The sequence below is a fragment of the Peromyscus eremicus genome, chromosome 3 (assembly GCF_949786415.1).
Source record: "Peromyscus eremicus chromosome 3, PerEre_H2_v1, whole genome shotgun sequence".
Lineage (NCBI taxonomy): Eukaryota > Metazoa > Chordata > Mammalia > Rodentia > Cricetidae > Peromyscus > Peromyscus eremicus.
In genome coordinates this window covers 60,687,458-60,975,815 of record NC_081418.1, presented here as the reverse complement: position 1 = coordinate 60,975,815, position 288,358 = coordinate 60,687,458, and the positions used below count along the sequence as shown (strand labels likewise).

Sequence of the window (288,358 nt, the reverse complement as noted above, 5' to 3'; positions counted from 1 at the left end):
TTTCATTTCTTAAGTCCCAAAATTCAAATGATAAATTCTGGTACGAGCCTTCCAAATATGAAGAAATCCATAACCAAAATCTTTGTAGTTTTATCTCATTTTAAGTTCAAAAAGTTCAAACAAGAAATAAATTCTAGTATCAGGCTTTCACTTCCAAATATGAAGAGATGGTTTTTAACCAAAACTTTTTGCCGTTAACAATTTTACTTCAAACAAGCGTCTCTGCAACTTTTGTTCTCACAGACAGACCTTTTTAGGGACAGTAGTATTCTAAACCGCACCGTTTTTGATGTTAGCTCAGGTTTTTCTGTGTTGCGTTGATTTTCCATGAATCTCAGCTGCGGATGCCTTGTGCTAGTTCTGGCGTCCGCCATTCTTAGCTTCTTAGCGGCTTCTGGAGCTTTTGAAAAACCGCTCAGACTGCCTGCTTTGCAGTCTGCTAGGACACTAACTTCTGTATGTCTCAGGTTCTTTCACCATATACATTAAGAATAGACTCACACTTAACATTTACACTTTACAAACTCACATATAACCTTTTGCCTTGCAAAGCATTTAGACTCACATTCAACATCTACATTTTACAAACTCACATATAACGTATTAACATCTACTTATTTATACTCCTTAAGGAAACTATAGAACTACTTTAGCAAATATATTTCTTATTACTTATATATTTCTTATATTCATTCCATCTTATTCTTATTTAAACTTACATTTACAGCTAACATCTTTTCTTACAAGCTTATCACTACATGTCTTAAGACTACCTTAGATACTTCTTGCAAGCTTATATTCTTAAAGGATCTATAGATCTATTTTACAAACTTATATAGGGCTACCATTAGCATATATTTAACTTAGCAAACACCTAAAGATTTTTTAACACAGATCTAACAAGAGAATTTTTATAAACTTACATATCTTATTTTCATCTTTTTCTATTTCTTACTCTTATTATCACTATCTCTATTAGAAAGATTCTTAACTAGACAGGAAGTACATACATCATTGCTAATGTTTAGAGTTTATAGTCAGCTTTGTTATAAAACACTGGGATTTAGTGAGTGTTGTTATAGAATTGTGATAGTTGTTGCTAGGGGACTGTAACCTTCCCAGGATGATGCCACACTCCAAAGTTGCCAGTTCTCTCAGCCGTTCCGGACCCAGCAGAGATGCACTGTCAGTGGTAGACGGTGTTTAACTAGAGGCTGTCCCTTCACCCAAATTCATAATAGTTCCCCTAAGTGCTTCAATTCAGACAAATGTTTCTATTACAGCAGTACTCTTGGTTTGTTCTACCGAAAAACTTCCCTTCATGCTGACGGTGAAATTACCGTATTTAGCTGCTGTAAGCTCTTTGCCAAATATCGCACAGTTATTAGGTGATATAAAGTATTTTTCCAAAGGAGCTAGTAAAGCCAAAAGCGGCACAGCTCCGAACTCTATTTCCTCACTGTTTGCATTAACCAGTGACAAAACCTCAGAAACACTAATTGAGCCACTTTCATTCTGGTTCCATTGTAGGAACATCATTGGAGCTGACCTTTCTTAGTTCCAAGCTCCTTACGAAACGCTCCGGTAATCACCGAGCTTCATTCTCCTCTTGTGAAAAAACACAAACATGTCCTCGACCCCATATTAACACAGGATCGGGACCCTTCCACAATCCCGAGCAGGGATCTTTCCATTTCGCATTACCCTCAGCTAAAGGACCAGGAAGATTGGAGTGAACTCTAATATGGCCCACAAAGCATGGCAGCTTTCTTTTGTAGATAGCATAAGTTTCCTTCATATCTAAGACAACGTTCAGTGTATAAACTGCTCTCTCTTGCTTTAAGGATTTTAAAGTGGCTTGTTTGATCTTATAGGTAGCTTTCTGTCATCCAACTACCGTTAAAACTTTGCACAGCTATTAGGGTAAATAAGTCATTTTACCAACCCCCAAACCGCGAAGTGCCTAGTTCCATATCCTTTCAATGTTTCATTGGAACTGACACTTAAAACTTAGATGATTTTCCTCCTTATTCTTTTAAAAGCTGTATTTTAAAGTTTACCATGAACGTATTTTCGAGCTGACAAAAGTGTTTCAGGGCAATGTCGCCATCTTTAGCAGAAAAACTACCTTTCCCAGAATGCATTTCCCTTATATCAGTCCATAATAGTATCAGTCCCTTAAATCAGTCCTTTATATCATTTCCCTTATATCAGTCATTTCCCATAGTTCTTTTTGGGTCTGAGTCAACTTTTAAGTTCTTTTTTACCAGACTTGCTTACAAATTCTTGCCTGGGAGGTTTGAACAAAGTTTTTTGCTTTTGCAACAGGAGATTTGAACAAGCATTTTACATTTTCAATTATGGGACATTGGGAGGTTTCTGGTCTCTCCTCAGCTGGCTTTAACAGGTGTCTCTCCTTTAATTGACACTGGCCCCCAAATCAGAACTGCACCTGCCTCGTTAGCCGGCATTGAGGCTGGCGTTTCTGATAGCAACTTTCCTAGGGGCTTGTGTTTTAGCCAGCCAGTGAAAAACAAGATCACGTACAACAGCTTTTCCATAGCTCCTTCAGAGAGATTTTCTCCCACTGATCTATCTCATTTTGCTTGTTCCTTTCCCCCCAGATGCAGAGTTTCAGGTATCTATCTGCAGCTCTGTACCTCTGCTAGCTGCCCTTGGAAGTAGGGGCTTTTTTTCTCCCCCCCGAATCTGCCTCAAATTCTAGCAGCTTTTTCAGGTCACATTTTCTGGGGAGGATTATGTCCCTTCTGTTTCTTCAGAGTCTTTCTCCCAGACAGTTCCCAGTTTGGTCTCAGTTTATCCCCTCTACCCCAGAAACAGTTTCCGACACTACAGTGGCGGCTTTCCCTGCTACTGAAGGTAGGAGTTTTTTGTCTGTTTCTGTTTTAAGGGTTTGTGTGGTTTGCGTACAGACTGAAAGTCTAACAAGGGAGGTTTTTGCCATTTCTAAACTCCCATTAGGACAGGTGTTTTGCCTTATCAGACCTTCACCTGGCCCAGTCCCCCAGTGGGTTGCATTTGCTTGTCTGGGTGCTCAAGGACAGAGCTTATTCCAGAGGCAATCACCCCTCAGGGCTACACTCCCTCATCTCAGGGGAGTCAGTTGAAACAAAGCTTTTCTCAAAGAGGTGTTTTCTCTGACAGAAAAGAAAGCTGTACTCCTGGATAATTCTGTTCTGCCCTGGCTGGGCTCTTTCCCCAGACAGCGTTCTGACTCAGCAGCACAACTGCTTCAGACACAGTTCAGCTTTACTGTTTTCCCAGAAAGGTCCTTATTCTGATAGGAAAGCTTTTTCTCAGATTTCTTTTTTTCAGCTGTGGACCTATCTACCCGGGACTTGTAGGAAAGCAGACAACTGTGCCGTTTCCACTGGCTTTAGCTTTGTTTGTTCATTAGCAGTCTTCCCCTGGGTCGTGCACCTTCCTGCCTCAGCTCTGTGCTCCAGGAAGTTTACCACTGCAGGAACCCTAGTATCCCCGAAATGCACCCCAACTCAGAGACGCTGGCCAGTCACCTCTGGGTTTTTGGTCAGAATCGAGGATACAATGCTTCAGGGGATCTTTGCGTTAGGACGATTAGGAGCACCTTTTCATTCTGAAACGCTCACTCAGAAACAAAACCCTTGATGCCTCAGCTCGGTTGTAACTGAAAAGCTTGACTTTTTTGCTTTTCTCAGGTAAAGTTTCCCGCCCTTTTGGGCTCTCTGTAGCTTTTTACCCACACTCTCCCAAGTGTTTCCCTCAGGGTACTCTGACCCACTGTCTTTTACTAGCTTGAAGAGGCAGAGCTTAGAAGAGGTGTTTAGGAACTTGCCCCTGCCTCCTGCATTGCAGGGAGGATTTTTAAAGCTTGAAAGAGAACTTAGGTTTTGCTGTCTTCAGAGGTTTGTTGTTTTCCCTTAGAGCTAATCACAGGTGGTCCCCATACTAATATCTTCAGGTGATTCTAATTTTTGCCCTTTTGAGAGAAAGTTAAAGGCTTTAGTTTTCAAGTTTGAGAGCTTTTGAGAAAGATGAAGGCTTTTTAGGTTTTTTTTTCCCAAATTTTTCAAGAAAAGCTTTAAGAGAAAGGTTTTTCCCCCCAAGAGAAAGAGCAACTTTTCCCAAAACTTCCCAACTTTAAACTTTTTGGCTTTTTACATCCCCATTTTTGCCTCAGGGAGAAATCACTTTCTCCTGCCGCTTGGACTTAGCATTTCAGCTGTCCCCAGGTCAAAAGCTTCCATAGAAAACTTTTTCTTCCCCAAAAGCTCAGAGAAGAGCTTTTTTACCACCCAAAAAGCCCAAAGATTTTTTTCCCAGTTTGCGTTTATATCCCCCAAAGTTAGAAAATTGTAGAGTTTTTCTGTCTAGTTGCCTATTTTTTTCTACACAATCTTACACTTCTAAGTTTTTCCTAAACTATATTACTACCCTATGCCTTATACTTATTTTTCACAGATAGAAATTGAGAAAGGGATAGAAGATAGAAAATTTTGACAGAAGAGAATTTCGCTGCAGCATCGGACATCCTTCCAGTCCGCTTTCCTTTTCTCTCGAGGATAAAACCCCTGCCTCTCAATATATATAAAAAATATATATTTTCCATAACACCGGCATGCCTCATCCACTGGCAGGGCTGAACTCAGCACTTTCGCCAAAAACTCTGTAATAAAACTATTATTTTCCTTATTCAATAGTCCCTATTACTTTGTCTTTAGTCCCTGTTCATTTGTCTTTAGTCCCCCCTTCTTTTTTAGTCCCCCCTTTTTTTCTTTAGTCCCTTTTTTCTTTTTTCTTTAGTCCCTGTTCATGGCGCCATTCTGTGGGGCGTTTACCCAACCACCCCCACAGTTCCCCAGAGTTTTCTTGAGTGCGAGCAGCAGGAAATATTAGATAGAAGGATTTATTGCGGAGAATATCGCGGAGATAAACAGATAGAAAATAAAGGATAGCCTCGAGAGGGCCTGGAACCTATTCCAACGGGCCCCGACTGCCTCTGCCCCAGGGTTTTTATAGAGACGCCAAGGGGTGGAGCAAAAGACCTCCTCCCCCAGCACAGCCAAGTGCAGACCATCTCAGACACCTGCACTCAAGCCCGTGGTCTAATCATCCTCTATGAGGACCTGCTGGGTAAAGCCATGAGGAACCCGAGAACGGGCTCCCACACAGGTGGATGGCAAAGACATTAAATGGAGTGAGTACAACCGGGAACACAGCTCACTGGAGGGTGCTGTAATCAGACAGGGTTCAGTGGAAGAGGCAAAATTCATATCAGACCTGGAAATATGAGTAGCAAAGGTTTGGAATAAGAAGAAAGAAGCAGGAATCTTCCAGATTCACAGTACAGCATAGGCAAGGGCTCAGCAGTTGGAACTGGGCCCAGTGGGTATCCTGTGTACCCTACGTATTTAACACCTAGGATGGGATGGGGTAGGTCTGGGTATGTGTTTGGTACCCCACACATTTACTACCTAGTGTGGGATGGGACGGTTCTGAGTACATGTTTGCAAATGTGTTTACCTGACGATCATGGCTAGTGTTGGCTGTCAGCCTCATTGGACTGAGGCAATGAGCAATGTATGACCCTGGTGGGTGACATTAACCAAGGGAGAAAAGACCTGCTCGGAATTCCAGCAGTGCCAGCCACAGTCTAGAGGCCCAAATGGATTATGGGAGTGGGGAATGAAAAAGCCTGAGAGCACAGTCACTCTGTCTTTGCTTCCTGTCCACCTTGGGATGGGCTGGTTTGCTCCACCACATGTTGTCTGACACGATGCTCACCCTCAGGCCACAGCGGTGGAGCCGGCCCTGGACCAACGCTGCTGAGACCGTGAACCAAAGTCCTCTTTTCTCTATGATGTTTATGTCAGGAACTTTATCAAGGTGATGGAAAACTAAAGCTAACACGCTGGGTTAGCTACCTGGTACTCTGGGGGACACCTCAGCAAGGCACCCAGTGTACGACTGACAACAATAATGAGATTTTTTTCCATAGATTTCTCTACGAAGTGCTCAGTTTTCAGGGGTCATGGCCAGGGTGCTGGCCTCTAGCAGTAATGCATATATTAACCGTCTGTGAGTTTCTTCTCAGAGTAGGTCTGTCCAGGGGGGGCGGCAGTGACAAGTGACCAGATGGGCAGACACTGTGACAGTATGAGCGTAGAAAGTTCTTCACGAGCCTCACAAGATAAATTGCATAGAATTACTGAGTTACTATGACCTTGAGGACAGAAGGGCAAAGTTTGAAGATATTAAGCACTGTTTCAACGGTTGGTTTAAATGAAAGCGAAATGATTTAAGGCCTCATTATTTGGAAAGTCTTCATATTACAAAGGGTCTTGAGTTGATGTCACTAGGGATTTCTAGATTTTTTGGACCATGACAATTTGAGAGAGATATAAGACAAAGACTTCAGGACAGAGGGACTCACAGATGAATCACAAAATGGTAGGCATCTAGAGGTTCAGAGGCCAGGAGTCAACAGCTTTTCTGAATGAAGGGATAAAGCCGGTACATAGGCAGACAATCCTCTGTCCTGAGGCAGATTCAATGGTCAGGAACAAATGGAAACTAAAGTAGGAATATGAAGGAGGAAAACATATCCACTCAGGCCCAGTAAAGCCGCTAACCTGTGATCTTGGAAAAAACCATCAGCAAAAGAAATCCTAAGCCTGTGTAGCTTCTCAAAGTTGGCATGAAGGAGTAGGCAGAAGATGATGCCAGCCTCCAGGGGAAACCAGACAGTCTTATTGTGTGGGACAGAATACCACATATTGCAGACAATGGCCGTTTTAACTCAGTTCAGTCAAGTGAGTGTGTGACTCTCGTCCTGCCTGCCTGGACCTCAGTGGTCATTAAAACTTTGTCTGACGAAGAAGATAGGTGAGAAGCTACTTAGCATGGCTGCTGGGATGCTCTGTGCCCCAGTTAGTTTACATTTCTCTTAGTTGACATTCCAAGACACAGACACGATCATTAGAAACTTACACAGATCTGCTGACCCAAGTCCAGTCATCCAGCTGAATTCAGATCAGAGCTGGACCAAACCAGTTCTCCTCAAACTTGATAAAGATCCAGGGACATGGCAGCTATTGTACTCAAGTAGGTATGTCCCACTTTTTAACGTTGTGACATGCTGCTGTCATCTACAGAGTTCATATTCAAGAGTCATCTAATTGAGTTGTCAAAAAGTTGCAAAAAAAATAATTTCATAGTGTCTAGGTAAGTTACGATTTTGAAGGTTGGGCTGCATTCATAGCTGTCATATGCAGCCCTGGGCAGCAGGTTAGACACGCCTGGATATGGCTTCTTTTTGTTTGATGAAAATATTCTAAAATTGACTGTGTTTGTGATCACACACATTCGTGGATAGTCTAAAAACCACTGGACTGTGTACCTTGAATGAGTGAACTGTATGATGTGAAAATTATGACAGTGAAGCTATTTTAAAATAGAGGAGAAATTAAGATTTGCCAGAAAAACAGAAACTAAAAGAGTTTGCTCTTGTCAGATGGGCACTACAAGTCTCTCATAGAAACTCTCCACAGGCACCGCCTGGAACGTGACCCCACAGGAAGAAAGAATGCCAGGAAAGGGTAAGTGTGGGTAAATGTGAAATGCAGAACACATGGACTTGGGAATTCACAATTCCTTTTGTCCTGTCTGGTTTAATAGGCAGCTTCATACATGCAAAAATAATAAAATTAAAGTTGATAAACACACAAGATGCAACTTGAACAAATAGGAGGATGCGGTTGCATAGAAACGAAGTTGGCAAGAGCTACCCAGCACAGACATTGTCTCCAGATACAGAGGAACTAGAGGGCTGAGATGGAGCTCAGCTGGAGGAAGCCCTGTGTTCAGTTCCCAGAGCTGCAATAAATCAGTACATACTACAATACTTTGACTTCCAGGATGCAGGATATTCCTACAGTGAGAATCTACAAGTATAGCTTACCTTTTTAAAAGTTATGAATAAGCACGTTATTAAAATATTTAATAGGTAGTGAAAAGGTCAAATGCAAAACCCCAAACCAGCATCCACCCTTGATAATTCATTTCAGAGGACAAGAATCAATGAACACTTCCTTCACATAGTGACACACAGACACCTCAGTCCAAAAGTCAGTGTCTGATGTAATGCAGAAACAGTGGCCCTGGCCCTTCACAGCATTTGTTCTGGTTCTCTAAGCAACAGAAAAGCAACTACCAGGAAAGTTATTATTTGGGGAAACAGATACTTCCTAACATGAGTACCAAAATATAACCTTTATAAACCTGTTGACTAGACTGAGCAACACACATGTGACTGTACGACCAAAAATCCTTTGGTCGCTGTCACGGTCTCACCAGCCATATGCTGTGGGGCTTCTTAATGTCTTTGCAGGGGCCAGAATCCCAGGAACACTGTGATGCCTAGCCTTGTTCTCTACATGAAGCCTTGGCACCTACACCAGCACGTGCTCATCCGTGTCCACACAGTGCTCACAGAAGCAGCTGCAGATGTCTGGAAGCCAAGAACAGCTGTAGAATGTATAATCCAAGCTTGCTGGAGTGTAGTTCCTGACAATATTGGGAAATAATCTCCTGCCTGTGGTCCTGAATGCTAAGCTATAAAAACAGTGATGGCTGGTGCTGTAAAGCCCAGCTGCATCTAAAAACTTGGACAAACCCATGACAGGGCAGGTGAGCCTGCATGAGCCAATGGTCTATGATCCAAGGCCCCAATGACAGAAGAGGAAGAGGAGAGAGGAAGAAAGAGAAGAAGACCCTGCCCTGCCTTCCAACAACCAGCACCAGTACCTGTTGTGCCCTGGACAGGGTCCTTATCATCTTTCTCTTGACTTCCTTTGACTTGCTGCAAGTCCAAAGGTTGCCACTGAGAGAAGAAAGAAATGTCCCCATAAAGTCCCAAATAGAAAAGCTATCAGCTTAAGTCCATGATAGGGTTATAACAGAAGTCCTGTCCGCCTGGGTTCTCTCAAGCCCTGGAGGATAGAGTATGAACCTCAGCAAAGTCTCCAGGTACCAGGCAGGAAGTCACCAAGAGCATCAGGGAGATCCAAGCCTCCTCCGAGGTCCGGCTCAGCCATTTTCTTTATTGCTTACAAATGTTGTACACGGGAGGGACACAATGTCCATGCTTGCTTTCCTTCCCCGGGACCTGAGTGCTTGGATCCCAGGCTTAGCAACAGCCTTCAGTGGGCAAGCACTGCCCAGAACCCAAGGAGAGAGGTTCAAAGGGCAGACTTCCTGAGGTCTCTGGAGATTCCACTTTCTAGGAAAAGGCTAAGGCATAACAGAACCAGGGCTATTGCTGTAGTGTGACAGATGCCATCAGAAGAAAGTCAGTTGTTGTGCTTTGAATGTGGAAGGTCCCCATGGGCTCATGTGTCTGAATGCTTGCTCCCTGCTGATGGCACTGTTTGGGAAGGTTTAGAGCCTTTTAGGAAGTAGAGCCTTGCTGGGAGAAGAGGGACATGAGGGTCGGGCCGGAGCCCCGCTTTCTGTTCATTCCCAGCTTCCTTACTGTGGGTGCAATGGGACCAGCTGCCTCTGGCTCCCCGCCTTCCCTGACACGAAGGACTGTATCCTGCAAACTGTGAGCCTAAGTTTCTTCTTGTCAGATATTCAGTCACAGCACCAAGGAAAGTGACTCCTGCTCCAAGGGATAGGCCTATACAACAGGAAGCAGTGCTCAAGGCCCCTCTGAGATGGCCATTCGTGGCTAGCTTCATTCTGTCAAATGAAGAGGGGCTAGACACAGGAGACAGGGAAGAACAGGTATTCTGTGGGGAAAAGAAACTGGTTACCCAGCTGGCAATGGATATATATGTCCTACTTCATGAGTGAGGTTAAGGCTGTGTACCTTGGCAGATTCAAAACAGAACATAGGATAGTCAGGTGCAGTCTGGAGCTAAGCAGGTCAGTAGGAGGTATTGTGGGAGCGAGCACAACTGCCAGACACTGCAAATCTTCAGGAGTACCACAGGACTTTACCGCAGGAGGGAGCCATGGAAGGCTAAGTGAGACATGTCACACCCGAGGTGAACATGGAAGGAAAGACACTATTCAACTTTCAATTTTACATCTATTATCCACCAGCACATCATCCTTCTGCCCCACAGTGAATTCACTATTTGTCTAAAGCAGCTAATTCAGGACTCTAGAAGATCTAAAGAGCACAGAAGTTTAACACAAAGAGGTACATGGGTACATCAGGATGCTGTCACTGAATTCAACAGTTCGCCTATGGAAATAATAGTGCAGGTGACCCAGGAGCTGAGACTCATCACTCCACACAGAGTCAGCTCTGTTCTAAGCATGCAACCAATTCAGAAGGACAGTAGATTTCCAAGGAGTCAGAGTAAAGGATGCCTGAACTTTAGAAAAGCTGGAGTTTCCCGCCCAGCATAGGATACGGTTTTCAAAGCCGCCTGCCCAGGCAGAGATAAGCAAACCCAGTGGAGCAGAATCCTGGGGTTTGTTCTTTTATTCCCAAACCTCCTCGTCCATCCCTATCCTACCTACTTGCAGGTTATGGTAGAAAATCATATTATGGAGGCTTCATTAAGTGTCTTGAATCCTGAGAAGGTTTGTTAAAATGCTTAGCTGACAACACACCCTTTGTGGAACGCTCACATTCGGGAGGTGCACAGAAGCCAAAGCTCTACAAGAAGACGCACAATGTCTCAAGGAAATGTAAATTGAAAGCACACTGTGATATCCCTTTATATTCACTGGGGGGCCCATCTTGTTCATTGGAAACCAGAGCTGGGGACACAAGTGCCGGCCTTACAAACATGAGGACCCAAGGTTGGATCCTCAGCACCAACGTAAAAGGCCAGTGAGACCATGAGGGTTAACCCAGTGCCGAGGGCAGAGACAGATGGCCCAGAGCTCACAGCCAACCAGCCTAGCTGAGCTGGTGAGCTCAGGTTTAGTGAAGGGATGCTGTCTCAGAAAATAAGGTGACTGGGGCTGGAGAGTTAAGGACTCTTGCAGAAAACCTGAGTTTGTTTCCCAGAATCCACATGACAGCAACACTGTCCTTAAGTCCAGTTCCAGGGGATCCTGTGCCCTCTCGGGCCTCTGTCAGCACCAAAACATGAGTTTTCAGAAGAAATTATTTGGGAACTTCTCAAAAAGCTAAGTATATCGTTATAATGTGAGCATGCAATTCCCATCTCAATATAGATTCTATGAAGAACTGGAAACAAATGAATGTGTGTGAGTGTGTGTGTGTGTGTGTGTATGTGTGTGTGTGTGCACATGCGCATGTGTGCATGTGTCCATGGTGTGTACCATTATCCATGAAAGCCAAAAGATGGAGGTAACATTCATGTCCAACAACACACACATGAATAATCACCTGTGGTTTCTCCATGTGGTAGAGTATTATTTAGTCATTAAAAGGAAATTCTGATACAAACTATGGCAAAAGACCATGCATTAGGTTCCAGGAAAGGCGCAAAGCTACACAGAGAAACCCTGTCTCAAAAAAACCGGAAAAAAAAAAAAAAGGATTCCATGTTTATGAAATGTCTAGATTAGGTAAATCATAGAGATGAAAAGTAGGTCTGTGTTTGCCAGTGGCTGGCAGAATGGAGGAAGAAGGGGCAGCTACCCACTGGGCACTTGGCTATCTTTGAGGATGACACAAAGATACTATGCTGAGGTCTGTCCTGGATTCTTTTCCCATTGCTGTGAAAGAAGTCCTATGACAAACACAACTTAAGAGGCAAAGGGCACTGGGCAGTGGTGGCGCACCTTTAATCCCAGCACTCGGGAGGCAGAGGCAGGTGGATCTCTGTGAGTTCGAGGCCAGCCTGGACTACCAAGTGAGTTCCAGGAAAGGCGCAAAGCTACATAGAGAAACCCTGTCTTGAAAAACCAAAAAAAAAAAAAAAAAAAAAAAAAAAGGCAAAGAATTTCTTCTGGCTCATGGTTCAAGGTACAATCATCATGGCACAGAGGATAACTTGTGGGAGTCAGTTCCCTCCTTCCACTATGTAGGTCCCAGGGATCAAACTTGGGTCTTCAGGTTTGGCAACAGGTGCCTTTACCCACTGAGCCATCTCACTGGTCCCACTTCTGAGTCTAAAGACCACCATCAGCCATTCTCAGATGACTTAAGGGCCTTTGTGAAGACCAAATGTGTTTTCACAACTGAAGACGCTCTGAACAGAGTCATATTTTAACAAGATTCTGAAGTTATACTGATTCTATGCACAGTATATTCCTTGTTGCCCACCTGCACTTAGAATGTTCAATTAGCAAAACATTGTTAGAAATCAAATATTCTGATCTATGAAAAAAGTCGCTTTCCACAAACATATCAGGAAAATACAGTCAGGATCTCCTTTCTTCGTTCATACCCTTGAAGACTGAAGAGTGATGAGACACATCCCTGGAGACGGAGAAAGCATCTGGGTCAGTGTGTCTGTCATCAGCCATCAAGAGCAGGTGGGAGGAAGTCAATGAGGATGAGAATTGACAGTGGGCCTGATATCAAGGTCCTGGGGACACAGGTTTAGGTGAAAGGACAAAGATAAAACGGAGTAATGAGCCATAGTGAACACAAACTAGCTCCTGGCATTGGGCCCATGCATCTGGAACTTGAGGAAAGTCTATAGCCACTTCCTGGTCCATCCCCAACTATGAATTCCATTGCTCCTTGCCTTGTGGTCTTGTTATCAAGAAAAGATAAGGAAGCCTGCCTGAGACCATCCTTGAGAGATTTCCTCAAGAAGATGAAGGGATTCACACAAGATACCTAGATTGGGGGTTAAGTTAATGACAAGCTGCCAGAACATCAAGAGAAAGAATATGGAGGATGGGGGGAGGCAAGTGGGAGGGAGAAAGTACAGGAAAAAGAACAGACGAAAGGAGGGGGATATAGAGGGAGAGAGGGATACTCTATCAGGAGGAAAAGAACACAGCAGTGTGTCACACAGCCCCATTCTAGTGAGGTTGACAGTCAGAGTCATGGAAATAACCAAATATGGTAGCTGGCAAGATGGTTCTGTTGGTTAAATGCTTTCCAGACAACCATGGTGTGGTGGTTTGAAAGAAAAATGGCCACCAAAGGGAGTGGCACTGTTAGGAGGTGTGGCCTTGTTGGAGTAGGTGTGGTCTTGTTGGAGGAAGTGTGTCACTGTGGAGGTGGGCTTTGAGGTCTTTTGCTTAAGTTTTGCTCAGTGTCACAGTCTCCTTCCTGTTACCTGCAAGATGTAGAACTCTCAGCTACTACTCCAGCACCACATCTGCTTGCATGCTGCCATGTTCCCTGTCATGATGATAATGGACTGAACCTCTGAACTGTAAGTGAGCCACTCCAGTTAAATGTTTTCCTTTATAAGAGTTACCATGGTCATGGTGTCTCTTCACAGTAATAGGAACCCTAAGGCACATGGGGATCTGAGTTCAATCCCCACCACCCATGTGCAATCTGGGTATAGCAGCACACAGCTGCAACCTCAAAGCAGGGAGCAGGAACAGGAGAATGTCCAAAGTTCCTGTCTGAAACAATAAGGAAGAGCATGACAAAGGAAGATGCCTGGTGTCAACATCTGACCTTTATATGTGCACACGCACACACACATAGAGACAGACAAGCACACACAGAGACAAAAATCCCAACATGTGATTGATGTAAACTTATGCTCACATGATCTATGTAAACATGCTAATAGGATACCAGGAAAATAGGAAAACAGCAACGTGTGAGGTGCAGCAAGTGAAAGAAATCACTAAGCCTTCAGCTTTCTTCACAGGAAGACAAGAGAAAACGCCTAATAGACATTCAGGAAGGAGAAATATAAGCAACTGTAGATGCAAATGCTCATAAAATAAGCTAGAATAGTTTAAAATGATAGCTCTGGGGAATGTGTGGTTGAAGCTGAGATAGTGAAACACTCTGTCTCCTAATGTTTCTTGCAAAATAATTTGGCTCTTTAAAACATATGCATGCATGTTTTTGTTAAAAAACAAAAGCTATTTTGCCTGCAAGATGTCTCAGCAGGTAAGAGCATTTACCACCAAACCTGATGACCTAAGTTTGACCCCCAAGATCCACATGATGGAAGAACAGACTCAAGTTGTCCCCTGACCTTTACATATATACCATGTTCTCACCTACATAGACAATAGTAAAGTTTTTTAAAGAGCCACATTGGACAGATCTTTATATCCCAGAAGGAGAGAGAGAGTCCTGCCTCTCCCTGGTTCCCCCATGTTTATGCTCAGGCCAGTTCTGCTGAAGTGGTTATACTGTACTTGACCAGGGCAGATGGTTTCCATACTTCAGGCAGATACATCTCACCTTACCCATAAGAAAACAAACCGAGAGATGGTAATTCACTAAGAGAGCGGTTTTCAAGGCACTCTGGGATTCAAACCCAGGGCAGCATCTCCAAGGCATCCACTAAGCAGCCTTGTGTTCGAGGAACAAAAGAATAACCAGGAATGAAGAACGGGAAAGCTCAGCCAAGGAGGAACCCATCTTATTGCTGCCAATTATGGAACAAATGCTAAGCAAGAAACAACTTGAAAATCTGCCATCCACACATAATAACTTGAACCATGAACACTGTACACTCATGAAAACAGCTGTAATTAGTGAAACAACTGGAGTCAATGCTTCCACTGAAGGCAGCTTCTCTGTGTATGTGTGCATGCATGTGGTGTGTGTGTGTGTGTGTGTGTGTGTGTGTGTGTGTGCATGCACATGATTGTATATGCATATATGTGTGTATGTGTGTGTGTGTGATGAATGTATATGTATGTGTGCATATGATTGTGTGTGCATACATGTGATGTGTGTGTGTTTGTGAGGGAAACACTTGTGTATGCATGCACATGGAGGCCAGAGGTCAATACTGAGTATCTTTTCATCAGTCTCTATCCAGCCTGTTTTTTGAGAGTCTTTCATTGGCCTACATACTGCCAAATAAGCTAGAGTCATTGGCTAGAAAGCCCCAACCACCCAGCTGTCCCTACCTCCATGGCTCTGGATCACAATCACAAACCACCATATCCCAAGCAGCTTTTCTTCAGTAAGATGGACAATTCACCAGATACTTGATTCCTTTTAAATTTGCCTTCACAACACCAAGACCAGTGGCTGGCTGCCTGTCCTCTTCTTGGTGAAGAGTTTAGCAACAGGCTGGGACATACACTTGCCTGGTTCTCTGTTCCCTGACTCTGCCTATCTTCTGCCCCAGGGGTGAACATGTGACCTCAGGTCAGACCAAACCAGACACTCAGCTGCCCAGGCAAGGATGGTACCAAGCCTATGCCAGTCCTAATTTTTGGATATAATGTGAAAATTTCCAGAGACAAGGTCTTTTTTTTTTTAATTTCCAGAATAGTTAACCATGAGAAATAGTGATGAGATGAGACCTGCCACATTTTACAAAACAGAACAGGAAAACAGGCAGCTTTTATAAAACAAAGTCTGTAAAAGGACTGTAAAGTCTCCCTTAATTGAGTTAGTATTTGAGTTCTGGATCCAGCCACCCCTGACTCTTTCTCTGGAAGGCTCAGTTATGTCATCTAATAAATTACATTTTAATCAATGCAATTAAGATCAAACTCACGTGTGAACAAAAGAGCCCCAATGTTACTTCTCCACTTTCTATGAAATTCACCCTAGCATACAGGTATGGATCCCTCCAAAATTCAGGGGCAGCAACCTAATGGCCAGAGAAGCAGGTTGAAGAGGTGGGGCCTTTGAGAGATAGTAAGACCATGAGGGCCCCTCCCTCAGGAACAGTGCTAGGCAGCCTTATGAAAGGACTTCATGGAGGAAATTTGCCCCTCTTTGCTCTCCCATCTCCCACCACAGAAGACAGAGCATTCTTCTCCTCTGAGCAGCAAGAAGGAAGGCATCATCTTGGAAGCAGAGACCAGACTCTCAATGAACCACAAGCTCACCAGCACCTTCACTTTTGGGAATCTCACTGGACCGGGTTCCCATAGTTATTCTTAGAGCATTGAACCTCAGTGTCCCAATTGCGTATCTCTGTGTACATATATGTGTGTTATGAAGATATGTGTGGGGATGCACATGCCTGTGCATGCACCTGTGGATGTAGACGTCAATGTTGAGTTCTTCATCTTTGATTTCCACTTTTCTTTTCTTTTTTCTTTCTTTTTTTTTTTTGCAGACAAGGTCACTCAGTGAGCCTGGAGAGTATTGGTTGGTTAGAGTGACTGACTAGCACGCCCCTGGAGTCCTCCTTTTCCACTTGTTAAGTGCTGGAGTTACAGCAAATCCAGCCACACCCAGCTTTTCACATGTGTGCTGGAGATCCCAACTCAGCAAGGACACCTGAAGTCCCAGAGTCTGGGTACTATGACCTGAAAGGTGGCCAATTCACTGCTGTTAAAGTTAGTGGAGGGCTGCATTGCAGGTGGTGTACCCCATCTCTAAGTTCCAGGCTGCATGTGGCCAGGTGATAAACTGTATGCATGGCACCCGATTTCAATTTATTTCAGTAGCCACTGAGGATGGCTAATCAAGTTCAATGCTGCTCAAAGTCTGGCCCATGGATGACCTATGTCAGAATCACTTGAATTGCTTGTTAAAAAGCAGATTTCCTGGTTCTTACTCCAAACATACAGAATCAGAATCACTGAGGGAGACCTGTGGATAAGCATTTTAAGCAGGTTCCCTATGTGAGTCCTAAGCATGGTAATTGGAGAGCTAGGACCCTGTGGCAAGGCTACTCCCCTTGGTGCCTTGTCCTAGCCTGGGGCCTGCAAGCAGCCCCAGGGGAAAGATTAAATGGGTACTGATTTGGCCCAAGAGAAAGTTCTAGCTTTGACTGGAATGTATCATTCAATACCTCCTCCATAGGCTCTTTTATCTGATGTCTGAAAAAATAGTCATAGCTTTTCTTCACAAAAGAGTTATTGCAAAAATTCAAAAGCATAATAGATGTGAAATATTCTTACATACTTTTCTGGTTCTGGTTTCTTACTTGAGCGGTGTTGTTTGTTTGTTTGTTTGTTTGTTTGTTTGTTTTAAAAACAAAGCTGAACTTAGGGGAAATTCACAGTATGGCGCAAAGAACATCTTCTAAACCATTTGGGGGCAATGTGCCATCCAGATGGCATGAGTGAGTATTTTCCACAAACAAGGATGGTCTGACATAACCCTCAAAATCAGTGAACTGATATTACTACGTCCCCAGCCAGCTCATTGGCTTCAGTCAAGGTTTGCAGTAACTTTGATAACGCTTTAGAGGACTCTGCATAGAAACCAAAGGCTGGATTCAGGTGTAGCCATTCTTTACAAATCCACGATGGAGATGGTTCTCTGGGATTGGCTTGACCTTCACCCAAATGTCCTTCAGTTTAGACTTGTCTGTAGTTATATAACTCCACACCTGTGGAAGCAATATTACACCAGGAAGCCTGCATCTTTCCAGCTGTATTACAAGATCCCACGGGGTTTTGATCTCTTCTATGGCTAGAGATATTCATTTCGAGCAGATGGTGAGGATGATGTCTTCCAGGCTGCTCCATGTGGAGCTATTCTTTCCTTCTTTAATGAGTATTATGTAGAGATATCTTCACACTGTGTAAATATCTCTTCTCATCCAACTTTCCAACTTGGCTTCTATACCGGTATAGAGTGGTGACTCTGTTTTCCTCATTAGTTTATCATCTGTTATTGTCATGACTTATTTTGATCCTCACAAGGACATCTCCATGACGTTGGAACCCTGTTACCTGTAGCTGGGTTGCTATAGTCACTGTCCCCTGCCAGCATGAACGGTCCATTGCTCTCACTCACCAATGGCATTAAGAGAAATTGTTCAGAAAGAGGAGCTTCTCAGGCTGTTTTTGTTCCCTCTGGTCAGGCAGTAGGAAGTCCTTTAAGCTGCTGCGCTCTGTAAACATCCCATTTCCACCCTTCCTGAGTGCGTGCCTGCTGCCTGCCATCAAAAGTCCCTACGCTCAACTTTACTTTTCTCCTCTCCATTTCTGAGTCAGCCCTAGAGATTCAGAAGAAGTGTCACTGTCTCAGGGTACTCTCAGGGACAGAGCTATGAAATGTCTCCATTATATGTCCATAGTATACATATTTATATCTAAGTTCATTACTTCAACTACATAGATGCCCACATATATTACATATATGTATACATTACTACAAATTTTAACACAAAATTATTCAACATATCAAAATTCATTTTTATAATTAACCTCAATTTCAATCCAGCATCATAAGAGTTGCTCATTTTTTTTTCCTCCCTGTATCTATAACTCCACGTTAGAGATGACACACAGAGAAGAGCAGTAGAGAACATTCCTCCTACAAAGGAAGCTTCTGGAGGGACCACAGGGGACCCGAGGAAGAAGCCTGTTTCTCTACCGGGACATGGAAGGGGTTTGCTGGAGGAACAATGCTTGCAACACGTCTTAGGTTGGGAAAAGGAGTGTTGTGTGAAGCCATGTGCACTGAGAGCTGCTAACATGGTGTTTTAGAGCTCTGAAGAAGGCCTGTGTCTGCCATGCATTACATGGGAAACCCTTGGTGGCCCTTCTAAGGGATCACGTGTTTACAATGGTGATGGCATATTTATTCTGCATCTATGCTAGGTTGGAAGGGTTCAAGGGGAAGGAGACTAAGGAAGGTTCTTTATCTAGTCTCAAGTTTGCAAGTGGCTCTCTGATCTCGAGGGTACCATGAGGGATGTGGGGTTTAAGATAGAACAAATCAGGCATTGGCAGATGGGGGGAAAAAGACATCAGACAGATTGGGGGATGATAGAAAGCTCTTCCTTCCTGTTGACTTTCCAGCAGCTGGGAGGCTCCCGAGGCCACAGTATTCAGGCTGCCTGGGTCCTGGGGTGATGGACAGATGAGCCATTCATTTCCTGGTTTCTTACCTGGGTCCAGTCTCAAACTTGCCTCTACTTCTCATGTCTGCTCACCCTGCTCAGATCTTAGCCCTGGCTGCTTCCTCTGCTCTTATATATCTTGTGTGAGTCTCGTGTGTTCTAGAGCCCAGTCACACGTATTTATAATTAAGAGCTAAAGACAGGTCTCCATCTTGCACATAAGCATACAGAAGGCAGAACAGGAAGAACAGCTCCCAGCTGCAGTCGGCACATGCTGGGCCTTGGCCAGCACCTGCAGCCTCTTTGCTTTCATGGCCAACTCCTTTCCCATACCTGAACAGGAAATGGCAGGAGCCCCCCAGCACCCCGCCTCACCCACACCCTCAGCGCAGTATGCAATCTATCTCTTCTTCTCATTTCATTTAGTGAGTGATGTCTACGGAAGACTGGATTGACAGAAAAGGCCACGCGCACAGGGGGTTTCCTCATTTTGATTGGATTTTGGATTAAAGCATACTTCGGGGATTTGCGATTAAGCAGTCATTCTGAATTTCCAGGCTTCCTGGGGTGGAACTGCAAATACACTCTATCAGAATTGAATACAGCTGCACTTGGCATTGTATATAATAAGAGATAAGACAAAGGAGGCTAAGTGTGAAGCGTCTTTGAAATATGCTTTTGGCAAAGGTCAGCATGCAAGAAAAAATCTCCAGTTGAGGATTTGCTCTAAACCTGGAGGAAATGAGTGAGGAGAGAGCTCAGTGGGCATGGGCAGTAGCCACAGGGCTGTGGCTTTCCTGCTCAGCCCCCCCCCCTTTCTCTGGACACAAGCACTCCACATTTAGCCTACAGGGTGGCGCTGTTGATTTGAGCTATTGCCCGCCCCGCCCCTCTATCTGAAGTCCCGCCAGCCATGTTAGCCTCCAGGTCCTTGTCCTTCAGGAGGTAAGACAGCCTCTCCCTGCTTCTCTTTTGGGCCTGTGCACCCGAGCCATTCTGTCACTTGCACATCCAGCTCTCTGGCTGAAATTACCACCAAGATCAATTCATCTCACGCCTCTGCCTGGGTTAGCGGGGAGGCAGAGCCTGCAAGGGCAACAAATTGCAGGAAGAATTACAATGCCGACTCTCCGCTTCCCCCTTGCTCAGCACCTGCTCCCTAACAGCTTCACCTGCGGGTTCAGAACGTTCAGAATGAGAAACAAGAATTCCACTCGCTGGCATTTTTCAGGATCACAAAGCGCAGCCATCTACTACCGGTCTCTGTGATGGGAAAAATGAAATATAATATGATCGCTACGTTTTTAGGAGCAATGACAGGAAAATCTAATTTTATCTCTACAATGGCATGTGCCGACTGCCACCTTGACCTGCCTTTCTCCTAGAGAAATAGTCTTTGCACAGGAGATAATGGCTCTGTGTAGCACTAATAGCTTCCAGATCTGCTCTTTATTGTCCAAGCTGCTACATTCCATTGAGAAGGCTACAAAGCATTTGCTTTGCAAAGGGAATAGCCAGGCCATTGCCTGGTTTGCTGGCAATTTCCAACCTTTAAGGTTTTTCAGATACCCCAATTTTAGATGCATTCATTCTCAGGAGATGGTGCCCACATCGATCTCTGTCTTTACCCTTTCCTCTCCTCTATTTAAAAAGAAAAAAAAAAAAAAGCATATGCACTCGTGGTGCAAATAATTTGCAAAGTTAAATGTAGCTTTATGTAGCTTTTATTCAACATTGTTTCAGAAATTACTTATGGAAACGTAGAAGTAAGAGCCATGAGCATTTTAACTAATGAGATTTGTGGTGTAATACTCAATCATCCTGGAGTGTGTGTTGAAAAAAATTGTTTTCTACTGCCGTCAGGTGAAATGTTTTACAGATGTCTTTCAGGTCTAGGGTACTGCTCGAGTCCACTGTCGGCGCAAAAGAAGATATCAATGATCCTGACAATGAAGGGGGTGGAGGGAGCTTTGGAAGTGAAGGGCAATGTCTATGGCCTCAGTGATTCTGACAATGAATGGGGTGGGGTGGGTTAAATGAGAATGATCCCCATAGGTTCGTGTTTAAATACTTGGTCCCTGGTTGGTGGAACTGTTTTGGGAAGGATTAGGAGGTGTGGCCTTGTTAGAGGAAGTGTTGTCACTGGGGTTGGCTTTGAGGTTTCAAAAGCCTATGACAGGCCCAGTCTCTCTCTGCCTCCAATTTGCAGATAAGATGTAAGCTCTCAGCTACTGCTCTAGCACCATGACTGACTGCCTGTTGCCATGCTCCCAACCATGATGTGCTAGCCCTCTGAGCCTCCAATGATTTCTTTTTTTTTTAAGATTTATTTATTTATTATGTATACAGCATGTATGACTGCAAGCCAGAAGAGGGCATCAGATCTCGTTACAGATGGTTGTGAGCCACCATGTGGTTGCTGGGAATTGAACTCAGGACCTCCGGAAGAGCAGTCAGTGCTCTTAACCTCTGAGCCATCTCTCCAGCCCCCCAATGATTTCTTTTATAAGTTGCCTTGGTCATAGTGTTTTGTCATGGCAACAAAAAGTAACTAAGACATAGAGGGAGCTTTGGAAGTAAAGACCACATCTGTGGCCTTGGTAGTAGTGCTGTTTGCACAACTATGTATATCCTAAGGGTCCCATAAGGAATAAAAAAAAAAAAAGGTACATAAATAAAATGTTAGCTTCATTTGTATGGTGTGTTCTGCTAAGTGTGAAAAGTGTGTCAGATGTGTAAGTGGGAGGGCTTTAAGATTACAGAGAGATATAGGGTAACAAGAGGAATGTCATCCCTCCCTTAGTGCCATCAGACCCCAGTAGGTACACTGTGAATTCTATTTGAACCCAGCAGTAGGACAGAGTTGCAGGAGGGCCCCCAAGGCTGTGGACCAGATGGATGGACTACCTGCTGTTCTCAGTGGATGGTGTATGTATAGATTAGGTTCACCTCTCTTCCTGGCAGGGCCTGGAGTGGACTTTTCAGGGAGCACTGTTTCGACTCCCATGAGCATCAGCACCAGTGCCTGAGGGGTGTCACAATTCACTGTTGAATAGTGAACAACTGTTGACTAGCCAACAGGTCCAATGCCTCAGTTCCACAGCACAGCAGGAGATGACAGCAGCCATCGTGTTCTAAATCTCAAAATAGCAAGAACTGAGGATTGGAATGTTCAATTCACAAATAAATGATCAATGCTGAAAGTGATGAATATGCTAATTACCCCAGCTTGATCGTTACACAAAGTATACATGCATCCAAATAGCTCATTGTGCTCCATTAATATGTATAATTATTATATGTCAATCAAAATATAAATCAAACAAGAAGTTAAAATGCCAGTCGGGCAGCTCCTCTGCACTGGTCCCTACCCTGCTGGTTGCTGTTGTGCTTATGAGCCTGGCATTCAGAAAGGAACCTGAAGACTGGACCCTTGTATGTTTAACCATAGACAATAGCTCAGCAGGGCAGCAAAGAGGCTGTGGGAGAGTTAGGGCCTCTGCTTGTCCCTGCCTGGCTCCTGAAGGGTGAGAATTGGACAGCTAGAGCTCCATTTCTCTGCCATGCTTGGTCAGCCCTTGCATGCCTATCTGCATGCACCAGGGCAGAGACAAGTACCCCTCTGGCTGCCAAGCAGCCTCCTCTGATGTCTTTGGGGAAGGGTCTAACCAAGGGCTCCAAGGCAGTTCCATGAGCCACTGGGCCATGCACATGCTAAGCATACACAAGAGCATGGTGACAGTAGCACACTGCAACGTCAGGGTGGCTGCCATGAGCCTGCCTTGACTCCAGTCACCTTTCTTCAGCAAGGTGGGCTGAGTCCACACCTCCCTACGGACACGTGGTTCCCTGCCTGGCATGGCAACGGGGGAGCTGGGTGGAGTGGACAGTGGACTGAGCCCTCACCTCCCTACGGACACATGGTTTCCTGACTGCCATGGGGATGAGGAAGTGGGGTAGAGTGGACAGTGGGCTGAGCCCACACCTCCCTACGGACACGTGGTTCCCTGCCTGGCATGGCACTGGGGGAGCTGGGTGGAGTGGACAGTGGACCGAGCCCTCACCTCCTTACGGACACGTGGCTTCCTGACTGCCATGGGGAAGGGGAGTAAGGTGGGATGGACATCTGCTTCTCTCCAATTCCCCTATAAACATCTGTCATTTGGTCTTCCTCTTCTGCCCTGTTTGAGGGATTGGATGACAGAGACACAAAGGCAGAGACATTTCTGGAATACAGGTCCAGAGCACCCCAACCTCACAAGACCTCAGCACAGGGGTGAGAGTCAAGCAGTCCTCTCCCTGGCTCATTTTTGTTTAACAGATCCCAGGTAAACCCTACCCTTCAAGCTACCCATGAGCCCAGGATTCGCCAAGCCCTTTGTGATTCCTCTTCCAACTCTACTTGAAATATCTTTACAAGAAGAAATAATTCTACGATGCAGTAATTAACACTTGATGTAGCTGAGAAGAAATCTAAAGTATGCGACTTATAGCCTTTCCCAAATTCTCACATGAATAAAATTGAACTGTCTCAGGTACCACTGAGGACAATGAGACAAGTTCCTATACAGATAGATGATGTTCTCATCTTCCTCCACTCAATCTTTCCACTCTAGTGAGACAACTATCTGGTGGTTGTCTATCAGTGTTAGACATGATGCACTTGTCTCAAAAACAATAGAATTCACTTCAAGGAGAGTGAATTAGCTGCTTGAGTCTGTAGGTAGTGACTGGTCAGCTGGAGACTCAATTCCAAACCTTGTATCTATGGACTCAAGTCTTTCCCTTCACATTCTGCTTTCCTCCCTCGTCTGAGAATCCATGCACCATAACTCACTGCTACTTTCCTTAACATCCATTTATAAAACAAGAGTAAAGGCTCTTCTAGAACCTCTGAGCCACGTCTACTTCAGCCGGAATGAAACCCTCCAGCTCAGTGGGGCCCATCCCCTTAGTGGATGTGTCCTTTATATGCAACTAGCCAACCATATAATTGGTTGGGGCTATCACCACCCAGAGGAGGGGTGCCACATTTGCAAAGCAGAGGACTAATCATTTAAACTGTTTAAATAAGGAACTAGTGGTGATAGACACAAAAGGCATCTTCTAGATTAAATCTGAAATTGTATTTGGTGCTAACATTTCACATCCTCTTTCCTACCCACAGTTACTGTAGAAAAATTTTAGTTAGGTGTTAAGCAAAAGAAAATGTTAAAGTATTAAGTTTCCACAACCTCGGGGCTCTGCACTGTCAGGCTCCACCTTGCTTCTCTTGGCAGATCGGCAGGACACAGTGCATCACAGATGAGAATAAACTCAGATATGCCTGCTTCATCTCATACCCCAGGAGGCTCGAAGAATTAATGTATAATTACAGAGCAAAATGACAACTTCAGACTTGAATGATTCCGTGCAGGTATGGAAAGAAAACAAGTTACCCGTGTACAAACTTCCCACTCCCTGCCTGTGAGGTGCTTCCTGGCTGGGCACATGGGCCTGTCCCTGTCATTTCCATGGCATTCTGAGCATGCTGCAGCTGTGGTTCACAGTCCAAAATCCAAACTTAATACCATGTGCCCAGTTGGTCACATGGGAAGGCCTCAATGGACCCAGCTTTGCATTCCCTTTCCATCTTGTTCACAAGGGTAAGACCCCATGGCCCACAGCCTTCCTGATCACAATGCCTGGTGCAGTTCAGCAAACCCATAAGCAACAAGTCTCAGTCCCCACCAGCTGTAAGATTATGCAGCCAGAGGCACCGTCGTGTGGGGACCAGGAACACCTCACTTTCTTGTTACTACAAAGCCTGTCCCCCACAACAGCTCTCCTATCCAATTTATTCTTAGCACAACTGAAGGTAGCCCTGTAGGACATGGCTGTGGCACCTCCCTCCTGGGCTGCAGATTTTGTCTGCCAATGTTGGCTACCATGTTTTGCCTTCCCAGGACCCCTAACCCTGGAATCTTTGTCATCCCAACAATGTGCCAAGGAGGTAATCAAGACAACAGTGTCCATCAGGCCATGGCAAAAATCAGCCTAGGACATACAGTTATGGGTTAGTTACTAGTTACTTTAAAGAAGTAACTTAATGGGGAGGCTTTGTTTTAGCTCGCAGAGACAATACAGTCCTTCACGGTGGAGGAGGCTTGCTGACGGCAACAAATGCTTGTTACATGGCACCAACCAAAAAGCAGGGAGACTGACATGGAAAGGATGGGCTGTACTACAATCCTCACATCCTACACCCAGAGTCCCACTTCCTCCAGGTAGGACCCTCCTCCTAAAGGTTCCACAAGCCCTCACGACAGCACGCACAGCTGGAGACCAAATGGTCAAGCTCATGAGCTTGTGGGAGAGATTTCACATGCAAATTCTCAACAGTTACTAAATAATGGAACATCTTGGAGTCTCATGCTTTGATCCCAAAGCTCTCTTCTAGAAGGCTAGAGAATGGCTCAGTGGTTAGAGCACTGGCTGCTCTTACAGAGGACCTAGGTTCGGTTCCTAACACCCATCTGAAGGCTCATAACCTTCTGTAACTCCAGTGCCAGGGGATCTGATATCTTCTTCTAAGGCCGGGGCATCAGGCACGTACTTGGTACATGTACATGTATAGGTATAGGCAAAAACGTCTATGTATAAAGTAAAGTAAATAAATGAAAAGCTAAACTGAAATAAAAGGCTCTTTTCTGTAGTCCAGGTTCTCCCAAAAGCCCACCTGGGCTGAGGGCACGGGCACAGGGGATTCATTAAGGAAGGGCTCCTGGGAGAGTCCATCAAGGAAAGGAAGCAGAAAGGGTTCAGAACAGAAGTAGGCAGAGCCAGGCAGAATCCAGGGTAGAGTCCTAGCAATAACCTGGCCCCTGGGAAGCCTTGTAAGACAGGCGCATCTCTGCCGGGCGATGGTAGTACACGCCTTTAATCCCAGCACTTGGGAGGCAGGGGTAGGTGGATCTTAGTGAGTTCAAGGCCAGCCTGGTCTACAAATTGAGTTCCAGGACAGCCAGGACTGTTACATAGAGAAACTCTGTCTTGAAAAAAAAATTTAAGAAAAAAAGAAAAGAAAGAAAAAGACACATCTCATAGTCTGCACTATCTTGAAGCAGGGGTGCTGGGCTCCCACGCTTGCATTACCTGTGAATCAGGGATGAGGTGTGAACCCTCAGACACCTCCAGCTCTCTCTGAGGCCAGGCAGCCCCAGTCTAACAGCTGTCTCTGAAAGTGGTCCCAGTTAGCAGTACTAGGTAACAGGATTCCCAGGTTTGCTCACTGTGCATCTTGGAGGCTGCTCGGGCTGACAACACCCACTTCCTCCACTTCCCACTGGCGTTAGCATCTTCCTTATTCCCTCCTTCATCTCCTGTAATCTCACCTACTGGAAAAATACCAGCTTCCTTCCACGAGGTATCCATAAGAAATTGCTCTTGGGTTTGAGGCAGAACGATATTTGATTTGCCACTAATACTTATCCCAGCTGGGCCGACAGCAGGCGGATGTCCGTGCAGTGCAACCGTTTGTCCCAGAGCTCCAAATGATGGTGTAAACACATCAGGGACCAGCGATCCAGCAACCAGACCCAGTCTCGCCTGCACCCCTACATTCTCTTTCTAATATCCATCACTCCAAGCACCTTACAGTCATTTATCTTTATGTTGTCCTTACCTAGACTAGAAAAAGGGAAAGCTATTTGAGTGGGAAACTCCTTCCCACTGTACGTGAAGATGCACCTGACCCTTAGTGGCTTTGAGTAAGTTTGTTCAGAGTAGAAAAAGAATTAAGGATTGAGAAAAAGGCACCCCAGAGTCTTCTCTTAAGGAGTTATAATCTAGCAGGGAAGTTTAATATGTTACCAAGCAATTATTTGTGTAGTTGTAAGTGGAATAATTGCCTTGATCCCTCCATTGGAAACAATGTGTTCAAGTGAAAAAAAGAACTATTTGAATCTTCCATCCTAGCTTCTACTTATTAAAGATGCAATGGTGTGGGTTCTTTATCTTTTCCTGGTCGTATTTCATCTTTGAGTATTCTCTTCTTCCATTGTTAACCATCCATCACTTCCTCCCACTTCTCTTTCCTTAACTCTTCTCCCCCACCCTTTCTCATTTTATTACCTAGTGCTTCCTTTCTTTGCACAATAAGAATTAGATTCAATTTGCAAACCCAGCATGCTTAGACATTCATGGATGCTCGCAGGCATGCATTATATCACATGACTTCCAAGGGAAATTACAGTTAAGCCTTGCAGGTCTCCTGGTTAGTCTTTCTCTAACAAAGATCTGAGAGAAGAGGTCCTCACCCAAATGCCTGGGTCACCCATTACTCTGGCTTGCACTTGATATGATCTTGCTCAACCATCAATCCTCTCAGAGTCTTCGTTTGTTGACTCTGGAACAGGGATGACAATAGATGCTGTAGAAATGCAGTGCATGTGTTCGACTGTGGAGCAGTCAGAGTTTAGCCTGGGACTTGACACTGTTTCTATCCCGGTGTTTACTGCTAGGGATTGGTCCAAGGTGAGCATTCTGAGCTTTGAAAACACACAGACACTGAAACATTACCCCAGATGGGCAGGATCACCATCCATGAGAATGAAGACAGGCAACCAGAAAAAGGAAACACCAGGCTAGTCGGAGTTCATTTTCTCTCCCATCTCTCTTCATCTGTGGCCAGAGTTCACTCCATTTCCTTCTGGTCATCTGACATCCCATCATTTCATACTCAATGATGTGAAATCCAAAGGCCATGGACATTAAAATGATTAAATTCTGCCTGGTGAACTTCTATGTAATTCTCAAGAACATTTCCTGTATAGGAAATGAAACACTTTGAATGAAGAACAACTTTTTTTTTTAAAGTCATCTAAAGAGGGAGCTCTGGATAAAAACTGCATAGATAACATCAGATTCCTAAACTCTCCTCTCAGGACCCCAGGGAGAAAGCCTAAAGGCACAAATGCATATTTATTAAAAAGCTTTCTTTATTAATTGTGTAGCATCTGTTCCACACAAAAAGACACTCCAAAGACAGCAAAGTTGTTCGTGGTCTCTTCTGTGTAGGATGAATATAGATACCTATAAATCTTCTAGACATGACCAGACAGCATCAATAAACGTGAATGATGGCCCAGCACTAACATAATTAAGAGGAATTAATCCTACAGACTCTGCAATGATAGGTGACTCGTCCATAAGAGCCTTGTCAGCACTTCAAATATTTCCCAACTGACAAAGATTGGACATTTGGGAAGAAAGAATATATGTCATCGGACGCAGTCTGACAGGATCCACCAAGATAAATCAACTCCCTCCCCACCAACCGGGTGAAAGAAAAAGAAATGATCTGCTATCAAGTGGAGTGTAAGCAAAGCTTTATCTCCCAGGCTCCAGGAGTCCAAGCAAGGCCAGATCGAAACAGCAGACCATGAACAGGGTGGTTTTCCTGCGTGATGGGGCAGGCTGTTTCACATCACTGCTCCACAACAGTGGTTTGCTGCTGGTAGATGGAGTGTGTACCAAGACACAAGTCAACATGACCTCTAGACACACAATTGGCTCAGTCCCTTCTTGTTCTTTCTAGCAAGACTCTTTCCATGAAGGAAGCACTGCACTGGGAATTCTTGATCTAAAGGCTGCTGACATTTGGCAGGTACTTGGAGTAGCATTATGGTGACAACTGACAGGTACTTGGAGTAGCATTAGCTGGACACCTCTAGGCTCTGGTACTCTCCTCTGTAAAATGGGTGTGTGGTCCTGGTCCCCTTTGGAAATAAGAAACTCATTCTTCCGGCAAAATGAATAACAGCCTAATCTGTCTTCAGGAATTATGCTGGACCTGAGTGAGCCAAATCACCTGGCCACACATGTCCCTGAGGACAGCTTGCATCTACTACATCCAGTGACAGCTTGAGACAGGTTCACACCTCCATTTGGACAATAAAGTATCAGCTGAAGCCTTAGTTGAATTTTTTTCTTTATTAATTTTTATTGTGTGTTTGTGTATGGGGTACACACCAGTGTACATGTAGAGGTCAGAGGTCAGTTCTGTGTCTATAAGAAATGGTCCTCTCCTTACACAATATCAATTCTGGAGATCAAACTCAGGTGGTCAGGCTGGTGTGTCAGCACCTGAGCCACTGAGCCAGCTCTTGGCCCTGCAATTTCTTCTGTCAAATTCAAATTCCTTCACAACTCTCTGGTATTGTTCCCTGGGGGCAACTGCTCCCTCTCCATTACCTCCGTCAGTGCAAACTTCAGCATCTGTGTTCCAAGGAACCCAGTCTCTGGCATTTACTGACTCCCAAAATAGATGAATAACAAGAACAATGATGATGGTGGTGGTGGGGATGATGATGATGAATTTCCCATGACCTTGAAGATAAAGTAACTACAACATGAGAAGCTCTTCAAGGTCCTCCAGGATGTGGAAGAACCATCCATCTGCACTATCTCCCAGCATGAAGCCAGCACCTTTCTGCCCTTCCCTGCTCATAGTCCTTAACTTTATCTTTCTCTCATAGATACTTTTCTCCACCGTGTACCTGTGGGCACATGTCAGAATGCCATGCATGTTGAAGATCTCCCTCCATGACATCTGCCAGACAGAAAGAATTCTCTCTCTCTCTCTCTCTCTCTCTCTCTCTCTCTCTCTCTCTCTCTCTCTCTCTCTGTATCTCTCTCTGTATCTCTCTCTCTGTATCTCTCTCTCTCTCTCAATATTGGAGATTGAGCCTAGGGTCTTGGTATATTCTAGGCAAGTGCCCCACTATTCAGTGATATCCCCAGCCTTCTTTTTACAATTTTTTTGAAAGATCTCTCTAAGTCTCCCAGAATGATCCCAAACTCACTCTATAGCTCAGACAATCCTTGAGTTTTGACCCTCTTGCCCCGGCCTCCAGGGTAGCTAAGAGGACAGCCATGGCTCCCAGGCCTGGCTCCCGAACTCACTCTTCTTGATGATTTTTTCAAGATTTATTTTATTTTCAATTATGTGTATATGTGTGTGCATGGGTGTGTGTATACGTGTGAGTGCAGTGCCTGCAGAGCCAGAAGAGTGTGTCAGAGACTGCAACTAGAGTTGCAGGCAGTTGGGAGCCACCTGCCATAGGTGCTAGGAACAGAGCTTCAGTCCTCTGCAAGAGCAGCAAGCAATTCTGCTCTGTATCATTCCAGCCCCTTCTTGACTCTTTTAGTTTTGCAGGGACACTGGGAAGATGGTCCCCCATGTTAAACACCCAGGGACTCGGGTTAAAGTTCCCAACCTGTTTTCTCCCCAGAGTTCACCACTACTGTCAGTCCGTCACACATTCATTCTTTCAGAAGTTGTATTTCTCTTAACTCTGGCACCGGGTATGGACCAAGATAGAAGACTTGGGCTCATAGTGAAGTTCTTCAAGATGTCACACATTCTATAGTCTATAATTAGAACTTTCATCTCTTTCTTCTGCAAGATGTTTCCATTTCTGCATTTCCATACGGGAATCTAAAGTTTGTCAACTGTCAACTACAGAATGTCTATGGAGAAGCATCCTTTAGTTTAGGTATCTCATCCATAGTTTCACAAACTCCCATGTCGCTTCTTGCTTTTCATGCATGCATGCTACATCAAACACCCATACACTCCCTGAGCTTACATTCTTCTGGATGCAAGGAATTGGAACTTCTCTGTTTCCCCCCACACCCCACATCCCTGGTTAACTGGTGCTGCACAACTGTTCTAAAGTAGCTGTAGGTACCACCACACTACACTCCTGAAGCACTGTGCAGGAGCCCCACCACCCCCAGGGTCTGGTTAAGAGCTCTTGCTACTCTTCCAAAGAACCTGAGTTCAGTTCCTATAACTCATATGGGGTTGGAGGGGGGTACAACAACCTGTAACTCTAGCTCTGGGGACTCTGAGGACCTCTTCTGGCTTCTGAGGGTATCTACACACACACATACAGAGAGAGAGAGAGAGAGAGAGAGAGAGAGAGAGAGAGAGAGAGAGAGAGAGAAAGAAAGAAAGAAAGAAAGAAAGAAAGAAAGAAAGAAAGAAAGAAAGAAAGAAAGAAAGAAAGAAAGAAAGAAATAAATAGGGGGCACAGATACATACACACAAATAAAATAAATCATTTTTAAAATGCAAATCTGCCTGTTCCGTTTGTACTTTCATCCTTATCTCTGCCTCACATCTTGGATTCCCAATCTTGAGTCCCTTCCCCTGCTCTGTCCAGCTCTCTCCCTTGCTGAAACCCTTCTTGCCCAAACTCTCTCCACTTTCACAGCCTGGCCCTTAATTCTACCCTCTGTGTCTCAAGATAAGAGAGAAAATTCACATGATAATCATGACTCAAGCCACAACAACTCCATATTGAGTGATTGTTCATTACAGCCTAATTGGACACTCATCTGGTCCTCTCTCAGGTTAGAGATGGGAAAAAATCATTGTCCTTGCACTGTTGGGTAAGCTAGAGCAGAGAGACAAGACTGTAGCAAGAGTCGCTAGTGTTCAGAAAATCCAAACAACACAGTATGGCCAAGAGTTATGTGCAATGCATGTTTCAGGACTTTAGAAGTAGGAAGAGACAATCAAAGCAGGTGGGATGGGGCTCAGCTCAGAGCACGTGTTCCATGGGCTTCACTGCCAGCTCAGTTCCCTCTGCAGCTCTGTGCACAGCAGCCGAGGGTCTCTGTGGGTCATTCTTCCTGCACCACAGTACACTCTGCAAGAGCAAAGACATAGCCTTGCCCATCTTTGTACTCCACAACTGCTAACACAAAGATATCAGCCACAGCCGGGCGGTGGTGGCTCACGCCTTTAATCCCAGTACTCGGGAGGCAGAGGCAGGCGGATCTCTGTGAGTTCGAGGCCAGCCTGGTGTCCAAAGTGACTTCCAGGAAAGGCACAAAGCTACACAGAGAAATCCTGTCTCGGAAAAAAAAAATGAGAACGACATCAGCCACTGCTAAAATGAACTGGACGAGTTCATCAAACACTGGAACTGTACAACCATTTCCCAGGCCCCGGAACATGCAAATGGTAGAGACTAATTGTGCTTCCATTATCAAAGCATCTCAGCTTCCTTTCAGGATCTTACAGTGCCTCTTCTTCTAATCATCACATTTTTACATTTTATGTAAAGAGGCAAATAAAGATGAAAAATATCTGTTTTTAAAAGCATCAAATGAGGGCTAAAGAGATGTCTCAGTAGTTGAAAGCATAAAATACTCTTGCAGAGGATGCAGGGGAAGCTTACACCCTCCTGTCACCCCAGCTCCAGGACATCCAACTCCCTCTTCTGGCCTCTAAGGGTACCAATACACATGTGCACACATAATCACACAGATACACAACTGTAAAAAATAATACTAAATGAATGGATTTTTAAAAACCAGGCATATTTGGTTTTGGTCTCAACAGCACAGTAGGGTAACTAACAGTAACAACAATTTATTGTGTGTTTTAAAATAGCCAGAAGAGAGGATTTTGAATATTCTCAACAGTATGAAATGATAATCATTCAAGGTGAGCTACATACTAATTAGTCTGATTTGATCTTTGCACAATGTTTATACACATTAAAACATCCTATTTACCCCATAAAGATCTATAATTATCCTATGTCCACTAATAGTTTTAAAACTACTGAAAAATAAACAGAAGTAAATATTTTTTTAAATGACAGTAGAGTCTGCTAGTAACATAGAAAGCTCAAAGATAACCAGCTGAAAATCTACTCACCAACTCTTGATGTAAGGGGTGAGGTGTCTCAGTGTGCATCAGAGAACATGGAGCTTTAAGAAAGTTCCCAAGGGACTGCACTACACTTCCAGGGGTGAGCTACCCTCTGGGACAGCACCCACTGCCTCTTTTCCCCAGGTCATGCCATCTTAGCATTGCCTTTCCTGATCACTCCACCTAGAAAAGGAGCAGTCCCCATGCCAGCCTGGGCTCTCCCCCTTCTCCTTCATCCTCCTCCTTTCTTCTCTGTCTCTCCTCTCATTGAACACGAGTAACATGAGAACAAAGACTGCTTTTGTTCATCCCTAGGTTCACAGCATGTGAGTATGTACCTGTTGCATGGTAGACAGTAACTAGAAACTGTAGGAAAATAAAAGTTGTGTAAATATGCAAAAAAAAAAAACCTATGAGTTAAGCCAAAACTCTGAGTCAACAACATTTTGGCTCATCAAGATATTAAATTAAATTAACTGTATTGCTGAAATAAGTGCTCTTTTACATTGAAGTATTACACAAAACAACTGGAGAATATAAGTCATTTATTTTCAGAGAAGATAAGATAATATTGTGTATCAGAAGCAAACCTTGTATTTCTCCTTCTTTCCTGCTTTCAGAAAGATAAGAGAGAGAGAGAGAGAGAGAGAGAGAGAGAGAGAGAGAGAGAGAGAGAGAGAGAGAGAGAGAGGAGAGAGAGAATGGCTGGCCAATGAGCCAGAAATCAAGACACAGACTGTAATCAGCACAGTGCCCTTCATTGTATCAGTATCAGAGAACAGAAATGTCTAGTAGGGGATCCCCAATGCCCTGGCCAAGCTTCCAGAGGTCATTGCTCCCTGTCCCAGTTGGACCAAAGCAAACTGGGGTTGGTGAGCAGTCATCAGGAGACATGATCACTAACTAACTTCTGCAACTTCAACCTACTGGGTTCAAGCAAGGGGACAGACTCAGATGTCACCACCAACTCATTGTCTGGTAACCAAAGGCTATACGCAAGGTGAAGAATCTTAGCATTGTGATCCATCCTGCACCATAGAGATTGTACTTCCTCTGACCTGAGAAAAAAACTTCCCCACGATTCAGGCCAACCTGAGCTAGAGATTCCTAGGAACTCACAGTGACAGATGGCCAAACTGATAAGCGTTTTCTCTGCAGGACATTCTGGATCTTGAGAGACCCTTCCTTCTCTTCTGAGTCGAAAAAAAAAACATAGCCAACAACAAATGCCAGCCTTTCTCAGACATGTTTGTTGAAGGACCACCACTGAGGAAAGTGGCTTAAAATGATGCTTCTCTGGACAGAAGCAGCTTACCACAATCACATGGAAGTCTCATATTTTAGTGTGAAAATTAACAATTTATATTCTGTAGTAATTAATATTAAAGACTGGATTTTATTAGACCTTGAAGAAAATTTGATCCTCCAATAATGAGTGACTCTGAGAACCACCTCACCCCCAGCCTGCTATCATGTAGCATCCAGAGAGCAAGCGCCTCAGATGGGGAAATACAAGGTCAAGAGTAGAATGTAGCTGCCCTTAGCACACTGAGCCAAGCTCTTGGACATCAGCCGGGAAAGGAAGGCAGCCCAACCGTGTATCCTAAGATTAGAACTCTGACACTATGTTTTCAAATACGTTACTTTACTTTTTTTTTTATAAGAACTATGAGATACATACTCACTGTCCCTCATTTTATAGGAACAACCCAAAGACCTATACAAGTGTCTTGATTAGGATGGTGGAGCTAGAGTCAAGATGTGAACCTATGTCTGTCTTCTTACTTCAGAATTCATGCCCTTTACTCTAGATCACACTGCCTGTCAACATTTGAGGGCAGGGCATAGACATCATTGATAACTGATGAAATGGAAGCCCAGCAAAATGGAAGTAGAATAATTTGCTCAAGAGCTTAAGGCTGAGGATTAGGGGTAGATATGAACAAGATGTACTGTATGAAATCCTCAAAGAATTAATAAAATATTATATTTTTAAAGAGCTCAAGACTGGTAAACAGGGAAAGCAGAATTCAAAATCATATCTATCTCATTCAGAATCTTAGCTCGGATCTGCTGTCCTTACAGACCCAAGGTCTCCTCACAGTGTGGCAAGCATGTGCTGCTGACCAGGCACCATCTTAACAATTTTTACATCAGTAATTCTGTGAATTATTGACATCATCATCCCTACTTTATAGAAGTGGAAGACAAAAAGTAACAAAAATGTTCGACAGGTAACAAGACCGGTAAGTGGAAATGCTGAGGTCTAGATCCAGTGATTCTTCTCCGAAGTCAGAGTTCTTGGCTACTGCATGGCCTGCCTCTGTGCAAGACAGGCAGAGCATGTGTGTGCTAACTGATAACTCAAGACAGGCATTTTGTCTCAGCACTCTAACCTTTCCTATACTTAAGCAAGGCAGATGAATAAATAGATGGTAGGTAGATTGTGGATGGGTGATGAGTGGGTGGGTAGGTGGGTGGGGATATGGGTGGGTAAGTGGATAGATGGTGGATAGATGGATGGGTGGATGGATGAGTAGATGGATGGGTGGATTATGGATAGATGGATGGTAGATAGATGGATGGGTAGGTGGTGGGTAGATGGATAGGTAGATGGATGGTAGATAGGTGGATAAATGGAGTGTAGGTTGATGGATAGATGGATGGTGAATGGATGAATAGTTGAGTAATGGATGGATAATAGCTGGGTAAACAATGTATGAGTGGTTTGTTAAATGAAAAGATAGAAAGTTTAAAAAGATAGGACAAGTGGGCAGAGAGAGTGAGCAAGTAAGAGAGCAAGAATGAGAGAGAGAATAAGTTTGTAGGAACATAAGTTTTGTTCTACTGCTGGTTTGGTTTTTTTATATTTTAGTTTATTATTATTTGGTGGAAGAGTTGTAAACACAGCCACAAGCAGGTGGAAGTGAGAGGACAACTTTATTGAGGATGTGTCTTATTTTTCAATTGCTGTGACAAAACACTGTGACCAAGGCAACTTACATAAGAAAGCACTTAATAAGCCTTACACTTTTAGAGGGTGAGACTATGACTCATGGGCTAATATGGCAGGAAGCATAGCACCAGGTGGGCAAGCATGGTACTGGATCAGTAGCTGAGAGTTTACACTCTTATCCAAAAATAGGAAGCAAAGAGAGCTAACTGGTATGATTTTTTAAAGTCTCAAAGTCCACTCCTTGTGACACACCTCCTCCAACAAGGTGTCCCAAAACAGTTCCACCAACTGGGGACCAAGATTCAAATACATGAGCCTCTGGGAGCCATCTCATTCCAATTTCCATGGGCAGGGTCTCTCTCACTGTTTCTGCCAAGTTGTATACTCTAGGCTAGCTGGCCCATGAGCTTCTGGGTATTTCTTCTCCTGTCTCTACCTCCTTTCTAACCATAGGAGTGCTGATGTTGAGGATGTGGGCCACCACATCCAGCTTTATTCTATGTGGTCCTGAGAACTGAACTCAGGTCATCCAGCAAGCATTTTTACCTGCTGAGCCATCCCATCCTCCCCAAAGGACCTTAGACTTCTTTTAAGGAATTGTATATGTAGAAGTATAGAAGGGACTAGCACTCACGTCTAGAACACAATACATGTGGAGTCCTTAATAGTAGCTAAGTATTTTGAACCCACGCAACTATCTTGCTGTGAAAAGACCATTATCATTCCCATTTTCTAGACAAAGAAACCCTCATGGTGATAAGCCTGTCCAGAATCACAGCTAATCAGTATGGGAGCCTGGATTCTCCTCTGAATCTGTCAGGCAGCAAAGCACCATGCTGTGCCCTCATCCTCTGCTGTCAGACAATGGCAGATGGTGATGCTGTGGCTGCTTCTATTCCCTGACTGGTCTCACTGGAAAATGTATTCCCATGGAGTGTCCAGTCCCTGTTGGTACATCCTCAACACAACTCCTATACCTAAGATTCAGGGAGCATCTCAGAAAAGGGATCAGAATGATTGTACAAGCCAGAGGATTAGGAGGTCTACTGTAAGACAGCATCTTTGACATATGACAGGAAGGATGCACACAGGAATTCTCAATGATATGGCTGCCTTAAAAAAATACTTGAACAACACAAGTTGACATGTCAATGTGCGTAGGGGAATTCTCATAAGGCCCCACCCTTAGATGAAGAACTACAGGTAATCAATGGCTGCTAAGAGACTAAGAATCAATTTGCTCCATGAATGAGTGTCCTGATAGGTTATCCAATTCCAAGTGGTCAGTCCCAAACACATATAGGCAGTATTAAATGGATCCAGAAGGTGGTACTCTGTATCTACATCATCTATACCTGTATATAATTAAAGAATAAGAGACCATGAATATCAGAAGGAGTTGAGGGAACATAGGAAAAGTTTGAGGGAGGAGAGAAGGCAGAGAATGATGTAATTACAGTACTCACATATGAAATTATTTTTTTAAAAAATTAAGTGAACCTCCACGTATGTGGGCATGGCATGAGGGTGGTAGATGTGGTGTGCTGAAGAGACTTCATCATTCACTGACAGCTCACTTCCCTTCTGGGATAATAATCATCTACTTTAAAGATTCTATCCCTCTTGTCCCACTAAATTATGGCCAAAAAAAACTTTTTCGTGCCTTTTTAAACGTCCATTCTTGGAGGTCTTGAGTTAATAAGAAGACAACAATTATCTGACTTGGCCATCTGCAGCTGCATCTCCAGTCACAGCACTGGTCACTGGGAGAACCACTGACTCCCACTTGTCCCTCTCCCACAACATGGGCAGCTCTAACAGATTTCAAGTTATCCCAATGGGGGCTACCTGCTTCCTTCAGAGTGTTCTAAGCATTATCCTTCCCTGTGTTTCTTACTAAGGCATCCTCTTCCATCAGGAAGGGGGTCTCATACCCCGGGGGCTTCAGTATGTGCCCTCAGAGGAGTCAGAATTATAAACGATGAGAAATAAGTCTCTATATTATTGTTTTAAGATGAGGTCTCCCACTGAACCAGAAGTCCTTCGTCTAGAATAGTCTGGCTGGCCAGTGAGCTCTCAGAATCCACCTGTTTCCATTTCTTAATGCTGGGGTTTCAGATGCACTCAACCAAGCTAAGCTTTCTATGTGGGCACTGGGGATTTGAACTCAGGTCTTCATTCTTGCACAGCAAATATTCTTACCCACAGATCAATCTCCTCAGGCTCCCTTTTACTTTTGATGTTTGACCTCATATCTTTCAAATCTTTAAAAAAAAAAATTTCATTCATGTGGCTTCTCAAGTGAACCAAGAATATGAGGAATTGGTCACTGCTGCCCTAAGTATTCTGAGTGGTTTTTCTATATAGATGCAATCCATCACAAGCCCTGGAAAGTGGCCCATGTATATTAGTACCACAGTCATCCTCAATGCAGCTTCACAAAGCCACCTCAGTGGCCACAAGGAGGAAATGTGGAAACGTGTGATAATTCTCTACTTGTCACAGCTCATGGGTGGATAGTTGCTGTTGGTTGTTTTGCTCCTTTGGGGGGCCCACCACCCAGCTCCCAAATAAATCACACACAGAGGCTTATTCTTACCTATAAATGTCAAGCCTTAGGTTGGCCTGTTTCTAGCCAGCTTTCCTTAACTTTAAGTTTGCCTATCTACCTTTTGCCTGTGGGCTTTTCCCATTCTCTTACTTCTCTAAATCTTACTCTTACTCCATGGCTGGCTTTCGCCGGGTGGCTAGTCCCTGGAGTCCTCCTCCTTCTCTGGCTTCTCTCTCTCCCAAATTTCTCCCTCTATATATTCTCTCTGCCTGCCAGCCCTGCCTATCTTTTCTCCTGCCTTGCCATTGGCTGTTCAGCTCTTTTTTTTTTTTTTTTTTTTTTTTTTTTTTTGGTTTTTTGAGACAGGGTTTCTCTGTGTAGCTTTGCGCCTTTTCCTGGAACCCACTTGGTAGCCCAGGCTGGCCTTGAACTCACAGAGATCCGCCTGGCTCTGCCTCCTGAGTGCTGGGATTAAAGGCATGCACCACCACTGCCCAGCTGTTTAGCTTTTTATTAAGCCATCAGGTGTTTTAGACAGGCAAAGCCACATAGCTTCACAGAGTTGAAGGCAATATAAACAAAAGTAGCACATCTTAAAATAATATTCCTCAATAGATAGTAGTTAGAAAAAAAAAAACAGGTGTGTGAAATGTACCAACAGGACAGGAAAACTGACATTGAGGATATGAGGTAGTGTCAGGAGGGGCTCAGAGTCTTGATAGACAGTCCTCTGTTAAAAGGCCTACTTAACCTCCCATCAGCCCCATTATCTTTTAAGCAGTTTCAATCTGCCTTCAACACTATGGTTAAAACTGTTGGCAACAAGGGAAAGCATTACTTCACATGACAACTCATGGCCAGCATTGGGCATGCCCACGGTTGATTGAAGGGTGCAGACATGGTTCTCTCTGCCATGACATTCTGCCCAAGTGCACAGAGCCAAGCAACCATGGACTGATTCCTCTGGAACCATGAGACATTTACAAATTCCTGCAGTGGTCCACTCTCCCTCAAGCTGTTTTCCTTATCTCATTCACTCATTGTGTCTTTTGGCCAGAGGAATTCTGCCTAGGTCTTAGAAGTGCCCACATTTCTTCTTCAAGAACTGGAGTCCAACAAGCCAGTGGGTATATCACCCTCCAAGAGGATTCCACTTGCAGGCCTTCAGGGCAGTGATGTTGAGGACTGCTCCTTCCAGTTTCTGATACATTGATGAAGACACCACTGATGCCTGGGCTTCAGATTTCCCAGCCTAAAGTTAGAACCATGCTCAGACTATGAAATAATCCAACACTGCCAACAACTGAGGCAGCCCCTTGTCCTCCCTTCATCGGGAAAAGGTAAGTTTCATGCCTGAAGTTCCCAATGCCTAGAGAGGCTTGCTAAGTTTCAAAGTCACCTGTAGAAGTAACCAACCATCTTATTAAATAAGAAACACAGAGCCAATACAGAGATAAAAGCCAAGAGGTCAGAGCAATAGCTAAGAGCTAAAAACCTTACCCTTCACTATCGCAGTGGTCCTACCTCTCCAAAAGAGACCTACTTCCTGTGTGTCTATCTTTATAAAGACTTTCTGTTCTGCCTTCTCATTGGTTGTAAACCCAACCACATGACCGCCTTGTCACTGCCTGTATGTACAGACCTCCAGGTCTTCTATGGTTGGTATTGAGATTAAAGGCGTGTGTCTCCATGCTGGCTGTATCCTTGAACACACAGAGATCCGCCTAGCTCTGCTTCCCAAGAGCTGGGATTAAAGGCGTGCACCACCACTGCCCGCTTCTGCAATGGCTTGCTATTAGCTCTGACCCCAGGCAACTTTATTTATTAACATACAAATAAAATCACATTTCAGTAGAAATAAAATATCACCATAGTCACCCTGGGAAAAGAATCCAGGCCATGACTTGGGACAATGCAGTGAGTGACTGGCAGTGGGACTTCTCTGCCTCCAAGCCTTGGCTCTCCTGTTCCAAGACTTCTCAGCCCCACTGCAAAGATGCAAGGGGCCTATGCTATAGGACCTCCTAGTATGAATTTTTTTGGATAGCTAAGAGACATCTCCATTAAGGTTTCACAGAAAGCCCTAAGGAATGGTGGAATAAATCTAAACAACAACAACAAAAACAGTCATTACCTGACCCTATTCTGGAAAATCTATGAAACATCATAAAGAACACAGAAGCAGACAGAGCACATAGGAAAAGGGGTGTGTTCCTTGTTACCATCCCAGTTGCAAGTACACTGCATTGATAAAGCTGGTAACTGCTGTTTTATTTGTTCAGTTGTCCATGCCCCCAGTGGTCATTAACTCCACCAGCCCTGCTCCTGGCCCCAACTTTAGTACTGGGGCAAAGCCAGACACTCCTCCCCCAGCACCAGCCACTCCCCAGTCTCCTGCACTCTCTTTCATGGCTGCTTCACCAGGAGACAATGCCTTGAATCTTTCCAAATGCCGATCATGGCTGGGAGATGATGGCAATACACATTTATGGGATGCCTTTTATGAGATTACCCCATAGGGCTCTGCTAATGGCTGTAAAATTGCGAAGCAGGCTATGGAGCAGATTTAACTTTTAAAGCAGCTGAAAATATCTATTAATGATTGACCATCGTTATTCTTCATCAGAGGTCTCTGGGAATGCCAATAAAGCCACTCTACCCATGCCCATTTCCACCCAAGTGTTTCCTCGTGGAATTCAATCTGATCTTAGAGCATGTAATTGGGCAATCAAAATAAAGTTCTGGGGGAAACAGGAACCTGTGGAATTATTTCAGGAGAAGTCAGCCAACTCTGCCACTTGTCTCCCCGCCAGCCCTCCTCTGCCTGCCCCACTCACCTTTGACCTGGAGCAGTCATATTCTGCCCACACCACCACAGGGTGACACAAAGCTGGTGAGGACAGGGCTGTGGGCTCTTGATAGACAAGGCAGTCAGACATAGGGCCTCTGTGTAACTAGCATATCCACACCGTCTGTTCATTAAGGTCGATCTGATTCAAGTCTCCATTCCTGTCTGGTTGAAGTCATGGCTATCTATCAGCACGCACTGCCACTGTCCCCACCATTTCACTGTCACTCAATTTGGGACTTTGTGCTCAGCATGGGAGGCACCTTGAATAGCATCCAATCAAGTATCTCTCTTAACAGAGAACTGGAGAGCCTATACTACATGCCTGGTCTCTCCCTGCCACCTTCACGGGTTCCGTGGTGAGCCAGAAACATGGCAACTTATGCAGCTACATTCTCTCCTTCTAAATATGCACCAGAAAGCAGCTACCCAATTGCCACCAGGGGTCATTAGTAGCCGCGAAGCAGACAGATTGAAACATGGAATAGAACTTAGGGCAAAGCTAAGACAGACCCAGAGAAAGAGATACAAAACCCTCATTAAACCATGCCGAGGTCCCAGCCTCCTTCTATAGCTTTTCCCCAGTTACATGGCTCAATAAATCAATTAAATTATTTAAATGAACTTGAGTTGGATGTTCTATTATTTATAACTAAAGATTTATTTGCAGCTTCGGCCCCCATGCACATTGTAACTACAAGCCTATGGAAGAACATAAGGGGTGAGTCATGGAAGGGTGGAGGTGGCCATATTGCTGTAGAGAAGATTCTCTCCCCAGAAGCCACTCAGAGTGGTACTGAAGGACACCAGATAATTCAAGCCCAGCATCGTACCCAACGGTTCAAGCTCAAACACAAGAACAGACTTAGGCTGGTTTAACTGCAGAAACATTTTGAGACTTCACAGATGAACTGTCAGATTGTCTGCACGGAGTGCAGGTAGCAAAGTCCTCACACCTTGAAGGCCGAGGGTAAGAAAGGTGCTAGTACCTATGCCCTGGGGAGGACACACTCCTATCCAAAGCTGTCGCCTACCTTGGTCAGCATTTGCTCAGAATAAAGGAGGCATTGCACCCCCTGCTGGCCAGTGCTAGAGATGGCAAGAAGCATAATTGCAAAGAGTTCCATGTAGTGGGCGCTCAAAGTGCCCTACAATGGGTGAAGACACAAAAAGCAGCTGTGAGAGCTGTCTTTGAGAAACTTACCAGTTGTATTTTAGGCAAGAGGAAAATAAAGGGATCTGGACTACATAATCCCCTTCCTCTAGTACATAACAAAATTAATAAGAAAAAAATCATAGATGTGTAATAGAAATCAATTGGGGTGGGGTGGGGTCATATTAGTGTATATAAACTCTGTCTGATGAAAGGCAAGAATGCATAGTTAACGAATGGGTACCTTCACTCACATATGCTCATTTTCACCTGCACACACATACACAGGGTTTGCATATGCCAGTTACATCTAGCAGACCAATAGATTGGGAGAGGGGCCATGCTTCATGCCACATGCTTTGAGAAATAAAATCTTACACAGAGAAAAAAGATAGTCTCCTAAGAAACAAAATAAAACGATCATGCCCAGCTCCAGTAGTCAAAGGACTTCATAGTAATACTAGGTGAACATTTATCAGGAGCAAGGGCTGAAAAACACAGGAGTCAGCTCACTTGCAATTTTGGGGACCCACCGGGTAGTCCAAGAAGCCATCACTTCCACAGTTGCTGCTGGGCTTCAAGTCAACCCACCAGACTAAAGGAGGCCAGAGCAGCCTGGGCCAGCCTCTGCCCATGGCTCCTCTCCCCATGGCATCCCTTCAGGCTGCTGGACAATGTGAGTCCCAGCAACACCTACCCTGGGTGACCATGCCTGCACCTCCAACTCTTCAAACCCAGAGTTCCCTTCCAGTCAGTCCTAACAAAAAGGAAGGAAGTCCCAGAAGTGAGGCTTCCCAATAGTTAAGTCAACGTTCTCTGAAAGGCAAGAATCAAAGTACAAAGTAGCAACCCACCCGACTAGAACAGCAGACAGAGTACAACAGACTTTGAGCCATATTGCAGACATGGGCAGGAAGTGCCTCTGAGACAGAAAGGATGGCACACCAAGCCCTGGGGTGCTGGGCGGACGTTAAGCTTTATTAAAGTGCCGTGAGCATCACTATTGGTGTTCATGATGAGCTCTTTCCAACGCTTCTGAGGCAGGCTGGGGAGATGGCTCGGTGGCTCAGAACACAGACTGCTCTTGCAGACCAGAGTTTCCAGCACCGGGCTGTGAAGGTTACAATGAATTGCCTGTAAATCCAGCTCCAAGGGATCCGATGCCCTCTTCTGACCTCCAAAGGCACCTCATTCATATGTGCTCATTCACACACACACACACACACACACACACACACACACACACACATACACACACACCTTAAAAAATAAAATGTTTTTGTTTTTTTAAACAAGGAAAGATGCTGGGGGGAGAGCAATTTGGCTCCCTAGTTGGCAACTGTTAGACTCTCCCTTGCCATCCTGGCTGTCTTAAGTAAGCAAAAGCCCCATCAGTCAAGCAGCCAGCTGAGACTGTTCTTACGCAGGCACCGGCCATTTTTAACACCGCACACACACACTGGGGAAACTGCACTGTGACACAGCTGTTCGCTCTGGCTTCTGACGGCGAAGCCTTATCAGGGCTATTCCGAATGGTTCGTACTGGACTTCTTGCTATCACAAACCATGGTGAACTCTGGACAACCCTGCAAGCACTTCCACTGGGCCAGAGTGGGGGCCCTGGTGGGCTAGCAGAGGAACCCCTGTGACAGGTGCCAAAGAGACAGTGCTGTAATTGGTGCAAACTCCAAGCTTCGTTTGCACGGGAGGTCCGCTGTGCTTGCTGCAAACAACCTCCTCTGAGTGTGCAACCGGGCTGTTCCACTCGGTGACTGGGCTGCAAGAACCCCTCTGATGCTCCCTCCCCGGTGCTGCAGCCAGCATTAGACCCAATAAAGGGTTTCTCTGAGTAGTTTTTCTCGCCCCTGTTAGTAGTGTGGGCTGGGCCGGTGACACAGAAGAGGCACCGGGCAATAAAGCAGCGGTTATGGCAAAGGTAACGTGGCAACACCAGAGGATGAGCAATCACAGCTCCAACTGCAGCAGAGGCAAGGCAGCCAGCGGCTTGACCACTGAGGAAGACGCCGGGCCGAGCAGTCTGAGGGCGGAGATGCAGATGTGACAGGGCGGCCACTGCTTGATAGCTGGGGAGGAAGCCACTGGACAGCCTGAGGGAGTGACCAGAGTAGGAGCAAGAAGGAATCAGAAGTAGAGAGAAGATGGAGAGCCGAGGCCGAAAGAGGAGAGGGGGCCATGAAGAGCCAGGGAAGAGAAGCTGCAGGCCCTGGCTCCTGGAAGAGCCTTCAGGGCTGCGGGGCTGAGATACCCGGAAGTTGTAGCACTGATTGCTGCAATACCCAGGGCTGCCCACAAGCTGCTGTGCCAGCTCCTGCAAAAGCTAAAGAACTCTGATTTCCCAAACCTACATCAGAGCTGTAACACATGCTGCTGCAGGGCTAAGGGGCCTGGAACTCCTTGCCTGCAGGAGAGCTGTAACACATGCTGCTGCAGGACTAAGGGGCCTGGAACTCCTTGCTTACAGGAGAGCTGTAACACATGCTGCTGCAGGGCTAAGGGGCCTGGAACTCCTTGCCTACAGGAGAGCTGTAGCACATGCTGCTGCAGGACTAAGGGGCCTGGAACTCCTTGCCTGCAGGAGAGCTGTAACACATGCTGCTGCAGGGCTAAGGGGCCTGGAACTCCTGGCCTACAGGAGAGCTGTAACATTAAGGGTGCCACCTGCTGCTGCTCTTGCCCATCTGCCACCATTGCTCACTGCCATCGAACAGTGAGGGACACACAAAAGCTGTCAGAAAGCAGCCCTTGAAGAGCTCCTTGTCCACCCTTCACTTCCACCCAGGTAGAGCAAAGGGAACCCAGCCAGCTTCATGATAACCCCTCTAGACAAGGAGGGCTCTCTGCTAACAGCCTTGTCTGCACCGCCAAATGCCATTTGGGGGACAACTTCTATTCCAGTGATCAATACATCCTGGTCTGCTGGATGGCTTCATCTGATGTGAGCATCAGTCAGAATATGCACACTCTCTTCCTGTCACCTCTGCATGCATGTGTCCTGACCTCTCTAAAAGGTTGTTCTCCCAGTCATGTTTACATTACCTCACCCCTATACCTACCAGTCCATTGTCCTAGACCTACTTGTCTTTATGGGCGAGTGCTTTTGGGGTCACTGACTAGAGGCAACAAGCCACCGGAGATAATCTCTACCCTAGCATGTGATGTGGTCAGTGGAAGAATTATTAGGAAAACAGTATGGGTGTCAGTCAGCAAGAGGAGAGCAGGCAGAGATGGAGCTTATGGATTTCAGGGTAGGGACACCACGCCTATTGCTCTCTGTCACAGCACACTGCCTCGTTGGAGCCCAGCCCACAGTGAGAACCAGGGATGTAACCAGGGGTCTCCTGTCTCCTGGTGAAGCACAGGTTGACCTCCATCTTTTTGGAAAAGGTCTGGATCCTCATTCCTTGCACTCATGCCCTCCATCCCTTCTGAACCCCCTGCTGTGCCCGATACCCTCCTGCCTACTCACAGAATTCTGCAGACCTACTAGATATATGTCTATGCCTCCTGACAACTCACAGTCCTACTGAGGATGGGGCACCCATTCCTCTGGGTGGGTCCCACTCATGCAATAGGGGACCCCTTTCTCTGCACATTGCACCTTGCCTGCCCATTGAAACATCTCTTGCCTATACAGGTGGACCAAGCTGCCGACAGTTGTGCCCAGACAAGAACCAGCTGCTTCCCAGTAAGCTACTGATGTCTGCCAACAGTCTTCTCCAAGCTTCAAAATCAGAAGACCAGCAACTTCAAGGAATTGAGCCCAAGACATGATCTCATCTCTCCAGCAATAGCCTGGGCTACCCAAGGGTAGATATGGAGGAGGCAGGACCCAGCATGGGCCCTAGCTTTACCCCTGACCTGCCATGACCTTTAGCAAAAGGGTTTTCTGTGCCTGCAGAAAACTGATTAAGCAAAACTGATTCTCTGATCTTAGGGGAAGGACTTTGCAGCCCCCCACAGCTGCCCCCTCAGCCAGGGTCTCACCGGCCTAGCTCTAAGTTTTATGGTGGTCATAAATACAAAAAGAAGAGATTAACACAGGTTGGAGTATTGATCACCAAGGAGCCTTTCTCTGTCACATTTCCATATTGCCCTTTCGCTTCCTTGCCATTCCATAATCCTATAACTCTCTCTAGCACAGATCCCTTGGTGTTCTCTGGTAAATGTCAGAGCTATGCTGCTCAAAGGCAGTTCATGTACTCTGACAGTCAGAGCAGAGAGCACAGCATTAGGATGTGCACGGCTCCTGGCTACACCTTCCCCTCACCACGGTGTCAGGGTAGCTCAGCCTGATCTCCACAGGGAGCAGGGAGAGCGTGCTGCTTCAGGTAACAAGGGAACTGGAGTACACTGTGTTACCTCCAGCAGGTCAGCTAGCCTCTCTCTGATTCTCAAGTCTGGAAAACAAGATTTTGAAGTCGGATTCCATCTAAACTCCCTCCCATCTTTTATATTCGATAAATTATGTTTGCAAAGCCACTGGAGACATGATCACTTTTGACTGATCTTCTTAATAAAAATGAAGGACGAGAAAGAAGGCGGCGGCTTTAAGGGAGGCAGCCAAGGAGCTGCAGCACCCATCTCCTCAGGTGATGAGTTAGCTCTTAGGTGGGGAAGCTCCTTACAGCTTAATCCCACTCATGCCAGCAAGCTAAGCGGAAAGCCCTCTCACCGGATGTAATGAACTCAGTGAGTTTTGGAGGAGGATGGGGAAATCGCTCAAGTGTTTCCTGCCTCCTGTGGACACGTGTTCCCACTGCTTGGGATCACAAGCACACAGCACCACGCCTGTATTTTCTATCTGGGTTCTGGGGATCAGACGCGGTCCTCATGCTTGCAGCACGCACTGCCAGCGAAGCACCGCCCAGCTCTCCGTGACCCTTTAGCTAGGCTCTTTCCGTGTCTCCTCTCCATTCCTTCCAGCAAACCCACCTTCTCAAGCACACCTGCAGTGCAGCACAAGATGTGCTGTGGAGACAACTCCCAGCTGGAAGAAAGCAGAACGTTCTAACACCCCACACACACACACACACACACTGCTGCTTTTAGTGACAGGAGCAACTCCAAAGAATTTCTGGGAGACCAAGAGTGCCTGAGCTTATGGGAAGGGACTAGGAGAGAGGAGGAGCAATCCTCTTCCCTCCACAGGAGTGTGACCAAACTCTCACCCCACCCCACCCATGTACCTGGTGGGAGTTGCTGGGCCTGATCCACCCTTTTGCAAGTCAGGAATGTGCACCAATCACATATCTGATAAGCAATGACCTGAAATGTATGCTTCCCCAAACAATAAAGAAGTGAACAAAGCCAGAAAACACCGACTTCTGTTATCCCGACATCGGGATTTTCCTGGGATTGCGGGCATTCACAGGGCTTCCCTCTACCAGGAAGATGGCTCCTGTGCTCTAAGGTCTGGGTTAGTAACTGCAGGACAGTCTGTCCCCACTGCTGCATGGAAGTTGGAACTGAACAGGCCACAGCCAGACCTTAAGTCAAATGAAGATGTGTTCACAGGCACGCACAATCCCAGTCTAGAGTCCAGTCTCCCTCCCTCCGCAGAACCTGTGGTCAGGATGCCCTACTGCCAGGCAGGCCACGGGGAGGACAGGTGAAAAGCCACTCCTACTCCAACCACTTGGATTCTGGACCCACGCTATTCTGCCAGTGGTTAGGGAGCAATCCAACACATGATGGTCACACAATGGCCATTCTAATGAGTTGGTATAAACTGTGTTCTGGAAACTGGTGTCCAGTTTCACAATCTATACAAGCAAACATTTCAGTATTCCATAGACAGGCAGCTTTCAGGTGACATACACAGTAGGCTCATTGGTTCCTGTAGCCATAAATGTACACTGTGTCTCCTCTCCTAGTAGGTGAGATCTCCAGTCTGAAGCAATGTTATGTATTGTTTGTTGCTGTGGGATGTTCTTCTGTATGCTGTGAATATGTGTTGCTCCCATTGCTTAATAAATAAAGCCGCATTGGCCTATGGCAGGACAGAATGGAGCCAGGCAGGAAATACAAGAGAGACAGAGAGAGAAGAAGGGTGGAGTCAAGAGAGACGCTGCGAGCCGCCGCCAGGAGAAGCAAAATGTAAGAGAACAGGTAACGACACGAGGCCATGTGGCAAAACATAGATTAATAGGAATGGGTTGAGTTAAGTTATAAGAGCTAGCTAACAATGAGCCTAAGCCATAGGCCATACAGTTTGTAATTAATATTAAGCCTCTGAGTGATTATTTTATAAGCAGCTGTGGGAACAGGTAGGAGAGAGTCGTCCAGAGAAACTTCCAGCTACAGTTTGCTGCTGTGAGGAAATATCTAAGGAAAGCAACTTAAGGACCGAAGAGTTTGAGGTCAAGTCCACTACAGCAAGAAGGTGTGGAGGCAGGAGTGGCTGTAGCTGTGAGCAAGAACACAAGGCAGCTGGGCACCCTGTGTTTGCAGTCATGTCACAGAGAGAAATGAATGCTGGTTTAGACTCCTTCCAAATTAATGTGACTTTTTATAAGATAGAGCTTTTGATAGGAGGAAATTCAATCCTAGGGAACCTCTCCAACCGTCAGCACAGTGCAAAAGGCTTCTCTTTACCAATACTAAGCTTTTTAACAATTACCCCTGCTTTTTCTGCCACCATCTTGTTCCTATCTGAAATGTCATGGGTTAGGCCCCATTATCCACATTTCTGTTGGCCTTCTAGCCTGGGATGGACCATTAATCTCTGCTTATGGAACTCTGGTGTTTCTCTAGCTCTGAAGTCTTCCATATCCCTCAAGCAAACCAGCTCCAAAAGTATAGAAACCACACAGTAAAGTGCATCAAAACCACTTCTGGTACCAATTTTCTGAATTAATTAATTTTTCTATTATTTTAATAAAATATCCAACAAAAGCAACTTGAGGAAGAAAAGGTTGGGGCTCACAGTTTGAGGGTACAGCCTCCCCTGGGGGGGAAGTCATGGCAGCAGACGTGTGAGATAGCTTGTCACTTTGTTTCTGTAGGCAGGAACAACAGAAAGATATATACTGTCCTCACCTCATTTTCTCCTCTTTATTCAATGTGGAACCCAAGCCTGAAAAATGTTGTCACTGATATTTAGGGTGAGTCTTCCAACCTCAATTATCCCAATCTAGAAACTCCCTCAACAACATGCCTAGGAGGATGTTTTTCTCCAACATATTTCTCAATCCTATCAAGTTGACAATCAATATTAACCATCACAATGAGTAAAATAACCTTGTGAACTATAAAACTCAGTAAATCTACTACCAGCCAATCTGAATGAGATCTCATGTATCAACAGTTACCCATGTCCCCTTATTCTAAAAGAAGCTGGGCTGGGGTAATACATAATGCTATGATAATAATTTGGCCCCACTGGCATTGATATCCACCCCATGAATGCCCAAGCATCCTTAGAACACTCAAGTCTTTCTATTCCCAAAGGTATGTTATAAATGCCACCAACTCTCCCCTTCAAAAACAGGGAACAATCATTATGTCAAAATGCTGAATTACAGGAGCCTTCTAACTGCTCCAACCTGTCCTTCAGACAGTGGTTCTAAGTCCCAAGCTGATCCATCTTCCAAATATCCCTCCAGAGTTTGTTTTGGTTGTAAGTATACAGGATAACTCCAATAGCTGCCCTTAACCCTAGTGGTCCTATACTTTGGCTGATCATCTCTGTAGCTCTTCGTGAGTCATCCCAGGCTGTCTCTCTAATTCTGCTGCTGGCTATAATCGTTGTTCTCACATTCCTCCTGCTTAGCATTGCTACCTGCTCTCAGATCCCATCATACCATGGCTATTAAAAAACTCTTCTGTCATGAGCTCTGGCCTTCAAAGAGCAGCCACCAATGAGGAAAGACAAGCAAGCACCCCCACGCTGAAATACACACATGTATATTTATAGATGCTCAGGAAGGAGCTGTACATGGGAGAGTTTGGATGTGCGTGTTGGTGGTAGAACAGAAATGTGGCTGATGATGAAGAGAGTAAGTGTTCAGGGTTCCAAAGTGCTCAACTGAGATTTTCCTGGAACCTGAAAAGAAATCAGTGTGATAAGACTGGAGTGGTGGTACCTAGCCTCTCACAACCACACTCATTATCAGTTTGGCAATGGAGAATGAAACCTTGTCATCATCTCTGAAACTTCACTTAGCTGTCACTTTTTCTGGAAAAACCATTCCCGACTCACTACACTGGGTTAGAAGCCTCTCTTTAAGACACCATGATTTTGTGACACTTGTCACACTGTGCTGTGATGGCTTGTGCTCTTGGTCTGACTTAAGGATCAGAACTATACCATGTGGTAATTACGTCTCCAGAGTCTAAGCCTGTTGGTCTGAGCAACACTGAGGCCATGGCCCCTTTTTGGTGCTCTGAAGGTACACCACCCTCCCTTCCTATACTGATTCTCTCTTCATTGGATTCCATTCTCTTCTCCAGCTATTAACTTGCTGACCTAGTAAATGCTTTTTGAACTGTAGAAGTGTTATCAAACAATGTATTTGCCACTTAGGATTCATTAAGACAGAGTTAAGGAACACTCCTCTCTAATGCTGTATTTCTGTAAAGAATGAACAAACAGCCAGGCGGTGGTGGCGCACGCCTTTAATCCCAGCACTCGGGAGGCAGAGCCAGGCGGATCTCTGTGAGTTCGAGGCCAGCCTGGGCCACCAAGTGAGTTCCAGGAAAGGCACAAAGCTACACAGAGAAAACCTGTCTCGAAAAACCAAAAAAAAAAAAAAAAAAAAAAAAAAAAAAAAAAAAAAAAAAAAAAAAATGAACAAACAGTACAAACTTTTATGCCACCAGCCCTGGCTCACACCCCCCACTATCATACTACTTAACATGAGAGATTACTCATCAGGAAAAAGAAATCAGACACATGATGCTGTGCACTTTAAGAGTGCAGGAATTATTTACTTCTTAGATTTGTATTTGTCACTGTGAAATGGACATGACAATAGTATCTACTGCATCAGCATATTAGAAGAATTAAATTAAGTCATGCATTCAATAAAGCTTAACACAGTGCACAGAAGTGCTCAAACTGTCCCCTGTGTTTTACCACAAGATTCAGCATAGTCAAGCAGTGCAACAGGGAGCCTCGATTCTGAGCAACCCCAGCCAGAACCCAGGACAGGTTCCCCAGAGGGCAGAGAAGAGGGAGTCTCCATCTTGCATACATAAGTGTGCATATACATATGCATATGCTCATACACATACATATATACACATATGTATATGTAGAGTACACACGCATCCCACCAGATCTGTTTGTGAGGAAAAGCTTGACAAACACAAACCCCTGTCTTTTGTTGCTGGGGTTCCCTCTACGAGGGTCAGATGTTTTCCACTTCCAGATTCTGTTCTGTGGTGACACGTCCTGACTGAGGTAGCAGTTCCTCTGAGGTTCCTCCAGGGTTGATGCAAATATAGAATCCTGTTGCTACTTGCATATCAAATACATAAAAATGAAGGCTTACAAACTGTTAGGAAACCTGATGCCCTCAGCCATCCCCTAGAGAGCACATGATTGATGTGCTAGGTAGGTGATCCCTTCCCTGTCAATCAGCCCCTCGCCCCAGGGCCCACATCCAGGCAGTATCAAGTGTAAACATTGCAATCCTGGTTTCTTGGTGGGTTCAAGTCTTCAGATTTCAATCCATTCAAAGTCACTAGGGCACCAAGGCCATGAGAGCAGCAGCATTAAATGCATGGTCAGCTTCTTGTCCCCCTGCGACTTTGCAGAGAGCAGAGAGGTTAAGCATTCTGCATGTGCTTCTCCCCAGCGGCCTCAGTCAGCAATGAGATTCATGGCAGCCATTTTGGGCTCTTGTTGCGTCGTTTGTCATGAAAATGAGGTATTAGAATTTCAGGGCCTAATATGCCGAGTGAGTTAGTGTGAGTTATAGTGGAGAGTCGAGCTGCTCCTTTGGTATTTCCGATAATATGTAGCTTTGTCAAAGGCGGATGGCAAACGATCAGTCCAAAGTGCCTTGGAAAAGCACACTCTTCATGTCAAAATGGCTTACATTGTGGAAAAAATTACTATCAGTCAAAATGGCACAATGGGAGAGCACGCAAGCCGGAGGGAAGTGGTGTGAACCCTTAAGAAGCACTTGTAAGTTAGCCTGTATGGAGAGTGGATGGAGAGTCTCCATGGCCATTGATGGGACAAAAGCTTTTCTATGGCTCCCGCTGGCAAATTCCCTCAGCCTCCCGAGAGGGGAAATCCACTGTCTGACAAGCCATGGGAACGTTTCCCACCCCTAGCACTGTGCAGAATGGATGGCACTCTTTAAGGGTCATCTGAAGAGAGATGCATTTAAGAAAAATGAATTTCCGTTCTCCCAGGAAGAAGTAATACACTTACAAGTGTGTAGGGCTCATGTAGAGGGAAAACTAAATCCAACTGCTAAGAGCTCAAGGTGGGAAGATTTTAATCCAACCCAAGAACCCCAAATGGACTAAGTTCTTGGCAAAGATCTCCTTGACCCTGGAGATATTCCAACAATGGCCAAGTGAAAGGACAGTTGGATCAAGTGGACATTAGGGTTCCCTCTAATTTAGAAGTTCTGAAATTTTACCACTAAGATAAGGAAAAGCAAGATAATTCTCTATCCCTTGATCAGAAACATATTAATAATGGTAATGGGAAGGGAAACCTGAGCTTTTGAGCAATCAATCCCCCATTCCCTTCTATAATCCATGTCATCTTCTAGAAGGAATGCTCTCAATCTCTAAGGAATCTTACCTAGCTGATGCACAATGATTTCTGAGCCTGGATAAGAAATGCAAAAATGTTCCAGTCACCTCAGAGTGCAGACATGATGGTGTACAGCACCGTGATAAGAAAGAGGACCAAGTCTGCTACCAACTCTGGTCATTTAGCAAGTGGGTTAGAACACCGGACCAGAAGGGATCTCAAAGCCAGGTTCAAAGACAACTGGAAGGTATTTCTATAATTGGGGGTACCAGGCAAAGGGGGAGAAATGTTGAGAGCAGCCGTGATGATTTACCATCCCCATGTAGATGGCTGAAAAACCAGATTGCCAGCTGTCAATGGTCTCCAAGGCATGGCCAGAAAGAGACATCAGCCACAAGGATGGTGTGTGATATTTTGATCATAGGGTCCAGAGCTCCAAGGCCACAGGAGAATTGACTTCTCCCACCAACTGAAAAGCTGAGAAGATGGGAGGTGGCATCACAGGAAGGACTCAGGGAAGAAAGGTAGAAAGAAAGAGTGCAAGGAAAAAGTGAAAAAGGAAATGCGTGACCCGTGGCAACACCAGGCCTTTGGATGCATTCTCATCCCAGTCTCTGCACCATCTGCAAGGTACAGTCTTCCCTCCCTTGCAGGAAAAGATGATCCATCTCAAGATCAAGGTCAAAGAGGCAGAGCCAGGACTCTACGTGGGATGCTGGCTCCATCCCACAGGGACTGCTGCTCTCCCCAGCCTCTCCTCTCCATTATGACTTCTCACTCAAGGACACAGTTTAATGCATGCCATTGGCACACATCCTTCCAAGCACTTTGATCAAAAGAAAAGCTTTCTCTCAAGAGGAGATGCATCAACAGAGGCAGACCAGGGCTTGGGTCCCTTTGGAGGTCCATCATGTACTTATTGACAGAAACATCGGTCATCATCACAACCAAGCCAAATGCACATTACTCAAGGCCAATTAGTTCCCACTAAGTTCAAAAGGGACCCATCCACTTCCTTACTCTAGCAATTTTTAAGCACCCCCTTCACTCCCTTCCTCTTCTACCAGACACGCATTGTTCCTATGATCACAGAGCAGGACACAAAGAGACATGTCTTTCTTTTCCGGGGGATGTGCTAGAGGTAAAGCAATGTCTGTGTCCTAGCAGCCCCACAACAACAACAATTCCACGTGGACAATAATAATATCACTAAGCTGACAAACAACATCTATAGATCAGCTTTGGACTACAAACTGCTCAGAGCAATTTTGAGAGGGCTAGCTGAGATGATCCAGTTTCAAAGACTACTTGAATAAGGACTTGAGATAAACTCTGAACTTCGGCATTATACTCAAACTGGACAACGAAGGATATGGTTACCTTTCCTAGAATTTGACAATTAACCTAAAATCTTTCTTTTCAGAATAAAGATACCTTTGTCCATACCCAGCATGAAGTAATTTTAAGATTACAACACCCACATTCCCAAAGAGGTAGTGTGGGGCAGGTGATTTTTTTTTTTTGGTCTTTTAATGGTTTTTGGGTCTGGGATAATTTTCATTGCTTAGGAGGGTTGGTTAAAAGTTGTTGTTAAGGGTTAGGAAAAGGGCTAAGCAAAGGAGATTAGATTTAAGGTTCTTGTTTTAAAAAAAAGAAAGAAAAGAAAAGAAAAAGAAAAAGACAATTACTAGTTTTAAATACTTTACATTGGATTGGATTTTTTATTGTATACAAATTATATACATATTGAAATTGATATTGTTAGAAACTGCTATATGTATATTTCTAATTTTGTTCAAGATATTGTACTTATATCATTCATTTAACAATGTAATACAATTTGCTGATCCTTGAATGTTATTATTACCAATTATTAGGATATAAAAAAATGAAAGTTAGTAGTTAGACATTAAAGTAGAACTTGCAGTCGTATTAGGTATGTTTTCAAGATTGAACAGATATATTTTAGATATACAGATCATCTTCAAACCTTTCAGAGATCTACAGAATATGGCATTTAAAATGTTTTAATAACTTAGAAAATTTTTCTTTTTTTTATGACTATGAGACATGTCGGCTCCTTGCAGTACCAATCTACTTCAGAGAAAATATGGGCATTGAAGAAACTGCATATGAGTTAACTTTCATTGTGGCAAAAGTTAGCCACTGGACAACAAAGTGTCCTCAAATCGACTGCTGACAAACAGGACAAAATGGACAGACAGGACACGAAACAAAGGACTACCGAATCTTGCCAAGACAAATGTGGTTATGGCTTTATCAAAAGGTATCTTCTGAGGCCAGGACAATATGGCACCATCCCTGAAGTGGCCTTTGCAAGCTGGAAAAGGTACCGTGCCCTTTTCTTCGAAGGCAGCTGAACAGGCAGTGGGCTGATGGCTTCTGATGTACAGTGGAACGGCAGCTGAAACAGTTATTCTTGAAGAGTAACTAAGCTCACACCTCTCAATAGTAGACTGGCATTTGATAGAGGGATGTGAAGAAGAATGGGATGCCAAGATGAAGCCACACATACATACACCCAAGAAGAATGGACAGCTGAATTCAAAAAACATTAATTTCCAGAATTCAAAATCCTGAATCATGACATGACACTAGTGGAATTCAGGTGTTTCTGGTACATGGACTGCTCTCACCAAATGTGAGGTCGAACTGTTCTCACCAAATGCGAAGTCGAACTGTTGACCTTGTGTACATCCTAGTTCACAAATGAGTCTGTCAGATATGCTAAGCCTATAGGCTGAAGATGATGCCCCAACACTGTGGAGAAACCTCAGGTGATTGTCCAGGCAGCTGGCTGTTTCTGTCAACTCACATTTTTTTTTGGAAGCTGCTTGTGTGCACTTCCTGGTTTATTTTTGTTAGGTAATATTATTTCCTTCTTGGGTCTCTGAGGGAATTGAAGATTAGTTAGTTATAGTTGAAGATTAGTTAGGATAGAAAGTGAATCAGGTACATTTTGGACTTACCAAAATAGGATACTCTGAATTTGTCAAATACAAATGGACTAGACATTGTTTAGGTATTTATTGATTGTATATATGGTATATAGTTATTGTACTTTTGTATATAGTTTTTCTTATATTAGTTATAACTTTTTCCTTTTTTCTTTTTATTAAAATAGAAAAGGGGAAATATGGTGATATTTTATTTGTACTGAAATGTGATTTTATTTGTATGTTAATAAATAAAATTGCTTGGGGGTCAGAGCTAATGGCAAGCCATAACAGAAGTCTGACAGTGGTAGCACACACCCTTAATCTCGATCACATGACAAGCAGATCTCTGTGTGTTCAAGGTTACCACCAGCATGGAGACACACGCCTTTAATCTCAACACCAACCATGGAAGATCTGGAGGTCTGTATAAATGGGCAGTGATGAGGAGGTCATGTGGTTGGGTTTGCAACCAATGAGAAGACAGAACAGAAAGTCTATAAGAAGACAGAGACACAGGAAGGAAGTCTCTTGCGGAGGGGAGGACAGGAGCAGCAGTGAAGGGTAAGGTTTTTAGGGCTTAGCTATTACTCTGACCTCTTGGGCTTTCATCTCTGCATTGGCTCTGTGTCTCTTATTTAACAAGACAGTTACATCTACACCATCAACTCACAGCTTTATCCCTAGAAACAGCCTTCATGCACAAGCATCTAACCTGTCCATTAATAATAGCTTTCATGCTCTAGAAAGCTTTCTTTGTTGTTTATCACTTTGTTACTCTACACTAGCATGATTTTGGCAAGAAAGATTCAGTCCAGGGCATTTCTTAAGGATTGATGGCGGCCTGGCAAGGACAGGGAGCTCAACATGAAACTGAAAGCAGCTATCCACCTACTGGCTATGTTCTTTTTCCTCATTTCTTCTTTTCTTCTCCTTCAGTTTTATTAAGGTATAGTTGAAAATTAAAATTGTACACATTTACAGTGCTCCCATGATATATTTATTTATTCAAATATATGCATAAATTCAAGTGATTAAATCAAGCTAATGAACATGTTCCCCATCTCATCATACTTATTATGTATAAAAGAGGTGAGACTGTTTAAGATCTACCCTCTAGAATTTTTTTAATTTTTGTTTACTCTTTGAAAATTTCATACATGTTTTCAATGTATCTTGATCATATCAGCCCTCACCCACCTCCTCTGTATCATTTCTCCCTCATGACTTCATTTCTCCTTTACAGTTATTTATTTATCATTTTTAAGCCATGAATCCAATTAGTGTTACTCATATGCATATGAGCACATCGTCATCCACTGAGGCATGAGGAACATAACCAGCGGCTACACTCCTAAAGAAAAGCAACTCTTACTCCACCAGCAACCATCCAACTACCAAGAGCACCTCAGCTAGGGATGGATAGGCCCTTCCCAATTTGTGCTAGAATTTTGTCCTGGTTTGACATTGTGCAGGTCTTCTGTAGGTAGCCACAGGCACTGTGAGTTCATGTGAGCAACAGCCAGAGGCCAGCACTTCACAGCAGTCTTCCACATCTTCCAGCTCTTACATCCTTTCCTCTCCTCTTTCATGATGGTCTCTGAGCCTTGCTGGTATGGTGAGGGTGTATATAGATATCCCATTCCTGGAAGAGCACATAGTCTCTTCTTCTCATCACCTTGAACAGTACTAAAGTCTGAGTACAGTGATATTAGCTATGGCCACTGTGATCCACATTATATCCTTAGGACTCACTCCTCACTGCCTGGGATGTTCGGCCTTTAGCCAACATCTTTCCATCTACATTCCATGGGATGCATTTTAATTCCTAGTTCTTTGGTCCTCATCCCTGTTCTGCTACTTGTCATATGTGCACAGAGACCTTACATTTAGTGTTTTGATGTGTGCAATAGAGATAAGAACAGTTCCCACTTCACAGGTTTTCTCAATGAGCTAGTGGGGGCCCTGGAGTGCACAGACACAGTGAGTGTGTGATACACTCCCATTCATGAGCAAGAGCACAGGTAGAGAGATTCAGAGGATACCTTCTTGATACAACCTCCTTGTCACGGTCCTCTCCTTATGTCCACCTACTCTCTAATGAGGCTGGATAGAAACATCCAAGAGTCACAGCAAAGTGTAGGTCCAAGGCCTGTGGGCTTCCATCCAGTTTCAGATCACTTTACAGACGGAGAGTAAGACACAGCAAGGTGGGATGACTGGTCCAAGCTTACCCAGCTGTTGGAGCAGGGAAGACACTGGACTGGAATCCACAGATGATGAGTACTGGTTTCTCCTCGGTGCCTCCAGGGTGGTACTGAGCCATAAGCTTTATGCAGCCATGAAGAAAAATGCAGCACTGTGGTGAGTTCAAATCCTGAAGACCAATGTGGAGAGCTGGCCGTTTCCTACAACCTCCAAAGTCTAGCTGTGGCATCGAGAGGACTCCTGTGAAACCCGAACAGAAGAGACTGATTTCTGCTGGGCAACTGTCAGTGCCAAGCGCCCACCTTATTCCCATGACTCCAACTTAGTGTCACCAGTGACATGCTAGAACTTGTTCTGAGCAGTAACAGAATCAGAGGCATTTATCTGGGGTGCTCCAGGAGAGTGAGTTCCTCTCACCTCATCTTTCTCTGTTTATCAAGGCTTTCCCCCAGAGTGGGGACTCCCTAGAAGCCAAGTAGTAATAGAGAGATGGCCAGAGGCAATGACCCCACATTGTCCACCCCACATGACCCCTTAGTCATGCAATGGAAATGCTCTCCCTCAGCATGACCCACTCACTTCCTCACTCTGCCACTGAGAGGACACCTGTCCCCAAAGACCTTTGCGTTGTGCTGACATGAAGCCTGAGTTCTCTGAAGTTACTATACCTCCACAGTTAGCTGGCCTGTGGAGATACATAATTTAGCTGAATGAAAACTTACTATACCCTAGGAGGAGGAGCACACAGACAAGTAGCAGGAACTAATTAAGCTAATTAACTTCTTCATTGTTTGCTTCAAAATATTTTGCATAAAGAAGAACTCCGTGTACACAGTTAAAATTATGTTCCCCTCTTTTACATCTCATTATTCTTCCTCCCTCCCAGACCTAATTACCATGATGAATTTGCATGCATCTTTCGGTCCATTTTTCATATTTTCACATAAATTTTGTGTGATTTTTTTTTAAAGATATAAAATGTTTTAGCAACTATGAAGATTGAGACAGCCCATTCTTAATCCAGGTTCTTGTTCTCCCATCCCTCCAAGAATAAAGTGAGCAGACAGAAAAGGGGAAACAAACAGGAGAAGCTTCTATTTGCAATGTAAGAGTAATGATCCAAACGAGCAAAAAGAAATTGGAATGGGAAGTAGAAACTCTGAGAGCCTGTGTGGCACTGGGATGCCACACAAGAGGTGCAAGTGTTCTAGGTCCACTCTCGGCAGGCTTCAGGGTGCAGCCAAGAGATTGTCAGCAATACTATAGCTGTAAGCTCTCTGAGACTCTCAGGAGACCAACCCAAAGCGGTCCCTGGCAGAGCAAGTCTGTAGCAACAGGTCTCTCACATCCGACAGCTCTAGAAGGCTGAAGAAGCGTCCCGCTTGCAGCTGAGGCAGTGGGTCTCAAAGGCTGAGACAGGAACGCTGGATCTCAAAACAAACAGAAGATTATGGCTACGTTCTGAGACACTTGTATTTTGGGGGAAGCTAGATACACAATTTGACCAAAGATTGTGTCAGATGTGTAAAAAACATGTGATGGAATCACTTGCAAAGTTATAACAGAATGTATTCTTTCTAAACTCAGTATTTTAAGATTTTTCCTTTTTTATTCTTATTCCTTCTACAAAACAAAGAATGGCATTTTTCTATGTGTAGTCTTTATTCCACAGATTGTTTCGATGTGCCCCCACTCCTTCCTTCATGACATGTTGTTGATACATTTCCTCTAGTCATTTTTAAACAGTGTTTAAAAGCCAAACTGTTATTTATGTACCTAAAATGTCTGCATTTTCTCCACTCTCAAATGATAGTTTAGCTGAGTATAAAATCTAACTGAAAGATGCCATTTGACTGCATTATTGCATCTCTCATTGATGATAGGGCTTCTGCCTATAGTCTAATTATTCCTCCTTCATATGAAGCTCTTCAGTGTTTCCCCTTTTCTTGACGAACTGTGGTTTCATCATGGTGTGCACAGTTGTGAATCATCCTTTGGGCTCTACGTGCTTCATCCATCCGTAGATCAGATATTCCTTCTAGGATAAAAACTGCTCAGAATTTTTCATTAATCGGTATAAAGCTTATTGTTAAATAATTCTCCTCTCCTATTCTTCCCATTTTGCCTTGTAAATGCTGTTATACATACATTGCATTTTCCACTCTGTAGATGTAACCAACCGTCTTTTTAAATAAGAAACACAGAACCAATGCAAAGAAGAAAGCCAAGAGGTCAGAGCTAAAAGCTAAAACCTTACCCTTCTTCCTGCGGTGGTCCTACCTCTCTGAACCAGAGCTACTTTCTGTGTTAAAGTCTTTCATTGGTTGTAAACCCAACCACATGACCGCCTCGTCACGGCCTGTCTGTATAGACCTCCAGGTTTTCCATGATTGGTATTGAGATTAAAGGCATGTGTATCCAATACTGGCTGTATCCCTGAACACATAGAGACTTACCTAGCTCTGCCTACCAAGTGCTGGGATTACAAGCGTACGCCACCACTGCCCTGCTTTCCTATGGCTTGCTAATAGCTCTGACCCCCGGGCAACTTTATTAACATACAAATAACATTTTAATACAAATAAAATATCACCATACCACTCTACTCTCAGCTATTCAAGTGTGCAACATTTTTTAAACCATCCTTCAGTTTATGTATAGCAACACAACTTACTTGTTAAATAACAGTACCATAGTGGGAGGGAAAAAGACTTGAGTCTGTTGGGAAGTAACCACAGTGCCTTGTCTTAAATTGCAGTTGCCTGTGAAAGCCCTGCATGGCCTGACCTGCTTTCCACTCCTGTAAATGTGCTTGCGCTGGCATTTCCTGTTCCTGGTCCTTAGTCACACAGGCTCAGTTCCCACTCATGGTCCTCAATCACATAGGCTATGATTTGAACCCACTGATGACAGAGAGGTCAAATATGACCTTGAATGGCCTATAATTATGCAAGAAACTGGGAGCCACAGGCAGAGATTTCTAGCAGTTACCCCCTGAGTCCACCAGTGTGAATAAATACTTTCCATTGCCTATCCTTAGTGCGTGTCTCTGTCCCATTTTCTGGTAACAATAGAATGATTTTATACAGTTTTAAACAGAAGAAAAAAGAGGAAAACTTCAGGTTACAAAATCCCTCCCCAAAAAACAATTTTGCTGAGTGAGTCAATGTGACAGATGTGTTCAGTGTCTAATTTCTAGTGTGCTTGTGGTCAACGGAATTAAAAAGAAAGCTGAGTTTCATGATCATTGCCCCAAAGGAATAACACGCAGTAGATTCCTTCAGAACCCAAAGACTGGCTCTTGATACTTCAACCTATCTACCAAGAACAGAAAGAAAACTACAGTAGGGCTGAAACCAGAAAAAAAGCATTCTCTTTCTGTCCTTTTTCCAGTGTGCAACGTTTTTAAATTTGTTCTACACTGAGACCAATTTCCCTGGACTTATCTTCTAACCACAGAGCTCCTCTTGCTATCCTCCTCTTCACTCTCTCGTTCTGCTAAACATCTGTAACATAATGATTCATTTCTAAAACTACTTCTTGATTGTTTTTAAGACATTCCTGTTATGGTTTATGGCCTTATGTAACTTTATGATTTGTATCACTTCTCCTAACATTTTAAGTCTGTTTATAAAAATTCTGCTCCCTCCAGTCCCTGGGAGACAAAGCCACCATTTGTCCCCACTATTCTTCTGTTCTTTCTGCAAAATTGTCTTCTCTCTCTTCCTCTTCCTCTCTCTCTCTCTCTCTCTCTCTCTCTCTCTCTCTCTCTCTCTCTCTCTCTCTCACACACACACACACACACACACACACACGTTTTGTTTTGTTGGCTCTTCGTATAAGCTCATGTTCAAGGCTGACTTCCCTATAGATACAGTGAGTGTCCTGGTATGGAGGACCCCATACATGGGAGCATGGGTTTGCTCCTGCGAAAGATGTGTGGATTCTGCCTAGGACAGTTTTCCATGTGTGAGTGTTCATTAGGATCCCCATGTCTATTAAGTACTGTGACATACAGTTTGCTTTCTACTATTAATCTCACAATACCAGGCTTCACCGCATTTTTCCCAAGTGAGTTCACAAAGGCTTTTAGGGTTTCTCAGGCATCAGGGACGTTTTTGGTAGACACTGGTTTATTCAGCTGGCTGTCTTTCCATCTCCCCCCACCTATCTGCAGAAGTGAAGCCCATCCCCTCATAGGAATGTCTAATATTGTGTTTCCTCTTATTATCTAGAACCAGAGGCTGTCTCTTTAGGGATGCCAACGTGGCCCTCTGTATAAGTTGGCTGTTATTTGTTCCTGTGACTTGCCAGGGAGACAGGAACAAACGCCCCTTCACTCCAGGTAGCACACCAACAGACAAACAATTCCACCAAAGTCTAGATTAGTTCATCTGGGTCACTCAGGAGCGTGAGTGACTCAAAGGTAGCTGCATCACCAAAAAGCCCACCCCAGCACAGGTGACAAATCACCCATCCTGCATCCCAGGGGCTCTTTGCATAACTGAAAGGCAGCTTCGCCTGAGTTCCCTCTCCCCAGCATTTGTTACTGTTTTTATAGACTGGAGCAGGGGAGGGGGGGCGGCTTATGGATCCTGTAACTTTCTAAGCTCCTTGAGCCTTGTCGATTTTATTACCCTCTTCGTCTCCTAAGTGCTCATCCTCTTCTCCCCAAGCAGGAAAATGTTTCCATTCAAAACAAACAAACAAACAAATAAACAAACATACATACATACATACATACATAAATAAATAAATAGACGCACTGCCCGCTGTTAAGTCCCTGCTGATGCTGATGCTGATGCTGATGCTGATGCTGATGCTGCTGATGCTGCCGCTGCTGTCTGATTTGTTTCCGAGTGCTGGGGAGCAGAGAGGCATTCCCTGAAGCCACCTGCTCTTCCTGGTGACCCACCACCACTCCAACAAACTCTCACCACCCACTCATCACCAAATCTGAACTCACCAGGTAGTTAGTCCTTTATTAGATAAGGGTAGTAGGAGGGAACAGACACAAATATGTTAGACAAAGATGAGACCCCGAGCAACACCTCCTCAGCCCAGAGGCTGGACACACTGTCTCGGGACCTTCCCGATCCACCCAAGGTTCCCCTAGCCCTGCCTGCCCGGCAGAGGAGCTGTGGGTACAGAAGCAGGGTAAGCTTGAAGCAGCGGCTTTCTTTCCCATAGCAGCAGCTGGCCCACGTGTGACTCCCGTCCCTCTCTCCAACCAGGCCAGGGATACAGAGTTTTAAAAGAGAGACCAGGAAAGTCTTTAGGGATGCACAGTGCAGGGGAGCAGTGGCTGGGTAAGGTGTGCACGCATAACCAAGTGTCACTGAAGATGTCATTTCCCCCGCGCACTGTGAGATGTCAAGGCTCTTCACTCCAGCCCTTTCTCCTCCCACCCAGCATGACCCCTCCCACCCCGGCCACCCATGCATATACACACACACACACACACACACACACACACACACACACACACACTCACACTCAGAGCACAGTCACTGACTCCAAATAGGCAGAAGCTGGTTAGGCTGCAACAAGAAAGCCTAATTACAGCCACTCAAAAGCTGCTAATCACTCATGCCTCATTACCAAGAAGCATAATGACCATGGTGCATGTAATTAGTTACATGTTTGATTAGGCTGACTTTAAGTTTCATTCTGGGTCAATACTGAACTGTCCTGTGAGCTCATGGTGACTATCTGCAGGGCTGGGGTTATGGGGAAGAGGAAGGCCTGCTCAGCAGCCACCCTTCGCCCTTCAGGGAACTGCCTCAGAGCAGGGGGCCACACTGAATGGGACAGAGCTACCCAGGGGGCCATGTGAGCTTCTGAACATGCACAAAGCCAGGAAGACAGTGACTTAGCAGAGTATGGAGCAGGGGTGCAAGGTGGGCATGAGGCTGAATACAGCCGGGCACCTGGAGATCGCTGTGTGTTTAAGGAGCTGGAAGTGACACTGGACTCACAGGTTAAACATCTCATTTGAAAAGGTTTGGGTACAGTAGTTGTGCCCCTGGGTGATCAAAGTTGGAGGAAACTCCCTAATTGCCAGAGTCAGAAAGCAGAAGCCACCAGCTTGCATCGGTGCCTTGTGATCTAGTCAAACAACAAAATACAACTCATACGAGTTTTGACAGATGCTACCACACAGATGGACCCTGAGGACATCATGCCGTGGGAAACAAGTCAGACACAGGACAGACACACATTTCATTGTCTTCACTCCTAGACAACGGCACGATGGTCCCGGCCCAGCACTGGAAGCAGCAGGCACCACAAGTCTGCCCGCTGCCCCACTCTCTCTGCAGCTGAACGAGATCTCTGGGGAAGAAGCTGGGTGGGAAGACACAGAGGAGGCTGGGTGGGGATGAGGCAGGTCTCATCCTCCCGCTGGTGGGATTGGCAAGACTCTCCTGGATCTAGTCTGCCTAGATGCCTCTGAACTCACTCTACATTTCGGCCTCAGGTTTGACTCAAAAACTGCAGACTCTGCTCTGGGCATGAACAGTTGCAACCACACCCCATTCTACATTACAGACCACAACAAACACTGACATACTTTCTAAGGACTGAAGGCCATGGACCACCACCACTACCACCCCAACACCATCTCAACATCAACATCATAAAGCTTCCAGAACTGCTTTGATCCCAGCTGACACTGGTCACAGGCAGAGGCCACATGCTATCCTTCCCCAAGAGCAGCTACTACAGGAAGCTCTCAGTTGCAAATCCCATCTCCCTTTGGAGTATTTCTCTCACCACCTGGAATGACCTCTCCTGTCTGGAAAGCCGTCTCTTGACACTGTGGGCATACAGGAGCACGTTCAGCTTCCCCTCTCAACCCGGTGGCCCCCTCACCTACACAACAGGCTCTACACAAACACAGCAGAAGCTTTCATCTGCTCAGATAAAGCCCCAGACAACAGCCCGCTCACCCCACCTCACGTTAGCATACCACTTCTCTCTGCTCAGCCCACATGAACGGGCTTCCTCCTAAGCTATCCTGACACACAGAACCAGGGTCTATCTTCATCACACAGAGATTTCCCAGGACCCATAATCCTTAAGATTCTGGATCTGGCTGGGCGGTGGTGGTGCACGCCTTTAATCCCAGCACTCGGGAGGCAGAGGCAGGCGGATCTCTGTGAGTTCGAGGCCAGCCTGGGCTACAGAGAGAGATCCAGGACAGGCATCAGAGAAACCCTGTCTTGAAAAACAAACAAACAAACAAAAAAATTGCGGATCTGGGTTTACTTTGTTTCTTTTACCATTGCTCTTAAATTTGACTGGCACACAGCAGGCTTTTGAAGTTCTCCCGATGACCAAACGCCCTCGGCATTTATTTTACACCCACAGATGAGCAAAGGAAGAGGTAGACAGAAGTGACATGATCTCCAATCACCTCTACAGTGTCCCTCCACCCCTGGCCCAGACAGACCAAGCAGCGCCCCAGCAGCGGGAAGCTGACTCTGCAGGCCACAGGACTCCGAGTGGCCCACACAGGATCCAACTCCACAATGAAGCTCCCTCCACGTTTACATTCATCACTGCCTTGGAGTGGGGCTGCACTTTTACCACTGGGAGGATATTAAGTTAACAGAACACATTAAGTGCTGGTGTAAATTAAAAGCCAAATCATTCTATAATCAAATAGTCATTATTCCAAAAGGAATTGCTCACTGGGAACACTTTCATCGGTATTTATTGCCCTATTATATTAGAGTGGGCTATCAAATAATAAAAAAATACATTATATTGATTAGAACCTAGCGCTGGATTCAGACAAAACTGCAGAGGTCCTGTGTACATTTTCACTCATCCTGTAATTTATTCCTCTCCCCTCTACTTTGGCTTTGCCCTGATCTGCAGGAACAGTTAAGGACACATAGATATATTGCCTTCTGCAGAGAGTAACACACAGAGGTGCAATGAGCCAAATTTGCAATGGACATTCTTCTTTGCTATACACATAGAAATGAACTATTGCTGTTTAAGAAGGACCCCTGTTCTGGAGTCGGGAACATGCAGCCTCCAGCCACAGCCCAACAGGGAAGAAAGCATGAGCAGGCCACTGGGACTGTCACTGTGAGAGAGTGGACCATGAGAAGTGAGGGTAGGAAAGGAACCACGGAAGGAGACAAAGGAAGAAAACAGAAAATGTGGAAGAAGAGAAGAGAAGACAGAGAATGGAACAGGAAATAAGATTCCCAAGTCTGTCTAAAAAGAGAAAGTCCTGGTGTCTAGAGAGACGGCTCAAGCAGGAAAGTGTTGGCCATGTGGGCCTGATTTTGATCTCCAACACCCACGTCAAAGCCGGGCATGGTGGCAAGCCCATGTAATGCCAGCAGTGGGGATGCCGAGACAGGGGGGTCTTTGGGGCTTGCTAGCCAACCATCCTAACCTACTTGGCAACCCCCAGGTCCCAGTGAGAGACCCTGTTTCAAAATAAAAATGTGGATGGCTCCTGAGGAACAACACCTTAGGCTGACCTCTGGCCTCCATGTTCATCAGCACACATGCATACGCACATGCTCCTATGCACACATGCACATCTGCATGCACACACACACACACAAAAAAAAACAGACATATAAAATAATTGTTTTTAATCTCCTTCATTGCTATTGGTCAACAGAACCTCAGCTTTACCTTGGCTGCTGCAAGTCAGAGAGAAACCAGAGCATTTTATCATTTTTTTTCACTGTAACTAAAGTCCTAAACCAGAGGACTGACTCCAGGCTTTCAACATGCCCCGTCCAACTACCCACCCCCAAGTGAGGAAGCAAAAATCAGTGATGAAAGCCGGGAGAGGCTTTGACTCAGTACAACTACAAGAGAAAGACAACAGTTAAGAGTCACCCCATGTTTGAGTTGATGAGATGAGCTTCACCCTGAAACGTAGAAGAGGAGTTGGGGGTTAGAGGCATGCATGACCAAGCAGTCCCAGCCACAGTGTGGTCTGCCCGTCATTTGTTCTGTATTGGTCCTTGTTGAGTGAGGGGACCAGCTGGTTCCCATGGGAGCATTACTCTTGCTTGGGGGGTGATCACATGACAGAATGATGTTTGGAAAGCTGCTGTTCCTAAAATCCAGGTGACTGTTGGTTTAAGGTGATGGTTATAGACTCTCTGCTCCCTTAGGGAAGGCTAGAACAGCCGTGAAAGCTGGCGTCAGATGTCTTATCTTGGTACCTTTAACCTTGAAGGGAAATGAGATGAGTTAGGTGCTGCCTTTCTTTATAAAAAACACTCCTTAGGAGCGGGTAGAAAGATGGCTCGTCAGTTAGGGGCACTTGGTGTTCTTGAATAGGACCTGTGTTCAGTTTCCAGCATCCACACAGTGACTTACAACCATCTTTACATCCTCTTCTGGCCTCTGAAGGTACCAGGCATGCAAGCCATGAACATACACACATTCAGGTATATGCAGGCAAAATACTCATGCACATAAAACAAAAATAAGGGAATCTTAAAAAAAAAAAAAAAAAAAAAACCACCCCTTGGATGATTCGCATACCCACAAGCAGAGTTAAGAGGGGTCTCATCCAAAGTTTCAAGACAATGGAGACATGCAAAAGCAAGGCTGTGGCGCCAGGCTTGTATCCTGATCTTCTGTCCTGAGGGCCCATGTTAGAAGCTGCTTTCAGCCAAGGCGGCTTCAAAGGGACGCTGACAGTATGGGCCGACCTTTAACTTCACAGGGTTGTAAACATCTGAATCTTAATCCGTCATCGCTAAACGTGATTACTTCTCCTAAGGGAGTCCGATGACCCCCAGGTTTTAAACTATCCTTTCTAAAACCTATTCCTACTTGAAAATTAGTGTTCTGCCAGGTCTCCAAACCCAGTCCTCAGAGCAGAATCCTACCACACACTTCCCAAAAGAATCCACATCCAACCTCACATAATGCTTCCCATAGACTTCACTTTACCCAAAGAGAGATCAGGCCTTCATCTCCACTTCCGCAAGGAGCCGCCAAGGCCATAGAACGTCCTAGCAACACAAGTGTTAGTCATAGTGAACTCCTGGGACCACAAGGGGGGGTTCAGGCTGGGCCGGCCGCATCATTGGTCTTAGACAGGGAATGACCATCTGCAGCACTGATTCACTTACCTCTTGACTCAGGGACCACAGAACCATGAAAATGGCCCGCCTAGATGTAACTGTCCTGGCAGGACTGAAGATATTCAAGAGAGAACTTGTACACTCCATGTGACTATTGAAAAATGGGCCCAAGAAATTGAAATTTCCCTAGAAGCCTTCATGGGAGAAGGAAAAGCCTGGTGCCAGCCAGAGGGGGAGCTTGTGCCCTGGAAAGAGATTCCACACAGTTCTGGGCAATTTGTCAGGACAGACAAAGCCAAGACTGTGATGATGGGTGGGAACGCATCACAACCAGGAACTGCCTAGTTCTGCATACCTCTTGCCCTGTATTTGTTTTTTGTTTTTTTTGTTGTTGTTGTTTTTTGGTTTTTTTTTTCGAGACAGGGTTTCTCTGTATAGCTTTGCGCCTTTCCTGGAACTTGCTTTGGAGACCAGGCTGGCCTCGAACTCACAGAGATCCACCTGCCTCTGCCTCCCGAGTGCTGGGATTAAAGGCGTGCGCCACCACTGCCCGGCCGCCCTGTATTTGAACTTAAACCTCAGGTCAGCATCTGGAAGACAGATCTGGAGAATCACTGGGCCTCTTTATTTCTCTTCCTAAGGTGGCCACATTGAATAAATACCTCTCTCACCCCCTCCCCTTCACCCTCTTCTCTCTTTCTCTCACTCTCTCTGGCTCACTTGCTCTCACTCTCTTGTTTTCACTATTTTGGTTGTCTAATTGCCCTACTGAAGATAGGTAGCCAGACCTAACTTCTTAGGGCTGTCAGGTCCCAGACTCTGAGCAACCCCAGTAACATGAACTGGCCTTCAGCATCAGGCCCCTGTTCTTATATATACATGGTATAAGTCCTGAGAACACAAAGATTAACTGTGCACAGCTCCCCTTAAAGATCTCAGAATACAGACTCCATGCCCAGAGACAACCTGCAGACAGTCGGGGGTAAGTAGCAAGCCTGGCGTTAGGAAGAGAATGTCCAGGGCAGTGTGCAAGACAGTGACGGCAACTTCACCTTTTTGAAATTGCTAGGACTTGGGTTCCTGTAGTCAAGTCAAATCCTTGAAGTTCCAGAAGCCGGAGGTCTGCCCTAGGAAGCTAGCTGGTGGCCAGAGCCAGCGTCCCTGCTTCACGTTCCCCTGGGTCCAGGAATTGCTGAAGAAGCCTGAGGAGCAGAGAATTTCCTCTTCCCGTCACCATCCACGGCATCACTGCCCCTCCCACATGGTGTTTAGGCAAAGCAGACGTCTCATAGAACAGGCATTCTGAGAGAACAGCTGTAGCTCAGGATCAGACTGCCCACCAGGAAACAGGCAGTCTACCTCTTTCTCCAAGGCTGACTCTGATAATGAAATTGTTGGAAAGGTCACAGAGGCCCCACCCCTTGTCATACAGATGAAGGAGTGGCTTAGACAGGAATCATTTGCCCGAGGGTCACAGGATCTAACACAGAATCCATTCCACTCTCCAGGCTCCGAGTCAGGTCATACGCCCTGTGGCCATGACACTCATCTTCACCTTGACCCCAGCTTCTCTGCCATCTACATTCACCTCACATGTTCTGGATGCCTCGGATGCACCCATCCACCACTCCTAAGGATAAACCATCACAGCTGTTCCACAGAAAACCACCTTGTAGACCACGCCCATCACTGTGCAGTGCCCTCCATCCCCCTCAGACCATGAACAGTCAAGGTCACCTCTGGCCTCCCCATCTCTGAGGCCAGCCAAGCCCCACCCATGCCTGCTTGTCTGAGGGGGAGGAGAGGTGTTTTCTTCTTTGTAGTGCCACCACTTCCATCATCACTATCAGGGGTGGGACCTGGGAGAACGGAGCCGTTAGAAGAGGCAGTCTAAAGTCTCCTGCAGTAACCAACTTTGTTCAGAGCCTCAGACAATTTATACTCGGAGGGTTAAGAAAGGGCACACGAGTAAAGTCCTCATGAGTTCAAGTGGTATACAATCACAAGGATAAGCCACATTTGGGGGAAAAAAATCCATAGAAACATCGAAAGGACAGTTTAAACATTTAATTGAGTAACAACAGTAGGCAACAGTAAGTCATATGAAGTAAACTCACTCCTTTCAGCTGCACCTGGGAAGATCATGGAAACACATTCCAAGAACAATTCCATGTTTTAAAGAAACTGAGGTCACAAGGCTCTTGCCTTATTTTCTTGGAATGTCCTCGCAAGCACTCAGGATTCTCCTCACGTGACTCCATTCCTGAACCAAGTTCCAACATGCTTCTGTTTTCCATCCCGTCTTTCCTCCATTCTGCTTCTGTACCCTAACTAGTCACATCACATATGATGAAGCTAAGTTTAACAAGTTTATATATTTAATCTTTAATGTTTAAAGTGAAATAAAAATATTTGAGAGTCACATCCTACTAAAACACAGTTCTTTTTGTACGTAAAATGGATACCACAAATAGTTTCCTTAATATTCTTCTTGTGGGGGTGTATACGTGAATGTGTGTTTTTTTTGGGGTTTTTTTTTTTGTTTTTTGTTTTTTTTTTGGTTTTTCGAGACAGGGTTTCTCTGTGTAGTTTTGCGCCTTTCCTGGGACTCACTTGGAAGCCCAGGCTGGCCTCGAACTCACAGAGATCCGCCTGGCTCTGCCTCCCGAGTGCTGGGATTAAAGGCGTGCGCCACTACCGCCCGGCGAATGTGTGTTTTGTGTGCCTGCACATGTCTGTGCTTACATATGGAGGCCAGGTATTGTGCCTCAGGTGCCTTATATCTTGTTTATTTTTTTAAAGATATGTTTTATTTATATTTAAGCACAAGGGTTTTTGTGCGTCCGTGTGAGTATGCCAGCTATGTGTGGGCTTGCCAACAGAGGCCAGAAGAAGATGCTAACTCCCCTGGAGCTGGGGCTGAAGACAATTGTAAGCCCCGCCCCCAGTGTGGGTGCTGAGAACCAAACTCTGGTCCTCTGTAAGAGAAGTAAGTGCTCTTAACCTTTGAATCATCTCTTTAACCCTTACCTTGGTTTTTTGTTTATTTTAAAGGCTTTTATTTTTAATGTGTGTAAGTGTTTTATCTACATATACATCTGAGCATCAGATGTGCACAATGTCCACAGAGGCCAGAAGAAGGTATCAGATTCCCTAGAATTGAAGAAGTTACAGATTGTTGTGAGCCATCGTGTGGGTGCTGGGAATTGAACCCAGGTCCTCTGGAAGAGAAGCCAGTGCTTTGCTTTCCTGGCCATCTCACTGACCCACTCTACTTTTTTCTTAACCCATTTTTCTCAATGGCCCAGGACTCACCAATTAAGATAGGCTGGATGTGGGTTTTTATGTGGGTTCTGGGGACCCAGTTCCTTATGCTTGCAGGGCAAGTACTTTACTGACTAAGCCATGTCTCAGCCCTGTTCTTGACATTCTCAATCAATCACCCTCAGCCAAAGAGGAGGCTCCAAACAACCACCGAATATCAGCCCTTAGTAGCATATGGTGGAGTGTGGCTATGTGCAGTATACATCTTGCCAGAACTGTTCCAGACACAGGTCTATGTCCATCCTGCTGTTCAGATCAAAACTTATCAGGAAAGCTTTGCTTCTGTGTCAACAGAAAAGAATGTAGAAAATTCAAATAACCAAAAAAGTCTAATTCACTTAATAACAATTATTGCAAGATAATTGTCCTAGTTAGAGTAAACAGTCAAGTTAACAGAGCCTAGAGTCTTGTGAGAAGAGAGTCTCAATTGAAGGATTTCCCAGAACAAATTCCCTGGTGGACATACTTGTGAAGGATTCTCTTGGTGGTGTAGAAAGGCCCAGTCCACTGTGGGTTGCACCACTCCTAGACAGATGGTCTAAGCAGTATAAGAAAACTGGCTAAGCATAAAGCCGTGAGCGAGCCAGCAAGCAGCCTTCCTCCATGGTTTCTGCTTCGAGTTCATGCTTGATTTTCCTCCCTGACTTCCTTCAGTGATGGACTGTGGCCTGGAGCCTGCAGGAAACCCTTTCCTCCCATAAGTTGCTTTTGGTCATGGCGTTTGTCACAGCAGAAAGGAAACTCCACTGGAAGAGAGAAGCTTCACAGAAAAGTAACCTCACCCAGAAGCACACTGCCACGCAGCACTTGGAGGCAGACCAGCACCTCACATGCACTGTGTTGTTGTTGTTGTTGTTGTTGTTGTTGTTGTTGTTGTTGTTTTTAACTCTGATGAAACACCTCTAGGAAGGAAAGCCACCAAGCAGAGATGCAGTGACTCAGGAGAGAGGAAAGTGACAAGGTCAAGGTGAAGCATCAGTGACAGAAGTGAGAAGACATTAAAGGAAGAAGTCCAGCCACCACCCAGATGGAGGACAACCTGAAACGAGAACAGGGCCATGAACCAGCCTGCCATGTTCCCCGAAGGATAGAAGTTATATAAGTAGGGCCAGGGCAGATGACTCGGGGACCAAGCACACACTGCTCCCGCAGAGGACCCAAGTTGGGTTCCCAGCACCCACATCAGGCAGCTCACAGCTACCTGTAACTCCAGCTCCAGCAGATCTGACACCCTCTTCTGCCCTCCTCAGGCCCCTGCACTCATGTGCACAAACCCACACACAGACACACACAGACACACATATACATAATTTAAAAATAAATAAAAATAAAGCTTTTTTAAAATTACACAAGTAAATATAATGAAAACAGACTGAAGAAACTTAAGACAGACCTAGAAAGAGGGAAAGCAAGCTCATGAATACATTATTGGATATTTTAAAGAAAAGAGAAATGATGGAACAAATTTAATTTATAATTTAAGAACCCTTTCTTTGAAATGAGAGTTTCTATAATACACACTTATAAGAAATCCAATGTACCAGAAAAAAATTAGCCTGGAATTATTGACCCTATAACGTAGGCTATTAAAGTTATTGAACCCAAATATACAAAAAAGGATCCTTGAAGCCAGACAAAAGGATAAAGCTACTCTGACAGGAAGAAGTCAGGCTTGCCTCATCAGAGCCCAAAGCCAGAAGACGACACCATGATGCCCTCAAAGTCCTTGAGTAACGAGAAAGTCAGGGTTTTCATATCTGGCCAAATGGTGCATTATCCACACAGAATACAACAGATGCTTTCACAGAAAATCTAAATAACACTACTCCTGAGGGCCTTCCTTGGAGAAACTTCTAGAGTTTGAATTTCAGCTCATCTTAGGACTGAGTAGGAAAACTAAACCAAGACAATGAAGGTGGAGTTTTGTCTGTATTTTGCAGTAGAATAAAGTCTAAATCAGATAAAAGGAACAGTGACCTTGTGAAATATAAATGCTATGTGTCTGACTCTGTAGAGATGGACAGCAAATACGAAAAATGGAAGAGAAGAGATGGAAGGCAGAATCGTATGCTTGCTGCTTACTGCTGCTGCTGCTTCATTTATAGCACCCATGGTGCCCCACCAGGCATGGTGGCTCTACAATCCCAGCACTCAGAAAGCTGAGACAGGAGGATTGCCCTGAGTTCAAGGGCAACCTGGACTATATAGTGAATTCTAGGACAGCCTGGGCTACAGACCTGGATACTGCCTATAAATAAGTAAATAAATGTTACTTAAAAATAAAAATAACTGTGATATAAAAAATATCATTTGAAATGAATATAACAGGTCCTAAAAGAAACGGAATACTAAGAATATAATTGCAACAGTCTGAATGAAAATGGTCCCCATAGATTCACAAGTAGTGGAATTATTGGAGGTGTGACCTTGTTGGAGGAAGTATGTCACTGGGGAGTAGGCTTTGAGGTTTCACAAGCTCAAGCCAGGCCTGGTAGCTCACGGTTTCTTCCTGCTGCCTGTGGATCCAGATGTAGAATTCTCAGCTCCTTCTCCAGCACCATGTCTGCCTGCATGCTACCATGCTTCCCACCATGATGATAATGGACTAAATCTCTGAAATGTAAGCAAGCCCCAGTGAAATATTTCCTTTATAAGAGTTGCTGTGGTCATGGTGTCTCTTCACAGCAACAAAACTCTAACTAAGACAATAATGATATTACTTGAAATCTTGTAGAAAAGGCGTAGAGATGGAATATGAAATAAATAAGAAACAAGGAAATAAATGACGAGAGATTGGGGCTAGAGAGATGGCTCAAGGGGTAAAACACGGCCATATAAGCACAAGATCCCCAGGACCCACACAAAGCCACACAGGGTAGCAGACATGTGGAATCCAGAGTTCCTACAGCGAGAGGGAAGATGCTTTGGAAGCTCGCTGGCCATCTCACCTAGTGTACATGGCAGAAAACAGGAAGAGACCCTGCCTCAGACAGAGTAGAAGTTAAGGATGACAACTGAGGATGTCCTCTGATCTCCACATGCGTGCTATGGCACATGCATCCATAATCACACACATGAGCATACATATGCACACATACCAAAATAATTATTTTAAAACAGGGGTATTTATGAACTCATTATAAACATAGCTATGTAAACAAAAACATTATCTGAAGAACATTACAAAACAGAAATCTAGGGCCTAGAGAGAAGTCTCCAGGGTTAAGAATGGGTAATGCTGTTGTAGAGGACCTGAGTTTGATTCCTAGCACCCACACTGGACAATTCACAAAAACGTATAACTCTAGTTGAAGGGACATGATGCCCTCTTCTGGCAACCACAGGCATCTGTATTCACTTGCACATACCCACACAGAGACACTTATGTACACATAATTACAAATAAAATTAATCTTTTTAAAAAAAAACTATAGATACAACATAGACAAAAGACATGAAATTAAATCACAGAAATGGACAGACAAACAGACAAACTGCAGCAAATCCTCACAGTGGAGCAGACCCTCACAGCACAGCAGACCCTCACAGCACAGCAGACCCTCACAGGAGCAGACCCTCACAGTGGAGCAGACCCTCACAGTGGAGCAGACCCTCACAGCACAGCAGACCCTCACAGTGGAGCAGACCCTCACAGCACAGCAGACCCTCACAGTGGAGCAGACCCTCACAGCGGAGCAGACCCTCACAGTGGAGCAGACCCTCACAGCGGAGCAGACCCTCACAGCGGAGCAGATCCTCACAGTGGAGCAGACCCTCACAGTGGAGCAGACCCTCACAGCACAGCAGACCCTCACAGTGGAGCAGACCCTCACAGTGGAGCAGACCCTCACAGTGGAGCAGACCCTCACAGCACAGCAGATCCTCACAGTGGAGCAGACCCTCACAGCGGAGCAGACCCTCACAGCGGAGCAGACCCTCACAGCGGAGCAGATCCTCACAGTGGAGCAGACCCTCACAGCACAGCAGACCCTCACAGTGCAGCAGACCCTCACAGTGGAGCAGACCCTCACAGCACAGCAGACCCTCACAGTGGAGCAGACCCTCACAGCACAGCAGACCCTCACAGCACAGCAGACCCTCACAGTGGAGCAGACCCTCACAGCACAGCAGACCCTCACAGTGGAGCACACCCTCACAGTGGAGCAGACCCTCACAGCACAGCAGACCCTCACAGCACAGCAGACCCTCACAGTGGAGCAGACCCTCACAGTGCAGCAGACCCTCACAGTGCAGCAGACCCTCACAGCACAGCAGACCCTCACAGCACAGCAGACTCTCACAGTGGAACAGACCCTCACAGCACAGCAAATCCTCACAGTGGAGCAGAGCATACTGTAAGGGGTGAAACAGTAAGCAGCAAATGGCCAACCCCAGGTCATACGCAGCAAAGAAGTTACACCCAGAGGAGGATGTTCTGTAGGATCCCAGTGCATGCCCTGCTACTTCAGGTGCCAGCTAACGTGTAGAAGACACAGACAACAGTTCTCTTGTGGGGGAAGTGGGGCTGCTTTACCAAAGGCCACAGGGGAGGGAAATCAAATGTGGCTGACGGATGTGCATACCCAGGAAACTTGCAGACCCACTTTTCAGTGCCCCTTGCAATACACAGGGGTGCTTCCCAAGCTGGTCACCCTGTAGAACTGTCACCCACAAATACTTGGTTTCTAGAAAAGAACTGTGTTCAGCTCAGTGCACCATGCAAGGAGACACAGTGCCTACCTGCAGGTCTCACTCTGGATCTCAGACAGGCTTGAATTCATGATGTAGCACAGGCTTCCTCAAACTCACATTAATCCTCTTGCCTCAGCCTTCCAAGTGCTCAGATAACAGCTGTGAGCCACCATGCATCCCAGAGTCCTGAACTATTGCTATGGTTTGAATCTGAAAGGTTCCCCCACAGTCTCTTGTTTTGAATGCTGGTTCCCTAGTTGGGAGAGCTATTCTGGAAGATTGTGGAATCTTTAGGAGATGGGATGTAACTGATGGAAGTGAGTCAGTAAGAGCAGGATTTTGAAAGTCATACTCAGGCCCAAGACCTGGTCCCTCACTAGCTCTGCCTCCTGATCCACTGTGATGTGAACAGTCTCTGGCATCCATTCCCACTGCCATGAACTCAGCTGCTCTGTAGCTTTCCTGACATGGTGGACTAAAACACTCTTCCTTTACTTAGTTGCATCAGTCAGGCATTTTGTTACAGCAGCATGAACATAACTAACCCAGAAAAATCGGTGCCACAAAAGTGGGGTCATTGCCATGACTAAACCTGATTTTGTAGTCTCTAGATTTCAGGAACTGATTTGATGGAGGAATGTGGAAGAATTTAGGGATGTTGGCTAGAGAACCCTTAGAGTGCTACAAACAGAGACTAACAGGTGGTTCTGGTGGACATTAAGATGATCAAAATACCAATAGAAGCATGGGCAATAAAGATGGGCACGGGATTCTATTGCAAACAGGACTAGAGGCTATTCTCATTGTGTTCTAGCTAAGAATATGCCCATTTTGTCTATGTCCTGAAAATCTGAATGGGGTTGAACTCACTAATTAATTTTGCCAAGGAAATTTGGAGACGCTACACCATTAAGGATGCAGCGTGGCTATTGCTGGATGCCTTTAGCCAGGTTTATAGTGAGAGTCAGGAACGAACAGCAGAGTAGACAGATTTGAAGAGCACAGTTTGGTCAGAAAACAAGTGTGTGCAAAGCTGCAGGTGAAGGGACCGTTGCTAAAGAAGTCAGTGCCATTAAAGAGGAGCCAAGAGTGAACCCTGAGCTACAGTAACAACCAGCCTGACAACACGGGTCCACTGGTGCAGTAGTGGTATAAACGCTATGGGGTAGCCAACTAATTTCTGCTTGGATTTAAGGCCCGCTGCACCAGGGAAAACTCATGCAATATACTGTAAACATGGCCAAGAAGCCATAGCTGGGAAGGTCACAGGCCCTAGGAGAGGACATATTACTAAATGAATATAATATAAAATTGCCTTCTAAATAGTTATCATTTTTCAGATTTATTTTTATTGAATGCGTATGAATGTTTTACCTGCATATATGTATGCATATGTGTGTGTATTTGCATTGCATTCAGAAGAGAGTATCAGATCCCCTGGAACTGGAGTTACAGGTGTCTATGAGCCACCATGAAGATACTAGAAACCAAACTCAGGTCCTCCACAAGAACAGCAAGTGTTATTAACTGCTGAGCCATCTCTCCTGCCCCCTAAATATTTTTTTACCCACAGGTCAGTGCAGCTCAGCCTCATCAAAGAAGCAGTGGACAGCAGTTAAGACAGAGACTCACAACTGGTCAAAGTACATAGAATAAGAGACCATGGAGTTCTCAGGTCTAGAAGACCTGTATCACGCTCCTCCTCTCCTAAGGGTCAGGAAACATCATGGAAGAGAGGACAGACAATGGAGCTTGAGTACCCGGAAAGGACTGATGCAAGACAGCGTCTTCCAGACACGGCCGATGCACTCGTGAACTAACTCAGCTGTGGCTGCCTGCATGAGGTTGAGAACATTTCTTTATGAGAGTGGGGGGAGCCGGGCGGTGGTGGCACACACCTTTAGTCCCAGCACTCAGGAGGCAGAGGCAGGCGGATCTCTGTGAGTTTGAGGCCAGCCTGGGCTACCAAGTGAGTTCCAGGAAAGGCGCAAAGCTACACAGAGAAACCCTGTCTCGAAAAACCAAAAAAAAAAAAAAAAGAGAGAGTGGGGGGAGTGTTCATGAGGTCCCACCCCTCCCTAAGGGACTATTGACAGTTAACAGTGGCTGGGGGAAGGAAGGGGTGAAGCCACCTCCCACCCATGCTCATGCAAGCAGCCCTAACTAAACTCGGCGGGACACCCACAAAGATAAGAAGGTAAGAAGGGACCTGGTAGGGAGAAGATGGGTTTCAGTGGGAGAAGGAAAGAGGGTGGCAATAAGAAGGACTAAAATTCATCATATACGTGTGTGATACTGTCAACTGATAATAAATAAATAAATAAATAAATAAATAAATAAATAAATAAATGCCAAGCTTTTTGTACTGGAACAATAGGAAGAATGTCTTGAGGGTATTTCAGGAACTGGGGAGACCCCACCCACTGCAGACCCAACAGCAAACCCTTTTAAAGGACTTTTGAGAAGAGATGTGTGCAGCACATGCTCACAGGGGCCACCCAGGGAAGTGGGTGGTGCAGACACAATCCAAGAGGAGGCCAGAGCTTCTATTCAATCTCATATCTGCATGTGGCATTAGGTTTGCTGGCATGCAGTATGCAAGAGTCATAGGGTCATGGAGGCTTCCACAGACTCTTGAAGGAAAGTCTGGAAGGCCCAGCAGTGTGGAGCAGGGTTAGAGTCCTCATAGGGGACCTCAAACATGGAGGCTCAAAAAAAAAATGCATGAAGCTGTAAAGGCGAAATGAAACTGAAATGGAGACACACACACACACACACACACACACACACACACACACACACCCAGGAGATTGCAAATACTAGCAAAAGGGATCTCTGCTGAGGAAAGCTGCTTCTGCCCCAAAAGAGAGGTCATGTGTGCCGTGAGTGGCAGAGCCAGAGGAGTGAGGCTTCCCAAGCCTGTTGGACTGAGATGATGCCACCACTTGCTCTGGATGCTGAACATGTGCTACAACCTGTTTGGTTTGGGTCTTTCTCTGGTCTAGACTTTCCTTTCAATCCTCCTGTTACTGTCTTTGGGGATGGAAATGTTCACCATGATCCCTTGTAGAGTACAAATACACAATTCTTCTTGTTTTACAGGCCTCACCATTAAAGAGTTTATCTTGAACCTCAGAAGAGTCCTTGAATCTGGATAGCATTGGAATGGTTAAGACTATGGGGACTCTGAAGTTGGGCTGAGGATATTTTTCATTATAAGATAGTCATGAGGCTTTGGGGCCAGGAGAGGAATGCTATGGCTTGAATTGGAAATGTCTCTCCTAGGATCTTGGTTGGTTGCTTCCTTTGTCTGTCTGTCTGTTTTGAGACAAATTCGCTAAGTAGCCCTGGCTGACCTAGAGCTTATTGTGTAAAAGAGGTTGGCTTTGAACTCACACAGAGTCCATCCACCTCTGCCTCACCCATGTTGGGATGAAAGGTGTGAGACTCAACACCTGGGTAGGATCTTGGTTTTATACCTACTCCCAGATAGTGTCATGATCGGGGAGACCATGGAATCCATGGAGTACAGCCAGTGGCTAGGGGAAAGCCTTGGAAGCTTATAGAAGCCTGAGGCTCCTGCTTTATTCTTTGTCTTCTGATCCCTAACAGTGTGAACAACTTCCAGCACATGCTCCCACTGCCACGAATTGAGCTGTTCTGCTATGTAATCCCTGACACAGTGGACCAGAACCATGACCCCAAGTAAATGTTTCCTCCACAAAGTTGTTATTTAGTCACAAAAATGTGAACATAATGAGTGCATCTGTCATCTGGACACCTCATCTCTAGCAAACTCATCTCTGTGGCTCCTAGCCAAGATTGAAATTCTCGGGAGTATGAATGCGATTGTCCTGATATGGAAACGGTGCTGTCCCCCAAATCAGAGACAATGAGTAAGTGTACAGACAGAAGAATGCTCAGAAACCACGAGTCTCTCTAATGGATTGGGCTGAATTCCAAAGAGTAAGTCCTTGCTGGGAGCTGGGGTGGGCACAGCCTGTGCGAGGGCTCAGCTGAAGTCTTCCCTTCTGCACGGGACCATTTATCAGTTACATTTTCTGCAGAGGATCACTATAGAGGGAAACACACGGCCATGGCGATGGTTCTGAGGGGATGACCTACACACACAGGGTACATCTGGGATCAGCACTAAATCCATTTTCCTGTAGGATCTCCAGTGGAATTCTGGGAACAGCTCAATACCCATGAACCCAGAAAGTCCTATGACTTACTATAGCCACCCAGGGCACAATCTCATCCATGGACCCTTTATTCAAGCTGGTGAAGGCTGTCTCAGCTCCAGTGAATCAATTGGCCAGTTATGGACCTAATTAGATTTGTTCAGAGCTCAGAGACGTGCTGGCTTCCAAGGCCCAGGGCCATCACCATCCAGTCCACCATCTCCAGCCAAAGAGACCATAGCATTTCCAGTACTTTTTCATTCTGTACTTGAATCATTTCCAATAACTCATATAAAAAAACAACTTTGTAAAATGCCTAAGGAAATACTAAGAAATAGCTATTTTCTGAGTAAGACAGCAGGCAGGGGAGGGGGCAACAGAGAGAGAAAGAGAAATATAAAGTTCAAGAGCTTGTTTCACAGAGAATTATGTATCATCCCATGCTATGGCAGATTAAATGCCCCAAGATCACAGAGTAAGACAGAAGCAAGAGAACTGTCCTCTCTTGCCTCGTCTATAGTCCTTCCTCTAGGCCAGCTGCCCCTAAAGATTCAAGATCTCCTACAACAGTTCCCCCAACTATGTCCTGTTTCCCTCTCCCTCTGACTGCATCCTGTTCCCTGCATTCCTTACTGAAGATGCTAGGAAGTCCTGGGGCATGATGCTCCAGCAGGGTCTGGTACCCACTTTTTACAGGTTCAACTGGGGCCTTACCTTTCCCTTCCCAACCATCTGTGAGAGAGCTAGGCTTCCTGTCCTCTGATTCCTTGAACATTATCCACAAGGACCTCAACACCATCCTCCTGAGCTCTGTGTGGCAGACCAACTTAATGATGGATTTCCTCTTCTCTTAAAGCCAGAGACCCAATAAGGAAAGCAGCAATCACCTGGACTACTCATGTTGACAGAAAAATGGACCCACATGTAATTTCCAAGAGCTTTGCCCTTTGAAAGCAAATAGCCTATAAAAGCAGATTTATCTTGCCTACCACAATAATAGATATTGGACATCAGCAGTTCGTCAGAGTGATGTTATTTTCTTATGACATGGTTCAAGACTCTGTTAGATTGGTGGCGTGTCCACAGATCTTAAAGTGCAAAGCTTTACCACTGCCCTGGCTGCTCCTGTCAGCATGGTAATTACTTTGTTTAAGTTGCCTCCCCCCCCCAGCCACTGTGATGGAAGGACAACAGGAGTCTGGCACCCAAAGCAGAGAAGGTGAGCTGAGTTGAGGAGCCTCACCTGCCTTTGATATTACTTCATTCACGTTGTCCCCCTCACAGCAACTGTGATGGGGACAGTATGAATCCAGCATTGGACTCCAGCAGATGGGATAAGAAGAGGGGGACCATCTGTCTTTGTCCATCCCCCTGGGTCTTTCTGGTCCGTTGACCATTCATCTTCACAACAGAATTGTCTAAGGATGTCTGTGAATCATGCAATATCAACACCAGATCCTAGCTGGGGCCATAAAAAGCCCCTACAATCTGGTCACCATCAAGATGTTCTGCCCTTCGTCATGACAAGGAACATGTTTTCTATCACACCATCTCCAAGTGCTGTATTTTACATCACATTAAAAATTTGTTATGATTTGGGGAAAATTCTAAAATTAAGAGATTGATTTGAACAAAACCACTATCCCATCTTTGGCCTTGTCCCTTAACTTCAGTGGATTGAAACATGAACAGGAAATTTAAAAAAGAAGAAGAAGAAGAAGAAGAAGAAGAAGAAGAAGAAGAAGAAGAAGAAGAAGAAGAAGAAATATTACTGTATTGCTATAATAAAACACTGTGACAAATGCAACTTAAAAAAAGTGTTTACCTTAGGGCTTACAATTTCAGAGGGTTAGAGTCCATTACCGTCATGGATCATGGCAGCAGCCAGGCATAGCGCTGGAGCAATAGCTGAGAGCTTACATTTTGAGACACAATCACAAGGCAGAGAGAAAGATATGAGGAACGGTGCTGGTCTTTTGAAACCACAAAGTCCCCTCCCAGTGACACACTTCCTCCAACAAGGCCACACCTCCTAATCCTTCCCAAACAGTTCCACCAACTGGGAAGTATTAATACCAAGGATTAGGTAAATAAGCCTACAGGGGCCATTCTCATTCAAACCACCACAGCCTCTTTGCCCTTATGTGGTTACACGAGTGTGTGGTAAGAAGAATGGAGAGCTGCCCTGAGCAGACTTCTGCCATCACCACTGTGAGCTATGTCTCAGCTCTTGTGAATAATCTACAGTGAATGGGCGATGCAGATGTCTCCACAAGAGGCCGCTTTCCTTTCATCATAGTCTTCATCATAAGGGTGGAAGCCTCTACTTCCATAATGAAAGGTGCGCTTTTGAGCATGATAGAAGCATGATAGAAGGCTGGGGGGATGGTCCAGTCAGTGAAGCCCTCCCTGCCTAAGCATGAGGAACTAAGTTCTATACCCAGAACCCACATCAACAAGCCAGGTGTGGAAACACACACTTACAATCCCAGCTCTGGAGAGACAGAGACAAGAGGATTCTCGGGGCTTGCTAGTCAGCCAACCTGGCCTAGCGGATGAGCTCTGGGCCGGTGAGAGACCCTGTCTCAAAAAACAAGGTGTTCCTAAGAACACCACTCTAGATTGACCTCTGACCTCCATGCACATGCACCTGTACACACATGTATATTCATACACACACACATATACACAAAAAAATTAAATTTAAAAAGGAGAATCATACTCAAGTCCTTTAGGGGACACTGACACTGGTTGTCTTTGGGGGGGAAGGAAGTTTATTCAAAGATTTATTAATGCCAAAAACAGACAGACAGCAGCTGACATGGACAGGGGCTCTGAGGAGATGAAGCTCACATGGAGAGTGAGGATCCCTGCTTACAGAGGAAGGGGAAGAAAGATGGAAAATTTCCAGGTTTAGCCTGCAATTAGCTGTCACTAGGGGTAGCCAGCAAGTAGCAGCTGAAGAATGTTGGGTGATCAAAAATAGGGGAGCTTTTCAAAATGGCATAGCCTTGGCTAGCAGATCCTTTGGTAATGAAGACAACCCCCCCCCCAAGTTTGGGGAAAACTGCTTTTGCTACTCAGGATCACAAGTGAGCGCACCAAAGACTCTGATCTATGGGAGCAGACCAGCGAGGACCTCAAGCCTGGCCACCAGATCCTTGGCCTCCAAGAAGCATGAGGATCACCAGGACCCACTATGAGACAAGGCAGGTCAGAGAGTTTCCTTATGGCCGGCTCTCACACAGAAAGACGGGTGTAGTGAGAGTCACTTTCTGATTTCTGAGATCTGCCATGGGGGGAGGGAAATTCTGGATTCTTTGACTCACATCAAGAGAGAAGAAAAGCAAAACTGGGAGCATAGCAAAGAGTCAGGAGGACGCTGCTGACAAGGTGCCACTGTTCTTCAGTTCACAGGACTCGGCCTGACAAAAGACTCCAACACTGTCCCCAAGTGGGACCGCTGGATTAGGTGCTAGCTCTATTTTTAATTTTCTGAAACACCTCTAGACTGTCTTCCATCATGGCTGCCTCAAGGTCCATTCCCACAGAGTGTGCTGGGATTCCTTTTTCGCCACTTCTAGGCCACATTTGTTAGGTTTTATCTGTAATGACAGCCATTCTAATAGGTGTGAGGCGACAGCTCTTTGCAGCCGTGACTTGCATTCTCCTAACCAATTGTAATACCAAGAATCTTTTCAGACATCTCCTGGGTACTTTGTCTTCTTTGAGGGAAAATGTCGATTCAGGTCATCTGCCCATTTCTCCTTTGGGTTATGTTGGGGAGGGTGCATGGGTGGGCGTGTGTGTGTGTGTGTGTGTGTGTGTGTGTGTGTGTGTGTGTGTCCTTGTCTATGTGGATGCATTGTATATACATGTGGGCACATCCTTGTGGAAATCAGAAAATGACCCCTGGTATTATTCCTCCATGGGTGTTCTCTGTTTTGTTTTTGAGCAGGGTTTCTCTTGGGCCTGGGGCTCACTGATCCAGCTAGCCTGGCTTGCCAGTGATCCCTAGGGATCTGCCTATTCCTATCCCCCCAGCATCAAGAGTACAAGTGCATGCCCTCACGTCCAGTTCCTTACATGGGTTCTGGGGGATCATACCCCAGGTCCTTACATAGGAAGCACTTTACTGACTGAGCTACCTCCACTCCCCTTGTGTAGACACAAAAAACACAGACAAGAAAGAAAAAACTCACAAATAGAATAGCAAAAAAAACAAACAGGTAACCTAGAGAATGGGAAAACATTTGTCAACCTGAGAAGGCGTTCGTAGGCAAGAAATACAAGAAATTCACACACGAGGCCGATGTCATTCTGATGAACTAGCTGTCCCAGAAAATAGAACAGACCAATGGGAAAGGACTAACTGATACCTTCTCATGAAGGAGACAAAGCTTAGTGTGGGATTTAGAGGAACCCTGGATTTTGTGTTTCATTTTGTTTCAGTGAGAACCTACCCAAGAAAACCATCATTCAAACAGGACTTTTCCCAGCACCCCTGGATACCCACACCTTAGTACAGCCGATTCTTTTTCTTTAATGTTCTATATTGCTTTTAGTACATTAAGGGTATTACTTTCCAAGTGCTACAGGGAGATGCTCTTTATAGACCCCGTAAATCACAGGATAAGAACTAATTGAAACTTGCTGGCTGTACCTTTGTGGGCTGAATCTGGCAACAGGAAAGCAATCAGCCAGCAATTAAAATGCTAATACAGGGCTCACCCCAGTTGGGTGCTCTTGCCAAAATGCAATAGGCGCTCCGGCAGAATTCATAACAGCCGGCCTGGACAGCACTTCATTTGGAAGCCATCGATTTATCAGAACTGCAAACACCATCTTAGGAGACGTTTTCCCAGCAGAAAATAACATCAGCTGCAGCAATGGTAATGAAAGACTGTTGTGATAAGAACCAGATTATTTGCAGTGATCCCAGGGTCAGATCCTCTCTTTAGGATTTAGTGTAAACCAGCAGCTTGCCTTCAGTCTTTGAGGCTTACTTTCCCAGGGCCTCTTCCCAGAGGCAAAGCTGCAGGTGCCACAGATAGAGGACAGGAGCTCAGGAAGGCGGCTGTGGTGGTTTGAATCTGAGGTGTCACCCACAGGCTCATGTGTTTGAACACTTGGTCACAGCAGGCCCTGTTGTTTGGGATGGTTGTGGAACCTTTAAGAGGTGGAGCCTCCCTGGAGGAAGTGGGTCATTGGAGGGGAGGCAGGAATCAGGGTTTGATAGCCCCACCCCCTGTTCCCTCCCTGCTTGCTGACTGCAGCTATAACTAACTAGCTGCTTCATTCACATTCCTGCTGCTGTCCTTAACACTGTGACGGACTGTGTCTCCTCAAACCATGAGCCAAAACAAAATACAATCACACACCCTTCCTCCTTGTGTTTGCTACTTTTCTGATTACTGAGACAAAACACCTGACAAGAGCAACTTGAAGAAATGTATTCTTTGGTTCAAAGTTCAAGAAGATATAGTCTACCATGGGGGAAGTCACGGGAGCATGGTGTTGAAGCAGTTGGTCACAGTGCATCCACAGTCAGAAGAGAGATGAATGCTGGGGCCCAGCCAGCTGTCTCCTTTTTATTCAGTCCAGGACCCCAGCCCATGGGATGATGCTGCACTCATTTAGGGCAGTCCTTGGCAACTTCCAGGAACTAGAAGAATCAGGAATCTCCCTTGCCCCTTCTGAGAGAGCCAACCTCATTTATACCTGCATATTGGATTCTTGGTGCTTAGAGTTAAAGGTTCATGCCCATCACCATTAGGAACTATAACCACATTTTTGTTACCTTTTTTCTGAGCCTATCTTCTATGAAGTAGATCTGTAATTATGGCCAATTTATGTTTGAGCTTCTACAAGAGCCAAGAGGTGAGACAGTTTTCACACTACCACTTATCGGCTTTTTCCCTTTGGCTCTGAGAGAATGGTTCTGACTCTGGGGATTCTGAGAGATGGAACTGAAGTCCAACCAGAGATGAGTAAGTCAGGGCTTGCCCCCTAAGGAAGTTCTATATTACTTCCCACACACACTATGATTGACTCCACCAAGAGTTTCTTTCATTTCTCTGCCTACGTCACCAGCTTAGAGCTTTCTCCCTTTCGAGACCAAAAGGGCCGTTTACATTTCAGACAGGGTGATGGTAGGAAAGGGGGCTGGAGTTGGTAGGAGCCAATAAAAAAGGCCTCTGCAAAGCAGTGAGGGGGGCTCAGAACCAACCCCCTCATTTTTCCTGCTTCCTGCTCCCCATGTTTCCCTATTCCCAGGCACACACCCTAACGTTCTAAATAAAGTACCACATAAGCTGTTACTCCTGGCTGATCCACCCGCAGTAGGGACATCTGGCTCATACTACACTCTCAACTTCCGAAAGGCTAAATGCTCTGTTCTATTTTCACCTGGCTTTTGTTGGAGATGATGTCAATTCTCCTCTTCCTGATCATAATGCGTATGTCAGTTCTCTTGCACAGAGATAGATGGGAGGTGACTTCAGAATGCACAAACTCTAGAGGCAGATGTCACACTACACAGCCCTCACACCTGATGTTGATTCAGTCAGAGCCCTCCTAATGATCATTTATAAAGCTGGATTTGAGAGACACAGACACAGAACTTCATACTGGTTCTCAGGAAACTGTAAATCACCCCAAATATTTCATCAGCAATATTTCATCAATGTCCGTGCCCAAGTTACCAATGAGACAAGAAAAAGAAAGAGCCCTTCTGAATGGCTATAGGAAAATCAAGCAATGTTGGTACAACACCATTAAACAGTACTTAGTATTTGGGGCTGGAAACATTTCTCAGTGGTTAAAAGCATTGGCTGCACTTCTCAAGGACCCAGGTTCGATTCCCAGCACGCACATGGTTGCCCACAACTGTCTGTAACTCTGGTCCCAGGGAATCTGATGCCCTCTTCTGGCCCATTTGGGTAAGAGGAGCAGAAGTGACAGAAAGACATATATGCAGACGAAACACCCACACATAAAATAAAATAATAATTAAATAGCACTTAGTACGTTCATAACATCATGCATAACCAAATTCTACTGTGATCCAGCATATATGGAATGCTTGGTCCTGGACATAAATGAGTTTCTACAAACATTCAGGAGAGGTTAGGGAAGTTGTAGATATAGATTTGGAAAATGAAAATGGATGGAAACAGGGATTCTCTCTATCTCTATCTCTCTCCCCCTCTCTCTCTCTCTCTCTCTCTCTCTCTCTCTCTCTCTCTCTCTCTCTCTCTCTCTCTCTGTGTGTGTGTGTGTGTGTTCAACATAAAAATATTAGTATTGAGTGAAGTCATGAGAAAGAAGACAGCCACACAGAGAAAGATGAACAGGAAAACGATGGTGGAATCTGCATTGAGAGACAGACAGGGAGAAGATGCCCGCCAGAGAGAGCAGGCAGAGAGGTTAGAGAGGGACCCAGTCAGAAATGGTAACTCAGAAGCCTGACATCAGTGTTTGAACCTGACCAAGCTTGTGTGATCTGTGACTCAGAGAACTAAGTAAGGGAAAGACTTGAAGGAATGCTTCGTAGATTCCTGGATAAACAAACAATCACAAGTTACCCATGACCACAGAGAACCTCACCAACATGCAAGGCTTCCTGCCACGTTGCTGAGGCTGAACTTCCTAGACTGCTATGTCATTAGAGAGCTAGGAATTATTTTCCTATCCATCAATCAAAAGAAAAAAGTGTAGTAAGAAAGGCACTGGGATGAGAGAGTTAAACGTGTCTTGAGTTTTGAGGGGGCAAGCTTTTCTTGCATAATTGCAGGATCACCTGTGTCCCCAGGAAGCACAGCTCCCCTTCCCTGCCCTCACAGCAGCTGACAGACAGAAAGCTCTCCCCACCAGCACCTTCAGCAGGTTGAAGTAGAAACTACACAGTTGAAGGGAGAGGACCTCTGGCAACAAAGGGAAACGTGGGATCTGGGTCTTAGGATTAATGATCATGGGGGTAACTAGACCTCAGCATCTCAAGGAAGGCTTCACAATGGAAGGGATACTGCTTGGGTCCAGAAAAGAACTGTGCAAATCTCCACAAGTCTTGCTCTGAGAAACCAACCTGTTACCAGACCAGGAGAATTCTTTAGTTCTGATGCTTAGAGTTATCCCCCAGGACCGGGCTAAGAACCCTGTGGGTACCTCCTCCAACTTCTGTTCCCCACCACACCGCCTCTGCCACTAAAAGTTAAACACACTGGAAATCGCAACTTGGTATTTCTCCTCTGTCTCATCAGACCCCACCAGAAGACACACTTCATAAACGCATGAGCAGAAATGAGAAAACAAATACCAGAAAGTCCTCTACCCACTTCCTATGAAAAGTCTACCTTGTGTTAACTGAAGTTCCCTTAAAGGAGCCACATCTACATTGGATGTTCTACAAGGCTGATGGATGAGTTAGAACCTCAGGGACCATGGGGTGTTGCACACCAGGTTTTCTCAGCCCCCCTTCATAACTATTCACTTGCCACGTTTGTGTGACCTAACATCCTTGTGTTAAGTAAGTCCTTCTGGAACATACAAATGGGCCCCTAGATCCTACCAATTAAAAGCCAAGAGTGTCATCAGGTAACATCTAAGTCCTGCTGAAAAGATGTCCCTGCTTTGCTATAATCCACCTCCCTGATGTTGCCACTGGTGTATTTTAAAAGCATCTTGATTTATGACTTTGTTCTTTTCCTATAAAAACTTCATAAAACAGAAATAAAAATAAAAAAAATCTTCATAAAACTGTCACCGTATTGGAACATGGAATTTGGGGTCACCTGGACGTGTGTTCCCAAGCCACAGTCAATCGTACTTGGCTCTAAAATCAAACCTCTCTCATCCCCTTGAGGTGAGAGCTGTGTTTTTCCATCATCACCAGAGATTTTCCATCTTAGTTGTGGACAACACGGTGATCAACCTCACTGGGAAATGTCGCCTGAGATGCCACCCCATTGAAACACTATTTATCTCTGTGCTTTCTAACGATTTGTGTGGCTTCTGCAGGAGCCAGACAACGTGAAGGATGGAGGAGGTAAGCGCAGACAGGGAGGTGAGCAAGACATCACCAGGAGACCTTAGCTGAACTGTTCTTGGAGCTAAGCTAATAAACTCTCCTTCCAACACAATTCCCCCTTCCCCACTTTCAGAAAAGAACATGGAGACATTAGTAATCCAACAAATGACCCCGGGCTAATTAAATCAATAGTCCCTGCAAATTAGGTTTTTAAATGAACATGTTTTAAAGACCTTTAAAAAAAACTAGGATTCATTCCCATGGGGGATAACATTTGAGATAAATTAGCAAGAAGGAGAAAGAGAAGGAAAGAAACAAAACCATCTCCAATTGTCTAAGAAGTCGGTTACCATGTGGAAATGCTAACTGAGGGTGTAGAGCCTTGCTTCTGTCCCACTTAACACTCAGAAACCCTTTCTTGGTGGCAGCTTCAACTGCGTAGGAATCAATGTGGAAAGCAGGAAGAGAATTTGGTTTTGGTACTGAATATGCATTCTCAGAAATTGTTACAAAGAGCAAGCTCAGGAGCATCCTTTGTCACAAAAGGGAAGAAAACCCAATGACTCTTCTGTTGGCCCTGGGCCGAGGGTCAATGGCCTTGAGTGTGTTGACCCTGAGCAAGACCCTTGCCCTTTCTGAGCTGTAATTTGTTTGTGTGTGAGTGCATGAATGTGTCTGTGAGTGTGTGTGTGTGTGTGTGTGTGTGTGTGTGTGTGTATGTCTACTAGTGTGTATGTGAGTATGTGTATGAATGTGTGAATGTGTGTGAGTATGTGTCTATGAGAGTGTGTGAGTGTGTGTGTGCAGTAGCAATAGCAATAATTGGTACCCACTGTGGTGGTTAGTTTTTGTCAATGTGACCAACTGGAGTCACTTGGGAAAAGGGAAACTCAAAGAAGAAATTGCCTCCATCCGATCAGCCTACAGGCATGTCTGCGGGGCAATTTCCTCATTAATGGCTGACATGAGAGGACTCAGCACTTTCACCAGACCCAGCTGGTGCCTCAATCTGGGACCTCTCCACTAGCAGACTTGTGAGAAATAAACTCGTATTAGCCATGAATTACCCTGTCTTAGCTATAATAACAACCCCAGCGGACTGAGATAGAGGGTCACAGCCCAGTTGCCATTGGGGTTTGTGTCTGTATGACCTCCATGTTAACTATGCCCCTTGCTTTTAGCTCCTGCTAAATCCTGTATAAGATCCTATTTCCCATGTTGCTTTTTAATTGTTATTTAAGATATCTTCAAAGAGTCAAGATAGCAGAGGAAGAAAGATAATTCAAAATGCTTTATGCTTTCTTCTCACTCAATCAGCCTGAAATTCACAATACTCACGGGTCAGGAGAGAAGAGCTTGTGTATTTTTTAGGGCCATCATTCAATCAGCCACCAGCTTCATTGTATTTGCAGGAAACTGGTACAGTTCCTGGTTTAAAAAAAAAAAAAAAAAAAAAAAAAAAAAAAAAAAGCAAACAAGGCAGGGGCAGTCTGAAATGCTCGAACTGACCTACCCACACTGCTCAAGACACTTCTGAGTCTCCACAGCCAGTGTGTCTCCATCTCTCCCGCAGATACAGGGCTTGCTATATACAGTGCACTGCACTTTAAAAGCTGTTACTGGGGCATTGACTCTTCTCTACGAGTCTCCTTCAGACTCTGGCGTCCAGTGGTTTAAGAATGGCGGTTTATTTTTTTCATTTCTATCCATCTTCTTGGTTTTTCTTCTCATTCAACCTATAAATTTCCTTGAAACACGTGGCCCAGGGTCACTAAGCCCTGCTGGAGAGTTTCTGTCCCAGCATGTGGCTTCACCAATCACTGCTACCCTGTATCATATTTCAGTTGCTAGCCATTTAATCATCCCTCCTGTCGGGAAAGTTTGGCTCATGGATAAATCAAAGCGGCTTCACAGGAAAAGTCAGGGACAGACTCGCTTCCTGGGAGAACTTCGCTTTGCAGATACATCGCTGCCTCAGTCATAAACAAGGTCACTAGCAGTGCCTTTCACCTTGATGAGAAATTCAAAATTTCTCAGGAAAAGTGGCCCTGCAGGCAGAGAAATCTTAGCTCTTCTCACAGGATCTTTTGAAAAAAAAAAAAAAAAAAACCTTCCCCATCATAAATTTATCCTGGTTAACCCAAGGAGCCTGTGGTTTTTGATTTGTGTGACCAAACATCTTAAATCTCACCGCTAACTACAGGTCCCTAAATCTAACCGTTTTTGCTGACAAGAGCCAAAATTCTGGAAGGCCCAGACTGTGAAGCATGTTTTTCCTTAGCTTTGCTGTTTCCCACCAGGGCTACAGTACGGCTGTTTCACCTCTGACTGCTCTGTCTGTTTGGACACAAGGATGTGAAAACGCACAGCTTGTACCCCAATTACCCCGAACATCTGAACAGGTCAGCACTGAGTGGGGCGAGGGCAGCAATAACCGCGCACGAGAAGCAAGGCAAAGGGCCAGAGGGGTGGGCTTGGGGCCTTCTGGAGACCGCAGATACATGGAGCCAAACGTGTTCTCCAGAAACACTCGCAGCATATTCCCAATGCTCTTTACTCCTCACATCAAGAAGACCTGTCGATTTGCCTTGCACCTGGGAGGAGCTAGTGATTGCCTCCAGGAATGGACTCTGGAAATGTTGCTAAGTGACTTCCTGGGCTACATTATTCTGTCGTTACTTTAACAATGTACCCAGGGTGTGCTACTTTAAAGACAAGGAGCTTATTCAACTCCAGGATCTGAAGATACCAACATCAGCTCTGTCTGCTGGGGAGTCATGGCAGGAGCGCATGCCGGAAGGGGCAAGAGGGAGATGTGGGGCTTCTATAGCAACCCTGGAATGTGGGGGTCCCATGAGGGTCCCTTACCCATCTCCACCTTCCATACTAGGGGTGAAGCAGACAACACACACCTCAAGAACGCTCAAGGCATATCCAAATCACAGCAAGGGCTGTTTTCTCTTTCTCAAACACAAGTCATGGAGGGTTCTGCAAAGCCAACTGCCATACTGCCTTAAAGTGCAGACCCAGAAAGTGAGTTCCAGTCAAGAGTCCCAGACGAGGTTTCACAAACATCCAGCATCAACCACTAGAGCAAGCGAGCGAGCAGATGAGAGAAGGAGCAAGGGAGTGAGTGACCTGCCTCCAGAGGTTCCAGACCCGGCCTCCCAGCTTCCCCAGAAGATGCTGACTCATGAGGTTCACATGGCAACCCACACCAACTCCTGTGCAACCTGCAGACTCGTGAGCAGTATAAGCAGTGGGGTTTCACCAACTAAATTGGAGTGATTTGTTGGCACAGATGAAGCAAACGGAACAATATGGAGTCTGGAGAGCAAGACAGCTCAAAGCAGGGCGGCCAGGCAGAATACGTAGGAGTGTGCAGCTATACCATCTAACTGTTCTAGGGACCACCGCATACTATAAAGAGGAGGCTGGGAAGAGGCTGACACGCTGAGGCTGCAGCCAGTGTCAACAACGCTTCAAGAACTTGAGAGACAATTGTAACAGGAGTCAGAGGAACACCAAAGTATTTCAGAAACATCTCCATCCTGGGCCCCTTTCAGTGACAAATACCACTTCTGATTTCCCAAGTGTCTCCAGGGGCCAAGAGCTCACTTGTCTTCCATCTGTCCAAACGTTCAGAGGTTGCTAAATCTATAGACGTTCAGAGTGTTCCCCACATTGATTTAGTCTCCACATTTGTACTTCTGGGCTGGCTCTTGCACGCCGATCAGGGACATCCCTGGACTTGACAGAGCAGCATGTCTTGATACGCACACAGAGGAGTGGAGCGAAGAAAGAGAAGCAGGGAAGGATCTAGAAGAGAGGAGTGGGAAGGGGCAGGAAAGGGGCAGAGGAGGAGGGAGGTGGAGTAGGAAGCAGAGGAGGAAGCAGTGGACCGGAAGGGAGGAGGACACAAGGAGGAGCACTACACACAGAGGCTGGTGCCACGTGGCTTGTAAGTACTGCCTGGCTAGTCACAGGGAACTTCCTAAGCACCCGAGGGGGCTGGGGGAGATGCTTGCCTCATTAGCCAAAGTTTCCACATGATTGGAGAGGTAGCTGCAGACTCAGTGAGCTCTTGCCTGCCTTGTTGGCTGACCCTTGCCTGACTGGCTGGTGTCTAGGCTCCTCCCTTGTTCCTGCTCCTCCAGACTAGGCTTTTCCTCATTGACCTAGATGGGACGACAGCACTAGACCTGAGGACTCGACTCTGGGCACTGTGGGCAAGGGAAATGAGATGGTGGGCAGAGTCTATTCAACAGGACAGTAACGTCCACACAGTATTATCACCACAGGCTAGAGCTCATGGGATTGATGGACACAGACTGAGAGTCAACAAGACCTTGAGAAGCTAGGTTTGAACACTGTAAAGAATCTGCCCGAAAGAATGCAGATTTTACTAAAAGACAACATTTTAGATGTAAAAGATATCTTTCTAATCCCTGTGTGGTGGCACATTCCTTTAATCCCAGCACTTGGGAGGCAGAGGCAGGTAGATCTCTGTGAGTTTGAGGACACTCTGATCTATAGAGCGAGTTTCAGGACTGCCAGAGTTACATAGTGAGACCCTGTCTCAAAAATAAAATTAATTTTTAAAAAATACCTTTTTAATACTGATGTTCCTATATTAGATGACCCAACTTTTCCCTATCTTTACCCTACTCTTTCCACTAAATGAGTTTGCTGATGGGACACAGACACAGAGAGCTCATGCCGGATAAGGGGACTGCCTCCTCATACTCAGTCCAGTTCGTTTCAAGAAACTCTCAATTGATTATCTCAAAACAAGTGTCTTAGGGACTTTCATTCCTTTCAGTGTTTCATGAGAAACAAAAGGATCCAGACAACAAGGATCATTTCCACAGACCCAAAGCCAAATGTGGAACGCAACCCACCCACTGCCCTAGCAGTCATCATGAATCGGCTCGTGCTCCCTTGGTTCTGAAGTCTTAGCAACACTCTTTAGTTGTACATGTGATTATGGTTGGTACATGTTGTTTCACCTCTGTTGCTGTGATTAAAAACACCCTGACAAAGCTACTTAGGAGAAAAGGGGTTTGTTTCAAGGCACAATTCCAGGCTCCAGTCCATCATAACAGGGAGTTCACAGCAGCATGTCCTTGAAGCGGCTAGTTATGAGACATCGCAGTCAGGAACAGTAAGAATTTAACACGAACATGCTTGCACTCCCTGTTACTTTCTCCACTCCTACACAGCTCAGGGAATGGTGCCACCCACAGGGGCTCTTCCCACCCCAATTAAAATAATCAAGACAATGCCCTACAGACATGCCCACAGGCCAGCCTCCCATTAAGACTCTTTCCAGATGATTCTAGATTGTGTCAAACTGACAGTTAAAACTAACCCTCACAGTGAATCTTTGTATTTAAAGTGAATTTCTCAAAGACAGCACATAGGTGGATCTTGTCTGATTACCCAATCTGACCTTCTGTCAGTGTGCTTAAACTGTTTATATTTCACATAAATTGATGTGGTTGCATTTATATCTAGCATGTTAACAGCTGGGGGTGGTTTATATCTTTTCTTGTTTTGGTTTATCCCATTTTCTGCCTTCTTTGGGATTAATTGAATGTTTTTACTGATTACATTTCACCCTCCCTATAGGCTTCTTTATACATTTTTATTCTGGATGGTTACCCTAATACTTACAACATCTCTTTAACACATTAGAGTCTATCTTGAAGTAGTATCACATCATATTATGTCTAGCATGAGGGTCTTCTCACAGTTCACCCCTGACACTCCCTCCATCCCTAACACCACTGACACACTTGGTACGCATGTGGGATACACAGCATAGGCATGACTTTAGACAATCACTTATCTTTTAAGGCAGATGAGAATAAGGAAAATGAATTGCATATGTGTGTTCATTTATGTCATTTCTAACAATCTTCATTTCTTATCATACATTACAATTTTGGCTAACAATCATCATTTCTTTTGCCTAAACAATTTCATTTAACATTTCATGAAGTACAAGTGTGCTGGTAATAAATTCTCTCTCAGTTTTTGCCTATTTCCCCTTCCATTTTAAAAGACAGTTTTGCAGGGTATAGAATTCTGAGTTGACCAACTACTTTTCTCAGTCAGCATTTCAAATATGCTTCTCTGCAGCCTTCTGGCTCACAAAGTGCATTAAACAGCTCTGTAAAGCAAAAGAACAGACATTTGCTTTCTCTAAGATGTGTAGGCTAAAAGTTCCAGACTCCAAGTGAGGGCACTCTTCTTGCCTTTGGAAACCATCTTGTTGATACTCTCACACAGCCTTCCCATGTATACTCAGGGCAAACCTCTGTTCCCTCTTCTTATATGGACAACCAGTTTTGCTGGATCCAGTTCCTTCCCATTTCATTTCACTTAGTCTTTATTACCTGCAAATTGGCCCAATCTGTAAATGTTGCCACACTAAGGGTTAGGGGTACCACATATGAATGTGGGGGAAACATGGTTCAGTCCAGAGCACATAGTTTCTGGTGACATATCAGCCATTGTGTTCATGGTTTCTGTGCATGGAACATGTTTATTTCTCTGTCTTCAAGATCTTCCTTTGTGGTTGGTCCTCAACAATTTGAAAATACATTTTAGGTTTCAGTAGTAAGTAATTTTTTTGTTGATTTTTTCAGAGATGTTAGATTGGTGATTTAGGTTCTCTGTTGATTTTAGAAATCTCAGCCATTAACTCTTCAAGGTTTCTTCTGCCCTACTCTCTCTCTTCTCATCTTGAAATTCTACTTGCATGTATATCATGTCGCTTTCTGTTGTCCCACATCTTTAGAATGTTCTGCTCTATTTTCTCTCTGTGCTTCTGTCTGGGTTATTTCTGTTGAGCTGTATCTAGCTTCATCTCTTCCCTCTCTTGCATCGCACCTGCTGACAGTCCCCTTGAGCATCTTCATCCTATTTTCCTGCATCCCATTTCTCTGCTGAAATCACTCATCTTCCTGTAGGAAAGACCATGTCCTCTGTTACAACCCTTGAGCTCCTTACAGTGGGTACCATGCACACTGTACGTGATGGACCCAACATGTGTCACACCTGAATTGGGCTCTGTCCATCACATCACTTCTTAACAGTGTGCTATTTTATTTTTGTGTGTGTGTGCCTTGTAATTTTTGTTGAAATATAAACATCTTACAGAGCTAGAGGAGAATGAGGCAAAGAATGTTTGTGCCTTGTCTCTTTCTTGGCTTTTGGTCAGGGAGTTCTGTTGCACCAGTCAGAAGTTAGTTGGTTTGGGTGTGTTATTACTATGGTTACTCCAAGAATATGGCAGACTTCAAATCCTTTAGTAACTCCTTATGATTAGGCATGGGGATAGGTGACCAGATGTCTAATCCACCCAACCTTCCATCTTCTTTTTCCCACGGCCACCTCACAGAGTTCTCTCCATATCCTCCCCTGGTCCAGACTTGCTTGTTGCCTAACAACAATTAGGCTGGGGTGGAGAGTTCTCTGCTGCTCTGACTCAACTAGAATCCTGGATGTGAGTCTGGCACTAGGTCTTGGGAGGGGTCTTCTCAGAAACCCTGCCCTACTCCCAGTGGCAGAAGACCTTTAATGGTCTGACCTCCTCTATATGAAAGAGGCCTTTTTCCTCTTCCCTTCTTCCAGACCCAGGGTATCTCACTGGTGTCACAAGGGTGACAAGGTTTGCTGTTTTCTCCTTTGAGGCCTACAGCTTCTGATTTGTGTGGAATGTGGGCAATGAGAACCCAGGGGCTCCATGTCTTTGCTGCAGTTCCTACCCTTCCTAGCTCTGCACAGTGAGGAAGGCTTTCCCAGGACTTTCCTGTCCCCTGCCTTTCTTAAGAGTGCCCTTCCAAGGTCTATAGAGTTCAAGGATGAGTCTTTGTTACTCTGGGGAATGTTAAGATCTCATCACAGTCCACACTGGGCTTGAATACTTTACTAGGAATGTTAGTGTCTCCTGTATGGTATCTTCTGCCCGATGGAGACAAGAGCACTTCTCTTAGCACTCCTTCCAGAGGTTCTCAACCTGTGGGTAGCAACTCCTTTAGGAGGTCACATAGCAAATATCCTGCATATCAGATATTTACATTACAATGCATAATAGTAGCAAAATTACAGTTATGAAATAGCAAAAAAAAATTTGATGGTTGGGGGTCACCATAAGATAAGGAACAATATTAAAGGGTCACAGCATTAGGAAGGTTGAGAACCGCTGGCTTAGACAGTCCTAGCTTTCTCTGGGTGTCCAGTGAGTTACATGACTTTAGCTTTCTACAGAATTAAAGAAACACAGATCGTCAGCCATCAGTGGACTTTTTGTTGTTATAAGGTGGCTTTGTACATCCTCTGGAAAGCTGGGACACTTTTTCAAAGACCACGATTGCAAGAACAATCTTTAGTGCAGCTCACTGTAGAAAATACAATGGACACTTGGGTGAGTGGTAAAGTGAAGCTAACTGGGTTATGATATACCTACGTGCTGGACAACTGAACCCCAGAAAAGATTAAGACACTGCTGCCTGTAGTGGGGGAGAAAGAAGCTGTTCTGTACAATAAAGTAAAATGAAACAGAATAGAACTGTGTAATTGTATTCAAGGAACAGCAGAGTGCTGTGGGAGGTGTCGATTGTTGTACACATAGAGTAGAAGCTGTTAAGAAACATTTTCAAACACCCACACTCCAGTCAGCTCTGCTACACAATGCTCATCTTGAAACAGAGTGGCTCCAACACGTGTAATATATTGGGGAACATTTTGAGTACAATAAGAACCTTTCATTTGCTCATGTTGAGTTGTTTTTTTTTTCTCCACAAGAAACATTAAGTGAATGCAGAAATCAGTTTCCAGCTTAGCTGAGCACCATAGGAACACATAACACACATATACAAACATACATGACACATTTCTTGCCTCCTCGAGGATTCCCTGCTACCCTACTTTGCCTCCTAAGTGCTACACATCCACACCTGCTGTGAGGACCTTCAGCCTCAAGTAGCCTTAATCCTTCCTCACCACATTCCCATAATTCACAGCTAAGGTCTTTTCAGCACTTGTGTCTACAGGCAATCTTCAGAACTTCTTAAGGTCAAATGACACTCTGTTGACAGTTGCTCCTTGGGCCCCTGCTCCTTAGCTGATGCTCTGTGGTCCTGTGAGCCAACAGCAGGCTGTGGAAGGGAAACAGGAGAGATCCCTGTAGTGTCCATGCTCTACCTAACCACTTACATTGTGGAATGAGCTGCTATTTTTATCATATGCCAATTTTTTAATTACGTCACTAATGTTTCAGAGTATTATTCCTATAATCCATTTTTCACAGAAGCCCTGGTGATGCTTAGGAAAGTTCATGCTGCATTAGAGCAGAATTGACTGTGTAGATTCTGGTAGTGATTTGGGAGAGTAAGATTCTCACCTTTTTATTATCCACACCTGTGCTCTATAGTAAGATTTAAAACAAGCCCCCAAAAGGGTGGGAACCCAGAGGCACAGAAGCAGGCCTTGGAGTGTCCTCATAGGCTGCTCACAGAATAACTACAACTGTGTACTGTGCCTGGCACCCCACAGGACTGTATCCAATACCCTGTGAGTTTGGAAAACCCCTAAGTGTGAATAATTGTGGGTAACACCCTCCTCTTAGAAACTGGTGGTGTCCATAAACTTGGTAAAGGCTCTGTGGAAAGAAGCTGTGTTACTGAGTTAACCTGAGTTTCTAGAGCATGGAGCCATGGGACATTACTGGTAGTATCTATGGATATCCAGGAGAAGGAACCCATACTCAGGCAAAGTCCTCCTAGCCTCTTCTCATGCTACAGATGGATGGATGGATGGATGGATGGATGGATGGATGGATGGATGGATGGATGGATGGGTGAATGGATGGGTGGGTGGGTTGGTGGGTGGATGAGTGAGTAGGTAGGTGGGTGAATTGATGGATGAGTGGGTGGAAGGGTGGGTGGGTGGATGGATGGAAGTCTGGAATACAATCATAATGCACTTGTTGGTGCTGGGAGGAAAGTAAGCCAGGGAGAGAGGACAAGGAACTGCTGGGATGGCTCCCATGGAAGATCTGGAATCTTTCCTGTTTCATTTCCAGAACATGCTGTTGGCTCACTGGACCACAGAGCATCAGCTAACGGAGTAGCTGACAAGAGCAACTGTCAGCAGAGCTTTGGGTCAGGTCATCTCTGTGCTTGATGTCAGATCCCCTAGGTCATCTCCCATGTCTGTGAATCTTCAGAAATTGTATTTTTTCTAGCTTTTATTGGGGTGTTATTGGCAAATAAAAATTACATATGTTTGGCTGGGTGGTGGTGGCACACGCCTTTAATCCCAGCACTCGGGAGGCAGAGCCAGGTGGATCTCTGTGAGTTTGAGGCCAGCCTGGGCTACCAAGTGAGTTCCAGGAGAGGCACAAGGCTACACAGAGAAACCCTGTCTCGAAAAACCAAAAAAAAAAAAAAATTACATATGTTTACCATGTACAAAGTGATGTCCTTTTTTCTTTTTAATTTGGTGGTACTGAGGATCAAGCTCAGTACCTTGTATAGGTCAAGCAAGCACTCTATCACTGAGCCACACTCCCAAAGGGATTTCCTGGTAGACATATATACTGTGAAGTGATTATCACAACCCAGCTAACTGGTGTGTCCACCACCTCAATGACCATGTGTGCATGTGTAGAACATTTAAGATCTATCATCTCAGCCAATTTCAGGGGCACAGTGCCATTAACGACAGTCTCCCTGGTAGTCATTACATTCCTCAAACTCATCACTATAATTGAACGTTGATGTACTGCAGCCAATATCACCCTATTTCTTGCATGGTGGTAGATAGAAAACTGAGCAGAAAAGTAACAAAACAGTCAAGGAGCAAGGTGGGAAGCCACCACTGGGTCTTAAAGTCAGGGTAGAGCTAGCAGTGCTGTTGACTTGGTGCTGAGTCAACAGAATCCTTACCTTGAGCATGGAGATAACACATTACCACAGGTTGGCAAGCAAGGAGGGATGTGACCATCTACCTCTGTGTTTAGCAGAGTGCCTGACCCATAGCTAAAGCTCACGGAGGTTATGGTAACACCAGAAATAGCAAGGGAGGGCCTGGGGATAATGATAGCGGTGCTGTAACAAAATTAACAATGGTGGTATTAGTAGTGGCTATGGTATTACTGACAGAGGATAGTGCTGCTGGTGGTACCAATACAGTGTAGTGGAAAAGATGGAGGCCGCAGTGATGGTAACCATGGTAACAAATTGTGTTGCAGTAGTAGAGCATGAATCCATGGATTATTTTTCCCACTGCTTCCATCCCAATCCAAGCCATCACCACCTCTTGCTGCTAGCCTTTCAAGTGTCCACTTTGACCTGGTCCTCCCCAACACCATTTCATCCTTCATACAAGTGACTTGTCATAATGCAGATCTGAACACATCACCCTTCCAACTCAAGTATTTTATCCACTTCTCATTGGTCCCAGGATCAAGCTCCTAGCCCAAAAGAGGGAGGACTCCATCCTCACCACAGCCTAGGCTAGTAACAACACAAGAGCATGAGAAGTGAGCTAAATACATGTACAGATGTATACACAAAGGGAACACACACATGTAGACATACATATATACACATTTTTTTAAATGTTTACAAATGGAAGTCAAGAATACATTGAAGAGATAGGAGGTGATTCATCCAGGACACACACCCCACTGCAGTTTCTTCTGAGATCTTTTATTCTGCTTAAGTACCTGCATCATTAATCACTTTTCCATGAATGCTTGTCTGCAGATTGGCTTAGCATGTGCTCCTTGGAGTTTTCTAAAATACTCTATCCTCTTAGCTTTCACTGATCCTCAAGACTCACCCCAAGCTCTGCCATACTCCAGGAGCTTCCTGTGACCTTCACCATTGAGAGGAAGTACCTGATGAGGTCAGTGCTAGGGATCTGGTCAGTGGAAGTGTGTGGTCTGCAGGTAGAAGGCAGATTAGGGAAAGAGAAATTAATTTTCCTAAAAACTACATAGTGTAGGAATTGGAGAGATAGCTCAATGGGTAGGAATGCTTGCCTCTCAGGCAATGAGGATCTCAATTCAGATAACCAGCACCACGACAAAAAGTCATGCTCCTATGTGCTCCCACAACCCCAGTGCTGGGGCTGGAGGAAGTGGAGAGGGAATCAGGAAACTCTTGTGGTCCTGGCAAACCAGAGTAGCTGGAAAAAAACATGGCTCAGTGAGAGACCCTGTCTCCAGGGAATAAAATGGAGAATGATAGAGGAAGGCACCCATCAGTCTTCTTCAGCCTCCACACGTATACATGTGGGCATGTACACAGTACACACACACACACACACATACACACACACACACACACACACACACACACACACACACACACACACTTTGCCCAAGAAACTGCCTTAGAAATGGGAACACTTCTGACCCCACCCACGTGGAAGAGGACAATCTGCCTGTCCAGCTAAGAACACCCTCTTCATATGTGGCTGGAGAAGAGGAAATGGGTGCGACAAGCCATTCTTCCCACTAATTCTCCTACATGAAATAATTGATACCACACCAAGCTTTTCCCTGAATGCATTCATTTTAGCCCGGTGCTTACTAGTCAGATATTCTCAGCCTGCTCAACAGCAGCCTGCAGCAAAGCAATTATTAATATTATTAACATTTGCATTGAAATCAAATATTAAAATTCATCAGGCCATATCATTAATCTCACGGGTGCGAGTCATCTCTAGCTCCACCCAGCTCTTCCAAGCAATCTGTCCTCCAAGTAACGAGATGTCTATGGTCAACACAAATCAGAGTTGACTGTATTGTATTTCCCATTTACATGTGACTGTAGCACCATTAGGGGGGAAATAGCCACAGTCAGCTTTCTGTCACCAATGAAGTCAACCCCAAGCAATAACAACAGCCAAGAAAATTACCACCGGGCACGGTATACAGTGTTTGGAGACTCTTGGCAGCAGCAACAGCAGTAACAGTGCGGCTAAACTCTGTGCCATGTGCAATGCCACCGGGCTTCCCTTGTAAGATGTCTGTGCTCCCCTCAGCAAACAAGGCCTCTGGAATCCGCCAGAGTCCTGGAGTTCTTTATATTCCAAGGAACACTCCCTGGGTGAACTTTAATTAGTGGTGAAATATAAGCCCAGATAAGTCAAAGAGGATGACAATTTATTCTTGTGGGCCTTTAATCAATACTCCAGGAGCCCCTGAAGAGCCAGTAACTCGTTATTTATTGTTTAATTGCTCCTGTTTTATTTTAGCCACAAAGAACCTTTGGGAGGTGGGGGAGGCAGCCGCAGCCCCTGCTGTCCAGGAGGTACTTGGGAAATCATCAGGTGGGGGGGTCACCTTTTGTCCTCCCAAATCCTCGCTTCTGCACATGTCAACTAGTTCTGCTGCTTGGGTTTCTCCCCCGGTGCCCTGCCCTGGACAGGAAAGGCAGAAAAGGATAAATATAGTTCACTAAGGGTGAACATCATCCTGTTGAGCTACACTTCCTCAGGAGAGGTGGTAGTCTCTTAGACATGAGGAACCTTAACACCAGGCTGCTATGGTCCAACTACCCAGATCTCTGAGCTCTTGCCTCCTAAAATGTCCCTTTTGACCCATTCTTGTGTCAACTCGTGGACCTGCAGGAAAGCATGGCACTCATCAGATCCACTCAGTACAGAAGTGAGGAACCTCCCTCCAGCCCCCGGGCAGCAGGGCACATGACAAGCCAAATGCTCCCACTTTTCTCATCTTGACTCAGGTTCCCTCGGCCTGGCTTGGGACCAGACTCAGCTCATTCCGAATGGTATCTACTCAAGGAGTGTCCTGGCTAATCAAATTCCTAAAATTTATAAATACAAAAGTTCCTCTGGATTTTCCAAAGGTAATGTTATAAACACAAAGGAAGCAGTTTGCTAAGAATCTATGTGGACAAGATTCCAGGAGAAATGTTTTGTCATCTAGGACAAACTTCGTGGCTGCTTCAGGGACCTGCTAACAGGGATAAACTAAGATGAAATGCAGATCACCATCAAGGGTCCATGCATGCAAGGAGACCCTTGGCAGCTGACCACTGAGCAAGTACTATTGGTTTACCTCACTCAGGTTGTTTTGTACCAACTTGAGGTGATCAGTTTAAATAAATGCCATCCTGCCATCACAGGAAGAGGCCGAGAATCCTCCCTGTGGACCCTCCGTCAGCACTGCCTGGATGACCACCCTCCTTAATAGAAGATGGTGTGTTCTTTCTGCAGCACATAGCTTGGACACACACAGGTGCACACACAGGAAAAGAACATTACCCTAATGTAACATGGCAGTGACAGTGAACACAGAAGGCAGACGAGGAATAAATTTCTCTGGCTTGCCGCTGCCTGATTTCTCCCTGATCCCAGGGGGACATCCTCAGGAGCGATGTCTACAGACTGTCCTCTGCTTGGTCAACACCCACTTCTCATCGTCTCTCCCACACCAGAGTGGCCCTGGACAAGTCCACAGCTCTTCCTCAGTTCCCCCAGAAGGGCAAGTGGGTTACTCTGTCCCCAGAGGAACAGGAAGCTGAAGAGCCCCCAGTCCACGATGCTGCCCAATTCACAGATTAGTGATGGCTACGGGAAAGTTCCCAGTTAGGAAGGCTACTGGGGAGAGGGGTGTTGGGGCAAAAGGAATTGCTTTAAGAATCTGCAGCCCTCAACCACTGCTCAGCAGGCAAGGGCTACCACCCCTCTACAGGAGACCCTGCTCTCCAACACAGCTGCTATTACAGCTAATTCCCACTTGAAGGCTGGCTGAGAGCATTCTCCCTGCAGGCCTCTGCAGGCCTCCCACTGAAACTGCATCCCTTCCCATATTTGATTTCTGTTGCTCATCTGTCAGAACGCTCTTCTCTCCTTGAGTTTTGCATCTCTAGCAGCAGCCACTCCAAAGAGTTCTGCTCTCTATGTCTGACTATGAGAGGCTCAACCCACCCCCTGAAACACACACACACACACACACACACACACACACACATACACACACACACACACACACACCACTTTAACTGTTGAAGAATAATCTTTTTGTACACTGTGAAAATTTGTCACTCAGATTGGTGTAATAAAAAGCTGAACAGTCAATAGCTAGGCAGGATTTAGGGGGCAGAAAGGATACTGGGAAGAAGGGCAGAGACGCAGGGAGTCACAAGCCAGACAGAGAGGCAGCGGCACGGGAGTACAGAGTAAAAGTAACTGAGCCACGTAAAAGAACATAGATTAAAAGATATGGTTAACTTAAGTTTTAAGAACTAGTTAGAAACAAGCCTAAGCTATCAGCCAAGCTTTCTTAATTAATAAGAAGTCTCCATGTGGTTATTTGGGAGCTGGCAGGCAGGGCAGAAAAATCTGCCTACACTTAACAGGACTGCTTTTGAGGAGTCCAAAAATGAATGACATTATTCAGACAGAACACAGTATTTATGACACTTGTCTGGGCAGCCAGAGCTGACCTAGGTGGCTTTATTCCAGAGACCCCTTCTCTCTCTTCCTGTGCCCTGCCCATTCTGAGCCAACCCTGCCTCTCAGCTCTCATGATCTCCCCCTGCCTGCCTTCCCCATGAAGAACCTGTTCTCAGGATACTACTCCTCCCCAATTCCTCTTTCCAAAGTAGCAGTGCCTGTCCCCTCTCAATGGGTGCCTGGAGTGCCATCTTTCCCTGTAGGAAAAGGAGCCAGTGTCCAGGTATGTTGAAACAGAGGGCCAGGCTCCCCAAAGCTCCTAACTAGGCCCTGCTCTGCCCCCTCTCTACCATCTTCTTCAAGGATGCTTGATGCTATAGGGCTGAACCACACCCAGAATAGCCACAGTGACTATTGTAGTTGGCTAGAGCCAAGAAGGCAGTAGGAAAATTGGGACTTGAATAAAAGAAGAGATGCCAGCACATTCTAGGAAAATCACTAGGTGCCAAGTGACCCCAAAACGCCTTTCAACAGACCTGTGCTGGCATCAGCATATAATCTCCATGAAACTCAACTCAGCATGTACCACTGTGGGGCACACCATGAGTTCCTGGAGAGAGAAAGGGGCTTTGTATTGCTGTGATGGAACCCCTTTCCCATTGCTCATCTAAAGACAATTGGACAGCAAAGTCTTCTGGGCCCTGCAGATGACTGGACATTCCATGCCCCTCAGGGACCATAGTGTGTTGAACAGACTTTGCCCCCACAAGTTACACAGCCAGATCCTGGAAGTCTTGCCAGCTCGCACAGCATTGAGTGAGGTGTAGCTGTTCTGTTTCACTCATGCCCTGAGAAGCTCCCGAGAGTAAGGAACCCGGCACTCCAGGGAAGACGATCCCTGGGAATTTTCCACGTTCCTGACCATTTGAAGAATTAGTCTTTGAATGTATGCACATATCTATAATCTGAAATAAATATCCTTAGTCTTAAAGACCCACTGAGTGAAATAATGAGCTCCCTCTGTCTGCAGCAGCCAACCTTCCTGTGTGTTGAACTAGGGCAGTCTGGTTGCCATCACTTACACCCAGATGTGGACTACCAACTTTCCCGGTTTCTATTCCCCCGCACACTGAGGTTATATGTAAGAGCCATGGAGAAGAGGCCAGGAGCTTTCCGTGGGAAGACACAGACACACTGCTCCTGGAGAGGCTCCATTCCGCAGGAAGCAGCCGCTACCTACTGGGCAGGACTAACATCACAGCGCAGAGTCTGGAGTTGGAGACCGCAGAATTACCACTCGGTTGATGCTGCAAAGGAGACCTATTTATTACAGGCCTTTGCTGGGGAAATGTTGCAATATATATTTTGCTGCTGTTAGTCTTCAAAACTCACAGGTCATTTATCAATTAAAATAATTTGTCCAGCGAATTGGTCACATTTGTCACAGTGCCAGGCGGGTGCTTTGGGGAAGCTGACATTTCTTCCACTTGTGTGCATTTATGACCCTGTTGTTCTGGCCCTGGGGTGTGAGTGTTTTTCTGGTGACTGCCTTGGAATTGTTAGTTACGCCTCAGGCAAAGGGGAAATGAAAAATACATTAAAAGGCATACACTCAGGCTCAATCAGACACCAGCCCTGTGTGGCACTCGGTGGCAGGCAGTGCCCAGCACTTCTAAGGAATGGCTCCTAATCCTCCACTGGACAGGGTACTCACTGATCTGTTGAGTCACCGTGATTGATTGCAAGCTCGGATCTCTCCCATTAACAGCTTCCAGTCATTGGTCAAAATCGGAATGGCCAGATGACAAAGGCTATGATTCATAGTCCCCAGCAAGCCTGCTCCTGGGAATGGGTGGACACTGGATGTGTGAGATCATGACAAGCAGTACAACATACAGAGCCCTGAGCACAACTGCTGCCCACAGTCCAGTCTGGAGATGAGAGAGCCAAGGCCCAGAAGGGGGAACTCCTGGTTGGAGAAGGAGTGCCTCTTCCTAGGACCCTTCAACGGACTCTGGTTATCAACAGCTGGGGACATGCAGGTCTGGTCCAGGCCTCTTACTAAATACAAGTGCCACACAGGTGACAGGTGGCAGAGAGGCAGAAAAGACTGTGTCACTTCCCTCTAGAGTGCTGAAGCACAAAGAACACTTAAGGTTTTAACAGACCACCATCTCAGCCTGTGTGAAGAGAGTCACCTTCCCATATCCCATAGTGCTAGCTGATGGCTGTTCTGCTCTGCCTTTGTTGACTCCAAGATCCTAAAGCCAGGATAAGAGCACCCTCCAAAGCCCTGGTAACCCTGGAAACCTGTATTTCTTCAAATCTTCTTTAAAGAAATCTGGATTCCGAGATCTGGACGAGCTAGGACAGACCATCTGGAAGCAGCCTGCTCCCATGGGAATGTTTGTCTACAAACAGATCACAAGGCCAGCTCCAGAAACAGGGGCTTCCTGAAGGCAATGGTGTCAGAAACACCCTTATAAAGAAGTGGGGATGGAAACTCAGCCAAAGGACTCAAAGACCTTCAGCCTGGCGCTCTGCACCAGGAGCAGTAGCGTGGGCTCTTCTCTGTTCATCCCTGTCCTTCTGTCTCAGCCTTGACCCAACTCTAAAGTTTGAAAGGAGGACTTGTTGGGTCCATCTCAGATTCAAAGCCCACTTTGGCCAAACAGAGGACCGAGTGCTAGGATGGAGGGATGAGCTGAGCTTCCCAGTACAAGATGAAAATGGAAAGCATTGCTTTCCCTGCCACTCCAGGGTGGTTGGGTTGTACTATGTGCCTAGTTGTCCCATCGAGGCTGAGGCTGCTGCCTCATGCTCCTGTCTGCTCAGGGATCAAGTTGGCCCTGAGGCACTTCTGGCTGAAAACTCCTGCAGCACACCAGGGTGCATGCCCTGGGTCCTTCCTCACATCTGCTGATGGGACAGAACTTAGCAAGGCAACACAGGGTCCCACGTCTTCCTGAGAGCAGGAGGGGAGAGACGCAGAGCCACTCACAGGGTCCCACGTCCTCCTGAGAGCAGGAGGGGAGAGACGCAGAGCCACTCACAGGGTCCCACGTCCTCCTGAGAGCAGGAGGGGAGGCACACACAGCCACTCACAGGGTCCCATGTCCTCCTGAGGGCAGGAGGGGAGAGACACACAGCCACTCTTCCTTTGTCATTCATCCTCAGCACAGACGAGATGTCATGGAACTTTATGGGTACTAAATCAGTTTTATTGGCCATATGATTTGATTGATCTTGTTAGACCTGACAAGAAATCAATTGGAAAAAATATATGTAGCTTCCCGGAATGTGCTCTCTACCTTAAGGTAGAAGAACCTGACAAGAACAGAGGAAGACCCACAGAGAGTCCTTGTAAATTATCACCAAGCCCACAGCCCTAGGAAAAGGTGAGTTTCTGACCTTCAGAAACCAGGAAGAAATGAGGAAGTCGGAGAAGAGGGGTCCCATAAATCCAGGATGCCACCTGTAGAGGCCCTCTGAGCTCCAGCAAAGATGGACTGCAGAGGTCTCTACTCCAGGCCCGGAAGCCAAAAGACAGACAGGAGAGACAGCGCCAGTGGAGGCTGGAGGGTTCCCGAGGAGAAAGCAATGTCAGAGCCCAACAGAAGAGAACAGGTTCCCTCTGGACAGCATCATCCAGACCCAGCCATCCTGTCTGCGTAACCTTGAACCTGTTAACTCCCTCTTGGACTCTCGGGTGCTCATCTGTGACCTAGAAGCCCTATCTCCCGTGTATTCTGCCTCCTGCTTCAGACAAGCTTGAATAATGGTGACAGGCTGTCTCCATAGGCGTGTGCTAAGTACCCTCAGGACCAAGGCACTTACAGGCTGCGTGTGCTCTGTACTCCCACCACTAGTCATAAAGCAAAGCAGCATGGGTGCAAGAGAGGGGCCTCGTGATTGGTCAGGTCACCGAGGTTTAAGCACCGAGTCTTCAGCCCAGCCAGCTGTGACAGGGCACGCCATGAACCCTTCACACCCTTGGGTATAAGATGACCTTGCATCAGAATTGAACTGCTGCTAAAGGTTTAGGTTTCTGGGATCCTTCCCAGACCCACTAAACAAAGGCCCTGTGACTGGGCTTCTGCCCAGCCTCATCCTTTCTCCCCACCCCGGGTGCTGCCCTGCACATGGGCCTGCTCCCGGAAGAACAGCATGGCTGCCTCGCCTCTCTTCAGCGCAGCTCTTCACAGGCCGAGCTACAAGGGTGCCTGTGCTTGTTACTTTTCTCACTGTTGTGACCAAATACCTGACCGGAAGCAACCTAAGGAAAGAGGGTTCTAGTCTCGATTGTATCTCAAGGGGATCATTCCACCCTGGGGGGGGGGGGGCAGACATGGTGGCAGGAACAGCAGGCTGGCTGGCCCACACTACATACATTATATACACATACAGGAAACATAGTGTGACCAGGAAGTGTGTGTGTGTGTATGTGTGTGTGTGTGTGTGTGTGTGTGTGTGTGTGTGTGTGTGTGAGAGAGAGAGAGAGAGAGAGAGAGAGAGAGAGAGAGAGAGAGAGAACTCTCTGTCATTACTAGAGAGTGTAAAATGGCGTAGCTGCTATGGAAGACGACATTCTACAAAACCAAACACACTCTTTCCACATGACCCAGCAAGCACACCACTCGGTATTTATCCAAAAGGGGTGAAAATTTAATTTAACACAAAAATCTGCCAAGAGATATTTAGAACTACTTCATGCACGACTTCCAGCAGTGGATGAACAGACAATTAACTGTGGGATGTTCACACTGGACATTTACGCTGTGCTGGAAGAGAAGTGAACTGTCAAGCCACAAAAAGACATGGAGGAGGCTTGGGCTGGTTGGAAAGAAAAGGACCCCCAAAGGGAGTGGCACTATTAGAAGGTGTCCTAGTTAGAGTTTCTATTGCTGTGAAGAGACACCATGACCACAGCAACTATATTTAAAAAAAAAAAAAAACATTTAATTGGGGTAGCTTACTTATAGTTCAGAAGTTCAGTCCGTTATCATCATGGTGGGACATGGCCGTGTGCAAGCAGACATGGTACTGGAGAAGTAGCTAAGAATCCTACATCTTGCAGGCAACAGGACATGGTCTGGGACACTGGGCATGGCTTGAGCATATAAGAGACCTCAAAGCCTGCCTCCACGGTGACACACTACCTCCAACAAAATCACACCTACTCCAACAAGGCCACGCCTACTCCAAATAGTGCCACTCCCTTTGGAGGCCATTTTCTTTCAAACTACCACATTCCACTCCTTTGCCCCCAAAGGCTTGTAGCCGTATCATAATACAAAAATGCATTCAGCCCAACTTCAAAAATCCCCATAGTCTGTAACAGTCTCAAATTTATGTGAAAGTCTAAAGTTCAAAGTCTCTTCTGAGATTCATGTGATCTCTTAATTGTAATCCCCTGTAAAATCAAAATAAAAAGTAGATCACATCCTTCCAACATATAATGTCACAAGATATACATTACCACTCCAAAACATAAGGAAGGGAGCATAGTGAAGAAATACTGGGCCAGAGCAAGACTGAAAACCAGCTGGGTAAACTCCAAACTCTGCATCTCCATGTCTGATGTCAAACACTCTTCAGATCTCCAATTCCTTTCAGCTCTGTTGACTCCAACACACCTCTTTCTCTTGGGCTGGTTCTACTCCCTGCTAGCAGCTCTCCTTGGCAGGTACCCCATGGCTCTGGCATCTCCAACATCTTGCTTGTGATCTCCAAGGCAATCCTGGCTTTAACATCACAGCTTCACACAGCTCTCTAGACCTCCATTCAGGGACACCCCTGACACATGCCTGGCCTCAGAGGCTTTCTTTAGTCATGGAGGCAAATTCCATAGCCCCTTTCTTCTGTCCTTAACTCCAGAAGCCTGAGGTTGAAGCTGCCAAGTACTGCTGCTTGCTGGGGCTGGCACAAGGTCCCCTCGTTCCGTTACATCTTCACCAACTTTCTGTTTTTGATGATTCCCTTCACTGCCTAAACTTGGCTGTTCTGGAACTTGCTCTGTGGACCAGGCTGAACTCAAACTCAGAGATCCTCCAGCCTCTGCCTCCTGAGTGCTGGAATTAACGATGTGCACCACAACACCTGGCTCTAAGCTTTTCTTTAATTCCTTTTCACAAATTGGAAACTTAGCTGGGTTGGATCTTGCCCTGAGGTCATCACTCCCTTTATTCCATTTCTTAATCCATTCATCTTATTGAACACAGGATTTAGCTCCATTCTACTTCCTGGTGCCCCTTTTCTCCTCAAATTTTAAATTAATTTCTGAAAACTTACAACGGAAGCCTAAAAATGGAATTGGGCTGCGAGCAAGTAACCATGACCATCCTTTGGAAAAGCAGTATCGTCAGATGCAGAGCCATGGTGGAAACCATGCAAGTTGGTGTGACAGTGTAGTTTCCTATGAACAAGACACAGGATGATGCCACCACTTCCCACTTTTGAAGTTCATCCAGGAGAGGGGTGTGGGGGAGAACTTACCAAGTCCTGAATACTCAGTCATTTTTCAGTTACTACCTAGGGAGGAAGAGGGTGAAGGGGCCCTCTCTTGTCTTTCCAATCAGCAGGCACAGAAGAGTGGCATGCTGCCCCGAGCAAGCATGAGAGGATGCTGTGTCTTTGGTCACTTGTAGAAGGCTGAGCTGGCCCCCATGGACTACATCCCAAGGACTGACTGCCCAGCCACCAACAGTAGTGATCATTCCCGCTCTGCCCCCAGGCAGGAATAAAGGTAACAAGTGAGGAGGGACTTGGAAGGAGGGCCAGAGGAAGAAGAGCAGAACCAGAGAGGGGGAGAGTGCAAGAGGGGGATGGGAAATGAGAGGACGGGGAAGAAGAGAAAGGAGGAAGCAAAATGTAAGGACAAGAGAGAAGAGCACCATGGCAGTCAGCCCTCTCTGTGTTCTTACCATGAGCTCCTGGCAGTTTTTAAGTGTATTGTGTACATTATTTCATCTTTTCAATAATCTTAGAAACAGGTGCCACTAGCATATCTGTCTGGAAGGTAAATTGGTGGAAACGATAAGAGCGGTCTGAGAGAAAGGAAATCCCTCAGAAGAGCTTCCTAAGGGGGCAGGTGGAAAAGCACCTTCTGCCCCTCCAGTGTCTGGAGAATGAAGGAGACACCGTAGGCTGAGTACCCATTACAGCACACACATTCCCTCCATAGCGCCTCCTTCCCTAAGTCTCTGAGGCTGAGTTCTCCACCCTCCCAGGACATCCATCTGCAGGGACCTGTGCTGGCTTCTACAGCCACCTCTGCTAACCGACTTACACACTGGGGGCCCCCCTGCTCCATCCCATGTCTCCTCCTCTTGGGGGTCCTATCTCCCTATGCAGTGAGCCAGAAATAGGGGACACCATGGGTACAGTGCATCTTCAGCTGGCATGCTCTGTCTTAATGATGTTGTTCCCTGAGTGACAATATACTCCTGTTGAGGGGTGGTTACCAATTTAGTACATCAGCACTGTGGGTCTAAATCAAGTGTCAGATGAGGTCATGATATGTCAGCCTCGGTGGGGGCCATACCTGGTTCAGCAGGTGATGTATTGGAGTAGGGCTGTGAGTCCGGGTTAGTGGGTAATCCATTTCCACTGACAGCAGTAACTATGCTTTAATGTGTGCAAGACCCTCTTCTGGATGAGGCATGTTAAATCTCCAAAAGCTGTGTATTTACTTCCCTAGATTATGTATGCACACAGCCATTCACACTCACTTCGATGGTTAATAATCCAGTTCAACATGCCATCCTTCCCTGACTCCCTCTCAAGTTTAAGGCTGAAGGGCCCCTCATAAATGCCACTTCATTAGGAATCAACGGGAATAACCCAACCAGAAACATTTTTTATTGATGAAGCCTGAACAGAGAAGTATCAAGTTCACTTATCATTCCTCACAGGGGAACGAGACAATGAAATCTTTATTGGAAAATTCCGTGTGTCAGAAACGCACTTCATCTTGTCAGAAGAAGCACAGCCATGAAAATATACAGCCTGCTATGAATAATGGCCACGGGAGGAAGGCCCAGCCTGACGCACCGGCTCAGCACTTCCCAGTGGCTCTGTGTCAAGTACCTCTGGTGTTCTCATCCCTTAGTGTCCTCTAGTCATCAGTCACTCTGAGATTCCACCCTTCCAGAAGCCCTGGGACACTCCAGGGTCCTCCTAAAGCTGCCATCAGTGAGCCAGGGAGGTGTAACTGAGGTGAGTCTGTGACTGGACATACCCTGACACCCTGCTTCCCCAACCTCATGGCCCACAGGGTTTTTTTTAGAGGGGGCCTGGATAGCACACCTCCATACCCTCTATGAGATATACAAACTATAGGTTGCTCCCACAACTCTAAAGAAGCCCTTGTGAGGGTTTCACCAACAAGCCCCTCTTCGTTTGGTAGACATGGTTTGCAAAGGGACAACATGACAGTTCACCTGACGGAAAAGATCTGGATCAAGACCAAAAGGATCAATGAAGTCCATGCAACACTTTATCATCCGTTTTTGCTTTCACAAGCTCTTCTCTCCGCTCCCCAAAGCTTGCCATTCCCATGCTACCCTGGTCCTGCCTGTGAACCCGAACCCCCAAAGAGGGGTAAACCCAGCCCTTCCAGCAGCAGGATGACACCTAGTTTTCAGTTTGACTTCCCAGGTCATTGGCTACTCAGGTAGAAACACCCCCAATCCTCTAAGGAAGCTGGGAATCAGGAAGAAAGAAAACTCACCTCTTTTTCCCTTGAGCAGGAATACCAGGCCACAGCACTGCGGGCATGGAAGCTGGGTGCTATGGGTTGAAGGGCATCCTGGGCATTATAGGATGTTTGGCAGCACGCCAAGCCTTCACCACCGAATGCCAGCAGCACAACCAAAAATGTCTCCAGAATAGGGCTATAGCCCTGGGAGTCAAACTGTCCCTGACTAAGAACCATACCAGAGGCTGGTTCCGTTCTAATGGAACAGCACCAAAACCTGGTGGGAAGAAAAAAAATTAGGAAATGTAAACAACATAAAACTAAGTCTAGGTTTGCTCACTATGAATTCTCAAAGAACTCCATGATATCCAAGTGCCCTATGTCCAAAGACAACTTGTGGTAGCACATTCTGAAATCCCAGAACTTAGGACACAGAGACAGGAAGATCAAGAGTTCAAGGCTATCCTCAGTTACCTATCGTGTTCAAGGTCAGAGTGTTCAAGGTCAGAGTGGACTACAGGAGACCCTGAGTGAAAAAAAAAAACAAAACCAAAAACACCCCACCATGCTTCAGCACCCTCACTGCAGACTGACAGGCCTCCTCCGATACTCCGTTTCTTCAGACGGGAGCAGCCTTTCATACACAAACTGTTCTTGTTTTTAATAACTCAGGATTCCCATCATAGTATAATATATGCATGTCTATACATGTTCCTATTCAGACTGGGCCTGAATACACACATATATGTACATATATGTATATATAAATTTAAATCAACTTTATAGTCTGTTGATTTATTCTTTTTCACTCTGTCTTGTATAAATAAGCATTTTTCCCATGGTATCTATAATTTTTTTAATTATAATTTCTGACAGTTGAGCAATACTCCAGCAAAGGCAAATCAATTAAATTAGTCTGGGTTTTGCTGTGATAACACCTAATTTTTTTTAAAAGTTTTTCAAGACAGGGTTTTTCTCTGTAGTCTTGGCTGTCCTGGAACTAGCTCTGTAGATCAAGCTGGCTTTGAACTCATAGAGATCCACCTGCCTCTGCCTCCCAAGTGCTGGGATTAAAGGAGTGCACCACCACCACCCTGCTGATAATGCCCAAAATTTTTATTTTAATGTATTTTTATTAATTCTTTGAAAATTTCATATATAAATACAATATATTTTGATCATACTCATCTCCCACTTCTCCTCCAGCTCCTCCTAGGTCAGCCCCCCACCTCGTGCTACTTCATTCCAACCTTGTTTCTCTTTTGTAAAATAACCCATCCAGCCCAATTTGTGCTGCCCATGTACTCATGGCTATCGAGCCATCCAATGGATTGTGGTCAACCTATCAGGGGCCACACCCTTAAAGAAAACTGACTCTTGCCCCAGAAGCCATCCACAGTCAATAGCACCTCAGCTAGGGGTGGGAACTTGTAAGGCCCTCCCCACTCCATTCTGAAGTGTTGATTTGTTAGAAACATAGTCCAAGAATGGAGTCACTGTGAGAATTCTGAGTGATTGTGAGAAAACTCCAAGAAAACAAGACAAGAGTCTTGTGATCTCAATTTCTTTAAAACACAGAATTGTTCTTAGAATGTGTTTTTGTGCTCCTCTCAGGGGTAGAGGATTCAATCAAATGTTTATGTGCACTTGTCCTTGTGGTTGATTGGACACTTACTCGGTGACTCTTCTTAACCCTCAGAGTAAAACTGTCTGATGCTCTGAATAAAGTTGGCTATTGCCTGAGACTTCAGTCTGCCCAATTTATCAGCTCCGTCCTCCCAGGTCCCACTGCCTTTAGCATGGTAAACACTGACTGGCTTGATCTTCTGTAGGTCTTGTGCAGGCCACCACAGCTCCTGCTGGGTTCAGGAGTGCAGTGGTCCTGTCTTGTCTAGAAGACACTGTTTCACTCAGATCCTTCCTGACCCTTGGCTTTTACAATCTTTCTGTCCCTTTCCTCCAAATGGTCCCTGAGCCTTCAGGGAAGAGTGTGTGGTATAGATGTCCCAACTGGGGCTGAGCAACTCACTTATTCTTTTCACTTGTCAGGTTATACATTGAGCATTGTCCATCACACACACACACACACACACACACACACACACACACACACACACTTCTCTAATATACAGGTATAGAGATAGGAATTTAGAGGGCAGTTTGATACAATGTCCATTTAACAAAATAATTATAGTAGGTTCACCTCTAGGACCTATGTACTCCCCAAATATGGGTTCTTGGCGCGATTTGTAGTATGAAGCATTCTAACAGAATCTAACTCTACAGTGTTAGATTATTTAAAAAGACAGCTGTGGAGAGATGGCCAAAAGAAAGAGAGTCTTAGTCTGACCTTAGGTGCGGCCGTGTTCATTCATGGTGAAAGAGCATCTTTTTGTCACCCACATGTACAAACAGCCAAAATATCTACAGAAGAAAATGGGATGTGGCCCCTGATAGGGATGGAAATGACTTCCATAGTCCTCAAGGGAAGCTGGGAAGTGTAGTCTTTCAGCAGGAAACTACCCTGGCTTCAAATCCAATCAGAAAGTAGTCGGTTTCCCCAATAATAACCATGCCACTATTATAACCATAGGCTTATCTTGCCACACTGGTAATTACTAAACCTCTCAGGGTTCACATGTAGGTAAGACTGTTTATGATGTTTTCCCTCAACAGTGTGGGTAGTGTCTTCTATGAAAGCTAGCCAGCAGCAAAGAAGCTTTTTGGTCAGTACCAACACTTTGTCCTACGGCCAAAGTGTTAACACCCAATTTTTGGTGGTCATGACAAGGTTCATTTAGTTCTCACTTGAAATCCACTGTAGCCAGGGGCCAAGCAGACAGGTATTTCCTTGTATGGTGGCTCTCAGACATAAATGACTGGGTCTTGAGGTCCCTCCTAATAATCTGAGGATATTTGCAGTCAGGGAGGGATAGTTAGTGTGGTTGATATATTGTATACCTCAATAAACTTATCTGGAGGTCAGAGAACAGAACGGCAACTATATTAAACATAGAGGTCAGGCAGTGGTAGCACACGCCTTTAATCCTAGTATTCCAGAGGCAGAGATCCATCCGGATCTCTGTGAGTTCAAGGCCATACTAGAAACAAAGCCAGGCATGGTGGCATACAGCTTTAATTCCAGCATTTGAGATCCCATGTCTTGCTTGGGAAAGACATACACCTTTAATCCCAGCACTTGAGATCTCATGTCTTACTTGGGAAAGACACATGCCTTTAATCCCAGAAAGTGATGGCAGGAAGCAAAAAGGTATATAAGGCGTGAGGACCAGGAACTAGAGGCTTTTAAACTTTTAGACTTTTAGCAGCAGTTCAGCTAAGATCCATTCAGATGAGAACTCAGAGGCTTTCAGTCTGATGAAACAGGATCAGCTCAAGAATTGGTGAGGTGAGGTTGGATGTGGCTTGTTCTGCTTCTCTTATCTTCTAGCGTTTGCCCCAATACTTGACTCCAGGTTTGTTTTCATTTAATAAGACCATTTAGAAATTCGTCTACAAGTTGGTAGTTGGAGAATGACTGGACACTTTACCTGACTCCTTCTATATAACGTCACTTCTGCTCCCAGGCCATTGCCCAGAATTCATCACTTCTCTGGGGCTGGGAAAGTCTTCCCTGTATCCAAGTTGGAGAAGAACTGGAAATCCTAAGCCATGCTGGTACCTGACATTCACTAGTTTCACCCAAAATAAATTGCTTTGTTTCCACTGCTGAACTTTATTTTAAGAACCTAATTTCTATGCCTCAAACCTCTGCTCTGAAGGGTGATAGTCACCAGAGGTTCCTCAGAGGACCTCCAAACACATGGGGTGAGCCGATCAATCAGCATTTCAAAGGGTGCCCAGATACTATTGACCAGCCATGCTGGAGACCACAAGTTACAAGTAATTGCAAGGACAATTGATGTCCCCTGTCTGCAACAATCTTGATCACAATGTCTAATGGTGAGAGCTTTGGATCCCTGCTGGGATCCTGAGAAATAGTTGCAAGAGGTCTACAAACCTGTACTTAACCCAGGCATTGGTTGAATAGCAAAGAGCTAGTATTGATGGTACATACCGTTCGGAAATGTGTGTGATGCTATTGTTATTTATAAACTATAGATTCACTAGATGCACTCCTAAAGATACAGTACAGATCTGATTTTATTAATTGTCTCATGATTCATTGCAACATTCAGGGGTCCAGAAAGAGCAGGCAACCGGCTCAGGAGCGAGCAGGTTAGGGACAACTGCAGGGGGTGAGGAGGAAAAATTCCACAGAAGCCTAACCTGACTCCTTTGGGAAGTGCATTGTATATCTGCCCCACACGGGGGCTGCCCATTCAGGAGCCACAGCAGCCCAAGCACCAAAGGTCCTTTGGCCCTTACCTAAGGCCATGACTTCTGTACAAGATGATGGTGCTAACTGCAAGAGGACTCCACATTCCCACAAACTGACCACTTTGGCCTCTCAACTACCCATGACTTGTATTTTGATAAGAAAGCGTACATCTCTACTCTTGAGTTATATTCCAACTCTACGGGAAGAGGTTAGTTGTTGTTGTTGTTGTTGTTGTTGTTGTTGTTGTTGTTTTCATTATGACATATTCAGCATTTGTAAGAGCTAGAGGGATTCTCGGAATGTTTATTCGTTGTGGAGTGTGTGTCCCTGTGGGGATCTAGCTATGGCATCTGGGTGCATGTTGTTCATATTCTCAGTCACTCTGTCTGTGGAAGCCCAGGACAGTCTCCTCTGGTTCCTGCTGTTGTTAGTCTAGGTTGTGCCCTGTCGTTCCCTGGTCTGTCCTGTGGAGATATCCAACCTTTCGTCCTCAGGAACCGGCGTTGATTGCACTGATCTTCTCTGTCGTCCGCTTGTCTGTGTGGCTGTTCTTGTCTTCAGCACCCTCTTCCCCACATTTACCTGGAATTTTATTTGTGTGTCTTTGACCTGTGGCTTGTGCACTAGGAAAAATCGCTGTGGAAGCGCCATCTGTTCGTGGTGATGAGAACTTGTCCCTGTGTGCCCCTTGCACAAGGTCTCTTTATGCTAGAGGAACATGCTCTTCAGCAAAACAGAACACACTGTCTGCCATGGAAGATGAACTTTGCCTTGAGATTAAGTCCGGCAGGCTGTGTCGGTTAAACATGGTTGTAAACTCCATGGCATACAGCCTACATCCTCAAAGCATGTCTCCCCATTGCTGATCTATAACCTTAACTCTGCATTAACTGGGGAGTCCCTTGATGTTTGCTATGGGAACAGCATGTGGCAGAGTATTTGTTACACCAAGTCATCCTGCTTTCTATGACTTGTGAACAATTTTTGCCCTAGAAAATTGAATTTACTGCCCAGCCTTGTCATAATTAACTCAGTAACTTTGCCATAAAAAATCTTGTGAATATCGTTACCCTTATAAAAACTGAATAGATTCTAGTTTATAAGACATCTTTGAATCTAGATCTTGCTGCCAACATAACAAGTGAGGTTTGGGTGTTTTATTTTGGAAAGCCATGTGAACCCCCACCCCTGGTAGCCTGTGCCCCCCACATAGACCAGCAACCACATCGTGACCTGAAGGCTTAGCACCACCTTTTAGCATGCAGTCTTCATTCAAGCCTCAGAACACTCTGAAACCTGCCCACATGCCTGACCACAGCACTGTACAACAGTCTAGGCCAGTGGGTCTCAATCTTCCTCATGTTCTGACCCTTTAATACAGTTCCTTACGTTGTGGTGAACCCCAACCATGATATTCTTTTCCTTGCTACTTCATAACTATGATTTTGCTACCGTTAGGAACTGTAATATAAATATCTGTGGTTTCCAATGGTCTTGGGGCATTGAGACCCAAAGGTTGAGAACCCTGCCAACTCGGCAGCAGAAACTCTTCTGCTGGCCCCTGCATGGTGCCATATAAGGCTGGGTCTTTCCCAGTTTGATGACACAGAGATGAGAGCAAGGAGGGGAAGGGTGAGGGAGCAGGAAAGCACGGCTCACCTCAGAGGGCACAAGAGTGTCTTGAAGAGAAGCCTTGCCCACCTTTGTTCTGGGAATATCAACTTGCAATTTGAAGAATGGTATGTCCTCCTGCAACCCTCTAAGTGATGTCCTCATGATGTCCTGATAGTATCATCTTGGACCCATTATGGTGCCAGATGATATCATTACAGTGACATCATGATGTCCTGATCGTGTCATCATATTCTGATGATGTCACCGCGATGTCCTGATGGTATCATATAGTGCCATCATGGCACTTGATGATGTCATCACTACACTTTGATGATGTCATCACCCTCCTCTGCTCCTAATCCTCCTTTTTCTCTCTGCCTTTTTTCCTTTTATCACCATGAATCGCCACCCATCTTCAGCACAGTCTCTATAGACCTATCCTCCTGCAGGAGGCTACTGTCTTGTCAGAGTTCCCATCGCTGCCATGAAACTGTGCCCCAAAAGCAAGCTGGGGAGAAAAGGAGTTCTTTGGCTTATTGAACTTCCATATTGCTGTTCCTTATTGAAGGAAGTCAGGACAGGATCATGAAGGCAGGAGCTGATGCAGAAGCCATGGAAGGGTGCTGCTTCCTTCCCTTGGCTTCCTCAGCCTGCTCTTGTAGAACCCAGAACCACCAGCCCAGGAATGGCACCATCTGCCGTGGGCTGGGCCCCCCTGCATCCACACACACATACACACACCCTGTTGTTCACTAGTTAAGAGTGGATCTCTTACTGCTGGATCTCACAAAGGCATTTCCTCAACTGAGGCTTCTTCCTCTCCGATGACTCCAGCTGTGTCAAGATGACACACAGAACCAGCCAGCACAACTGCACATGTATTTCCTCACCTCTTCTTAAAGGAAATGGTGTAAGTTGTCACGAAACATTTGCAATGAGCTAGGTCCTATTAACATTATCATTTCCCTCCACAGCCTGTCACGTCCAGGGTACCCTGACTGTCTCTACCCAGGGAAAGAGAGTAATGGACGAAGGAGGTGATGTTGGAACTTGCTCTCAGGCTCCCTCCAGAACACCCTCTCAGCCCTCACATAGTGGGTTATACATTTTCATTATTGTTCTAATGTACATGATGGCTGCATCGGATGACTGAACTACTGTTTGTAGATGGTGTCTAACCAGGTCTTGTCTGCATTACTTTTCAGGGGAAGGCCAGACACACGACTGTCCAAGAACCATCTGTCACGTGAAAGCAGCACTGCCTACATGGCCAGCCAGTCCTGCCGCCAGCCCGCAGGGGAGACCTGTCGCGTGGTCTCAGCGCTGGGCTGCCATTCTACGGGTGTGGGCAATACAGCTATCAAAAGACCATTTAGTCCTTGACGCGGCACAGGATGTGAAGAAGAACCAAAGCTCCAAGGCAAGACTGACCTACAAAGGTCACCTGTCCTGTCACTTCCAACAATAGCCTCAGGAGGTCAGGACTGTCCGTCATCTGTCTGGTTGGCTAACTACCCTCTAATGAGAGATGGACAGGTGGTGAGCAGGTGTGAGGAGGGGCAGTGAGGAGGCCGAGCAGGGAACAAGCCAAGCTCAGAGGCACGACCAGCACACGTCTGATGTGGCGGGCCTGGTGACCAGCTCAGCCTGGAGCCTCGACACTTGTCATGTCATCCTGTGGGAACAGAGACTCTCATTCTTCCATGACAACCCAAATTGGCCTTATCTGCGGACTTTGTTTTTGGAGCAGTGGTGTACCCCTCTAAATGGGATGCCATCTCCTGAGATACACCAGCACCTAAACTGTTTCCCAACGCTGTATGTAAGACACACTGACTGCTCCTACACCAACTCCATTCTGAGGAGGCAGCAAGCCACACAGCAAGCTGAACCCCCAGATTCCACAAGGACCAACTTGGGGACCACTCCTTTCCACCAACACACCCACCATGAGCCCACCACACCCTTGCAGTACATCCTCCCAAGCCCCTCACCATACCCACGCATTCCATCTCACTCCCCGAAAGCTGGGCATGTGGCTCTCCAGCCTCCTGTCATCAAGAAAGGGCAGACACACACACACACACACACACACACACACACACACACACACACACACCCTTCACGGCACAACCCACTTGCTCACCAGACTTTCCCCCCCCCCTTCTACTCCCCCACTGTCCCTTAAACTGCCCCCATGTCCTACAGCTAACCAGGACCTTCACACTCTGGGAGTCCAGACCCATGGCCACAATGAGACCCGACATTACTTGCATACCTGTCACCCCACTTTCACGTCCACAGAACACCCCTTCCTCGTCCCCACATCTTTCTATCCCTCCTAACAGCAGAAGTGAACAGAGTGGCCAAGGCCCAGGGAACTTTGTGGCCATCTTTAGGAACACCAATGGGGTAGGCAACTGAGGCTGGTGGTACAGTCCTGTCAGGCCAGCTACTCAGAAAGCTGAAGCAGGAATCTTGCAAGTTCCAGGCCTGCCTGCGCTACAGAGCAAGTTCAAAGCCAGCTTGGACAACTTAATGATACCTTATCAGAAAGGACTGGGGCTACAGCTCAGCGGCAGAGCAGCCCTGGGTTTGATCCTAGCACAAACAAACAAGTATCAAACATGGAGAGAAGCCTGGAGAAGACACTGTGAAAGGTAGATTTGACGAGTCTCCGACTGTACCTTCCGAGCAGGCTCAGGGAGAGGATGCCCAGGGGAACTGTGCTTTTAACCCAGTGAACACAGCAGACACACTCCCACACTTCACAGCAAGGCCCCTTGGGCTGAGAGACTGTTTGTTCTTGGAACCTCTCCAGAGCTTTCTGACAACAAAAACCTCTAGAAGCATGTAACTCTTCAAGGGAGCTGTGGTGCTCTCTAGTTTGGGAACCAAGATCTGGGTGGCAAAACTCAGGTCCTGTGAGCATTTCTGATGATGAATGGGGAACTGAAGCCTGGGGCACTGGACTGTGAGACACGTGAGCCTGGGGAACCATAGTCCTGGACACCAAAAAATAAGACACTGGAGATAAAGGCCCCAGAACATGGGGCACTAAAGACTGGGGGAGCAGAGCCCAGGGCAGCAGAACATGGGGCAGTGATGTGAGGCATACAAAGGAGCTGGGAAACAGCTGTTTTTGTTCGCGTGTGGATCAGGCCTGCTCCAGGTGGACACAGCTACTTCCTATGAACTCAGTTCTAAATAAATCATTGAGAAAGCAACTTGAAGCCCAAGTATTGTCTGTAGCTCTAAACTAGAATGTCTGGACAGGTGATTCAATTCCAAACAAAACTGCCAGATGTGCCTGGGCTACACAGAGGAATTCTGTCTCAAAAAACAAAAACAAAACAAAACATCAAAAAACCTACCAGATGATTTCCAAACTGCAAATTCATTCCTAAAGCCACACAATCTCTGAGGAGACCACCCAGGTTGAGGTAGCCCAGGGAACTGAATACTAAGAAGATCTAGCAGGATGGAACATTTTCATCCCCGAGGAAACTGCTACACAACAGCACAGTCCTCTGATTGGTGGCTGCTGAGCACTTGTGTGCTGGGGGCAAGGGGGACAGGAGGGGGAGCTGGAAAGCGGTAGAACTTTGCCTTGAAGCAGGGCGGGGATACAGCAGTGGCTCTGGACATGTGGCAGTTTGGGTTTTCCCAAATGCTGACCACACTGAGGGTCCACGGTGGGCAGAGCCACGGTGTCAGAAAGACAAGGTCAAGAGTGGTCCGTACACTTGCCAGCGCACTGGGAAGCACTGTCCATGGGCTGGATGCTTCATGGACGATGCTGGTGTATTGGGCCACTGATCCCCACAGCAGAAGCAAGAGGCTGAAGGGGTGATTTACTGTTGAAAAGGCAGCCCTGGAGACTCCCCTCAGCTATCAAGGGTCACCCTCAGACAAGTATGCTGCCCTCAGCCCTAAGTCCTGGATGCTAAAGAACTAAGGGATTCCATGAGTACAATCACCCTGACACTGATGAACACAGACCTCACCTGGGAGGCAACGAAGAGATGCTTTATTCTGAGCCAAATATGAGTGACATAGATTCAGGTCACATGGAACCATGTTCCAACGTGGAAGCAGATTCATGGTTCTTGATAGGTACAGCACAAAAGAAAGTCCTAAATCAAGGCACTTGCCACATGTATTTGGTAGAGACATAGGTGGCCAGTTACACCAAAGAGGGGACATTCTGCTGTGGGTTTCTGACATCAGATGGTATCTTCGCTTTTCGGTGGAAGCTAGTGGTCTGCGAAGACTACATCCCCCAAAATGCATCTGATATTTAAAGGGACATAAGTCAGACAGAGAGATGGGCAGTCACTGCTATTGAAGAAACTGAAGAAAGCTCAAGATAACCTAGCTCTGGACGTGCAAATCCCAACTCTCTACAGTCAAGCAGAGTCTTCTGCCAGGAGTAGGGGTAGGGTGTGAGGGAGGCCTTTTTTCTGGGAATGCTAGTTTACAAAGGTAGTCACAGAATAATTCCTGTCGCCCAAGTTCCATTCATCAGTCACTGTTCCATACATGAGATTCTAAATAACCTTAAGAGTCTCTGTAGGTCTCTCCCTCCTCCCCTCCCCCCTCCCTCCCTCCCTCCCTTCTTCTTCTTCTCCTCCTCCTCCTCCTTCTCCTCCTCCTCCTCCTTCTTCTTCTTCTCTCTCTCTCTCTCTCTCTCTCTCTCTCTCTCTCTCTCTCTCTCTCTCTCTCTCTCTCTCTCTCTCTCTCTCTCTCTCTCTCTCTCTCCCCCTTCCTTTATTTCAGCTCAAAATTGACGTCTGGGGGCTGGACTCAGCCCTTTCAAATCACAAAACATTCTGCCCACGGAAAAACCGTGCCAGCCTGGGCAGGCCGTGGTGCCAGGCGCCCTCTGGTGTCCACATCTGGGATAGTCAGTCTGGGAACTTTCATCCGAGGTCAGAAAGGGCCTGAGGGAGACACATGGGCCCCTGTGACTTTCCTACCCTGCAAAGCTGGGAAGTCAGACAGCCTAGGGAGCGGGCACAGCTGGGCACCTTCACTCCTGCCTACCCTTCCCACCCACCAGTCCTCATAGCTCAATTCACAGAATCCTTTTGGCTTCCCTGTTAAACCATAAACACAGATTACCATTCCTGATCAGTAGTAGTTCACTTGGTAAACACACACAAACACACACACACACACACACACACACACACACACACACACACACTTCTAAGAATTCCCTCTGAACTACTAATGGGGTCCATCTTTTCAAATACAGTTATATATAAATTGTTGGGAATTTAGCAAGAGAAATATGAGACAGCCAGGTAAATTTGAATTTCAGATAAATCCTGAACACTTTTTTACCATCAGCATGTCCTGTGAAAACTTAGACTATGCCATAAATATCATGTGGGACACAATTATACTAAAACACAGGTTGTTGTCTACTTGTTGAACTGGGTGTCCTTATTTGATCTGACAAACAAATTTACGAGCTATCTAAGGCAATCTTCTAGTACTTGAGGTTCTGGACACATGAAGGACAGAGATGATGTGGGTTCTAGAAGGTGGAAGGTACCCAGAGAGACATGAAGGCATGTCCACCAAGGAGGTAGCAACAGGTGCCCTAGAGCGGGTCCTTGGAGTGCATTTAACAGGTGAGGAAGAAATGACTTTACTATTCATGGGCAGCTGTGGTTTCTTTATAGTCAAAGAATACGCTCATTAAGTGCCCTGAGCCCTGTTTGGAACTGTGGGTGACTAATTTCCACAGGAATCTAGCTGGCATGAATGATTTCCTTGTGAGTGAGCATGAGGAAAAGACAGCAATGGCTGTGTCTCCGGGTTACCCACGAACTATCCAAACACTGTGGGGAGAGTCGCTGGGCCTTCTGGAGGACAAGATGAAGAACATGAACAAAGCAGATCCTTGAGTGGGCTCAACCAGACTCTCACCTGATGGTCCCCATCTACCTCCCTTCTGCCTTGCTTGCTCCTCTAGAAATAAGTGAAACCAAGTATGCTGGGGTATGCCTGAGGCAGAGGGATTGTGAGTTCTAGACCAGCCTGAGCTATATAGCAAAACTCTATCCCAAAACAACATCTCTCTCTTCTATTTCCCTCTCTCTCTCTCCTTCACTCCCTCCCTCTCCCTCCCCTTTGGTTTTTCCATTTGCAGGCACAGAAGATTGATTAATTTTGTGTGTGTCTGCATGTATATTTGTACACCATGTGTGTGCTGGCGCCATCAGGAGCCAGAAGAGAGTATCAGATCTCTGGGACTAAAGTACAGACCGTTGTGAGCTGCCATGTGGGTGCTGAGAATCAAATCCAGGTCCTCTGGAAAAGTAGCCAGTGTTCTTAACCACTGAGCCATCTCTCCAACCCACAAAACCATAAAATATTAGTGATCTGCCTGCCCTCACACAACAGAGCCAGAAGCTACAATTATTTTGTTATGATAATGAAAAAAATCAAAACACTAAGCCTTAGGGCTTTCAGGCATAAATACGTCAACACTTTATTAAGCACACAGAACAAACACCTCCCCAAGCCTTAGTTTCCCTATGAGTAAGAAGCAATGAGGACCCTGGCTGACAGTTTTGTGAGATGTGGCAGCTGGTACACAGGAAGCATGTTGGGGCCATTTTTCAAGACCAGTGGCCCAAAAACAGATGCCTAGACCAGTGGACAGAACAGAGCCCAGTGAGAATTGCTTTCCTCCCACCGCACAGTTCCAAAGGGCTACACACCCCACGGTCAGGCTGGTCAGTAGCAACGGCCTCACTCTTATACTGGTTTTCAGTTACTTACTTTTCTCATTGCTGTGACCAAAATGTCTGTCAAAATCAACTTAAGGGAGAAAGGGCTTGTTGGGGCCCCCAGTTTGAGGTTACAGAGCAACAAAACAGGGAAGGCGTGGCATTGGGGAAGGCGTGGCAGCAGGAGCAAGGAGGCTGGTTACATTGCATCTGCAATCAGGAAGCCAGAGAGAGAGAAGAGAGGGATGATAATGTTCACTTCCTTCTACTTTTTATTTAGCCCAGGACCCGATCCCATGGTGGAGCCCCCCACAGTTCTTCCCTACCTCGGTTAATCCAATCTAGAAACACCTCCACGTACCTGCCTGGAGGTTTATCTCCTAGGTGACTCTAGGACATGACGGTGGCTGTAAGCAGTAAGTAATGTGCATTTGAAAATTACTGAGAGTAGATCTCAGAGTTTCTCACCAGAAAATTATAACCATGTAGCTGAGTGCAGTGGTGCCCACCTGCCATCCCAGCAGGTGGGAGGTGCAGACAAGACTACCAAGAGTTCAAGTCCATCCTTGGCTGCCTCATGAGTTCTAGACCAGCCTGAGTTATATGAGAGCATGTCCCATAAATAAATAATAATAATAAATGTAAATGGATTTTTCTTTAGGTTGCCAGCTCACAAAAAATGACACGGAGACTTACTATTAATTATGAAAGCTTGGCTTACAGCTTAGGCTTGTCCCGTAACACAAATCTTAGATGGTCTTTAGTAAAAAACCCAGTACCAGATATTGGGGTAAAAGCTGAAAGATCAGAGAAGCAGAGCAAGCCACAGCCACCACCTATTACCTCACAAATCCTCTGACTGAAAAGCTCTGAGTCCTCACCCAAATGGGTCTCAGCTGAACTGCTTTAGTTCCTGTTTCCTCATGCCTTATATACCTTTCTCTGCCCTGTCGTCACTTCCTGGGATTAAAGGTGAAAGAGAAAAATCAGTAGCCATCTTGAGAGACGCTTCCCCCTCCCCTCCTCCAAAGGTATTTGCTGACCAGCAGTTTTAGAAGTGACCAGAAGTTGAACTTATAAGGCTGGGACAATAAATCTATGTATCCTGGACTTGGTAAAACAAGATACGGGGAGTAATGGACTTAACTGACCAGAAGTTGACCTCAGAGTAGAGTAGGACTGGAATAGATCTGAATGTATATATCTTGGGTTCAACAAAAGCAGGACATAGGGAGTAAAAAATTTATGTCTCTGTAGATACCCTGAATCCTGTTAGCCATCAGTAACCTCATGCTTATAGTTCAGCCAGTAACTTCAAAGAACTACCTCACCCCTAGCCCCCTCGTCCAATCCCAAGCTGCATGTAAACCTTTCCTATATAAACCCCTTCAAGTGAGTGCTCGGGGAGTCCTCCTCCACCTGCTGTGTTAGATGTTGGACCAAGTCCCGGGCTTGCTTGTTTTGTTATTAAAAAAACCTCTGTGTGCTTGCATTGGATAATGGCTCTGTGGTAGTCTTGCTTGGGGGTCTTGTGACCTGGGCACAACAAAGGCATATGTGCTTCCCAGTACTGGGATTAAAGGTGTCACCACTGCCTGACTTTGTTTCCAGTGTGGCCTTGAACTCACAGAGATCCAGACAATCTCTGCCTCCAAGTGATAGTATTTAGGGTGTGCGCCACCACGGCCTGACTTCTATGTCTAATCTAGTGGCTGGCTCTGTCCTCTGATCCTCTAGCAAGCTTTATTGGGGTACACAATATACCACCACATGTCCCACTAGCTCTTATAACTTAAATTAACTCATTTATATTAATCTACGTTTTGCCTCGTGGTTTTTTACCTCTATTTCATCTTATACCTCCTGTTTCTTCTCTGTGTCCTCTCCCGAGCCTAGCTTAATCTCCTCATCTCTCTCTACCCGGAAGTCCCACCTAACCTCTTCCTGCCTAGCTATTAACTATTCAGCTCTTTATTAAACCAATCAGAAGGCGCCTTGGCAAAGACACATCTTCACAAAGTACAAAAAGATTATTCCACAACTAATTAAGTAGTCATTTTTAGTCTGGTGCACAGGTCTTATCCTTACCGCTCTACTCTCTCCACACCCTAGACATTCCTGTTGAATTGCCTGAAGGTTGGGACCCCACTTCCTGATAGCTCAAGTCCCCAGAGTCCCCTGCACAACAGGCCTGGGAACCACCTGGAGGAAAAATGTAAGTTCTGTTACCCTATCCACAGAGTACCTCAGACAGGCCACGTGACTTTAATTTTAATATAAATACATGTCCAGGGCAACCAGAAGTTCAAACCTGAGCAGCAACCACAGCAGTGGTTACTGAGTCCTGGTTAGTCTCCACCAGCGGAACACACATTAAACAGGCATGGAGGAGCAGGCGCAAAGGAGCATGTGCCGGCCTCCAGCTGGGATGTAATTAACACGACAGGCACACTGGACACTCAGCCTGGAGCACCTCGCTCTTACCGACTCAAAGTCTGTGTGAGGAATCAGGTCACGCAATGAAATTTGTTTTTCTGACCTGTCAAATCTCTGTATTCTGTATGCATTCATTGAGCCCTTGGACATGTGACTCCTCACCCCATGCTTCAGCACGCCGAGCACGCAGTGTGGCCTTGCCCTCAGAGCCAGCCTTTGTCCCTACAAACTGCACGGTTCCCCCGTCGACGTCGCTGAATGTTCTGTTTCAATTTCCTCGTCTGTGAAGTGAGTATTGAAAGGTTCCCCATTGCACCTGGCTTCTTGTACGTACTGTAAATGTGTTACCGGGGATGACTACGAATGTCATTAGCTTTTCCAAACTAAAACACAAGACAAAAGCAACCATCAGATATTTACTGTATCCGGAGAGACAGGCAATAAAAGGTGAGGTGAGGAAGCCAGGACTGAAAGCAGATGGGCAAAGGCACTGGAGGCTGAATGGCTGCGTCAGCATCCAGGGCCTGATCCTGAACAAGAACCTGAGCTTGCTCCTACAGGAGCCGGACACTTGGGAAACTGGAGACCATGTGCAAGTGGTTTGCTGGAACGAACTGTGAGAAGGGGAGCATGCCCGTGGGCCTTTGCCTCAGATGCAAACACTCACTGAGCCAGCAGCACAGTCCCAGGAGTCCTGGTGTGCGGAGTTCAACTCACCTCAGACCACTCTTTCCAACTACAGGTGAATACCTCCATTTTCCAGGCCCCTGCGTCCTTCCCTCCTTTCCACATTACCGGCAGTCCACTCAAACCCCCCAGTGGTGACCAGTACTATCCACAGGTCGGTGTGTCCCAGGGGCACCAGGTAGACACAGACCTTGACACCCACTGGGGCAGGTGATGAGGCCGGACTTGGATGGGGTGCAAGGTCTGGGTGGGAACCCGGCACGATAATGGCCTCAGCTCCATTGCCTTCCCTGGCACGTCCTTGAAGACATTTCAGAGATGACTACTTGGGTTCAAAAAGAGAGCACGCCAATTCCCTTAATGCTTGAAGATGCATGTTTCCCAGCCCACTGATTTACATTTGTGCAGAGCTGTTGAGAATTCCCTTATCTGCCTCTGGCAAGGCGCCATCCCGGCAAGGTCTTCATTACTTCCCAATTGTCACAATTTATTCGCTTCATTTTTCTTGTTAGGAAACATTTAAAAAATTAATCTCCAATCTTGGGCTTCTGCTAATTTAAAAGTCCCTCCTCATTGATTAATGGCATTTTTATTTCAGTGATACTCCACCACCACCTAGAGACACACATACACCCTGCCACACATGCATGTGCAGGTGCTGACATGCATACACTGTCATACAAACATGCCCATGCTGTCCTGCATGCACTGCCGCACACACATTCGCATGTGCTGTCACGCACACACATAAACACCCTGCCTGCTGTACACACATGTGCACACCCATCAGGTAAGCATTTCCTTTCAAAGTAGAGAGTCAAGTGTGTTCAAGTGACGTGTCATGCATACACTGACATGAACACACATGTACACATGTTGTCAGGAACATGCAGTATCATGAGCACACATATCCACAGGCTGTCATGCATATAGCATGTGCACAGACACTCACATGCTGTTATGCACACACATGCACACACGGCATATGCAACTGATTAAAGGACCACCGAGTCCTTTCTTTTCTCCCTCTTCCTGGTTAAAACTTGATTCTTTCATTTATTCCGGTGCCACTGTCACTATAGCATGAACTAGACTCTCACAAAGGGAGGTGAATTTCCAGGAAAGACTGCAAATGAAAAGGTACCGCCTATGAGTCAGGAGGCTCAGCACTGGGCTGGAGGGATGGCTAAGAGCACTCACTGCTCTTGCAGAGGACCCAGGTTTGATTCCCAGCACTCATATGATCTTTCACAACTTGTAACCAGGAGATCCGGTGCCCTCTTCTGGTCTCCATGGGTACTGCATGCATGTGGTGCACATATATACAGGCAGGCAAAACGACCATACACAGAAAATAAAAATAAATCTTAAAAAAAAAGAATGTAATAAAAGACAGACTCTATTCCAAAGAAAGCTTCAGGAATTCACAAAGGTGGTGACAGGACAGCTGGGAAATGCAGAGAAAAAGACAGACAAGCCCAGCTCTAGTCACGTGATTCCAGCATGTGGAAGGAGCCGGTGGACACTCATCAAAAAGGAAGCCGTGTGGCCCTGGTGAAGTGAGACTGGCAGTCCCTCCCTCAGGACAAACCCACAGCGTTCACAAACCTCAAGTCTAGCTGCAGGTTCCTTTGGTGAGTGGGTCAGCAGTGGAGAGGAGTTCCATTCCGTCACCCCCTACGACTCAGGGGGCCGTGGTCAGGCGCTATCCTCAGGAGGAATCTATCGTTCAATGCAGAGCTATGCTGAGGATCTGAGAATAGGAAGTGACCGACCCCAAGGCAGGGAGTGTGAATGTAACGTGCCTGCTCCAGTGAGAGAGACTGTTATGAAGAATGGAAGGTCTGGGTGCCGAGGAGCCAAAGAAGGCAGGTAGCAAGGGCCTCAGCTCAGCGGGTGAAATGCACAGGAAAGGGAGCTCTGACCTCGGTGGCTCAGCACAGACCTTTCCCTACCTTGTGTCCAACTCTCATTAGCTCCTAAGCTCTCCACACAGCTCTACGGCATCGGGAGGCCGCAAGTGTTCATTGCGAAATTAATTAGAGGATACTTAAGAGGCAAAAAACAATCTGCTTCATTAACCAGCATCCACAAAGAGCCTCCCCGGAAGCCGCAGAGCAAACAGGTTTCCTCTCAAGAGCCCACTCTCAACAATCACAGCCACGGCCTCTTCCAGGTCATTCTGCAGCGGAGTCTGTTCTCCGAAGGAAATGGAGTGATGGCGGCACCCCAGAATCAGCCTGGCCTTGGGGGGGTGTGGTGTGGATAGGTTCAGGTTCCGCCAGTCAGAGTCCTCCACAGGACCGAGCCAAAGGGTCTGCCTGTGGAGAAACAAAGTCAGGGGACTTTTAAGGAACTGATTCACGAGGTGGAGGAAAGGCTGGTGCTTGCAGGCAGAGTCACAGGCTGGGAACCCACAGGTTAGGCAGAAGACCTCCCTCCCTCCTAGGTAGCATGCCTTACTGCTGACTAGACAAGGCCCACCCATGCAGTGGAGGATGGTCTACTGTGCCGAAGGCCTCCCGATCACATCCACAAACCACCTTCCCAGCAACAATGTGCAGAACACCTGGATTAGTCTTCTGCTGCTGTGATGAAACACCTTGACCAAGGCAACTTAAGGAAGAGAAGGTTGATTTGGGCCAATGGTTCCAGCAGGACAAGAGCTCATGATGGAGCAGCAGAGCTGTGACAAGTGGCTGACATGGCGGCAGGAACGGAAGCCTGAGAGCTCACATCTCGAACCGCAAACAGGAAGGGGAAAGAGGAAACTGGAAACATACTTTCCCCATCAAGGCCACACTTCTAAAATCTCCACAAACTGTTTCGTCAACAGGAAACCAAATACATGAGGCTCTGGGGGACATTTTCATCAAACTACCATAATGTCTGACCAAGAAATCTTGCCCTGCAGTTCAGCCCAGGTGGCGCATGAACCAGCCACCACAGGCACCGTGAAAGCCTTCTGTTTGGAAGTATCACCTCATCTCCAGAGCCATGCTCTGGGTCAACACCCGCCCCACAAAGCCAGCCAGCCAGCCCCTCAGCAGACAGGGGCTCCATGGGACTCTGAGAGTCTCAACGGAATATGACATGCACAAAGCTGTGCTCGATCACAGAATGCAGAGGGCGTGTGTGCTCCATGACTGAGAACTGAAGAAACATCCATTGAGCATCAGGTTATTGCCACTCTCTGGGAGGCCTCTAATTTCCTGAGTCAGGAGTCTCCTCCCCAAGCTGAGGTGGGAGAGGATTGAAAGAAAAAGAAAAACAAACAAATAAAGTTAATACCCAATGGGCACTAAAATAAGTGGATTGTCCACTAAAAAGCAAGAGGCAACTGCTACAGTAAATCAGCTTCCTCTTGCTCGTGGTCTCTGTCCATGGTGATGCAGAGTTAGTTGGTTCCGTTATAAGTGCACCACTAATTAGAGTTTCTGAAAGTTCCGTGTCAAACACCAATGGCCCTCTTCCGCCGTCCTTTTCTATCCTCCTTGCCCCAGTGCTTGTCTCAACCCTCTGTCAGTCCCGACGCATGCACCAATCCCGTCTCAGCCCTCTGTCAGTCCTGACGCATGCACCAATGCCGTCTCAGCCCTCTGTCAGTCCTGACGCATGCACCAATCCCGTCTCAGCCCTCTGTCAGTCCCCACGCATGCACCAATCCCGTCTCAGCCCTCTGTCAGTCCTGACGCATGCACCAATCCCGTCTCAGCCCTCTGTCAGTCCCCACGCATGCACCAATCTCGTCTCAGCCCTCTGTCAGTCCTGACGCATGCACCAATCCCATCTCAGCCCTCCGTCAGTCCCGACGCATGCACCAATCCCATCTCAGCCCTCCGTCAGTCCCGACGCATGCACCAATCCCGTCTCAACCCTCTGTCAGTCCCGGCGCATGCACCAATCCCCCTGAAGACAGCCGCAAGTGGTCACCTGTTGCTGGGAGCCTGTTAGTGACCAAGCATGTCCATTTCCTTAACTTTTACAAAAGTTGTCTTCCAACCCTTCTCCTCCACAAACTCTTGCCAGCCAATAGAGGTCACATGGCCTCACCTGGCTCTTGCCTAAGAGTCCCCATCCACAGCACCATGTGACATCTGTAAATTATCTACCCCCTGTAACTCCAGCTCCAGGGGATCTGGCACCCTCTTTTAGCCCTCTTCCATGGGCACACATGCATATACATGGCATACACAGACATTCACAAATAAAAATAAAATATGAAACCTTTCTATAACTTGCCAGGGAGGTGTGGAAAATTTCCATTAATAAAAATAAAAAGAAGGGCTAGAGAGATGGCCCTTGACTGGATGTCCCACCACCTCCTCTGCCCTGGAGTGCTGACCATGACTAGACCTTGAAATGGGAGGGGGCGCTTTACTCACCAGCTGGACAGAAGTCAGCGCTCACCAGAAAGAGGTGCCAAGGAGCGGCTGTGGCAGGAAGGGCCTGCTGTCGCCCTAGGTGTACAGCTCTGATCGTTGAAACATTTTCTGCTGCTTTCACAACAGAAATCTTGAGCCCATGTCTGGCAGGCCTGTGCTCGGCTCCTGGGGCTCAGTCACTGGGTGGCACTTTGACTTACAAAAGGACTGAGTTTGACCACATACAAGTACAGCTTAAGGACATTTGAAAGAAGAATTTGTGTCTTCAAGTATCTCCCAACAAGGAGGGTGGGCAGCTGCTGCCCACCACAGGCCATTTTCCTTTGTCTCTCTTCAGTTCTTTTCCCCCACCCCCGTGTGTGTGTGTGTGTGTGTGTGTGTGTGTGTGTGTGTGTGTGTGTGTGTGTATTCTCACACACATGTGCATTTGTAGGTTTTGTGAGACAGGGTCTCATGTAACCCAGGCTAGCCTAACATTATGAAGCCCAGGATAACCTTGAACTCCTGATCTTCCTGCCCAGGTTTCCCTAGTGCTGGGATTGCAGGCATGCACCACAGCAACAGCTCTGCTCTCTCTCTCTCTCTCTCTCTCTCTCTCTCTCTCTCTCTCTCTCTCTCTCTCTCTCTCTCTGGATGCATTATCTGACAGTCCCAGAGTGCTTTCTTTGCTCTGCTTCCTGGGAGCGACTCATTTGGCACCTAACCTCTTTAAACACTGTCCAGGTGTATGGACACAGATGAGGTGGCATAGCTAGCTAGGGTCAGTGGTGACAGGAAGGTAGGAAAGGAGAGCTAAGGCAGCTAACAGGAACTAAGTATTTAGTTGCTCCCTCCAAGGGCACTAGCTTAGGCAACAAACCTAGAAGAGAGCCTTACCCAGCAGGACTGCCCCTCACCGTTCCACCCGGGACAGCCACTGCACAGGAAGCCACCATCTTCCAGGAGGGTGAGTGTCTCCCTAAGACCTTCCTGAGCTCAGGCTGAAGCAATGGCTCCGGGTCACAATCAAATGCTTGTTTGTTTGTTTATTTGGGGGCAGGGTCTATCTCTATAGGCCAGGCAGGCCTTCTCCTGCCTCATCTTCCCAAGCACAGGAATTACAGGCGTGGGCCACCACGTCCAGCCGTAATCAAATGCTTTACGCTGACAGACAAGATGTGAACTGCATTCTGGTGAGCTTCTCCCAACAAGAGCAAAACCATGTGGGCATGAGGCTGTACTGCCCAGGACTGTGGGAGGTCATGGATGGGGAGCTTCCTGTCTGAAGAGGGAGGGAATGGGCGCAGGATAAGCCTGATGTGGGAAGGGGCAGGTTAAGGCAGCAGATGAGAGTAAGGTAACAAGAGACTGCAGCTCTGTACATGGAACCTTCCTCTGTGGAACCTTCTATTCCAGGCCCCGAAAGGTCAGCAGAAGCTTGAGACCCACCTCCCAGGTGACCAGGGTGTGCCAAAGCAGGAAGCAGCAGCCACACAGTCAGCTGTCCAGAGCCAGTGGCTGAGGAAGGCGCTGGGACAGCCCACAGGCCCTGGGACAGAACGTGCTCCCCGACTCCACCCCAGGCTGCCATGTTCCTGTCTGAGTGGCACTGCCCATGCTCCTCCTGGTAGTGTGAAGCTGGCTCACACTCTTGGGTTCATCGTGGAATCTGAGACAAACCTTATCTCACAGCAAGGCACAACATTTACCGTGCTGTAGCTAAACACAAACACACACCATTTCTCAGGAATTCTACACTAGACCTCTACAGTCATGCTGTCAGGAGTTAGACTCAAAAGATGACAAATACAAGCTAGTTCCGTGCCAGAGTTTGTTAAAATCCAGAGTAACCACTGGATTAACCAATGTTAATCCAAGTGTGTTCTCAAAGTGCATCTACCGCCAAGCTTTGCAAACTGGCGATGAAGGGCCATCTTGGGCCCTGCTGAAGCGGCATGAGAAAACCATGCCTTGTCATCGGTAAGCTCGGGAGGGAAAATGAACACAAGACCTGACCAAGGGGGAATAAACGCTGCCCGATTTCTCAACAGTTCTTCTTTTTTAATTCTAGCCTAAAATCTGTGGGCACAGGCTTGCCAAGCTTGTTCTGTCGGTTGAGACAAAGCCCGCCCCCATGTAGTCCAGACTAACTTTGAACTCTGATCTTCCTTCCTCAGCCTCCCACGAGCTCCTACGGGAAACCCAGGACGGCCCCAGGTGTGGAGGCAGATGGCTCCTTGAATGAAAGACACCCACCCTGGACAGCCATCAGTGCATCACCCCCAAACCCCACGCCTGCACTTCACAGATTTAGAAAATTTTCACTTCCTTACTTCTCTGCCCCAACTGCAGACTTAAGCTGGGCCGCTGATTTGTACTAGACCAGAAGGAAAAGGAGGCTCCATGAGCTGCTTTGGGCCTGCGGTGGGCAACTGAGGCCTTCCTTCGCAGACAGACGTCCCAAGGAGTCTGGGGGCTGAGGGCTGATTAGGAGGCCACAGGGCGTCACTCACTCCCTTCTCCATCCTGGGTCAGAAGGACCATTCTAGAGTACAGGGTCCGTATATTACACACCTCTCTATAGTTCACAGGATGTGCACATCACGAGAAAATGCTAATGATTTCTAATCAATGAAGAAGGGAAAAGGAACCCCGCAGGGTGCTGTGACACACAACCGCCCAAAAAAAGGAGCAAAAAAACAAGCCAGGATCCTGACACAGCTCATGGCTGGTTCCTCCCTTGGCCAGTGACAATAGCAAGTCAGAGTAAGTCAGCTCATCACTAAGGAATGTGTGTGCATTTGTGGGTGTGGGCGTGTGTGTGTGTGTGTGTAGAATGAATCTTAAAAGGTCTTATTAATAAAAACAAACCCAGAGCCAGATATTGGGGTGAACACTGGAAGATCAGAGAAACAGAACAAGCTACAACCAACCTCACCTCGCCAACTCCTCAGCTGATCTTGTTTCCTCAGACTGAAAAGCCTCTGTGTCCTCATCCAAATGGATCTCAGCTGAACTGCTGCTAAAAGCTAAAAGCTTAAAAAGCCTCTAGTCCCTGGTCCTCACACCTTATATACCTTTCTGCTTCCTGCCACCACTTCCTGGGATTAAAGGTGTGTGTCTCCATGCCTGGCTGTTTCCAGTATGGCTTTGAACTCACAGAGATCCGGATGGAACTCTGCCTCCAGAAGGCTAGGATTAAAGGTGTGTGTGCCACCATTTTCTGGCCTCTATGTCTGTCTAGTGGCTGTTCTGTCCTCTGACCCCAGATAAGTTTATTGGAGTGCACAATATATTTATTAGGGGGACACAATATCACCACGTGTGTGTGTGTGTGTGTGTATGTGTGTGTGTATGTGTGTGTGTGTGTGTGTGTGTGTGTGTGGTATTTATTGAAGTGGCTGTGGTCCAGCTAGTCAACAATGGCTGTCTCCTGATGGAAAGGCCAAGAATCTGGTAGTTGTTCCGTCCATGAGGCTGGATGTCTCAGCTGGTCTTACGTCTCTGTTGGAACTGCAGAGAAATAAGCAGGTTCTAGTACTAGGAAAGGAACGTCTTAGCAGCAGAATATGTAAACTTGCCAGAGAGTAAGGGCAAAAAGCAAAAGCTTCCTTCTTCCATGTCCTTTTATGCAAGCTGCCACTAAAAGGTGTGGCCCAGATTTAGGGTGGGTCTGCCCACCTCAAATAATCCAATCAAGAAAACCCCTCACAGGTGGGCCACGCTTGGGTTTTACCTGATTCCAATGCAGTCAGTTTGACAACCAAGATTATAGGCATCACACCACGGTTAAGAGGGTCATTCTGCTCTGAGTTATGATCCATTATGACAAGGGACAGGGTGAATCCAGGGGGAGAATCCAGAGGCAGCACCCAGGCCTCTAGGAGTGTAGCCTCCAACTGTCCCTCACAGTGGAGGAATTACAGTCCTGTGGTGTGCTAAGTGATAATCTCAGTAGCGGCAACTGAGGATGCCACACAGGCTGTGTCCAGTGTCCACTGGGCTCAGGCACAAGGGAAGGAGTCAGGTTCCACATGGCAGACCGTCTACCTCCAGACCCAGAGGCCCCGGGTCCCAGGCCCTATGGTAAGTCCCACCTCAGCCTGCACTATGGGGAGCAAGTCCAGCAAGATCGTTCAGCTCAGGGAGGACACCCTAGGATACCAGAACATAGGCCAGAGACTTCACGGTAAAGAAAGCTTTGGATTGCACAGTGAAAAACAATAACTGGGGTACAGGGTACCAAATGTTTATCAGGAGAGCAGAACAAACCCTTCCTGAACTTGAGGTCACTGGAGCAGTGCAGGCAGGAAGCCGAAACCTTCTAGGTGCCTTGTCCCATCACCCTGATTCATTATCCAAGTGTAAACGTTTAACAAGATCCACTTAAAATTAAAATGTAGTTTCGGCCCATAACTGCTTCTTCTCTTCCCCGATTTACAAGAAGACTCGTGAGTCAATAAATATGATGGCCAGATGCCCCATGGCTTATTTATTATAGCCTAATCCACCAAAGAAACACAGCATTGTTAAGAATAGGTGTGATTAGGGCTGAAAGGGAACTGGGAACTTCACAGTCAAATCTTCTCCCTGCGTGACTGGAGGGCAGCTGTGGGTGAGGTCTATGCAGCTCAGCCCACAGCATCTCCCTTCCTCCATTCCCACTCACCTGCATCCAAGGACACCAAGGATCTTTGGGACAGTGTGTTTCTGGGAGACCCTGACTTTGGCGATATCAGCCGAGTCCAGCTTCATGGGCATCTGACACAAGATTCTGCCCCAGGTGAAGCTACCTGCTCTCTGCATCCTGAACCTCTGCTGTTTGTGCTAACAAGGGCTTTGTTTCATTTCTCACAGGATCTGCAAAGGAAGTACCTGTCAGTCACCAGTCAACACAGTGGCTTCAAGGTCCTGCCCCAGAGGAACTGGAAACTCGGAGAAGAGGAGATAGATGGAGACATGCAGAGTTATCCCATGATGAGTCTGCATGCCAAAAGGCTCAGAGGCTGGAAAGACCTGGGAGAAACATGACACCTGCATTGTGCCACTCACAATCTGCTTCGGAGAGGCTACAGTGGGCTGGGCCTCCCTAGAGACTCTTAGGAAAGGATATCCTCCCATGAGCCTCAACACCCAGCCCCTGCTTGTGCTGGTTTCCACCATGGGCTCAGAGCTTGCTTCCTAGTAGGCAGAGGCAGAGGCAAAGACAGAGACAGAGGCAGGTGGATCTCCGTGAGTTTGTGGCCAGCCTGGCCTACAGAGCGAGTTCCAGGACAGCCAGGGCTGTGACACAGAGAAATCCTGTCTCGAAAACAAACAAACAAACAAAAAAAAAACACAGATGACTCACATGACTCCACAGCATGGATTCAGGAGGGGAACAACCAACTTTCACATTTTGAAAGCTGAGTAATGAGAAAACAAAGACAGACACAAACAACCTGCCACCAACTGTGTGGCAGTGGCTTTAGCATGTGAATGGCAGACCTGAGACTAAGCCATGTATGAACAAAACAGGACTTTCTTATGAGGACATTAGCCCAGTGAGCTTTAGGCTGGCAGCCAGCAAGTTCCAGCAGTCCTCCTGTCTCTGTCCTGCTACTGCTGGTGTTACAGACACATGCAGCCACACCTGGTTTGATATGTGGGTGCTAGGATCCAAACTCAGGTCTTCGTGTGCGAGCAGCACACTTTTTTGCCCACTGAGCCATGTGCTCAGCCCAGAAAACAGCTTTAATATATCCTCTTCTTCACATTCTCCAGAGAGGAGGCATGGGGCCACCCTGAAGTCCCACAGCCAAGGGCAGCATGAAAGGTAGAAATGGCAGGGCCTAGCCGGGCGGTGGTGGCGCATGTCTTTAATCCCAGCACTCGGGAGGCAGAGCCAGGCAGATCTCTGTGAGTTCGAGGCCAGCCTGGTCTCCAAAGCGAGTTCCAGGAAAGGCGCAAAACTACACAGAGAAACCCTGTCTCGAAAAACAAAAAAAAACAAACAAACAAAAAAAAAAAATGGCAGGGCCTACACAGCTGGGAACAAAGCATCATCCAGTTTATAAGTGACACTGGAAACTTTATCTGAACCCCCAATACAATGCCACTAAACTTTCCCAAATGAACAGAAATTATTTTCCTCTTTCGAAATCCTCCCTCAAGCACACACCCTTTAAACACACAGCATGAAAATGGAGCACAGAGCTCCCTAGTCCCTCCTGGAGCAAGCTCCATGGAACACCACATCCTTGTCACTCCCTCTCACTCATGACCAGAGGCTAAGAGACAGAAATCTGATGTCACTGTGACCCCATGGCCACACTCTGCAATCTCCACCTGTCCGGCACTGCTGAGATCCCCAAGTGTCTGGTTCCGTCCCCTTGGGCTATTGTGTTCACATAACAATCGCAGTTAAAGAACTCTGCTTCTTTTTCAAAGGCTGCTTAAATGCAGCCTGAGCAGAGCTCAGCCCAGATGAGGATGAGCACAAGAACGAGATGAAAGATACAGCAAGAGCCAAGAGCCCCATTTTGCTACTTACAATCTTTCTGCAAAGTGCCCAGTAACTGGAATTCCCCTTAATTATTTATTACCAATGGCCATCAAAAGCGCATTATCTTTTCTCATTGGCTCACAATAAAAGTAATATCCTGAAGTTTAAATCTTTTCCTTTCTAGAACCCTTGGGTTCTCTTCCATATTCAATGCAGTCCTCCAGGAACAGTGATGAAAGCATCTTCCATTAGCCAACCCATCTGAGGACAGACACACAGACCCATCTGAGGGTGGCTGTTCCAGGGTGTCTGGCCAAGACTGACTCCCATACCCTGTTCCCACTGGTTTGCAGCTGGATGTGAGATGATGGCACAGGATCAGAAGTAAATCTCAAACGCTGCTTACAGCACCCTAAAACCTCTCACAAGCCCCCAGCTAGCATTCACGTTCCACTGTAAAACCAAAGTTCCCTAAACCTTAGAACTTGCCCAAATTCCACTCTCCTACACATGCTCAGGCACAACTGCTGAGAATGAAGCCAGTTCACTTGGGAGCTGTCTTAGGGTTTCTACTGCTGTGAAGCCCAGTTCACTTGGGAGATGTCTTAGTTAGGGTTTCTATTGCTGTAAAGAGACACCATGACCACAGCAACTCTTATAAAGGAAAAACATTTAATTGGGGTGCCTTACATTTTCAGAGGTTTAGTCCATTACCATCATGGTGGGAGATGGCAGCATGCAGGCAGACGTGGGGCTGGAGAAAAAGCTGAGATTCTTATATCTTGACCTACAAACAACAGGAAGTAGTCTGAGACACTGGGCGTGGCTTGAGCATATGAGACCTCAAAGCCCACCTCCACAGTGACACAATTCCTCTAACAAGACCACACCTACTCCAACAAGGCCACACCTCCTAATAGTGCCACTCCCTTTGGGGGCTATTTTCTTTCAAACCACCACAGAAGTCAACTGAGTCGCCTTTATTGGATCCTTATGCAAGGCTCACTAGTGACTCCTGTGTGGTCCTGGGAAGCGACACTGGCCCGTGGGACACAGCAGAGGATGGTAAGCTCCTCACATCACCCATTGCCTCCTTGGTATATAGGGAGGGTGGAAGAGGTGAGCTGCCCATCTCCAACAGTGGGGAGGAGACATCACATCTACTCCCTGATCATCTAGAGGTGGGGACTTGGAGGGAGTAATCGCAGTGTTCGTAGCTGACAGCACTCTGACAATCCACTGAAATGATAGTGCTTGGGGAGGAGGAGAATGACTGTAAGGGCACATGAGCACTCCAAAACGCTGCTTCAGCGGGTTTTCTTTGTTCAAAAAGAGGAGGAGGAGGAGGAGGAGGGGGAGGAAGAAAGGCCCAGTGAGATGGCTCAGTGTTTGCTGCAAAGCCTGATGACCTGAGTTCTATCCCTGGGTCCCACATACTGAAAGGATAGAACCAACTCCCACAAGCTGTCCTCTGACCCTCTCATGTGTGTTGTGGTATGTGTGCATGCCTTTATACAAACACAAAAATTAATAAGTAAGCGTAAATTACCCAGCAGGTAGGTAATAATAAATGAATCCCTGCAAAGCTGTCCTGGGGTATGGCTACTGTACCCTATGATTATGTATGCCACCCCACTTCCGTGTGAAATCAAGTACCACTTCACTATATCACGAACAGAACCACTTCCCAGGGTACCAGCATAGGAAATGAGGCACCCTGTTCTTAGTGACTAGCTCTAAATCAGAGGACACTCCCTGCTGGGGTTGCTACTGCTGGGCCTAAAGTCTCTGTTCAGAGCTACCAGCTCTGTAGAAGTCACCCATCCGTAAATCAACCTAGACCTAAAGTGCACATTACTAGAAATTTTATAATGCTATTAATACTTGCTGTTAGGGGACACTGAGGTCACATAGAGTACGGCAGTAACTTCCTTAAACTCTAATTCAGAGAGCTGTAATTACATCATGCAACCATGTTTTGATTACCTATAAAGTTTAATTTATTGTGGGCATAAGACCTAATGAATAAATATGTTAAAACATGCTAATTCAGCTCAAGGAAACGACTGCATAATCAGAATGGCAGGTTGAGTCTACTACCCTAATTAAGATAAAAGATGTCATAGGAAGGCTTCAGCTTGGCATAAAGGCCTTCACATCGCACAGTTACTCTGCTAGCTAGTTTATTTCTAATTATCATTTGCGTCAGACTCCTGTAGGATGATGTACCTTAAGTTCTTCTTCGGTAGCTCTCCAGTACCACTACAGGGACAGATCACACTGGGGTTTTTCTTTTTCTCTACAAAATAAACAAGTACAGTGGAAAGAGAGAGAGAGAGAGAGAGAGAGAGAGAGAGAGAGAGAGAGAGAGGGAGGGAGGGAGGGAGGGAGGGAGGGAGGGAGGGAGGGAGGGAGGGAGGGAGGGAGGGAGAGACAGAAAGAGACAGAGAAAGAGAGAGACAGAGAGAGAGTAAGAGAGAGAGAGTGAGGGGGGGAGAATAAGCAAATACTTCTAAATTTGGCCATTAAATGCTCTTATTGGTAGCTCCAGTTTTAAAACTAAAAACTAGGAACTAGAGTGATGGCCCAGTGGCTAAGAGCACTGGCTGCTCTTCCAGAACCAGAAGACTGTGGTTCAACTCCCAACACCCACACGGCAGCGCACGCTATCTGTAATTCCATTTCCAAGGGATCTGATGCTCTCTTCTTGCCTTCATGGGCACCAGGCATGCAGATGGCTCACAGACATGCAGGCAGGCAGAACACCCATACACACACACAAAAAAAAAAAAAAATCAAAATCAAAACTACCTTTTCCCACTAGCCGTGCGTTTTATGGTAATAAACTGTGGTTGTGTCACACATCTGAAGGTGACAGTGTCCAGCCATTTTGACTTCTCCTTTACTTGTCACAGCCCTTGTTAACTTCCCCCACAGCTTGATAGCGGGCACGAATATGTCACCACCCCTCCCCCACTGTCACTCCACCTAGTCCGGCTGCATTCACAGTGTTTCTTCACCTAGCACTGGCCAGCAGAGGTCGTCTGTCATGTACAGCCAGGGTCTCCTCTCTTCCCCAGGTCTGCTCAGCGAGAAAAGCCCTTGGTTCAAACTTGGGGTGTCTGCTCTGCCACTCCCAAGTATTTACCGCACCGGTGCTGGGAAGCCTTCAGACTCACTCAGTAGGTGCTAATGTAGCCAAGAGCGCGCTTAGTGGAGTTCATTGGCTTCATCGATCTGACCCCCAAATATTGGAATTGCAGAGAAAGCCAGGTCATTAAATTTTTATTTGACACCATAAACCCCTAGGTTTACAATTATTCACTTTTAATAATTTAAAACTATATTTCATCAATTAAATTTTTGTAATTCCTAGTGGTCATATATTAACTGAGGAATATATATGTGACTATGAAGAAATGCACACACATACCCAGCAAGAGCAATGCATAGCATCCCAAACTAAAAAAAAGAAAGTAGAGGATAAATAGCTGCTTCCTTAACTGAGAACAATACAAAAGGGTTTGTAAAAAGCTTGTATTTTTTAAAAACTTAACCTTATATAATGCTGAGATGAAGCTGCAGCTTCTTCTTTAATATTTACTTTCTATTTTTATTTATATGTACACGTCCACGTACAAGCATCCAGTGTGCATGCCGTGCCTGTGGAGGCCAGAAGAGGGCATCAGATCCCCTGGAGCTGGAGTTAGAGGCAGTTGTGAGCCACCCTGCATGGGTATTGGGGGCGGGGGGTGGGGGGGGTTGATGGTAGCCAAACTCAAGTCCTCTAGAAAAACACCAAGCACCCTTAACTACAAAGCCATCTCGGCAGGCCCTCTTCTCTTTCTCTCCATGTGACCAAGGAAATTTGAAGAAACTGCCAATCGGTGTCCCACGCAATTGCCTGCAATTTACCTTGCCAATCAATTTATATTTCTATTTAGCAAGCCCGACAGTTACTTTAAAAAGAAACGTTATGAAATAGTCTTTAGTTAAGTAAAGGATCATTGAACAAGTAAATATTCTTAACAGGGCACTCTTAGGATTCGAAATGGGCTGGCACTTGAATAAGCTGAGAGGTTGACACAAACCATATCGTCAGCGGGTGAGGTAAAAGGGGAGGCGCATAAAGAATGAGTGAGTCACAGGTCTGATCTTCAGTCACACGAGAGCCTGCTCTTCGCATTAGGAAGTAGTAGCACGAACTATCACCAACCTGAAACACACTCACGCCTTCGAGCCTTCTGTAGATGATTTCTCTTCCCTCTCTTGCTGAGAGAAGATTTCTCACGGCCACCCTCCAGTTATTACCGGTCTGGAAAGGCCACCTGAGACTTGCTACATCAACACACAGGCTCAGTCATCTACTCTCCAAGTGCATGGACCACCTGCTGGATTTGAAATTCAATTTTGGTTTTTATGATACCATTAAAATCCTTGAGATCGGGGTCATTCATATCCCACCACTCAAAACCCAGCCTCCGCTAAGGGTAGCTGCCGGGCGACGCGCCTCAGTAGTAGGGCACACACCCCCTGGACAACGGTAATGGAGTCCCCCACTCTGGCGACGTCTATTTTCCTCCTGTATTTATTTTTCCCTTAAACTCAGCCTGGTTCGTAACAAGTCATTAAAACCTCAAGTTCTCTATCCTCATTTGGAAACTTAAACCAGAAGGAGCAGCTTGTGGATGTCTGCATTTTTTAAAATGAGAGGCTTTTCCTGCGAGGGCACGGCAAAGAACAACTCTGCCCTAGTCTCTGCAGCTTGTGGGGAAGATGTGTTCATAATCCAGGAGGAAGGAAGTAGAGGAGGGAGGAGCAGGAGGAATTCCAGGTCATGGGAGGTGAGGGGTTAGGGGTGAGGCGGGAGGGAAGAAGAGGGAGAGATTGAGAGATTCACATACCAGTACCAGTGGTTTTGTTTTTTAATTGACAGATAAAGTTGTTTGCCTCTCTCTTGTACAACACGAAGCTTTAAAGTCCATATTCCTTGTGGGACAGCTAAATCATATGAGGTTTTTCTAAATTAAAGCCATATAATTTATAATACTTTTTTCAACACAGAGGTGAGTTTGTGTGTCAACATGTTAAACAGAACAAAGCAACTTATACACTATCAAAACACTTTAACAGGTCTAAGGATGGCTGGCTTATCATTTTAGGGTATGTTTGTTAAAAACTATACTGATTGACATATTAGGTTACATGTCCTGGTTAGATTTTTGTCAACTTGACACAAGCTAGAGTTATCTCCTAAGAGGAACCTCAATTGAAAGCCTCAGATTGCCTACAGACAAGGGCATTTTCTTGATTCATGATTGATGTGGGAGGGCCTGGGAATGGTGCCACCCCTTGGCAAGTGGTGTAAGAAAACGGGCTGAGCAAGCCACAGGGAGCAAGCCAGTAAGCAGCACTCCTCCACAAGCCAGTAAGCAGCACTCCTCCACAAGCCAGTAAGCAGCACTCCTCCACGGGCTCTGCTCCAGTTCCTGCCTCCAGGTTCCTGTCTTGACTTCCTTTCATGGTAGGCTGTAATCAGGACATGTAAGCCTGAGGAACCCTTTCCTCTCGAGTTGCTTTTGGTCACGGTCTTGATCACAGCAATAGGAAGCCAGCTAAGGCACGACTAATCTACAGGACACGTCACTCGGAGACGTGGACCTTTTCCTCACAGAAGCATGACTTTACCATCAGTTCTACTACATTATGATCTAGGCTAAGCCAACCTGAACAAAAGGTGTGTGGGGATTTTCTTTAAATTAGTAATCTAATTCTTTCCTTATAAAGTGACCAACGCACATTACCAAATCACATTTTAGTTTTCTATACAGTATCTGGTAGATGCAATAAATATACGAAAAACCTTAAACTCAGACCTACTGACAGCTACTGGGCCCTTACAATGCTTGGGAAACTGAGGAAAGAGGGGACTGGGTATCATTCACTTAAGGAACAGCCAAAATGCATACTTACATGTCCGAGTCAAAAGGTCTCTTTGTCAGGGTTTGTAGGCCGGCACCACCTAGGAGTCTGAAACCGGAAACAAACCATGGGCACCCTCCTTGTTTGCCCCCACCCCCCACTTCTGACTCTTCGTCTAAGATGCATCTGAGCCAGGGTTGCAGGGTACAGTCCTGTTGCAATGGAACACGCTGCTCTCTCCATATTTTATATCTAAACTAAACTGCTCAGTTGGTAAAGTGCCTGCCATCCAAGCCTAAGGATCTGAGTTTGGATCCTCAGTATCTATTAAAAAGTCAGCCATCGTGGCACATGCCTACAACCCCGGCACAGAGATGGGGAAGGGCAAAGAAAGGAGGTCACTGGCCAGCCAGTCTAGCCAAATTGGTGAGCTACAGGTTCGCTGAGAAACTCTGTCCCAAAAACTAGAGAGTGATTGAGGAAGACACCTCGCAGTGACCCCCACGGGTATAAACACACGTGTGTGCACTCACATGAACACATACTTGCATCATACATACACACCCAAGTTTAATGAAACAAAAATGAATAAACAAAAGGCTTTCAACAACAATCTTGTGGCCCATAAAGCAGGGAAGCTTTAGACGGTCTGGGTCCGAGACCAGGTTACGGTGGCTCTAGTTCCACCAGCGTGGGGGCAAACGCTGACGTACAGAACGCTGACGTACAGAACGCTGACGTACAGAAGCAGCCTGATGCTGGAAGCCTGGAGAAGGCGGATCAAAGCAGCGGCCAGCAGAGAAAGACAGTCACTGGGAAAACCACAAAGCGCACTGTGTGCAGAAGGCTGAGGACCCAGACAGGAAGGCACGCACACAGACTGTCAGGTTGGAAGGAAGCTTCCAGCGAGGCACCATGGCTGCAAAACAGTACGCAAATATCTTTGTTTGCTTCTCCGATGCTGTGATAAAGAAAAGACCAAAAGTAGCTAGGGGAGGGAAGGCTTACATGTCCTCATCACAGACCACCATGGAGGGCAGGAACTCAAGCAGTAGCAGAGGCAGGAACCGTGGAGAGACTGCTAACCTGCTAACCTGCTTGCTTTGCAGCTTGCTCTGCCAGCTTTCTTTCTTTCTTTCTTTTTTTTTTTTTTTTTTTTTTTTTGGTTTTCCAAGACAGGGTTTCTCTGTGTAGCTTTGCGCCTTTCCTGGAACTCGCTTTGGAGACCAGGCTGGCCTCGAACTCACAGAGATCCGCCTGGCTCTGCCTCCCGAGTGCTGGGATTAAAGGCGTGCACCACCACCTCCCGGCCTTCTGCCAGCTTTCTTATGCAGCCCAGGTCCATCTACCCAAGGATGGTGCCACCCACCCACCGTGGGCTACACCCACCAATATCAATCATCAACCAAGAAAACGAGGCAGAGATTCATCCACAGGCCAATCCGATGGAGACAATTCTATGACTGAGCTGAGGCTCCCTCTTCCCAGATGACTCTAGCTTGTGTCGAGTTGACAAAAAAAAACAACAAAAAAAAAAACCCACCCAGTTTAACAATCAGGATGTCAGTGGTAGGAAGTACTCTCCGTCCATGCATAGGCTGCAGAGGGAGTGACTGAGGCAGACAGACCAGCCAGGGATTTGTTGCAATAAAGCAGCTGGAAAGTGCAGAGAAATGTGTGTCTGGATGAAAGACAACTAAAGGCCCCAAACCCTTGAGAGGGAAATTGTTGTTGAGCATCCCTACAACACAGGAAACAGCACAGGATACTGTAGGCTTCTTCACTGATGGGGGATGTGGTCCATGCATCCCGCCCCCTGCTCAGCATATGTCTGAAACAAGTAATGCCCCACACACACTCTGCCCTATCCTACCCATAAATACCTACAGCTATGACCTGGGTGTACTTTGTGAGGGTCTCAGTTCCCTCCTTTCGTAATGGGTGCTGGAGATCAAACTCGGGTTGTCAGGCTGGCACAACAGAGCTTTTACTCAATGACTATCTCACTGTCAGAGTCTTGCTGTGTATCTCCCTGGCTGGCCTGGAGCCCATTATGTAGAGGGCCTTTGGGTTACACTGGGAGCTCTGTCCTCAGAAGAGATTAAGATAATTCATTAGGAAAGCCTGAGTCCTGCCCCACCCAGTGTTCTGTGGCTTCCTGAACCCAGATACAGCCCTCACTCCTACAACGATCCCCACTGTGACCATCCACATGATGTGAGCAAACTAAGGGTTCTCAGCAGCGCCAAACTGGTGCCCTTGAACCTCTGAGATCAGCAGCCGAGCAAAGCTCTTTCCTTCCTGAGCACCATCTCACCTGATAGTGCACTAACACACCTAGAGCATTTAATTCATACATGCAGACAACACCCTGACTGAAATCGTTCTTGGAATTTTTCACACTCCCAATTTTGTTCTCTGTTGTTCCAGACTAGCAACGTGGCCCATCACACTCGCTCGTGAAGTGTGGCAGCCACCGTAAGCTGTAACTCAGTCACACACACCATCATGAGGGGAGACACCCCCCTACGGCACGCTAGGCTGCCAGCATGGCACAATGGTGTTTTACATTCTCTCATGTCTGCACAGTGCCCATGTGTGCAGTCAACAGTCTGTTACAAAGCTAACCGTGCCCACGTGTAGGCTCATGATTGTGATGAGTACACCTAAAGAGTCTCCGCTTGGCTACGATGTTCAGCAGGTGCACTCAACACCCTGGATGTAGAGTTCTCAATGGGCTTATTGGTACACAGCCATATCATAAGCCACAACACATCGCTGTTTGTGTATGAGCACATACATTTATGTATAAATTGGGTTTTGCTATTCTTTTTAACCACTGAAAATATTTTATTAGTAGCATATATGTGTATGCGCATGAGCATATTTAGCACAGCATACAGGCAGAAGTCAGAAGACAACCTTGGGGTCTCGGTTCTCTCCCTCCGCTATGGGTGCGGGAAACCAAACTCAGGGTATCAGGCTTACACAGCAGAGCTTTTACTCAGGGAGCCATCTCACAGGCCAAGTGAGGGTCTCTGCTCTGTATGTGTCCTGGCTGACCTGAAACCCACTGTGTAGACCAGGCAGACCTCAGACTTGTAGTGGCCCTTCTCCCTCTGCCTTGTAAATGCTGAGATTATAAGCATACAAGTACTACCATGCTGGGGTGTGTATGTGTGTATGTGTGTGTGCATATGTGTGTGTATGTGTGTGCACATGCACACATGCAGACTGGCAAGCACGTGGGCAAGCAGAGTAGATGAAGTGTATATTTACTTAATAAATATTCATTAAGTATTTAAGAAATAATAAAGTTCAATTAGAGCAAATACAATTACACTGTAATAAAGTTGCATGAGGGGCGAGTGAGATGGCTGGGCAGGTAAAGGCACTTGCTTCAGAAACCTGGAGACCCGAGTTCAATCCCTGGATCCTCACAAAGGTGGAAGGCGAGGACTGACTCCAAAAAGTTGTCCTCTGACCTCCACATGTGGACCCTGGCACTTATACCCACACGTATGCACACCATGCACACATACAATAATAACACATTTTTAAATCATTGACAGTTAACTGAATAGACTCTCTGCTTATCAGAATTTTCCACTGAATGTTCTCAGACTTGAGATGGCTGTGAGCAACTGAAGATAAAGGAGGCCACAGAGCTCAAACTTGTTTCCATGTGTAAATAGTAAAACCAAATGGTTACAAGGGGAAGTTTTCTGAGGGTAAAACATACTCACAAGAAGGATTATGGGGAAAGGGCGGGCACACAGGATCTACTAACCTCCATTTGAGTGAGAGAGGGACTCAGCAGGGATCAGAGACGCAATGGAATCTTTCCTAGGAAGAGTCTGGACAGCGTCACCCCACCCAAAACCCATCAAGCAGGTTATCCACCCACTCCTGGGGACAGAGTGCCATCACTTTTAAGACTCTCTCTCTCTCTCTCTCTCTCTCTCTCTCTCTCTCTCTCTCTCTCTCTCTCTCTCTCTCCACACACACACACACACACACACACACACACACACACACACACACACAGAGTATCGATTGATCATCAAATCCTCTGCCGACCTATAACAGAGCCCAAGGTTCTCTGAATGGATGGGGGAGCCGGAAGACATCACAAGGAGCAGTTATAAAGATTCTAGCAGCTTTTATTACAACAGTGTGGATAGCATTTCATCCAGTGCTCAGCAACATTAACCCATCATCCTCTATAAAACAGCCCAGGAAGCTCAGATACATCTGTAGCAACTCTCACACAACACTGGTGAGTATTCAGACTTCACATCACCCCAATAACATGTGACCATTTCCCAGCAGACATGTGGCACACAGCCTGCTGTTTTGTTTGCCTATACACACATCAGATCATGCCTCACAATGAAACACTTTATTACAGAACTCTGTGACATCCAGACTTACTCATGCTTAGTATCAGCCGGTTATACCAAATACCATAAAATACAAAATGATAGGAAATATAAACATCAATTTGTATTTCAAGTTTATAACATTTTATTTACAAAAATAGGCTGGGAAGGCCAGGGGTCCACCCCACATTCTTTCCTGCAGGAACCACTTTGCATCACGTGTTCCTTGAGAAGTTTCTAAGGTTGCAATGAACTCCTTCAGAGCTGTACTTGTCAACTAGAAGCTCAGATGGAAAGGAGAGAACATGGGAGGGGAAGGAGAGGAGGGCCACAGGGAGGGGTGCAGGGGGGAGGAGGAGGAGGGCCGCGAACAGTCACTGGATAAATGGCTTTACTGGGAAGATGGCACCCGGCCCCACGCCCTGGTGACAAAAGCACGCTGCTCACACACCAGTACCACACCGCTATGTACAGGAGCCGTGGCTGCTCTGGGTTCTGAAGGACACTTATTCCCAACACGACACTGTCAGACGACGCTCCACGGCCGACACTAGGACATGACTCCGAAGACAGGGTTGTGGCGGCAGATGCTGGGGCCGTACTCCTCATAGTCCTTCTTGGTGTGGCAGACCTGAAAGAACTCGGGCTGCAGGAGGAGCAGCAGGAGGGAGAGGGTGAGCAGTGGGGGAGGAGGAAACCATCCAGCAAACCTGACCTGGGTGCCATCCCAGGCAGAAGTTCGCTGCACTTTTACAGTTTCACTCAGCAATTCCCGGCACGGGAAGATAACAAGTGTATTCAATTTCCACTTAGTGGGATCAAATACTTGTTAACCTGAACTAAACATAGCTGCTAACAAACTCGGGGGGGGGGGGGTAGTAATAAATAAATAAATCAATCACTTGGAAAGGACCCAAGGAGGTGCTGGGAAGATGGCACAGTTGGTACATGCTTGTCACACAAACATGAGAACCTGAGCTCATCTACACACCCTAGGAAAAGCCAGGGGTGGCAGTGTACACCTTTAACCCTAGTGCTGGGGAAACAGAGACAGCTGGAGAACTGGAGACCCCTGGTCAGCCAGTCTAGGCTAATTGGTGAGTCAGGTCCTAGTGAGAACCCTGTCCCAAAAAAAAAAAAAAAAAAAAAAAAAAACGGTGATTGAAGAAGACATCCAACATTGACCTCTGGCCCTTCACACAATTTGCACATTCGTGCATGAACACACAAACACACGCACACACGCACACATACACACCCACACGAGAAAGCCAGGATGCTCTAGATTACTTTTAGATCTCACATATGCATGTTTATCTGTAACCCACAATTAGCAGGGTGCTTGTGAATGAGATATACAATGTAAATGATAACTAAAATATTTTCACAAAGAACAGAATTTATTTTGTCTGTTTAAAGCCATGCAAACAGAGCACATGCGATTTAACTTTCACAGGCAGTATGTATCCAAACTCCACAGAGACGCACAAATGACTACAGAATAGTCTAGAAAGGGACTTACAGTCGAGGCCAGCATAGAGCCCCCAAACCACACGGCATAGCGCTGCATGTGGTGTGTTATGACCTGCACCTCCACAGGCTTAGGCTGCAAAAGAAAGCAAGTGTGTTTAGTCTGCACCGTGCGTCCTTAGATGACAGACGGCAGGCTCCTCCAGCCACAGCCTCAGCCATACTGCAGTGCCAGCCCCAGGAGATTCAGGAAAGGAAGTGCTCATGCCTAGCTGAGACCCGCTCTTCCAGTACTTGGTCCCTGGTCCAGGCGGCATCCCAGCGACTAACAACTATGATGGACACAGCCTCGCTCCCTGGTCCAGGAGGCATCCCAGTGACTAAGAGCTGTGATGGACATAGCCTCGCTCCCTGGTCCAGGTGGCATCCCAGTGACTAAGAGCTGTGATGGACATAGCCTCACTCCCTGGTCCAGGAGGCATCCCAGTGACTAAGAGCTGTGATGGACATAGCCTCGCTCCCTGGTCCAGGAGGCATCCCAGTGACTAAGAGCTGTGATGGACACAGCCTTGCTCCCTGGTCCAGGAGGCATCCCAGTGTTCACTTTAACGAGAACATTTCCTCACCATAAACTCATCTTGTCTCTATAGCACCCTGGTCACATACACCCATACTTGATCTTGCAATAGAGGGCATGAGTGGTCTGAAAGGTGTCCTCCAGTACAGGCGTCCAACCCCAGCTGTCCCTTGCTCGCCGTGTTGGAGGACATCGAGCCTGCACACGGCCCCCTACCTTTATCCTGCCCCCACTGAGCTCTTCACTCAGCTTTAACCGGGCATCCACCACTCTTTTCAAATCTCTCTGCAATCGACGTCCAAAATCTCTGAACATGGTGGAGCCTCCAGAGAGAACGACATTCTGAAAGACAAAAGCGGACAGTGAGCGGCCTTGGGTGAGAGCAAGCAGCCTGTGATGGTCCAGTAACTGCTCCACAGCAGGCCTGCTTGAGTGACTAATGTTGACGCAGATGCAAAGACACAAACCAAAGCATCAGCCCCACAGAGCTACCAGTGGCAGCCTCCCCACACCACTCCCCACTTTCCTGAAGTGTGCAAAGTGTCAACAAGAATTCTGCAAAGTGTCAACAAGAATTCCTGGAAAGGAACCGTGACTGCAAAGACTCAGTAGAACTGTAGTGATGTGGGGAGGTTGGAATGTTGCCGCTCCAGAGGCAAGTTAGCCATCTCAGGCCAGCTTCAGCCCTCTGAATAGCCATTCTTTGCCCACCTCTGTGACCAAACTAACATCCTGTGACTAATGGCTAAAAACCTCTTATAATCTACTAACCTAGAAGACCCTTACCTTCCACCAAACAAAAAGACAGTCATCAAATCGTATCTGAGGCCTGTAGAAAAGCTCCCCCATCTTGCCGTATCTACCTCTCTAATGTGCCCACCAATGCAATTTAAACTTGCCCTGGTTTATTACTTTCTTTTTTCTGTAAAACTGTAAAACTTCATGAAACTGCTTTCGTGTTGGAACATGGAATTTGGGGTAACCTACATCAGTATTTCTGGGACATGGTCACTCAAATTGAGCTCCAGAATAAAATCTTATTTCCTTTAAGGTGAGAGCTGTATTTTTCATCTCCAAGGAGATGACAACCTGGCTGCAGACTCCTTCTGAGACACCTTCCTCCTTCCTCAGAGACCTATAAAAAGGGGCCTCCACTCCTGCTCCACTCGGGTTGATTCTCCTCAGAGCTCTACCATGCTGTCTGTCTGTGGAGCTGGGGCCTGAACTCTTCAGAGTCCCCAACGTGTCTGACCGTCTACCCTGTATTAATAACTATGCCCCCCTTGAACTCCTCACCTGAGACCTTCCACTAGCTCAGAATCACAGGTCATATGTTTTCCTCACTCCTTCAGTACTCTCCTCCACTGTAAGCAGCTGAAAGCACAAAGCTACTCATGCCTGCGCTCGCCCCGCCCCGCCCCCACCCCAGGCAGAACCCTCACGAGAGCCAAGAAACCAGAAAAGCTATGCTAACCGACAGAGGCTCCCGACAAATCACTAACATGGATCCTCAACTGTCTTGCCTTAATAACGAACCAGGCCTTCCGTTCATACTGGAACCCCTTCAGAGGGGCGAAGTGGGAAGAAAGCATACTCAAACCACCTGGGGAAACAATTTCAAATGAGTCCTCCCTCTGCCCACAGCCCATGAGCAGGCCAGCCTCGGTCATGTGACTGCATCCGACGTTTGGTGGGTGAAGAAGGACGAGAATCATTAAGCCGTCCGGCTGTTACAATGAAAGATAACAGCTCTATTCTCTCAGGCTACAGAATATTACTTAGGACAATGAAAGTGAAATTACCCTCATTTAACTTTCTGACAGAAAATATCATTTGAGAAAACTATAAAGAAAATAAAAATCATCCTTCAAGGAGCCCCAAGTCCCCAACCTTGCCTTCTGGGATACCTTGTGTAGCGGCAGGGCCTCCTCGGCAGCCAGGCATTCCCTCAGCCAGCAAACCCTTCCCAAGTTTATGGGGAAGGGATGTCATACGGGCCCAGGCCAGAGAGCCCAGGTTATGGTGGGTCTGTTCTGCTCACTGCTGCTCCCCACCAGGGAGGGTCTGCCAAGCTGAGGGCCACTGTGGCAGAGGAAGGATTTGCAGGGCAGGCAGTAGAGACAGAGGCAGAAAAGAAGAGCCACATGAAGCCACCTCAGATCTGGTCCTCTGCCTTGGGACCTATTCCGGTTCCAACCCGAGTATCTGTAGAAATTCCCCTCTAATAACATACCTGTAGACTTGGGAAAACCTACAAGAAGCCCTCACTGTTCCAAGAGCTAAGCCGAGGACCTTCAGGGTCAACACATGACAGGCCATGACAGGCCTGAGCCATGAGGCCATGAGAAGCCCAGGTGAGTGGCCACTGTGGTCTCCAATCAGACATCTTTGGGAGGGTCCTGGAGGCACTTGCAGGTCAGATGTGAAGCACTTCTGAGGCGAACCTTCCAGAGTTCCCCAGGAAGGAGAGATCCTCCAAGGCCATACCCTGACCAGCCCTGGAGCTTTCCCCAGTTATCCCTTCAACAGGAGAACTACACTAAGCAAGTGGTCCCTTTCTCATGGAGCCCACCTAGTAACAGGTGTGTTGGGCAAAGCAAACCGGAAGTGTGCCATCTGTCCTCGCTTGGCTCCGGTGGTAAAAGCACCTGTTACCGGAAGTTCTGAAAGCCTGGTGAGTAAGGGAAGCAGGCTGCTGCTGACCCCTTTCTTAGACAGGGCATCTCCCATACTCCTCACCACCCAGACTAAGATCTACTAAGCATCTGCCTCCTTCCTGGTGAGTGGTTACGTCTAGACTTCCCAGGTCAGTGTCCTGACCACGCTGTCTCCTGTTACATGTGGAGAACCCCTCAGGACAAAGTGTGACTGTCAGAGACCAGACTCATCAGCACAGTTATGCCATGCTCGGAGTGGCTTGTCTCCAGCATTCATGTCAAGTGTCCCCAAAAGGTGAGACAAGCAGCCATGTTAAAGAATGAGTGTGTTCTGACCCAGCTCCTCTCAGACACGGACCTTATCCCCACATTGCTGTTTACTGTTAGGAAGACTTTAAAAGTGTTCCTGGCACTCGTGTCCGTAGGAAAAGCCTCAAGCGGCCACTGGCACCTCTCTCTAACAGACACAAGCCAATTACTCCTGGAGCAACAGATGCTGGATTCTGTCCAATTAAGAATTAACTGAGGACTGAGGATGGACAAGGATGAAATGTGACTTAACTGTGTGTTTCTAAGGGTACTCTGGACGGGTTTCTACTTTACTTTATTTTCTGACCACTATAAATAAGTCCTTCTTGAAACCGTTCAGACCCCAATTACTCCAGCCTGTCAGAATCCTGGGACCCTGGTCTCACAGCTCCTGGGGAGCCTGGGCCCCACCTCCGAATGGAGAGAAGACACTTCAGTGCCAGGTGCTTCTGTGGTTGTCACAGAAGGTCATTATCCTTGCACATGACAGCCAAAGCAGGGCGCCCGCATTAGAATCCAACTCCGGACACACAAGTGCATCTCACAAAGACTTCCCCACCCTACCCTCAAAACTGTGGCCTTGTCCCTCTAAGAGATAATGAGATGGGTATGGACTTCCCCACCCTAACCTAAGAGATAAGGAGACGGGTATGGACTATGCCTACTCCTCTTCCTACCACAGCAGACACTGCGGGAGAGCTCTCGTGGGCTCAGTACTCTTCTGTAGTATCCAACCAAAGGACTTTTTTCAGGCTAAGCAGACCACTGCCAAGACAGGTGAGGGTGTGGCTGAGGAGGGTCTAGAGGGGAATGTCCCAATCCCAGTGTCAGGAAACCCTGGCCCCTGAGCAGACGCAACTGGCGGTAGAACGGTGGTCCCGCTTCTCACAGGCCCTGCGACTTCCATCACCGAGTCTTCCTCTTCCCCGGCTGCCAGCAGGCTCAGCGCTGGGCTGTGAGGATGGAGACACTGCCCTTGGCCTGCTGTCCCCACTCTCCTATCCTGATCCCTCTAGCTAGTTCCTTCTTTTCTGCGGGACAAGCTTCCCTGACGGTCTCACACTCCGTACTCAGACAGGCAGCCAGCTGGGAAGGAAGGCGAGCGTATCAGAGTTAGGCAAACCGAACACGGAAAGAGAATTATCTCCACTCAAAATAGGGACAGGTGACCAGAGGAGCGTTCACTGGAGAGTGCGTGCGTGCGTGGTGCACAGGCAACGGAGGACTGCTGAGATGAGAGAACAGTCTTCACCGGAAATGAATGAAGCTCTCGCTGGTTACCCGGAACCAGTGGTCAGTCCTGAAATCATCACATACATACATGCAACACTCAATGGACTGAGCAAGTTGTATGTATACATTTATGCGTGTGAGCATGTGAGCGTGTGTGTGTGTGTGTGCGTGCGTGTGTGTATGTGTGTGTGTGTGTGTGTGTGTGTGTGTGTGTGTGTGTAGCAATAACAATTAAAGATAAAGAGGCCATAAATCTGAAAGGGGATGGGGAAAGAATGAACGTAGGATGAGTTAGAGGGAGGAGAGGAAGGGGGGAAATGGTACAATTATATTTTAATTTTAAAAATGAAAAATAAATTTTAAGAAATTCAAAAGAATGTCTGGTCCTCCAACAGAATTTCCTTTCTCCCTTCTCTCTATGGAGTCTCAAAGCCTGAGCACTGTGACAGACAGGGCACAGTCCCTCAGGCAGCACTGTCACCCACTGTCACCAGGCAAAGGCACTAACCAACACCCAACACCGAAGGGGCACTGAGCAGACCCTGGACCAATGGGAGCACGACCCGCCTGAAGAAGGGCTTCAGACCTCTCAATCCAGACACTCTTAAAGGGGCCATGACCTTAAAATGTAAAAATCACATTTCAAGACAGAAGCCTCCTGTCATCCTAGAGAAAAACATTTTAGAAAGACTATTTTGGATCAGATAATAGCATTCATTTCAGATTCTCCAAGGAAAAGAACTGTGCTTGTTTCTTAGACGTAGAACGTGAAGGACTGGGCTGGGGAGATGGCTCAGTGGGTAAAAGCGCTTGTCACGTCTGTGTGAGGACCAGAGTGTGTCTGCGATCCCAGCCTCCTAAGGTGAGGTAGGGGGTGGGGACAGGGGACTCTGAAGATCACAGAGCAGCCATCGTGAGGGATGCAGTGAACAAGAGGCAAAGTGGAGGGTGAGGACCAACACCAGGGGCTGTCCTCTGACCACAACACACCGGCACTCACACCCACAAATGCCCCCACACATATCACACACACACACACACACACACACACACACACACACACACACATCACCCCCACACAAACACACACACACACACATCACACACACACACACACATCACACACACACACACACACACACACACATCACACACACACACATACATATCACTCACACACACACACACATCACACACACACATCACACACACACATCACACACACACACACATCACACACACACACACACACACATCACCCCCACACAAACACACCCCCACACACATCTCACACACACACACATCACACACACACACATCACACACACACACATCACACACACACATCTCACACACACACATCTCACACACACACACACATCACACACACACACACACACACACACACACACACACACACACACACACGGAAGAAAGGGGTTTGGGTTTTTTGTTTTTAAGTAAAAGTTTTCCCCAGGAAGCACATGTGGCAACTTCCAAGTGCCCAGGAGACAGGTCTGAGAGCTGTGAAGCCTGGGCTTGCAGGGCAGAAAGGGACCCTGCATGACGTCACACTGTCCCTCGGGTATCCCAGAGAATGCTGTGGCAGCACACACAGGGACCCTGCCAACAGCTCTGAACAAGAGCTGACAGCCCACTGTCACAACGCCTGTTTGCTATGTGAAACCCGCACTTCCTCGCTGAGAAACATTCCATGAGCCGAGTGTTCAGGGCTCGGCACAGTGGCCGTGCTCACACCATGGAGGTCAGCACAGTGGCCTTGCTCACACCATGGAGGTCAGCACAATGGCCATACTCACACCATGGGGGTCAGCACAGTGACCGTGTTCACACCACAGAGGTCAGCACAGTGGCCATACTCACACCACGGAGGTCAGCACAGTGGCTGTGTTCACACCACAGAGGTCAGCACAATGGCCGTGCTCACACCACAGAGGTCAGCACAATGGCCGTGCTCACACCATGGAGGTCAGCACAGTGGCCGTGCTCACACCACGGAGGTCAGCACAGTGACCGTGCTCACACCATGGAGGTCAGCACAGTGACCGTGCTCACACCATGAAGGTCAGCACAGTGGCTGTGCTCACACCATGGAGGTCAGCATGGGCAGCGGCTTGAAGGGAACAAAACTAACCACACTGTGTGACCAAAGCTGAAAACACAGCAGCATGAATACAGGCAAGGTGCGGGCAGCCTCGGCCTCTGAGAATGGCTCTCAGAAGTTAGGAAATTCACTAAGCCCTATCCTGATCTCAGAAAGTACTTGGCAATGTTAAGAACATGAACAGAGGAGACAGCGAAGAGGTGGATGGGACAGTAAAAAGGGAGTGGGCACAGAAGGACATCTAATTACACAAATATGTCATGTGTAAATGTGTCTGTAGACATTACAGCAGCGGTGTGGCGTAGGAGGACGAAGCCCCTGAAGGAAGCAAACGGGGACAACAGCAATGAGTCGCCTGAGAAGTGGTCTTTTTAGAGGTTGTCCTGACTCCCGCTAAGTCCTCTCCGTTCCCCACCCTGTGAGCAAGCCATCTGGATCTGACATCCTGCAGGCTTGTTTGTGGACTTTGTTGAGGCAGAAAATTGATCAAACACGGAACGGGACTTGAAACACAAGTCAGCTCACATTAAAGATCTTGGCGCAGCAGCTGAACTTAATGGCAAGTCTATCCTCTCCACAAAGGCTTATTGGCCGGTTTTGTGCATATGGTCTGGTAATCATCTCAATAGTTCATCTCCATCAAGCTAGTTATCCAAAAGACACTGAAGAAGATAAGACTGATCACTAAGAAACTTCTAATAAGCAGTTTGCCCAATACAACTCTGGCTTCAGAAACAGACTGCAATACAAGACATCATCACAGTGATACCTCACACCTAGAATGGCCATGCATTTTGTCAAGGAAATGTCTTTGCATGGGCTGGGGATGTTACTCGGAGCAGAGAGCCTACCTTAGCATGCATAAGGCCCAGGAGCTCAACCCCAACAACAACAACAAAATTCCTATTCACTTTAAAAAAAAGTCACTGTTAACAACTATTTTTCACATTTAAACACTCCATTCATAGACAGGGGCAAATACTAAGCAGCGAGTTAATGTAATGTCCTCTCCTGCCCCCTCCAGTGTCTTGTTATGTAGCTCCTGTTTCAGAGACTACAGGCATATGTTACATGAATTAGTTACATCGTTTTGTATCTGAGCAATTTTCTATTTAGAGATAACACCAAGTTAGCAGGAGTGATGTACCCTGTGGGGGATCTTTCATGAACATGGGGCCAGTCATGCTCCCTCCAGTCATCACTACCTTCTTTGTAACCCGAGACCGTCAGGTTCCCTCCTCAACATTTAGATGTGCTCTTATTAAAAATGCTACTACTGTCCAGATGCTGTCTCCAGAGCTGCATCATAAATACTGTTCCTTTCCTGCCCTGAGACTTCGCCTTTTAACAACTTTTACAGCATTTTCCCTTGCCGTCCAAGATCCAGTCTGATTTTACAATTACCTGTCATGTCTCTGCAATGGATTTCTTAATTAAAAAAATAATAATTCACTAGGGTATAAAATAAATGTTCACCAGAATCCTTCTGAAGTGCTGTAAGATCTTCAGTTGCCTCTAGAGGTGGAACACGTTGGGTTCATCTGGCTTCTCTGTGGCTTCAGAGAGGAAGCACCACACAGAGACTATACACAGCACTGCACTTAAACACCCCCGAGGTGCCTCACTGGGAAAGAGCCACCTCTCCAGACAAATGGTGTGGGAATCAGCAACATCCACACATCACTCTCACCTTACATCAGACACACAAGTTGACTGGAAACAGACCTCGGACCTAGATACAAGAGCTAAGGACAGAATTTCTGAAACTAATTAATGATATATAAATGTATATACTTCTAAAGCTTTAAGACCTGAGGGTAAATTAAATATTTAGATAGTACATAAAAAGCAAAAAACAAAATAGACAAAAAGTAAATAAATTGAACTTCATGAATTCAACATTTCTGTTCTTGTTCAAAATATGTAACTAAGAAAATTAAGGCAATCCACAGACTAGGGAAAAAATATCTGCAACACACACACCTGACTAAAGATTATAGAAAGAACGTTTATAACCCAATAATAATAAACTAATCAGTAAAACGTGGGTTGATGATCAAGCATTCACCTTCCCAGGATACTCCTGCGCAGAGTTCCTTCCTGGCATACCCTGGAGTCTGCTCCGTAAGCCCTTCCCACACTACCTGAGGACACACAGCCCTGTGCTAGCTCCTTCTGTGTCCATTGGACACAGGCTAGAGTCATCTGGGAATGGGAACCTCACGGCCAGACTGGGCAAGCCTGTGGTGCATTTTCTCGATTGATGATTGGTGTGGGAGGGCCAGCTCACCGTGGCTGGTGCCACCCCAGGCCGCTGGTTCTGGGTGCTGTAAGACAGCAGACCGAGCAAGCTAAAGGGAGCAAGCCAGTAAGTGACATTCCTCTCTGGCCTCAGCTTCAGTTCCTGGTGATGGAGTGTGACCTGACAGTTGGGCAAGGAAATAATCCCCTTCTTCCTCAACTTGTTTTTGGTCCTGGTGTTTCACCACAGCAACAGAAACCTAACTAAAACAAGCTCTGTGGGAGTATTGTGTTCCCCAAAATATTGTGTACCCTAATAAACTTATCTGGGGGGTCAGGGCACAGAACAGCCACTAGATACAGAGGCTAGAAAATGGTGGCACTCACACCTTTAATCCTAGCATTCCAGAGGCAGACATCTACCTGGATCTCTGTGTGTTCAAGGCCACATTGGAAACAGCCAGGCATGGTGACACACGCCTTTAATCCCAGGGAGTGATGGCAGAAAACAGAAAGATATATAAGGCGTGAAGACCAGGAACTAGAAGCTTTTGTCTGGTTAAGCTTTCAGGCTTTCAAGCAGCAGTTCAGCTGAGATCCATTCTGATGAGGACACAGAGGCTTCCAGTCTGAGGAAACAGGATCAGCTGAGGAACTGGCGAGGTGAGGTAGCTGTGGCTTTTTCTGCTTCTCTGATCCTCTAGCATTCACCCCAATAACTGGCCTCAGGTTTGATTTTATTAATAAGAAGTTTTAAGATTCCTGCTACAAAGCCTTACACCATAAGCCCGACTACCCCTTCCCCCTTTCCTGTTTCCCTTCCCTCCTTCGTTCTTACAGTGATTCACTCCCTCACCCACCAGCGTGCTGCTCACAACAGCATCATCCACACAGTGGCCAGGATTCTGTCCCCATTCAAGTGGCAGCTAACCCTACAGCAGATAGCAGGTCCTCTAAGCACCAATGAGGGAGCGGACCTCACAGGGCTGGGTCAGCCCCTGTGCCGCCAGCCCCACCCCCCTCCCTCAAAACATACACACACACACACACACACACACACACACACACACACACACTTCAGTGCCTTCCTTATCTCCTACCTCCCCTGGCCAGAGCTCCGCTCCCGCCCTGGGCCCTCAGCTGAAGGGGTCCCCTCTCCCCTTTATTTTCATAATACGTAACCTTCATGAGAGTCTTATCATCAGAAGTAAAACTCGACATACACTCAGCTGCTGGAGATCAAAACCAATCTGACTTATTACAGTCACAGCACAGAACCTCCCCTCTCCTCCATGGACTTAATTCAGCTAATTCAATTTATACAAGTGTCCCATCAGATAAGATAACTGTAGCATTTTCTCTGGACTAAATCTAAGCTGATCTGGTATCGTCTCCAGTCCCCAGCTGCCCCACCTGATCAGAGTCTGCTCCGTGACCCCGCATCCCTCTGCTTTATCTCCACTTGTCCACTTTAATTAGTGAGGCTCCTTCCCGGCTGATCAGCAGTGGCACCAGAAACAGCAGCTCAGAGTTATGGCTGGCATGTGAATTGTCTCCCACAGGCTCCTCCTGTGTTTGAATATTTGTCCCCAGCCGGTGGCGCTGTTTTTGGAAGGTTGTAGAACTTTGGGAAATTGGACAAAGCAGGTCTCTGGGGAGATGGCCTTGGGGTTTATAGCCTGATTCTGCTTCTTTTTCTATCTTTGCCATCTGGTTACTGGTTTATGAGAAAGCAGCTGCCACCACACAGGCCCACTGTCACATGCCTACCACCAGGCACCCCCACCACCACACAGGCCCACTGTCACTAACACATGCCCACCACCAGGCACCCCCCCACCACACAGGCCCACTAACACATGCCCACTGCCAGGCACCCCCACCACCACACAGGCCCACTGTCACTAACACATGCCCACCACCAGGCACCCCCCCACCACACAGGCCCACTAACACATGCCCACCACCAGGCACCACCACCACCACACAGGCCCCCTATCACAAAGCCACCCACCCACCACCATCCCTCCCCTGACACTATGGACTGTATTACCTTGAACTGTAAGCCAAGGTAAATGACTTTTAGGCATTGATCACAGAGATGAGAAAAGTGACTCATACTCAACATGTGTCAGCTTCTGTGCTACATGCTGTTTGTCCCCCAGAAGCCTCACTCCATCCTTAAGGCCTCCTTACCCCTTCTTCTCTTAAAGGACCAGTAGATGGAGGTTAAAGAGCTGGCCCAGAGGCACACGGCTAGGAAGGTGCAGACATGCCTCACTCAGCGCTCAAGGACTTGGGAGAAAGGCAACACAGTCATTTACTTAGAAACTAAATTACTTAACCCTGCACATATTTCCTGAGTGCCAAATACTGCTGGATGCCTTTACAAGTATTATCTAGTTATATCAGCCAACAGACCTCTGACACCACCAACCTCTGGCACCACGGCATCCCTGTGTGGGCCTGGCTCTAAGCAAGCAAAGCTAGGAAACTGGGGGATCAGGCATGATGATGCTCATGCATGGCTCAGCCAATGCACAGCCCAGGCCGTCTGCTCTGGAGCACCCACTCCTGACCAGGAAGACAGGGAGATGGTGGGGGATGGTGCTTCTCAAGAAGCTTTCAACAGGAGCCAGAACTCAGTGCGTGTCCCTCTGAAGGGAACCTGACAGAGAACAATGTTCTTCATTACACAATCAACACAGTTCATGGGTGCCAGTCCTGGCTATAGCAATCCTCTGAAAAGACATTTTCCTATACCCAGCCACTCCCACAGACCCACATCGTCATTGAAGATGTAAATGTACCCAAAGGCCTGGTGAGGTGGGAAGGCATCTTAGCAAGAACCCAGTTCTGCTCCAGTCAAAAAGTTCTCAAATTAGAACCATTCAACTCAAAAGCACCGGAAACAGGGACTCCCATCCAGGTTAGAGTACGCCCTAAAACATAACAGTGAAGAAAAATGTGACCTAAGTATAGAAAAACACCAAACACCCAAACATTGGAAAGAGTGGGTATTGAAACAGACTTCATTAAAAAGGATGTTTTTGAGAAGTTTTGACTTGGTAAGTGTTTACCACACTGTGCTAAGTGAAACACACAGGATACAGAATGTAAATACGGCAGGGCACATCCATCTACCTACTTAAGTTTCGGGGCAGTAAGAAAAGCTCAGCAATGCTGATAATCAGGGACTGCAGAGTGACGTTGACGTCTGCTTTCATGGGAGCTTTTAGGGCATCTCAAGTTTCCTACCTGGAACATACATTTTAAATGAGAAATAATGCCCTTTGCCCCTCTACAGTGTATAAACTAACTATGATGAAGTAGGTTGTTACACCCTAATGCTTTGTCCCCTGCCCAAGTGGCTCTGGCTCCGTCTATAGTGACCCTCTGCTCAGTGTGAGGGTGTCAAGGGTTTGTGAAACCCAATATCTTATCTAGTGTGGTTCTGCAATTACCTCCCTGCCAAAAAGTCTCCATTTTAAGTTATCTTTGCACATGGAAAGGTCCCTTCTCTCTGCTGGTAGAGAAAGCCAGGATACCACATCACACACACACACACACACACACACACACACACACACACACACACACACACACACATAACCTGTCAGTCTCCTAAAGTTTAAGTCCGAAAGGTTTAAAATAAAATCTGTACCACCAGCAAGTTCATTTGATAATCTCTAATATGGGCTGGGGGTGTAGCTCTCTGGTAGGGGGCTGGCCAAGTGCAAGGTACTAAGTCCCTCCTCCAATACCTGTTCAAAAAAAGTAACACAACATCAAAAATAACTAAACCTCCAGCTCTTGTTAACATCAATGCATCTCACACTTGAGGCACTCCTAATTCAGTTTGATGGGTACATGGCGCCACCTATGAGCCGTCATGTGTAACTGCAGGTATAATGTTACCGCCGGATCTGGTGGTCTACTGCAATCCCAGCTACTCTGGAGGCTGAGGAAAGAGGATTGAAAGCAAGATCTGACTGGGCTAAGAGCAAGTCCATGGCCACCCTTAGTGGCTTAATGGGACCTTGTCTCAAAAAGAAATTTTAAGGGGCTGAGAATGTAGCTCCGTGGTACAGCACTTGCCTAGCATACACATGGCCCTAGGTTCAGACCCCAGCACAGGAGAAAAGGGGAACACTTGCACAGCATGTGGGGTTTTATCGGTTCCATTCCCTGTAGGAAGGAAAAGAAACACACAGAGAGGCTGCCTCTCCTTTCCTGAAGTTTAGATGCCACAGTAGCTACAGGTTCACAACTAAAGTGCACCAAGGTTGTGTGAAAACCCGAGTAACACACAACTGTGTGACACCCAAGCGTGTCCCTGGTGAAATCCAAGCAGATGTCCGGGGCTGGCCCTGGGCGCTGTTACCACCCAGTAACAACTAGTGTGGGGATCACCCACATCTCTTCGTTTCCTTCAACTCCATTACTCCCTCTGTACAACTCCCCTCCCAAAGCTGTTCTGGGGGACAGTGGGGACAGTGTCACCCGGCAGGCCCAGGGACAGTGATCTTCCAGTGTTCTCTCTGAGACTCTCTTAGCTTCTAGGGTGACTAACTTTGTGTGTTGACTTGCTACACTATCACACCTGGTGACTGAACCAAACATGAACCCAGACATTGTTGCTAACAGTAAGTGACACGCTGTGGAAGGTGACCACCCGGTCAGCTGAAGGCCAGAAGAGCAGTCTTCACTGTCCCCAGGATGGGATTCTATCCCAGCATGCAATGGCAGTGCCTGCCTGAGTTTCCAGCCTGCTCTACAAATCCCAGGCTCAGCAGTTCCACCGTTCACATATGCCAATCTTTACAACACATCTTGTAGTAGTTTCACTATGGGAGAGAAGGAGGGAGAGATGGGAGGGAAGGGAGGAATGGGGAGAGAGAGAACAGAGATGGGCAGGAGGGAAGGAGGGAGAGAGGGGGGAAGAGCATCGCTGTTTCTGCTCCTCAACTTTAGCCACTGCACATCCTTTCCAAAAAGTTCAGTGGCCCTCAGGACAAACTCAATCTCTATGTCCATGCCAAGTCAGGTCTCACCCGAGAGTCACAGCCAGCACACGGTGGCTCACCCCTCGCCTCCAGGCCCCATGTGATCTGGCCCTTTACACATCTCAGGCTCCCTGCTCACTTCCATGTTTAAACATCAGGTCCAGGAATGCTGAATCCCTTTCCACTTACAACACACACTCTACTCCTGGCCCTGCAAATAGATTCTCCCTTTTAAAGATTTATTTTATTTTTTTACTTATGTGTATGTATGTGTACATCTCTATATGTGTATGTTTATACATATGTGCAGGTACCTGCAGAGGCCAGCAGAGGGCACTGGAACCCCTGGAGCTGGGGTGCAAGCTGTTGTGAGCCACCCAATGTGCTGGGTTCTGTGCAAGAGCAGTACATGCTCTTAACTAGTGAGCCATCTCTCTGGCCCCAAATGGATTGCTTTCATTTAGTTTTAGTTTTGCTTTTGTTTTTTCAAGACAAGTTCTCTGTGTAGCTCTGTGTAGTTCCTGGAACTCACTCTGTAGACCAGACTGGCCTTGACCTCAAAGATCCGCCTGCCTCTGCCTCCCAAGTGCTGGGATCAAAGTCGTGCGCCACCACTGCCCAGCCAAATGGTTTGTTTTTAATTTCTTATCTGTACTGCTTTCCCTGTTCTGAGCAGGTCACACCAGCCTACAGGACTTCCGTCTGAGCTGTCCCACAGTGGAGCCCTTAGTCCAGTACTGCTATTTATATCTGTATCAGTTAAAATTAAACAAAATTTGAATGCTTTCTTGTGGCAACACCACGTTTGAAGGATGCAGCAGCCACATGTGGCTGGTGGCATTGCCCTAGATGCTACAGCTGCAGACACATCTACTGTGGTGCAACAGTCGGGGGAACACCAGCCCCAGGGAGCCCCTAGTGTACCATGTCCAACCTGGGCTCCCACAAATCATCACGCTCAAGCCACTATATGCAGCTGCATGCCTGCATCTGGGTGCCTGTGCTGGGCCTGGCAAGTGGCCAACAGATGCCCCTCAGTGGGGCATTATGGGACATCTTCATCTTATCACTGCAATAAATATTATGGCACTATCATGGCAATTCAGTAAGCCACGACCAGTTGTTTACATCAGGCTTCCCTTCCCACTAAGACAAAAAGAAATCTTACTGTTTTAGAGTGCATTAGCAGGAAGCATAGTTAAAAGTTATGGGTAAATAGTGTAGAAGTGGGTTTGAAGGTTCTGGAACTGTTCAAGCCCATGAGCCTACTCCAATCTAAGCAGCTGCCATCTTATCTGCTCACATCTTAGACTTCACCCTGGATTTCAGCTGGAAAAGGATTATTTGGAAAGGACAATGGGTTGAGCTGTAGCTCACTGGTTGGAGTGCCTGCCCAGAATGACCTGCGCTTGATCCCCAGTATTGAAGGGTGGGGAAGAAAAAGGATCAAAACGCCACTGGTAGATATGTTTTCTAATTTTCTGCTTCAACTACTGCAGGTATTGGAACTATTCACCATTAACAAATAATGTACACATCTCACTTGCTTTGCACCATGCTGTTCTGATTTAAAAGGCATTAAGATAATTACTACAATAGACTTGACTCAAGCCACTAATTACAGGAAAACTAACTATGAGCATATCAAGATACATTCACATCTTCTTGACAATAGAACGAATAGGGACTTTTCCCAACCTCCAACCCAGGACCAAAGCAGGATGACAGACATCCTCCTAAAGTCACCTCCCCCAGCCCTGCTGCACCCCAGGCTTCAGGAAGGGTGAATTCCTTATGCGCCCCTAGGTCCCCACTTTATGCTCAGAGTCCTCCACCAGGCCAGCCTCTCCCACACCAGCTCCGCAGGCCAGGTCTGACTGGCTCAGAAGGTACCTTCTCCAAGCCTCTCTCAATCCCTCTAATTAAATGCAATCTGCTCATCCCTCAATTACCATAATTGCATGATTCACTTTAATGACATTTAGCTTGTAGTGGTTCCCGTTCGTTATTTCAGTATTTTCGGGTTTTTGATCAATTCCCAAAGACAAGAATACTACACATACATATTAAATCTCCTCAAATTTAACAATAAGCCTAGTACCAGAAGGTACCCAAGACACCTCGCAAACTGGAGGAAAAGATACCCAGTTACGTGACAGAGCAATTGTAACTGCTCCACCTTCGTGCAGAGCAGACAAATTACTTAATACCAGAAAATCCAAGAAAGAACAGCTGCTGACAGTGGCTGTCAGCTTAGCCAAACTCTAGAAATGCTTTTAATATGCAGGTGTCCACCTCCACCCTAGCCCAGGCCCAGCTACATGACGATCTGTGGACAGGACACAGGTTACTGTCTAATAATGAGGTAGATTGTCCATGGGAATTTGCTGAGAGTAGATCTTAAGCGTCCTAGTACATGCACACACAGGAAGCTACGTGAGGTGGGGAGTGAATCAGTCAGCCTACCTTGGCAGGTTTCTGCAACGGCCACAGACATCAAATCAACCTGGGTACACCTTAAACATACACAGTTTCGATGTCAATCGCACCTCAACAGAGACGAGTGAACGGTCCAAATTGTCAGAGCCATCTTTTATTCTTACCATTTCTTTCTTCTTGCCTGAGAGCCTGGGCAAGATGTTGGCTCAAAGGCCAGGAAAGTCTCAGATCTTCCAGTAGTCTAAAGTGAGCTACCTCTTACTCACTAGATCATAATAAACCCCCTGCAGGTCACCAAGATTGTGAAGGAGGAAAATATGACAGCCTTGGCCCTACAGGTCTGGATCACCCAATGAAGGAGAAGGCTCCACACAAGAAGAAAGATAACCACACAGAGAGAAAGGACTCTCTCTGGTTCCCCTTCTTGCTATTCTGTCCACCACCACTGCCTAGGTCAGTGGTTCTCAACCTTCCTAATGCTTCAACGCTTTAATAAATAATTTCTCATGTTGTGGTGACCCCCAACCAAAAATTATTTGTTGCTACTTCATAACTGTAATTTGGCTACTATTATGAATCTTAATGTAAACATATGTTTTCCAATGGTCTTAGGTAACCCTGTGAAAGGGTCATTCAACCCCCAAAAGGGTCTCATCCCACAGGTTGGGAACAGCTGGTCTAGACAGAGCTGTAAGACTGGAGGGAAGATACACAGGAAGATGAGGTCAGGAAGCCAACATCCTCAGTCCTGGGAGAGAGCATCTTACCACCCAGAATCCAGCAGCTGTGTTATTTCCTCTTTTCTAATCTGAGTTTCCCTGGACCTAGACCATGTTTTCCTATCATTCTGATCCACTGATTGCTGCCTTGGTGTGAAAGGGGCCTGGGCCACTGGCAAGAATGGGTCCAACATTGGTCATGGAGAAGAGAAGCACCTGGGAACAAGAATAAAAAAGAGGCATCCCCTCTAGACACCTGCAGGTGCTTGGCTATGGACAGAAAGACATCCATATGTGGTCCAGATTACTCAGTGTATTTTCTTACCTATTTTGTTTAGATGCTCACACACCTATTATCTATACATTCAGCCACTGTGAAACAGAGGTAGAAGGATATTTTTCATGACAAACTTCTGTCCACACTCAGGAGAAGGAGCTAGAAAGGGGTCCCAGAATAGAGCATGCCCTGCACAGGAGTAAATCATGATAGTGAAACATCATTTGCTCCAAGATGCTAGTTCCAAAGAATGCTTCTTCCATCCCGAACAGTGTCGGTCCATCGGGGCAAAGGGCTGACCGCTTCCAAATACCCAGAGGAAGTGCTGCCTCAGCAACCTGCAGCTTGCCCTGGGCAGTGCCAGTCAAAGCCACAAACTCTAGAGTGCCAGAAGCCCAGCAACCATAATTCCATCAAGTCTTCTCTAGACATGGCCCTGATGGGCTGATGAAGAACCACACACCTGTGTACACAGCCAGCTGGAATGAAGCCCCACCTAACTCTCAAAGGCGTAGAAAGCACTATAACTAGGAACTAGTGACTCAACTGTCTATAGCAAGCTGCCTGCCTGTTTTTGTAAATACCGTTTTATGGAATCCAGCCTCTTCTAGTGATGCCCATACTGTCTGCCGCAGCACTGGCAGAATGGAGTGAATGCATCAGAGACCATATGGCTTCTACAAAGCCAAAAAGATTTACCATCTGGCCCTTTACAGAAAAAGTTGGCCAACTCCTGGTTTGAGATTGCCATAGAGAAAGAATCCTCTCTAACGGCTGCACCTGGTGGGTTAACGCACATCGAGTGGGTATCTGTACGTCTCAACATGAAACCTCAATTGACTCATCACACCCCAGGCTTTGGAAAGCAGTCTCTTTCTTAGTGGTTGTAGTAGAAGCTGTGGTGCCCACCAAACACTGCCAGAGACAGAAACGTGGCCCCAGGGCTGCCTATCCTGCAGCAACAACCAAGGAGTGACAGCTTCCTGAAGCAGTCACAAGATGATGCCACACCCGAGGTTCCACAATGAGCAACGCCATGAGAAAGACGAAAAAACCTCCACACGTGAGCCTGAGGTTCGTTTCCCATGTCAGGATCTCGTCTACACCGATGAATGTCTCGGGAGACAGAGCAGAGGGCAGCCTCATCCGATTCTCTTCTCCTGCAGTGTTCAGCTCCATGATAAATGACAAGAAGTGTGGCCAACTCTATTGTACTAGGCCTTCCCAACTCTCTGTGGGACCTGAACTCTAAATCAATCCCAAGGCTACAATAACAACTAGCAGCCCCATATCTACCTGCCTGCCAGCCTGCCTGCCTTCCTACTCACTACTACTCTGATAACTAATTTTTATGTCAACTTGACACAAGCTAAAGTTATGTGGGAAGAGAGAACCTCAATTGAGAAAATGTCCCCCACTAGATCGGCCTGTGGGTAAGCCTGTGGTACATTTCCTTGACTGATGGATAGGCGGGACCCAGTTCACTGCAGGTGGTGCCACCCTAGACTGGTGGTCCTGGGTGCTATAAGAAAGCAGGCTGAGCAGACCATGTGGGGCAAGCCAGTAAGCAGCTCCCCTTCAAGGCCTGTTTTTTTATTTATAGGATGATGCTGTGTGGCCTAGGTCAGCTCCTGCCTCCAGGTTCCTTGCCTTGAGCACCTGCCCTGACTCCCCTTCATGACAGACCGTGGTTGGGACACACAAACCAAATAGACTCTGCACTCGTTGGGTTGTTTCTGGTCATAGAAACCCCCACTAAGACAGCCACCTGCATATCTACTACCTTCTTACACACACAAATGCAGCTGATAGTTACTGGAACAAACTGGATTGTCAGCCAACGAGTGGTTATCCTAGGGAGAAACAGACTAGGTTTCCTTCAGTCTGTCTGCAATATGGGGATAGAAACGGCAGCCCCCACAAGGAGTGGCCGTAGGCAACTGCTTAATCCAGTCTTTAAACATATACACACTCAATGCACCACAGCTATTTCCTAAATGATTTAAGGCCTAGGATTAATCATATAATTCCAGGAACAATCTGTTCAGAGGGAAGAAGTTCAAGGTTGCTTCTGGACAGCAACAGGACCTAGAAAGCAACAAGACACAAAAACTCGATCTGGAATTATATACACTTATCATGTGGTTAGTCTCAGCACAGGACTAACGAAAACTGACACTTTTAAAATTAGTAAGTGCTACGGGGCTGGAGAGATGGCTCAGAGGTTAAGAGCACTGATTGCTCTTCCAGAGGTCCTGAGTTCAATTCCCAGCAACCACATGGTGGCTCACAACCATCTGTAACGAGATCTGGTGCCCTCTTCTGGCCTGCAGGCACACATGCTGTATACACAATAAATAAATAAATCTTTAAAAAAAAAAAATTAGTAAGTGCTATAATACAGCAACCAGGGGCTAAGGCAAAGGCCTGCAAGTTCGAGGCCAACCTAGGCTACATAGCAACGTCCTATAAATAAAAAAATAAGGGAATGAAAGTAACTACGTTAAAACCCCCACATAGTTACTTACTGGGCTACTTGTCTCAGTCCTTACTCAAACAGAGTCTCTTCTGAGACCATGCTTCCATTGTAGTCCTCCACCAATCCTGACCCTAACCACAATGAACTCTGGTCTCACCTCCTCTGAGTAAATGATCCATAGAAAACTGTTGGCTTGTACATCTACCACTACCCAAAATAATTACAGTAGATTGTAGTAGGAAGTTTCTGTCCCACCAGAAACTCCCAAATACCCAGCAGCCACTTCCCAAATAATTGACTGGGAGGCTTAATATTACTTATAAATATTCGCCCAGTAGCTCAGGCTTGTTACTAACTCTTAGCCTTAAATTAATCCATAATTCTTATCTATGTTTAGTCACGTGGCTTGGTACCTTTTCTCAGTACAACATTCTCATCTTGCTGCTTCTGTCTCTGTCTGATGACTCCTGACTCCACTCTTCCTCATTCCCAGCATTGGTCACCCTGCCTATACCTCCTGCCTGCCTACTGGCCAATCAGTGTTTTATTAAACCAACTCAAGTGGCAAATCTTTGCAGTGTATAAGAGCATTATCCCACAGCAGTAGATGGCCAATACCCCATTTCTACTCTTTATATACACCCACTGTAGGATCAGCTCTGGGGCACGGTGGTGCACTTCTGTAATCCCAATATTCAGGAGGCTGAGGTAGGAGAACGACAAGTCCAAGCCCAGCACAGTGAAAAGCCAGAGGCTGGGGAATGTAGTTCACTATACATTTGATCCAGAGAGCAAGAGAGAGACAGAAGCTCTAAAGAGACATGTATAGCTGATCAGCATCTCATCCTATCTCCTGATATCAGGATACCACCGTTAGTGTCAGACCTTGACATCCTTGATGTACCTCAGCACTCACAGCTACAGTGACCTGGAAAAGAGTACCAGAATTGCGGACAAAATGGTAAACAGGGATTATCTCTACACAGCTTTTGAGGGGCTAAAGAATAGTTAACCAGCCATGTCTAGAAAGAGATGGAAGCCAGGTTTTGTGGCTCACACCTTAATCCTAACTCTTGAGAGACTGAGACAGGACGATCCTCATGAATTTGCAGCTTAACTGGGCTACACAGTGAGTTCCAGGTAAACCTGACCTAAGGTATGAGACTCTATTGAAAAAAAAAAAAAAAGCAGATGGAAATTTAAAGTGGACTCTCCATGGAGCAGTGGTGAGGGAGGAGGGGGTTTCAGGTCAAAGCAAGGCTACTGTAACATCCCCTGCAGAAGACACCCCCATACCCCCATTCCTAGCCCAACACTCACTTCCTCTTCTTCATGAGCCACTCTCCTTCCCACTTGTAACCCATCACTCCCTCATTCCAGCATCAAACCTGACACAGGACCTCATTTGCTGGGCCAACCCCACCTTTTACACAATGAGCTGTACGCATGTGACCTAGCATACCTACGGAGGTTATCTTGCTAGTTTATAAAGCTTCCTGGAGTTCCGGGTTAGCACATTCTGCAGTGTTACCTAATAATTGAGTAATTCCAAAATGGAAAGGGCATCAGGCTATATCACCAGGCTAAAAGGAGGATCATGCAGGAGAGTGATGCCTTATTCAAACTACCTTCAGTTTGAATCAATGGAGTTAAAAAACTGAAAACTTGAGCTGGGGATTTATTTAGCTCAGTGGTAGAGCACTTGCCTAGCAAGCGCAAGGCCCTGGGTTCAGTCCTCAGCTCCGGAAAAAAAAAAAAAAATGAAAACTTCCTTAATGAAATAAGCACAACAAGACCTAAGTACAAGGTCCCCAAGCCCACCCTGCCTTTCACCTGTCCATAAAGTACAGGATCACCATGCTTTAAGGGCTGGTCCGAATGACCTCCAGGGCCCCCTCTGCCCCAAGGTCTGTCAAATCCTATGAGATAAGCAGGCTGCATTAGTACAGTTCTCATTCAGCAGAGCTATAACTATGCAGTGTGTGTTCCTAGCCTTCACCAGCAAGACCACACAGCCACGCAAGCGAGACTGAAGAGTGGCATAGGGAACACACGCCACCTTACTTAACTACCCAGTCTAGTTAGTGTATCTTTCCTGGTACTCTTATTTGAGAAGGGGGTTTAATTTGGGGCATGAAACAAATAAATATAGAATCATAATTTATTTTTACCTATATAAAGTTACCTATAGAAAAAATTTTCCAAGTAAAAATAATATTAACTCTAAAATCTCAAACAATTTTGAAACACAAAGAGGAAAAAGCAGAAGTTAACCATAAGCCTACCACAGAGATCCTTTAACTGTTTGGTATCTATCACTCTGAACCGTCAAATACACTCATATGAGCTGCATATCAGTAGCTCCTGGCCGACCAGAAGCTTTTTCATGGGAATGCAGCTGATTTACCTCATTCTTTTGAAAGGGACGTGCTATCTACCGTGGAATGGAGCAACAGCTAAGACATTGTGACTCAGAATCTTTCTGTTGAAAATGCGGATGTCCAAGCGTGCAGAGTGTAATACGGGATCATGGAGCTGAGTGTCAAAGGCTTGATGCACACATGTAAATGTTAGCTGAAGATGAAGGAGTGATTTCTGCTCTTGCTAACTGGCTGTCAGCAATATTTCCTTTTATGAAGTAATTACTAGAGTTCTCTCATTTCAAGCTTTATAATTCCGGACAATCAAAGAATTTTGAAAAAAACTCCACGTGCATATTTGATCTGATTGTCCCACTTGAAGCTCTGTCATGCTACCTCTGTACTGACCCTAAATGCCCATGGACCAGCAAGAGCAGTTCCCAGACAGCCTGAAGGGGGCGCACCTTCCTCTTTCAATTGGTACATACGGCTCAGACTGTCGAATTTCAAATCCAATTTGCCAGGTGAGAAGAAAAGATAGCTCAAGCTAGGCATGGAGATATATAGGCCTGAAACCCCAGTGCTAGGGAGGTGGAGGCAGGAGAGTCACAAGATCTAAGCCTAGGCCAGCCTGGGCTCAAGAAGAAGGGGAAGAAGGAGGGTGAGGAAGGAAGAAAAGAGTTTTAAAGTCCCTCGGTTGGCGGTGTCATATTCCCAAACATTCCACTCCTCTCCTCTCTGAGTAAAAGCTTGTTAAACTATTGGAACGAGTCCCAGGAGCAGGCGGAATGGGGGATGAAGGTGTGCTTCATGGGTAGCTCACAACTACAGCCTTTACTGCGGGAAGGAAGCCGAGGCGCCTTACCTTATACAGTGGCCGACGCACATCTATGGGACAGTTCTGTATGACTTCATCAACCACATCCGAGATGGACTCCATAAAGTCTGGGTTGGCAAACTAAATTTTATATAAATATAAAAGAAACATTATGCATTTTCCTCCAATAACACAAAACTATTTTCAAACAACATTTTAAGACTTTATTTTTAAGTTTAATAATGTGTGTAAGTGTGTGTCTGAGTGTGGGTTTGTGTATGTGAGTGTGGCGCACGCAGAGACCGGAAGAGGACATCAGATCCTCTGGAGCTGGAGTTGCAGATGGCTGTGAACCACCAGACTGGGTACCGGAACTGAACTGGGATCCTCTGCAAGAGCAGTCCATGCTATTAGCCCTATGTCTCTAGGCCCCCCAAAAAACATTTCTTTAAAAGTAACTAACAAATATACAACTCACTAGAACTGAAAACCCGTTACATGAAAATAAAAGGGTGTCAAAGGAATGCCACATGACTGACCACATGTCCATGGAGTGATGCGAACATGAACTGGGTGAGTTTAGAGAAGGGAAAACATCCACCAGGCAGAAGGACAGACAGCCCTGCTGAGGAGGACACAGCACCTCACGGCAGTGAGAGAAAGGGCAGGGCACGTACACCAGCCGCACGGCATGCAGTCCGAACTACACTTGTGAGTATTAATACCATGGAGAAGGGAGCCTGGCTGTGAGGGGGACACGTGCGGTGGTGACGGTGGTGGCCTCAGAACAAAACAGTCCATGCAACAGTCACGGCGAATAAACCAACACCTTTGGATTCAACAGTACAAGTTAAATGAACTAAAGTATGAAAACGTCGACTCTAAACACACTTCAAATCCCAGTTCACGTTCAACATTCGTCTCGGAGGAAGGAGGCAACGTCCAGCCATTCACCAGCTGGGCATGCACTGGTTCTAGATGGACAGCCACAAAGCTGGACGGGGACTGTCTTAATCCCACTTCTAAGCAGGGGCCAGTGCATGACAGTCCTCGGGATTAGTGATTTATATTACCACCGGCCCCTTGAGGTCGGTTTCAAATCCATTTTCTTCTACTGATCTTCAAAGTTCCTCCTCATCTCTAGAAGGATAACCCAACCTTAACTGTTAAAGCGGATAAGCCTACGGCAAGGCAGACCAGGCGGCCACACGGCAGCGGGAACCACCACGGGGAAACAGCCAACTTGCTCACTGAGAACTTTACTGAGAATTACTCCTTGTGCACACTGGGGGGCAGCATTGCTCCACATGCACCGTACTCCGTACACTCAGAGACAGATCTTACCTCGGGGTGAAAGAATATTTCCGGTCCCAGGAACCTTTCGTAACCAACATCTATAATGAACTTTTTCTGGTTGATCGCATTGATCCCTGTGTACTGTTTGATCCACTTCCGGGGATCCATGTCATACTTAGCAAATTCTTTGACAATATCAGGGCAAATGTAACAGTACTTCTCCTGTGTATACACAAAAAGATACCACCAAGCATTAATAACTGCGAGTGTCTCTGCCCTCTGACAAATACACAGGAACTCACACATTACAGACACCTCCAAATCCATCTCTGGCTACACTGTAACTCCTGTGGATGACGATCAAGCTCATATCCAGTTGTCTTTCAGCTCAGAGAGGACTACGCTTGAGCAGGCAAGTCTGCTTTCTCTACAACTTGGTTATTCATCACTACCATATTCTCCCTAATTTTGCTGCCATATTTTGTGAAATACTATCTATCTGTAAACATCAGGACCTTGCCTCCATCCAGGCTCTGCATGCTCCCTCAGGCTCCCTCTCAGGTGCCTGTCTCACTACTGCGCATGTCTGGATCAGCAAACTAAGTTTGCTCCTCTCTAGAGTACAGTAACCAACCACATTCTAACGTGTGTGTGTGTGTGTGTGTGTGTGTGTGTGTGTGTGTGTGTGTGTGTGATACTAAGGGAGTGCTCTCTAGACTCCTGCTAGATGTCTGCTTACAGAGGGATCCCCTGGCCCACATTGTGCCTGAGGATGTCCTTGCTCGTCAGTCACTTGATCAACACTGGAGATACAGTCAATGAAATACTTAGATCCTGTCAGAAACCATCTAGCTGAGAGTCAAGCACTTATTTTCACAGCTGAAATAAGTAAGTAAACGACATGCTATCATATGGCAGACATTATAGAATAAAAGCAGAAATCAGGCAGGAACACTGGGGTTGCTAACAGACGGCTGCCAGGGAAGAAAGGGAAACCCCTGGGAATATTGTAGCCTACAGAGAAAGTCTTGAGACACCTTGCAAACCTCTCCCCAGTGGAGAAGGGACCAGTTCCTCCCCTTTGCTTTAGCACTGAGAGCCTCCCCAATCCCGAAAAGTCCAGGCCCAGAAGCAGGGATGGGTGGCGACTTTTTGTAGGAGCCTGCCCCGTATCTGCCCCATCCCAAAAGGATTGTTTTCAAGGAGTATCAGCCAAATTTGGAAATCCGTCTCATGCTTCCTTGCACTCAGCCAGCCTGAGGAGATGCTCAGCTGAGAGCAAAACAGCAGGGGGTTATTAGCCCTCACCACCACCCCTACCCCCGCAACCACCCTGCACCTCAAAACCAGAGCTATGTGAGAAAGGAGATAACTCAAGGCCACATGTCACACCCCACCTAAGACTCTTCTCCGGATCCAAAGAGAATCCTTCCTCCTTCTCTTACATAACGATCAGCCTTGGACTCTTAAGAATCTCTTGCATTTTGATTTTTTTTTAATGTGTTATGGTTTTGATGGCTGAAAAGAAAAATTCCTTTAAAAGGGTCTGCAACTGCTGTACCCAGAACAATACAGAGATGGGTCAGGTCAAGTAGACACTCTAAACAATGACCGACAAGCCACTCTGGTTCTTTCGTTACTAAATTCTAAAATGTCCTGCCACTGTTCTAGGGTGGAACTGAGGTCTGGAGACACGCGGGTGGATTGCGCTGAGGGAGTCTGAGACTTAGACTGGCCAGGTTCTGAGGTGTATGCTCAGGGCACCACGGCAGGCAGACACCACTGGGATCATGACAGCTACCGCTGCGGCTGTGACTTGCGCCCTGATTCTAAAAGGAAGCATGAGAGAGAGATGTGGAAGCAGTGTGCAGCTAATTGAAGGTTTTGTTTAATTAGGCTCCAATTAAACGATGCTCTACGGCACACGCCGGTGGCTCGGCATCAACCATCAAGCTGCTCTCCGTGTGGAAGAGCGTGCTGAGCCTCAAGTCCCCAGCACTCTGAACTCGACGGCAAAACAACCAAGGCCCACACTCTCGGGGGGATAGGAAGGGAGCAGGAGGGGGAGGATGGCATCGAGGGGAACGTCCAAACACCACTTCTCTCTCACCCCCAAACCAGCCAGGTTCCCTTCCGTTTTTACCTTAATGGCTTTTGCGGTCTCCAGTGACTGCTCAGGAGGGATTCCCACCTCCCTCTCCCTTAGCAGCTGTTGAATGAAATACGTAATATCTCTACCTGCAATTGGGATGTGTTTGATGCAGCTTCCAATTACATAACCTTCTGCCTGGAGAGGAAGAGGAGACAGGGCAGCCATGTCAGTAACCGCAGTCCAGAGCCAGCTGGACCCAGGAGGTCCCCAGCCCCGCCTTCTCAGCCCCTACTCTGAGCCCTGAACTAGCATGTAGTGGCCCCCACTCACGAGGTTTAGCACCTAAGGTCCTTTTAAATGACTGCATCTGCAGTTCCATTAATACTTAAAATTCTAAACAACGCCAATAACCCAAATCTCCATAAGCAACCAAAATGCTGTTTTCATTAGGAACACGGGAGAAACTGCTTAGGTTAGTTCATTTCTAGAAGATGATGCTATCTGGGAGAACAGTAAACTCAACAGTAATGTTTTCTTCTAACTAAACAGGAACAACTTTGTCTACACGCTGTTAAACCAACTATAAATCTCCTAATTCAAAGTTAGCAACGAGGCCTGTGATCCCAAAACAACCTGGATACAAACCCTGGATCCATAGACTTCTAACCTTCATCTCTAGTATAGAGCAAATACCCTGAGGGCATTTATGGTGTAGATGAGATCAAGCCTTGCCTGCCAGATATGTGCTTTATGGCAGATACCACATATTCAAGAAATGGTTCCACCCAGCACAATGAAAAATGACTCAAAAAAACAAAACAAAACAAAAAAACTAACCAACCAGCGCCGTGTGCAGACCAGTGTGGCTCAGGAGCTGGATTCTCCCTGATGCCTTCCTTAGCTACTGAAGGCATGCCTGGGAGGGACCCATGCGGAGTCCACAATGACTCTGCCATCACAAGCAGGGCTAATGCCAAGAGTCCACATGCCCATAGCAGTGATGGGCCCAAAAGTCCCCTCACTGACCTTTTGTGGGCACCGGCTTGCCACAGAAGCCACAAGCCGGGCCACCCATCCAGTTTGTCTGCAAAGACACAGATATGGGGACACTGGTGGTCGAGTTTCCCATTTTAGCACTTCATGGCTTCTGTGCCACAAGGCCCAAGGGAAAGAGAGGGCGTGGAGGTGAACGGCTGCTCCACGCTGCAGGCGTGTGCTCTCAGCACAGGCGCAGGTGGAGCCACGAGAAGCCACCGATAAGCCGCAGGACCACCTTCCCAAGTCTTCCTGGGCTTTGTGCCCATGTTCCTAACTTCTAGACAAAAGATTAGGCCTTTCTGTGAAGTACAAATACTTGTAACATATTTTAAGATAGAGATAAAGGTGTGTACAAGTGATTAGTACTTCCTAACACATGGACTCTTCACAGTCACATTCTGAGCCATGGACACCACTTCCTAAAATGAGCATTAAGTAAGTACTGCAGCATGTCACATACCCAGCAGCAGAAAAGTCAGCACGATGCCACTTTAGGACCACACACCACGGCTTTAGGTAATTATTTTTCATAGAATATTTGGCCATAACAGAAAACAGTATCATTAAATTAATATGCAAGATATAACTTTAGTATTATTTATATGGTTAGAACACAAACTAGATGTAGGATATCCCAATTTAAAACGTGAACATGTGTATACAAATGTTTGAGTCTTTTTTTTTTTTTTTTTTTTTTTGGTTTTTTTGAGACAGGGTTTCTCTGTGTAGCTTTGCGCCTTTCCTGGAGCTCACTTGGTAGCCCAGGCTGGCCTCGAACTCACAGAGATCCGCCTGGCTCTGCCTCCCGAGTGCTGGGATTAAAGGCGTGTGCCACCACCGCCCGGCCAAATGTTTGAGTCTTAATCAAAGCTTGAAAGGCTGTGCAGTTTAGAATATGGTTGTCTGAATGGGCTTATGGGTAATTTCATTCTCTTATTGTTTATTATTTTACCCAAATTTTCAGTAACAAATTAATTTTTGTTAACGGGGGAAGAAACTAAACTAGTCCACGGTGAAGAGTTACAAAACGCCTCTCCCTGGATCTGGGTTCTATGTGTGATGTTTTCCTTTCCTACCACCCTGGGAGCTGAGTGACTCTGGACAAATGAACAAGCGATTCAAGAACAGGCTTCTGCTTCCTACCACCCTGGGAGCTGAGTGACTCTGGACAAATGAACAAGCGATTCAAGAACAGGCTTCTGCCTCACCCTCATCCACGGTGTGCAGATGATGGAGAACCAGAGCAAGCAGACCTGGGACCACACACCTGGGGTGAGTCCTGCTGCTCCTCAAGGTACGGCATCAGAAAGAGAGCAGGAGCCAGCCAGAGTGGCATCAGCTCTTCCAACAATCCCAAGAGCCAGAGCCTGAGACTGCTCTAAAGGAACTCCGGTCTGGCTCACACTTGGAAGGGAGAGGGGGCCGCTCCTCCATGGAGAGGACACATGAGCAGGGGTACAAGGGTGAAAGAGACTTGGATGGTCCTTCCTGACCATTAAGACTCTCACAACTTTAGCCTTTCGGCAGACACAAACACAGCAGAATGTCCGTTCCTTCAGTAACTGAGATGAAATCGTGATTATCGTTTCTCAATTAAAGGAAATGCACTTGTTTTGCCTGGCTTTGACTTAGCTGTGCTTTTGTTTGTTTTTAGTTTGTTTGTTTTGTGTGTAAGTGATCGTCGATGCACATGTACACGCAGGTGCCTATGGAGGCAGGTGTCAAATTCTACAGAGTTGGTTGAGACAAGGTCTTAACCTTAAGTATCCAGGCTGGACTTAAACTCAGTATACATCCAAGAATAACCTTTAGCTTCTGAACCTCCTGTGTTCACCTCCCAAATGCTGGAATTATAAGGCATGTGTTGTGGAATATTCCTTTATACTGTGTGAAGATATGTCACTCTGAATGGCTTAATAAAAAGCTATGTCTGTGAGTTCGAGGCCAGCCTGGGCTACCAAGTGAGTTCCAGGAAAGGCGCAAAGCTACACAGAGAAACCCTGTCTCGAAAAAAAAACAAAAAACAAACAAACAAACAAACAAACAAAAAGGCTAAATGGCCAATAGCTAGGCAGGATTTTGGGGGGAAGAGAGACTGCTGGGAAGAAGAAGGGTGGAGAAGACAGACATGGAACAAGTCAGACACACATAATGGGATAGAGGTAAAAGCTACATGGTAGAATGTAGATGAATAAAAATATGGGTTAATTTAAGTTATAAGAGTTAGTTAGGAACAGGCCTAAGCTATCGGCTGAGCCTTCATAATTAATAATAAGTCTCCATGTCATTTTTTGTCAGCTGGCGGCCCAAAAAGAAAAATCTGCCTATAGGCATGTGCCACCCCACTCAGCTTTAGATTTTTTAATACACTAATTTGTATTTTAAAAATAGATTTAGGGGCTGGAGAAATGACTCAGTGGTTAAGATAATGTACTGCTCTTGCAGTGGACTGACATTCCGTTCCCAGCAATGACATTCAACAGTTTAAAACCACCCAAAACTCCAGCTCCGGGGGTTCCAATGCCTCTGGCCTCTGGGGGGTACCTGCATTCACATACATGCACAAACCCATACAGAGACATACAATATAATTTAATAAACCTTTTAAAAAAATTTCAAACCTTGAACTTGAGGGCTGGTAAAATGACTTAACAGATAAAGGAGCTTGATCTGAGTTGATCCTGAAACCCACATGGAAGAATGAACGAAATGACTCCCACAGGTCACCCTCTGACTACTCCATATGACCATGGCATGCACTCCCATGCAAGCACACACACACACACACACACACACACACACACACACACACACACACACTATTTTTCAAAAGCAAAAATCTTCAAACTTAAACAGAGTTCCATATATGTATATGCGTGTTACGGTTACCGAGGAAACCTGAAGTGGGGTGAGCAGGCATGACTGACTTTCCACTGACACTAGTTGATTTTCAGAAGAATCCTTTTTAAATAACTCCTTGGACCAGAAGAAAGAGACCAAAGCCTCCTGAAGTTGGAGTTAGGAGTCATTTCTTTAGTATATCGTAAGGACTTCTGCAAGTTGAAACGTGAGCTCTCCTTCCTAGCTCTTAAATACATGCAGAGGAAAGAGCAAGTTCTCCAAGGCCCCAGCTGAGCAAAGCCTCTCACTGGGCATGCCCTGACCCTCAACTCTGGCATCCACAATCACGTCTAGCTGTAGTAGTTCGAATGATGAGTCAGGACACTGACTGACACCTGTGGGAATACAACAGAAGCTTTGCCCCCCCCCAAAAAAAATGACTATAGAATTTGTTCCATGGTTTCCAAACTGCCAAAGGCACAAACATGACATTCTTTTGAACTCTGTTTCATCTTCCTAGGCTTCTTAAATTCCCATTGCCAAGACCAGGTATGGTGGCACACACTTTTTTAATCCCAGCTCTTGAGAGCAAAGGCAAATGAATCTCTGTGAGTTCAAAGCCAGACTGATCTACACAGGGAGTTCCAGGCCAGCCAGGGAGACCCTGTCTCAGAAAAAAGAGAGGGAGGGAGGGAGGGAGGGAGGGAGGAAGGAAGGGAGGGAGGATCCCATTGCTGTTTCTAAGAACACCACATAAAAGGTGGTATTTTAGTTAGGGGGTTGAGTTTTATTCTGCCTTCTTCAATTCTTCTCTTACCTCAGGACAGGTGTTAAGTCTCAGAGAGTAAAATAGGAAGCCTCTGCTTACCACTGGGATAACGTGGGTGACGCCATCTCCACTGTCTATGACTATCCCTGTCAGTGTGCGTTCACCAACTTGCCGGGATGTCCACGAGGCTGCCAGAGCCAGCACTGCCTGGAGAGAGACACAGAACATCTTCTGAAGAGACAGAACGCAGAGCAGCAGCCATGGCTCGGCTGGCCTCAGGTGCTGCAGTGAACTCTTTCTTAATAAGTCTAGAAGCTTCCCTCTCCCTACCCCACATCTCCCAATTCTCACTTAGCCGACTAGCATGCCAGTTTTCCTTTCAAATGAAGGAGTTGGGTTTTCAACAAAAACATAAAGTTTTACAAACAAAAACCAATAAAATGGAATTCCACTGCTAAATCACTTCTAATCTACGGGTGTTCCAAGTGCAGCCACAAACATGGAGGGTTTGTTTGTCTGGGAGCTTGCTTGTGGCTTGAGGTGGGGTCTCATGTAACCCTGGCTGGATTCAAACTCCTCTTGCAGCCAAGGATGGCCCTGAACTCACGATCCTCCTACCTCTAGCCCCGGAGTACTAGGAATCCCGATGTGCAGCACCATTCACAGTTTCTACCATACTTGGGATCAAACCCAGTGTTTTGTGCTGGGCAAGCACGCTACCAAACAAGTTACAAGCCCAGCCTATACGGAGCTCTTCTCTAACAGATGCTGAGGCCATCCATCCAGAAACTCTGAGTGCTAGGTACAAGACAGTGGCTCTCAGCCAGAGGCAGCTCCGCTCTTCACAGGACGTTTGGCCCCGTCTGTCATTGCTCCCTGTCAACAATTATCGTCGGAGAGGAGGCCGGGCCTGGCTGCGGCTCTGGACTCGGCAACGCACAGGACACCCTACAGCAAGGAACTGTCCAGCCCACAGCCAGGCCAAGACAGAACACAGGAATTTACACTTGTAAAAAGCATGTTCTGGGTGAAGTTGGCAAACAGACCATCTTAAGAACCATTGTCCTTGTGGGACATGGTGGCACATGCCTTTCATCACAGCATTCAAGAGGTTGGGGCAGGAGGATCACTCTGAGTTTAAAGGCCAGAGTAGGCTATAGAGTAAGGTCTTATATTAATAATAATAATAATAATAATAACAATAACAACAATTCAGTGTTTTGAGTACCTCCCTGTTCTATAAACTATATTTGTCTTGGGAAAGAGTACTATGTTAACAGGCACTATGATTCATCACGGGGACACAACAGCATCTCCAAAGTGCATTTCTCCATGGAACTCTTCTTTCTTAGAAGGCAGTAATACTACACAAGAAATTTTGAAGAAAGACTCATCTCAGTTACTCCTCAAAACTCCAACCAACTTCCTTTTTATAACAACCAAAGCAACAATAAAACTCTAAGCAAAAAAAAAAAAAAGCGTCAAGCTTCAAGATGAGTTCTGGAAGCTCCTGGGAGCTCAGGGCCTCTCAGAGCAAAGTTCATGGAACTAATGGAGCCTAATCACGGGGCTCTCCCAAGGCATTTACTTTGTTCTGGCTTTTGTTTGCTCTGTCTTTGAGACAGGGTCTCACTTTGTAACCCAAACTTGCCCTCAGAATTCATGTTTTAGCCAGGGTGACCTAGATCCTCCTGCCTCATCCTCCTAAGGGGTAGGATCATGGCTTGAGCTTAGTTTGTTTTCCATAGATGTTATGCTGTCTGTTCATTTCATTTTGGTTGTTGTTTTTGTATGTTTGTTTGTTTGCTGTTTCTTATACTTACAGTGACCCAAAGTAAGTGTAAGAAGCTAAAAAAAAAAAAAAGAAAGAAAAAAAAGAAACACATCTATACCTCTAACTTGACACCCAAATAAAAACACATGGGACTCTGCATAGGAAAACTGTAGAGCCATACCAACTTTATATCGGTGGCAGTTATATAAAAATAAATTACAGACATGTTTCTTTATGGTGATTTGATTCAAACCTGAACAGCTTGGTGACGGGGTACACACCAAGAGAGAGAAAAGAGGAATGTCTAGCCCAGTCTGAGCACAAAGGGCCTTGGGATTCCTGCTTCTTGTACTGTCAGAATCACAGGACAATGCTGTTTTTACCTGTACTGCAATGTAGAGTCCTGGTACGTTAAATGATTCAAACATGATTTCTGCAAGGTACTCTCTGTTTTCTGGTGTGTTCAGTGGAGGTTCTGTCTATAAGAAAACAATAGATTTAATGTTCTCTCCAATTTCATATAACTACATCAGAATTATAAAAGGGCTAGCCTAAAGACATGCTGACCAGCATATTACAGAACTCCCTAGTTGTAAAGATGGGGTTCACTAAAGGTGACTAGTTAAAGGTCTCTTACTGCAGGTCTTAAAAGCTTTGACAAGGCAGAGTGAAGACTCTGTGGGGCTTCTGCTCTCAGGACTCACCTAAAGTTCAAAGTTCAACAAGTCACAGAAAAAGAGGAGCTCGTTCACTACCTACATTACATCTAACATCCCTGAAACTGGGAACTGTGACGTAGGACGCCAAAGGCCATGGAATACAGCCAAGAGTGAAGACTCATGATGCTATGCCCAGCACCCAGACCAGAGACAGATGAGTTCTCCAAAGAACAGGCAAAGGGCATGCTTCAAGCGACAGAAGCTTTCTCCCACCTGGCACTCACAGTGGCAAGCTCAGCCCACCACACTCCAGGATGGCCGCCATGCCCTCCAAGCACCAACCTCCTGGGCCTACCAAGCCTACAATCACACATGCAACAAAAGCAAATGATACCAGCCAATATTATGTAAAAATGCTAAAATAAAGAGAAAGAGAAAAGAAATCAAAACACAAATGGAGACAAAAAAAAAAAAAAAAAAACCATATACAGGGGAAGCATCCTAAGATGCCCCAAACCTGAAACTCAATACCAACCTGACATCACAGTGATCTTATCTGACAGGTGTCAGTCAACACACAGGTACACTAAAAACACTGCATAAAATTACCCTCTGGCTATGTGTACAGATACTTATGAAACATAAATACAGTTAGCACTTAGACCTCAGTCCTAACCCCATGATATCTCATTATATATGTTTAAGTACTCCAAACTCCAAACTCTGAAAGCTTCTGATTGTATGCATTTTGAGTAGTACTGAGTAATACCGAGAATAATATAAAAGCAAAGCAGATGAAAATCTTAAAAGACTGTCAACAAGTCAAACCCTTTTTAAAACAGTAACTATTATCAAATAGGATAAAAATCATCAGACAACAGACAAATTAAAACAAGGTGCTATATTTTTCCCAAACAACAAAGATCTACATCTTATAGTACATGAACTACAAAAATAAATGAAAATGTTCTGAACCTTTTAGCAAAAAGTCCACATTATCTTTTTTTTTTTTTTTTTTTTTGGTTTTTCGAGACAGGGTTTCTCTGTGTAGCTTTGTGCCTTTCCTGGATCTCGCTCTGTAGCCCAGGCTGGCCTCGAACTCACAGAGATCCGCCTGGCTCTGCCTCCCGAGTGCTGGGATTAAAGGCGTGCGCCACCACCGCCCGGCTCCACATTATCTTTTATTATGGACTGAATTGTGATTCCCCCGAAATTCATGCATTAAAATCCTAACCCACAAACTTGCCCTCCCTCTTCCTCTCCCTTCCATATTCCTCTCTCCCTCTCTCTCTGGCTGTCTGCCTCTCTCCTTCCCTCTTGTAGAATATTCCTTTACACTGTGTGAATATATGTCACGGTGACTGGTTTAATAAAAAGCTAAACAGCCAATAGCTAAGCAGGATTTGGGGGCAGAGAGAATGCTGGGAAAAAGAAGGGCAGAGACCCCAGGAGTCACCAGCCAGACGCAGAACGAGTTGGACACACAAGATGGGATAGAGGTAAAAGCCACATGGTAGGATGTAAATTAAAAGATATGAGTTAATTTAAGTTATAAGAACTAGTTAGAAACAAGCCTGAGCTATCAGCTGAGCTTTTATAATTAGTAAGAAGTCTCTGCATCATTATTGGGGAGTCAGCGGTACCAATGAAAAGGTCTGGTTACACCACCCTTCTTCCTTACACGCATTAGCACTGAGAAAACGCCAAGAACAACATAGCCATCCAAAAGCCAGGAAGAGGGCTCTGGCCAGGAACCATCCCAGCTGTACCTTCCTAATCTTGAACTTGCAGCCTCCAGAACTTTGAAAAAATAAGCTTCTCTTGTTTAAGCCACTTCGTCTGTGGCATTCTGTCAAGACAGCAGAGCATGCCACTAACACTTCAAGCAGGGAATAAAGCCTCTGGCTTCAGAACGGCTACTTTAACTCTATGGCACACAGGGCCATACTTAAGAGTCTCTCCATGGCGGGAAGGACAACCCAATAATTTGGTATCTGGACACGATGTCAATCCAGCATTTTGCAAAACCAAAATATCTTTAACTGTGTATAAACTCAGAAAATCTATATTAATGCTGAGAAGGCCTTTTCTATACTGCTCGGGGTGAGGTAAGGTGTTACACTGTACACAATCACAGCACTATTACTGCTCTAGACCCCAAAATTAAATCCTAATTATCTTTAAATAAAGAATGCTCAGACAAAGGTCCTCCCCAAGGATTAGCTTTCATAGTATCAGAAGACACTAAGCAAGCTGCCAAAGGAGGTTAGCAATTAATAGCTCTACCCAACTGTGATGCCTATGAACCACAACGACCAGCCCTGCAAGACGGTTCTAAAGAGTGGCACTCAGACTTCTTGGTAACCAACAGCTCTCCAATTGGACCTAAGGCCTTCTCAACAGCATGGTACCGAAAACCTAGCCACTACCTGGGGCTATTGTGGTCACGGATCTTAGAGGAGAACCTACTAACACCACTCTACTAGAACAGCATAACTCCCACTGCACTCTAAATACTGGTTCTTATACCCACAGGTAAGTGTCCACTACACTCTAAATACGGATCCTTACACCCACAGGTAAGTGTCCACTGCACTCTAAATACGGATCCTTATACCCACAGGTAAGTGTCCACTGCACTCTAAATATGGGTCCTTATACCCACAGGTAAGTGTCCACTGCACTCTAAATACGGATCCTTACACCCACAGGTAAGTGTCCACTGCACTCTAAATATGGGTCCTTATACCCACAGGTAAGTGTCCACTGCACTCTAAATACTTATCCTTATACCCACAGGTAAGTGTCCACTGCACTCTAAATACTGATCCTTACACCCACAGGTAAGTGTCCACTGCATTCTAAATACTGATCCTTATACCCACAGGTAAGTGTCCACTGCACTCTAAATACTGATCCTTACACCCACAGGTAAGTGTCCACTGCACTCTAAATTCTGATCCTTATACCCACAGGTAAGTGTCCACTGCACTCTAAATACTGATCCTTATACCCACAGGTAAGTGTTGCTCCCCTCCCTCATCAGAACTTGTCTTTGTAGGAAATGGAGACCACCACAGAGAACCACAACTGGTCAAAATACAAAGACGAACAGATTAGGAGGGCCCAGCCACAACAAACGCACCTACCACACAACTCCTGAACCTAAGGCTCAAGGAACATCAAAGAAGAGAGAATAGACAGAGTGTAAGAGCCAGGGGACCAGGAAGTCTGCTTTGAGATCGTGTCTCTTAGAAATGACAGGGAAGCTTCACCCCTGATACTGCAACAATATGGCTGCCTAACCAAGATCCAAACAACAACACTAATACACATGCTGAGGTGTAAGAGGGAAAGCTCATGAGGCTCCACCCCTAGACAAGCACCTAAGCACTGCTGAGAGAGGAAGAATTCGATTTTCCCAGGGGTGAGCCCCCTACCTGGCTATACAACACCAAGTGGTCAGCCCTGAAATCATGGACACACAAGCAACACTAAATGGACTCAACAAGTTATATTTATATATTTATGCGTTTATATATGTAATAATACTAACAGTAGACAAAGAAGTAATGAATTTGAAAGAGAGAGTGAGGGGCCACACTGGAGGAGCTGGAGCAAGAGGACACTGTTGTTTTAACCTCTGCACAGTGGCTGCGCCCTAGTCCACTGCTATCTCCGCCAGCAACCGCCGCTCCACAGCTCCAGCCTGCTTCTCTAGCAGGAACCTGGCCGCTCAGGCCTGGGCCTGGTGAGAATTCTGCTCCCACAGGCACCGGCCCTGTTGCTGCCACTAAAGGCAGCTCTAACTAAATCTCCATCATTCTAGTTATGAATAAAAGTCAAGACTCAAAGGCTGGGGTGAGAACCTGCGAGCTCAGAGAAGCTGAGTAGCAACTACCTGACCCTTTCTCCTTGCTGGAGTCCACGGAAGACCCATGCTTCCGCTCAACAAACCAGAAAAAGCTCAGATGCTCCAAACCCCATCCTACTACTTCCTGTGACTGTCCCTCCATGATGTCCTCTGAGGCTCTAGGATTACTTTCTGTTAACTAGTTGCTAACTCAGCCTCCTGACCCAAGGTTAATTTTTCTAATGAACGCAAATGCAAACTCAGAGTTCACAGTGTGACTGAATATCCCCAAACAGAACACAGGGGAGGGGGGATGATTGGAAGGAGGAAAGGAAGGCTGGGCGGTGGTGGTGCACATCTTTAATCCCAGCACTCCAGAGGCAGAGCCAGGCGGATCTTTAAGAGTTCGAGACCAGCCTGCTCTACAGAGCAAGTTCCAGGACAGGTTCCAAAATTACACAGAGAAGCCCTGTCTCAACAACAACAACAACAAAAAAAAAAAAAATAGAAAAAGAAAACAAGAATGGTCTAGAATAACACAGTACATAGAGCTGTGCATGGTGGCACACACCTTTTATCCCAGCACTCAGGAGGCAGTGGCAGGAAGATCTATGAGTTCAAAGCCAGGCTGGTCTACAAGGGAGCTCAAGGGCAGCCAGTGCTACATAGTGAAACAACAACAACAAACAAACAAAAAAACCTGTATCCCTTTACCCACAAAGATCACACTGTTCTTAGAAACCAGAAGCACAAGGCAATGTCTGAAAACAGAACAAGTACAAACAGGAGCCAGCGGCTGGCCGTGTAACCACACAGCTGCTCCGATGATGACTGTGGAAACGGGGTGGTTTGAATGAGAAGTGTCTCCCATGGGCTCCTGAACATAGACCCTGTAGGTGAGGCTTCTGGAGGGTTCAGGAGATGCAGCCTTACTAGAGGAAGTACGTCACTGGGAGTGGGCCTTGAGATTTGACAGCCTCACGCACTTCCTGTCCACTCTCTCTGCCTCCTGTCTGCAGTTGAAGATGTGACCTCTCAGCTTCCTGGACCTGTCACCAGGCCTGGCTCTTGCTGCCATGCCTCCCGGTCATGATAGACTCTTCTCTCTCTGGAACCACAAGCCAAAAGGAAACTCTTCCTTAAGTTGCCTTTGGTCACAGTGTCTTATCACAGCAACAGAAAAGTAACTAATACAGAAACTGCAAATAAAAATGGAGCAAGGGCCACCAGGATGACCCAGTGCATGAAGGTACTTGCCACCAAGCCTCACGACCTGAGTTCAATCCCCAGGGCCAACATGGAAGAGAGAACTGACTCCTTCAAGTTGTCTTCTGACCTCCACATGAGCGCACAGACAGTGCTCACACACAAACACAAAAATAAATACACAAAGAAGAAGATGGAATATAATACTCTATATAAAATATAAAAACATGAGTTAAAAGTGAAAAATGACTAAATGTTAACAATCTCTGCGTTAATGTGATGGGACTGAGAAAGGCACAGACATCATTTCCAAACATTCTGATTCCTCCCTTCGTCTCTACTGGTACAGGGAAGAAGCTCACACATGTGAGTGAGACTCTAGACCAGGACCTGCGCACCCCCGCACATAGCAATGCAACCCCCTTCACCACAGACCAAGCACTGAGCAGAAATAAACCCCATCAGAGCTGGAGCACACAGCATGACCATGGCACTCCTGGCCCACCGGGTCCCTGATGTCTGGCACTCAAGGTGGACAGAATGCAGCAGGAGGCATGAAAGCAGCTGAGCTCTATTGGAGCTGCCATCTTCAGACCTGTGAACTACCTCACTCTGGCAGGTACTACGAGCTGTACTTTATTAGCACTGAGTGGTCATTACTGATTAGTTATTGATTGCTACTGTTAATGGCAACAGGTCCAAACAAAAAGCATATCCCAGACTTCTTTGTGGACAAAGAATGGGTAAGCTGAGTAGGTGAGCTCTGGCCAATGAGATGAAAATAGTACCAAACAGTAGACCTTCTTTGCCCCTCCCCCTCCCTCTTCCTTTAGAATAAGGGAATGACTGAAGCTACAGTAACCTACCTCTGAATAGTCAGCATCCTTACCAGGGAATCCAAACGTCAAATACACTAGGGAAGAGAAATTCCTCATGACACTAGACAGCTGCCATGCCCAGCACCAACTGCCTGCCATAAGCTGATTTCATCAAGAAAATTGAAACCCCTAACTTGTTTGAACTACTATTTTTAGACTCCTATCACTGGCTACCAATCACAATTCGACATCTTTGAAGAATTAAACTCCCTACTTCAACATCAGGAAATATTTGTTATGTAGTCCCGTTCTCTGGTTCTGGCATCAAAGTATTCTTTTCGTGTGTTTGTTTGGTTTGGTTGTTTGCTTTTCGAGACAGGGTTTCTCAGTGTAGCTCTGGCTGTCCTGGATCTCACTCTGTAGACCAGGCTGACCTCGAACTCAGAGATCATCTGCCTCTGCCTCCCGAGTGCTAGGATTAAAGGTGTGCACCACCACCACCCAGCTCAAAGTCCATATTCTTAAGTGCCTATGTCTTTTGTTTGTTTGTTTTTTGTTTTTGAGACAGAGTTTCTCTGTGTAGCTTAGGAGTCTGTCCTGGAACTTACTCTGTAGACCAGGCTGGCCTCGAACTCACAGAGATCCACCTGCCTCTGCACTGCCCCCCCCCCCCAGAGTGCTGGGATTAAAGGCATGTGCCACCACCGCCCAAAGTCCATATTCTTAAGGCTATGTCCTCATAACCTATTTCCTCCTTGGTCTTCCACTTCTTCTGTGCCCATCACCAAAGGCACAGGAAGTATTCCTTTGGAAGACACACTTAAATAAAACATCCCCAAACAATTACACAAGATCAAAGTTTTCTTATTGTCTTAATATTGAAGCACATGATTAGAATATCACAGAAAAGCAAACTACATGAACATTATAATTCATAGCAATAGTAAGATTATCACCTGGTACTTATCCAAAATGAATAATTAATAAGTATTATCAAAAATAACCTGTATCTCCCTATGAGATAAAAAACGGAGTGCACATTCCTAGAATTAGTTCTATCTTTAAACCCCTCCATAAATGCAGTAGAGAAATGGTTTATTATTGGTCTGTGTGTGCACATGAGCACAGGTACTCAAGTGTCACACGCACCAGAGGAAGTCAGAGGATAACTTTCGGGCATCAACTTTCTCCTTTCACTGTGGGTTCTGGTGTTCAAATTCCGGCCACCAAGCTTGCACAGAATGCACGTTTACCTATGGAGCCATCTGGACCACCCAAGAAACTATTTTTAAAATATAAACACTCAATGAAGAGAGAGCAGGAGAAGAGACCACAACACACCTGAAGCTCGGAGGCAGGTGGGCCAGCACAGACTGAGCAAGCCCACGTGGCCCATCTCTGTGCTGGCTAGTGGCCACTGAACTGGGGAGAGCATGTCTGAACCACCATTCATAGGCTGGCCAGTGGCCACTGAACTGGGGAGCATGTCTGAACCACCATTCATAGGCTGGCTAGTGGCCACTGAACTGGGGAGCATGTCTGAACCACCATTCATAGGCTGGCTAGTGGCCACTGAACTGGGGAGCATGTCTGAACCACCATTCATAGGCTGGCTAGTGGCCACTGAACTGGGGAGAGCATGTCTGAACCACCATTCATAGGCTGGCCAGTTTTATGTCAACTTGACACAAGCTAGGGTATCTGAAAGGAGGAAAACTCAATTGAAAAATGGTCTCCATAAGATCCAGCTATATTTTCTTAATTAGGGACTGAGGGAGGAGGGCCCAGACCACTGTGGTTCTGAGTTCTATAAGAAAACAGGCTGAGTGAGCCAGTAAGCAACAACCCTCCATGGCCTCTGCATCAGCTCCTGACTCCAGGTTCCTGCCATGTTTGAGTTCCCATCCTGACTTCCTTCAGTGATGAAGAGTGAGATATAAGTGTAAACAAAAGAAACCCTTTCCTCCCCAGCTTGCTTTTTGCATGGCATTTCATCACAGTAATAGAAACCCTAACCAAGACTATTAAGAATCCAGGGAATTCCAGAGCATGACATTGATGTATGAAACTGTCACAGAGAAATGCATTTCACATTTGCTAACCAAAAACCTAATTTAAGAAAAGGAAAGAAGAAGCTGGGTATGGTGGCACGTGCCTATAATCCCAGAACTGGCAACAAGGAGACAGGTGGATCCCTAAAGCTTCAGCCTGACGGCCAAGCCTGGGCTACTTGGTAAGTTTCAGAACAGTAAGAGAACACACACACACACACACACACACACACACACACACACACACACACACACACACAGTCAATGCCTGCCCTCTCCACTCTCAAAATCACTCAGCCCAGTCACACAGCTCCACCTCTTCCTACCACCCCATGGTCCCCCATCGCCCTTCTTCACCCCTCATTCACTGGCTCTCTAGTTACACCGCTTTAGTCAGCTCTTCAAGGCCGCCACGCTCTCACTGCTGGTGGTCTGCAAACAGATGTTTCTAGGTTCATATAAAACATTACCTCCTACTTCTTCCCGGCAAGTGATTAGATTTTACCAGTTTATAGATATGCCAGCTACACCAGGGAAGGGTGTGTGTGTGTGTGTGTGTGTGTGTGTGTGTGTGTGTGTGTGTGTGAGAGAGAGAGACAGAGACAGAGACAGAGACAGACAGAGACAGAGACAGAGAAAGACAGAGAGAAACAGAGAGAGGAGGGAGAGGAGGAAGAAGAAAAAGGAGGAGGAGAAGAAAACAGAGACAGAAAGAAAATCTGTGTGGCTGTTTTCTTTTCTTTTTTAAATTTCCCAGTCAAAATGTCCTGTGACATGTATCTGCACTTACTCTACAGGCTTCAGATTAGATACGCTGTAAACTGGAGGCAGAGGAGATGTCCCAGCACATTCGGCTGAAGCAGGCAGAAGGCTGGGCATGGTGCCTGGCCTAAAACCCCATCCACAGGTAGTTAGTGATAAGCTAGAACAGGAAAAGTGCCAACCCAGGCAGGTGGAATCTGAGATGTGTTTTGGCTGCAGACAAAGTAACTCATACGCTGTCAGTTACCTGGTTCCGTTAATTTAATATAACCACTGTGTGTGTTCAGGAGAGGAAATGCAAAGGAAATGTAAAACACAGTAGCCACACTTGACATTCTGAGTTTAAATCAGAGGAGAGGTCAGAGCACCTTTTAAGATCTGCCTTGATTAATATAATTAAAATAATAATATCATTATAATTAATAATAATTGTATATATTATATTTTATAATATAATTATTACACATTATATATTATATAATTAATATATTCTATATATGTTACACATATATAGACTACTATAACTATTAGCCTTATAGTTACCACTTTCTTTTTTTTTAAATAATCTGTTTATTTTTATTTTATTTGCATTGGTGTTTTGCCTGCATGTATGTCTGTGTGAGGGTGTCAGATCTTAGAGTTATAGACAGTTGTGAGCTGCCATGTGGGTGCTGGGAATTGAACCCAGGTCCTCTGGAAGAGCAGTCAGTGCTCTTAACTGCAAGCCATCTCTCCACCTCATCATTTTCTAATAAAATATTATATTACATATTATATATTATAATATAATAATAATTAATATACATTAAATATATAGACTCTGTAACTACTAGCCTTGTAGTTACTTCTTTTAGTTTTCCAAGGCAGGATTTCTCTGTGTAACAGCCCTGGATGTCCTGGAACTCGCTCTGTAGACCAGGCTGGCCTCAAACTCACAAAGATCCGCCTGCCTCTGCCTCTCAAGTGCTGGGATTAAAGGCGTGCGTCACCACCGCCCGGCTGCACCACCACTGTCTGGCTTAGTTATCACTTTCTAAACCAGACAATGCTAAAGAGCATGTGTAGTAAAACATTAGAAAGAATTATAGCTGGATATTGAACCATTTGACAATGTACTTGCATAGCAAAATCCAAAGCTAACTCATGTAAGTTTTAATACGCAGCTTATGTTGCATAGAGTTGCTATTTATGAAGCAAGTATTTTATCCATGAGACTGTTTTTAATGTAAAAAGGATATTCCATGGAAGGAAACGGTACGTTGACTAGAACAATTAGATCCCATAGACCCCAAGAGGTATTTCTTCCCATTGCTCTATGCTGTTTGGTTTGACACAATACTCAAGTACCATAATCAGGGTCCAGAACTCAGCTCAGTTTCCTTTGACAATATGATCTAAACACTGGAAAAAGAACATCTTGATGGATGTTTCTCCGCTATAACAGAAGTAATAGTCACAGCATCCACTTAATGCTCAAGGACACTGGAGGACATAACAGCTTCCCACACAAGCCGTGCCTCCTTCTCTAGACCCTGCGCTGAAAGTCGGCTACGGTACTTACCTGCCTCCCAGTCTAAGAAACCCACAGACAGCTCAGGCACATGGGGCAAAACCACCGGAAGGCTCCTAAGAACGGCTTCTAGACGGCAGGAAAAGCCTTCTCTCTACTGCTGAGCAGAAACACGTGAAGACTCTGAGGAGGAGCGCAGAAGGCGGGACAGCCATCCCGGGGCACCAGAGAGCCAACAGGAGAGGTCACACTAAAAGACGGGGCCATCTCCAAGCTGCTGAACTGAGCACCCCAGGGCAGCCAGACTCTGGCCTTCCTGCTCTGCAGGGCGGTAAGCCTTTCAGGTTCTGGATACACACACACACACACACACACACACACACACACACACACACACACACACAGCTTACACACACACACACACACACACACACAGCTTTCTGGTATTTGCCCCTAAAGCATCATGCAAAAGTTCATGCAAAAGTCTTTAGAAGGACTTCGTGTTTAAAAAGCTAAGTAAGTCTTTAGAAGGACTTAGTGTTTAACAATCTAAGTAAATTTGGAATTCACAGGAGCATATTCTTCTTGGCTCCAACTACTCACCATTAAAAAATAATGGTCCTCAGGTTCAGCACGAAGATACTTAAAGACCACTTGCTCCATGAACCTTTCCATAAGATCCCAGTCTTCAATGATGCCATGTCGTATAGGCCACTGGAGCAGAGGGAGCAAGATGTGTCCAGATAGTAAGAACTGGATATGAGCAACAGCTTCACAGCACAAGAGCAGAGGAGGCTGTGTGGCCCAACAGAATAAAGGCCTCCCGGTGGGAAGCTCACGGTGATTCACACATAAACAACACACTTTAACAAGAGACCAAGCCCTACGCTGTATTTCACCGCATCACCTCTAAGTGCACAGAACTACCTGGATGGCAGCAGGCAGAGCCTCCTCCACCATCCAGCTCCCTCTGGTCCTTCTCTTTTTACTGCAGAAAGACCTGCTTTGCTGGTGAACAAGTGGAGAAACAGGAACTATTGCGCAGTGCTGGTGGGACTGTAAACTGAGGCAACTGCTATCAACGTCATGTGAAGGTTCCTAAAAAGAACTAAAAACGGGGTTGGGGACTTAGCTCAGTGGTAGAGTGCCTGCCTAGCAAGCGCAAGGCCCTGGGTTCGGTCCTCAGCTCTGGGGGAAAAAAAAAAAAAGAACTAAAAACACAACTACTGTACAGCCCAGGGAGACCACGGTGGGTATATACCTGGAGGACTCCAAGTCAATAAATCAGAGGCATGTGCACATCTGTGGTGACTGAAAGCAAAGGTGTAACGTGAGTGGGGAGGAAGTGGCCTTCAGGGAGGAGGGAGAAAAGGAGAATAACGGAACACACGTGTCGTGAGGGCAGAAAGGAGGCAAATCTGGAGGAAGAGAGGGAACCAGCAAGAGTGGGCAGGTAGATGAGAGAAGTCAGGAGGTCATCAGAGGAAGTGGAGGTGAATGAGAATGAAGTAAAATGACATGTATGTGTGTATGAAAATGTCATAATGCAATCCATCACTTCGTATGCTAAGCTTAAAAAGTAATTTAAATTATTTTTAGAAGATATACCTGCTTCAATATTAGTGCTTTCTTCTTAACTGCTCAGTCTGCAAGTTTCCAAATCTGACAGGTGTGCCAGTCAACCTGCAACTCCCCAGAAGGGCAGACCTTGCTCACACTGCTGACAACTGTGTGACTCGGGCCTTTGTTAACTCACTTGGTTCTCCACCCGGAAATCCACCTCTTCAGAAACAACCCCCTCTGTTCAACTAACCACCTCCACCCAAGCATAAGAATGAAGCCACATCCACAACTCACAGGTACCATTTCCAGATAACCTATCATTCGCTCAGTCAGTCTATGCTCTGTTCTGGGCTCCGCGCTCACACACGCAGACCACTGGCACAACTTTACCTTGGTGGCGTAGGTAGGTTTATCAATGGCTTCATCCCCTATGAAAAAGTCAAGGTCATCAACTCCTCTCAACACCCTCCTTTGGGCTTGATCAACTACCTTTGCAGATTCTCTGATGGCGATACCTGAAGGGAAAAAAATGTTTTTTTTTTCTTTCACAAAGATGCCATCACTATCCACGTATTATCTGAATTATCTGGAACAGTGAACATAATCTGTAGGTTTGGACAGTAAATGGTGACCGCTAAAGTTTTATCTGGGGTTGGGGTGCTCACAGGAGATGTGATGAACACATGAAATAACAGAGAAACAAACAACTCTTTCCCAGTAGCATCTCAGTGTAATGCAAGGGAACTGTTTTTAATATTGGCACAGAAGCAATATTAGTAATCGGCCTCTTCTGCAGAAACCCCTTAAGAAAGCAGGAGATGTCATGGGCTATACATCCACCACATGTTGATTGTAAAATACAGCTCGGAGGGGACAAAATTCTATACAACATAGACGAGGAAGGGAAACTGAAAAATAATGCTTATATGCTCTTAAGTCATTTTCATAAAATGACATCAAATAGTTTTTAAATATATAGTCTAATATAGGGAGGGGGAGCTGTGACTTCCAATTAAAATGAAAAAAAAAAAAAAACTACAAGGCTGTGGACCAGCATCTGTTGCAAAAAGAGAAATACAATATTCAAACAAGCATATCACAGAAGATCTTAACAGTACATATTTGCAACTATACTTAGTAATAAATAGCCATATAAACCTCGCTCCAGAATTTAACATCTAATAAAACTGTGAAATGCTTCACAAAGATTGAATTTGCATTGACACTCCTAACCCCTGGTCACAGTCAGCGCTCCCTTCAACTCCTCCTCATCACCAGGTCTCTGTGGAATGCCCTCCCCTCCCTGCAAACTTTCCCTGATGACCTAGTAACTGGAGGCATGTTCTCAATGGCCACTGGCCCTTCACACTACCATGAATGCATTTTTCACAAAGAATGTTAACCAGTCCACACAAGACTACAGACACCTCCAAGTTAGAAAATATACGTCTTCCGCAGCTGCTCTAAGGGCAGGCACGTGCAAATCGCCAAAGGAAGAAGCCCTTTGGTTTACCAAGCACTCAGCAATTTCTTTTTGTACACGGTGCTACTGAGTCTTCATGGGAGCCTATCAGGAAGGTACTACTATTTCAGCAATCAAGGCCATGCCGCTTCCGAGAGACAGAGCTAGGCTTTGCACCTCAGCAGCTGCCCCCAGTGAGCACCAGAGAAATGTGTGTCGTGTTAATATCCTACTCTACTGAAAGGCTGATTGTGAATTTGGAAAACGTTCCAACTATGTCAAATTATTCCAACATAAGCCTGATTCTGTAACTATGCCAACAGAGCCTCCAAAGGGGTTTAATGTACGTTTGGTAAAGCCACAGTCACCAGCACAAATAAACAGGAGTGCCAAGTGAAGTTCCTCAGCTGAAAATGAAGAAAATGAAAATCCTGTGTCTACCTCAGAAGCGGGGGAGGTACCTGATCATTCTGACATGACCTAACCATTCCAGCTGTGTGGCAGTTTCACAAGGCGAAGTCCCCGCTGAACATGGAGCTCGGCACTGTGCAGCTAGCTGCCTTGGAGGAAGTGCTCTTACCATGAGAGGAAGGGACATGTCCTGCCACCTCCTCTGTAGGCCTGCCGCACCGCTCAGTGCACACAGACACTCACTGGGGACACAGCACTACCCAGTGATAGCGTTAACCACACTGGCATGTGCCTGAACACTTCAGAGGCAGCAAGATGGAACCACTCTCGGGAGAAATCAGGAAACACTGTGACAATGGATTTATCCAATAATCCAGCTTTTAAAAGTCACTCTAAAAGAGTGTCAGAGTGAGTAAAGGTACAAATTGAAGGATGTTCCGTAGAACTAATCATAATAGCAAGGTGCAGGTAGGGGTCCTAAGCCATCTGAAGTCAGAGTTGATCACACCGCATCAAAGCCTTAGACAGGGCTACTAAGTAGCCTTTCAGAACCCCGTGTAGCAGCTCCACTTCAGTAACTTACAGGCCACCCCATGTGTGGTGGGGGGGGGGGCTGAGATTGTCAGCCAAAGCAGGACACAGCCAACGCTAGGCAGCAGGACCACAGTGGCTGTTGTTTCTAGCTACCGAACATATTAGCTTTTCAATTATGGGGGTGGGAGGGAAGATAACAACAAAATTCAAATGTTGGTGCAAACTAACGCATTCTAGCCTGTTACTCTCAAATTCATTGACCCTAACAGGTTGTAGCTGGCTTTTGGCATCTCTACACAAAGTCATCTACCAAGTTCACAGTTAAGAACAGCACTACCGAGTTAAGTGAGTTTGTAACTTTGTGGCCACAGCCCCATCATCCTAAGCTGCAGGCAGCCCCATGCAGCCCATAGGCTACAGGCTGGACACCCATTACTTCCACAGTTGGAAACTTAAAACAAGCCCAACTACAGACCTGTCTCAAACGATAAGATATTAGCTCTGCTGTAGATTTATCTTCAAAATTATTCCAGGGCCAAGAAGATGCCTCAGTGGTAAAGGCACTTGCCACCAAACCTGTGGCGTGAGTTCAATCTCCGGGACCAATGTGGTAGGAGAAAACTGACTCCAGCAGGTTGTCCTCTGATCTCTGTGCACACCATGCACACACAAGTACACGTACACAAACACACACCCCAATAATAATAATAATAATTAATAATACTAAATAAGTAAATTTAAAACATTCCAAACAAGTAAAAATATACATACAATTATAACTAAAAATATATTTTTCTGACACCCTCAAATTATTGCAAATATAGAATTAAAACAGTATTTTAAGAGTGAATTGGCCGTCTTTTTTTTTCCCCTCAGAAGAGATTATAAAGTAATGCTGAAAAGAAAAGGCTACAAGAAGGACCTGGAGAGATGGCTCAGTGGTTAAGAGCACTTGTTGCTCCTGCAAACGACCGGGGTTTTATTCCCAGCATCCATACAGTGGCTGGCAACCACCTGTAACTACAGTTCCAGAAGAATCTGATGCCCTCTTCTGACCTCTGTGGGCAAGGAACAAATGTGGTTCACAGACATGTGCAAGCAAGATACCCACACACATACAATATTCTTTCTAAAAGAGAAAGGATACAGAGTCATTTTGTTCTCTGGCAAGATCAAGCTTAATTATGTATAAATTTCAGATTAAACTGTCAAGCCACAATAACAGAATGTGGGGTGGTAAAGGAAAAAAGACCCTACAATTCATGACATCCACTCAAGTTTGCCAAGAACCTGAGGGCAAAACATGAACCAAAAGAAAAAGAAGAGCCATATCCCACCCCCAACACACACACACACACACACACACGCACGCACGCACGCACGCACGCACGCACGCACACGCACACGCACACGCACACGCACACGCACACACACACACACAAACACTTTAACAGGAAATAAAGGAGGACAACAAAAATTTAAATGACAATAAAGTAAATCTCATCCCCCCCCCCCCCCCCCCGGAAAACTAACTCTAAATGGTGTGAACTCGGGTCATAACAGAGCTAAGTTTTGGTTGGGGATGGAGGGGCGGGGATAGAGAGGTGGGAGGGGAGAAGGAAGTCGGGAGAGGCAGATGGTATTTCTTTTAACAATTAGATGGCAAGCAACAGAATCCAAACAAAGCAATAAAGATACACAGAGCTTGGGCTAGAGGAGAGGCTCAGTGGTAGAGCTCTTGTCTAACTAATGATCTAGGTCACCCAGCTAACCCAGCGCCCACAGCAAGCTACAGAGCCCTGATGTCTTTCCCCCCCAGCAGTGACACAGAGACCCTTTCCAACCAGGTGCCCAAAAAAGGAGAAGCGGAAGACTTGTTCTTTTACCCCAAAATGGCAGAAACAAAGAGTCATTCTCCCTTAAAATAAGATCAAGAATCTCACAGCACAATAAACCAAATTCCTGGATTTAGTTTTTGAAAATGAAATTCTCACCCTAGCAAGAATCAGAAATATCAACAACTGCTAGATAAGATGGAGATGGCACAGATATTAAATTATTAAACAAGGGCCCTAGAACAAGAACGATAACATTCTTCAGGTGCAGCCTCAAACACAGAATGTGCACACATGTAATATCAAAGTCAGTTCCCTGGAATACAATAGGATTTTATTGTTTGGTTGGTTGGGCTTTGGCTTTTGAGACAAGCTCTTCTTGCTATGTGGTCCAGGCTGGTCCCAAGCTCTCCATCCTTCTGTCTCGGCCTCCTGAATGCTAGGATTACAGGCCTGGAGCATCCTGTCCAGCTCCCAGATTGTTTCTTTTTTCTAGTTATTGTTGTTTCTCTTTTTAGTTTTTAAGACATTTAAGACAGCCAGTCTGATGTCTGGCTTTGAACTCACTACATAACTAAAAATAACCTTCAACTCAACAACTTCCTATTTATAGAGAACACTTTTCATCCTACTGAGCCAGTCCATTTGTCTAATGACTATACACACGGTCTAAACTGCACAATATCTGTCAATGTGTATATACTATAAATACACACCACACTTGCATTTCTCCGGGCCAAACTGCCTTATCCTTCTCTCTCTCCTTCCTCTCTCTCTCTCCCCTTCCCTTCTCTCTCACCTTATGCAGCACCAGGCACAGCTCTAAGAACATTGTTAAAATTTGAAACAGCATGGCCATAAAAACCTATGTAGAACCGCTAATGAGACACTAAAACCATGCTCTCTTTAAAGTCAGTAAGACCAAAGTGCCGGCTACCCAGTTCTAGTCACTATTTTCATAGAGGTTCTAGCCAACATACCGCCTCCAAAGACCAGCCAGATGGCTTAAGGAGAAAAGGTGCTTGCCACCAAGTCCGATGACCTGAGTTTGATCCCTGGGACCCATATGGGAGAAAAGAATTGACTCTTGAAAGTGGTCCTCCCCGTGTATACACTGTGACATGTGTACCCACATACAATAAATAAATAAATGTGAAAAAAAAACTAATAAAAACAGCCACAATAAGGAAACACAGTAAGACTAGAATCAGAAGCCAAGCATACAACAGCCTGCAGATGGGGCTCAATCAGTAAAGTGCTTCCTGTGCAAGCGGAAGAACCCGAGTTTGGATCCCCAGCATCCAAGTAAAGGCCGAGCACAGAGACTTATGTATCCAGAATCTCGGTGCTGGGGAGGCAGAAACAGGAGTTCATTGGCTGGCCAGTCAGCCTAGCAGAGCACGTGAGCTCTAGGTTAATAGAGATCCTGTCTCAAAAATTACATGGAGAGCAATGAACAAAGACAGTCAATATCAACCTCTGGCCTCCACACGCAGCATGCACATGTGCACACACCCACGTGAACATGTACATATACCACAAACACAGAGAGAGGTGGTGGGAAAAAAAGGTCTATCTGCAGACTATCAAACAAATGTTGCTGGATGCAAGAACAAATGACAAATCTCAAGAACATTATTGTTTATGATTTATTTTATCTTAAATTATGCATATATGTCTGCATTTATATGTGGGAATGTGCATGTGTATGGCAGATGATCACATGGTCCAGAAGAGGGCATAGGATTACCTAAGAGCTGGAGGTACAGGTGGTTGTGAGCTGCCTAATATGAGTGCTGGGTACTGAACCCAGATCCTCTGAAAGAGCAGCACATACTCTCAGCTGCTCCAACACAAGAGTGTTCTTAGGTGCTAGCAATAACTAATTAGAAAACTTAATTTTAAAAATAAATTCACACACAATAAAACATAAACATCTCTAAAAATAAATCTAGCAAAAAAGCATGTAGAAGAATTTAAGTAACATTATAAAGCAATACTGAAAACCCCACAAGATATGAATGAACAATGAAACACCTCTACTGCACTCATGGACAGGAACTGAATATTCAATTCTTATCCATCAATATCAAATTAAATGCAAAAATTTTTAATTAGCCTACAAAAGAGTATCTCTAATCAAGACCTCATTATGGTCTGTTATAATTAACTTAAACTGATGCTAAAATTTATAGTATAAAGGAAAAACCAAATCATTCAAAAAAATGAAAAAATCAAGCCCACTAAAGAAAAAAACGTATGATGCAAATGGGACTCAAACCGCATACTTGGAGCAGAGACAGAAAATGCAACAACAAAGCCAAATAAAGACCAAAATGTTTCGAAGCATAGGACAGGCATGGGGACACACATCTGTAATCCTAGCACTCTGGGGACTGAGGCAGGAGGATTGAAAGTTCTGAGCTATATGGTGAAATTCTGTCAAGAAAAATCTTCCCAAGCATCAACACCACTTCAATGTGACAAAAAAAGAATATCAAATTGGAATGTACTTTTGAATCACTGGTGTTGGGGCAACTGGCTTGTACTTGAAAATAAGATCAGCTAGCTATCTTTCATACATATTCAAAACTTTAAAAATGTAAAATTCCTTTTGAGTTCTTTGGAATGGGAATGCACTTTTTAAAATAGAAACATTACAAGCCGAAAAACATTGAAATTTTTGCCTCTTGTCAAAATTTAAAATTTCTAGATGACAAAAAAAAATTTAAAAATGTCACAGTGTGCTAGGAATGTAGCTCAATGTTTAGAACAAACACACAAGGTTTTGTCCCAGTGCCACAAAAATAAACAAATAATCACAAAATAGGAGGCAGTATCTGTAACAAGTCAGTGCGTGATGCCTAGTATCCCTAGGACACCAAAAATTATCAAAAAAAAATGCAGTTATAAAAATGGACAAAAACATGGAGAGGCACTGAATGATACTCAGCTTTACTGCTAATCAGCATAGTTTTACATTCACTGAACTTGAGGATAACGGTGAGAAAGTAGAACCTCACTCATGTTGCCAGTGGGCTGAGGTCAACACAGAACTCAGGAGATGCCAACGGCACAGCTGCCATGAAACCAGAGCATCTCCGATCCCTTCTTGGGGAAACAGTGTATGTGCACAAGGAGGTGTTCACTACACTGTTTTATAAAGTAATAAAACTAGAAAACACTCATGTTTTAAAATTTTTAGCTGGACATATGGCCCATGTCTGTAATCCCAGCACAGGGAGGCCAAGGCGAGAGGGTTGTGAGTTTAAGATCTGGTCTACAAAAGGAGACTAAGTCGTACATTTGCATTAGACTCTAGCTTCAGACCTGCATACATTAGCAGTGATAGATACTAAAAACAACCCTGAAGAGGTTGTTTTTTTTTTTAAAAAAAAAAATAATGCTGAAACTTTGCAGGAAATCGTTTTAAGCATTCACAGAGCAGTGAGCACATCTGATGTAAAGCTGAAACACAAGACTAGAAACCTAGACAGAAAATATCTACCAGAGGAAGGGGAGCAAGGAAAGGGCTAGGAAGGAAGAGAGAGGCTGAGACTCGGCCTGAAAGGTGTCAATTACAGACATCTGTCATCGGAGAAACTCACTTCGGGTGATCTCATAGCAGGTGTATTTACACTAAGTAAAGCATCTCCCAAGGCCTCTGTCACATGCAGGCCAGTACTGGCCAGCACTTCCTTATATAGCACAGGACTCTATGTGTTTACTCTGACATGAAAGTGGAATGTTAGTGTGCTTACTGTGGGTAGTGGGTTCAAGGGCCTTTACCATATTCTTTTTTGCATTTTATTACCCAAACCAAATTTTTAAAAATTTATATTTAATTAAAGGAAGAAAAAAAACAGGCCAGGAGTGGTGGCACACATTTAATCTCAGCACTCAGGGAGGCAGAGACAAGTAGATCTGCGTGAGGCCAGCCAGGTCTACATAGAGAGTTCTATGCCAGCCAGGGCTACATAGTAAGACCTGCCTCAAAAAAGAACAACAAAAACCCAGCACCTCAGGAGCCCCTCTGCAGTCAAGCTCTCATCCAGAGCTTTCAGCCTCTCCCCTAATCTCCTTCTGGCAACTTTCCCAGCATGCAATGGAACTCCCTTTCTCCCCCCAGTCCCTGTCCCTCTGTCCTCTTTCTATTGCTGTGGTCCCCAATGCTCTCCTCAGACTGAACCTTTCAGCAGCCCCCAATAGTCTCTACCAACCTCAAAACAAACATACATGAGAAAGAATAAACCTCCTCCAAACAACGAGGCCTCAACAAACCAGACACAAACGGGGCCTGGACAGATGGACTGCCAGTCTAGCCCCAGTGCCCATGCCCTGAAGGAAGCCCGCGGGACCCAGTGAACGTGGAAAATGCACTTCTCCAGAAAGATAATGCAGGCTTTCTCACATGGTTCTTCTCCAAACTTCAGGCTGCATGGAGCTTCCACTAGCTTCCACTTCTCCACACCCAAATCTGACCTTGAGCCCCTGGGGATCACACACAGTCCTCAACACACACCCTCCCTCCCTCTCTCTGCCCCTCTTCCTGTCCATCTTCCCTTCCCCCCTCCTTCTTTCTCTCCTGCACTATGGGACACAGGTCTGTTGCATGTCAGGCAAGCTCTGGGGCTTAGCTCCACATCCAGCTCTCCTGAAGCCCATTCAGCATGCACATCCTTGAACTCAACCTGTAAATGAGACCTCCACATACAGAAAAACAGCTCCACTCTCAGCACTGAGATGAGCAGTGGGTCTGGCCTCCTGGGTAACTGAAGCCCTTCACCTATGTAAACACCCTCACATCTGCCCTAACATCTCCAGCTGTGCTTCCTGCCATTCTCCCTAAGAAGTTCAGCCAACAGTATCACCATTCTTGGGGCTGGAGAGAAGGCTCAGTGGTTAAAAGCACATCCCACTGTTGCAGGGGACTTGAACTTGTCTCCTAGCACCATCTCAGGTGGCTCAGGCTGCCTAAAGCTCCAGCTCCAAGGGACTTGATGTCCTCTTCTGGACTCTGCAGGCATCTGCACTCACGAATACACACACACACACACACACACACACACACACCAACATAAATTACAAACTAAAATGAGGATAGAGATGACTCAGCAGTTAAGAGCATGCTCCCTCTTCCAGAGAACCTGAGTTCAATTCCCAGCACCCACATTGTGGCTCAAAAATCACCTTTAACTCCAGTCCCAGAGGATCCAATGCCCTCTTCTGGCCTCTGCAGGCACTGCACACACACGATGCACAGATATACATGCTGGCACAACACCCATACACGTAAAAATAAGTAAGTAAAATTTCAAACAGATGAGACAAATCTTTTTTTAATAGTGCCACCCTTCAACATTCATTGTCTTCTGGCTTCTGCCACTGCTAAGGTCCTGACAGGCCCCGTCTGAGAGCTCCCCTGTCTCTGGACAGTGAATCCTGCTAATAACAGCCTTCGATCCCCTCTGTGAACAATGACAGGGTAAGTGGTGCCGCCAGCTGGTGCTGAGTTTTAGACGCAGCAGAGCAAAGCAAAGGGGACATGGTCAGTTCTCTTTAGCTGACGCACTTAACAAGGTTAAAAAAAAATCTAATCTCTGCTTTCAAAAACCAGGAAGTCCAATTTGTCAACTCAGCATGGACTGATCACGCATCCTAATAAAACGCACAGTGACGGATCACCGCACAGCTGTCGGATGTCATGGACCTAACTATGGCTCCACAAAATGAAGCCCCAACTTCCAGCACAACTGAGTTTGGAGACAGGACTTCTATGAATATCAGTGAATTTTAAAAGGTCACGAGGCAATCAGAGCGGTGGCCTCACAGAAAGGGACACCAGCTCTCTCTCACACACGTTCTCACATGGAGAAAAGGCGACAGGAGGCACACTGGGACAGAAGACGCCCAGAAAAAGACGCTTCACCAGACACCAAGCGTGGCAGCACCTTGAACTTGGACTCTGGACTTCCGGAACTGTGTTACGGTTCTGTTGAGTAAGTCCCCTTGTCTGCTGTTTACTGGGCAGCCTTTCCTGAAAAACACTCCACTTTATGAATTTTAAATGAGGACACGTCAGACCGGTAACACCCATCACCAGGAATAGCCAGCCCATGCGAGGCATCTACATGCCCCAAGAAGGCCAGAGCTGTGTTCGATAGCCCCCAAGTACAGAACTGGAGCTTGGGGCTTAAACCCCCTCAAGGAATCTGGAGTGTATTGTCTAGTGATCTGAGGCTCACACTAACCACAAAACAGCTTTGGCCTTGACCTGAATACATTCTAACCAAGCTCTCCTCCATTAATGTCCAAGCTGGGTCCTAGGAGCTCAGCAGGGACATATTATGAGAAGTCAAGTTTCCCCTTGGTGCTGGGTTCATTCACCTTTCCCTTGGATAAAACTGTCTCTGGGATTCAAACCAGAGAATTCTACCTCTAAAGCCAGACCAGCCCTTGGAGAGACTGCGTGGGCAATAAGGAACAGGCAGCATAAACCCAACGTTTGACACCTAAATGCATCACCCTTTGCTGATGAAAAGTTAAAACAGAACACTTCTGAACAGTAAGAACAATCAGTAGACCTCTCATTTCCACTAAAAAAAAAAAGTCTTTCAACAGTGACTTGGTGCCATGCACCAGACACTCAGCTAGGCCAGCGAAACTGTGCCTCCTTACAATTACAGAACAGTCTTGAAGAATCAGAGCGACTGGTCCAGGCAGTAGGGACACTTACAACACACTGGAAGGCCCCTGGCAGCTTCCCAAGGTAAAACTAGAAAGCCAATGACAAAGAAAGGAATCCAGGACAAGAGTGCTGCTGAGGAGGTTCCAGTCCAGGGCCACCTCCTGGGGCAATTTTTAAAACAGGCAGCCCTTCCCAGGGACTGGAGTGATGGTCTAAAAAAAGACGCTAACAACATTCAAACACCTTGATGCACAGAACTGGAATGCTTTAACTGGATGCCGAGAAACACAAGCCTTTAGAACCCAAGGAAGAGCTTTACTTACATGATGGAATAATGAACTGTGGCTCAGTGTTGCCTGCGTAGCCAAGCTTGGTATACCTAAAAGCACAAAGTCATCAACACAGGTTTAGATGGCAAGGCTCCCAACCACATCCCACTCATGTCTTTCATTATAAGCACACCAAGCCCTGAAACACCGAGCCTAGAATACTCCCTTGAAGTAAAAAAAAAAAAAAAAAAATACAGAGAAAAACAAACTGTGCTCACTGGGGATCATTTCACAGTAGGGTCGAAGCTGACAGTATCAGCTTGTTTGTGTCAGAACAGAAACGGGGCTAATCCTCGTGTCTGTCTCTCTGGCCCTCCTGACTCTCACCATGCTCTCATACTCTTCTCACCTTCACAAGAACACAAAGAAAACACGATTATCCCAGTTTTGCAGATAGGAAAACCGGAACACTGAAAAGCTAAGCTGCCCAGACTACAGAGCGAGTGAAAGGCAGAAAAGGAACTCAAGTCTAACCATGCAGCTAACTCCAGTGCAGGCTCTGTAGAAAGTACTTACTTCCTAACTCCCTCAAGTTTTGGAGCATTAGAGATTGATTATATAATTTTCTTGAAATGCCGTGGCATATGTCTAGACGCAGCTCCTGCCATCCCCTGGGGATCATCGACGGGAGCATCTCTCTACCATCATGCTTCAAAAGAAGCCCACTTTCTGTCAAGATACTCTGGTAGATTCCAAAAGTCTTTACGAAAACAAATGCCAAAATACTACTTTCTGTTCCAAAAGCATTCGATAATCTCCTAAATATAAAAGGGGGGAGGGTGACACATCACTCAGACCATCTGCTGGAAGGGTACACGAAAATGCAGTCTTGGGAGCTGAGGATCAGCGCCCCCCTCCCTCTGCAGGGCTGATCACAGCAGTCAGCACAGCCAGCCTTTGCTTACAGGGCTAAAACACTTCCCAGGACCAGACAGGAACAGTGGATTTGTTCTCATTTACAAATTATTTCAAGATGTTTGATATTAAATGCTTCCATTTGATATTTCTCAATTCTTATAACTTAATTATTTTTTAAAATACACTCTACCATATGCTGGCTTTGGTATTTTTTGAAAGCACAGTGAGTGACACCAGCAAGCTGGCTGCCCTCACATCACACCTATTGTCCACCTTCCACGGGACGTGAGTTCTTCATACCACCGCAGAGGGCAAGCCCAGACTCTGAGACTCCTAGGCCCTACAAGACAAGACCCATCTGAAGCCCCTACCATTCCACACACTTTAGAGCTGGGAACAGAAATTAATAATCAAATGGATCCACAGTCTCCCATGTCAGGGATCACAGACCCACAGGAGAGGAAGTTTCTAGGCCAACCGAGAGCCTGAAGGCTTTGGAGAATGAAGCCAACACAGATTGAACTTGAGAATCCAAGACCAGCACAGCACAGTGTCGCAGCCTATAATCCCAGCACTAGGGAGGCTGAGGCAGGAAAACAGGCCAGCTACATAGTGACAGACTCAAAGACAAACAAAGACAGCCAGCTCATCCCTAACATGACCATCATTCTGGAGATGCTCCAAAGAACTGAGTTACTGGCCCAAGGCTAAAAAGCTTCCAGAACCAATAAGCGGGCCGGAAATCACTAAATCGTGAAGCCAAATTACATGTTTTTTAACAAGCCATGTCATTCATTAGCCACCTACTCCCCAAAACTCTACCCTTGCACTTAAGTCATTTAAATAAACCCATTCTTTCCCACTGTTAGCTTGTGAGTTCCTGGCGTTTATGGCCCTATCTCTGCTCCCTGGAACAGTACCTGGGCGCACAGCAGAATTTCCTAAGTACCTGCAGATTGCACTCTTGCCAGATGCTGAGCTACTGGGAGCAAGACTGATGTTTAACAAGGAGATGATTAAGGTCACGGGAACAAAAAGTGATGAAACCAGAAAAAAAAAAAAAAAATCAGACTCTGATACAAACTACTGTTCAGATGAGAAAAGATCTACCACATGTAATGTGTTCAAACTATGGCAATACGCAGGCATTTATTAATATTAGGTGCTAAGTATCACTCGTGTTTGCTATTTTTTTAATCAACTGTTTTTGATGTTGTGATTTAAGACTATGCTCTTTCATAATGGCACAGGCCTTTAATCTCAGCACTTGGGAGGCAGAGGCAGGTGTATCTCTGTGAGTTCTAGGCCAGCCTGGTCTACAGACCAAGTTCTAGGACAACCAGAGCTACATAGTGAGACTCCATCTCAAAAACAAACAAACAAACAACAACAACAACAAAATAAGACCATATCCTTTGGCACCAGATGTCCTGGATTCAAATCCTACCTTGCTATTTGCCAAATCTGAGAAAACTACTTCACTTCTTTGTATGTTAATTTCCCTACCCCTTCAGTATAGTTGGGGCAATAATACAATGGAGATAACATATATAAAAGTGATACAATGTTACCTCTTCATATGTTGATTTCCCTACCCCTTCAGTATTGCTGGGGCAATAATACAATGGAGATAACATATATAAAAATGATACAATGTTGTGCTTTTAAGTTTCACTTATTATTTTACTATCATTTTTTCCTAGATGTTTGAAATATATCTTTAGTTAAAAATTTGAACGGTAGTCAGGTATGGTAGCACACACTTATAATTCTAGCACTTGGAAGGCAGAGGCAGAAAGATTGAGAGCTCAAGGTCATCCTCAGCTTCTGCATCACAGCAAGTATAGGACCAGCCTGGGCTATGTGAGACCCTCAGCACAAAACAGACAAACAAACAAACAAACAAAAACTATCTTTTATAAAAAAGAAAAAGTACTAATTTTTTGTTTTTAATGTACTTTGTCTTCTTCATTTGAGAAGCTTCAGCAAAAATATTTTTTTTAATGTTTCATCTTTTTAAATGTACTTTGCTCTAAACCACAATGACCACTCTTTGTACCAGAGTCAGTCTGACTTGAGGACTAGTGAGGATGAAACGGCCCTTAACGGTGACTCTAGTAGACACCAGAAAGCCTTCGTCAGCTCCATCCCACCTTCAGGCCACAGTGCTCTTCCCTGCACCCTAACCAATGCCCACTGCAACAAGATGTCAGACGAGAGAAATGCACAGGAACTCTTAGGACCTACTGCCCCAAACTCCAACCAAAACTGTCAGTGCCACTCAGAACATCTGGAGTAACAACCTGAGCCCACAAATCCATTAGCACCTGTCCCCCACAGTGGTGTGAGGGCACCTTAAGCACCTTAAACACTATGCAGTGATTTTCACACCGAGGCAAACCACCATAAAGATATATTACATTTTTACACACTGAATTGTGAGACTCTTTCCTACCCTCCATGGAGTACTAGAGCCATGAGGGAGAGGGGAGGCACTGACTGGCAAAGACATAGACTATAATCACATCATGGTAATTAAATGTCTTTCAGATTTCCTGTACTGTTCTCTATAAAGTATCAAATATCTTTGACTTTTATTACTTCAAATAATCATGATGTAAGGAATACCTAACACAAATTTTCAAATTCAAAATTTTAGTAAATTCTCTATCAATATAGGCTCCCACCAGACTTCTCTGAGAATCTATGAATTATAACTGTAAAAGTAACCCATAAGGTGCCTATTTCCAAATACTTTCCAGAACCTTCCCCCTCCAAACAATCAACAAGAAAAACCCAATCCTTAAATCTGGAAAGTGTTCAAGTTCCCATTTACAAACCAAGCTTCCCATGGGTACTGGGACTAGAATCCATGTAGCTCACACTGTTGAGTCACCTAGAACTGAGGGGGAAAAGGGAAACAAGCCAAAGATCTTCAGAATGGTCCTTAAAATGTCTATTAAAATGTGACTTCAAATTGAATCTCATAAGCAAGTTTAAGATCATCTGAGCAGGCACCTGGAAAGCATCAGCCACCCATGACAAAAACCTACCATACACGTTCCCAGGCCCAGAGCAAGACCTGCAGAAAGAACCTGGCACCTGCACTTTAACATCTTATTTCCTTTGCTCCCATGGGTTCTAACTGTCAGCCAGCCTAGAACTGATTCCCAGACCTATAACCTACATCACATACAATCACCTTTCCATTATGCAATGCAAGCTCCCGACCTCACGGTCACATTCTAATGAAGTAACTCACTACTCACCACAATCATGAAATAAAACACATCTATACGTTCAGGTTTAATAATGACCAGATGAAAGGTCCAAATGAAAGGACCCAGATACAACAATAAGAGCACTCTGCTTAGGCATTCCAGGAAGAAAATGCATTTCTATTTAAACTATTACACAATTTACAAGTAGAAAAACAAACCAGACCCAACTAGCAATGAAAAGAACATACGCTCATGACAGAAACATTGAATCCTTGCAAGGTGACAAGGGCTAGGGATATCTCAAACCATGACCATGAAGTCTAGACACTTCTCTATTGAAATCAAGAATCAGCCAAGGAAACTATAACTGCTTCTCTGGTTTAACCTCGTCTGGGGAAAATTAGATAGTACAAATCACATGAAAAACCAAAAAAAAAAAAAAAATCTAGCAAATAAATGTTGGGGAAGAGGAAACAAAAATATTTTTTTAGATTTATTTTTATGTTTATGTGTTTATTAAATGTGTACAAGTGTTTTGCCTGCATGTATAGACATGCTTGCAGACATCAGAGGAGGGCATCGAATCTCACGGAATTGGAGTTACAGATGGTTGTGAGCAGCCATGTAGGTGCTGGAAACCAAACCTAAATCCTCTAGGAGAGTACTCTGAAACTCTGAGGTATCCCTCCAAGCCCTACAAAGATAATTTGTGAGTGATTATTACATAATATATCCTATAATTATATTTCAGAATATTATCATACTATGTATTATAATTATAGAATGCCTGAGGAAAGTTAAGTAACAAAAAGCAATAAGGAATTTGGTAAGATGATAGCTACTAAACAGACAAAAACTAACAGGGGCACTTGCTGAATGAAAAGATCTCATTCAGAATTCTTTAACCACAGAGCACCAGCCTTAATCCTGAACTACATGTGTGAAGACCTCTCCATACACACAAGCAGACACACTGAGGCATTCTGACACAGGAAGACTCGGTATTTTTAAAGAAACATCAAATGTCACTAAATCCATCTGTAAAAAACGGATTACAAACCATTCAAATGTGGCTAATATTAAAGACGGGGGTAGGTTCCACACTGGTGGCAATGGGGAATTGAAGAACAATTGAAAAGGGAAGCTTCAGCTTATCTATGAAAATGTTCAATGTGTAGAGCCTATTATACAGCCAGTAACTGTCTAGGAATTCACCACCAGAAGAGCATTTTGCTTGTATGCAAAGACATGCACAAAAAAAGTGCACTGCAGTATGCAGTACTATAACAACAAGAAGAAAAAAAAACTGGCAAAACAGAGGGTGTGCTAAATAAATTACATCCACTCAATAAAATGGGAAGCCACAATCCAAAAGGAGTATTTGTTGTTACTATCATAAACAGATACATAATACAATTGATATTACTGCAAACAGTACATGGCTGTGACGTGAGACAGTTTCATGGCACCACAAAATTGAGATCAAGTCCCAAAACCAGTCATGTGATTTCAGGTAAATAATTTAATCCCTCTATATCCATTCCCTTCATCTGAATTTCTATCTTGACCTCCCAATGTTTAGATTTACCGTTTTTGGAAATATTTCCTAAGTCAAAGGGCAAACATGATGTCACTATCAATGTTGTTTTTGCTACTGAACAGTATTTCATAGATACTTTCTTCCATAACTTAGCTGCAGTCTCCAATAGAATTTAGTGTCTATCAACCAATTCTTTGTAAACTCTTTCCACGCTGATATTAACATCTGCTTATATAAATTGATGATTTCCTCACTGTTGCTTATCTTGAGTTATACAGGTAGGAGTCACTCAGCAGGGATACATACTAAGAATGCACTATCAGGTGACTTTGTCACGATTGCGTGAACATCCTGGACCATACTTACACACTCATCACTAAGGTAGCTATCACCTCACACACTGATATAAGCCTTGGAACCACCACCATGCATGCAGTGCACGGAAATGTACATTTCCCATACTGTAATTATTAAACAGGGTAGGCAATCACGTCTACCACATCTTTTCCTTAGGGCCGCCTGCATTATGTTTCTACTTTGAAAGTACACACACACACACACACACACACACACACACACACACACACACACTGAACTCTGTATTTTCCCTCTGGTGTCACATGTGTTTTGAATCCCATGGGAAGAACTATGCTAACCAGGTTTTCCCAAACAAGTTGTAAGCATGTAAGGCCATCAACTTTCACTGGAAAAAGGGGCCAAGCCTATAATCAGCACTTAGGTGGCCAAGACAGGAAGATTGACTTGGGTTTGAGGCCAGCCTGGGCTACATAAGTTCCAGACCAGACTTGTAGTGAGACCCTGACTTAAAAAGAAGAAGAAGAAGAAGAAGAAGAAGAAGAAGAAGAAGAAGAAGAAGAAGAAGAAGAAGAAGAAGAAGAAGAAGAAAAAGAAAGAAAGAAAGAAAGAAAGAAAGAAAGAAAGAAAGAAAGAAAGAAAGAAAGAAAGAAAGAAAAAAGGAGGGAGGGAGGGAGGGAGGAAGGAAGGAAAAGTACTTAATTTTTGTATTAAAAGCCCTTGGTTCTGTGTTTTAATATTTCTTTCAAAAGCCATCCAGAATGGCCGAGAAGGCACCATTCTCAGAATCACACAAACCAGCTTATCTATACTCACTTAATATGACCTTCCACACTCCCTGACCTGAGACCACCCACATGGAAATCCGGAAAGACAGAAGGAGAAGCTAAGGATGGTGCACTTAAACAGTGGTGTAAAGCAATGCCAATGTTACCCTTTGCTTTCTGAAAGAACGTGGCCCCCAGGTTCAAAATCAAAATCAAAGGTATTCACTGAGGGGCTAAGGGTAGTGGCACATGCCTTTAATCCCAGCACTCAGATGGCAGAGGCAGATAGATTTTGGGAGTTCTAGGCCAGACTGATGCACAAAGTGAGTTCCCAGCCAGCAAGGTCTACATAATGAGACCATGTCTTGTGTGTGTGTGTGTGTGTGTGTGTGTGTGTGTGTGTGTGTGTGTGTGAGAGAGAGAGAGAGAGAGAGAGAGAGAGAGAGAGAGAGAGAGAGAAAGAGAAAGAGAGGTATCCACTGAGGCCTCACTCCCTCTTGTACACCCAACCCTGCTTTTCTATTCTAGTCCCTTCCATATCCCTTCCCTAACTGCACTGTATCCTTATCTGCCCCATACATTTTAAACAGTACTAGAACAGACTCTCCCTCTTCCTCTGAAATGCCACTATCTTTCAACAGCACATGGAGACTTAATTCTGCTAAGTCAGGAGAATTAGCTGACTGAACATACTTCTATATAATCAAAATTCCTCCTACAGCCATGTGCTTTGAGCAGAAGGTGACAATGTAAGCTCATTATTTTATGTTCCAAAGTGGAAAAGTTACATCTCAAACTGTTTTCTATCTTTATATGGTGCTCTGAAACTGTACCCTGGAAAAGGTTCTTTTGAGTGAGACCCTTGTAAAGTCCTGTCTCAGTCCCTAGATTTCAACCAGAACTGCCCCAATCCCCGCTACGATTTCACACTGAATTGTTAGCAGATCTTAACGGTATAGTTTTTAAATGACACCAATTCTCACACTGCACTGGAAATACAACAAATTTTTTAAATGTTCCTCAGGTTACTTTATAGAAAACTACAGTGCCTGTTTTACGGAACAAAGAGTTGCTATATGTTCAAAGTTATTAATTTTACCTCAATTTATTTGTTTTGTTTTGTTTTCAAGATAGGGTCTCATTATGTAGTCCTGGCTGTCCTGGAACTCATTATCTAGACAAAGCTGGCCTTGAACTCATAAAGATTTGTGTGCCTCTGCCTCTCAAATGCTGAGCTTAAAGACAGGCCCCACCACACCTGGCTTAATCTTTTAATCTACTTAATCTGCCTTTACATTTAAAATTACCTAGTATATTTGTATCTTGTATATTTCTCATCCCAGACGCTTATTTTCTCCCTTTATAGTATTTTGGTAAACGCAACATAATGAAGGACTTCTCACTTGTGGACTCTCAGTATTATATTTTAATCTTTAAAACACTATTTTAACTCTTTAAATGGTGAAGTAAGCATGAGCTACTTCATTCTTTCCCAAAGTTCCCTGGAAGCAAAGAAAAATGACTTTTTAAGTCTGTAAGAAGGAGTTGGAGAGGTGGCTCCACAGCTGTGGGGGTTTGAATGAAAATGGACCCACAGGGAGTGGCACTACTAGGAGGTGTGGCCTTGTTGGAGTAGGTGTGGTGTTGTTGGAGGAAGTGTGTCATTGGGGGCGGGCTTGGAGGTCTCAAATGCTCAAGTCAGGCCCCATGTGGCTCTCTCTTCCTACTGCCTGTGCTTCAGGATGTAGGACTCTCAGCTCCCTCTCCAGCACCAGGTCTGCCTGCACACCACCATGCTTCCCACCTTGACGATAATGGACTAAACCTCTGAACCTGTAAGCCACTCCAGTTAAATGCTTTCTTTATTAAGAGTTGCTGTGGTCATAGTGTCTCTTCATAGCAATAAAACCCTAAGACAACAACCATCTGTAACTCTAGTTAGAGGAGATCCTATGCCTTCATCTGATCTCCCTGGACACCAAGCACGCATGTAGTGCACAGATATATATGCAGGCAAAATACTTACATGTAAAATAAAATGAATAAGTCTCATTGTAAATTTTGTTTTAATCTGTATGAAGCCACAAAGAGAGAAGAAAAAATAGCAAAATCTTGCCCTGGAGAGCTGGTGATCAACTTTGGTCATTAAAAAAGTGTGGATCTCTGTGAGTTCGAGGCCAGTCTGGGGTATGGAGTGAGTTCTAGGAAAGGCTCCAAAGCTACACAGAGAAATCCTGTTTAAAAAAAGTGTGGTGGTTTGGATAAGAACGGCTCCCATAGGCTCCTAGATCTGAATGTTTAGTCATTAGGGAGTGGCACTACTTGAGAAGGATTATGCAGTGTGGCCTTGTTGGAGGAAGTGTGTCACTGGGGCTCTGAGGTTTCTAAAGTTCAAGCCAAGCCCAGTGTCTCTCTCTTCCTGCTGCCTGTGTATCAGGATGTAAAGCACTCAGCTACCTCTCTTCCTGCATGCCGCCATGCTCCCCACAATGATGATAATGGACGAAACCTCTGAAACTGTAAGCAAGTCCCTACCTACTAAATGCTTTCTTTTATAAAAGTCGCCTTGATCATGGTGTCTCTTCACAGCAATAGAACACTGACTAAGACAGAAAGCTAGCGGCAGCAAAAGTTGCAAAGCAGACCCACATACACCTCAGATCCTCAGCAGCTCTGACCTCAGCAACTCCGGGGAGCAGTGCACCAGGCCATTTTTGTACGTGGGCCTTGGTGAGCACACTTCCCCATGCCGACGCCTGCTACTCTCTGGATGCAGCTCTGTCTGAGGTGATTCTCTGCAGTGCAGCATTCTTTCAAAGCGTTAGCTTCGCATCCAAATAATAGTCCTGCTCCCTTCTAGTCTGAATTTGTTTTTCTGTTTTTTCATTATTTTATTGTATGTGTGTGGGTGCTGTGTCTGCACACGTGTTTGTTCATTACACGTGTGCCTAGTGCTTATGGAGGCCAGAAGAGGGTGTCGGAGACCCTGGAACTGGAATTACAGACAGTTGTTAGCCACCATGTGGGTGCGTGGAATGAAGCCCAGGTCCTGCAGAAGAGTAGCCAGTGCCCTCAACCTCTGACCCATCGCTCTCAGCCTGTTTGTGCATTTCTGACCACTCTCTCACTTTTCTGAATGGTTTTTACTTACAAGTAACCAGCACAGTTCTAGTTTAGAAAAGAATATTAATTTAGGGATAGTGAGGTGGCTCAGTAAGTAAACACGTTTGCTGCCCAGTCTGATGACCTGAATTTGGTCCCCAGGACTCACACAGCAGAGGGAAAAAACAACTTACCACAAGTTGTCCTCTGACCTCCTCCCGGGTACCATAGTAGCCCATGCACACACACACCCTACATACATACACACAATAAGCTAAATGTAATTAATTTCTATGTATGTGGATGTGCATGTGCCTTGTGAACTTATGTGCACCGTGTGTGCAGGTGTTCTCAGAAGCCAGAAGGGGGCGCCAGATCCCCGGGAGCTGAAGGTACTGACAGTTGTGAGTCACCTGACATGGGTGCTGGGATCCAAACCTGGTCCTCCAGAAGAGTAAGCTCTCTTAACCAAGAAGCCATTTCTAAGCCCAGTTGTATTTAAATTTTAATAAAAGACTGTTACATTGTTCAGCCAATGTCAGATGAGTTCACCCTGGGCAACAGACTTAAGTCTTACCCTTATTTTAATCGTTACATTATTCATTGTCATTGACTTTGTTTTCTATTTTGCTCAATACTGTGTGCGTCTAGGTGTGTGAGAGTGCTTGGGTTCAAAACCAGGCACTCACATACTAAAGCAGGCTCCATACCACTGAGTTAGATGTCTAGTCTTTGAAATAATCTATTCTTATTTGGTTATTTTTCTTCCTCCCAATTTGCCGATTTCAAAGTTATATACACAAAGTCAGTGGTAAGTATAGTAAGAGCCTTCTCAACTGACCGAAGTCAAAACTCAGTCTTCCTTGACACATTATAAAGGATGGAGCATGTAACAGGTGTCCCCTGTCCACATTTCCCTGCTCCACTGCTTAACCTAGTTCTTCATTATGTTGGCCTTTCAGGGATTTTTGCAGTCCTGTTATCTTTATGTTGATACTTTTTTAATGTTCTTCATTAGCATGTATTACACATAATGAGCTTCATTATGACATTTTCATACTCGTACATAATGTATTTAGATATTCATCACCCCCATTAGCCTCTCATCCCCCTCCCCCTCCCACTAACCCTCTTCCTCTTCCCATATGTTGATCCTGTCAGTGTTTATTCGGTTTTTTAAAGGTGGTATTTTCACACTTCAGCACCTCCATTTGCAGACTCCTCGATGGTTCACCTTCTACTGGCTGGGTGAGATCCACAAGTAGGCTTTCCAGTGAGGTTTGTGAATGCTACAGTTCCTGAGCTTTTGCACATTTGAGAATGTCATCGTGCTGCACTTTAATGGCATTTCAATCAGATCACATTGTCACTCCAGCACATTGCCCCCACTACCTTCAGGCAAGTTACACTGCTCAGAAGTTCACATTGAACTGATTTTATAGTTTCCATGATAGGTGGCCATCTGCATGTAAGCAAGCCCATTATCAGTTACTCCTTTTGTTGCTGCAAGAAAGTAACTAACAAAAAGCAACTTGAGGAAGGTTCACAGTTCAAGGGTCCACCATGGCAGAGAGAGTGTGGAGGCAGAAACACGAGACAGCTGATCACAGTGCACCCACAGTCAGGCAACAGAGACAGGAACGCTGGTGATGCTCAGCTCACCTTCTCCTTGTTATGTATGTAGCCTATGACCCCAGGCCATGGGATAGTACTGCACACAGTTAGGGCGAGACTTCCCACCTCCATTAGCCCTATCTAGAAACTACATTGCAGACATATCCCGAGGACCATCTCCTCTCTTCAACCGTTCTGGATCCTGTCAAGTTAATCATCAATATTAAACATCGCTTCCTATTTAAATATGTATATGATTCCTTCTTCATCTTTCTGGATAATTCAGCAGGGTATGTCTCCATTTTAATGAGTGTTCACTGAACTTGTACCAGTTCATAGTGAGCCCTTCTATATATGTAATTAAATGAATGTTTCATCTTTTCTTCATATTCCAATCTCTTCAGAACACCAGCTCTGTCTGTGGTATAGTTCTTTGTAGCCAGAAGATTTCCTGTGTCCCAGCCTGCCGGTGGTCTAAACAAATCTCTCCCACTCGCGTCTCCCAAGTAAACACACAGAGGCTTATATTAATTATAACTGCTTGGTCATTAGCTCAGGCTAACTCCTGACTAGCTCTTACACTTAAACTAAGCCCATTTCTGTTAATCTATAAGTCGCCACGTGTTCCATGGCTTTACCTGTGTGCTATTATATGCTGCTCCCTGGACGGCGGGCTGGCATCTGCTGACTCAGCCTTCCTCTTCCCAGAATTCTCCTTGTCTGCTTATCCTGCCTATATTTCCTGCCTGACTACTGGCCAATCAGCGTTTTATTAAACCAGTGTACATAAGCATTATTCCACAGCAGTTCTTCAGCTCTGTAATGTACATTATACGGGTAAATGTCTGTGTGCTACTTGAGCTCACTGAGAAGCTGGCCCGGAAGCAGTTACTGCCTCCCATTTCAGACCCAAGCATGTTTGTCTAAAATGTCCACTCAGGCCTCTTGTCTGGGGACAGGCAGGCCTCCCTAACTACACACAAGGAGAGCAGAGAACAGGAAAATTGCCCAAGAATAAAGACATTGTAACTATTTCCTGCTGTGGGATGTTCTGTATGGCAAATGTGTTGCTCTGATTGGTCAATAAATAAAACACTGATTGGCCAGTGGCTAGGCAGGAAGTATAGGCAGGATTAACAGAGAGGAAAAAAGAAAGAACAGGAAGGCAGAAGGAGACACTGCCAGCCACCACAATGACAAACAGCATGTGAAGATGCCGGTAAGCCACAAGCCACGTGGCAAGGTATAGATTTATAGAAATGGATTAATTTAAGCTGTAAGAACAGTTAGCAAGAAGCCTGCCACGGCCATACAGTTTGTAAACAATATAAGTCTCTGTGTTTACTTGGTTGGGTCTGAGTGGCTGTGGGACTGGCGGGTGAGAGAGATTTGTCCTGACTGTGGGTCAGGCAGGAAAACTCTAGCTACAATTTCCAACAGATGGTACTGTTGTTTGTAAAAGGATGTTGGTAGGAAAGAGAAGCCAGAAGTTGGGTGAGGAGAACTTCAGCTGACTGCCTCAACTTCCCCAGCTGGTTCCTACTGGTGTTGTGAGCACCTGAATTGAGTTTGTTCCTCTATTTGGAATCATCACACCAGGGGACACACTATTCTTCCCAGACTGAGTCAGAAACTCCAGCCTTAAAGTGGCTTCCAGAGTCCATTTCGGTGAATGTTTTAAGCACCTGATTTGACTATGTTCTGCTACTTATCTATCACCTACCAGCACTTGCTATTTATTCTTTTTCGTTGGCCTGTTATACACTTCAACCCATCCGTTCAAAACAGAAAGCGTGGCTACAGCAGCTCGGTCTCCAGACCCTACAGAAGCTCGAGCCCCCACCCTCTTTCCTTTCGGGACGCTTGTCCTCGTGCAACCGAGACTTCCCAGGCACTGGTGCTATTGCCTGATGTTTCCAACACTCTCCCTTTCTGGAATTCCTACAGTGGCACTAAAGGCCCATTAAGGAAGCTACTGCCTTCTGGTCAAGAGAAGGGATCTCTAGCCTAGATGAGGACCTCACACTCCAGCTGGGCCCAACCCTCAGGAAGGTGGATTCACCTTAAGCCATGATAAAGAAATAGAAGGAATATTTATTCCTTTAATGAGATAACGTTCTTTTCCTTTCTAGCTGGTTTCTAGTGCAGACGTTTATGGAGGTGCAGCCTGGCTGGTGGGGTACTATCTTAGCCTGACTAACCAGCTCCCAAAACTGCTCCAGGGTTGTAAACAGAATGCATTCAGAGTAGCGGGACTTAGAAATAATTCTGATCTATCTGAGGGAATAAGACTCAAACAGGCACTGATGATTGTTCTCTTTATTTTTCTCATGCTTCTCTCCTCCCTGTTTTACCTCCCCCTATATACATCCGAAGGAAAACAATAAAAAGTTACACCTGAGGGGAGTGAGTAACCACGGCAACAAGCTGCTGAGGAATTTTTGTAGGGAGTTAGGTCTTTATCAGCCAGACTTAGCAAGCAGGGAACTGGCACCAAAGTTGCTTTGGGCCTGACCTTGGTTCCACAATCGGATACTTGGGAATTCGCCCTTGTGTATTATCTGTGAAGGTTTAACTTATGAGGCATTTAAGTCTAGTTCTAATTTGCTTTGAGGCCTAAAATCAGCTCATTGTAAGTAGCTTGTCTTAGGACTGAGAAGAATCTGTTTTCTTTATGTCCGTCTGAGTTGATGATATAAAACAAGCCTAAGTGTCTTACAGTCCTCATGGAGCAATAGATCTAGTTATGAAGCATATCTCAGTATACTTTCTATTTATCAAGATTACACAGCTTAATGATGAGTCATCTTTAGACCGTCTACTGATATAAGTACCCACAAGCTTGCGATGTGATCATGAGATTCCATGTACACATTATATGAGATTACACATTACAGTGCAGATGTTGGGGAGACACCACAGCTGTTTTCGCACATGTGACATTACAGACAGACGCAACTGTGTTCAGAGTCTGTGGCCCCGTAAGCTTTGCTTGAATGGGCTTTCTCCATCAGACAATCATTCATCTGGTGGGTTGACACCTGAACTATCAATTGCTGTCTGCTGTATATTCTTGTGGCCTCTGGTAAAACCATTGCTACCAGCAGCTCTCAGCAGGGTGAGCCCTGCCCACTTTTCTGAATTACTCAGAAAAAGCTTAACTTTTCACTTCTCTTCTTTTTTGTGTCTTTTGGATGCTGGCCAGAATCTAAACAGGCTTCCTCTGCGCCTGGAGTGGTGGAGTGGTGGCGCACACCTTCAGTCCCAGCACCGGGGAGGCAAAGGCAGGTGGCTCTCTGTGAGTTCTAGGCCAGCCTGGTCTACACAGCGAGTTCCAGGCTATTTAGAGCTACATAGTGAGACTCTGTCCCAAAAAAGAAAAGACAAAGTCTGCTTTCTCTGGTACTGGGGCTTTTTCATCACTCTTTCTGGGAAGGCCTCCTCCTAGCAGTGTGGCTGCCTGCCTTTCCCCCATGTGGCTGATTTCCATAGCTGCTTAACTCCAATGGCATGGCTTTCTCTCTTCCCATTTTCCATCCTCCTCCTCTAAGCAGATGCTGAGCTTGCCTCCCTTGGGGTTTTTCTTTTAAGTGTAAATAAAACTGTCCTCAAACTCAGAGTTCATTCTTAAATTCATGCACTCATTCACTCACTTTAAGACAGGTTCTCTCTATGTAGTCATGGCTATCCTGAGGCTCACTGTGTAAGACCTGCCTCTGCCTCCTGAGTGCTAGGATTAAAGGCATGTGCCACTACGCTTGCTTCTTAAATTCTTTTATTAATTAATAAAAACCCCAGGAGAAAACTCTAATCTCCCCAGAAATAAAATGACTTTTAAAATTATTTATTATAATGGTGAGGGGGGTTGTGTATAAGCAGGCTATACTTCCCAAGGAGCACACATGTAGCAATTTCCTCTAAGATATAAAGCCTTCTATCTTAGAGCGAAGCATTAAGATGCAGAATGTTCTAAAGAAAGATGAAACATTGTATCCTGTAAGGAAATTTGATAAACTAAGGAAGTAAACAACTCAAAGGTTTCTGGAAGTCCCTGAAACTGACCAGATTCACTAAGCCTCTCTCTCCCCAACGTTAGAACCAGCCACCAAGCTGCCTGGAAAAAACATTATTCAACCTATTGCACTGCTGGGAGGCTGCGCAGTGTGCCCCAGGTTTCCAGCTTTTATGAATCAGTCGCCATTCTGGTGTAACCTTTGGTGATACAGCTGTCTTTGAGTCACTTCTGCTACAATAAGTAACTTTTCACCTCTACTCCCACTGGTTCACCAAACTTGGTTCACCAAAGTTGGATTTCAGTGGTATCTGTTACTTTGTTCTGTTACCAGTTCCTTTCTAGGATGAGTGCTCACATCTTCCCAAGAACAGTGTCACACAACAGGATATCAGAAAATGGCTTGAGGAAGTCAGATCTTCCCTTCCACCTCGCTGGTCCCAGGGACTGAACTCAAGTCATCAGGTTTAGCCACAAGAGTCTTTACCTATTGAGCTATTTCACTGGCCCACGAAATCACTTTTATTCCCTCTTTATGGATGTCTTTTATGTCTTCATTTTATCTTCATTTTAATCTTGTTTCTTTGATCTTTCATTTTATTGCACCTATGTTGCCTAAATTTTTTAAGAAAAAGATGGTTCTCTCTAAAATTATTCTGATTTCCAAAGCACTCTTCTCCCAAAGAATATTTGCCATTTTGATTGTAGGGTCACCTTGCCGTGTGTGTGTGTGTGTGTGTGTGTGTGTGTGTGTGTGTGTGTGAGAGAGAGAGACAGAGAGAGAGACAGAGAGAGGGGGGGGGAGACAGAGACAGAGAGACAGAGAGATGGAGACAGAGACAGAGAAAGAGAGAGAGGTTTATGTGAGGCCTCATGCTCATGTTGGTCCTTTTCACTTAATACTCAGCTGTGAATGGGAACAGTTTTCTCTGGTCCTGCTACTTGTTTAACAAAACAATTGCCCTCCCCACTTACAGAGATGCTAAATACAATGCTCCACAACCTCTGAGCAATCCTTTAGAGAAAGAAGGTAAGAATTCACTGGAACCACAGATACACTATACTTCCTCTCTAATTCTACCATATCCTTTATCCTGAACACATCAGATCCCAGGATTCATGACAGGGTATAAAAGGTCTAAGGAAACAACTGTCCAGACATCAGCCACTCCTGTGAAGAAAGACACAGGTCTTCCTCACAGGAGGCTTCGTCTCAAGGCATATAAAGTCAGTCCAGGGCATGATCCTATCTTCAGTCCGGCATGCTTTGCATTGGGCACTGTGGAAATGACCTTGGGCCAGCATGCACCCTCTTTGGCAATGCAATGGCCTCTTCACGATTCACATCCCAGCTCTCCAGCAAGGACTGTGGGTGGAGACTTGCCACTAATGCTAAGATACCTGTAGCCCTCCAGAGGTGGGCAGAAATGTCACATCTCAGTACCCCCCACGAATGGGTGCACATTTACTGTAAACGTCATGAAATACATATGAATTTCAGATGTTTTGTCTCCATTTTTTATTTGGTTTGTTCATTTTGGGAAGTTTCAAGGACTGTTGTATGAATGTATCTCTGTAACACCATATGGACAACAGACTATTTAAAACCTTTGGTCTGGAAAAGATTTATGATATGTGCTTTTAAAAACCAATGCAATGGCCGGGCAGTGTTGGTGCACACCTTTAATTTCAGCACTCAGGAGGCAGAGGCAAGTGGATCTCTGTGAGTTCAAGGCCAATCTGGTATACAGAGTGAGTTCCAGGACAGCCAGGGCTACACAGAAAAACCCTGTCTCAGGAAAAAAAACAGAACAAAACAAAAAACAAAAAACAAAGCTACTACTAATGATTTAGAGAACTTTTCATAATGAAGATTTTTAAGGGGCAGGGAGTAGGAATGAATGGCTCCATCCTCTAACAACAAAGGTTCAAAACTACTCAAAAGGACGTGGTCATTTTTGTTTGTTTGTTTATTTCATTTGTTTGTTTTTTCGAGACAGGATTTCTCTGTATATCCCTGGCCATCCTGGAACTTGCGTTGTAGATCAGGCTGGGCTCCAACTCACAGAGATCTGCCTGACTCTGCCTCCCCGAGTGCTGGGATTAAAGGCATGCACCACCACAGTCTGGCTTTTTTTTTAACTGTGAGTGTGTGTGTGTGTGTGTGTGTGTGAGAGAGAGAGAGAGAGAGAGAGAGAGAGAGAGAGAGAGAGAGAGAGAGAGAGAGAGAGAGAATGTACACCTAAGTGCAGGTGACTGAAAAGGCCAGAAGAGGGCAGCAGGTGCTCTGGAGCTAGAGTTACAGGCAGTTGTGAGTGAGCCACCTCATATGGGTGCTAGAAACAGAACTCTGGTCTTCCAGATGAGAAACACATGCTTTTATTTATTCATTCATTCATTTATTTATTTATTTATTTTGTATACAATGAGTGTTTGGTCTGCAGGCTTTTATTTATTTATTTATGTATTTATTTATTTATTTTGTATACAATGCAGGCCAGAAGAGGACACCAGATCTCCTTGTAGATGGTTATGAGCCACCATGTGGTTGCTGGGAATTGAACTCAGGACCTCTGGAAGAACAGTCAGTGCTCTTAACCGCTGAGCCATCTCTGCAGCCCAAGAAACATGTGCTTTTAATCACTGAGACTTCTCTCGAACCCCCACCCACCCACCCACCACCCACCACCCACCCGCAACAAGACACATTCTTTAAGCTTGTTGATGGCTGTGTGGTTATTAATTAGAAGTAAAAGGATTTTTCCCTCCAAATCAAATGCCAGGAAGAGACAGAAGAATAGATTAGATACCATTTTATCACTGCTCATTACTGAGAATCCCCTAAAGACAGAGTAACCGTTAGATTACAACGCAGCCTGAGCCTGTCACCCCAGCACTAGGGACAAAGGTAGAAAAATCACACATTTGAGGCCCTTCTGGACTACAACACAGTGAGTGTAAGTCCCATTGAGCAGGACTCAGTCTCAAAACAAAACTTTAAAATGATTGGGAATATAACTGAATGGTGGAGTGCTTATCAATACGCATGAGTCCTTCAAATTAATCCCCAGTACCAGAAAAAGAAAAGAATCCCAAATTTCCTCTAAAAATACATAAATCAAATAAACTGACTATAAGTAAAAAATATTATGTGTCTATAATTACATGTGTATATAATTTGTTTTGTTTTGTTTTGTTTTTCGAGACAGGGTTTCTCTGTGTAGCTTTGTGCCTTTTCCTGGAACTCATTTGGTAGCCCAGGCTGGCCTTGAACTCACAGAGATCTGCCTGGCTCTGCCTCCTGAGTGCTGGGATTAAAGGTGTGTGCCACCACCGCCCGGTGTGTATATAATTATTAAAAATAAAAATATATGTGGATATATACACAATAACTTTTATATTTGTTTATATTTTATAGTATATATGGAGAAATTTAGGTCAAATATACTGATCATATCAATAAATACAAATGTGTTTAGTTTGGCTGTCAATGAGTGTAAATGAGCTTAAGCAACCCACTAAATAAAATCTTTTCATGCTAGCTAACAGCAGTATCTAACAGTACTATTGGGTATAAAGGACAGAACTAAAACAATTCAGAAACAATAGTGAAAGAATGGGCAAAAACGTGTAGCAAGGAAGTACAATGAGAAGCAAGCAGGAGTCCTGCGTCCTTATATACAATGAAGCAGAATTCATGCTGGAAAACAGTAGGGAGGAGGCTGCTTTTCCATGCTAAGACACTTCTGGAAAACACAAGTGATTTGCTAGCACCCAGTAAGGTAGCAACAACTTCCTAAACTACAGGAGCCACAAGGAAAAAAAGAAACATAGTATCATCAGGACACTTGCCACACCAACACCATTTAAGTGGGCCAAAAATATCAAAAGCTGGAATACCTAGATAGCATCATGAATAAGGCAGCTGATACAGGAACATGCCGAACTCTGAACACAAAGAGGTAATACTTGCTTTTCAAAAACATTCACAAAACAATCCTGGAGGAAACATGAAGTCCCAAGACCAGAAATAACATGAACAGCATTCTTTAAACAAAATGAAACAAAAACATAATTACAAATAAAATCAAAGAATAAAAAGGCTTCCTACAGGAAGTTTTTATACACATAATAATATACATTGTGTCAAGTGGGAAGTCAAAAGCAAAAACGAGAGAAATTTCTTCAAAGTGATAACCAAAATATCCAAATCTAAGAATTCGGATAAAGACATATCTAAGATTCATCTCTGTCAATACTGTGTACTATTAAATAGCTTTTCAATATAAAGGAGAAACTAAACAACACACTGAAAACAACAAAACAAAGAAAAGCAATAGGGCCAGGCATGCCGTGCACACCTGTGGGGTTCCAGCACTTGGAGGCTAAAGCAGGAGGATCACAAGTTCAAGGCCAGCCTTGACTCTACCACAAATTCTGTCCCAAATGAGAAAGGGAGCAGCAAGGAATTAAGAACAATAAATGCAGAGAAGAGTCTCACTCAAAAAAGACAGAGAAATAAAACAAAATAAACCCCAAAGTTTGTCTTTAAAAAGAGAAAGAGAGAGAGAAGTTTGAAGTGCTGATAATAATCCTTATGACTAATTACCAACAAAAAGGGATAAAACTGGAATGCCTAAATATAAATCACAAACAGAAAGACATCAGATCTTTAAAATTCAAGGAGCTACCATGCACATGCAATGAAAAATCTAGGTGAGGTGGACATTTTAAACAAATGAAACATAGAAACTGATTCTACCAGAGAAAAAATAATTAAACAGACTTCAAGAAATGGAGGAGACCTCCTCCTTAAGCCACCAAGCCCAAGGAGTCACTGCAGAATCCTGCCAAGACTTCCATGCAGGCCGTCCCAGCCCCACTGAAATGACATCAGGGCACACAGAAACAACAGCCAATGTGTTTTATGAAGACAGTGTAATGCTGATCACCAACCCTGACAGACCGCACACACAAAATAAATAAATAAATAAATAAATAAATAAATAAATAAATAAATAAATAAATAAATAATAAAAACATACAAAATCAACTACATTTAGACTTCTGTAATTATCTAAATAAAATGCTAACAGGACATAGCTTCACATCAAAATATACTGCATCACAGGGTAAAGATGTAGCTTGGTCAGAAGAACGCTTGCCTAGTATATATGAAGCCCTGTGTTTGATCCCCAGCACTGGACACAATAGCTGAACTGGCACATATCGGTAATCTTAGCACTTGGCAGGTAGAGGCACCAGGATCAGAAGGTCAGGGTCATCTTCAGCAACTGCAAGAGTTCAAGGACAACCTGGGTTACCCGAGACTGCCCCATATGTCTGCCCCATATATATAATGCATCATGATCAAGTGGGAATTATCCTCAAATGCAACACTAAATGATTTTAAAAATACATTCACATAATCCATCACATTAATTGTCTCCATTTAGGACAAAGTTATCTAACATCTAACGCTCATTCAGGATATAAAAAAATATAAACTGACAGATACTTTCCCAACATGACATATAGATACATACGCAGTCGCACGCACGTGTGTGTGTGTGTGTGTGTGTGTGTGTGTGTGTGTAATACAGGTATTTATAGGCATATATATGTATGTACATACAAGCAAACAGAGTAGCCCAAAGCACCCTCCTTAGTTTAGAAACACCAGTTACTGCCGGGCATGGTGGCACACGCCTTTAATCCCAGCGCTCGGGAGACAAAGGTGGAGGATCTCTGCGATTCAAGGCAATCTACACAGTTACAAGACAGACTGACTACATGGGGAGACCTGTCTCAGAAAGAAAAGAAACACCAGCTGCTTGTCAGGCATAGTATCATACATCGTAAAACTTCAAAGATTGAGGCAAGAGAATCAGGAATTCAAGACTGGCCTTTACATATTCAAGAAAAGAAGGAACCAGAAGCCCGACTCAGTACACAGACTATACTTAACATGAGCAGGCCCTGAAGAAAAGATAAAAATGAAATAGAAAATACTATTTATGACAGACAAAAAAGAAAATCAAAGATATCAGGAGTGTCTAAGTGGCACAGAGCTTGCCTACCATGTATGAAGCCCTGGGTTTAATTCCCAGCAAGGCAGAGGGTGGGAAGGACCCAAGTGTAAATTTAAGAAATAACAGGTATGATAGTATACACCTATAATCCCAGTACCTGATTTTTTTATTTTTTATTTTCTCTGAAACAGGTTCCTGCTGTGTAGACCAGACTAGCCTCAAACTCACACTTATGCCAGGCAATAATCCCAGCATTTAGGAGGATAAGGCAAGAACGTCTTGAGTTAGAGGCGAGGCTGGATTACACAGTTTAGAGGAGTGGGACTCCATCTGAGAAAAACAAACAAACAAACAAACAAACATACAACAAAACCCACAACATTCCTAAAAGACAAAACAGAGTTGGCATAGCAAGAAAAACTATGTTCTTGATGAGAAGACAGCTTTATCAGACAACGGTCAGTTGTTAAAGGAAAGCTAATATCTCAGCAAATTCCATCAGGCATCCTATCCTGGACCTGGAGAGGCTGAATGTAAGATCCATTTGGAGTAACAAACAAGAATAAAAATGGAAACCCCTGAAACACGTGGTAGGGCAGAGAAGCTGTGTCAGCAGATGTCAAACCTTCAACAGCCGCAAAGGTTCATGGTCCTACTGTATGATTAGACTAACAGATCAATACAACAAAGGTGAAATACAGAATAAACAGCTGCAAACACGAGGTAAAGGCAACATGTCCAGCAACGGGTTTTTGTTTTGTTTCATGAGTAATGTTGAGATACACAGGACAGCCAAAAGGAGAAAAAGAAGCTGACCCAAATGGGTCTACTCCTCATAGCAACCTACAGAATAAACTTCATGTGAACTAGAGGTTTAAATGAAAGGAAAAAAATTATACAAGGTCTGATGTAGTCCAGGCCAGCCTTGAACTCTCTCCGCGGCCACGGATGACCTTAAACTTCTGATCCTCCTGTCTCTACATTCTGAGTGCTGGGATGGCTGCCATGCCTGATTATGCCGTGCTGGGAATCAAAACCAAGGCCTCGCATATGCCGGGCAAGCACGCTACTAACTGAGCTATTTCCCGGTCCAAATAACATTTTTAAAAATAAGATCTGGAAGCCAGGCGTGGTGGCACACGTCTTTAATCCTAGCACTCAGGAGGCAGAGGAAGATGGATCTCTGAATTCCAGGCCAGCCTAGTCTACAGAGTAAGTTCTAGGACAGTCAGGGCTATGCAGAGAAACCCTGTCTCTAAATATTAATTAATTAAGAAAGAAAGATCTGGCAATTAAAAAATCAAAATTTATTTGGCTCAAAATCAAGATGGAAAAGATGGGCCAATGTAACTGCTTAAAATCTTGCATGGTAAAAGAAAATAAACAAGGAAAATTAATACATGCATCATAAATGAACAAAAAAAAGGGGGGGTGAAAACAATAAAATAAAAAAGTGGGAGTGAACAGGCTTGAGCCCACTCCTTGGATAGGCCTGTTTGCCAGTGTGGCCTTTGGCGGGCATCTAAGAACTGACAAGACAGCTCAGGAAGATTCCTACCATTCCCTAAATGATAATGATGGCTCACCGGCTACATGGCCCAAACAACTCCATGTATAAGGAGCCCTTCGGTGACTTGGAATCTTGTTGCTGTTAATTTTTAGTTATCTTTATTTTATGTGCACGGGTGTTTTGCCTGCCTATATGTCTGTGCACCACCTGTGAGCTTGGTGTCCCCGGAGGCCGCTGGATCCCCTGGAACTGGACTTAGACAGGTATGAGTCACCGTGGGGATGCTGGGAATCAACACAGGTCCCCTGGAAAAGGACTACAGGAGCAGCTCCAGTGACAGCCGTGGGCACTTGGTGTCCGGCTGGTTCTCCTGGGAACAACACTGCCGTGTGTTGCCACACACAGTTCACCAGGAAGAACTGGGTGCACCCTGTCACTGGTGCACCCTGTCGCTTGGTGCACAGAAGGAGAGGAGGGGCCTCAGCAGTTTGCACCGGGTTTCCTCCAGATTCCTTCCCACGCTCCCTTCCGACTGTTTCTGTTCTGTAACGAGTCTTCCCAGCAAATCACTGAACCCGAGAGTGTCTGTGGAACCCCACCCCCACACGTATCCTAATATATGAAGAGCTTCTAAAAATAAAACAGAGAACCAACACCCAGAGAAAAACAGTTACAGAAATGGAGATGAAAGGAAACACAAAAGGCTTTTAAGCATGTGAAAGATATCTAGCTCCCCCACCTAACAAGAACGATGAGATAGCACTGCTCATCTTCCAGGTTGGTAAAAAAAAAAAAAAAAATCAAAAACTGTGGCAACATGCAGTGACGGTGGGGTCTGCAGGCACACTACTGCAGAGAACACCCAGCTGCCCTCCACCCAGAGATCCCACTCCTAGGAACGTGTTCCAGAAACACATAGACACAAAGCACACACACACACACACACACACACCTCCCTTCTATGTTCCCCTCACACACCCAGTGTCACGTGGGCAGGCAGCTCCACCCACTCTCCTCTTGCTCTAGATTGCCTTTTCCCTTTCCTCATTCTTTCTGTCTGCACTTTGCTCTCCCAAGGAGCAGAGTCTGGCCTAGTCTGCAGAGTCCCTGGGCCTCAGCTTCCGGAGACAGGAACTGTTCTGTGACCACAGTGCCTCTTTCTTTACCTCTGCACTCCACCTTCAGCCATAATTCCTTCATCCCCTACCCTGTGTGGGTGGGTGGGGGGATACTTGTGTACTGGGGTGCACAGGCATATGTGCATGTATGAACATGTGCACAGGAAGGTTCAAAGTGAACACTGGGTGTCTTCTTCAATCAATCTCCACATTATTTAATGAGGCTAGGTCTCCTGCTGAACCCAGAGCTTGCCAAGTCTAGCTAGGCTAGGTGACTGGCTTGCCCAGGGATCCCTTGTCTATGCGTCCTGAGTGCTGAGGTTACAAGCAGCTGCCATGACTGTCACCTGGATGCTGGGATACAGACTGGTCCTTATGCTTTCCCAGCACTCACTCTATCACCCAGCCACCTCCCCAGCCTTCACCCCACTTTTTCTTCTTGTCCCTTAAGTTCTACCTTCTATTTACCTCTACTTTCTATCATTTTTACACTAGTCACTGTTCTGGAGTCTTCTTTTTCTTTCCATTTAGTCCCACAATAACTAATATTTAGTAAACACAGAACAATCAATGTCTCTTTGCTGCCTAAAATGACTGTCACCGAAGAAGTAAATGTTCCACAGCTAACTATGACTCTATTTTCAGAGCATTCATTCTACCCCTGGGTAGTGACTGCTGTTACAGATGATAGAGCCTGGTGTCCTGAACACCAGTCTAACAGAAAATAAAAATCAACAAAACAAAAAACCAGCAGCTCAACCCTACTTAGAACTTGGTCTCTCCAAAACATTGCACACACATCCACTGAAACAAGAAGGGCAATTAAACAAATTTAAATTAAAAAAATAATAAATGCAAGTAACATGAAAAAAAAGAAAAGAAAATCTCTCCTCTAAAATCTACTAATCCAAAAGTAATGTTCACCCAATAAGAGTGAGTTACATGACATTCTAGACAGAGAAGTCAAAATAATGATGACAAATGTGTTCAAAGAAATTAAGACATAAATTAAGCTATCAAGAGATGGCTCCGTGGTTAGCAGTACTAGTTGCTCTCCCAGAGGACCTGGAAGGTTTGGCTCCCAGCACCCACATGGCAGCTCACAACCAGGGGATCCATCCAATGCCCTCTTCTACCCTGTGGACACCAAACACGTAAGTGGTCTAGATATACATACATACATACATATATACATACATACATACATACATACAGGTTAAGCACCTATGCACATAAAAAATTTTTAATTACTAAAGCAAAAGGAAAGAAATGAAAACATGAGTGAACTTCTGAATAAATGTCAAGAAAGCACAAACAGGGAAGCCAGGGCTGAAGAAAAGGCTCAATGGTTAAGAACACTGGCTGCTCTTGCAAAGGATCTGGATTTGATTCCCAGCACCCACACAGTGGCTCACAACCACTCATAACTCCAGCTCCAGGTTAATGCCCTCTGATGCCCTCTTCCTGACTCGATGGGTACCTGCAAGCATGTTTACATATTCTCTCTCAAAAAAATATTTAAAAATATACAAATGGTACATGCAAGGTCTTTTGGACACCATAAAAAGATTAAATCTATGAATTATGAGCACAGAAGAAGAACTCCATGACAAAGTTGTAGAAAATACTTTCTATACAATTATAGCAGAAAAATTCCCAAGTCTAGGGAAAGAGAGGCCCATCCCAATACCAGAAGCACATACACCATCCTCAAACCGAAAGGACCAGAAAAGAAACTCTCTATGTCATAGCAGAGTTAAAATGCCAAATATACAGAACAAAATATAAGTATTAGAAGCTGTAGAAGAGAAACACCAAGTCATATACCAAGACAAACCCATGAGAATAACAGCTGATTTCTCAATAGAAACCTTACAAGTCAAAAGGTCATGGAACAATGTATTTCAAGTTCTGAAAGGCCACAGCTGCCAACCCAACTAACTACTATAAAATTGTGACTAACCACTATAAGACTGTCATAATTCCTGCTTACATCCCATGCAACCTGAGTCAGAAGCTCATTATTTAATAAAAGGGGGACCTGTAAGTCCCTGGCCCCCGTTTTGGGTAACTGTTGCCTTGCTTGCGGATCTTGACCTTGATATCCTCCCTATGCTAATTCCTTGCCAGGTTCCACCCTCCTGAGTGCTTAAGGGAAGTTCCTTGTCTGTGTATCCTGAATAATGGGCGTTAACAGCTTAGATGCAAGATTGTAAAACATCAGTAGCGAACTTCTGCCCTCCAGGGTTCTCCCATTGTGCTGTAAGCCTGTATTTTAGACCTCCTCCCTCCTTCAATAAATGACATTCGGCATTTAAAATTTAAATATATATATATATATATATATATATTTGAATGAATACTGCAAATGTAATCTATGAATACCACAAATGTGATTAATATCATGAGTGTAATTAATGAATATCATGAGTGTAATTTAAAAAATAAATAAATAAATAAAAAATAAAAATGACTGTCATAATTGAGACAAAAAGCATTCTATAATAAAGGCAGACTAAAAGGATTTGTGTTCATTAAGCAGGCTCTATGGAGAATTCCAACAGAAATTACTTGGGCCGAGAGAATGATACACACATCCAAGTGTCTACAGCAGAAAAAAAATTAAATATATTGGAACAGTAGTTTAACAAATGAGAATTAAGATAACACCAACTACTATAAAATCAGCAAAATGCTAAGAATTAATACATACTTTTCAATAATAATCCTGAGCACTAATGTCTCCGTTCTCAAACAAAAAACAACACAGACTAGGAGACTGGATTTTTTTTTTTTTTTTTTTTTTTTTTTTTTGGTTTTTCGAGACAGGGTTTCTCTGTGTAGTTTTGGTGCCCGTCCTGGATCTCACTCTGTAGACCAGGCTGGCCTCGAACTCACAGGGATCCACCTGCCTCTGCCTCCCGAGTGCTGGGATTAAAGACATGCACCACCACCGCCCCGCTTAGGAGACTGGATTTTAAAACAAGATCCATTTGTTTCCTGCCTTCACAAAACACACCTCACCATCAAAGACAGACACTATCTTAGGGGGGCAAGGATGGAAAAGGTATTCCACACAAATGGAGCCAGGAAATAAAGGCAAAATGGTCTTCAAACCAAAACTACTCAGTGGAGATTTTTTAAGATTTAATTGTGTGTGTGTGTGTGTGTGTGTGTGTGTGTGTGTGTGTATGTCTGTGTCTGTACCTGTCTCTGTCTTTAGGTGTCCAAGGTGTCAGAGTCCCCCAGCTACAGGCTGTTGTGAACTACCATGTGGGTGCTGGGATGTGAACTCCAGTCCTCTGCAATAGCCGTATGTGCTCTTAACTGCTGAGCCACCTTTCCAGCCCAGGATTTTATTATTTTTATTTTTATTTTCACATATATGGGAGTGGGCGGTGTTCATGTGAATGAAGTACCTAACAGGGCCAGAAGAGGGCAACAGATTGCCTGGAGCTTGAGTTACAGGTGATTAAGTGCTACTGAAAAGCACTGAGTTTAGGTCTGGTTGGCATTCTCCTAGTGAGAGAAAGAGCACTCAACATGTTACCTTTATACTGTAAGGCCAACAACATTCAAGGTAATTAATTGCACGAGTCTTTAGATTAAACTGAGGCAAAAAAGACCAGAACATATTCTCAAAAAAGCTAGACTGTAAGCCACGCAACAAGGGTGCTGGGAACGGAACTCTGCAGAACAGTGGTACATCTTCTTAAATCCTGAGCATCTCTCCAGCACCATCAGTGGAGATTTTTTAAGAAGGTCACTCATCCTAACTAATGGAACCATCCATCAAGAGCACATTACAAATCTAAACATACTCATTGAACATGGGAGCACCCAATTCCACAGAACAAATACTCTTAGCTATAAAGCCAGAAGTTAACCCCAACACAGTAAGAGTGACTTCAATATTCCATTCTCATCGATAGACAGGTCATCCTAACAAAAAATAAATAAACATCAGAGCTAGATGACATCATAAGTCAAAGGGACCTAACAGACGTCTACAGAACAGCTCATCCAAACACTGCAGAATACACATCCTCTTCGGCAGCCTATGGAATGTCCTACAACAGACCATACATTAGGACATAAGACAAGTCTCATCACACAAGAAAAGTAAAATAACTTTTTGTATCCCACCTGGCCACAGTAGAATAAAGCTAGAAATCAGCAGCAGGAGAAACGAAAGACAATTCAGAAACTAAACAATACACTATTTAATAATAAACAGTTTGCTAAGGAAATCAAGAAGAAAAATTTAAAATTTCTGGAACTGATTGAAAATGAAAACACAACATACCAAAAACCGCTACAATACAATGAAACCAGTCCTCAGTGAAAAATCCAAACCTATAAGGACCTAGACTTAAAAAATCAGAGCAATCTCAAGCTGGAGAGATAGGTCAGAGGTTAAGAGCACTGGCTGCTCTTCAAGAGGTCCTGAGTTCAATTCCCAGCAACCACATGGTGGCTCACAACCATCTATAATGGGATCTGGTGCCTTCTTCTGGCATGCAGGCAGAACACTGTATACATAATAAATAAATCTTTTAAAAAAAAAAAATCAGAGCAATCTCAAGTAAATAGCTTAAGTATGTACCTTATAACCTTGGAAAACAAGAATAAGTCAAACACACAAGCAGCAGATGTAAAAAGATAGTTCAGAGCAGAGGGGGCTAGAAGGACAGACAGCTCAGCAGGTAGAGGTGTTTGCCACCAAGACTGACAGCCTGAGCTCGATCCCCAGGAACCACACAACAGAAGAGAGAACAGACTCACACAAACTATCTATCCTCTGACCTCCCCATGTGAGCTGTGGTGTGCCTGCCACGGCATACGTGCATGACTCTGTGTGCACCACACAACACACAGCTCCCAAATAAATAAATGTGGTATTTTACTCTTTGAAGATGTTCAAAAATATCAAAACAAAAATTAATGAACTGGAAACAAAAAATACAAAGAATTGATGAAATGGTGCTCTTTAAAAATATAAAAAAAAAGATCAATAACTCCTTAGCCAGAAAAATCAAAAAGAGAAAAGATGCAAATTAATCAAATTAGAGATGAAATGGAAAATATTATAACAGATACCAAAGAAACTCAGAAAATCATAAGGACACACCTTAAAAACTTATATTCCATGTGGGAGGAGGGGAGGGATGGGAAACTGTGGTTGGTATGTAAAATGGAAAAAAATTAAAATGGAAAAAAATTTTTAATAAAAAAATTTATATTCCACTAAAGTGGAAAATCTAAATGAAAGATGAACTTCTAGTGCATATGACCTATCAAAAGTTAAACCAAGATGAGACAATTTAAACAGACCTATGATAAGCAGTAACATAAAAGCAGTAATTAAAAATCTCCCAGTAAGAGGGGGAGGAGGAATTGTGGGAGGTAGAGGGGTCAAAGACACTTGGAGAGCATGGCCAGTGGAATCAACTAAGCAGGGTTCATGGGAGCTCACAGAGACTGAAGGGGCAATCTTGGGTCCTCTGCATATGTTATGGTTGTTAGCTTGGTGTTTGGGGGAGACTCCTGACAGTGGGAGTGGGGGTGTCTCTGACTCTTTTGCCTGCTTTTGGGACTCTTTTCCTCCTACAGGGTTACCTTGCCCAGCCCAGTCAGAATGTATTGTATGAGAGAAGAATAAATAATTTTTTTAATCTCCAAGTTGAAAAAAATGGGCTAGGCCTAAAGGAATACACTAACTCTACCAGACCTTTAAGGAAAACTAACATCAACCTTTCTCAAATTATCCCATAAATTGCCGGGCGGTGGTGGCGCACGCCTTTAATCCCAGCACTCGGGAGGCAGAGGCAGGTGGATTTCTGTGAGTTCGAGGCCAGCCTGGGCTACCAAATGAGTCCCAGGAAAGGCGCAAAGCTACACAGAGAAACCCTGTCTCGAAAAACAAAAAAAAAAAAAAAAAAAAAAAAAAATTATCCCATAAATCCCATAAAACAGAAAAGGAATACTTCCAAATTCATTTTACAAAGGCAGATACCAAATGCAAATAAACACACACACACACACACACACACACACACACACACACATTACAGACTAACCTCTTGATGAACTTAGACAAAAAAAAATTATCAATAAAATACTTGCAAACAAAAATTCAAGATCACATTTAAAAACAAATCGTTCACCACAATGAAGTTGGTTCCATTCTGGAGACAGCATGGATGGTTCAATACATGCAAATCAAGAAATATATCACACAAATGGACTCAAAGACAGATATCACATTATCACCTCAAGAGAGGCAGAAAGGCTTTAGACTAAATACAATATCCCTTCATAATTAAAACCATAAAGATACTAAAAATAGGCCAGGTGGTGGTGGCACATGCCTTTAATCCCAGCACTCGGGAGGCAGAGGCAGGTGGATCTCTGTGAGTTCGAGGCCAGCCTGGTCTACATAGTGAGTTCCAGGACAGGCTCCAAAAGCTAAGCAGAGAAACCCTGTCTTGAAAAAAAAAAAAAAAAAAAAAAAAAAAGATAGACCATCTACCCACATAATAAAAGCTATATATAACCAACTTAGAGCCAATTCGTGACAAACGGAGAAAAACTTTATGGAATCATTTCCACTGAGATCAGGAACAAGACAAGGTGTCCACGCTGTCCACTCCTACTCCACAGAGTGCTTGATGTCTTAGCAGAGTAGTAAGGGACACAGATAGGAAAAGAAGTCAAAGAATCCTTACTGCAGATGATATGGATCTATACATGAGACCCTAGACTTCATCATAGAGCTGACACTTTCAACAAAGCGGCAGAATACAAAATTAACACACAAAGGTCAACAGCTTTCCTACATACCAATGACAGACATACAGAGAATGAAATCAGGAAAGCAATTCCATATACCATGACCACAAAAAAAAAAAAAAAATGATAATGATAACAAAATACCTGGGAATACACTTCGCCAAAGAAGAGATAGACCTGTACAATGAAAACTTGAAGAAGTGGGTAAGAAAACTGAGGAAGACAACAGGAAATGGAAAGACCTCCTATGCTCACCGGAAGAACAGCAAAAGCAATCTACGAATTCAATGCAGTCTCTAACAGAATCCCAACACCATGTTACAATTCACACAGAACAAGCAGGGAAAGATGGCTCTGAGGTTAAGAGCACCTGCTGCTCTTGCAGAAGACCCAGGTTTGGTTCCCAGCAACCATATGGTGGCCCACAATCATCCATAACTCCAGTTTCATGGGATCCAATGCCCTCTTCTGGCCTCCACAGGCACCTCATACGTGGTACACATACATACAGGCAGGCAAAACACGCATATATACAAAAGCTAAAGGTCTAAAAATTTTTAACTCGAGATTTCATCTCACTTGAATTAGAATGATTATTAACAACAAAAAAGATGATAACAAACAAATGCTAGCAAGGATATGAGGGAAAAAGAATCCTCATCATTACTAGTGGGGATGTAAACTTATACAGCCACTATAAAAACCAGTGTGGAGGCTTCTCACAAAAGTGAAAACAGAAATTCCATGACCTAGCTATACCACCCCTGGGTATATACCCAAAGAACTCTGAATCTTATCACAGGGATGACTGCACGTCTATGTTTATTGCTGCTGTAGTCACAACAGCTAAGACAAACAGCCGAGATGACCGTCAACTAATGAATGGACAAGGAAAAGGTGGTGCCTGTAACAATAGATTCTATTCAACCGTAAAGAAAAATGAAATTCGCGTTAAAATGTATGGACTGAAAAACAGGATATTAAATGAGACAGTCCAGGTTCAGAATGCCAAAGACAACATGATTTCTAAAATGCAGGTCCTGGCTTCTAAGCTTTATATATGCATATACGTGGGAGGATGTATAGAGCCCAGGAAACTAGAAAGGGACCCATGAGAAGGGAGAAAAGAGAGTTTGATGAGGTGGGCAGTAGAACTCATGTGCTACACAAGCAAAAGGAGAATGCCAGATGTTTAAATGATTAATCAGGAAAAGACAGGCAGAGATACGGGGCAGGAAGAGAGTCAGCCAAAGCTAATGAAGGGCTTAGATGCCTTAAGAAAATCTAATACCTGACAAATTTTTAAAAAATAATAATTTAAGCCAGGCGGTGGTGGCACACGCCTTTAATCCCAGCACTCGGGAGGCAGAGCCAGGCGGATCTCTGTGAGTTCGAGGCCAACCTGGGCTACCAAGTGAGTTCCATGAAAGGCACAAAGCTACCCTGTCTCGAAAAACCAAAATAATAATAATAATAATAATAATAATAATAATAATAATTTTTTAAAAAAGAGCTGGGTATGGTGGCACCCGACTTATACCCCAGCACTTGGGAGTCAGTGGCAGGGGAAACTTCATGAGTTCGAGGGCAAACTGGGCTACATAGAGAATTCCAGGCCAGCCAGATCTACACAGTGAGACCCTGTCTCCAAAAATCTACAAAATTGGGGACTGGAGAGATGGCTCATGGGTTAAGAGCTCTTCCAGAGGACCAAGGTTCCATTCCCAGCACCCACATGCTAACAACCATCTGTAACTGGTTCCAGGGAATCTAACACCCTCCTCTGATCTCCATAGGCGACCAGGCATGCACGTGGTGTACATACATACATGCAGACAAAGCACTCATATACTTAAAAAAATAACTCAATCCTTTTAAAAATTAAAAAAACAGCCGGGCGGTGGTGGCGCACGCCTTTAATCCCAGCACTCGGGAGGCAGAGGCAGGCGGATCTCTGTGAGTTCGAGGCCAGCCTGGTCTCCAAAGTGAGTTCCAGGAAAGGCGCAAAGCTACACAGAGAAACCTTGTCTCAAAAAACCAAAAAAAAAAAAAAAAAAAAAAAAAAAAAAAATTAAAAAAACAATTTAAAAGGAGTTTAAACAGTTAACCCACATGAGTAGATAAAGCTGCTCCCAGAAGCCGTAAGTTACTGAACAAAAATCTCAGTGCCAGGCGTGAGCTACCTCCCTCTGAGTTGGTAAGGAAGGCCCTAAACAATATAAGCAATTGCCGCCGCTGTGGTTGCCCGCCAGCGCTAAGACCCCATCGCTGGAGGCATCCTGTGCCTTGTCTATGCCCATACAGTAATGCTGCTCTCGGCTTTGCTCAGGAAAGTGTCTCCTGCCCCACCCCTACCGCCATGGTCAGCAGTGGCTACAGAGACTTAGAAAAAAAAAACGCCTGTTGAATGACAACCAGTGGGAAACCTATATGACCCCCTCCAAGGCTCAGGGAACATTTCAGAAAAAGAGGTGGAAACCACATCAAGAACCGGAGGAGGTGGTGGGTGCAACGCTGAGTTCCAGCAGCACTCTTGAACTCACAGCATCAATGATTACCTGCACAAGAGCTACACAAAATTGGACCAGTTGCCTTGTCATGGAAGGGAGGGGGCTCATGAGCCCCACTCCTCTCTCAAGATTTCTACAGAATTAATGGGGGGAGGAAGGGAGAAGCATTTTCTTTAGTAGTGTAGCCATGAGTAAGGTGCCTGTACTTCTGTAAATAACCATCATGAAACTCACTACCACCCCTCACCACCACCCCCCACCACTCCTACGCCCGCCCGCGCGCATGAAAGGCGGGTGGGGAGGGGGCTAGTTAGGAAGGGGGAGGGGATTAGCAGGAAGGAGTTTGAAAGGGACAAGAGAAGGGTGCGGGGAGCTGAATATGATTCAAACACATTCTGGAAGCTGAACTCTTGTCTTTCTGATTGTGAGCCTAGCTTTTAATGGCTAAGCCGACTTTTCAGCCCTGAAATACACTTTGTACATGTATGAAAATGTCATAATAAAACATAATATTACCAATAAAACCAATCATTATGTATAATTAATATACACTAATACACTTCATAAAAAATGAGGTACAAAAAGCCAACAGCATTCTACAGCAGCCCTTAAAAACTGCACAACCTGTATCTACCAGAAACACCAGACAGCCAAAATTGAGGGACATTATACAAGACTATCAAAATGACAATACCTTGAAAAAAAGATGGCCAAGGAACTATTCCTGAAAACATGAAACATGAATGACATAATGGCCATGTGCGGCAGTCTGCGCCTATAATCCCAGCATTCAGGATGCTGAAGTAGAAGGATCACAAGTTAAGACCAGCCTGGGCTACATAACAGGACCTTCACCCTTTCCCCTTAAAAAAGGGAGGAGGGGAGCTGGGCAACGGTGGCCCATGCCTTTAATCCCAGCACTTGGGAGGCAGAGCCAAGCAGATATCTGTGAGTTCGAGGCCAGCCTGGGCTTTATAACAGGACCTTCACCCCTTCTCCTTAAAACGGGGAGGAGGGGTTGGAGAGACGGCTCAGCTGGTAAGAGCAGTGGCTGCTCTTCCAGAGGACCAGGGTTCGATTCCCAGAACTCACATGGCAGCTCAAGACTGTAACTCCAGTTCCAGGGGTTTCAACACCCTCATACAGACATACACACGGGCAAAACGTCAACGCACATTAAATAATAAAATAAAATAAGGATGACCACCAAATGCAGTGTACGGCACAATGGCAGACAGACAGGGTTAGACTCCAAAAAAGACAAGAAATGAAAGTGTCCACAAGTACAGCTTGCAGATAGAACAAACAATACTGCCACATAAATGTTAACTTTTCCGACTTTAGTAACTGGTCTATGACTGTATAAGGCCTTGCTCTCAGAAAGTAGACATTAAAACGTGTTAAGAGGATGGTGCCTGCAACCTTCTCCTAACAGCTCAGAAAAGTAACAATACATCAGGAATAGAGAATGATACAACAAATGTTAAAAATAACAATACAGCCAGATGTCAGTGGCCCACGCCTTTAATCCCAGCACTGGGGAGACAGAGCCAGGCCGATCTCCGTGAGTTCGAGGCCAGCCTGGTCTACAGAGCAAGATCCAGGACAGGGAACAAAACTACACAGAGAAACCCTGTCTTTAAAAAAAAAAAAAAAGCGAAACTAGAAGAGTGCATACTGGATTTTGTTCTCTCCCAGTTTTCAGTAGACTTGGAATTATTTCAAAATAGGTTTAACTATGGAAAACTACTTTAAGCATTTGGTTGAGATATGAGCCTGGATTTATGGAGTTTTCTCTGAGAGCTCAGCAACCTAGTCATCCCTTAAATAGCTGAGACTTTATTTTTGGATATCATAGATCCCTTTGTCCGTTACTAGCTTGGCCCCAGCGTCCTTGTGTACACTCAGCTGGTCTGAGGGTTCATCAGATTTGAAGTCACCAGAAGAAACGTCTTTACTCTAAAACACAAGCCAGACGAGCACAGTGACTCACACCTGTAATCCTAACACTTAGGAGGCTGAGGCAGGAGGATTTCTCCAAGTCCAGTATAGTCTAGGGAGTCCCAGACAAGCCTAGGTTGTACAGTGAGAAGACTGGGGGATGGGGCCGGGGGGGGGGGACAGAGAGAGAAAAACAGAAACAGAGAGACAGAGAGAAAGACAGAGAGGGAACACACAGACAGACAAGACCAGGACCTAGGGTGCAATTACTGGTAGAGGCATCACGTACCAAAGTCTCTGGGTTCAAATTCCACCACCACCAAAGCACACACACACACACACACACACACACACACACACACACACACACAAATAAAATAAAAACCTGTTCATTTCATCAGCAGCACCCACTGTGATCTCTCAAGTCTGCTCTCTCCCTCAATCCCTGCCATCTTTAGCTGCATTTTACATCTTGTTCTATTCTGAGGCAAAACTCAGTCCAAAATGATTGAGCTCTCTAAGAAAGCATCACTAACACGCAGAAGCTGGTAAATTCAGGCCATGCAGTCTTCCTCCTGCTCACACACCGGGCACTAGGGACTCACAATACCCACAGGGGCTTCGACGGCAGAAAACACCCATAGGAAACCCGCAGGTTTCCCTGTCACCGTGTCCAAAGCCCGTGACACCCTGCAGCACAGCTTTGGGCCACGATGGTCTATTGAAGGTGAGAGAAACATCCATCACTCACTTCCAAAGGTCAAAACTGAGCACATTTTAGATATTTATAGCAAGAACAATGAATAAGATCTCAGCTTACTAATATAAAACAAAGCACTGATGAACTCAGGGAACATTGTTTTGCTGCTACCACTATGCAGTGCTTTATATTTCAGCAGTTTGGACAACACAAAAACAAAAATCCCACATGCAGACATTAAAATGAGAGCCTTTTACATATTGCCTTCCTTCCTGACACTACCAGGCTGAAGGGAGTGTCAGAGGCAGGGTGAGACTGTGCCCAGGGGAGCCAGCGAATGGGGAGTGGGGCTGTAATAGCAATACTGATTTGAGCTTGTGTTTGGGGAAGCAAGCAACTTCTCAAATACACAGCCACAAAACTTCTCCATAATGTGTCTTTCCAAAAGAAGAATGAGCACAAATAAAAAGTGTTTTCCAGCTTGTAATCACTGCTGGTTTCTGAGCAACAAAAGGAAGAGATGGACTGTAGCAAATTAGAAGACACCCCCACAAGGTTGTCAAGGAAACCAAACCACGTATATTTTTCTACAAAAAAAGAAAAGAATCGCAGGTAAGGTGAACGTGCCACAGCATATTTGGTGACAAAGGACTACCATCCCTTGGAAAACGTTTTAAGAGGCTAAATCGATTTGCAAGCTATTTATGAAGTACTTTGTCCGCAATGCCAGCAGGTATTCCCAAACTCCCAGGTTGAAGGATTCTGCTGCTGCCTTCCTAAAAGCAGCTAAGCCTGGGCCACTGACAGGGCAAAACATTTCCTAAGGTCTTTTCCGGAAAAATTAACATCATCCAAAAAAGAAAGGAACTATCCCCGCCCCCTCCCCCCCCCCCAAAAAAAGGAGAGGAGAATTCCTAATTTTAGACTTTTTTTTTTTTTTTCAAAATGGAAGTCTTTTTTAAATGCATTGGTGTGCGGGTGCGGGTGTGTGTATGTGTGCTTTAAGAGCAAAGACTGAGTGTATGCAAACCAAAGCAGTAGCTGAGCTTGGCTGTGCCATTTCAGAGTGAAAAAAAGACAGAAGTGGGAAGGGGGACAGGGTGTCAAGTTGGCAGGGCACGTGTAAACATCAACCACGAGTAGGTGGTTGGTACATCAGTAGGGCAAGGTGACACGCTGGTGAGAGCACTGGATGAGGACCGCTGACAAGCACCAAGGGAGGGGAGGGGACGACACGGACACACCGTGAGCTCTCAGGTGTAAGGCCTGCAGCGAGAGCATCTGCAGCAGCACCCCTGTGAGGTGCAGCCCGCCCAGGAACCCCGCAGTCCCATCCCCTCAGCACCCCATCATCTCAGAGCCCCATCCCTCAGCTCGCTATGCCCTCGGATGGAGCCCCGACCTCTCAGCTCCCCATCCCCCAGATGGAGCCCTATCCTTCAAACTCCCCATCCCCTCAGACTGAGCTCCATCCCTCTGCACACCACCCCTGCGCGCTCCTCCCGCCGTCTGACCCCGCGGGGGAAATAAATGGCTTCGGGACGCCCAGCGAAGCGTGAGTGGGCGAGATGGGGCGCGGCTCTTACCCGGTGCCGCAGTCAACCACGCAGGGAGGCAGAGAGCCCGCCATGCTCGGCCACGAGGCGCTCGGTCCCCGCCTGCGCCCCAGTCTGCGCCCCGGAGCCCAGCGCCCCGATGCCGGTTCGCCGCCAGCACCGCTCCTCCCTAGGATCCGCCGGGAGCCCAGAGGCGCCGCCGTCGCATGACGTCACTCTATAGTTAGCCAATCGGGAACGCGCACGCTCCGCCCTCTTGTCAGCCATCCGTAGTGCTGGCAGCGAGGCGTCTTAGCCTACGCACCCATCCAGTTGAAGCGATTGGAGTTTATTTTTAACTGGCATAAGGTGAATATGACCCTACTTACGAGGCCTGAATTCTTTCTCTTCTCTCTTTTTTTAATTTTTTTTAAAGATTTATTGTGTGTGTCTGTCTGTCTGTATGTATGTATGTACGTTGGTATGTGTATGTGAGTACAGGTACTCTTGGAGCCAGAGACATAGGCTCGCCTGGAGCTAGAATTAGAGACAGCTGTGAGCTTCTTGATGCGGGTACTGGGAACCGGACTTGGTTCCCCTGGAAAAGCCGCAAATGCTCTTAATGGCTGCGCCTCTCTCTTCTCTTAATTCTCACTTCAAACGTTCACTTCATTTTCTACCCCAACAATCCCTTGATTTTATTCCTAACACTTAAAGCTGGTTTGGGTATTAATTTATTTGTAGTTAGTCACCTCTACTGGACTATAGGTTCTCCTGGGACGGGGGCTCATGCTTCACACATTTGGGGCTCAGATAGAAGTCCCCTTAATGTTAAATGAATAACCTCCACTATAGGAAAAAAAAAATACTTTCAACTGTCTATCTGATAGAGCATTGCACAATTTATCCTGGGAGAAAATCAACAGATACATAGCTAGACTTAAGGAATAAATGGCCTTAGTCAACACCATACCAACATTATTATTAGGAAATATTTTCTAATATCAAAGATAGGGTGGTTATCCAGCATCACTATGGAAACCAGAGACTAAAGAAGAGAAACACCTACCGCTGCTGGTTCTAAAGGTACCAGCAGTCCCATCTGCAGCCAGCTCCTTACCCTCTAAAGTTCTGGACTGTGATGCCTGAGGAACTCGATTCTCTTGGTCTTCACTGGGACTTAAAGCATTGTGTTTTTTCCACAGGAGAAGAATTAGATTAGGTAACTCATTATCTTTTTTTTCTTTTCTGTATTCAAAGGAACAAATAATAAACAGATAGTCCTAGACCTAGAAAATATTCAGGGGAACTAGAGAGAGAAGTAGAAGAAGAATATGGAACATCCCAAATGGGACCCAGAACCAGAGACAAGACTGTCTCCTTCTGTGCATGTTACCAATGCCCTGCCCAACTCTGACTGTTTGTTTGTTTGTTTGTTTGTTTTTGAAACCTGGGCCAGAGCAGCAAAATCCTACTACAGGTTGTTGCACTGACATGTATTTTAGTGTCACTTACTTGATGTAAATTTGTTATATTGGTCGTGCTTGAACAGGGTGATTGATGGTTAATGTTGATTGACAACTTGACAGGACCTAGAACACCTAGGAACAAACCCCCAGGCATGTCTGTGAGGAAGTTTTTATACTGTGTTGACTGAGGTGGGAAGCCCCATCCTAAATGTGGTTGGGATCCCAGGATGAGTGAAAAGGAGAAGGCCAGCCGAGCACTACCGCTCATCTCTCTTTGGTTCCCGACTGCAGACACGGTATGACCAGATGCCTCCCACTTCTGTAGCCATGGCAAGGATTTCATGCTCAAACTGTGAGATAGTAAAATGTCCTTGATACTGCCTTTGTCGGGCATTTTGTCACAGCAAGAGAAAGTAACTAATGCAAACAGTAAACAAGATGCTTACGGTATCTGGCTCCAGAGTCTGGTGAGAGGTAGCACCCGTGATCAAAAGATTATAATATAAATGCTAGATACGGGAAGTGCGAGGTTCCCACAAAGCCATTAGGGCCCCCCTGACCCTGACTTTTGGACCAAGTAGGCGTCTCCCGAAGCCATGGAATATGGGTAGAGAGAGCAGCTAGGTAGAGGGGGATACGGAATGTGTGTGTACTTCTGGGAGAGGAAGCTTATCAAAGCCAGGACAACCCCAGAGCCCAGCTGTTGCCCTGTCTACTTCACCAGGAAGAAACTGTTACAGAAACTTGACCTGGCCAGTAGCAAAGAGTGTGCCTTTCCTGGAATCGTCCCCACTGCATAGGACTTACTGGGAAGGACGGCCACTCAGTCACTAGGAGGAGAAAGCTACTTCTGACTTCAGCAATTTCCTCTAGACACCACTAGCCCTAAAGATTATCAAAGATGTTTTTGTGCCAGGGTTATGCCTGTTTTTCCCTCACTTGGGAGGCTAAAGAGAGAGGATGGGACATTCAAGGCCATCCTAGGATACAGCGTTAGGCCATGACCCAAACAAATTAAAAAAAAAAAAAGATATTGTTGTGGGCAGCCAGTAGAACACAAAGGTAACTAGATTCCCTAGAATGAGCAAATTGTGCTATCTCATTTTGTAACTCAGACAGCTCGGCAGTTCAATTCAATGGTGTCATCAGGAGCCTATACATCCTGTCCCAGCAGGCCCTGCTCACTGGCCTTGTGTGTGCTTATCCTCTTCGCTTTCAACATGGCTACAGCAGTTCCATGTGCAGAACTAGAATGATAAATTCCCTCTGAGAGAGAGAAGAGGAAACTGAAGAGGCAGTGTCCCCTCTGCCTCCCCTTTTGTTCCCCTAACCAATGCCTCTTTCCTAGTGGAGATCTAGGAATCTAGTGGGTCACGAGAAATCACCACAAATGGAGTGGCCTAATACGTATGCTTTCACCATTCAAGAGGCCTACAGGCAAATATCAAGATGTAGATGGGGCTACGTTCTCTAAAGACTGTAGGGAGCTTCTGTTCTGTGCCTTTTACCCACTTCCAGGAGCTGCTGGCAACTCATGGGTTCCTTGGCTTGTGCATGTATCACTCATCTCTGCCTGCATCATCAAGCATGTGTGTTTATCTGTTTTCTGTGTTTCTGTGGGATTCTCTCTCTCTCTCTCTCTCTCTCTCTCTCTCTCTCTCTCTCTCTCTCTCCATATGTGTGTGTAGATGTTCATGCACATGTATGTGCATGCATGTAGAGGCCAGATCTGGATCAACCTTAGGTATCATTTCTAAGGCACTATCCACCTTTTTTTTCTTTTTTTTTTCTTTTTTTTTCTTTTTCTTTTTCTTTTTTCTTTTTTTTTTTTTTTTGAGACAGGGTCTCTCACTGGCCTGGAATTCCTCAAGTAGGCTTGGCTGACTGGCCAGTGAACCCCAAGAATCTACCTAGCATCACCTCCCAGCACTGATATTGTGAGTGCACACCATCCTTGAATCTTCCTCATGGGTTCTCGGAATCAAACTCAAGTCCTTGGGCTTCCACAGCAAGTGCTTTACCCTCTTAGCCATCTCCCCAGCCCCAATGGTCACCCCCCCAGCCCCTAATGGTCCTCCTTCTAAGGAAGCCAGTTATGTTGAATTAATTTACTCACCTATGCAATATATTCCGAATAAGATCACATTTACAGACATGCAAAGTTAAGACTTCAACATGTCCTTTTAGGAGATGCTGATCAACCCATAACACCAGCTATGCCAAAGGTAGTCATCAGTGCTGTGTTGACTGTTACAGATAACCCCTCTGTCTGGAGATCAGCCTCATGACCTTTGAAGCCTTTGGTGCCCAACACCTGCCTCGCATGTGCATTGATTTACAAGAAGGGGGGATTGCTATTTCATAAGACACACTATGTCAGGGTGCAAAGGAAGCTGCCTGCCAGTGAAGAAGAAGCCCCATCAGGACCCAACCACACTAGCATCACAATCTCAGAGTTCCACCCTTTAGAACTGTAAAAGAAAGTTCTGGTGCTCAACGGGAAAGCCAGTGCGTCATGGCAGTCTGAGCAAACTAAAATGGTGCTCAGAGCACCTTCCCGTCTTCCTTAGATTGGAAGCTCATATGAATCAGGTACCAATTGCCTCTGCTTTGACCATACCTAGGGCAAAACACCTACAAAAGTACAAATCTCACGTTCTGTAAAAAGTAAAGCACAATTTTTGATCATTGTATTAACAATGAAGTATGTGCTCTCCAATAAGGGCAAAACTCTGGCTACTAAATGCATATTAACCCAGGGTGTATTTCCCTGTGAGTGCCTGGCCTGCCTCTCTCTTTTGTAGCCTGAATTCAACTGGTAATGAGAGAAATGTTTGAAGGAGCTTTCATTTGCAGGAAAGGCATATCTATTTTTGCTCCTCCCTGGCAATGGCTTCTCACTGAAAGGAGAGCTCCTATATAGAATGATGTATGGCCTTGTGGTAGATGTCATAGCTACCGTCCTGACCTCTGAAGCAGCCCAGCACTAGTCTCTCAAATGAACTGTTATAAACATCTTTCAATGATGCATATTTATATGCATATGAAGATGGCCAGAATAAAATAATCGGGTCTTAGAGATTGTCTAATTCATGGAACTTAGCCCATGCGTAACTGAGTAATGCAATCTTACTTCCTGTATTTAACTAGTAGTACAGGGCCAAGAAAGAAAAAGAACACAAAAACTAAAGGCTCTCTTCAAAAACTGCCCACCCAGCAGCTCTATAAACCTTAAATCTCAGAGCTGTAGGCAGGGTCGAGCTGGGTGTTCTCTGTTGCCATGAGGATTCAAACAGAGAAAAGAGAACCAAAAAATTAGAACTCAGTTCCTTTCAAAGTATCTGGCATTCTCCTTTAAGAGGAAGGGCCTGTCACTCCTCTCAATGGACCTCTGTGGTGTCCTGGCAACAGCGGGAGAAAATGATCCAAGCAGGAGTCGATTGGCTAAGTGTTCAGAGTGTGTTAGAGAGTAGATAACAGAGCACAGCCACAAGACTTCAGGAAATAATCTAGAGATCTGAGCATGTTCACAGCTCTGCTTTGTTTCTGTCTCCGTTCTGGGCAATTACTCAGGCTGAAGCCTGGTCCTCTACACCCCCTCTGACCCTCTCTTCCTAAGCTACCCAGCTGCAAAGTCTCGCTCATCCAGGCCCCCCACCACTTCCTTTTCATCTGCCTCTGTTGTTTCCTCCTCCTCTTCCTCCTTTTCTTTCAATGAAGAAGGGTCTCGTTTAACCCAGGCTAGCTAACATTGAACCCAGTATGTGTCAAAAGATGACCTTGAGCTCCTTATCCTCCTGCCTCCACATCCCAAGTGCTGGGGTTTACGCAGCACCAGGTATCAAGCCAGGGTCCTATGCATGCCAGGCAAGAACTCTCTACCGGCTGAGCTGTGTCCCAGCCCTAGTCCCTGCTTCTTATTCCTACTGTCGTTCTCGCTGTCTCCAGGCTTTTGCCTCCCTAACACATTTTCTTATAGATTGGACTTCTGTGACGGACATCATTACCAAACACAGAAAGTTCACATAACATGTCAGTTTCCCTCCTCCCAAACCTTCTTCAATACACTATTATTATAGAATTTGGTCCAAACCGGAAGTGTGGCATTCCACTCCTGACACACACAAAGAAAGAAAGAAAGAAAGAAAGAAAGAAAGAAAGAAAGAAAGAAAGAAAGAAAGAAAGAAAAGAAAGAAAGAAGTGCGGCATTCATGGTCCTGTGATCTGCTCCTAAGTTAGCACCCTACTTTCACCCCATATTATGTCCCTGGACACATCTGTATAGACCAAGCCACACTGCTTCCCAGACCCTCTGAATTATCATGCAACCGCATCCCCCATCTAGAACCTTCTTCACCTGCCTCATCCTCTTTGTCCTTCAAGACTCTCTTCAAAGCTCACTCACCCTTCCAGTTTTAATTCACTTCTCTGTATTCATTCCACAAAACACTCTGAGTGCTTCCTCATACCTCTCCTCAGTGACAGTCACTAAGCCTGTACCTGTGTTCAGCATCCAGAGGTGAAATTGGAGGTCTGCATCTCAATAAGATGCTCTGCAGTACCAAACAGTGCTTCTGTTCCCTACCCGGCTCGTAAGGAGAGTCGTATTACAATATCTTCATTTACAGTACATTTCACCTTGACTCGTTAGAACATCCCCACAAGATACATATTACAAATAGATGTGTATTACAAATAGCCTTTTAATCAAATAAGAATACCAGGCACATAGTTTTAAAATTAGCATAGATTAAAATCTTATTTCCTTCTGAGCACCTTCAAACTGCTCCCTAGAGAAAACAGGAAAACACTGAGTCCTTACAAAAATCAGCATCTGGTAGACACAGGTATAAAGGACGTTAGGGCCAGGAAGACTCTCAGCCTGCAGTGTATGTAGCCCCAGCCCTTTATGAGTTCAGCTGCACTCTCAGCCTGCAGTATAGTCCCAGCACCTTGATGATTTCAGATGCACTTTCCTGCTCTTGAGCTCTTTAATGCTTTCTATTTCCAGTAACGAATCCTATGAATTCCCACGAGGTGATCCCTGTGTGCTCTTCACTAAGTAGTATCCAGCCGAAAAATCATTTTGCCAATACGGAATGAAACTGCTGAGTGGCCGTAATTGGGCTCCAAGCGACTCGGACAGTATGTGCTGCCAAAGGCTAGGGTCTGGGTTTCTTGCCACTGCTCAGTCACACAAGCAACAGGTTTGGATGAGTAAGCATCTCAGGACTCAATCTCTCTTCCCTTCCTTCCTTCCTTCCTTTCCTTCTTTCTTTCTTTCTTTCTTTCTTTCTTTCTTTTTTTCTGTTTTGTTTGTTCTCACCATATAGTTCTGACTAACCTGGAACTTGTAATGTAGCAGGAAGGGACTCAAACTTAAAGCTATCCTCCTGTCTCTTCCTCACAAGTGCTTGGACTACAGACATATAACACCACACCCACTGTTTTTTTTTCCAGTGTAGAAGTTAGGTAGAGTTTATTATGGTACAGTCACACTCACATGAACACACACACACACACACACACACACACACACACACACACACACACTTGTTTAGGGGAGCGTGGAATGTGAAGGTATGGTGGTAGGGATTTTGAGATTGACTTGAGCACCATTCCATTAACCTCCCCCACAACAGAACATCTGGCCTTTTCCCATATCCCCTTGGTTGAAAGAAATGAGGACAGGGACTATGCCTTCTCCTCTGTCTTAGTCTGATCTCTGTTACTAAAATAAAATGACTGGAACTGGGTCCTTCATAAAGAAGAGAAGCAGATTTAGCTCACCGTTATGGTGGTTTGAGGGCATGGTCCCAGCATCTCCTGGGCTCCTCCGAGAGCCTTGTAGCAGATGGTGTCACTGCATTGGAAGCCCACAAGAAAGCAGTGAGTGTTCCATGTGGAGAGGGATTCATGGGGGCACAACTCTTCTCAATAGAGTGTAGTCCTGTGAGACTTCAGTCCACTCAGGAGAGCAGTGTCCCCGACCTCACCGTCTCCTGTTAAGCCTCACATCTTAAAGGCTCCACAGTGTCCACAACACCACATGAGACTAAGATTCTGACACGTAAATTACTGATAGCAAACCAAATCCAAACCTTAGCACCCCCAAAGCCCAAGCTTGCTGTCCTGTCTCTTCGCTGGCACAGTGATTTCTCCCTTGACGGTTTCATTTCTGCTTGGTGGCTTTAGCATGAGTAACTCTGTTTTTACTTTTTTTCTGCACATTTATTTCGTTAATAGTTAGTTGGGGGTGTACTCATGCCACAGCACCCATATGGAAGTCAGAGGACAGCTTACTGGAGTAAGTTATCTACTTTTACCATGTGAGGCCAAGAGATCCAACCGGTTGTGCGGTTTGGAGACAAGCGCCAGTACCTAATTAGCCATCTTGTTGGCCCTCCATTTTGAGTTTAAGTTTGGTTTGTTAGGCCACAAGGCAGGAATGTAGTCTAAAACCAGAGCCTTCTGTGATTTTTATTTAGCAGAGGAGTGAATATGTTATAAGGTACATATATATGTATGTATGTATGTGTGTATGTAAGTATATGTATACGTATGTGTGTGTCTGTGTATATGTGTGTGTGTGTGTGTGTGTGTGTGTGTTGTAGAAGCATAGAAAGTGAAGATATGGTGTTCCAAAATGCAACTGTACTCGGAAAAAAAAATCCTATGTGTTTCATCATTTGTCGTCATAAAGTCCACTCTGCCAGGGGACTAAGTGATCGGGGTGGGAAAGATAGCCGAAGGGTTTCAGAGACAGGACAGTGGGCTACCTAGGGATCACCAAGGCAAGGACTATCAGCTCTGATTAGATGTACTATTCCACAGAGGGACCAACTTCAAAAGCGTCAAATAATCAGAGTGGCAGAGGGGGAGAAGCATTGCCAGAGGCCAGGGGTGACTCGGGAAGGAGCTGGAGGAGGGAACAGACATAGACATGTGAGCACTTGAGGCTGAAAGAAAGGTTTGAAATCAAAAGGTTTCCGTTCTGTCCTACAACATTGCTGCTTTATGCTATACAGGAAGCATCCAAAGGCAGTGTTTTGTTTTTAAGACAGGATGTCTATAGTCTACACTGGCCTAGAACTCACTCTGATAGACCAGTCTGACCTTGAACTTGTGGTATCTAATTGCTGTGCCTCAGCAATTAGATTTTTTTTCGTTTTCCAAAAAAAAGGGTTTTTTTTTTTAACCTGAAAAGTAAAATTGTGTGTGTGTGTGTGTGTGTGTGTGTTTCTGTGTAAGCATATATATGTTTGTGTCTATTTGCATATGTCTATGTGTATTTGTCCATCTATGCATGTGTGTGCATTTGTGCGTGTGCTTGTATTTATCCATGCATTTGTGTGTGCTCATTTCTGGCTGTATATCTATATGTTTATCTGCATCTATCTGCACATCTGTATATGCCTCTGTGTCTCTGTGTCTCTGTATGGGTCTGTATATCCAGTTCATGTATTACTGGATAAGAGTACAGAGGGTAGGTACAGACATTAACTAGAGAGCCACAGGGTGGGGTTATAGATAGATGATTATGGTGTCAATAGGATTAACAAAGGCATCTCCCAGCTATAAACGAAGATCTCTGAAGCTGTTGGATTGAAAATGAGGGAAAGGCAAATACAAATTACATGTCCTTGGGTACAGTGAGGCTTTGCCTTGGAGGCAACGTCCGCAGAGAGATGCTCAGAATGGAGGGGTTGTGGATCTGAAGCTGAGCAGAAGGCAGACACTATTCACTGTTCTAGTTCCCCAGAGCCTGCCTGACCCTCCCTGAGCTGGGAGAGGTGAGCAGCAGGTTATTTATCCCTGCTAGTGCCTGGCAGGAGAGATACAGAAATGCCAACTGTCTTTTCTCAGCTCCTGAGTTTCCTCTCCCCGTCTTCCTCAGAGCTCTGCCAGCTTCCAAGACCTTGGCAGACCTCCCAACTTAATTATTCATTCCGTTGTCCCCAGATTTGTTTGTACGTTTCAGAACTGGTGTCCCAGTTTAGGGCTCGGATGGTCTGTGTCCCTTGGCCATCAGCTGTCCTGAGCCTTGCCTCCTGCCTCTGGCTTGAGCATCCTTTTCCTCTCCCACAGATGCAGGGACAACCTTGACGTGGTCTCCCAACCACGTGACCTGTGGGAGGCTCCACAAGCTCCTGGTGTTTTTTAAGAATCCCTCTGTCTTACAATTCCAGGACTTTTTTTTTTCCTTTTTTTTTCTTTGTGTGTGTGTGTGTGTGTGTGTGTGTGTGTGTGTGTGTGTCCATCAAAGAGTGAAAGAACAGCTTTTGAAACTTAGCTCTCTCCTTCAACCATGTGAGTTCCAGGGATCTAACTGAGGTCATCAGCTTAGCAGCCAGTGTCCCTGACCCAGTGAGCCACCTTGCAGATTGTTTGTTTGTTTTTTGTTTTTGTTTTTTGAGACAGGGTTTCTCCGTGTAGCTTTGCGCCTTTCCTGGAACTCACTTGGTAGCCCAGGCCGGCCTCGAACTCACAGAGATCCGCCTGGCTCTGCCTCCCGAGTGCTGGGATTAAAGGCGTGCGCCACCACCGCCCGGCTCGCAGATTGTTATATAGAAACTTTGCCTCAAGAGATGGAAAACGGAGCTAGGGATGTATCTCAGTTGGTTGAGTGTTTGCCCAGCTGGCAAAGAGCCCTTGGTTCCTCGCCAGCACCACACAAAGGAGGCATGGTACTGCGTGCTTATAATCCCTGTACTTGGGAGGCTGAAGCAGGAGGATTGTATGACTTCCAGGCTAGCCTGAGATATAGAGTAGATGCTGCCGAGAGAGAGAGAGAGAGAGAGAGAGAGAGAGAGAGAGAGAGAGAGAGAGACAGAGAGAGACAGAGAGAGACAGAGAGAGACAGAGAGAGACAGAGAGAGAGAATCAATGGAAAAAATGAAAGAATCTGTGAAGAAAATGGCCTCGTTGAACTTCTAGACATGGGTAGTCAGTCCTGAAGTCCATCAGCCTGAAATGGGGAGTGGCGGTGGGAGGGGTTGGTGAGTCTTTCCCATCAGACTGTAAGATTGTTGGGCACAGTGGCACATGCCTTTAATCCCAGCACTTGGGAATCATAGGTAGTCGAATCTCTGAGTTTGAGACCAGCCTAGTCTACATAGTGAGTTCCAAGACAACCAGAGCTACATAGTGAGACCATGTCTCAAAAAGGAAAAAAAAAAAAGAATGTCATGATTAACATCCCCCTGAGACAGGTTTTGGAATTGATCTCCAGGTCACTGTTGAAATTCTAGATTCCACCCATTAAAATCATAAACATCTCTGAGAAGGGCAGGGGCTGCAGGGTTTACACACCACATTGTAAATTAATTGCTGTTTCCTGAGCCAGTAAGTAAGGATGCAGGGAGACGGGAAAGGGGGTGTTTATTTTTTTTAAAGTTTGGGCAACTGCCAGTGGTGCTGAAAATTTAATTACTGCTGCAGAAGAGTAATTAAATTTTGGAAGCAGGAAACCTATGGCCCAGAAGTTTAAGGCAGCTCAGGGGCTCCTGGGGAGAAAGCTCTATGGTACGGTGGCTGGCACCTCCCCATCTCCACCCAGCTTGTGGCTGCCAGGCTTGTGATGCAGGCTAGGCAGTGCTTGTAGCTTGTTGTCATAGTCATCAGAGATAGACCAGGGCATGGCACAGGGGTAGAGCCTGCATCAGGTCCTGGGTTCAATCCCTGGCATCTACCTAAAAAATAGTACGGTCATGAGGAAGTAGCAGAATGTTGCCATGTGACTTCTCCTGGGGAGACTACCCACCCTCAAAGGAGAGGGTGCCAACAGACTAAAGGAAGGATTCCATCCAGGTCCAGTTTAGTGAGCCCAAGAGTTTACTGGGGTTACTTCTGGGTGCACAAGGGACTCCCGGGCAACTACCCCACTGAAGAGCCCCACCCAGGTTGACTCTTCCTTTCACATAACCTCAGGAGGAGAAGTCCATGCAGCCTCCTGAGCTCCGTGAGCCCCATTCTCTCCCCATGAGGGATGTGAACACAACTGCTCCAAGACAGCAATGGTACATCCAACATGGAGGAAACAGCCGCAGGACAGATGTCTAAGACAGGATCTGTAGCCCAGGCTAGCCTCAGACTCCCTATATGAACCTCTGATCCTCCTGCCTCCACCTCCCTAGTGCTGGGGTCAAAGGCTGATGCCACAACACCTGGTTGTGCAGAGCTGATAGTCAGCCCAGTGCTTCCTACATGCTTCCTACATGCTTCCTACATGCTTCCTACATGCTTCCTACATGCTTCCTACATGCTTCCTACATGCTTCCTACACGCTAGGCCAGCACATCCCCAGCCCCTGCCATTCTTTGTAGAAGTAGATACCTTCTAAGGCTGGGATGTAAGGGGAACTTTTGGAATTCAGTCCATATTTAGAGTGGATGGGGTAACTTGTCTGTCTTTGCACAGGTCTGCGTACGTACGTGGTGTTACAGGTGCTACATAAGGGCTATACCAGTGCCAGTTTTAAACTTACTCATGGCTCCACTCAGTGCTTTGCACGAGTGACCTCATGTAGTCCCATAGTCTCCCCGAGACTGGCCCTGTTATTTGGTTTTACAGAGAAGGCGGGTTTAGAAAACCCATTTGAGATTCAGGATTTAAAAATACCAGCAAGCCCCACACACCGCATGCTTCCAAGATACCATAAGGATTGACAGCGCTCAGGACTGGTCTCCTGTTTTCAGTCCAGAAAGAAGCAAAGGCTGTCACTGATCAAGGTGATGCTGAGTGTCCCCAAGAGAGATGGTGTACTGCTGAGTAGGGACCTCGTGACAAATAGATGACAACATTCATGTTCTGGCCATGCACCTATCTGCTGCGCCTCATGACAAATAGACAACAACATTCATGTTCTGGCCATGCACCTATCTGCTGCGCCTCATGACAAATAGACGACAACATTCATGTTCTGGCCATGCACCTATCTGCTGCGCCTCTTTGGCCGCAGTTCTCATTCTTTGGGCTATCTGCTGCACTCATCTGTAAAACCATGGGTCAGGGGCTGCTGACCTTGTAGACATACAGGAATACTGAGCAGACAGACACAAGGTGTGTGACATTTAACAGCATGCTGTGAGTAACAGCCATTCCATGTCTGTCCCTGCGACAGTGGCCGAAGTTCAGCCCTGGAGTGAGCACATGGGGACACAAAATAGCTGACAACAAAAAACAATTCAGTGAGGATGGGCCCAGTGTGGTGGTGCCAGGCCAGCCTGGGCTACAGAGTGAGACCCGACTATACACAAATAGGTATGTTTTCACCAAAACAGTAGAGTTGGGTAATGCCTTCTTCTGCTTCTCTTGAACTTCAGGAACTTTATTCCAAGATATTAGACAAATTACCAAAATAATTTTCCCCATTCCGGAGAGCAGGCTCTTTGATGTAATTCAGTTACATTTAGAGCCCCCATTGGGGTTATCTGTAGCTGACAAGAGAGAAAACTGGAAGTTCTCAAGCTACATTATTTGTCCTGTTTTGCAATGTAGAAGGAAATCTGGAAATCGGTTCTGATTATTTGCAGGAGGCATTCATCTAAACCTTCCCACAGAAGTGGGGCGCAGTGGCTCATGCTTGCAATCCCAGCACGCAGAAAGTAGAGGGATAAGGCTTGACACGTTCTAGTCCAGCCTCAGTAACCAGCAAGTTCCAGATCAACCTAGATTTCAGAGTGAGACCCTAGCTAAACAAACAGACAAACCAACAAATCCGAATTATTAATGTGCTAATTAAACCTGCCCCCAGATTCATCAGTGTCTGAAGCTGAGGCTGCAAACAGTCTGCCACGGACCTGTTTTCTGGTACAAGCCACGTAACCTCCAGTCCAGTTTGCTTATCGTCAGCACTGGAATGTGACAGCAGCCTCTTCACAGAGGCACAGGAGGAAAAGGATCACCTAACAGAGCCAAACGCCTCTGCTGTTTCCCACACAGCCCGAGCTGTGCTCCAGCAAGACCAGGGGGCACAGAAAAGGTGGTACTTGTCAACAGTGAGCCTGCCGCTGCTCTAGGTATGCATGGGGGTGTCACACACACATAGAAAAGGGTCAGGGGTGGGATCGTGGAGAGGTGGAAGATGAGGCACGTACTCACGTCTCAGTTCATCAAATCAGCCTTGCCTGAACCCGGAAGGGTAGCAGACCTCTCTGAGGCTGGCCATTGCGTCATTTCATAGCTGAGAGAACGTGTCCCAGGAGGTTTCAGAACTGCCCTAAGATCACAAGGCAGGTAGGCAACAAGTCAGCAATTGGAGTGGAACCCTTTGACACCAGGCTTTGAACACTAATGCATGTTACACACACGTAGTGAATTAGTAGCTTTCTCGAGGGGTACTTTGCCATTCTTATTTCATTTTAGCACTAGTCAAAATTTTTAAGTCCACTGCAGCGGCTTACAGACTTACACCTGTCATCCCGGCTACTTGGGAGGCTGAGGCAGGAAGATCACTTGAAATCCAGGTCAAGGCCAGCCCGGGCAACTCACCGAGATCCTGCCTCTAAAACTAAAACTAAATAACCAAGGGGCTGGGCAGATGGCTCATGGGTAAAGTGTTTGCTACTCAGGGGCAAAGACCTGAGTTCAGACCCCCAGCACCCATGTAAAGAGCCAAGCTCAGTAGTGTGCTCCTGTAACTCTGGCACTGCCAAGGCAGGGACGGGCAAATCCCTGGGGCTGGCTGGCCAGAATGAGTGAGCTCCAGGTTCAGCGAGATACTATGTCTCACAAAGCAAGGTAGATAAGGACTGAGGAAGACACCCAGTGTCAACCTATGGCCTCAACACACACATGCACACGTGAGTATAACACACATGTTTACCACACATACAAACTAAACTAACAAGTGACCAAAGCCATTAACCCAGATGTAGCTACTCAGAGTCAGCTCCAGAAACGAATGAGCGCCAGACTGATACCAGTCAGTCTTCACAGTTTCACCATGGACTACTCCAAAAAGCACTCTTGAGTTTCCACTGTATATTTATAAATAAGGGTGTCTGCCACATATACATATACATAATTATATGTACTACAGCACCAATATCATTCTAAAACAAATGCAAGAGGTAAAATGCCAAAGAACGAAATAATTACTATTTTGAAATAATGTACATTGTATTTCACATATTAATGGATCAAAGACTCATTGGCTCTGTGACTGAAAGACCAAAACCTTTCAGTGTTTCATGAGATCTGTATCTTAGGGAAACAGTTCTTCAAAGGCTGGTATCCAATTCAGTTTGTTTCCTGACTCCTTGTCATTGTCCAAACCACATAGCTTTGCATAAAAAGTTGTCACCAAGGCAGAGAAATGAGCAACACATTGCTGTATGCCAGACTCTGAAGCACTCTGTACTGAGGTATCCGCTCCCCCAGGGTGTCCTAGAAAGACCTTTGTGTAGAGCACATGCATTAAGGCCATGCAACGCCTATGCAGCCACCCAGCCCTGTGCACACACGCTGCTGAAGGCAAGGGGACATGCAGAGGCGCTTGGGAGTCACACACGTTCAGCTACGTTTTGTACCCCGAAGCTGATCGCACACTTAACACAAAACCTTGTGTTTTCAGAGATCGTTTTTTGCCTTCAGCTCTGTCTTGGGGAAAGTGGGCCCATGAGGGTTCTGATTGGCGCTCAGCCCCACAGAATCCTTTCTCAGGGTGAACATCAGCTTAATAATATTCTGTATGTACTCCACAGCCCATTGTGTTACTCAGAAGGTAATAGCCAAGTCTCACTAAAACTGAAAGGTCTCAGCAATGTTCCACACCCCTCCAGAGCTATTCCTCACTCCATCCTGGGGAAAGTTAGCCTTGGTCTGATGAAAGCTGTCCTTTATGAGCCAGCGTTGGAGACGATTAGGTCGTTTTTTGAACATTTTCTTTCTGTTTTTGTTGTTGTTGGTGGTGTATTGTTTGTTTGTTTGTTTTGTTTTTGTTTTTTTTTGAGGTTTTTTGGTTTTTTCGAGACAGGGTTTCTTTGTGTAGCCCTGACTGTCCTGAAACTAGCTCAGCAGACCAGGCTGGCCTTGAACTTACAGAGATCCGCCTGCCTCTGCCTCCCTAATGCTGGGATTAAAGATGTGCGCCACCCAGCTTGAACAAAGTGGAATGGACCAGAATCCCCGTGTCTGTCCTTTCCCATTTTCTTTTTTTTTTTGGTTTTTTTTTTTTTTTTTTTTTTTTTTTTGGTTTTTTCGAGACAGGGTTTCCCTGTGTAGCTTTGCGCCTTTCCTGGAACTCACTTGGTAGACCAGGCTGGCCTCGAACTCACAGAGATCCTCCTGGCTCTGCCTCCCGAGTGCTGGAATTAAAGGCGTGCGCCACCACCGCCCGGCTCCTTTCCCATTTTCTATACACAGGACACCAAGCTGCCTGTTCACTTTCCAATAGTGACGTTCCTTTAGCATTTTACTTGCTGAAGGCTCCCAGCACAAGTTCATGTGGAGCTGCTCCCACAAAGACCTTGTCAAAAGGAAGCACAAATTTCTTATTCTGATTAAAAACAAAACAGAAAAACTCCTGGTGATAATGTGGTCAAAGATGTTTGAGAAGTATCTTGTCTTCTGCACCAAAGAAGTCTTCCGGCATCTATCTCCTCCCTGCCTGTCAGCAATAATCAAGGACCCCAAGTTTTTGCTCTTGTCCCTTTCATTTATAGTGTTCTCTCTCTGTCTCTGTCTCTGTCTCTGTCTCTGTCTCTCTCTGTCTCTCTGACTCTCTGTCTCTGTCTCTCTCTCTCTCTGTCTCTCTCTCTCTCTGTCTCTCTCTCTCTCTCTCTCTTCTTTGTTTTTAAAACAGGGTTTCATGTAACCCCAGCTGACCTCAAACTCACCATGAAGCCAAGGATGACCTTGAACTTCTGGTCCTCCTGCCTCCGCCTCCTGGGAGCTGAGGTGACAGGTGTGTGCCGCCACATTTGGTTTATGTAGTACTGGAGATCAAACTTGAGGCTTTGTGCATGCCATGTGAACACAAGACCAATGGAGCCACCTCCCAGGTCTCAAGCAGTCCCTTCTGCAAGGAAGTCTGGCAGGTATACAACCCGCCAGTTCCTATTAATCGTTATCCTGCGTGGGGGGAATCATTATCCTTACTGACCATTTATTGTAATAATCTGCTTTGAGAGATGTTAAAAAGCACCAGTGAATTGGACTTTCTTTCTGTTTTCCCCTTCTGTTCTCAGAGCCTTGCTCACGCTAAGCAAGCCCTCAGCACTGAGCTGTGGCCCCAGGTTAATTCCCCATTTCTTTTATTACACAGTCTCAGCTTAACCTTAAAGGGAAATTCCTAATGATTTCAGACATCGCTCCACTTAATAAGCCTCAGAACCAAGACATGTAACTGTCACGGGACCATGGATCCTCTTTGTTTTATGAGAACACTGAGAGGCATCCTGAAGGCACTTAATCATTGAAAACTATTTTTAAATTAATAGCTGTGGAAGGCTGTGAAATTCAAAATATGAAACTTAAATACTCAACTAAAATCAAAATATTACGTCTTTTTTCTTTACTCTCTCTAGCGATCCAGACTGTTGAGGTGCACGGTGTAGCACAGGTTGGTTGAAGAAAGAACGCACTCCAAGGTGAAATTTAAAGGACTGCGTGGCAGCAGGAAGGTCCAGCCTCTCGGATGGACTGAACCCAGAACAGCCATACAAAGGCGGATTTACTGATTGTTACACAAAGTATTTCCTCAGACCAAGGTCCCTAATCTGATTTACATGTCTTACTAAAGAAGAGCATCCCATGGCCTCATGACTCTAGTCCTTTATTATGTGTGCTTTGTAATACACAATAATGCAAGAGCCTCAGGTGTGCCTGAGGCATCTTGTGACCAAAGTCATGGGATGGCTGCAATGCCCCTTCAGTAGAACAATTCTACAGATCACAGACAACAGCCACTGTTTTCCACAAAGATTCTTCAAGGTCAAAGCACTTCTAGAAAACAGCTGTTCATTCTAATGAACCCCAGATACCCTGCTAAATTCCTACAACATTTGTGAAACTCAAAATATGAAATTTAAATACTCAACTAAAATCAAAACATTACACGTCTTTTTCCTTTACCCTCTCTAGCAATCCAGTCAGTCCACTGGAAAAAGAAAGCTAAAAATAGCCACTCACAGCATTGTCCTCACAGCTGTACTGACAGATGCTTGATTGACAGCTGTCAATCATTGTGCTAAAGTGGGATTAGTCAGAGTCTTAGGTGGACGAACGGAAAACTCAAAGATTTGATTAATTAATGAAAACTCTTTCAGGAGAGAAATAACATTCAACTAATCTTCCATTCCTTCCTACTGGAAGCCGCACCATCCATCCCCAACAGTGTTTGCCGAAGAATGTTGATTTTAGTAGAGCACTTACCATCCAGCCTGTAAGTCTGAGTTCCATCCCCGGAACCCACATGGAGGAAGGCGAGAACTGACTCCCACCAAGTGTCATCTGACCTCCACATCCATGCTAGCACACACGTACACAGAGAAATAAATAGGATAAAATTTTAACAACAATTCATTATAATGCCTTATGCTGGGCATGGTTTCATGAGCCAGCGCTTGAGAAGTGGCGACAGGAGGATCAAGAGTTCAAACTCAGCCTCAGCGACATAAGGAGCTATGTAGGCCAGCCTGGGACACATGAGAGCCTGTCTTAAAAAAAAAAAAAAAAAAAAAAAAGTGAGGCATACTGAGGAGGTCAGAGGACAGCTTTTCAGAGGTTGCTTCTCTCCTTTGATCGTGTCCCTAGAATCAAATTCAGATTATCAGGCTTGGCAGCAGGTGGCATAACCCACTAGGTCACCTTGCCAGCTCCTAACCAAAACTTTTAAACTACCTTTCAGACTTTCTCTCTCTCTCTCTCTCTCTCTCTCTCTCTCTCTCTCTCTCTCTCTCTCTCCCTCCCTCTCTCTCTCTCTCTCTCTCTCTCAGTCTCATGTATCCCAGGCTGGCCTCTAACTCTCTATGAAGCTAAGAATTATCCTCCTGCCTCCACCTCTGAGTGCCAGGCTCCCAGGCATGTGCCACCAGTGTACACAGTGGCTGGGGACTGATCCTAGAGCTTCATGCACCCTAGGTAAGCACTCTGACAACTGAGCTATGTCCCCAGTCCTGACACTCTTGGGGCACAGTACTCAATATAAAGATTCTATAAGTAACAACAACAAAGCCTTCCCGGGCAGTGTGTATAAGATGACAGAAATGATTGCATCTCGGCATAGCTCAGTTATTAACTGGAAAACAGGCATTAGCCAAGGCCTTTTGTCCTGATTGCCACTCGTCACATGCCAGAAAGGGAGAACAGTACCTTTGCCATCAATGTATCTTGGAGGTCATGAGGTTAAGTGGAGAAATGGTTACAAGCAGGCTTTGGAAATCAGTGACGCACTTGTCGGGTAGAAGCTTCCATAGCTGGCACTGAGCACAGGGAACAATGAAAACAAGCGCTCAGTAAACAGCTGAGGTGACTAATTACTACATTGTCACCAACACAGCTGCATCAGGAGCACCACCAAGACACACAGCCAGGCCGGATTGATTTTACTGCTGTTTTTTTTTTTTTTCTTTAATTATTTTGTTTTTGTATTTTTGTCATACTTCGGGTTGGTTGGTTTGTTTTGCTGGGGTTTCTTGTGGGGGTTTTGTGTCTTTGTGGGTTTTTTTGTTTGCCCATTTGTTTGTTTGCTTGTTCATTTGTTTGTTTTGAGACAGGGTTTCGTGGAGCCCAGGCTTTCTGCAGACTCACAATATAGCTGAGGATGGCCTTGGACTTCTGATTCTCCCGCCTCCGTCTTCCAAGTAGAAATTGTAAGCATGTACAGCCACCCCAAGTTAAGGCAGTGCTAGGACGGAACCCAGCATGCGGACAGGCTTTCTGCCAACTGAACTCTATCTACAACCTCTGTTTGGGGTTTTGTTTGTTTTGTTTTTTTTTCAGAAGATCTATACAATAGCCCAAGCTGACCTAGAAATCACTAGATAGCCCAGGCTGGCCTTAACTTATCCTCCTGTCTCCTTTTCCCAAATACTAGGATTACAGCCATTAGCCACCATACTTTACCAGTCCATACTATTTTTATTTATTTGTTTGATATTATAAGGTGGGGCACCTGTGTGCCAATGTGGAGGACAACTTTTGAGAATTGGTTCTCGCCTTCCATTGGGTTCCAGAGATCAAACTCAGGTCACCAGGCTGGCCTGGCAAACATTTTTACCCCTGGAGTCATTGCTATCAAAATTAAAATCTTGATCCTGTTAAATTTCCATGTCAACTTTTGAGTTGAAATGACCGAGACAACACCATCTTGTTCTGCTCTTGCCCTAACAACATTTTGTAATCTGCTCAGGTGCTTTTCAGCCCCTGACCCCCTGGATAGTCTTGTCCACCTTGGCAACACATTTGGGACTTTCCATGATCCTAACCGTGGACCAGATGTATAACCAAAATATCTGCTGAATGTATAACCAAAACAAATCTTACCAGGTTCCTCTGACCTATACCTTTGTGTCATTGTAGTCTGTGTAGTATTTTCCCTTATAAACACTGTATCCCGAGGCTTCTGGACCAGAGTTCATTGTGGCAAGAGCCTGCTCTTGGTCACCTGCTCAAATCAAAGACTCTTTTTTTGTTTTGTTTTGTTTTGTTTTGTTTTTCGAGACAGGGTTTCTCTGTGTAGCTTTGTGCCTTTCCTGGAACTCACTTGGTAGCCCAGGCTGGCCTCGAACTCACAGAGATCCGCCTGGCTCTGCCTCCCGAGTGCTGGGATTAAAGGCGTGCGCCACCACCACCCGGCTCAAATCAAAGACTCTTATTTGACCCTACCTATGTGGCAGACTGTAACTTTCTTTTTATATATATTTAACTTTTATTCTTTACATAGGTTACATCCTGACCACAGTTTCCCCTATATCCATTCCTCCCAGTATCTCCCCACCTCCAGTCTCCCCCAGATCCACTCCTCCTCTGTTTCCAAAAAAAAAAAAAAGCCAGGTGTTGGTGGCGGCGGTGGCAGTGCACACCTTTAATTCTGGCACTCCAGAGGCAGAGGCAGGTGAATCTCTGAATTCGAGGCCAGCCTGGTCTACAGAGTGAGTTCCAGGACAGCCAGGGAATCCTTGTCATGAAAAAACAAAAGCCTCCCAGGGGATATCAACAGAATATGACATAACAAATTATAAGAAGGCTAGACTGACGAGGCAACCCAGTATGAAGAAAAGGATCCCAAGCACAGGCACAAGCATCAGAGATACCCCAATTCCCACTGTTAGGAGTCCCACAAGAACACCAAACTATACAACCATAACATGCATGCAGAGGACCTAGCTCAGACCCATACAGGGTCTGTGATTGTCGCTTCTGTCTCTGTGAGCCCCTATGAGCCCTACTTAGTTGATTCTGTGGGTTATGTTCTCATGGTGTCCTTGACCCCTCTGGTTCCTAGAATCCTTCCTCCCCCTCTTCAGTGGGGTTCCCCTGGCTTTGCCTAGTGTTTGGCTGTGGGTCTCTGCATCTGCTCCCATCAGTTGCTGGATGATGCCTCTAAGATAACAATTGGGGTCTGTAACTTTCTTACTTGGACTATGACAGAATAAATTTCTACATGAAAGCCAAATTCATAGTAGGTCTCTTTTACTGGATGTTTAGGATGGCTGGGTACAATCAAGTCAAAAGAAATAAACAGCCCTCAAATGTGGGAGGACCCAGTGACAGATTAATGCCAGCAGATAGATCAAGAACATTGTGAAGTCCAGAGGCAGGGCATCTTTGTTCTTCGAGATCTCTCTTACCCCTGGCTGTTGAATGAACAACCATTTTCTCCACCCTATGCTGTGTGTTCTCAGCTCAGACCTAACAGTTCTTAATTCCTTATATTTATTTTAATTTATTGACATTTTTGTGGTTTTTGTTTTGTTTTGAAGACAGGATCTCATATAATCCAGGCTGAACTCTAATTTACCATTTAGCCAAAACTGGCCTTGAATTTCTGATCCTTCTTGTTGTAGAATATTTGTTTACACTGTGTGTAGATGTGTCACTGTGGTTGGTTTAATAAAGAGCTGAATGGTCAATAGCTAAGCAGGAGAGATAAGGCAGGACTTCTAGGAAAAGAAAGGAATTCGAGATGAATCTAGACGCTCGAGGGAGATGCCCGCGAGACACTGAAGAAGTTGAATATACAGTACAGAGGAGAAGTAACCAAGCCACGTAGCAGAATGTAGATTAATAGAAACAGGTTAATTTAAGTTATAAGAGCTAGTTGGCAACAAGTCTAAGTGAAAGACCAAATTTTCATAATTAATAAGTCTCCATGTCATTATTTGGGGCCTGGCAGTTCCTCCCGCCTCTGCCTTCCCAGTTCTGAAATTAAAGCTGTATACCACCATGACTGTTTTATACCGTGCTAGGTATTAAACCTAGGATTAAGCCATCACTCCTGGTTTATATAGAGCTGGGTGTCAAACCCAGGGCTTTGGGCATTCTAGGCGAGCACTCTACCAACTACGCTATATCCTCTGGCTTATTTCTTTCATTTGTACTTTTTATTTGTTTGCTTGTATATGTATGTTTCTGTGTGGGTATGTGTGCATATGTCTGGGGCAATGCACACCATCAAACAAGACAGTAAGTGTGAAGGTGCTTTTATGGTATAAGGGGAGACACGCAGATATTGATACACTCAGAATGATACATTCTGACACTCAGAATGGAACCTGACTGGTGCAGGGCACTGTGGCTCATACATATAATCCTAGCACTTGAGAGGCTGGGGCAGGAAGATTGCTGCAAGTTCAAGACCAGCCTGGGCTACAGAGTGAGACTTTGTCCCAAAAAGCTGAGAACAGGGCTGGAGAGATGGCTCAGTGGTTAAGAGTGCTACTTCCAGAGGATGCAAGTTTGATTCCCAGGATCTACATCAAATGGGTCACAATTGCCTATAACTCCAGATCCAGGGAATCATATCTACTCTTAATCTAAGAGCACCTATACCCCTGTGCACATAACCCACACACATACACATAATCGAAATAAAGTAAAGCTGAAAGCAATGGCATTCAATTGCATTCTCTAAGCAGCACAAATTAGTTCTGAGATTTAGCTGTTTTTTTTTTTTTTTTTATTCCACTTGGTAGAAAAAGGGGTGGTTCATTCCCAACAAGTTGTATCCAAGACTTAAGGGCTCAATACATCAACACAGACAATTAGCTTGAATCCAAAGCCTCTTGTACAATATCCAGAAAAGGGTGTTATTAGAATGAAAAGCTCCTGAGAACAGCTCTGCTGATGCACTGGGCAGGTGCTGATTGCCAGGAGGCATCAAGGCATCCAACAGGATTTGATGACATCAGCATGAGTCTCACTGTGTGTCAAAATCACATGAGGTCATTTCAAGCTAATCAAACAGTGGCAGGAGAAAGGTGGCATTCAGTGTGTATTACCTCAACCACCAACAAAAGGGCTGGGAACCAAGGGCTTAATGAACCCAACCAAACAAGGAGGGCAGTGGTGGCTGTACCGTTAAGGCCCTAAGACTGAGGATCTGTCTACTTCTCACACAGGCCCTAAGGCAACTTCTCCAAAGTGATTCTGTGGTCATTAAAAAGCTTCCTGCTTTCAGCTGCAGGGTTTTTCTCATTGCAGACACTGAGCAGTTGTTTCTGGGTTACTGGGAGGTTTTTGTGGGTCACTAGAAATGTTCATTATTGTGCTGCAAAAAAAATGTTAGTAATACACCTCAAATTCTATCCAAGGGCAGATGTCCAATGAGTGTGTGTGTGTGTGTGTGTGTGTGTGTGTGTTAAACTGTGGCTATCTATATGGAAGAACTTGTGAGATCCAGTTGTGTTTTCTTCCTGAGCCATCTACCAGCCAAGCATTCACACTGTCCCAGGTCCTATTCACTTTTAAGGATAGTTCCATAAAAGAAGCATAAAGGGCTGGGGGAGGGGGAAGACCAAACACTGCATTTTTTTTTTTAATCTGATGGGTGGGCTCCAAGCTATTCTTCAGGAAGGTAGATCTGACAGTCATTTCTAAGATGGATTAAAATAAAAACAGGAAGGTGAAGGTCACCAATAGCAGTGATCTGGGCTTGGGGTGTGACTCAGTTTGATAGAGTGATTGCCTCGCATGCACAAAGTCCTGACTTTGATGCTCAGCACCACGTAAAGATGGTGGTGCACATCTGTAAGCCCAGGGTGGAGGGTGAAGGCAGGAAGGACAGTAAATTCAAGCTCAATCCTTGCAACATAGGGAAGGCTAAGCAGCTTGGGCTAGAAGAGACCCTGTCTCAAGGTGAGGAATGAGACGGTAATGGGGGACCATGAAAAGTGTGCTATGAGCTCTAGGAGAGTATGGATTCATGAAGGATGAGGGGGTTTTCTTCAAAGATTTATCTATTTTTATTTTGTGTATGCATGCTTTGCCTACATGTGTGTCTCAAAGTGGTCTCAGAGACCAGAAAAGGGCATGAGATACCCTGGAGCTGGAGCTACAGATGGTTGGGAGGTACCAAGAGGTTGCTGAGAATCAAACCCAGGTCCCCCTGGAAGGGAAGCCAGAACTCTTAACCACTAAGCCATCATTCCAGAACCCATAAAGGATGCTTTTAAGATGACTGTAGCAGGCCAGGTGGTGGTGGCACACGCCTTTAATCCCAGCACTCGGGAGGCAGAGGCAGGTGGATCTCTGTGAGTTCGAGACAAGACTGGACTACAGAGTGAGTTCCAGAAAAAGGCACCAAAGCTACACAGAGAAACCCTGTCTCAAAAAACCAAAAAAAAAAAAAAAAAAAAAAAAAAAAAAAAAAAAAAGATGACTGTAGCAAAAGAAACAAGAGGCAATGAGAATTTTGAGGCAATGAGAATTTTGCTTTTCAGCTTGGGTATGTGGATGGAGAAGTGAAATCCTAGAATCAAGGAGATGGATGGATCTGGGTTTGAGGATGTGCTAGTTAAAAAGGCAAATAGGATACCTAGGTAGAGCCCAAAGACAGAACCCAGTCCCACATGCCCACTGCATGCTCTGATGGAAAGAATGAAGGGGACATGCTTCAGCTGAAGGACCATCAAAGGGTCCAACATGTGGATGGCTAATTTCAGGATGTCACAAGGTTGGAAAACAGGCAGTATTGGGGACTGGAATGGGGTTTCTCAAACTTCTACAAGCCTCCATTTTCTCAAGTGGAAGATGCAGAAAGACACTACTAAGCACATAGTTTGTGATGAAGATGAAAGGGGGTTGTGAATAGAATCTAGTCACGTATAGAGACTATGCACACAGTACTCAATGCACAGTCTTCTAGGCAGTCAGCTAGAGGGTATGGGCAGGGGTAGAAAATACAATGAAGGAGACAAGAAGACAAGGGCATGTATGGTCTAAACCAAATGGCAGCATCAGGCACTTTAATGTCTAATACCTATGTTTATCAGCAGGAGAACTGAGGGTTTAGAGATACATCTGGGGGTGGACATGAATGACTACAATTCCATTACTCAGATAGGAGGATTGCTGTGAGTTTGAGATCAGCCTGATCTACACCATGAGTAATATGCCATCTGGGGATACATAGAAAGACCCTGTTTCAAAAAGGTACACAAATAAATACTAAATAATACTAAAGATGCATCTGGTAACAAGAATAAACTTGGGAGCCAGTTCAACCCATAGAACTCACATGGTGGAAGGAATGGACAGACTCCTGTAGCTTATCCTCTGACCTCCACACACATACTGTGGCCCATGGACCAACACCACCTCCACCCCAATAAATAAATAAGAAAATATTTGTTTCATAATAAGAAACTTGGAAACTGGGCAGGGTCACTAAGTAATCGTAACACACAGCATGTCTGGGCCTCACTGTGCTGATGGGGGCCCATGCAGAAAGACCTCCCAAGGTAACACACTGGCCTAGGCTCAGACACTGAGAGTGAAAAGATGCATCCCAACCGCCACCCCCACCCCTCTTCTCTCTCTCCCTCCCACACTCTGGGTTCAGTCCAGGCTCAATGCCTAATACAGCACCAAACCCAGAGCGTGGGAAGGAAACAGAAGAGAAGCAGGGCATACGTGGCAGATCCCATCACCAGAAGACCAGCTACATAACGTGCAGTCTCGGGGCAAAGCCAACATCCGAGAAGGATCTCACAAAATCCAACAGTCTTGAGCCAAGTGTGGCCACATCATTAATGTAAGACATTGTTTGCACACAGAATTGCATGGCCCTAAAGACAGCTCTGGTTACAAGACCCTGGTCCTGCTAAGGCATTCATGTTTGCACTCATGAGAGGTGGGGGTGCAGGGGGAGGGAGAGGGGAGTGGGGTTAGGTGGATTTGCAACTCTGCAACGCAGTTCATTCAGAATAGTAAAAAATCTCCACAAGACAAAATAAAACAACAAACAAATGAACAGAAACAACTCTTCTTTCCTCTTTTATCAGTAGATAAGGTCTCATGTATCTCAGGCTAGCCTGAGAATGACCTTGGACCATTTAGATGAGGATGACCCTGAACGAGAACAACCTTGACCTTCTGATCCTCCAGCTTTGCTCTTCCAAGTGCTGGGGTTACAGGTGTGCACCCCAACAGCAGGTGTGCTGGGTTTACAGGTGTGCATGCCAACAGCAGATCTGTGGTGTGATGATGGACCCCAGGACCCCATGGGTGCCAAGCAAGCACTTTACCAACTGAATTACATCCACAGCACTCTCCCTGTCCACAACTCCATTTTGAATTGTTTAAATGCAAACTGGCACTTTAGATGTCGGTGTGGTCCTCAGAAGCATTTGGGGGACACACGTGACACTGTTAAAGCTTGGGGAAAGTGATATTTTCCTGAGGGGTGGCCCTTGCCCACTTGGCCTCTCACTCTTGCCCCCAGGTTGGTGAAGGGTGGTGAGCTCTGGCACTTGATTTTAATCCTGGTCATGAAAAGTCAAGCATTCATTGCTTGGGATCCTGGCATCTATTTGGTCATTAAACTTTTATAGCCATGGATTTATACAGCGGGTACATACATATCCCTAAGCATTGGAACCCAAACATTCACCCTTCTGGGCAGCATCTACCTGAGACACTAGGAGGCAGTGTTGGCCAACTGTCTGTTCCTAAGGCTCTGGGGAGGAGAGAAAGGGGCACTTATTGTCCATACATTAGCTTTAGGAAGGCCTTCAAAGAAAAATGCAAACATACTTCTAATTGCCATCATATTACCATCAAGTCCAGGGTCAAATTCTGGTCACAAAACAGACTGGAAGGGAGGCCAGTGTGTGGCTGAGGAAGAGCTTGAGAGCTTTAATTGATTGATCAATCGATCGATTGATTATTGATTGATTGGTTGGTTGGTTGGTTGGTTGGTTGATCCAGGTAAAGTCAAAGGGCAATACAGCCTGGGGACTGGCTTTGACCAGATGGTAGGCAAGCTTCTGTTTGAGTCCTTTGGCCTGGGGCTCAGCAGCTTTCCTTTGCTGGCAGAAAGAGAGAGGTGGAAATGAAGGAGGGCTCAAGAGCAGTTAGTGCTCTACAGGTCCATCCACCTGAGAACAGAGCCTGTCTCAGAAGCAGGTCTGGGCCACCAGCCACCATCCCTCCAGGTCTCACTTCCGGAGAGATCCAGGACTTACAGAGATACTCCTGAGTTCCTAAGATGAACAGAGAAGAGCTACATCAGCCCCTGTGGACTGCAGGATAAGAAGGAAGATCGTTTGTATTTGAGAAAGTAGCATGAATATCAGTCTATGCCACAGGATCTCCAGGTGGCGGAGGCAGAGACCCTCTCAGACACAAACAACCCGGCTGCCCTAAAAGGTGGTACCTGTGGCATTTCAGGCAGTTCCTGGGACTATGGGCCAATCTCCATATTTCTGTCTGGAAAGATGAGTTAGAGCTACCTGTAATCCCAGCACTTCAGAGGCTGAGACAGGAGGATGGCCTTGAGTTTGAGGCCAGCATAGGAGGGGATTATAGCTAAAATGACAAATCCAGTTCATTTGAAGATGTGGAGCTCAGGCCATTTGCATCAGAACTCCAACTCCCTCTCTGGGGGCTGTTTGTTGTTGGACAGCTTAGTTATCCCCTCTAAGTCTGTCTCACATCTCTAAAGTGGGGTTACTGTGTAGATGACACAGATCATCTATATATAACATTTGCCAAAACAACAGGCGTGTGGAAGATGCTCACCAAATACTAGTTGGCGGTAATAGTGGTTATTTTGATGATGCTTGTGACATTGTGAGGACATTGCAGTTCAAACAGCTCAAAAACTAACAAAGAGGCAACTCCAGAACCCACCCCAATGGCTGCAGTTCAGGTGTTTTGTTTGTTTGTTTGTTTGTTTGTTTGTTTGGTTGGTTGGTTGGTTGGTTTTGTTTAGTTTTTGAGTGCATAGGTCTATGTATACATATGTACATGTGAGTACAGTACCCACAGGAGCCAGAAGATGTCAGATCCCACAGAACAGGAGTTCCAGGAGGCTTGAGTGGCCTAGTGTAAGTGCTGCAAAACAAGCTCCAGACCTCTGCCAGGTTCTCTTAACCAGCGAGCCACCTTTCTGGGCTCCCACGTGCATTTTAATAAATTGGTTAACATTCTCTCATCCGGAGTTTCTCTGCTTTGATCCTCATGTCAAAGCACAAATTATTTAATGAATACAACCCTCAAAGCAGCTGCTTTTGCAGCACTCTAAGGAAGAAAGCTTAATTATCTGTGTAGTTCATTGACTTGCAGTTAATAGTTCGTATCGGGAGAGATTTCATGTGTTTATCTCTTTCCATACCGAGTTTCAAATCCAGGGACTTGCATAGGCCAGACAAACACTCTGCCCCTGAGGTACACCAGTCCTGGTTTACTTTGGTGTTTTTGTTTCTTTTTCTAACTTTATGGTAAAGTTTTACATGTATTTTTGTGTATGTATGTGTCTGTGTGGGTTTATGTACCTGTTTGTGCTCAGGGGCCAAAAGATGATGTTGGGTGTCCTCTGTCTGTCTCTTCTGCAGACTCTCTCTCTCTCTGAACCCGGGGTCTTCTCAGCTAAGCTGGAAGCTCGCAAGCCCCAGCCACCCTTCTGTCTCCACCCCCTCCCAGCTGAGGTTACAGCATTTGCAGGGACAGCTTGTTACACAGGCGCCACCACTGTTACACCCTCTTGTCCTGCTCACAGTCAATTGATTCCCTTTCTCTTCCCAGCTTCCCTACCCCACCCTTCTCTCCTCCTCCCGATTGCTTTGGTTTGGGGGCGGGGGTGGGGGGTGTCGTTGTTTTTGTTGTTTTTTGAGAAGCCTCACTATTTACCCTGTTCCAGAACTCCCAATCCTCCTGCCTCAGCCTCCAGAGTTCTGGGCTACAGTCTTGAGTCACCACACCTGGCTTTTTTGTGTATTTTAATGCACGATAAGATGAAATAAAAGGAATGCCCTGACATTACTGGCACGGTCTTACCAACCAGTGGATGAGTGCTTTGCAAGGAATTCCAGCTTTGGGTAAAGATGAGATCATGCCAGGGACACTCAGTTTCCTTGAACTTGGAGATGCTGCTATGTGTAGCTTGTTCCTTAGAGGTAGGCAAGTAGGGAAGTGAGGTAGGCTTGCTCTGGCCTGTTCCCTTTGGTCAGATGCACCGGAGCCCACAATAGGCCATTGTTAGGAGAGGCCTGGAGAGCCTTTGCTTTTTATCTGTCTTTGGCCTTTGCTTTTTCCGTATGCCCTTCTACTTGTGTTTTTAAATCTCTTCTAGTTCCAGGTCAGAACAGTGGAGACACTTAGCTTTTTAAAAACATTTCTTATTAATTCTTGGAGAATTCATTCAGCATAGTTTGATCGCATTCACTTCCCACCCTTCTCCCAGGGAGTTATTTTCAGCAAGCATTATCCCTGCCCTGAAGGAGTTGTCAGCTAAGGAAGGATGAACCCTGGAGAGATAACCCCTAGGCTTGGTTTCCTCAGCAGGGAGGTATGTGATCTTGCTCCCCTCTCTGCCCACAGTCTGGATTGCTCAGCCCTGGCACTCCTCTGGACGGGTCACCTCTAAAACACACCTGGTTCTGGACAGGAAGGGAAGGGAAGCAGAACGCCCCGGTTACAGCACCTCATCAAACGCTTCTAGCTGCTGCTGCCCTGCCCAGGTGGGCCGGCCTCTCCTGGGTGCCATAACCTGCTAAGCTCCCAGGTTCTTTGAGCCTTCCTAGTGGTATCCACTCTGGCTGGCTCACCCCGGCCCAGGCACACAGCAGTGTTCAGTCTGGATCCCTGACTCGGCTCTCATACATGTGAGTGCAGGTTCACCTGTGTGGGAGCACACCGGTGTGTGCCTGTGGGGGCTGGAGGACAACCTCAGTGCCATCCTCAAGAATGCTGTCCACCTCCCCTTGAGACAGTCTCCCATTGCCCTGGAGCTCACCAATCAGGTCAGATTGGCTGGCCAGCAGACCCCAAGAATCCTGTCACTGCTTCTCCAGCTCTGGGATTGGAGGTGCAGGCCCCCATGCCTTACCGGTTTGGTTTTTGTTTTTGTTTTGGCATGTTCTAGAGACCACACTCAGGTCTTGATACTCAAAAGGTAAGTGTTTCACTAACTGAGTCATCCCACCAATCCCTCCAGGCCTTCCTAAGGTCACCTGCCTGGCTTGTACTTTCAGCCTGGTCCTGCCTGCACTCCTGCTGTGACGTGAGGTCCTTACAACCCCAGGACCTGGAAGAAGTGAAAAGAAAGTTCCATCCCACTTGATGAAGTGCCTGACTTGATTCTTTGCATAAAGAGAAACCGCCTCAGGGACCGACCAACAGATAAAACAACAGTAAATGGTGAAAATGAGATTGCCCTTCCACCAGAGGGTGGCTCGGCCTAATTTGGTGAGTGTTTCTTTCATCCCCATTGTTCAGGGTTAACTATGCAGTTTATGGATCACCCATCTTTTCCCTTTATCCTCACTGGCCATCTGCCTTGCTGCTCAGTCATTTAGAAAGTATTTCAGTAACATCTTTGCCAACAAATAAAAAATAAACAGAAAGGCATTACTCTTTCTAAAAGCCTACATCTTGTTTACTATGCTTATCTTATAATATCTTATAAAATTTTAAGAGGGCCTGAGTTACATGTCTTCTGAAAGTGACAGTACCACCCTGAAACTAAAAAGAAACGCTCAGAAAAACAGCAAAATGTAAGACAATTTTCTTTGAAGGAAATTATAACACAGTAAAAAATTACAGGGTTAGGCTGGGAAGATGGCTCCCGTGGGAAAGTGCCTGCCACACAAGCATGAGGATCTGACTTAGACCCCCACGAACCCACAAAAAAAGGACTGAGCATGGTAATTCCAATGCTGGAGAAAGAGGTAGATATGCCATCCCTGGAGCACACTGGCCAGCTAGCCTACCTAGTCTAATCATGGAGTTCCAGGCCAATTGAGAGTACCTGTTTAAAAAAAAAAACAAGGTGGGAATATTATTGTTGGGAATATTATTTTAAGGTGTGTTACTTTTGTTTAGTTGCATTTGTTTAAATCTGTGAAGCTGTGATACTTTGCCTGTGAAACAATACCTGATGGTCTAATAAAGAGCTGAACAGCCAATGGTGAGGCAGGAGAAAAAACAGGCGAAGCTGGCAGGCAGAGAGGATATATAGAAGGAGACATCTGGGAGGGGAAGCAGGAGGAACAAGAGAAGGAGGAGCCGGGCAGTGGTGGCGCATGCCTTTAATCCCAGCACTTGGGAGGCAGAGCCAGGTGGATCTCTGTGAGTTCGAGGCCAGCTTGGGCTACCAAGTGAGTTCCAGGAAAAAAAAAAAAAAAAAAAAGAGGAGGACTCCAGGGGCCAGCCACCCAGCTACACAGCAAGCCACGGAGCATGAGTAAGATTTACAGAAGTAAGAGAACCGGAAAAGCCCAGAGGCAAAAAGTAGACAGGATAATTTAAAGTTAAGGAAAGCTGGCAAGAAACAAGCCAAGCTAAGGCCTGGCATTTATAAGTAAGAATAAGCCTCCGTGGTAGTGGGAGCTGGGTGGTGCCCCCTCCCCCCGAGAGAGTAAAAACAACAACAGACAGTGACCAAGGAAGACACTGGAGGTTGACCTCTGGCCTGTACAAGCATGCACACACAGAATTGCCACATTGAAGTCCAGAGTACAAACCATAAAAGTGGGTCACTGTTTTCCCAGGGTGTCTCCTAATTCCTACTGAGGTACCTACCACAAAGGTTGGAAAGCTGAGTAGATGTCCGACATCCCTGTGAGTGGACCTACAATGAGAAGAACCCTAAAAAGTCCAAACCTTTATCCATCCATTCAAACAATATTTAATTGATTTATTATTATGCATGTGTGCATGATGGGGGGGGGATGCACATGCCACTGCTCACTTGTGGAGGTCAGAGGACAACTTTATGGTGTCTATTCTCTCCTTCCACCTTTATGTAGGTTCCAGGGATCGAACTCAGGTTGCCAGATTTGCCCAACAACCGCTTGTACCTGCTGAGCCTTCAACCTCCCAGGCCTTCAACCAGCTTTTTATTGCACATCCATTACATGCCAGACACTGTTAGGCAGGGGATTCAGAAAAAAAAAGGGGGGGTGCTTGCCTCACAACACTCAGTGATAGTGCTCAGTCTCAGTCAGCTGTGCACTGATTGTCTGACATGCCTGCATTGCTAAAGAGATTCCCTAGAGAGCCCCCCACCCACCCACCCCCACCCCACCCCCACCCCACCCCCACCCCACCCCCACCCCACTCCCACCCCAGGGCGGTGGAAATGGAAGGCACCATCCAAACAAAGGCCCTTGGAAGACATCTCCAATGACATGCTGTTTTCTTCCTAGCCGTAGAGGACTGGAAATTTGCTGATGTAATATGAGAGAAGGAAACCATCGCCCTGTGGGATAGCCAGGGAGGCTATAAGCAATGGCCTTGCCCATTCATTTGGCATGGTGGTAATGAAAACAAAGCCAGATTATTTGCTGAAACCACACAAATGGCCTCCATCCCAGTTGCTAATATAGACTTTGATCCCCTCTGAAACTTCATAAGCTGGGCCTCTACCATCTGCGTTACTCCCAGCACTACTGGCTTCCAGGCTCTCCCCAGAACAGCCCTTTGGCCCTGCTAACAGCCCTTAGCCACGTTTCTAGTCCGCAGTTCCAAAGTCTTCCACTTTCCTCTAAAAGTCAACGCGGTCAGGTTCTTCACAGCAGCAGCCCACTCTCTGCTCCCAACTCTGTATATAGTCACTTGTCTGTTGCTGTGATAAAGCCCTATGACCAAAAGCAACTTACGCAATAAAGAATTTAGTTCGCCTTACAGTCCAGAGGGATAAGGGTCCATCACAGCAGGAAGCATGCCAGCAAGTTCCAGGCATGGGGGAAGGGGCGGGGAGCTGAGAGATCACATCTCACACAGAGTGAGTGAACTGGAAGTAGGGTAAGCTTAGAAACTCTCACGTGCACCTCCAGTGATGCACCTTCCTCCTGCAAGGCCAACCCTCCTAACCATCCCAACCCCCAAACGACAATGCCAGCTGGGGACCAAGTGTTCAAATACGTGAGCCGATGGGGGACATTTCTTACTCAAACCACCACTGACTTAGCCATGGTCTCAGACCTTCAGAACACCAGATCCTAGATCATTTATAAAGGAAAGAAGTCCATTTAGTCCTGGTTCTAGGTGCTGGACTCCCAAGACAGGACAGCCATGTTGGCAAGGCTGTGCACTGCATCATGGGTAGTGGAAAAGCAGAAGGTCAGGCAGACGTTCTTAAACATGACAAAGCTCAGGGAGTGCCCTTACTTTACAACCCACCTTCTCAGCCCAGCAGGGAGGCATCGGTCCGGTCCCTCTGAACAAGCCAGCCACCTCCCAACAACTCCATGGTGGCAATCAACTTTCAGCCTGAGTTCCAAGGAAACCAACCCTGTTCAGATCAGAGCAGATGAAAGCTGATCCTGGTACATACACCTGTCATCCAGCGCTCTGGAGGCAGAGACAGAAGCACCCGTTTAAGACCGTATTTGACTACCTAGGGAGTCCCAAGTCAGCCTCCACTATGTAAAACCCGCATCAAACAGCCCCTAAGGCTGTAGCTTAGGGGCCAAAGCCACACAGAGGCCATAAGTTTATCCACTTTTTTGCCAGAAAAGCATAACTTTCCTTCTGTCGCTTTTTCTAAGTATGTTTTCCTTAACACTCTGTGCTTTCCCCCCAACATCCCGGGCTCCCTTACTTTCTCTCAAAAGCTCCTCTCCCTGTCATGGAGCTGCTTGTCCACCATGTGTCTGACCTCCCTTGCCAATTTAAATGGCATGGCTTTTTCCTTCCTCTCCTGCATCGTCTTCTTCAGGGTAGCAGCTGAGGTTTTACTGTTTGCCTGCTTGGTGGTTTTTCTTTTAAATGCTAATAAAATTGCCCTTCTGCTTCTGACAACACCAATAAAAACACAGTGAGTACATTAGCTACTTTTTCTGTTGCTGTAGTGGAACAACATGACCAAAAGCAACTTAATTTATTTTGGCTTATGGTTCCGGAGTGGGAATCCATAATGGCGGAAGAGGCAGGGCAGCAGATGGCTGGAGTGGGAAGCAGAGAGATCACACCTTCAGCTGCAAACACCAAGCAGGGGGGTGGTGGGGAGAGAAGTGAAGGGGAGGGAAAGCCACAAGCCCTCAAACCTGCCCCGCCCACAGTGACCCACTTCCTCTAGCAGGGACATCTCACCAAACAGTACCACCAACCAGGGCCCAGGTATTCAAACCGCGAGTCCATGGGGGGACATCGCTCATTCAAGCCACCACAGCAAGTATTTCCAAGCAGTGAGTAAGACCGCCGAGAGAATCCCTGAGTACAGCATGGAACTTTCTAGTTAATATTCTTCGAGACTCGGGATGCCACAGGAGATGCTCTCAAATTGTGGAAGGCTTCCGAGCCTCAGACTGAAGGTTTAAATGCATACGAGGACAACGGTGCATCCCTGAGCCTGGCGGATTGAGTGACTGCTTAATAATAAATGCTGGCTATCTGATGACAAGGCTAGAAGTCAAGTTTTTGGAAGTTAAGCGCACCCGCCAAGAGGGACTTTTGTAAAGACCCTGGCCTGGACCGAGGGACTCTAATCATCTCTTCTAAGCAACAGAGAAGAATAAAAACAGCACCAGGAAAGGATGTTAGGCCTCCACAGATACGGTATGACCCACGTTTCTCTAAGGTCCTGGCTTCTGAAACTTTCCAAAGACTGCATCTTCTTTTCTAGGCACGAGGCCACTTTGCCCACTTCATCCCCGAATCTGTGGTTTATGGCCCATCCACACACAGGGACAGAGTAGTAACTTCACAGTGCTGAGAAGCCCTGTGTGGGTCCGTCGGCCCTTTGCAGTCTGATTCGGTGCAGAGGTGGAGATCACAACAAATACAGTTGCTATGGCATCCCTACAAATTACAGAGCAGTTTCAGAGAAGGGGACATGACTCAAGGTGTGGTAGTCACTGTGAGGGAGGACAGTGATGGAACAGACGTGGACCAGGATGCTGTGTGTGTACCTCAGAGGGCTTCCCGCCTTCCCTAAGCATAATGCACCCACAGTGCCTGGCTCTGAATACATTGACGTGTCAATTGTTCCTTAGACCCGTGGCTCCCCACATATGCTCCAAGTTACTGAAAGAAAGAAGTTTGTAATCCTGTTCATATCTCCAGGTGGCCAACAAGGTCCTACATGTGATAGGCTAAATATTAGTTGTTACTTGTCTCCTTGGAGTGACAAAAGAAATTTGGTGTTTAAGTTAGATTTACTATTGCTGTGATGAAGCATCATGACCAAAAGCAACTTGGGGAGGAAAGGGTTTATTTGACTTACATATCCCAAGTCACAGTCCATTGAGGGAAATCAGAGCAGGAACTCAAACCTGGTGGGAACCTGGAGACAGGCGCTGATGCAGAGGCCATGCTGCTTATTGGCTTGTTTCTCATGGCTTGCTTAGCCTGCTTTCTTATAGTACCCGGGACCACCAGCCTAGGGACAGTACCACCCACCATGGGCTGGGTCCTCCCCCATCAATTACTGATTAAGAAAATGCCCTTCAGCAAGATCTTATGGAGGCATTTTCTCAATTCCCTCCTTTTAAGTGACTCTATCTGTGTCGAGTTGACATAAAACCAGCCAGCACACTTAGGAAGGGAGTTTATTCTGGCTCCAGTTCCAGGGTGCAGTCCATCATAGCAGAAAAGGCATGATGATGGCAGGATCTTGAGGCATCTGTTCACACTGCGTCGTCAGGAAACAGAAAGACGTGCAACTGGAGGTCAGTTTGCATTCTCCTCTCCGTTCGGTTCAGGCTCCCAGCCTATGGAGTGGTACTGCCCACAGTTAAAGTGGGTCTTCCCACTCTAGTTAAGCTAATGTAAATAAGCCCTCACAGGGGTGCCCAGAAGGTTGTCTTCTAGATGATTCTAGAGCCTGTCAAGTTGACATCGATGGTAAGCACCCATGCACTTATCGAATTGGCACATGCAGACCCCTGGCAAGAGCCAGTCTCCCTCCCCTTGGTATAACCAGAAAATAAAACTTCGCTTCAGGTGTAACATGGTCTCTTCCCCCCAAAGCTGGTGCCAGCACGATGGCAAAGGGAGCCTGCTGTTTAGTTCAGTTTCTTGCAACTTCCTTGCTACTTAGTACATAGCACATCCTGAGTCCAACCTGGGGTTCACAGCGTGAGGGAACTCATCTGGATACTCACCTACTCACCGTGACACCTTCTCTGCACAAGCTAGTATAACTAGAGGCTTGATCTGTAGGGCTTGTGAGATGCTGAGGGTGGGGCACTTGACTACCTGTGAAGACTGGCCAAAAAGATATCTCCAGCCACTGTGGACTGAGAAGGGAGCCCCAAGATAGGAGACGTGTGCTCTCATAGGCTTTATAAGAAATGTGTAGCCCTAGAAGTTGGTTGACAGACCATGACACAGTGTAGCTGAGATGTTTACCCCTATATCTGTGTGTTGGTTTGAATAAGAATGGCCTGAATAGGCTCATATATTTGAATGCTCAGTCATGAGGGAGTGGCACTATTTGAAAGGATTAAAAGGATTAGAAGGTGTGACCTTGGAGGAAGTGTGCCACTGGAGGTGGGCTTTGAGGTTTCAGAAGCCCGTGCCAGGTCCAGAGTCCCTATTTCTTCCTGCTGCCTGCAATCTGGATGTAAAACTCTCAGTTACTTCTCCAGCACCATGTCTGCCTGTGTGCCAACATGTTCCCTGACAGGATGAAAATGGACTAAACTCTGAAACTGTAAGCAGGCCCCAATTAAATGCTTTCTTTTATAAGAGTTGCTGTGGTTATGATGTCTCTTCCCAACAGTGGAACAGTGACTAACACAATCTGCACACTTGGCCACAGAGGGTTCAGTGTGGCCTCTTGTGAAGGATACCTAGGCCCAGTCAAGCTTGCACCCTCAGCAGGGCTCCAGTAGAGAGGCCAAGGTACAATTCCTCAGTAAGGAAGCTGGGCACAGATCTAGCATGGACTCACTGTTATTTATTATGCGACACAATGTTTTTCATTAAGCGGTGCTGTTTACTGTGAGAGAAAAGCCACAAAGCACAACAAAACCCACTATAAGAGCTTATAAGTGTTGGTTTTAATACTAAGTGACGCTGTTACTGTGCAAGAAAGGTCACGAGGCACAACAAAACCCAGTATCAGAGCTTTATTAGGAGGAGGAGGGGGGACAGAAAAGAGTGACCAGGACTGTGAAAGACACGTGCAGGGAGAGAGAGAGAGAAGGGGGAGGAGGAGAAAGCAGAAGAGAGGGGAGGAGTCTGTGACCAGCTTTTTAAGGATTTCTCTGCACATGCGCATGTGGGCTTACAGAGCTACACCATACATGTGCAGATTGTGTAATCACACAGCACACTGATGATGTAAGACGTAAGACCCCTTGCTTAGCTACTGAACTGCACATGCGCAGTCATACAGCTGGAGGAGCAGCAGAATCCTAACAAGGAGGACAGAAGGGATGTGCTTAGGCCTATTGAAAGATTGTGCAGGAAGAGAGAGGAGGGAATATGTGGGACCCGCTTTTATGGATTCCCCTGCACATGTGCATATGAGTTTATGTCGCACACATGCATAGATTATATGATCACGCTGCATGCAAATAATGTGATCATGCAGCTCACGGTTTACATAGTAGGACGTAAGTCCCTGAAATGACTAAGCATCTTGCCAGCACAAGTGAGGTCATGGAAGAGTGGCTAGGAATTGTGTCATTCATACTGGAAAACCTGTGTGCTAAAACCCTGAGCATACCAGAGGTACCTGTGGAGTGTGCTATGCAAGAAGCTGTATTGCTCTTGGGGAGAGGAGCTGCCTGTAAAGGAGGCTGCATCATCTTGTGGGTAACTAGAAACAAAGACACCTCTGGCTTATGCTGTTCTTAGGTTTGTTCCGGTTCTGCCCTGAGTAGGGGCTGAATAAAACTAACCTTCTGAATGAAACGTTTCACTTATTCTTTCATAAATGCAGTCAGGCGTGGACTAACAGTGGGCTATGCTCTGAGGTATCATTAGGTACTTTTGTTGTTACTGTAGCAGAGTACTCACACAAACCTTGACGTGTGGTTTTCCCCCATGTCTAGGCCACACAGTATGTGCTGTGTGTGCAGTTCATCATTGAAGAATCATTATGCAGTGTGTGCCTTTATGTAGAAATCTGAATGTTACAAAGTAAAGTCTTCGGAAGACATGTGCTGTCAACTGAAAATCTCAATGCCAGGTTGTGGGGTACCTCTCTATGAGCTATTGGTTGAAGAGGGACCAGATGCACCCAAAACAACATAGGCTATTGGTGTTGCTTGTGGTTGTCCACCAGAACTACATGCTATTGATGAACTACAGAGCTTATTGATGAAAATGTAACACACTTTGGTTGTAAGATACAAACAAACCAAGCTGGACCTGCCCTGAAAACTTCCTCCCAGCTGGCCAGCTTTCATAATGTTGGAAGGAGCTATGGAGGCCACTGGGGGAAGGGGTAGTCATCAATGCTACTATCCAGTAGTAAACAGTGAATGCTAATCCTAACCAACTGCCAGGCAAGATGTACCTATAAGGGGACAGAGTGGCATGGAGGTTATGGGGACAACCAACTGATCTCTGATTGGATTTGAGGCCTGCTCTAATGGTCTCTAGGAATATCAGTGGGGATTATCTAGATTATGGTAAGTGAAGTGTGAAGACCCACCATGAATTTGGGTGCCACCATTCCACGGGCTGGGGTCCTGAACTGACTAAAAGGCACTGTGCACCAAGCACCAGTCTGGAACCATAAATCTGAATAAACACTCCCCTCCTTAAGTTTCTTTTGTGGGGTATTTTCTCACAGCAACAAGTAACTGATAAGATGAGGTATCTAAAACCCTCAAGGAATCAGAGCAGAATAGTGGCTGTCAAGGGCTGGACGTAAGTGAAATAGGACGTTATTAATTAATAGGTATGAAGTCTCAATTATGCCAGGTAAATTCCAAAGAGTGGCTGTGTAATGTCTCAATAGCTAATGTTAAATAGTATATTAATTTTATATTTCATTATGTTTACATTATATATTATATTATCATGTTAAATAATTTTATCCCAATTTGATTTTACTGTTTTAATTTAATTTTATTTATTTTGGGGGGAGGGGTATAGGGTCTCATGTCACCCAAGCTAGCTTTGAACTCATTGGATAGCCCTGACATTGATGTTCTTGCTCCCACCTTCAAAATACTGGGATTACAGGCGGCACATCTCCACACCCAGATCACAGTAACATTTCTGTGTGTATGATTTATCTTGTCTGTGTGTAGGTGTGGCACACGCACACGTGCACAGGTTTGTGTGTGAGAGTTTGGCCGCCTGTGCTTCTGTGCACGTGTGGAGGAGGTCAGGCAGTGAACAGCCTCTGGTGTTGCTCTTCACCGTCCACACTGTTCTGAGACAGGCTCTCTCTTGTTATTCACTGCTGTGTGCACAGTGGCCACTGGGGGTTCTTCTGTCTCAGGCTCCCATCTCTCCATAGAACTACAGATGGGCACTACAGCCCCTGGCTTTATGTGGGTCCTGGGGATTTGAACTCGGGTGCCCCACAACAAAAATTTAAATATTTAAATTATATATTTTTTTCTTCAACTTACGAATTTCTAAAGTTTCTGTTCCTAGTTGGACTCTGTTGAGATTGGGAAGAGTCTGCCCTCCAAGAGACTATGGTGAGAGACGCATTTACAGGATGTTTAGAAAACACGAGGCAGACCGACTCTTTAGCAGCGGTGAAGCTGACAGCTGTCGTTGCTCTCATGGAGTTTCACGTCTCATAACCCTAATGCGGGCCTGTCACTCTCACTGTCTCCGTGTGCAGCTGACAGCCTTTGGATGAACATCCTGAGCTGATGCCTGAGGACATTTAAAAATAGTAGAGTGCTGAGCAGAAGCTAAATATATTGCCAGGATCCCTGTGTCGATCAATTATTTATCCATCACAAATGTTAAGACCAAACAAGGGGAGAAGTTCTCTATTTCCACTTGACAAGAGGTCGGGGAAGACTAGCAGGGATGCCAAACTTTCAAGTCCAAAGTGAGTCACATGGACAAAAACAAGCTTCCTGACTCCGTCATGAGGTGTCTAAACAAGGCGGAGTAGTCCACGAGTGGCTAAAAATATATCATTATAAGGATTTTATAATTTATATGGAATGCTTGAGTCATTTAACAGGAGCATCATCAGGATTCGTCAATACATACATAAACGTGCTGCGGTCTCTGTCACACGTGTGCCCAACTTCTGTCTAATACAGAGGGTGAAAATCACACTAAGTTACCACTATAAATAGCATCCTTTTATCCTTAAGCTTCTTATATTCATATGCATACTTTTGGAGGAGTTGTTTTTGTCTCATTGGGTGTGTGTGTGTTTTTTTTTTCCAGAGCTGAGGACCGAACCCAGGGTCTTGTGCTTACTAGGCAAGTGCTCTACCACTGAGCTAAATCCCTAACCCCACATTGGGTGTTTTTAAAGCTTTTTTTAAAAAAATAAATAAGTAAATAAATGAAGCTGGAGTTACAGGCGGTTGTGAGCTGCCCATGTGGGTGCTGGGAGCTGAACTTAGTACTGCAAAAGCTTATTCAGTGTTAAGCACTGAGTCAACTTTCATTTTTTTTCAGACAGTCTTTCACATTGTTCAGGCTGGCCACAAAATCACTATGTATCCAGGGATAACCTTGAACTACTGATCCTTTTGTCAGGACCCCTCAAGGACTGGGATTACAGGTGAGTGTCACCACATCCAGATTCTTAGCTTTTATTTTTGGCATTTCAAGACAGGGTATTGTGCAGCGCAGGCTGGCCTACAACTTGCTATGTAGCTGTGGATAACCTAATTCCTCCTTCGTCTGCATCCCTAGCCCTGGAATTACAGTACTGCTTATGTGATTACATTCTAATAGATTTTATGTTTCATATGAGTATGATGTATGTGTGTGCATAATGTTAGCATATGTGTGAGCACACACAGGGGAGTGAGTGCACATGTAGGCCAAAGGTTGATGTCGAGAACAATCCTCAAGTGTTCTTCTACGTTATTCCTTGAGTTAGGATCTCAATCAAACTCAGAACCTTCTGATAGACTTTAAAAAACAGCCGGATGGCAGTGGCACATGCCTTTAATCCCAGTACTCCAGAGGCAGAGCCAGGCAGATCTCTGTGAGTTCGAGGCCAGCCTGGTCTACAGAGCGAGATCCAGGATAGGCACCAAAACTACACCGAGAAACCCTGTCTCCAAAAAAAAAAAAAAAAAAAAAAAAAAAACCCAAAAAAATTACAAAGTAAAACTTAGAAAACACACAAAGCATCCCCATATATCAGGCACCTCGTTTCATATATTAACATCTTTGTATTTATGGCATTTAATGCACAAATATTAATACTTGTTCTTTGAGACAAAGTCTTACTATGCAGCCCAAGCAGACCAGGCTCCTGCCTCAGGCCCCCGTGTGCCCTGCCACACCTACCTCACCAGTGTTATCAAAGTCAGTTCTTTATTCTGATCCCCTTGCTTTTCTCCTAATGTCTATTGCAGGTTCCTGTCCAGGAAATCATGTCGAGTTGAGTTGCTGTCTCCTCAGTTTTCTCTTGCCTGTGATGCATGCAAGACTTTCCTCATATTTTTGTTTTTGTTTGCTTGTTTTGAGATGGATTTTGTTCAGGCTGGACTGGTACTTGCAATGCAGCTTCAAGTGAAATCCTTGGTGAGGTCCCTGTGTCAGCCTCCAGAATGTTGGGGTGATAGGAGTACAATCCAGATTTCCCTTTACAGAGAATTTTCATAACATTGTCAGGTGTTTTATAGGATGGCCCTTCCTTGTAATTTGTCTGAAGTTTTTTCTCATGATTACATTGGGGTCCTAGGTTTGGAGCAGGAGCCCACAGAAGTGGGCTATCGAGGATCCACACATCAGCATGGTTTACTGCCGTGACACCTGGTGATGAGCACATACTGCTTTTCAGGTGTGGTGGTTTAAGTGAAACGTGTCCCCCACGGGCTCATGTATTTAAACACTTCATCCCAAGTTGACGGCTCTGTCTGAGGACATTCCAGAGCCTTTGGGAGATGCAACATTTTGCTGGAGGAAGTATATCAATAAAACAGGCTTTGAGGGTTTATAGCCTTGTTCCACTTCCTGTGCCCTCTGCTTCCTGTGTGTGGAT

At 45.6% G+C, this 288,358-nt stretch overlaps 1 protein-coding gene and 2 long non-coding RNA genes across 5 annotated transcripts; 2 read left to right on the top strand and 1 right to left on the bottom strand.

The window, feature by feature from the left end:
- Nucleotides 1-150,219: 150,219 nt before the first annotated feature.
- On the bottom strand, nt 150,220-246,380 carry Actr3b (actin related protein 3B). Of its 2 annotated transcripts, XM_059257769.1 has the most exons (12): nt 246,224-246,380; nt 208,600-208,655; nt 197,737-197,861; nt 196,387-196,497; nt 185,308-185,403; nt 183,250-183,357; nt 178,554-178,697; nt 176,459-176,632; nt 175,163-175,255; nt 152,669-152,794; nt 151,928-152,011; nt 150,220-151,051 (listed from the first exon to the last, which is right to left on the bottom strand). In XM_059257769.1, exons 1-12 carry the CDS (start codon nt 246,265-246,267, stop codon nt 150,956-150,958), a joined length of 1,257 nt encoding a protein of 418 aa, XP_059113752.1. In that variant the 5' UTR covers nt 246,268-246,380; the 3' UTR covers nt 150,220-150,955. The 2 variants fall into 2 exon arrangements, with proteins under 2 accessions (XP_059113752.1, XP_059113754.1); XM_059257771.1 differs by lacking the exon at nt 208,600-208,655 and having other exon boundaries at nt 246,224-246,358.
- A 36-nt stretch (nt 246,381-246,416) lies between these two features.
- On the top strand, nt 246,417-275,786 carry LOC131906911 (uncharacterized). 2 transcript variants are annotated; one of them, XR_009378231.1, is made up of 3 exons: nt 246,417-246,541; nt 259,397-259,661; nt 275,629-275,786. It is a non-coding gene; the product is annotated as an uncharacterized LOC131906911 (long non-coding RNA). The 2 variants fall into 2 exon arrangements; XR_009378230.1 differs by lacking the exon at nt 275,629-275,786 and adding an exon at nt 263,172-263,409.
- Nucleotides 275,787-276,134: 348 nt separating this feature from the next.
- On the top strand, nt 276,135-288,077 carry LOC131905832 (uncharacterized). The gene is made up of 3 exons (XR_009378047.1): nt 276,135-276,495; nt 286,816-286,921; nt 287,730-288,077. It is a non-coding gene; the product is annotated as an uncharacterized LOC131905832 (long non-coding RNA).
- Nucleotides 288,078-288,358: the final 281 nt, after the last annotated feature.

Excerpts from the sequence above, each read along its gene's own strand:
- Actr3b (XM_059257769.1), bottom strand. The coding sequence starts at position 246,267 with ATGGCGGGCTCTCTGCCTCCCTGCGTGGTTGACTGCGGCACCGG. Across the intron at positions 176,633-178,553 it reads AGACCGCAAAAGCCATTAAG|GAGAAGTACTGTTACATTTG; the intron begins GTAAAAACGGAA and ends GTGTATACACAG. Across the intron at positions 175,256-176,458 it reads AAATATTCTTTCACCCCGAG|TTTGCCAACCCAGACTTTAT; the intron begins GTAAGATCTGTC and ends TATAAAATTTAG.